Genomic DNA, 288,358 nt, shown 5'->3' on the forward strand with positions numbered 1-288,358 from the left:
CTGATGCAGTCAATCTTCCTGGAGCTTAACAGTAAGCCCTGTGTTGAGAGCCCTGTAAGCTCTTGAAGAATTGGCTACATCGTGTGTGCGTGTGGCCTAATATGCAAACGAGTTCCTGCTACAAAACAAGCCCTAGACATTAGCATCTGTGGTGACATACGAACCCTAGATCCCTATTCAGCCCTGGGGGTTTTCATTCAGAAATTCAGAACGACAAGACACCTTCCAGGGCAGAACAGGGATAACAGAAGAGCCTTCTCACTACAGATGCTAAAACTTCTGCCCCAGGCCGACTGCATTCTGCATTTGTTATCTCTGCATCCTGTCTTCGATTTAGTTTATTTATACGACACCAAGCCAACCATAAAAGCCTGATAATTGAAACAAATTTGAACATTAAATGGCAAAATTATCCACGGTTAGACTAAATAACAATGAATAAAAGTATCAATAAAATACACACACACACACACATTTCTAATACAAACACAAACACTACATAGATTGTTGTAGATTTTCTGGGCTGTGTGGCCATGGTCTTGGCATTGTGAGAGCTAACGTTTCGCCAGCAACTGTGACTAGCATCCTCAGAGGTGTGACCCAGAAAACTGGAGTTCTCTCTGGGTTACCCTGGAGAGTTGCTGGCAAAATATCAGGTCCCACAATGCCAAGACCACGGCTACAGAGCCCGGAAAAATCTACAACAACTAATGGACCAATGAGTTACACCTCTGAAGATGCCATTCACAGTTGCTGCTGAAACGTCAGGTCTCATGATGCCAAGACCACGGCTACACAGCCCGGAAAAATCTACAACTAATGGACCAATGAGTTACACCTCTGAGGATGCCATTCACAGTTGCTGCTGAAACATCAGGTCCCACAATGCCAAGATCATGGCTACACAGCCCGGAAAAATCTACAACAACTAATGGACCAATGAGTTACACCTCTGAGGATGCCATTCACAGTTGCTGCTGAAACGTCAGGTCTCATGATGCCAAGACCACGGCTACACAGCCCGGAAAAATCTACAACTAATGGACCAATGAGTTACACCTCTGAGGATGCCATTCACAGTTGCTGCTGAAACATCAGGTCCCACAATGCCAAGATCATGGCTACACAGCCCGGAAAAATCTACAACAACTAACGGACCAATGAGTTACACCTCTGAGGATGCCATTCACAGTTGCTGCTGAAACGTCAGGTCTCATGATGCCAAGACCACGGCTACACAGCCCGGAAAAATCTACAACTAATGGACCAATGAGTTACACCTCTGAGGATGCCATTCACAGTTGCTGCTGAAACATCAGGTCCCACAATGCCAAGATCATGGCTACACAGCCCGGAAAAATCTACAACAACTAACGGACCAATGAGTTACACCTCTGAGGATGCCATTCACAGTTGCTGCTGAAACGTCAGGTCTCATGATGCCAAGACCACGGCTACACAGCCCGGAAAAATCTACAACTAATGGACCAATGAGTTACACCTCTGAGGATGCCATTCACAGTTGCTGCTGAAACATCAGGTCCCACAATGCCAAGATCATGGCTACACAGCCCGGAAAAATCTACAACAACTAATGGACCAATGAGTTACACCTCTGAGGATGCCATTCACAGTTGCTGCTGAAACGTCAGGTCTCATGATGCCAAGACCACGGCTACACAGCCCGGAAAAATCTACAACTAATGGACCAATGAGTTACACCTCTGAGGATGCCATTCACAGTTGCTGCTGAAACATCAGGTCCCACAATGCCAAGATCATGGCTACACAGCCCGGAAAAATCTACAACAACTAATGGACCAATGAGTTACACCTCTGAGGATGCCATTCACAGTTGCTGCTGAAACGTCAGGTCCCATGATGCCAAGACCACGGCTACACAGCCTGGAAAAATCTACAACTAATGGACCAATGAGTTACACCTCTGAGGATGCCATTCACAGTTGCTGCTGAAAGATCAGGTCTCATGATGCCAAGACCACGGCCACACAGCCCGGAAAAATCTACAACCGCCAATGGACTCCGGCCATGAAAGCCTTCGACAGCATAAAGCATTACAGAACTTAGCTACCTGTTCTGTAATATTCGGATTGGCATGTGAGAGGAGAGAGACTACCAGAGCAGGCTCTGTTAGCCCTGGCTAAACCTTAACCCAAGAGGAAATATATTTAGCGCGGGCTAGGCTATACCAAGGGCATCTTAGAAGCGCACGTTCAGTTGTTTCTATTACTCGCAACTCACACTGGCAAAGTCCCTTGAGCAAATGGAATTCTCTTATACTTTCCTTCAAGAACAGCAGAAGGAAATGTTGAACATCTTTGCCAGGGAGAAAGCTTTCCTGCATCCTGTCTCCTTTCTCGGCAACCCTCTTCCCAACTTCTGACTGGGATATAAAGACTCCGAGATCTCCACTCCGCTATACCTGACGAAGAGAGCTCTGGCTGTTCAAAGTTCGTTCCTCGAAAAAAATCTCGTTGGTCGCGAAGATGCTTTTGCAGGGGTGGAATTCTAGCAGGAGTTCCTTTGCGCCGTAGGCCACACCCCCTCGATATAGCCAATCCTCCAAGAGTTCCGCTGGGCCTGCAAGCCCATCCTCTTCCAGCCGGCTTTTTAATGTGGAATTCTTGTACCATCGTCTTGAAAAACTGTGTCATATCAAGATCGTAGCACCAAATTAAATTGTGGTTTTAAACTGTTTGTCAAGCATGTATGAATCTGATCCCATGAATCCTCCTGCGGGAGGATGAGCCATCTGGGCCTAGCAAGGACGAATGTCTGATAACGCCCTGGGAATGAAGATAGTTTGCTATATTGTATGTGTGAACACTCTCCAGCGTTCCCCCTCCCTTTGGAATCCTTTTGAAGGAAGCCTTAAAAGTATTGTATCAATGTATTAGTTTCATTCTTCTCAAGAACTGGCTTCAGCCAAAGTATCGGTCTATGTATGAATGTATGAATTGATGGTTTGGTCTGGAAATTGTCCCGGAGGACCAAATGTTGTTAGTTTGTTATTCTTACCTGAATTCCACCTCACTTTATGGCTGGTAATTTAGTAGTGAGAAGGGAACAAAGTAATCAGCACCTTCCCATGAATCCTCCTGCGGGAGGATGAGCCATCTGGGCCTAGCAAGGACGAATGCCTGATAATGCCCTGGGAATGAAGATAGTTTGCTATATTGTATGTGCGAACACTCTCCAGCGTTCCCCGTCCCTTTGGAATCCTTTTGAAGTAAGCCTTAAAAGTATTGTATCAATGTATTAGTTTCATTCTTCTCAAGAACTGGCTTCGGCCAAAGTATCGGTCTATCAATAAACGTAGTCTTTGTTTCAACTTCGACTCGTCACTGAACCCGCATGCTTGACACTGTTAGTTTAATTGATGTTTTTAATGTAATTGTATATTTAATTAAGGAACAACCGTTATGTAATTGGGGTATTTTATTATTGTACTATTGTAATGTTGTATTTTATGCTATGTAAGACGCCCTGAGCTTGCTTTGGAGGGGAGGGCGGGATATACATTAAAAATTATTATTATTATTAGTTATTATTATTACAAAAAAGAGCCTTGTAAGCTCTTGGGAGGATTGGCTACAATGTGGCCTAATACGCAAAGGAGCTCCTGCTGGAATTCCACCCCTGTGCTTTTGGATTCAAATCCTGCTCTTCTATTGTAGACCAACCCGGCTGCCCTCTGAAATCATCTCTCTGATCCGGTGTGCTCTCTCAAGAAAAGATGGGAGGACTGGCAGGGGCAATGGGCAAGGCTGTCCCTGCCGCTAGGCAAACTAGACGATTGCCTAGGGTGCCAGCCTTCCGGGGGTGCTAAATTGGGCACCCCTCCATGTGACTCAGCGATGTTATCAGCGCAGGGAGGGTGCCAGAAGCTAGCCTCGCTTAGGGTGCCAGACAGTCTAGGGTTGTCCCAGGCTATGGGCTGCAGAAGGACGAGGAGAGGGGAGAAACCGGAGGTGCGGGGAGAACACTCAAGTCTGATGTTGAGGAGAGGGGGGAAACCGGAGGCACAGGGAGGTCACCGGCTGACTGCTGAAATCCCGGCCCAGCACGGCATCCTCTGACTTTTGCGTGCCCAGGGAAAGGACAGTTCCCGGTTTGGGCATCTGCGCACAGGAGCCGTGCGCTCCGAGGCTGAGTCAGCATGGCGGATGGGATCTGTGTGCTCGGCCAGCTCCGAAGGGCATCCCATCAGATAGTCCCGGCGTGGGGGGGTGCCTGCGGTCCTGGCGCTGATAACCTCCCTCTCGGCCCTGCAGGCTGCCAGCGGTGCCGGGGCTCCGGTTACAGAAAGGCGGGCGGCGAGTGTGTCTTGAGTGCTCCGGATAGGTGATTCCTCAGGAAAGGATCTGTCTTCACTTCCTGGAAGACTGGCTGCCTGCCAGAGCAGAGGGGCAGAGAGAGAGAGAAAGAGAAAGAGAGAGAAGCTATCAGCCAAAGTGGAACGGGAGTGCTGGTTTCTGCCCGGAGGCTGAAGTCACACAGAAAACCTGCACCAAACAGGCCTGGGGCAAGAACCAACGCCCACCCCTGCAGGAACCTGAAATCCTGCCAGCTGTTTAGAAGAAGAAGAGCTGCAAATTTATACCCCTCCCTTCATTCTGAGTCAGAGAGTGGCTCACAATCTCCTATATATCTTCTCCCTCCACAACAGACACCCTGGGAGGTGGGTGGGGCTGAGAGGGCTCTCACAGCAGCTGCCCTTTCAAGGGCAACTCCTACGAAAGCTATGGCTGACCCAAGGCCATTCCAGCAGCTGCAAGTGGAGGAGTGGGGAATCAAACCCGGTTCTCCCAGATAAGAGTCGGCACACTTAACCACTACACCAAACTGGTTCTCAGAAGACAGACACCCTGTGAGGTGGGTGGGGCTGAGAGGACTCTCCCAGCAGCTGCCCTTTCAAGGACAACCTCTGCCAGAGCTATGGCTGACCCAAGGCCATTCCAGCAGCTGTGAGTGGAGGAGTGGGGAATCAAACCCTGTGAGGTGGGTGGGGCTGAGAGAGCTCTCCCAGAAGCTGCCCTTTCCAGGACAACCTCTGCCAGAGCTATGGCTGACCCAAGGCCATTCCAGCAGGTGCAAGTGGAGGAGTGGGGAATCAAACCCGGTTCTCTCAGATAAGAGTCCGCACACTTAACCACTACGCCAAACTGGCTCTCATTTACTATTTACTATCATTATTTACTAGCCATTAAGCGATACCCACCCTGACCGGGGTGGCCCAAGCTCGCCAGATCTCTTAATAGCCAGATTCGTTAACTTTGGGTCATCATCAACCAAGATGGGGAAAACCCTTAAACTAGAAAAAAGAGGAAGTGGAACTGTCGCTAAACATGAGATACACAAGAGCAATACATGAAACCAGCCAAAGAACTCAAGGTATTGAGCGACAACGTGTCTATTCTGCTAGCAAATACTACTATATAGCACAGGTGGTGAACCTTTTTTCTGCCAAGGGCCGTATGGATATTTATAGCATCATTCGTGGGCCATAAAAACTTAAAAACTTATCAGCTTAAAAAACAGTGCTCCGCCGAGGAAGGATGATTCAGGCCAGCGAAATTAATGCAAATAATTGTTTTTCTATTTGAAGTCATGTGGGGAGAGCCGAATCTGGCGTGCACGAACACACACACACCCGGCCTGCCGCCCTAGGCAAATGGATAGGTCCAGAAAGCCCAGCAGGAACTCATTAGCATATTAGGCCACACCCTCTGGGGTGATCAAGTGCAAACTGAACTGGGACAGTAACTTTTCCAGGCCTTGAAGCAATTCTGGACGGCCAGCCAGGCCCCAGGGAGGCAGCTGCACAGTACATCTGGGCCCTGTGATCCCTGCCTGGCCCTGGGGAGGCTGCTGCACAGCACAGCTGGGCCCCACGATCCTCGCTGGCCAGCCAGGCCCCAGGGAGGCTGCCACATGGCTCAGTTCAGCCCAGCAATCCCCGAGGGCCACACCAAGTGACCTTGAGGGCCGCCTACGGCCCTCGGGACGGAGGTTCCCCATCCCTGTTATACAGGATAAAGCCAATTCAAAGTAGCAGATTGTCTAGGAAATTGCACAGTTCCCAAACTAAGATAAGCTTTTTTCCCATGCACATTTTAATGTTCTCCTTTTAGCAGTTTTAAAACGAAGTACTGTGGAGTACTGTATGCAGTTCCGGTCGCCGCACCTCAAAAAGGATATTATAGCATTGGAGAAAGTCCAGAAAAGGGCAACTAGAACGATTAAAGGGCTGGAACACTTTCCCTATGAAGAAAGGTTGAAATGCTTGGGGCTCTTTAGCTTGGAGAAACGTCGACTGCGGGGTGACATGATAGAGGTTTACAAGATAATGCATGGGATGGAGAAAGTAGAGAAAGAAGTACTTTTCTCCCTTTCTCACAATACAAGAACTCGTGGAGATTCGATGAAATTGCTGAGCAGACAGGTTAAAACGGATAAAAGGAAGTACTTCTTCACCCAAAGGTTGATTAACATGTGGAATTCACTGCCACAGGAGGTGGTGGCGGCCACAAGCATAGCCACCTTCAAGAGGGGGTTAGATAAAAATATGGAGCAGAGGTCCATCAGTGGCTATTAGCCGCAGTGTGTGTGTGTATATATAATTTTTTTTGGCCACTATGTGACACAGAGTGTTGGACTGGATGGGCCATTGGTCTGATCTAGCATGGCTTCTCTTATGTTCTTATGAAGGTACCCCCAAAATCCTGTATTTTGAACGAATTTGGCTTTGTGGTTTACCAAGGGGTTGAATCGATAGGGCATGTCCTTTTATACTATCCCTTGCATAAGACATGCATGACTACCTTTGGTCTCCATTACTACATACATTTCCAGGAAGAGAAGAAAAAAAAAATGATCTTACTGTTCTCCCTGTCGATAAATCACATCAGACTATGGTGAAAGTTCAAAGTATCATACTAAAGCAAGATCTCGGTCCTTTAAGGGGCAGCTGGATGCAAACCTGGCTGCTACCTGAGAGAACCCTACTCATCTCTGCAGGTGTGTTTCTAAGATGTTTTCAAAGCGGCAGCTCCCAAAAGAAGAATAAATTATGCAAAACCCAAAACTGCATTACAAACGTTGTGAAATTACAGAAACTATGCAAATGAGGACGACTGGTGGATGCCAGAGGGATTTTTATTTAGGTCACAGATTTGAACTTTTCTGAGCGCGGAATCTAGATTGTAGAGGCCCAGAATTTTAACAGATAATGGTGATGTCAAGGGGTGTGGCCTAAAAGGCCAATGAGCTCCTGCTGGGCTTTTTCTAATAAAAAACCCCAAACCCTGATGTCAAGGCTCTGGGTTTCTGTGGGAGCTAAACCTGACCACCCCCCCCCTCAAAGTGAGGAGCAAGCCTTAATTGGTCCTTTTGCACCCTCCCCCCCACCAACGTGTTCTCATCCTTCCCTGCCTTTCTCTCTGTATCACTTGGCACCATCGGTTGACCCGCACAATCCTACTTCCTGCTTGGCCTGCTGCCAGCCTCCTGGAGTGGCCTGGAGATCTCCTGGAATCGCAACCGATCTCCACACAGCAGAGATCAGTTTATCTGGAGAAAATGGCAGCTTCAAAGGGCAGACTCTATGGTATAGCATAGCTTCTACGTGACATCCTTCTCTTGGTTCCTCCCCTCCCCGGGCCCCTGACTTCAAGCATAAAAGAATTTTCCAGACCTGAAGGATGAAATGCAGCAGCTCCAGTGAGTAAATTGCCTCAGTTGGACCACAAGTGTGTGCTTGCTAACTGTGTCTATTTTGGCTGCTTTGTAGAACAGTGGGAGTGTGTGTTTGCTTTCAATTAGTGGAAGTGTAGCTGCTGGGGGACAAGGAAATGAAGACTGTATCCAGGGGGAACTGCCGTGCTGTATTTTCATTTATTTTAGGGAATGGGAAAGTCTCCTGGCTCCACGCCCGAAGTCCCTGGATATTTTCTGAGTTGGACCTGGCAACCCTACCTGGAGACTTGGGGGTGGAGCCTGGGGAGGGAGGGGCTTGGGAAGGGGAAGGGCCTCAGCTGGGTGTAATGCCATACAGTCCACCTTCCCTGAGCAGCCATTTTCTCTTGCGGAACTGATCTCTTGTTGGGAGATCAGCTGTAAGAGCAGGAGAGCTCCCAGGCTCCACCTGGAGATTGGCGATCCTGCCGGATAGCCAAAAGTCTCCCTGGAGCTGCTCCCTGAAATAAAAAACACAGCCATCCAGAAAGAGAAGGCTTGCGTTTGTTCAGTCAGCTATCAATCCACCTGCTTCCACTTTGCGATTAGATACGAAGGCTGGGGCAGTTTCCACTTCTGCAGCCGGACTTGGTCCCCGTTCAGGGGTCATGCACACAACATCTTGCCTGCTGGTCTCCCCTCCCCCCCACCCCCGCCTTTCTGCTGTCTGCTAAGTGACTCTCAGCAATCTGACTCACCAGCTATTCCTAACTCTTACCCCAGATTGAAGCGACTATTCTCCCAAGTCTTTGAAAAAACTTGTTTTTAAGGCATGAAAAATGGCAAACTATCAGAGGGGAAGAAGAGGGTTTGGAGGCTGCGGCTAGTGCAGAACCCTGCGGCTGGACTGCTGCTCAGCGCCAGATATCGGGAGGGCGTGGCCCCTGGTACTGCAGCAATTGCGTTGGCTACTGAACCACTCCCAAGCCAAAGTGTTGGTTTTGACATGTAAAGCCTTACATGACTTTGAACCAAGGTGTCTGAAGGGTTGTCTTGAGAATACAAGAACATCAGAAGAGCCCTGCTGGGTCAGACCAGGGAGGGTCCCTTTAGTCCAGCCTCCTGTCTCGCACAGTGGCCAACCAGTTCCTCCGGAGGGCCAACAACAGGGCGGAGAGACTGAGGCTGGTCCTCCAAAGGAACTGGCTGGCCACTGTGCGGCCAGGCATTAGCTTGCTAGAGATATCTGAGGAAGTGAGCAGTGGCTCACAGAAGTTAAGAACATAAGAGAAGCCATGTTGGATCAGGCCAGTGGCCCCTCCAGTCCAACACTCTGTGTCACATAAGAACAGAAGAGAAGCCATGTTGGATCAGGCCAATGGCCCATCCAGTCCAACACTCTGTGTCACATAAGAACAGAAGAGAAGCCATGTTGGATCAGGCCAGTGGCCCATCCAGTCCAACACTCTGTGTCACAAAAGAACATAAGAGAAGCCATGTTGGATCAGGCCAGTGGCCCATCCAGTCCAACACTCTGTGTCACATAAGAACATAAGGGAAGCCATGTTGGATCAGGCCAATGGCCCATCCAGTCCAACACTCTGTGTCACATAAGAACAGAAGAGAAGCCATGTTGGATCAGGCCAGTGGCCCATCCAGTCCAACACTCTGTGTCACAAAAGAACATAAGAGAAGCCATGTTGGATCAGGCCAGTGGCCCATCCAGTCCAACACTCTGTGTCACATAAGAACAGAAGAGAAGCCATGTTGGATCAGGCCAGTGGCCCATCCAGTCCAACACTCTGTGTCACATAAGAACAGAAGAGAAGCCATGTTGGATCAGGCCAGTGGCCCATCCAGTCCAACACTCTGTGTCACATAAGAACAGAAGAGAAGCCATGTTGGATCAGGCCAGTGGCCCATCCAGTCCAACACTCTGTGTCACATAAGAACATAAGAGAAGCCATGTTGGATCAGGCCAATGGCCCATCCAGTCCAACACTCTGTGTCACATAAGAACATAAGAGAAGCCATGTTGGATCAGGCCAATGGCCCATCCAGTCCAACACTCTGTGTCCCATAAGAACATAAGAGAAGCCCTGTTGGATCAGGCCAATGGCCCATCCAGTCCAACACTCTGTGTCCCATAAGAACAGAAGAGAAGCCATGTTGGATCAGGCCAATGGCCCATCCAGTCCAACACTCTGTGTCACATAAGAACAGAAGAGAAGCCATGTTGGATCAGGCCAGTGGCCCATCCAGTCCAACACTCTGTGTCACATAAGAACAGAAGAGAAGCCATGTTGGATCAGGCCAGTGGCCCATCCAGTCCAACACTCTGTGTCACATAAGAACAGAAGAGAAGCCATGTTGGATCAGGCCAGTGGCCCATCCAGTCCAACACTCTGTGTCCCATAAGAACATAAGAGAAGCCATGTTGGATCAGGCCAATGGCCCATCCAGTCCAACACTCTGTGTCCCATAAGAACAGAAGAGAAGCCATGTTGGATCAGGCCAATGGCCCATCCAGTCCAACACTCTGTGTCACATAAGAACAGAAGAGAAGCCATGTTGGATCAGGCCAGTGGCCCATCCAGTCCAACACTCTGTGTCACATAAGAACAGAAGAGAAGCCATGTTGGATCAGGCCAGTGGCCCATCCAGTCCAACACTCTGTGTCACATAAGAACATAAGAGAAGCCATGTTGGATCAGGCCAATGGCCCATCCAGTCCAACACTCTGTGTCACATAAGAACATAAGAGAAGCCATGTTGGATCAGGCCAATGGCCCATCCAGTCCAACACTCTGTGTCCCATAAGAACATAAGAGAAGCCCTGTTGGATCAGGCCAATGGCCCATCCAGTCCAACACTCTGTGTCACATAAGAACATAAGAGAAGCCATGTTGGATCAGGCCAATGGCCCATCCAGTGCAACACTCTGTGTCACATAAGAACATAAGAGAAGCCATGTTGGATCAGGCCAATGGCCCATCCAGTCCAACACTCTGTGTCCCATAAGAACATAAGAGAAGCCCTGTTGGATCAGGCCAATGGCCTCTCCAGTCCAACATTCCGTGTCACATAAGAACATAAGAGAAGCCATGTTGGATCAGGCCAATGGCCCCTCCAGTCCAACACTCTGTGTCACATAAGAACATAAGAGAAGCCCTGTTGGATCAGGCCAATGGCCCCTCCAGTCCAACACTCTGTGTCACATAAGAACATAAGAGAAGCCATGTTGGATCAGGCCAATGGCCTCTCCAGTCCAACATTCCGTGTCACATAAGAACATAAGAGAAGCCATGTTGGATCAGGCCAATGGCCCATCCAGCCCAACACACTGTGTCACACAGTGGCCAAAAAACTCAGGTGCCATCAGGAGGTCCATCAGTGGGGCCAGGACACCGGAAGCCCTCACCCTGTTGCCCGCCCCCCAGCACCAAGAAAACAGAGCATCACTGCCCCAGACAAAGTTCCAACAATACACTGTGGCTGATGGACCTCTGCTCCATATGCTTATCCAAACCCCTCTTGAAGCTGTCTATGCTTGTAGCTGCTGCCACCTCCTGTGGCAGTGAATTCCATGTGTTAAATCACCCTTTGGGTGAAGAAGGACTTCCTTTTATCTGTTCTGACCCAACTGCACAGCAATTTCGAGTGTCCATGAGTTTCTGTATTGTGAGAAAGGGAGAAAAGGACTTCTTTCTCTACCTTCCCTATCCCCTGCATAGTCTTGCAAACCTCAATCATGGCACCCCTCAGTTGACGTTTCTCCAAGCTGAAGAGTCCCAAATGCTTTAACCTTTCTTCGCGGGCTTTTTTAGTAGCAGGAACTCCTTCGCATATTAGGCCACTCCCTTCCAATGTAGCCAATCCTCCTGGAGCTTACAGTAGGCCCTGTACTAAAAGCCTTGTAAGCTCTTGGAGAATTGGCTACATCAGGGGTGGGGGTGGACTAATATGCAAAGGAGTTCCTGCTACAAACAAAGCTTCTGCGTTTCTCCATAGGGAAAGTTTTCCAACCCCTTCATCATTCTAGTTGCCCTTTTTCCTCCTCTGCCATGAATGTTGGAAAAATCCCATGCATGGTTATAGGATGGGGGAGACTTGTCTTAGCAGTAGTCTGTGCGAAAAGGATCTAGGGGTCTTAGTGGATCATACGCTGAACATGAGTCAACAGTGTGATGCTGTGGCTAAAAAGGCAGATGCAATTTTGGGCTGTATCAACAGAAGTATAGTGTCCTGATCATGTGAAGTGATGGTATCGCTTTACTCTGCTCTGGTAAGACCTCACCTGGAGTACTGTGTTCAGTTCTGGGCACCACATTTTAAGAAGGCTATAGACAAGCTGGAACGGGTCCAGAGGAGGGCGAGGAAGATGGTGAGGGGTCTGGAGACCAAGTCCTACAAAGAAAGGTTGAAGGAGCTGGGGATGTTTAGCCTGGAGAGGAGGTGGCTGAGAGGTGATAGGATCACCATCTTCAAGTACTTGAAGGGCTGTCATATAGAGGGGTCTGGAGACCAAGTCCTATGAGGAAAGGTTGAAGGAGCTGGGGATGTTTAGCCTGGAGAGGAGGTGGCTAAGAGGTGATAGGATCACCATCTTCAAGTCCTTGAAGGGCTGTCATATAGAGGAGGGTGTGGAATTGTTTTCTGTGGCCCCAGAAGGTAGGACCAGAACCAATGGGTTGAAATTAAATCAAAAGAGTTTCTGGCTCAACATTAGGAAGAACTAATGCTCGGGAGGTGGTGGGCTCTCCTTCCTTGGAGGTTTTTAAACAGAGGCTAGATGGCCATCTGACTGCAATGAAGATCCTGTGAATTTAGGGGTAGGTATTTGTGAGTTTCGGAGGATGCTGCAAGTCAGGAGGGCCTGGCGTGACTTTGTCCATGGGGTCGCAAAGAGTCGGACTCGACTGTGCGACTTGAACAACAACAACAAAAATTGGTGCGTCTCCTGCATTGTGCAGGGGGTTGGACTAGATGACCCGGGAGGTCCCTTCCGACTCTAGGATTCTAGGATTCTAGTCTGGAAGATGCTGCTGGACTCGAGAAGGGTACAAGACAGGGTTGCCCGTTATCCCCTCTGCTATTTATTTTCTCTTTGGAAGTCCTGAGTAATTCGATTCGGATGAATGATAAAATTAAAGGCATTAAAGTAAAAGGAGAGGCGTACAAGATTTTGACGTACGCAGATGATATGGTTCTGATTTTGCAGGACCCTCTTGACTCAGCTGAGGAAGCTTTAACAGAATTAATTAAATATGGTGAGGTGGCAGGCTTAAAAGTTAATAAACTGAAGTCAAAAATTTTAACGAAAAACATGCCTGGTTCAGCATCTTTGGAATTAGAAAGGAAGATGGGCTGCAAATTAGAACATAAAATAAAATATTTAGGTGTACGCCTCACAAATAGATGTAGTACCATCTACGACAATAATTTTATACCGTTGTTAAAAGAAACGGAAATACTGCTTAAAAAGTGGAATAATTTAGGACTATCATTTATGGGGAGGGCAGCACTGATTAAGATGTGTATTTTACCAAAGATTCTATTTCTGTTACAAACGGTGTGTTTCGCTGTTAAGAAGCCGTTTTTTGCTAAAATGAATAAACAGTTCAGATCTTTCATATGGCAGGGTAAGAAACCCAGAATTAAGTGGAAAATTCTGTTGGACAACAAGCAAAACGGAGGTTTAGCCCTCCCGGACCTGGAAATATATCACCTAGCCTGCACGATTTTATGGCTTAAAGATTGGGTTCTTTTAGAGAACAGGCGGATATTAGCAATAGAAGGCTTTGATCTCCAGGCCGGTTGGCACGCTAACCTTTGGTATGTGGGGAAGCCACAGACCTATTTTAAAAACCACTTGATTAGAAAGTCCCTTTTGGAAGGCTGGATGAAAATCAAAAATAAGATTTACAGGGGGAAGACCCCTAGATGGTTATCACCGGAGGAAGCAGTAGTTCAGCCTAGCTTATGGAAAGTCACAAAACCAATTAGATATACTGATCTTTTGGATGATATGGATAAATTAAAAAATAACGAAGAGTTGGCCAACCAGGGAGTGAAAATTGACTGGTGGTTAATGATGCAGATCACCGCGAAATTTAACAGAGATAAAATTTCAGGATTTACTAGACCGAACTATGATTTTGATAAACTGCTACTATCAGGCTCATATAGATTAATTAAAAGGGTATACAATTATGTTTTACATATGGAATTAGAAGATGAAGCAGTTAAGACCACAATGATAAAGTGGGCGCAGAATCTGGAGAAAAACATCATGTTAGACCAATGGGACATTTTATGGAAAAACAATTACAAAATAATCAAACCGGTCAGCTATAGAGAGAATTTCTTTAAAATGTTTCATAGGTGGTACTTCACTCCGTCCCGGTTGAGTAAAATGAAGATGGAAATGTCACCAAAATGTTGGAAATGTGAAGCTAAAATAGGCACTTTTTTCCACTGTTGGTGGACATGTGAACTAGCAAAAAAATATTGGGTTATGGTTTATAATTTATTAAAAGAGATTTTAAAGGTAAACATACAGCTAAAAGCTGAGATAATGCTTTTATCTTTAGTCCGGGATAATTTACCAAAAGAAGACGAATACATTACAGTTTACATTCTAACGGCCGCCAGAATCCTCTATGCCAAGGTCTGGAGACAAAAAATTATTCCCCAAAGGGATGAATTAATACAAAAAATTTTGAATATTGCGGAGATGGATATTCTTTCTAACATGATCAGAGGTTTATCAAAAAAAGAGGCAATTGACAAATGGAAAAAATTTCATGATTGGCTTGATTTATTAAAATGAATGAGGAAAGAGTGTAATAAGAAGATTGAAATGCTGAAATGGTTGCTAAGATAATGTATGTTGGAATTATCTATGTCTGTATACGCCACAAGCAACTTCAATTCGTGTAATGTATTTAGATAAAGTATTTTGTGTTCTAAATAAAATCTTAAAAAACAAAAAAAAAAAAAAAAAAAAAAAAAGAAGATGCTGCTGGACTCTGGCTCTTTTCTACGGCTACAGGCAGACCAGCCCGGCCACCCGTCTTGCTCTACTGCAGACCAAAATGGGCCCCCTCTGAAGCTAGCTTTGGTGGTAGGCACTACCGGGGGAGGGGAGGAGGTTGCTTCCTTGTGCCTCCCCCACCCCCATCCCTGTTCCTCGGCCCCTGCTTGGCTCCTTGCTGTCTCCAGCCTGGGACCCCACTGAAAAGACAGCAGCCCCCTGGCATTGTTTGCTTTGTTTCCTGCCTGTGAAAGGGGGCCGTGCCCTCCCGGGTGGCTGAGAATTAATCACTGTCTCCGTAAGCCTCTTGCAGGCTACAAAAGACTAGAAAGGGAAAGCGTATTTGTTTGTTTGTTTGCTTCAAGCCGGCGAGAACAGACAGAAGGGCCTTCCTCGAGCCTCCCTGAGAATTTTCAGGACCTATGGGATTCACCCAGCGCTTGGGAATCGATTCCCGAGTTCGAAACGCTGTTAGGATACGGCAGTGGCTGTAAAGAGCACCTGTACAGAATCATAGAGCTGGAAGGGACTCCCAAGGTCATCTAGTCCAACTTTCTGCATAAAATTCACAACCAGCACCCCGCTTTCCTTAGAAACTTATCAAAACAGCAAGGGAACAGGGGTTGCTCGGGCCATGGAACAGGGGTCTCTGAGGGTGCGTGGGGGGAGGTATTTGTGAATTTCCTGCACTGTGCAGGGGGTTGGACTAGATGACCCTGGAGGTACCTTCGAACTCTATGATTATATTAAAAATATCAGCCGCTGTGCCCTGTTGTTGGCTCTCCAGAGGAACTGGTTGGCCTCTGTGTGAGACAGGATGCTGGACTAGATGGACCCTCACTGGTCAGATCCAGCAGGGCTCTCCTGAGTTTCTTAGGAAGGCCGCAGCCTCTCTGCCCTGTTGTTGGCCCTCCAGAGGAACTGGTTGGCCACTGTGTGAGGCAGGATGCTGGACTAGATGGACCCTCACTGGTCTGATCCAGCAGGGCTCTTCTGATGTTCTTATGAAGGCCTCAGCCTCTCTGCCCTGTTGTTGGCCCTCCAGAGGAACTGGTTGCCCACTGTGTGAGACAGGATGCTGGACTAGATGGACCATTAGTCTGATCCAGCAGGGCTCTTCTGACGTTCTTCTGCTCACATTCATGCCATCAAAAATCCAGCTTCGCTTTCCCTGGAAAGCCAAGAGCTGATGTTTCAGGGACCCTTTTCCTGGCATGTGTCACTTTCCGCTTTTCTGGCAGCGCTTCCGTTTTTGTGTGACAGCTTGCCAGTAACGGGAGTGAAACAGGAAGCACGGACGGACTCGTGTCTGTTAGCGGCACTCTCGATCCAGGCTTGGAGAGGGCCTCATATCGCAGGAAACAGAACGCAGAGACGTCAGGGAGGCTAAAACAACAAGCCGTTGGCTGCTTTCTGGAATCCCGAGCATGGCACGCATTTATCATGTAGACGTGAGCAAACAGTCTTAATGCATCCCTTTCTCAGACTGCTGTTTACCCCTGGAGGAAGGCCAGATGGGTTCACCGTAGCCCAGAGATTGGCAGGCGCGCCTGAGTCACCACACATCCAACCCCACGGATGGAAACATCTGTATTCCCCCGTCCCACACTCAGATCCTTCCTCATGAACATACGAAGCTGCGTTCTACTGAATCAGACCCTGGGTCCATCAAAGTCAGTACTGCCTACTTAGACTGGTAGCGGCTCTCCAGGGTCTCAAGCTGAAGTTTTTCACACCTCTTTGCCTGGACCCTTTTGTGTTGGAGATGCCGGGGATTGAACCTGGGACCTTCTGCTTCCCGAGCAGATGCTCTACCACTGAGCCACCGTCCCTCCTTCCTTCCTTCCTTGAACATATGAAGCTGCCTTCTACTGAATCAGACCCTCCGTCCATCAGTCTTGTCTACTCAGACTGGCAGCGGCTCTTTCTCCAGGGTCTCAAGCTGAGGTTTTTCACGCCTACTTGCCTGGACCCTTTTGAGTTGGAGATGCCGGGATTGAACCTGGGACCTTCTGCTTACCAAGCAGATGCTCTACCACTGAGCCACCGTCCCTCCCCATAACCATATGAACATACATGAACATATGAAGCTGCCTTCTACCGAATCAGACCCTCGGTTCATCAAAGTCTGTCTTGTCCACTCAGACTGGCAGCGGCCCTCCAGGGTCTCAAGCTGAGGTTTTTCACAGTTACTTGCCTGGACACTTTTGAGTTGGAGATGCCGGGGACTGAACCTGGGACCTTCTGCATACCAAGCAGGTGCTCTACCACTGAGCCACCCTCCCTCCCCTGACTGGCAGTGGCTCTCCAGGGTCTCAAGCTGAGGTTTTTCACAACTCTTTGCCTGGACCCTTTTGAGTTGGAGATGCCGGGGATTGAACCTGGGACCTTCTGCATACCAAGCAGATGCTCTACCACTGAGCCACCGTCCCTCCCCTGACTGGCAGTGGCTCTCCAGGGTCTCAAGCTGAGGTTTTTCACGCCTCTTTGCCTGGACCCTTTTGAGTTGGAGATGCCAGGGATTGAACCTGGGACCTTCTGCTTACCAAGCAGATGCTCTACCACTGAGCCACCATCCCTCCCTCATGGAGTCACTTCATGACTCTAACTCAGGGGTGACCAAACTGTCATCTTTCACACACACGGTGTGGCTCTCAAAGCCTCCACGACCCTGTCGGCTGGCTTGGAGGAGGCATTTGTCTCTTTAAATCACTTCTCCAAGCCAAGCCAGCCGGTGGCTAGTAGAATACATTTCAAGTTAAAGTTGCTTTCTTTTCAGCTCTCCCTTCCCATCTATTTGTCTGCCTGCCTTCCTGTCCTGCAGCTCTCAAACATCTGACGTTCATGTCTTGTGGCTCTCAAGCATCTGTCATTTAGTCAGGTAAGAACAGATAAAAGGGAGTCTTTTTTCACCCAATGGGTGACCCACATATATATATACACACACACTGTGGCTAATAGCCACTGATGGACCTGTGCTCCATATTTTTATCTAAACCCTTCTTGAAGGTGGCTATACTTGTGGCCGCCACCACCTCCTGTGGCAGTGAATTCCACATGTTAATCACCCTTTGGGTGAAGAAGTACTTCCTTTTATCCGTTTTAACTTGTCTGCTCAGCAATTTCATCGAATGCCCACGAGTTCTTGTATTGTGAGAAAGGGAGAAAAGTACTTCTTTCTCTACTTTCTCCATCCCATGCATTATCTTGTAAACCTCTATCATGTCACCCCGCAGTTGACGTTTCTCCAAGCTAAAGAGTCCCAAGCGTTTCAACCTTTCTTCATAGGGAAAGTGCTCCAGCCCTTTAATCATTCTAGTTGCCCTTCTCTGGACTTTCTCCAATGCTATAATATCCTTTTTGAGGTGCGGCGACCAGAACTGCACACAGTACTCCAAATGAGACCGCACCATCGATTTATACAGGGGCATTATGATACTGGCTGATTTGTTTTCAATTCCCTTCCTAATAATTCCCAGCATGGCGTTGGCCTTTTTTATTGCAAACGCACACTGTCTTGACATTTTCAGTGAGTTATCTACCATGACCCCAAGATCTCTCTCTTGGTCAGTCTCTGCCAGTTCACACCCCATCAACTTGTATTTGTAGCTGGGATTCTTGGCCCCAATGTGCATTACTTTGCACTTGGCCACATTGAACCGCATCTGCCACGTTGACGCCCACTCACCCAGCCTCAACAGATCCCTTTGGAGTTCCTCACAATCCTCTCTGTTTCTCAACACCCTGAACAATTTAGTGTCATCCGCAAACCTGGCCACTTCACTGCTCACTCCCAACTCTAAATCATTTATGAACAAGTTAAAGAGCATGGGACCCAGTACCGAGCCCTGCGGCACCCCACTGCTTACCATCCTCCACTGCGAAGACTGCCCATTTATACTCACTCTCTGCTTCCTATTATTCAGCCAGTTTTAGATCCACAAGAGGACCTGTCCTTTTACTCCATGACTCTCAAGCTTTCTAAGGATCCTTTGATGAGGAACTTTATCAAAAGCTTTCTGGAAGTCAAGGTAAACAACATCTATTGGGTCTCCTTTGTCCACATGTTTGTTCACCCCCTCAAAGAAATGTAACAGGTTAGTGAGGCAAGATCTTCCCTTGCAGAACCCATGCTGAGTCTTCCTCAATAACCCGTGTTCATCAATGTGCCTACTCATTCTGTCCTTGATAATGGTTTCTACCAACTTTCCCGGTATTGAAGTCAGACTGACTGGCCTGTAATTTCCCGGGTCTCCTCTGGAACCTTTTTTAAAGATGGGGGTGACATTTGCTACCTTCCAGTCCTCAGGAACGGAGGCAGATTTCAATGAAAGATTACAGATTTTTGTTAGAAGATCCACAAGTTCAACTTTGAGTTCTTTCAGAACTCTCGGATGTATGCCATCCGGACCCGGTGACTTATTAGTTTTTAATTTGTCTATCAGTCGTAGGAGGAGGAGAAGAAGGAGGAGAAGAGAAGAAAGAGGAGAAGAAGAAGAAGAAGAAAAAGGAGAAGAAGAAAAAGGAGGAGAAGAATGAGGAGGAGACAACAGATTTATACCCCTCCCTTCTTTCTGAATCAGAGGACTCTCGCAGCAGTTGCCCTTTCAAGGACCACCTCTGCCAGAGCTAAGGCTGACCCAACGTCATTCCAGCAGGTGCAAGTGGGGAATTAAACCCGGTTCTCTCATATAAGAGTTTGTACACTTAACCACTACACCAAGCTGGCTCTCTGACATGCCCATAAAAGCCAGCTCAGAGAGGACAATAAAGAAATTCTTACTCTGTCTGCTCCGTGTAGATGATCCAGAAGAGCCAGGACGGCTGGTTTGCTGGGGTCCAGACAGGGAGAACTGGGGTGCAATTGTTGGGATCTTGCCCTTTCCGGGCCTGAGACTCTGGGTGTCCGGAGAGCAGGGGAGTTTGGGTCTGCTGGCGAAGCCGGAATGGAAGTCACTGCAAGAGGGAAAGCAGAATTTATAACATGAAAAAGAACAGCTTTTGTGGAAGATGGAAGAAAAACCCCTTGGAGTGCCACAGGGATAGAGAGGTTTAAAAGGTGATTGGACAGATTCATACTGGAGAAGTCTACTAGCCATTGTGACTAAAGAGAAACTCCACATTCAGAAGCAGTCAACCTCTTTAATCTAGTGCAAGGAGGCAGCAGCAGGCAAAGACCATGGCCTCTCTGCCCTGTTGTTGGCCCTCCAGAGGAACTGGTTGACCCCTGTGTGAGACAGGAGGCTGGACTAGATGGGCCCTCAGTGGTCTGATCCAGCAGGGCTCTTCTGATGTTCTTATGAAGGCCTCAGTCTCTATGCCCTGTTGTCGGCCCTCCAGACGAACTGGCTGGCCACTTAGTGAGACAGGATGCTGGTCTAAATGGACACTCACTGGTCTGATCCAGTAGGACTCTTCTGATGTTCTTATGAAGGCCTCAGTCTCTTTGCCCTGTTGTTGGCCCTCCAGAGGAACTGGTTGGCCCCTGTGTGAGGAGGCTGGACTAGATGGACCCTCACTGGTCTGATCCAGTAGGACTCTTCTGATGTTCTTATGAAGGCCTCAGTCTCTCTGCCCTGTTGCTGGCCCTCCAGAGGAACTGGTTGGCCACTGCGTGAGACAGGAAGCTGGACTAGATGGACCCTCACTGGTCTGATCCAGCAGGGCTCTTCTGATGTTCTTATGAAGGCCTCAGTCTCTCTGCCCTGTTGTTGGCCCTCCAGAGGAACTGGTTGGCCACTGTGCGAGAAAGAATGCTGGACTGGATGGACCTTCACTGCTCTGATCTAGCAGGGTTCTTCTTGCATTCTTATACCCGCTGGAATCCCTTCTCCCAAGACAACACAGACGTAAGTTAGCAGCATGCAAGGAGACTGGAATTCTTCAAATTCCGGAAGTCCATTGCATTCTGCCAACCTGCTGCTTTAGCACTCCTTGATTCCACAGACTTCGATTTGGTTAGTTCCCACCTGCTCACCAAAAAGACTACTAAACACTCAACAGATCGGCAAGGAGGTGTGCTGACCCGCACCTCATTCAATGGCAGATCCACTCTCCCCTGAAATGCTTAAGGGTGCGTGTCCGTGGGTGCGTTAAATAGGGTCAAGGCATTCCCCACCTGTGGCAACCCTATGAATAGATGAAAAGCGCCCTGAGATATAATAACTTATTATTATTATTATCTGCGGCTGGAATTTATTCCAGGCCCTCGGTCCCAGAATCTCTTTTCCTTAAAATAAAAGCCCTGCAGCATCTTACAGACTAAGTGTTTATTTCAAGATGAGCTTTTTGCGATCCGTCACTCACTTTTTCGTAGATGCATGAAAATCAAACTTAGAATCGTTCTTATGGAGGAAGAGTTAAGGCAGAAGGTTACATGCCATCGGAACTAGAACCCAGTTTGGTGTAGTGGTTAAGTGTGAGGACTCTTATCTGAGAGAACGGGGTTTGATTCCCCACTCCTCCGCTTGCACCTGCTGGAATGGTCTTGGGTCAGCCAGAGCTATCGCAGGAGTTGTCCTTGAAAGGGCAGCTTCTGGGAGAGCCCTCTCAGCCCCACCCGCCTCACAGGGTGTCTGTTGTGGGGGGAGAAGATATAGGAGATTGTGAACTGCTCTGCGATTCAGAGTGGAGGGTGGGATAGAACTCCAATATCTTCATTACTGAGAGCCAGTTTGGTGTAGTGGTTAAGTGCACAGACTCTTATCTGGGAGAACTGGGTTTGATTTCCCACTCCTCCGCTTGCAGCTGCTGGAAAGGCCTTGGGTCAGCCATAGCTCTCCTAGGAGTTGTCCTTGAAAGGGCAGCTTCTGGGAGAGCCCTTTCAACCCCACCCACCTCACAGGGTGTCTGTTGTGGAGGAATAGGATAAAGGAGATTGTAAGCTGCTCTGAGACTCTGATTCAGAGAGAAGGGTGGGGTATAAATCTACGTTCTTCTTCCAGTGTATCTTCATTATGCAAGGGGGGAAGGAGGTAAAGAGGTGTGATTCTGTCCAAGCGTGCCTTCTCTGTATGTCTGAAACAGAACTAGCAATTTCTAAATTATGGAATTCGGCATCATTTAATGTGTCGTGTTCTGCTTTGCTTCAGTCTGGTTTTCAGACTTCAGGCTGGTTCTACAACCCTCATCCTATTGCATCGCTTACTGGGTGGTCAATCTGTCAATTGTATTAACACTCTGTGTAATCTGCCCAAGAGGGCGGACTGTGAGAAATAGAAATAAATAAGGAAAGTGCAGGAAGAAAGGCCAGAGGTGCAAATAGACAATAAGCAGATGACAACTTTGAGCGAGAATTAACTGATCCTGGAGCAAGGTTTCGATCTGGTGGAACCTGCTAAGAGCAATCAATCAAAATGCCTACAAAGTGGATTGCGCCGGGAGAACCTATGTCATAAAGCAATGCGCCTCTGAGCATAAGCTGAATTCATACCCCTCAGGTTTACTCATGTCAGGTCTAGGGAGGAGTGTTCTCTTGGCAGAGGGGGCCTCTTCCCGAGTCAACAGTGTGACTAGATGTGCAGGGGGTTGGACTAGATGACCTTGGAGATCCCTTCCAACTCTAGGATTCTAAGAATCTTCCAGGAGTCACCTCTTCTTTTATTTGCAAAATTATACACTGAGGAACACCTTTGCCCTCTGTGCATGGCACACGGGTGGCATTGTTCTGAGGATCCTCTGCCCGGCTTAATAGCCTAGGTGTGACCCTACAGCTAGAAGATGAAGATGACATTGGATTTATATCCCGCCCTGTACTCTGAATCTCAGAGCGGCTCACAATCTCCTTTATCTTCCTCCCCCACAACAGACCCCCCTGTGAGGTGGGTGGGGCTGAAAGAGCTCTGTGAGAGCTATGGCTGACCCAAGGCCATGCCAGTAGGTACAAATGGACGAGTGGGGGATCACACCCGGTTCTCCCAGAGAAGAGTCCGCGCACTTCACCACTGCACCAAACTGGCTCTCAGGAGACAGACACCCTGTGAAGTGGGTGGGGCTGAGAGAGCTCTGACAGAAGCGGCCCTTTTGAGGGCAGCTCTGCGAGAGCTATGGCTGACCCAAGGCCATGCCAGCAGGTGCAAACGGAGGAGTGGGGGATCACACCCGGTTCTCCCAGAGAAGAGTCCGCGCACTTCACCACTGCACCAAACTGGCTCTCAGGAGACAGACACCCTGTGAAGTGGGTGGGGCTGAGAGAGCTCTGACAGAAGCGGCCCTTTTGAGGGCAGCTCTGCGAGAGCTATGGCTGACCCAAGGCCATGCCAGCAGGTGCAAACGGAGGAGTGGGGGATCACACCCGGTTCTCCCAGAGAAGAGTCCGCGCATTTCACCACTGCACCAAACTGGCTCTCAGGAGACAGACACCCTGTGAAGTGGGTGGGGCTGAGAGAGCTCTGACAGAAGCGGCCCTTTTGAGGGCAGCTCTGCGAGAGTTATGGCTGACCCAAGGCCATGCCAGCAGGTGCAAACGGAGGAGTGGGGTATCACACCCGGTTCTCCCAGAGAAGAGTCCGCGCACTTCACCACTGCGCCAAACTGGCTCTCAGGAGACAGGCACCCTGTGAAGTGGGTGGGGCTGAGAGAGTTCTGACAGAAGTGGCCCTTTTGAGGGCAGCTCTGCGAGAGCTATGGCTGACCCAAGGCCATGGCAGCAGGTGCAAACGGAGGAGTGGGGGATCACACCCGGTTCTCCCAGAGAAGAGTCCGCGCACTTCACCACTGCACCAAACTGGCTCTCAGGAGACAGACACCCTGTGAGGTGGGTGGGGCTGAGAGAGCTCTGACAGAAGCGGCCCTTTTGAGGGCAGCTCTGCGAGAGCTATGGCTGACCCAAGGCCATGCCAGCAGGTGCAAATGGAGGAGCGGGGGATCACACCCGGTTCTCCCAGAGAAGAGTCCGCACACTTCACCACTGCACCAAACTGGCTCTCTAGGGGACAATGTTAAAAGAATGTCGAGAAACTCTGGCGAGGTCTCATGTGTAGGTAAGCAATTAAGCGGTGACTTCAAAGGGTCTCCCCCTTCCATCAAAGGAAGCCATTGTGGTGGGCACGAGGGAGATGGGGAGGCCTTTAATGTTCCCTCCTGGTGAGCCTGCGAGGCAGCCCATTCACCTGCCACGGAGACTGTCCACAAAAAAACACCATTTCAATTTCCTCCAATCGCTCCCATTGTTCGAGGTCTCGCCTTTGCAAATACTCGCCATCGATGTCGGGGGCCACGCTAATCGGGGCGGCTGGAAATGTGTCTGAACAGCCTCTCTGCCAATATCCCCTTTAACTTCTCCGAAGATCTCGCCGACCAGTTTCCAGCCTCGCTAGGAGGTGGCCCTTGCCAGCAAAGATTGCATCGGCTGGAATCCAAATCCCCGGGTCGCTCGCTATGAACTCTGAGGCTCCCCTAGCCAACAGAGAGGATTTTCTTCTTTTTAAAAAAAAATCATTCCGTGAAAGAGGTTAACTGTAATGGCTCGTGGATTGCTTTAAGCGCGTGGCCCCCGCCGGTGTAAGAGCTCCCGTTCCTGAAAGCGATAACATGATAGCTATCCCTCTGGTATTATTAATTGCATCAGGAGTGCATGTATAGGGACGTATACCGCTGTTCACGTTACGCTTCGGCTTGGGGTTAGATAACCCCGTAACACGGACTCCCAAGTTTAAGAAAGTCTGAGGAATGGAGGAGGAGGGGGTGCTCTTTGCTAGCCCTCCATTTTGGGAGACCCAGATGCAGGCTGGCCCTCCGTCGCCTCTCCTGGGCTCTGCTTAAATCAACTAGGGCACAACCGGCTCTGCACGTATTTCCAGTTCGCATTTTTTGTGCACACGGCAAACGACAAGTCTAGATCACGGGTGGCCAAACTCACTTAATGTAAGAGCTGCATAGAATAAAGGTCAGATGTTTGAGAGTCGCAAGACGTAAACGTCGGGTGTTTGAGAGAAGAAGAATTGCAGATTTATACTCCCGCCCTTCTCTGTGAATCCGAGACTCAGAGCGGCTCACAATCTCCTTTATCTTCTCTACTGCGGCCCCCCACTGGTGGAACCAACTCCCAGACGATGTTAGAGCCTTGCGGGACAATGCTATTTTGAATGGCCTTCAACCAAAATGTGTAGATGCCAAACATCACTGAAGAATGGCATGATGTTAGCACCAAACTGTTGTTTGAAATTGTATTCATAATTTTAAATTGTAACCTGTTTTGACTTTCTAACGGACGTGTGATGGTGATTGTTTTTACTGTTTTATTGTTGGTTATGATGCTGTTAGCCACCCTGAGCCTGCTTCGGCGGGGAGGGCGGGATATAAATGTGAAAAATAAATAAATAAATAAATCTTCTTCCCTCACAACAGACACCCTGTGAGGCGGGCGGGGCTGAGAGAGCTCTCCCGGAAGCTGCCCTTCCAAAGATAACTCTGCTAGAGCTGCGGCTGACCCAAGCCTGTTCCAGCAGGTGCAAGTTGAGGAGTGGGGAATCGAAACCGGTTCTCCCAGATCAGAGTCGGCGCACTTAACCACTACTCCTAACTGGTTCTCCAAGAGCTGTAAGACTATTATTATTCTACTATTATTCTACTAACCAGGGCTGACCATGCTTGGCTTCTGAGATGTAACAAGGTCGGGTTAGCCCGGGCCATCCAGGTCAGAGATAGATGTGTGCGTGCGTTTTCTAGATAACCAAGCGCTTGGTCCATTTTATCCTGCAGGATCTCCTCTAACCACAGTTGCCCTCTGAATGGCACCACATGAGACACCCTGCCCAGAACTGCTGTAGCTGGAAGCGCAGGGGATCAAATCCACAGAGCAATACCTCGTCCCGGTTGAAACTGACTTCCTGCTTGGGTAACACATTTGAAATTAGCAGACTTCCAGGAGGCGGCCGTTGCCAGACGCTATCTTGGAGCGCTGCGGTTTTAAGGCTTTTAAAATCAAATGAATGCCTTTTTAAGCTTTTGTGAAGTAGTCTCATTGGAGACTGGCTTTTTAGCAGACTGTCTTCATCGGATTTTAAGATCCAGCCATTGTGGTTTTTCTCTGGGACTCCTTATTTTATTCACATTTTATCTTTTCCGCCACCTCCCACCCCTCTCTCGTGCTGCCTTCAATAGACATCTAATTAGCCAGTTTGGTGTAGCAGTTAAGTGTGCGGACTCTTATCTGGGAGAACGGGGTTTGATTCTGCACTCCTCCACTTGCAGTTGCTGGAATGTCCTTGGGTCAGCCATAGCTCTGGCAGAGGTTGTCCTTGAAAGGGCAGCTGCTGTGAGGCCCCTCCGAGCCCCACCCACCTCACAGGGTGTCTGTTGTGGGGGAGGAAGGGAAAGGAGATTGTGAGCCGCTCTGAGACTCTTCAGAGCGGAGGGCAGGATATAAATCCAATATCTTCATCTACCTCACAGGGTGTCTGTTGTGGGGGAGGAAGGGAAAGGAGATTGTGAGCTGCTCTGAGACGCTGTCGTTGGAGGGGCAGCTGCTGTGAAAGGCCTCTCATCCCCACCCACCTCATAGGGTGCCTGTTGTGGGGGGGGGGAGGTAAAGGATATTGTGAGCCACTCTGAGACTCTTCAGAGTGGAGGGCGGGATATAAATCCAATATCTTCATCTACCTCACAGGGTGTCTGTTGTGGGGGAGGAAGGGAAAGGAGATTGTGGGCCGCTCTGAGACTCTTTGGAGTGGAGGGTGGGATATAAATCCAATATTTTCATCTACCTCACAGGGTATCTGTTGTGGGGGGGGGGTGGAAGGTAAAGGAGATTGTGAGCCGCTCTGAGACTCTTCAGAGTGGAGGGCGGGATATAAATCCAATATCTTCATCTACCTCACAGGGTGTCTGTTGTGGGGGAGGAAGGGAAAGGAGATTGTGGGCCGCTCTGAGACTCTTTGGAGTGGAGGGTGGGATATAAATCCAATATTTTCATCTACCTCACAGGGTATCTGTTGTGGGGGGGGGGTGGAAGGTAAAGGAGATTGTGAGCCGCTCTGAGACTCTTCGGAGTGGAGGGCGGGATATAAATCCAATGTCATCATCTTCTTCTAATTAAGATGGGGTTTTCCTTGGGGTAACAGATTCTTTTTGACCGATTTCCCACTCGCCTTACGCTGCCCTCATGTTCCTCTTCTCAGCGGGGTTTCCTTCCGGTTTCACGCTATCTTCCCCGGGGCTGCAGCTAGCGTCATTTTTTTCGCGCCCCAAACAGAAACCTCCAAAAACCAGTTTCTGTTTGCGGCGCGAAAAAGCCGACACTAGCTGCAGCCCCGGGAAACCGGAAGGAAGCCCAGCTGAGAAGAGGAACGCGAGAGCGGCGTAAGGCGAGTGGGAAATCAGTCTTTGTCTACGTCTCCTGAGGACTGTAACTGGGAACTGCTAGTTCAGAGAACTTCCAGGTTGGACGGGGTCAGAAGCAGACGTGCCAACTGTCCAGGAGGTCCAGAACTTTGCATCCTAGCACGTGAAGTCCTTCCTGTTTATCACGGCGTGCCTTCGTTCGTGAAACAAGTGCGGGCTGACTACTATGAAGCTGCGGGAGGTTAAACCAGTCCTGGGGGGAAAAAAATCCATTTAATAGGGACCCGTCACAGGACCGGTGAAGACAAGGTGTGACTTTGGCAAGAGTGTTCGAATGAAGTGTGTGTGGCAGCCATTCCCGCCTGTTGCTCTTTTACACAGAGGCATAAATCTTTATCTGCCTTCTTTCCGCTATTTGTTTTCTCGGCCGAAACAGGCTTGGAGGCACGCAGGTAATCCGAGAAGAAATATTGCATTTGCCAGTCGGTGACTCATAAGCAACTAATAGTTGTGGGAGAGTTTGAATGGACAAAAGAACAATGCCTTCGCTTGCCTGCCTGCCTGCACCGGTGAAAGTTTCATTATGGGTATCTTTCTAAAATTACACCGGGGAGGCATTCGGGTATGGCATAGACTTGGGGGGACCTCCCGCGATTGAAAAATGGAGCATACCGGAGAATCACGTAACATGCCAGCATACCAGAGAATCACAAGTCCCAAAATTCTGAGCTTTCATTCCGTACCTTTCAAGAAAAGCAAGCAGCTAGTCCTCATGTTTGGAGTAGGGGTTAAGTGTGCAGACTCTTATTTGGGGGAACCGGGTTTGATTCCCCCCTCCTCCACTTGCAACTGCTGGAATGGCCTTGGGTCAGCCATCGCTCTGGCAGAGGTTGTCCTTGAAAGGGCAGCTGCTGTGAGAGCCCTCTCAGCCTCAGCCACCTCACAGGGTGTCTGTTGTGGGGGAGGAAGGTAAAGGAGATTGTGAGCCGCTCTGAGACTCTGATTCAGGGAGAAGGACGGGGTATAAATCTTCCTTCACCTCACAGGGTGTCTGTTGTGGGGGGAGAAGACATAGGAGATTGTGAGCTGCTCTGAGTCTCTGATTCAGGGAGAAGGGCGGGGTATAAATCTGCCCCCACGTCACAGGGTGTCTGTTGTGGGGGGAGAAGACATAGGAGATTGTGAGCTGCTCTGAGTCTCTGATTCAGGGAGAAGGGCGGGGTATAAATCTGCCCCCACCTCACAGGGTGTCTGTTGTGGGGGGAGAAGATAGAGGAGATTGAAAGCCACTCTGAGTCTCTGATTCAGGGAGAAGGGTGGGGTATAAATCTGCCCCCACCTCACAGGGTGTCTGTTGTGGGGGGAGAAGATAAAGGAGATTGAAAGCCGCTCTGAGTCTCTGATTCAGGGAGAAGGGCGGGGTATAAATCTGCCCCCACCTCACAGGGTGTCTGTTGTGGGGGAAGAAGATAGAGGAGATTGAAAGCCGCTCTGAGTCTCTGATTCAGGGAGAAGGGCGGGGTGTAAATCTGCCCCCACCTCACAGGGTGTCTGTTGTGGGGGGAGAAGATAGAGGAGATTGAAAGCCGCTGAGTCTCTGATTCAGGGAGAAGGACGGGGTATAAATCTTCAGTCTTCTTCTCATGCTTATGGGAGGTGGGGAGTGAATGGTTCAGTAGAAGGTTCTCTGCTTGGCTTCTGAGATATGAGAAGGTCACACTAGCTTGGGCCATCCAAGTCAGATATATGAGCAGCTTGGTCCATTTTATCGTGTAGGGATAAAATATTATATGTAGGGGCGGCTGTGGGATCGTGGCAAGATACATGGGAGCAGGGCTTTTTTTGTAGCAGGAACTCCTTTCCATATTAGGCCACACACCCCTGATGTAGGCCAATCCTCCTGGAGCTTACAGTAGGCCCTGCAAAAAGAGCCCTGAAAGCTCTTGGAGGATTGGCTGCATCAGGGGGTGTGGCCTAATACATAAAGGAGCTCCTGCTAGAATTCCACCCCTGCCTTTGCATATCAGGTCACACCTCCTGCTGTAGCCAATCCTCCTGGAGCTGACAGCAGGCCCTGTACTAAGAGCCCTGAAAGCTCTTGGAGGGTTGGCTGCATCAGGGGGTGTGGCCTAATGCATAAAGGAGCTCCTGCTAGAATTCCACCCCTGCCTTTGCATATTATGCCACACCTCCCTGCTGTAGCCAATCCTCCTGGAACTTACAGCAGGCCCTGTACTAAGAGCCCTGTCAGCTCTTGGAGGATTGGCTACATCAGAGGTACGTGGCCTAATATGCAAAGGAGTTCCTGCTATGAAAAGAGGAGTCCTGCATGGAAGGCTTTCTGCTTTGGAGCAGAGATGTAATAAGGGGGGGAAAGTGTTGGAGTGAAGCAACTCAGCATGCCGGGATATGGGGCCCCAAAATGCTGAGCTTCCCCCCCGCCCCCCTCCACACACTGCTCTTGACAATTCTGGTCACTGCACCTCAAAGAAGATATTATAGCATTGGGCAAAGTGCAGAAAAGGGCAACTAGAATGATTAAAGGGTTGGCATACTTTCCCTGTGAAGAAAGGTTAAAACGCTTGGGGCTCTTTAGCTTGGAGAAACGTCGACTGCGGGGTGACATGATCGAGGTTCGCAAGATAATGCATGGGACGGAGAAGGTAGAGAAAGAAGTCCTCTTCTCCCTTTCTCGCAATACGAGAACTCGTGGGCATTCGATGAAATTGCTGAGCAGTCGGGTTAGAAAGGATCAAGGGAAGTCCTTTTTCACCCAAAGGGTGATGAACAGGTGGAATTCACTGCCACAGGAGGTGGTGGCGGCTACAGGCATAGCCAGCTTCAAGAGGGGATTGGATAAGAATATGAAGCAAAGGTGCATCAGTGGCTATTAGCCACAGCGTATTTTTGGATCAATGTTTACACAGCGGTTGTGATGACAACCCTCATCTACGGCTCCGAATCGTGGGTTTTATACCGTCATCACCTGCGACTCCTTGAGCGCCTTCATCAGCGCTGCCTTCGCACCATCCTCAACATCCACTGGAGTGACTTTGTGACCAACACTGAAGTCCTCAAGCGGGCGGAGGTTACCAGCATCGAGGCACTGCTGTTGAAGACGCAGCTGCGCTGGGCAGGGCATATCTCCAGGATGGAAAACCACCACCTTCCCAAGATTGCCCTGTATGGCGAACTTTTATCATCATCATCATCATCATCATCATCACATTTTATTTATATCCCGCCCTCCCCGCCGGAGCAGGCTCAGGGCGGCTAACAACAGAAATTCAATACATACATTGTGCTATATTTAACAATATTAGACTACAGTTAATTAAAACTATTCAAATTCTAAAAACGATAAAATTAATATTAATATGTTGGTGCAATATACAGATGGTGAGTTTACTTAGCAGTTTTAGTCGGTGAAGGCCATTCGAAAAAGGATGGTCTTGCAGGCCCTGCGGAACTGTTCAAAGTCCCGCAGGGCCCGCATTTCTTCTGGAAGCTGATTCCACAGCTGTGCAGCCATAACGGAGAAAGCCTGAGTACGGGTACTCTGGAGTTTTACCTCTTTTGGCCCGGGAATAGTCAGCAGGTTCTTCCCTGCTGATCTCAGTGCTCTCTGGGGTTCGTACGGGGAGAGACGGTCCACCGGCCATCGAAATAGAGGGGCACCAAAGAAGAGGTACAAGGACTCCTTGAAAAAATCCCGTGGTACCTGTCGCATCAACCATCACCAGTGGTCTGACCTAGCCTCAGATCGCAAAGCATGGAGGCACACCATCCACCAGGCTGTCTCTTCCTTTGAGAACGCACGCATAGCTGGTCTTGAGGACAAAAGGAGATCGAGGAAGAATCGTACTGCTACAGCACCAACCCCAAATCAGACTTTTCCCTGCAGCCACTGTGGCCGGACCTGCCTGTCCCGCATTGGTCTTGTCAGCCACCAGCGAGCCTGCAGCAGATGTGGACTACTGCAACTTTCTTAAAGCTTCGTTCGCGAAGTAAAGCCGAGAGAGAGAGATTGTTGGAACTCTCTGTCTGGGGAGTGATGCTCTGGATTCTTGGTGATTGGGAGGGCACAGTGGGAGGGCTTCTAGTCCCACTGGTGGACCTCCTGATGGCACTTGGGTTTTTTGGCCACTGTGTGACACAGTGTTGGAGTAGATGGACCATTGGCCATCTACCAGCATGGCTCCTCTTATGTGACACAGAGTGTTGGACTGGATGGGCCATTGGCCTGATCCAACATGGTTCCTCTTATGTTCTTATGTATCACAGAGTGTTGGACTGGATGGGCCATTGGCCTGATCCAACATGGGTGCTCTTATGTGACACAGAGTGTTGGAGTAGATGGACCATTGGCCTATCCAACATGGCTTCTCTTATGTGACACAAAGTGTTGGATTGGATGGGCCATTGGCCTGATCCAACATGGCTTCTCTTATGTGACACAAAGTGTTGGATTGGATGGGCCATTGGCGTGATCCAACATGGCTCCTCTTATGTGACACAGAGTGTTGGAGTAGATGGACCATTGGCCTGATCCAACATGGCTCCTCTTACGTTCTTATGCTCTGAAAGTGTATAGGTGTTATCTCCTTGAATGGGATACCTCTTTGTCTTAACCTGGGAGCTGCCCTCTGACCCCCCTCTTCTCACCCACTTTGTCCTCTCCCCCCCTTCACATGGCCTTCCAAGGAGACATATGCTTCTGCAGGCCTCTGCTGTAGAAACAGTGCCCTCATACTCCCACACACACAATGCTGAGCAAGCCGGCAATTTGCGATAGGGAAAGTCCCCTTTATATTAGGCTCTCCTTCCTTGGAGGTTTTTAAACAGAGGCTAGATGGCCATCTGACAGCAATGAAGGTCCTGTGAATTTAGGGGGAGGTGTTTGTGAGTTTAGAGTGGTTCCTCAGTGGAACAGGCTTCCTCAGGAGGTGATGGGCTCTCCTTCCTTGGAGGTTTTTCAACAGGCTAGATGGCCATCTGACAGCAATGAGGATCCTGTGAATTTAGGGGGAGGTGTTTATGAGTTTCCTGCACTGTGCAGGGGGTTGGACTAGATGACCCTGGAGGTCCCCTCCTTCAACTCTATGATTCTATGATTCTCTCTCTCTCTCCTCTCAATTGCAACCTGAATGCGAACTGGATCGACTTGAATAAACATAAGTTTACCCTTCTTCCGATTTACTTCATGGGAAATTTATTTCCTGCACTCAGTATCAGGCTTCTATGACGGGGCAAAACTCCGCTACATTAACCAAACATCCCAATCAAAAAAGAATCCTTCTTTCCCAAGGACGTGGCTGGGTGAGCTCACTCAGGAAGAAAAAAATATCCGCGATGCAAGCTTTGCAGGTGACCGCAACGCTTCAGGGCACGCATGTGTGGAATCTCGGATCTGTATGTGGAATGTTTGCTTCGGGTGATTCCAGGGCCGGCGAAAGAAGTTCTACCGCATTCTGTGCTGACTGCAACGTTCTAATTAGGGGAGGCAGAGCTCATGGATCTCTCAGAGACTTTTAAAGGCAGATTTCAGGTCTTGCAGCCCCAAATTGGATAGGGGGCCCGTGGGGAGAAAAAGAAGCAAGAGACGAAGACGACGACGACGAAGAAGAAGAAAAGCAAGAGATATGCTTCTGTCTATTGAAATATATTCTGCCATGACAATTCCGCTCATGTCAGCAGGTGCAGGTGCGAACCTGCAAAATGGGCAAAATCAGTAACTGCTTATAGAGGTGCTTTCTGCATTGTTCCCCACCCCCCCTTGAGGGAATCGCCCGCCAGAGGAGACCAGGAAAGCCCCCCCTCCTTCTCCTGGCCTTCCACAAACTATGCAAATCTGAACTATTCAAGAAGACTTGTCTGCATAGGCATAAAGGCTGCACCAGGGGTGGCCAAACTTGCTTAATGCAAGAGCCACACAGAATAAACATCAGAGGTTGGAGAGCTACGAGATGGGGAAGGTGGAAGGAAAGCAAAGAGATGGGGGGGGGGACGGAGGAGGGAGGTAGAGGTGGAAAGAAAGCCACTTTAAATGCATTCTCCAAGCTGCCAGTTGGCTTGACTTGGAGAAGGGACTTAAAGAGAGGAAATGCCTTTTCCAAACTGGTGAACGAGGCGGTGAGGACTTCAAGAGCCACCCGATAGCTGTGGAAGAGCAACAGTTTGGCCACCCCTGAGTTACACAGTACAAAATTTATTTATTTATTTAGGATTTATATCCCGCCCTTCCCACGAGGTGGCTCAGGGTGGTTTCACAAACTTCCTTGGATAAACGATTGGGACCTGCAGTCTTTGCTGCTGTAGAAAGCATATTACAAGCAGAGTCCTGTTAACGCAGGGCTTTTTTGGGGTACAGCGCACCGGAGCGGAGCTCCACCTGGGCTGGCAAGGGCTCCAACCGACACCCTGGGGAAGGCACGAGGAGGCACCATTAAACACCTCCCTGATGACTTCAGCCTTCTCCGCTGCAGCAGGCACACCAGCGAAGGCACGAAGGAGCTTCCGTTGGACCTTTTCTACAAAAAAAGCCCTGCTGTTATGTAGAATCCTAGAATCATAGAGTTGGAAGGGACCTCCAGGGTCATGTAGTCCAACCCCCTGCACAATGCAGGAAACTCACAGATACCTCCCCCTAAATTCACAGGATCCTCATTGCTGTCAGATGGCCATCTAGCCTCTGTTTAAAAACCTCCAAGGAAGGAGAGCCCACCACCTCCCGAGGAAGCCTGTTCTGCTGAGGAACCGCTCTAACCGTCAGGAAGTTCTTCCTAATGTTGAGCCAGAAACTCTTTTGATCTAATTTAAACCCATCGGTTCTGGTCCTACCTTCCAGGGCCACAGAAAACAATTCATAGAATCACAGAATCATAGAGTTGGAAGGGACCTCTAGGGTCATCTAGTCCAACCCTTTGCACAATGCAGGAAACTCACCAACATCTCCCCCTAAGTTCACAGGCTGAGCATTGTTGTCAGATGGCCCTCTAGCCTCCGTTGAAAAACCTCCAAGGAAGGAGAGCCCACCACCTCCCAAACGTTAGTTCTTCCTCCCGAACATTAGTTCTTCCTAATGTTGAGCCAGAAAGGCTTTTGATTTAATTTCAACGCACTGGTTCTGGTCCGAACTTCTGGGGCCACAGAAAACAATTCCACACCATCCTCTATGACAGCCCTTCAAGGACTTGAAGATGGTGATCCTATCACCTCTCAGCCGCCTCCTCTCCAGGCTAAACATCCCCAGCTCCTTCAACCTTTCCTCACAGGACTTGGTCTCCAGACCCCTCACCATCTTCGTCGCCCTCCTCTGGACCCATTGCAGCTTGTCTATATCCTTCTTAAATTGTGGTGCCCAAAACTGAACACAAGACTCCTGGTGAGGTCTTACCAGAGTAGAGTAAAGCGATACCATCACTTCACGTGATCTGGACACTAGACTTCTGCTGATAGAACGGTATCCACAGAATTACATGTAATTACTGTGCCACTTAATGTAGTAATCAGGAGCAAGAATCCAGCAGCATCTTTGAGACAAGCCAATCTGCGGCAAGGGAGGAGCTGTTGTGAGCCACCGCTCGCTTCCTCGGATGCTGCCGAAGAAGCGAGCGGTGACGCACGATACCCGAAGATTTTTCTTCCTTTCTCACAATACGAGAACTCGTGGGCGTTCAAAGGAATTGCTGAGCAGTCAGCTTAGAACAGATAAAAGGAAGTCCTTCTTCACCCAAAGGGTGATTAACATGTGGAATTCACTGCCGCAGGAGGCGGTGGCGGCTGCTACCATAGAAGAATTGCAGATTTATACCCCGCCCTTCTCTCTGAATCAAAGACTCAGAGTGGCTCACAATCTCCTGTATCTTCTCCCCCCACAACAGACACCCAGTGAGGTGGGTGGGTCTGAGAGGGCTCTCATAGCAGCTGCCCTTTCAAAGACAACTCTGCTAGAGCTACAGCTGACCAAAGGCCATTCCAACAGGTTCAAGTGGAGGAGTGGGGAATCAAACCCGGTTCTCCCAGCCGAGAGTCCGCACACTTCACCACTACCCCAAACTGGCTCTCAGAGACTCAGAGCGGCTTACAATCTCCTATATCTTCTCCCCCCACAACAGACACCCTGTGAGGTTGGTGGGGCTGAGAGGGCTCTCACAGCAGCTGCCCTTTCAAGGACAACCTCTGCCAGAGCTATGGCTTACCCAAGGCCATGCCAACAGGTGCAAGTGGAGGAGTGGGGAATCAAACCCAGTTCTCCCAGATAAGAGAGCTCTGGCTGACCCAAGGCCATTCCAGCAGGTGCAAGTGGAGGAGTGGGGAATCAAACCCGGTTCTCCCACCTGAGAGTCCGCACACTTCACCACTACACCAAACGGGCTCCATTTCCAAAACAACCACTCTGTTTCCTTATGCTGCTGTTGTAACGAATGACATATTCTCCCAGGGCCAGAATGAAAGAAAAGGGTCACCTGCGTGCGGCAGGAGCGTCAACGTGTGAGCAAAGGCATCCCTGTCACAGGGGGGAACCACCCGCCCCCCCCTTCTGTTTGTCTCACTTCAGCAGGTTGCCAGCCTCAAATTTCATGCGGCTTTCTGCTACAAAAAAATTGCACAACTTTACAACTCTGAAGACGGGGAAGGGATCAGATAACATCCCGTGCTAGCTATGCTGCGTGAAATGTCACTGCCCCGCGTCCTCTCCCCCAGGAAATTCTCAGTTCCTTGGAAGAATCGCGTTGCAGGTCACAGGACTCTGGCTGAGAGCCAGGGCTGGGCGGTTTCGGGTTGGGGGCCCCTGAGCGGTCAGCGTTCAGAGGCCCCCCATCTGCCTACCGCTAGCCCCTCCCCCCCCCTGACACCTACATGTTCCCCACCTCCTGTGTTTCCTTCTCCCACCTGAGAGCCAGTTTGCTGTAGTGGTTAAGTGCGCGGACTCTTATCTGGGAGAACCGGGCTTGATTCCCCCCTCCTCCACTTGCACCTGCTAGCATGGTCTTGGGTCAGCCATAGCTCTCACAAGAGTTGTCCTTGAAAGGGCAGCTGCTGAGCTAGCAATGCTTTGAGAGCCAGTTTGGTGTAGTGGTGAAGTGTGCGGACTCTTATCTAGCAGAACCGGGCTTGATTCCCCACTCCTCCACTTGCACCTGCTGGAATGGCCTTTGATCAGCCATAGCTCTAGCAGAGGTTGTCCTCAAAAGGGCAGCTGCTGTGAGAGCCCTCTGCAGCCCCACCCACCTAACAGGGTGTCTGTCTTCTGACAGCCAGTTTGGTGTAGTGGTTAAGTGCATGGACTCTTATATGGGAGAACCAGGTTTGATTCCCCACTGCTCCCCTTGCGGCTGCTAGCATGGCCTTGGGTCAGCCATGGCTCTCGCAGAACTGTCCTTCAAAGGATATTCTTGTCCTTTGTAGAAAAAGCCCAGCAGGAACTCATTGGCGTATTAGGCCACACCCCTTGACAGCACCATTGTTTCACACAGGGCTTCTTTTGTAGAAAAAGCCCAGCAGGATGTCCTTCAATATTCTTGAAATATTTTATTCTTGGAAGTCTACTAAAAACTTGATGCTACAACGCCATATTATTATTATTACTATTGTTATGCTAATTTTAATAACCTTTAATTGTTTAACTATGTTTTTATAATATGAACGGATGTAATATGTATTTTATGCTGTGAGCCGCCCTGAGCCTGCCCCGGCGGGGAGGGCGGGATAGAAATAAAAAATTAAAAAAAAAAAAAAAAAAAGGTGTCTGTTGTGTGGGAGGAAGGTAAAGGAGATTGTGAGCCACTCTGAGACTCTTCGGAGTGGGTTGTGGGATATAAATCCAATATCTTCATCTACCTCACAGGGTGTCTGTTGTGGGGGAGGAAGGTAAAGGAGATTGTGAGCCGCTCTGAGACTCTTCGGAGTGGAGGGCGGGATATAAATCCAATATCTTCATCTACCTCACAAGGTGTCTGTTGCGGGGGAGGAAGGTAAAGGAGATTGTGAGCCGCTCTGAGACTCTTCGGAGTGGAGGGCGGGATATAAATCCAATATCTTCATCTACCTCACAGGGTGTCTGTTGTCGGGGAGGAAGGGAAAGGAGATTGTGAGCCGCTCTGAGACTTGAGTGGAGGGCAGAATATAAATCCAATGTCGTCGTCTTCTTTGTCTCAGTGACCCTTAGCTGTTGGGAGCACGGGTGCAGACAGGTGGCATGGAAAGTGGGTGGGTGGGGTCAGAGGACGTGGAGCCTCCCCCTCCCCAAAAAAGATCCCGGGCCCTGGCAGGTGCTGCCCCACCTCAGTGTATGCCTATATTGGCCTGGAGAAGGGGAGTGCATGCGTGTGAGTGAACCAAAAGGTCGGGTTCAGCCCTAGAAGCTTCCAAGTGAGGAGAACGACAATGAAATCTGGAAGAAACCAAGCAGTCACAAAGACGTTTGATTTAGAGGAGAGGCCCCCTTGTGCCCGGATGGGCTACGACTCGTGCTTCACGAGAACAAGCTGCCCAGTTTTGGTTTTTGGGCCCAGCTCTTTTTCGGCCGTATCCAAAACACACGCAAGAGCGTCCTGAGGTGACCTGGGGCCTGATGGAGGGCTTGGCCTAGCCCTCCTATTTGCTAGGGGTTTTTTTTAACGTCGTTTAATCTGCAGACAGGTCTTTGGGAAGAGGGTGTGATGAAGGGCCTTTTTTTGAGCAGGAACACAAAGGGACACAGTTCTGGCTGGTTTGGCATCAGGGGGTGTGGCCTAGTATGGTAATGAGTTCCTGCTGGGCTTTTTCTACAAAAGAAGCCCTGTGTGAATAAATGGTGCTGTCAGAGGGTGTGGCCTAATAGGCTAATGAGTTCCTGCTGGGCTTTTTCTACAAAAGAAGCCCTGTGTGAAACAATGGTGCTGTCAAGGGGTGTGGCCTAATACGCCAATGAGTTCCTGCTGGGCTTTTTCTACAAAAGAAGCCCTGTGTGAAACAATGGTGCTGTCAAGGGGTGTGGCCTAATACGCCAATGAGTTCCTGCTGGGCTTTTTCTACAAAAAAAGCCTTGTGTGAATGAATGGTGCTGTCAAGGGGTGTGGCCTAATATGCCAATGAGTTCCTGCTGGGCTTTTTCTACAAAAAAAGCCTTGTGTGAATGAATGGTGCTGTCAAGGGGTGTGGCCTAATATGCCAATGAGTTCCTGCTGGGCTTTTTCTACAAAAAAAGCCTTGTGTGAATGAATGGTGCTGTCAAGGGGTGTGGCCTAATATGCCAATGAGTTCCTGCTGGGATTTTTCTACAAAAGAAGCCCTGTGTGAATGAATGGTGCTGTCAGGGGGTGTAGCCTAATATGCCAATGAGTTCCTGCTGGGCTTTTTCTACAAAAGAAGCTGTGTGAATGAATGGTGCTGTCAGGGTGTGTGGCCTAATAGGCTAATGAGTTCCTGCTGGGCTTTTTCTACAAAAGAAGCTGTGTGAATGAATGGTGCTGTCAGGGGGTGTGGCCTAATACGCCAATGAGTTCCTGCTGGGCTTTTTCTACAAAAGAAGCCCTGTGTGAATGAATGGTGCTGTCAGGAGGTGTGGCCTAATATGCCAATGAGTTCCTGCTGGGCTTTTTCAACAGAAAAAGCCATGGGGGGGATGAATTAGTTTCACTGAATTGTGTTAAGTTTTAAGCGTGGATTTGCAAGCTGCCTCGAGCCAGGGGGAAAGCGGCGGTGTTACCATTTCTGATCATATATAAATAGGTACGTGTCACCCTGCCGTCCCAGACGGCCCGGTCCAGGTGGATCTTGAGAGATCTCAGAGGTTAAGCAGGGTCGGCCTGGTCAGGGCTTGGAGGGGAGGCCGCCAAGGCAGCCCAGGGTTGCTATGCAAAAGGCAGGCAATGGCAAATCAGTTTGCCATAAGATAGCCAATTTGGTGTGGTGGTGAAGAACAAACTTGTGCGTGTTAAGTGCTATGAATTAGCCAGCACCTTGAAGACTGGCAGGTTCAGTTTTAACTTTTCATGTGCCGCTCAAGAGCCAGTTGGGTGTCGTAGTGAAGTGTGTGGACTCTTATCTGGGAGAACAGGGTTTGATTCCCCACTCCTCCACTTGCAGCTGCTGGGATGGCCTTGGGTCAGCCACAGCTCTCTTATCTGGGAGAACCGGGTTTGATTCCCCACTCCTCCACTTGCAGCTGCTGGGATGGCCTTGGGTCAGCCAGAGCTCTCTTATTTGGGAGAACCGGGTTTGATTCCCCACTCTCCCCTTGCAGCTGCTGAAATGGCCTTGGGTCAGCCAGAGCTCTCTTATCTGGGAGAACCGGGTTTGATTCCCCACTCCTCCACTTGCAGCTGCTGGAATGGCCTTGGGTCAGCCAGAGCTCTCTTATTTGGGAGAACCGGGTTTGATTCCCCACTCCTCCACTTGCAGCTGCTGGAATGGCCTTGGGTCAGCCAGAGCTCTCTTATTTGGGAGAACCGGGTTTGATTCCCCACTCCTCCACTTGCAGCTACTGGGATGGCCTTGGGTCAGCCATAGCTCTCTTATCTGGGAGAACCGGGTTTGATTCCCCACTCCTCCGCTTGCACCTGCTGGAATGGCCTTGGGTCAGCCATAGCTCTCGTAGGAGTTGTCCTTGAAAGGGCAGCTTCTGTCAGAGCTCTCTCAGCCCCACCCATCTCACAGGGTGTCTGTTGTGTGGGAGGAAGGTAACTGTGACGGAAAGCAATGGGTTAACCATAAACTGAAGACGCACAGGGCCTGCGTCAGGTGACCTGAGGGTGGGGGCAAAGTGCTCAGAACTCTCAGGGAGGGAAAAGTCTGAGAGAGACAGAAGCTGCTGAGGCTTTGGTTCAGTCAGTCGATCTTTGACAGAGTTGTAGCCTGTCAGAGGGGTCTGTCAGTGTTGGGGCCTGACAGAGACTGAGAGGGTCAGTTCGTGCCGGACCGAGGCTGGGAGGACAGCTGATCCTGTGAAGGAGCTTGAGACAGTGGCGGGAAAGACTTCCAGAGGCTGCAAGCTCGACAAAACCAGCCAAGAGGGCTGTGTGTGAGTCAGTCAAGACCTGAACGGTCACAGTCACCTATAGACTACTCTGAAGATCTAGTGAGGTAGTTGAGGGAGTGGATGTGGCTCTGAGACACCAAGAAGGGCTGAGAGAGAGACTCCAGTCGAGGGGTGAGACTTGGCACATCATTCCCAAGAGGACAGACCTTTGCTAGAGGTGGAGAGAGCAAGTTATAGGGAAACTGTGAACTGTGTAACTGTGAAAGAAGGAAGGAATAAGTTAACGATAAGCCTGAAACAACTGAGCAACGTGTTAGCCTGTGTAAATATCTCCCATATCCCCAAGTTAAGAACTTTGTGTTACAATAAATCTGTGGTTTAAGTTAAAGTTCTCAAGAGCCTATATTTTGTGGGAAGAACAAACAAAGCTGCTGTGGTCCCATCAAATAAACAAGTAAAATACCCCGAAGAGACTGAAATAAAGAGGTCCAGTGAGGCCGTGAGGCGGGCGCTGCTATAGTAACGAAGATTGTGAGCCGCTTTGAGGCTCTTCGGAGTGGAGGGCGGGATATAAATCCAATATCTTCATCTACCTCACAGGGTGTCTGTTGTGGGGGAGGAAGGGAAAGGAGATTGTGAGCCGCTCTGAGACTCTTCGGAGTGGAGGGCGGGATATAAATCCAATATCTTCATCTACCTCACAGGGTGTCTGTTGTGGGGGAGGAAGGGAAAGGAGATTGTGAGCCCCTCTGAGACTCTTCGGAGTGGAGGGCGGGATATAAATCCAATATCTTCATCTACCTCACAGGGTGTCTGTTGTGGGGGAGGAAGGGAAAGGAGATTGTGAGCCGCTCTGAGACTCTTCGGAGTGGAGGGCGGGATATAAATCCAATATCTTCATCTACCTCATAGGGTGTCTGTTGTGGGGGAGGAAGGTAAAGGAGATTGTGAGCCGCTCTGAGGCTCTTCGGAGTGGAGGGCAGGATATAAATCCAATATCTTCATCTACCTCACAGGGTGTCTGTTGTGGGGAGGAAGCTAAAGGAGATCGTGAGCCACTCTGAGACTCTTCAGAGTAGGGGGTGGAATATAAATCCAATCTCTTCTTCTTCTTCCCCACTTCTCCACTTGCAGCTGCTGGGATGGCCTTGGGTCAGCCATAGCTCTTGTAGTTGTCCTTGAAAGGGCAGCTGCTGTGAGAGCCCTCTCAGCCCCACCCACCTCCCAGGTGTCTGTTGCGGGGGGATAAAGGCGTCTGTTGCGGGGGGATAAAGGAGATCGTGAACCACTTTGAGACTCTGAGATTTGGAGTGGAGGGCAGGAGATAAATCCAATATCATCATCATCTTCATCTTCTTCTTCCCACCTCTGAACACATCTCTTGCCTATTATAATGCTATTATGGCTAATGCATGTTTACAGGTAAGCCATAGAGGAACTCCACTTGAAAGCACAGCAGTAGGAAGTCTGCAGGTCATCACCGGTTCCTCCCCTTTCCTTATGATCCAAAACCCCCGTACCTGTTTGGCAGACCATTTAGGCTCTCTTGGGAAAGCTCCCGGGACTGGATGGTGAGGATCTCGGCTGCCGGCAGAAGGCGTGGATCTGTTCCGAAACGCACGGAGGACACCCCAGAGGCATCTCTTTCAGGTGCTGCCAGTAAAAAAGAAACAGATCAGATGTGGAAACTTGGCATCCTATCTGTATCATTTTATTTATCGGTTTACAAAACTTTCTGCCCTTACAAGGGCCACCAAGGTGGCTAAAAATAAATTATGATGATATTAGATTTATATCCCGCCCTCCACTCCAAATTTCAGAGTCTCAGAGCGGCTCTCAATCTCCTTTATCTTCCTCCCCCACAGTTGTGAAGTGGGTGGGGCTGAGAGGGCTCTCACAGCAGCTGCCCTTTCAAGGACAACCTCTGCCAGAGCTATGGCTGACCCAACCTCTGCCAGAGCTATTGGTTTCCTAAGGGAAATCAACCCTGACTGTTCCTTGGAAGGTCAGATGCTGACCTTCATTTACGCACCACTTTTCTCCCCTGTGAGTGTGCAAAGCGGCTGACAACGCGCTTCCGGTCTCCATTTTGTCCTCACAACAGCAGCTCTGTGAGGTAGGCTGGGCTGAGAGGGTGTGACCAGCCCAAGGCCAACCAGCAAGTTTCCGAGACAGTGGGGAAATTCAAACCTGGGTCTCCCTCCCGGCTCATAGCCCGACACTCCGACCACCTCATCTCCGCTGGCCTGGTGGTATTTATCAATACTGGATCGATTGATATAGTTTTACGGTTGCGTCAGAGAGCTGTGCCACTAAGTAGTGAAAGAGTTCAGGTCAAGGCTTGCTTGTGCTCATTGTTGCCAAGAACGCAAAACCTCTGGACAGCAGCTGCAGTCAACTCCAGAAGCACCTGAAGGACAAAGAGGTCTTTCACAGTATGAGTTTTTGAGAGTCAAATATGATGAAGGGAGCACTGACTCCCTAAAGAGCCAGTCTGGTGTAGTGGTTCAGTGTGTGGACTCTTATCTGGGAGAACAGAGTTTGATTCCCCGCTCCTCCGCTTGCACCTGCTGGAATGGTCTTGGGTCAGCCATAGATCTCTCAAGAGTTGTCCTTGAAAGGGCAGCTTCTGCGAGAGCTCTCTCAGTCCCACCCACCTCACAGGGTGTCTGTTGTAGGGGAAGACGGGAAAGGAGATTGCAAGCCGCTCTGAGATTCATTGTATAGGGCAGAATATAAATCCAGTATCATCTTCTTCTTATCTGGGAGAACGGGGTTTGATTCCCCACTCCTCCACTGGCACCTGCTGGAATGGCCTTGGGTAAGACATAGCTCTGGCAGGGGTTGTCCTTGAAAGGGCAGCTTCTGACAGAGCTCTTTCAGCCCCACCCACCTCACAGGGGGGGTCTGTTGTGGGGGAGGGAGATTGTGAGCCGCTCTGAGACTCTTTGGAGTGGAGGGCGGGATAGAAATCCAATATCATCATCTTCTGCTCATGCTCCCAAAATCTTGGTCTCAAAGGTGCAGCTGGGCTCTCGCTCTCCTGCTACAAACTCACACAGCTACTTGCAACCTTGCCAACTCTACGACGCTATGACTGTTCTGTCAAACATTCAAACCAAGAGCAACTTGGGATCTGGGCTCAATTCTCACCTTGAGCCCTCCGTGCCCTGCACTGAGCATTACTTTCCTCGCCCTCTGAGGATAAGAACAGAAGAGAAGCCATGTTGGATCAGGCCAATGGCCCATCCAGTCCAACACTCTGTGTCACATAAGAACAGAACAGAAGCCATGTTGGATCAGGCCAATGGCCCATCCAGTCCAACACTCTGTGTCACAGAAGAACATAAGAGAAGCCATGTTGGATCAGGCCAAAGGCCCCTCCAGTCCAACACTCTGTGTCACATAAGAACATAAGAGAAGCCATGTTGGACCAGGCCAATGGCCCATCCAGTCCAACACTCTGTGTCACAAAGAACATAAGAGAAGCCATGTTGGATCAGGCAAAGGCCCCTCCAGTCCAACACTCTGTGTCACATAAGAACATAAGAGAAGCCATGTTGGATCAGGCCAATGGCCCATCCAGTCCAACACTCTGTGTCACAGAAGAACATAAGAGAAGCCATGTTGGATCAGGCGAAATACAACTCAGACCACAGGGATCGTCTTGAGGTCAAAAGAGCAGGCATGTTTGTACGAGCTCCTTACGTGTGGAAGACAGACTGAACTCGGAAAGGCCAGGTCTCTTCCCGCAGCGAGTCGGGGGCCGGGAGAGCTGGCCACAGTGGACGTAGATCTCCCCGCTATAGGAAGGCAAGGAATCATTTTCTGGCCTGGTGAAGAAAAGGAGAAGGCAAAGAGATCACTGCATACAAAAACTATCATTAAATACAAATTATTCTCTCCCCTGTTTCCGGTAACAGAGAGGAGCAATCTTGTTTTGCAAGCTCCTGCCCAGACTCTGGGATGGCTCATCTTGTTCTTCCTCGTCCGCTGATTTGGCCTTCTGCTGTGTCCAGCCCCCTGATCTATGGAAGTCAAATCCACCGGGTTGAGGAGTCTGCTAATGAAGCTGACTATCCGCTCTGGCCACCCCTTCGCTGGAGCGCCGAGACATCTGTATGACTTTTGTTTTGCGAAAGCTTTTCATAGAATGTTGCTGATGTTTTGTATTATTAAAGCAGGAGAGGCTACCCGGAGTGGGGGGGAACCCAGCATTTTAAATTATTTTATTTACGTTATCATCCGTCTTTGCCACTCGGACTGAAGGCGGATCACACAGAGCGTCTCAGGGCATGGAATCATAGAGTTGGAAGGGACCTCCAGGGTCATCGAGTCCAACCCCCTGCACGGTGCAGGAAACTCACAAACACTTCCCCCTAAATTCACAGGATCTTCATTGCTGTCAGATGGCCATCTAGCCTCGGTTTAAAAACCTCCAATGAATGAGAGCCCACCACCTCCCAAGGAAGCCTGTTCCACTGAGGAACCGCTCTAACGGACCGGAATCATAGAAACAGAGAGCTGGAAGGGACTTCCAGGGTCATCTAGTCCAACCCCCTGCACAATACAGGAACTCACAAACCCCTCCCCCTAAACTCACAGGATCAGCATTACTGTCAGATGGCCATCTAGCCTTAGTTTATAAACCTCCAAGGAAGGAGAGCCCACCACCTCCTGAAGAAGCCTGTTCCACTGAAGAACTGCTCTAATGGTCAGGAAGTTCTGCAACTCTATTGATTTAATTTCAACCCATTGGTTCTGGTCCGACCTTCCGGGGCCACAGAAAACAATTCCACCCCATCCTCTATAGGACAGCCCTTCAAGGACTTGAAGATGGTGATCCTATCACCTCTCAGCCGCCTCCTCTCCAGGCTAAACAGGCCCAGCTCCTTCAACCTTTCCTCATAGGACTTGGTCTCCAGACCCCTCACCATCTTCGTCTCCCTCCTCTGGACCCGTTCCAGCTTGTCTCGATCCTTCTTAAAATGTGGTGCCCAAAACTGAACACAATACTCCAGGTGAGGTCTTACCAGAGCAGAGTAAAGCGATACCAACACATCACAGAGTAAAGCGATACCAGTGCCATCGATGGCTGGAACATTCAATAAACAATCTATGAGTTCTGCTGAAATTGTAATTGTAGAAGGAGAGATTATCCGTACAAGGGAGGGATGGTTTAAACCAGGGCTTTTTTTGAGCAGGAACGCACAGGAATGCAGTTCTGGCTTGCTTGGCATCAGGAGGTGTGGCCTAATATGCAAATGAATTCTTGCTGGGCTCTTTCTACAAAAAGCCCTGTGTGAAACAACGGTGCCATCTGGGTGTGTGGCCTAACATGCAAATGAGTTCCTGCTGGGCTTTCTCTAGGAAAAAAGCTGTGTGGAACAATGGTGCCACCAGGGGGTGTGGCCTAATATGCAAATGAGCGCCTGCTGGGCTTTTTCTAGAAAAAAACTCTGTGTGAAACAATGGTGCCGCCAGGGGGTGTGGCCTAATATGCAGATGAGCGCCTGCTGGGCTTTTTCTAGGGAAAAAACTCTGTGTGAAACAATGGTGCCACCAGGGGGTGTGGCCTAATATGCAAATGAGCGCCTGCTGGGCTTTCTCTAGAAAAAAAGCTCTGCATGAAACAATGGTGCCACCAGGGGTGTGGCCTAATATGCAAATGAGTTCCTGCCAGGCGTTTCCTAGGAAAAAGCTCTGCGTGAAACAATGGCACCACCAGGGGTGTGTGGCCTAATATGCAAATGAGCGCCTGCTGGGCTTTTTCTAGAAAAAAGCTCTGCATGAAACAATGGTGCCACCAGGGGGTGTGGCCTAATATGCAAATGAGTTCCTGCCGGGCATTTCCTAGGAAAAAGCTCTGCGTGAAACAATGGCACCACCAGGGGGTGTGGCCTAATATGCAAATGAGCTCCTGCTGAGCTGCTTCTACAAAAAAAGCCCTGATTGGAACATTAAATAAACAGTTTGTGAGCAATATTCCCTCTAAGCTGTGGAGTCTTGTGAGCAGAAATTCTACTTTGTGAGTTACTGGCATTAAAGTTGTGAGCAACAGCATTAAATTAGTTTGCTCTGGGGCCATCCCTCCTAAGCTAAGACAAAAAACTGTGAGCTAGTGGCTAAAAACTGTGAGCCAGCTCACACCAGGTCAGCATAGAGGAAGCACTGTCTGTGAGTTCTGCTGAAATTGCAATTGTAGAGGGGGAGATCTCTATGTATATAAGTAAGGAAGGGAGGAAATGCAAAATGAACATAACAACATATCATCTGGAAGAAAAGCATAACACAGGAACTGAGGAAATAATGTAGTCTAATTACGCTTAAGAGAAATCGGAATGTTAGCAGGCTGAATTTGTAACAATATGACAATAATTGAATGTACTGTCAGTGTTTAGTCTGAGCTGCGTTGAAATCGCAATTGTAGAAGGAGGGACGCATGTATGTTCATATTTTGCTCTTTTTTATCTATTAGTTTCTGTTTTAGTCTCTTTCGTCTTTTTCCCCCCTTAATTGTAAAATCAAATAAAATCCTTGAAATGAATAAACAATGCAACACGGTTAAGCTTGCAGAACCAACCAGAAGTCTAAAAGAACTGAAGCAACGTGACGCACGAAAGGATGCAAAAATTCCATAGCAGGATCCTAGATGCAGCCAGCTGAACACAGCGGCATAGAGCACAGTCCCAACTAATTCTGCCAAGTAACGCTGGGAATCATTTAACAAAGTGCCACCCTGCCTGTGTAGAACAGACCTCCTGAATAATTCAGTTTTGCACAGTTTGTAGAAAGCTTTGAGCGAGGGAGCCTTGCTGACAGGATTTGGATACTTTCAGAAGAAAGGGAGAATCTCACACAGAACGCTCAAAAACAGGAGAAGACCCAGATGTGACCCTCAAGTCAAAAAGCAGCTCACCTCGATTTCAGATCATCAATTCTTTGGATTGCCTCGGTTCACATTTAAAACCAGGGTTCATTTTGTAGAAAAAGAGGTGCCCCGGGGCTCATTACCACAACACATTTGCATATGCCACACACGCTGATGTCACTGAAAGAGGTACTACATTTTATCAGCTCAGCATCTACCTTCAAATGATTCTTGAATTAGAATTGTCCTAAGAAGAACATAAGAGAAGCCATGTTGGATCAGGCCAGTGGCCCCTCCAGTCCAACACTCTGTGTCACATAAGAACATAAGTGAAGCCATGCTGGATCAGGCCAATGGCCCATCCAGTCCAACACTCTGCATCACACAGCAGCCAAAAAAATGCAGGTGCAATCAGGAGGTCCACCAGTGGGGCCAGGACACTAGAAGCCCTCAACTGTGCCCCCTGAAGCATCAAGAATACAGAGCATCACTGCCCCGGACATAAGAGAAGCCATGTTGGATCAGGACAATGGCCCATCTAGTGCAACACTGTGTCACACAGTGGCCAGTATATGTGTGTGTAGTATAAAACCTTACTATATGGCCAAGGACCTGCCTACCTTAGGGACCGTCTCTCCCCATATATTCCCCCAGAGGGTACTGCGATCTGGTTCTCAAAATCTATTGACAATCCCCGGGTCGAAGGAGGCCAAACTGAAAGTTATTAGAGGAAGGGCCTTCTCGATCGTAGCCCCCCACTGGTGAAACCAACTGCTAGAAGAGGTGCAGGCCTTGCGGAGCATTGCTTAGTTCCCCAGGGCCTGCGTTCTTTTCCAGCTGGCCTTTACTTAATGATCTTACAGCGTACTGTTGGAGGAATACCGTCGCCAAGGAAAAACTGCACAATGTATAACATCAAGATTTTAATATTAATCTAACCTTAGACAGTTTTTTAATTACAATGATGATTAATTTTATAAATATTTGATTTATAATATGTATGTATATGTAATATGTATTGTTTTAATTGGTGAAGCGCCTGTGCTGTGAGCTACTCGGGGAAGGCGGGATACAAATTAAATATTATTATTATTATTACTACTAGTCCCATCATACTTTTTCAATTACTTACTCTTATGCAGAGACTGACCAAGAGAGAGATCTTGGGGTCGGGGTAAATAACTCACTGAAAATGTCAGGACAGTGTGCAATTGCAATAAAAATGGCCAACGCCATGCTGGGAATTATTAGGAAGAGAATTGAAAACAAATCAGCCAGTATCATAATGCCCCTGTATAAATCAATGGTGCGGTCTCATTTGGAATACTATGTGCAGTTCTGGTCGCCGCACCTCAAAAAGGATATTATAGCATCGGGAAAAGTGCAAAAAAGGGCAACTAGAATGATTAAAGGTTTGGAACACTTTCCCTAGGAAGAAAGGTTAAAACGCTTGGGGCTCTTTAGCTTGGAGAAACGTCGACTGTGGGGTGACATGATAGAGGTTGACAAGATAATGCATGGGATGGAGAAAGTAGAGAAAGCAGTCCTTTTCTCCCTTTCTCACAATACAAGAACTCGTGGGCATTCGATGAAATTGCTGAACAGTCGGGTTAAAACGGATAAAAGGAAGTACTTCTTCACCCAAAGGGTGATGTTAAAGGGTGTGGAATTCACTGCCACAGGAGTTGGTGGCGACTACAAGCATAGCCAGCTTTAAGAAGGGATTGGATCAAAATATGGAGCAGAGGTCCATCAGTGGCTATTAGCCACAGTGTGTGTGTGTGTATATATATATATGTGTGTGTGTGTGTGTGTGTGCGTGCATATGTATGTATGTATATGAGTGTGTGAGTATGTGTGTGTGTGTATATATATATATATATACACACACATATATTGACCACTGTGTGACACAGAGTGTTGGACTGCATGGGCCATTGGCCTGATCGAACATGGCTTCTCTTATGTTCTTATGAAGCCACAGTGGCATGATGAAGATTTCCATCTGTCTGCTTTATATGTTTTGGTTATTTCCCCATTTTTTTGTGTGTGTGTTTGGGGGGAAAATATTTAAAAGTTTGTCAAATCTTAAGAGTTCAACAATGAAAAAAACAGGACGGGGAGAAAGACTAAACAACCAGAAAACACCAGGTATCTCCCTTGTATAATGAAAACAATGTACTTAATATCGCCAACACATAAATAACACACATAACACTAGTATTACTTATGAGAAAAAATCAAAATGTTGTCGCACACACACTGTTGCCAATAAATACAATATCCAGAACAGCATAAACCAAACCACCAATTTCCATTACAGTTCCAGAATTCCATGGGATATGTAAAGACTTGTACAACACTCAAAGGTGAAATAAAGGTATTCTCCCGACTGTGCATAAAGTGGGTTCTCAACGGAATTTCGATCGTTGTATTTCCCGTTTCGATTAATATCTTTGTCAAGAGATGCACATACGAGTAACTTAAGCCGTTGCTCGGAGGCTCTCTAAACCCTATGTCAGCTTCAAAAATATTTATTTTCATATTTCTTATCTCTGGAGCCTTACAGCTTCTGTAATATTCACGACTCAATGCTGGAGTTCTTACTTCCTGGAATCAATACTTCCTGCTGGAATTCTCCCAGGGGGTTTGAACAATGGAGCCCAGAAGCAAGTTGTGTGGGTTTTTTTTTGGGGGGGGGTGGTTTATGAAAGAAAGAGGACAATACAATTTAGAGGTTCTGGAGTTCCGCTCCTGCCCAAAATGAGGTCCGTTTAAAACTCTTCTGGTTTCCAAGTGTAATGCAAAATGCAAACAAGGCACCTGTTAGGAAAAGCAACTCCAAATTGTTATTTTACAAGCTCCTTGAAGCCATGTATCTTGTGCAAAGCGATCTCGTTTTTCTGGCATCCAAACCACAACATTTGATGCCTGGAGAAATGCTATTAGAACCTATACTTAACGCCAGCTTAAAATTACCTGCCATTCTGGCTGGTATGAAAAAGAAATTGTAGCCTGGGGTCTACGGGAGAAAAACCAGCAGGAACGACTGAAAACTCAGCAAGAGAGGGCTAAGCGACCCGTCCTTCCAAAGCTCATCGCAGCTTTGGCAACAATGCGAGGAGTATTTCGATCAACCGACCCCCTCCAGGTCGAACGAAGTGGTCTGCTGGAGACAAAAGGTGCTTCTAACAGAGGTTTTCCTGCACTATGGCTGACAAAACGCAGCACTTTTTTGTGTGGTCTTACTGTGCCCCAATTTCCCCAGCCTCAGGAAGCTCTTTCTAAAACTTGCTTTTCATCGATCTTCTGGGGAAGGGAGTACAAGCATAGCCAGCTTCAAGAGGGGATTGGATAAGCATCTGGAGCAGAGGTCCATCAGTGGCTATTAAAGGTAAAGGTAGTCCCCTGTGCAAGCACCAATCGTTTTCGATTCTGGGGTGACGTTACTTTCACAGCGTTTCTTGGCAGACGTTTTACGGGTTGGTTTGCCATTGCCTTCCCCAGTCATCTACCCTTCCCTCCAGCAAGCTGGGTACTCGTTTCACCGACTTCGGAAGGATGTAAGGCTGAGTCAACCTGGAGCTGGCTACCTGAACCAGCTTCCACCGGGATCAAACTCAGGTCATGAGCAGAGGGCTCCGACTCCAGTTCTGCAGCTTTACCACTCTGCACCAAGGGCCCCTTTCGGTGGCTATTAGCCACAGCATATTGTTGGAACTCTCTGTCTGGGGCATTGATGCTCTGTATTCTTGGTGCTTGCAGGGGAGGCAACAGTGGGAGGGCTTCTAGTGCCCTGGCCCCACTGGTGGACCTCCTGATGGCACCTGGGGGGGGGGGTTGGCCACTGTGTGACGAAGTGTTGGAGTGGATGGGCCCCCGACTCCCAACTCTTTCAGTCTGCTGCCCACGGCCCTCAGCTTTGACACCAGCAAGATCATAACTCCAGCTCCCTCTCTTCCACTGCTCTGATCCAACATGGCTTCTCTTATGTTCTTAGAGTAGGTGGCTTCCCCATCACAGGCTTGCAAGCTCAGTGGGGGTCAGGTATGGAATCGAGTAACATGGCAAAGGTTTGTACATCTAGGGCATGTAATCCCTGCTCAGTGCTAGAGTATCCACTTGGCGTGCAGAAGGTCCCAGGTTCAATCCCTGGCATCTCCAGTTAAAAATGACCAGGCAGGAGGTGATGAGAAAGGCCTCAGCCTGAGACCCTGGAGAGCTAAGGAAGGGGGCTGTGGCTCAATGCTAGAGTATCCACTTGGTGTGCAGAAGGTCCCAGGTTCAATCCCTGGCATTTCCAATTAGAAAGGACCAGCCAGGAGGTGATGGGAAAGACCTCAGCCTGAGACCCTGGAGAGCTAAGGAAGGGAGCTGTGGCTCAGTGGTAGAGCATCCACTTGGCGTGCAGAAGGTCCCAGGTTCAATCCCTGGCATCTCCAGTTAAAAATGACCAGGCAGGAGGTGATGGGAAAGACCTCAGCCTGAGACCCTGGAGAGCTAAGGAAGGGGGCTGTGGCTCAGTGCTAGAGTATCCACTTGGCGTGCAGAAGGTCCCAGGTTCAATCCCCGGCATCCCCAGTTAAAAATGACCAGGCAGGAGGTGATGGGAAAGACCTCAGCCTGAGACCCTGAAGAGTCATGAAGTGGGGCTGTAGCTCAGTGGCAGGGTGTCTGCTTGGCACACAGAAGGTCCCAGGTTCAATCCCCAGCATCTCCAGTTAAAAATGACCAGTCGGGTGGTGATGGGAAAGACCTCAGCCTGAGACCCTGGAGAGCTAAGGAAGGGGGCTGTGGCTCAGTGCTAGAGTATCCACTTGCGTGCAGAAGGTCCCAGGTTCAATCCCCGGCATCTCCAGTCGAAAGGGTCTGGCATCCGGTGATGCGAAGGACCTCTGCCTGAGGCCATAGAGAGCTGCTGCTGGTTTCAGTAGACATTAACTACTTTGATGGATCCATGGTGTGATACAACGTAAGGCCGCTTTATGAATATTCATATGACCGTCAAGGCATCTTCCCGTGAGGCTGCACTTCAGTCTGGGGTTACTGCTACCTTTCAGATAGTACACCCATTCCTCCTTAGATCTGTAACTTTATGAAGCTACCAACCATTCAAGCCATCTTCAGGGGTGCTGCTATGGGGACCTCCCACCATCTGAGGCTAGATCTGAGAGCCAGTTTGGTGTGGTGGTGAAGTGCGCGGACTCTTATCTGGGAGAACCGGCTTTGATTCCCCACTCTTCCATTTGCACCTGCTGGAATGGCCTTGGCTCAGCCATAGCTCTGGCAGTGTTGTCCTTGAAAGGTCAGTTGCTGGGAGAGCCCTCTCAGCCACACCCACCTCACAGGGTGTCTGTTGTGGGGGGAGAAGATATAGGAGATTGTGAGCCGCTCTGAGTCTCTGATTCAGGGAGAAGGGCGGGGTATAAATCTGCCCCCACCTCACAGGGTGTCTGTTGTGGGGGAAGAAGATAGAGGAGATTGTGAGCCGCTCTGAGTCTCTGATTCAGAGAGAAGGGCAGGGTATAAATCTGCCCCCACCTCACAGGGTGTCTGTTGTGGGGGGAGAAGATATAGGGGGATTGTGAGCCGCTCGGAGTCTCTGATTCAGGGAGAAGGGCGGGGTATAAATCCGCCCCTACCTCACAGGGTGTCTGTTGGGGGAGAAGATAGAGGAGATTGTGAGCCGCTCAGAGTCTCTAATTCAGGGAGAAGTGCGGGGTATAAATCTGCCCCCACCTCACAGGGTGTCTGTTGTGAGGGGAGAAGATAGAGGAGATTGTGAGCTGCTCTGAGTCTCTGATTCAGGGACAAGGGCGGGGTATAAATCTGCCCCCACCTCACAGGGTGTCTGTTGTGGGGGGAGAAGACAGAGGAGATTGTAAGCCGCTCTGAGTCTCTGATTCAGGGAGAAGGGCGGGGTATAAATCTGCCCCCACCTCACAGGGTGTCTGTTGTGGGGGGAGAAGATAGAGGAGATTGTGAGCCGCTCGGAGTCTCTGATTCAGGGAGAAGGGCGGGGTATAAATCTGCCCCCACCTCACAGGGTGTCTGTTGTGGGGGGAGAAGATAGAGGAGATTGTGAGCCGCTCAGAGTCTCTGATTCAGGGAGAAGGCCGGGATATAAATCTGCCCCCACCTCACAGGGTGTCTGTTGGGGGAGAAGATAGAGGAGATTGTGAGCCGCTCTGAGTCTCTGATTCAGGGACAAGGGCGGGGTATAAATCTGCCCCCACCTCACAGGGTGTCTGTTGGGGGAGAAGATAGAGGAGATTGTGAGCCGCTCAGAGTCTCTAATTCAGGGAGAAGTGCGGGGTATAAATCTGCCCCCACCTCACAGGGTGTCTGTTGTGGGGGGAGAAGACAGAGGAGATTGTAAGCCGCTCTGAGTCTCTGATTCAGGGAGAAGGGCGGGGTATAAATCTGCCCCCACCTCACAGGGTGTCTGTTGTGGGGGGAGAAGATAGAGGAGATTGTGAGCCGCTCGGAGTCTCTGATTCAGGGAGAAGGGCGGGGTATAAATCTGCCCCCACCTCACAGGGTGTCTGTTGTGGGGGGAGAAGATAGAGGAGATTGTGAGCCGCTCAGAGTCTCTGATTCAGGGAGAAGGCCGGGATATAAATCTGCCCCCACCTCACAGGGTGTCTGTTGGGGGAGAAGATAGAGGAGATTGTGAGCCGCTCTGAGTCTCTGATTCAGGGACAAGGGCGGGGTATAAATCTGCCCCCACCTCACAGGGTGTCTGTTGGGGGAGAAGATAGAGGAGATTGTGAGCCGCTCAGAGTCTCTAATTCAGGGAGAAGTGCGGGGTATAAATCTGGAGGTCCACCAGCAGGGCCAGAACTCCAGAAGCCCTCCCACTCTCCCCCTGCCCCAAGCACCAAGAATAGAGCATCACTGCCGCAGACATAAGGACATAAGAGAAGCCATGTTGGATCAGGCCAGTGGCCCATCCAGTCCAACACACTGTGTCACACAGTGGCCAAAAAAATTCAGGTCCATCAGAAGGTCCATCAGTGGGGCCAGGACACTAGAAGCCCTTCCACTGTGACCCCCCAGCACCAAGAACACAGAGCATCACTGCCCCAGACATTATAACATAAGAGAAGCCATGTTGGATCAGGCCAATGGCCCATCCAGTCCAACACTGTGTCACACAGTGGCCAAAAAACCCAGGTCCATTAAGAGGTCCATCAGTGGGGCCAGGACACTAGAAGCCCTCCCACTGTGACCCCCCCCCCCAGCACAGAACACAGAGCATCACTGCCCCAGACATTATAACATTATAACATAAGAGAAGCCATGTTGGATCAGGCCAATGGCCCAACCAGTCCAACACTGTGTCACACAGTGGCCAAAAAACCCAGGTCCATCAGTGGGGCTAGAAGCCCTCCCACTGTGCCCCCCCCAGAAGCAAGAACACAGAGCATCACTGCCCCAGACATAAGAACATAAGAGAAGCCATGTTGGATCAGGCCAGTGGGCCATCCAGTCCAACACTCTGTGTCACACAGTAGCCAGAAAACCCAAGTGGCATTAGGAGGTCCACCAGCAGGGCCAGAACTCCAGAAGCCCTCCCACTGTTGCCCCTCAAGCACCAAGAAAACAGAGGATCAATACCCCAGACAGCGTTCCATCTATACCTTCTGGCAAATAGCCACTGGTGGACCTCTGCCTTGGATGAGAAAGCAGCTGAACAGGTTTGCCTCTCCCTCCCTACTGCGCTGCACCCTCATTTCAGGAACCTGTCCTTCAAAACACACATAAATTATGCTACGGAGGCTTGTGTGTTCCTCTGTTCCCTGTGCAACAGCAGCATGCATTGACAGATAAAAGGTTGGACCCCCAAAGAGCAGCAAAGAGAGCCAGTTTGGTGTAGTGGTGAAGTGTGCGGACTCTTATCTGGGAGAACCGGGTTTGATTCCCCACTCCTCCACTTGCACCTGCTGCTAAGCTGCTCTCTGATTCAGGAAGAAGGGCGGGGTATAAATCTGCCTTGGGTCAGCCATAGCTCTTGCCGAGCTGTCCTTGAAAGGGCAGCTGCTGTGAGAGCCCTCTCAGCCCCACCCACCTCACAGGGTGTCTGTTGTGGGGGTGGGAGATAAAGGAGATTGTGAGCCGCTCTGAGACTCTCCGGAGTGGAGGGCGGGATATAAATCCAATATCTTCATCTACCTCACAGGGTGTCTGTTGTGGGGGGAAAAGATAGAGGAGATTGTGAGCCGCTCTGAGTCTCTGATTCAGGGAGAAGGGCGGGGTATAAATCTGCAATTCTTCTTCATGACCTTCTCCTCCCATAATCGCCCAGAGCGGCAAATTTATTTGCAGTTCATTCTGTCTGTAAGTGTAAAATGCCTGTAATTTGCAATTATGGGTTTCTATTAAGGGTGGGAAGGTGCTGGCTGGATATATTAGGAAAACCTAACGGTCTGGGGCAGTGTTTGAGTGTGCAGAACCGGGTTGGATTCCCCACTCCTTCACATGCACCTGCTAACGTGGCCTTGGGTCAGTCCTAGTTCTGTCAGACCTGTTCCTCTCAAGGGCAGTTCTCTCAGCCCCACCTACCTCAGCAGGGATCTTTTGTGGGGAGGGGAAGGGAAAGGAGATTGTAAGCTGCTCTGAGACTCCTTCGGGTAGTGAAGGGCGGGGTATAAATACAATTTCCTCCTCTTTTCACAGAACAAGTTGTTCAACTGTGGAATAAGCTTCCGAAGGAGGTGGTAGTTCCCCCTCACTGGCAGTCTTCAAGCAGCAGCTGAACAAACACTCCTCCGGGAACTTCTAGCTCAAGGGTTTCAAACTCATTTCTTATGAGAGCCATATCTGACATAAACGAGACCTTGCTGGGTCATGATATTGGATTTATATCCTGCCCTCCACTCCGAATCTCAGAGTGGCTCACAATCTCCTTTATCTTCCTCCCCCACAACAGACACCCTGTGAGGTAGATGAAGATATTGGATTTATATCCTGCCCTCCACTCTGAAGAGTCTCAGAGCGGCTCACAATCTCCTTTCCCTTCCTCCCCCACAACAGACACCCTTGTAAGGTAGGTGGGGCTGAGAGAAAACTCTCTCAGCAGCTGCCCTTTCAAGGACAAGTTGGTGTAGTGCCAGAGAGCCAGTTTGGTGTAGTGGTGAAGCACGCAGACTCTTATCTGGGAGAACCGGGTTTCATTCCCCACTCCTCCACTTGCAGCTGCTGGAATGGCCTTGGGTCAGCCGTAGCTCTCGCAAAGCTGTCCTTGAAAGGCAGTGTCTTTCAGCACTCTCTCAGCCCCACCTACCTCACAAGGAGAAGAAAATATTGGATTTGTATCCTGCCCTCCACTCCGAATTTCAGAGCCTCAGAGCATCTCACCATCTCCTTTACCTTCCTCCCCCACAACAGACACCCTGTGAGGCGGGTGGGGCTGGAGAGGGCTCTCACAACAGCTGCCCTTTCAAGGACAACCTCCGCCAGAGCTATGGCTAACCCAAGGCCATGCCAGCAGGTGCAAGTGGAGGAGTGGGGACTCAATCCCACTTCTCCCAGATAAAGAGTCTGAACACTTAACCACTACACCAAACTGGCTCTGTAATGCCAGGTAATGAAGATATAAACTTTATAAAGGACACAGGCAAGCACAATTAAAGATTTTGTATCTGTCGCATGTGATTGAGAAAGAGCCCCATGGTGCAGAGTGTTAAAGCTGCAGTACTGCAGTCCTAAGCTCTGCTCATGACCTGAGTTCGATCCCTGGCGGAAGCTGGGTTTTCAGGTAGCCGGCTCGAGGTTGACTCAGCCTCCCATCCTTCCAAGGTCGGTAAAATGAGTCCCCAGCTTGCTGAGGGTTAAGTGTAGATGACTGGGGAAGGCAATGGCAAACTACCCCGTAAAAAGTCTGTTGTGAAAACGTTGTGAAAGCAACGTCACCCCAGAGTCAGAAACGACTGGTGCTTGCACAGGGGACCTTTCCTTTTCCATGTGATTGAGAGAACTGGGCAAAAGAAGCTCTGGCTCTTTCCTTCCTTCCCCAGGGGACCAGGAGGGAGAGGAGCCTCAGCCAATAGAAGGAAGAGAGGCTTGGCTCAGTAGCTCTGCTGTGCTACTGAGAGAGTCTGGCAAAGCAAGCTCTCCCTCCTCCGCAAGTGAGGAGCCCCAGCCGTTGGAGAAAGTAGAGGCTTTGACCTGTAGCTCCTATATGATTGAGCAAGCCTGGCAAAGGAAGCTGTGACACAGAAGGAAACAAAAGATCGGGAGAAGAATGCAGACTTGCTCACGGGCCTGATAGAACCCCTCCAGGGGCCTGATCTGCCCCCCAAGCCGCATGTTCGACACCCCTGCTCTAAAATGAGTCAGTGTGAGCTAGCTCACAGTTTTTTAGCCTCCGGCTCACATATTTTTGTCTCAGCTCAAGAAAAATGGCCCCAGAGCAAGCCAATTAATGCCAGTAGATCCCAACTGGACTGCCAGTAGCGCACAAAGTAGATTTTTTGCTCACAGCTTAGAGGGAGTATTGGTCCTGAATGGGAAGAAGCGGCAATGCCCAGTTGCTAACAGGCCACAGATCTTGCTCCGCGGCCTAGGGGTTGGGGACTCCTGTGCTATAGGATGACTTGAGAATCCACAGCATAACTCCATCAGTGACCACTGTGCCTCATAACAAGAGATCAGCCCCGGGTCCTTATTATTTAGGCCCTGAGAAATGCAGTCACATCTGCTAAAGAATCTGCATTCTGTAGCTCCTCCCGTAAAGCTGCAACGCACGTCCTGGGATCTTCTCTTCTCAAGCTCACTTGAAGGTCTTCTATTTCCTCAAACAAGATGGACTTTTTTTCACCATTGCCAGTTTGGTGTAGTGCTTAAGTGTGCGGACTCTTAACTGGGAGAACTGGGCTTGATCCCCCACTCCTCCACTTGCACCTGCTGGAACGGGCTTGGGTCAACCATCGCTCTCGCAGAGTTGTCCCTGAAAGGGCAGCTTCTGTCAGAGCTCTCTCAGCCCCACCCACCTCACAGGATGACTGTCTCCTGAGAGCCAGTTTGGTGTAGTGGTTACGTGTGCCGACTCTTATCTAGGAGAACCCGGTTTGATCCCCCAGTCCTCCACTTGCAGCTGCTGGAATGGCCTTGGGTAAACCATCGCTCTCGCAGAATTGTCCCTGAAAGGGCAGCTTCTGTCAGAGCTCTCTCAGCCCCACCCACCTCACAGGATGACTGTCTCCGGAGAGCCAGTTTGGTGTAGCAGTTAAGTGCACGGACTCTTATCTGGGAGAACCGGGTTTGATTCCCCACTCCTCCACTTGCAGCTGCTGGAATGGCCTTGGGTTAGCCACAGCTCTTGTAGGAGTTGTCCTTGAAAGGGCAACTTCTGTCAGAGCTCTCTCAGCCCCACCTACCTCACAAGGTGTCTGTTGTGTGGGACAAAGGTAACAAGATTGTAAGCCACTCTGAGACTCTCAGATTCGGAGTGGAGGGCAGAATATAAATCCAATATCTTCATCTTCTTCATGTGTGGGAGCTCCCTGCAAGCAGGACTCCCCCATGCAGTGTCTTGCTTTCAAATCCACCCTCGGTCCTCGCCCCCAGTTGAAAAGAAGCCAAGGTGGACAGAACTGCACAGGGGTGGAATTCTGGCAGGAGCTGCTTTGCATATTAGGCCACACACCCCTGATGTAGCCAATCCTCCAAGAGCTTACAAAAAAGAGCCTTGTAAGCTCTTGGAGGATTGGCTACATCAGGGAGGTGTGGCCTAATATGCAAAGGAGCTCCTGCTAGAATTCCACCTCTGGAACGGCATTTGGCGATGCCAGTCCCTGGCTCCCTTTTCTTCCCCTTGCCTCCTTCCCTGCCCACACCAGGGGTTCCCCAACAGAGAGCCCCTGGGCATGCAGCTCCAACAGGCACTTCTCCAGGAAGTGGATGAGTTTTTTGAAAAGTGGGCATGGCCAGGTGAGGCTGTAGCCCAGCAAGGCTCCCAATTGGCCCTGAAGATCTGATTGGTTCTCCGGGTTGAAACGGTATTGATTTCGAGGCAGCCACAAACACGGCGATGGCTTTATCCTCTCTCGCGCTCCTCTTTCCCAGTGTGTGTTTTTTAAAAGTTACCACTCTTATGCCCCACGCTTGGGCTTGCTCTGTGTGTGGCACCACCTTCCACGGGGGGGGGGGGGGGCATTTTGCAGTTGGCTCCGCCTCCAACAGCAGCCATTTTTATGGCAGCATCCACCACCCAACGTCAGAATTCCAAAGGTGCCCATACGCTAAGAAAGGCCAGGGACCCTGATTTAGACTCCAACTTCCATGGAGCAGGGAATGGCCTCTTTTTCTTATTACTTATACACAGGGCCTTTTTTTTTTTTGCAGCAGGCACTCCTTTGCATATTAGGCCACGGCCCCCTGATGTAGCCAATCCTCCTGGAGCTGACAGTGCATCCTGTACTAAGAGCCCTGCAAGCTCTTGGAGGTTTGGCTACATCATGGGGGGCGTGGCCTAATATGCAGAGGAGCTCTTGCTACAAAGAAAAGCCCTGCTTAGACTGGAAAGTGCCACGTGCAGCAGAGATGGTGCTATGTCAGTCCAGGTTAGAGAATGGGAGCTGGATACGAGAGCTCTAGACTTGTTCCCTCTCTGCAGGGATCTCTTATGAACTTCCAGGGCCAGCCCTGAGCCAGTTTGGTGTAGTGGTTAAGTGTGTGGACTCTTATCTGGGAGAACCGGGTTTGATTCCCCACTCCTCCACTTGCAGCTGCGGGAATGGCCTTGGGTCAGCCATAGCTTTTGTAGGAGTTGTCCTTGAAAGGGCAGCTTCTGTCAGAGCTCTCTCAGACCCATCTACCTCACAGGGTGTCTGTTGTGGGGGGAGAAGATATAGGAGATTGTGACCACTCTGAGACTCCGAGATTCAGAGTGTAGGGTGGGATATAAATCCAATATTTATTGTATTTATTTATTTATTTTATTGCATTTATATCCCACCCTCCCCTAATGGGCTCAGGGCATTAAAATAACAGTGTTAAAATCAAAGTACAATAAAATTATTAAAACATTTAAATAGTTCAGACAATTTAAAATATGTAGTACAGTTCAAATCCAGTATCCAAATCCAACTCGCCAGGATCCAGATGGCGTTTTTTAATTCTTATGGAGTACCTCATGTAATGATATTATAAGATGTTTGGCACACTGGATTTGTGGTGGGATGATTCCCCACTCCTCCACTTGCAGCTGCTGGAATGGCCTTGGGTCAGCCATAACTCTGGCAGAGCTGTCCTTGAAAGGGCAACTTCTGTCAGAGCTCTCTTAGTCTCACCCACCTCACAGGGTGTCTGTCTTCTGAGAGCCAGTTTGGTGTAGTGGTTAAGTGCGTGGGCTCTTATCTGGGAGAACCGGGTTTGATTCCCCACTCCTCCGTTTGCAGCTGCTGGAATGGTCTTGGGTCAGCCATAGCTCTGGCAGAGGTTTTCCTTGAAAGGGCAGCTGCTGTGAGAGCCCTCTCCAGCCCCACCCGCCTCACAGGGTGTCTGTTGTGGGGGAGGAAGGGAAAGGAGATTGTAGGCCACTCTGAGACTGTCCTCAAAACTGCAGCTGCTGGGAGAACCCTCTCAGCCCCACCCACCTCACAGGGTGTCTGTTGTGTGTGCGGGGGGGAGGGGAAGGGAAAGGAGACTGTGACCACTCTGAGATCCAGAGTATAGGGTGGGGTATAAATCCAATATCATCATCATCATCACTTGGCAAGCTAGGTGATTGCCCAGGGTGCTGGCCTTCTTGGGGCGCTGAACTTAGCACCCCCATGTGACTTGGTGACATTATTCATGCGGGGATGGGGCACCAGGAGTTCGCCTTACCTACAGCTGGCCCCGTTATGATCCGGCCTCTGCCTCAGAAACGAACCGGCCGGCCGCGTTCCTCAACCCTGTTTCGCTTCTTGAAAATCCAAACCCATAAAGCTTCCCAGAAGGCACCGCTTCTAGCGGAGCAGCGAACGGGGGTCGCCAGCTGTGTTCCCAGGAGATTGGTTCGCCCCAGAGAAAATGGCTGCTTTGGAGGGTGGACTCTGCGGTCCCTCCCCAGGCTCCGCCTCCAAAATCCCCAACCGGCGTGGTGCAGCAGTTACAGTATTGGACGGGGGGGGCGGGGGGGCAAACTGCGGCTCTCGAAGCCCCTCCCCTCCACCCTGTCGGCTGGCTTGGAAAAGGCATTTCGCTCTTCAAGTCGCTTCTCCGAGCCAAGCCAGCCGGCAGCTTGGAGATTGTATTTTGTAGATTGGACTCTTTAGCTTGGAGAAACGTCAACTGCAGGGTGACTTGATAGAGGTTTACAAGATAATGCATGGGATGGAGAAAGTAGAGAAAGAAGTACTTTTCTCCCTTTCTCGCAATACAAGAACTCGCGGGCATTGCTGAGCAGACAGGTTAAAACGGATAAAAGGAAGTACTTCTTCACCCAAAGGGTGATTAACATGTGGAATTCACTGCCACAGGAGGTGGTGGCGGCCACAAGCATAGCCACCTTCAAGAAGGGTTTAGATAAAAATATGGAGCAGAGGTCCATCAGTGGCTATTAGCCACAGTGTGTGTGTATATATAACATTTTTTGCCACTGTGTGACACAGAGTGTTGGACTGGATGGGCCGTTGGCCTGATCCAACATGGCTTCTCTTATGTTCTTATGTTCTTATTTAAAGTTAAGGTTGCTTTTCTTTCTATCTCTCCCTCCCCCGTCTATTTGCCAGCCTGCCTGCTTGTCTTGCGGCTCTCAAGCGCCTGATGTTCACGTCGTGCGGCTCTCCGACATCGGACGTTTATGCTACGCGGCTCTTGCGCTAAGCGAGTTCGGCTCGAGAGCTCCGCTGTGCGACTGAGAGAGAGCCTGGCAAAGCAAGCTCTGCCTCCCCCCCCGCTCATCTTCCCCAAGGGAGGAGCCTCAGCCAATGGAGAAAACAGAGGCTTTGCTCTGTAGTTCCAGCGCGACCGAGGAAGCCTCGTCAGGCAAGCTGGGATGCGGAAGGAAGCAAGAGAGAGGGAGAAGGAAGTAGATGACAGCCACTTGCTCAGGGGCCTGGTCGGCCGCATCTTTTACACCCCTGCTGTAGGGTTTTCGAGGCTAGAAAGGAACAGAAGGTGGCTGGCCGTCGCCTGCCTCTGCGTAGCAACCCTGGGCTTCCTTGGTGGTCTCCCATCCAAGTACCAACCAGGGCTGAATCTGCTTAGCTTCTGAGATCAGGTGAGATCAGTCTAGCCTGGGCCATCCAAGTCAGGGAAAGACATAAACAGAGGTGGTTGGCCATCGCCTGCCTCTGCATAGCAACCCTGGATTGCCTTGATGGTCTCTTGTCCGCGAAATACCAGGGCCAACCCTGCGTAGGTTCCAAGACCTGAAGAGATCAGGCTAGCCTAGGCCATCAAGGTCAAGGCAACAGACCAACAGAGGTGGTTGGCCATCGCCTACCTCTGCGTAGCAACCCTGGACTTCCTTGGTGTGTCTCCCATCCAAGGACTAACCAGGGCTGACCCTGCTTAGCTTCTGAGATCAGATGAGATCAGGCTAGCCTGGGCCATCAAGGTGAAGGCAACAGACCAACAGAGGTGGTTGGCCATTGCCTACCTCTGCATAGCAACCCTGGACTTCCTTGGTGTGTCTCCCATCCAAGTACCAACCAGAGCTGACCCTGCTTAGCTTCTGAGATCAGGTGAGATCAGTCTAGCCTGGGCTATCCAGGTCAAGGCAGGAGACATTCAGAGGTGGTCTGCCATCGCCTGCCTCTGCGTAGCAACCCTGGACTTCCTTGGTGTGTCTCCCACCCAAGTACCAACCAGAGCTGACCCTGCTTAGCTTCTGAGATCAGGTGAGATCAGTCTAGCCTGGGCTATCCAGGTCAAGGCAGGAGACATTCAGAGGTGGTCTGCCATCGCCTACCTCTGCGTAGCAACCCTGGACTTCCTTGGTGTGTCTCCCATCCAAGGACTAACCAGGGCTGACCCTGCTTAGCTTCTGAGATCAGATGAGATCAGGCTAGCCTGGGCCATCAAGGTGAAGGCAACAGACCAACAGAGGTGGTTGGCCATTGCCTACCTCTGCATAGCAACCCTGGACTTCCTTGGTGTGTCTCCCATCCAAGGACCAACCAGGGCTGAGTCTGCTTAGCTTCTGAGATCAGGTGAGATCAGTCTAGCCTGGGCCATCAAGGTCAACAGAGGTGGTTGGCCATTGCCTACCTCTGCATAGCAACCCTGGACTTCCTGGTGTGTCTCCCATCCAAGTACCAACCAGGGCTGAGTCTGCTTAGCTTCTGAGATCAGATGAGATCAGGCTAGCCTGGGCCATCAAGGTCAAGGCAACAGACCAACAGAGGTGGTTGGCCATTGCCTGCCTCTGCGTAGCAACCCTGGACTTCCCTGGTGGTCTCCCATCCAAGTACAACGAGGGCTGACCCTGCTCAGCTTCTGAGAGCTGACGTGTTTGGGCTAGCCTGAGCCGTCTACTTCAGTGCCCCATGCTCTGCAAACCAGGGGTTGTTTTGTAGAAAAATAGGTGGTGGAGCTCATTAGCATAACTCATTAGCATGTGCCCCCCACACACACACACACCAGCAACCTGATGCAAGAAAGGAGAGCCCCGGATGAGCAAAGCCTGTTTGGGCTGGCTAGAGATCCAGCTGGCCCAAGCAGGCTTCGTTCACCTGGGGCTCTCCTGGGCTGCCCCCCCCCACCCCTGTCAAAAGGCCAGCAAGCCACTCACCGCCCAAAATCACGTAAGAAGTGGAGAAATGGTAGCGCGGGCTTTTTCAGGGGCTAATGAGGGCTTCTGGGGGCGTGGCAAAGCCCCTGACGGCTGGCTGGCTGCCCGCTCTCCTAATCCAGGGATTGTTATGCAGCTGCACCTCCTACTCAATGGACAAGGTAGGTGGGAAAGAAGAGGGGGAAACCGTCAGAAAGGTTCAGGAGCTGTGCTCCGGTGAGCTCCTGCTGAATCCGAGGCCTGCTGCAAACTAGGCTTAATTCTAGATAAGTCAGGGGGGGGGGGAAATAACGAGGGCACTGTCCTGTCAAATGCGGATGACTTTATTTCTGCGTATCTGAGTTACATTTCTCTAGTGCGGTTCACAGTGCGCGGAAAAGTCATTGAGAAGTTGGGCTCGTTTGCCCAGACTTACGTTGGGTAGGCGGCCCTTTGATAACCCGGCGTCACAGGCCTTTGGAGAGGTTCATCGATGCTCTGGTAAACGTCGGGGAATGACTTCTTCTTTACTTTCGGGGTATTGGTCATTATCTACAAGAGAAAGAGAGGGGAAATTAGATATTTCACACCAGCAGTAGCCAAAGGGCAGGGAGGGAGCGGAGGGCAGAGAACGATTTCCTGACCCCAGCTGTGTTAATATCTCTGTTTCTTGATGGCAGCCCCGTGGCGCAGAGTGGTAAAGCAGCAGTACTGTGGTCTGAACTCTCTGCTCACGACCTGAGTTCAAATCTGGCGAAAGTGCAATTCAGGTAGCTGGCCCAAAGTTGACTCAGCCTTCCATCCTTCTGAGGTCTGTAAAATGAGTCCCCAGCTTGCTGGGGGGAAAGTGGAGATGACTGGGGAAGGCAACGGCAAACCACCCCATAAAAAGTCTGCCGTGAAGGAAGGAAGGGAGGGAGAAAAGCAAGGAAGGGAGGGAGGGAGAAAAGGAAGGAAGGAAGGCTGGCTGATGGGGGAGGGAGAGGTGGCAAGAAATTAACTTTAAATGCATTCTCCAAGCCTCTGGCTGGCTTGGCTTGCAGAAGTGATTTAAAGAGACAAATGCCTTCCCCAAGCTGGCCGATGGGGTGGTGGGAGCTTCGGCAGACACTCAATATGTGTGAAAGAGCCACATGGGGCTCCAGAGTCACATTTGGGCCACCATTGCTCTACGCTGTTCTCTGCTTGCCTAGCTCTCTCCTCCTCACCAAACTCTGCCTACTGGTCTAAATGGTGCTATGGTTTCCACTGTCACAAAATGTGTCGACGGCTACTACGTCAGAGAGCTTTGAAAATAGCTTTGGTAACTTTACAGCTAAGAGCCCCATGGCGTATCGTGGTAACGCTGCAGTACTGCAGTCCTAAGCTCTGCTCACGACCTGAGTTCGATCCCGGCGGAAGCTGGGTTCAGGTAGCCGGCTCAAGGTTGACTCAACCTTCCATCCTTCCGAGGTCGGTAAAATGAGTCCCCAGCTTGCTGGGGGGAAAGCGTAGATGACGGGGGAAGGCGATGGCAAACCACCCCGTAAAAAGTCTGCCGGAAACGACTGGTGCTTGCACAGGGGGACCACCCTGACCTTTTTAACTTTACAGCTAACAGCTGAGACGGCTGAAGGAGCCCTCCATGTTCGCAATCAGACTTGGGAACATCAGTCGGCCTTTGACCCAAGAACAGGGGAGGGGAGAGACGGCTTGGGAGTTTCTCCCCAGAGGGGCGTGTCGGAGAGATAAGATGCTGCCCGATAATGGTGGATCAGGCCAGGACTTGTCTTCTGTTCTCGTGGTCCAGCCAGCCTGGCGATTTATCCTTCCTCGAGAGCTGGAACCAGAACTTCTGGTTTGGCACCTGGGAGTTCCTGGGAAAACATCCCTCAGAGACTGCCGGGGTTGCCTCGAGCTCTGGCTTATCTGGATTTACCCGGAGCACCTGCTTTCCCACCAGGGCAGCCCAGGCCGTCTGAAAACATCAGAAAGAGAAACCCAAATAAATCCACGATGTTGAGCTTCCCCCCCGCCCTGGCAATGGGGTGCTTACTCCCAGGTATTCCGTGGTCAAGAGCTTCTCTCCGGACAGCTCTCCCTCCAGAGGGTCCAGGACTTCGTCCTTGTCCAGATCAGCTTCCATGCTGTTATGGTCCTGGAAGGGGAAAAAATGATGGTTACTAAGCAGAAAGAATCTTACTAAGAGAAGAATCTTGAGAGTCCCTTGGACTGCAAGAAGATCCAGTCAGTCAGTCCTGAGGGAGATCAACCCAGACTGTTCCCTGGAAGGTCAGACGCTGAAGCTGAAACTCAAAGACTTTGGCCACCAAATAAGAAGGGAGCACTCACTGGAGAAGACTCTTGAGAGTCCCTTGGACTGCAAGAAGATCCAGTCAGTCCTAAGGGAAATCAACCCAGACTGTTCCCTGGAAGGTCAAATGCTGAAGTTGAAGCTCAAATCCTTTGGCCACCCAATGAGAAGGGAGCACTCCCTGGAGAAGACTCTTGAGAGTCCCTTGGACTGCAAGAAGATCCAGTCAGTCAGTCCTAAGGGAAATCAACCCAGACTGTTCCCTGGAAGGTCAGATGCTGAAGCTCAAAGACTTTGGCCACCCAATGAGAAGGGAGCCCTTGCTGGAGAATGCTCTTGAGAGTCCCTTGGACTGCAAGAAGATCCAGTCAGTCAGTGCTAAGGGAAATCAACCCAGACTGTTCCCTGGAAGGTTAGATGCTGAAGCTGAAACTCAAACCCTTTGGCCACCCAAAGAGAAGGGAGCACTCGCCGGAGAAGATCCTGATGCTGGCAAAGACAGAAGACAAAAGACGAAGGGGACGGCAAAAGAGATGGCTGGACAGCGTTACTGATGTAACAAACACGAATTTGAGTAGGCTTTGGATGATGGTGGAAGACAGGAGTGCCTGGTGTGACTTTGTCCATGGGGTTGCAAAGAGTCAGACTCGACTGTGCGACTGAACAACAACAACAGGCAGAAAGTGAAGGAGGAGAGGGGGGAGAGAAGAAGAAGAAGTTGCCCAGATTTTTAGCTGGCATCAGATTAGAAAGCCTCCCAGGAAGGTGTTTTCACAGCTGTGTTGGTCTCCAGAAGAACAGCTAGGTTCTGACTAAGGGAGCTGTGAGTCTCAAAAAAATTCACACACAGGGACACCCCCAATCTGGGGCTACTGGACTCGAATCCAGCAGATCAGCAAGCAAGGCCCAGATTTTTTTTTTAAACTGGAAGCAGGTTTACAAAAGAACATATAATAATCTACTTAATCTTGTTATATTGACACAATATTAAACATAAATCTTTGCGTCTTTACTTCCTTTCCTTTTCTTTTTTTAATCATCCTTCTTATCGCTATGCTTTATTATGAAAGAAAGAAAAAAACCCTTTGCATTTTAATCCAGGATGGCCACAAGGGTCTATAAAGGATACATCGACCCCCTCTTCTCAAGGATTGAAAGAGGGGAAAAGACACACACACCCCACAAAACTCCGGGCAAAGTATGTAAAACAGGGGTGGCCAACGATAGCTCTCCAGATATTTTTTGCCTGCAACTCCCATCAGCCCCAGCCATTGGCCATGCTGGCTGGGGCTGATGGGAGTTGTAGGCAAAAAAAAAAAAAAAAAACAGCTGGAGAGCTACCGCTGGCCACCCCTGAAAAGTATGTGTGCTTGAAGACTCTTTAGCAATTGGAAAAAACTTGGATTCATTTTGAAGTTAGGACTTGTGTAAAAATATATATATATTTTTGGCCACTGTATGACACAAAGGGTTGGACTGGATGGGCCACTGGCCTGATCCAACATGGCTTCTCTTATGTTCTTATGTTAATAATTGAATATGTCTACTTGATTTATATTTGCTATTTATTCGTTTTTCTCTTCTGTAGCATTAAGCAGGTTGGAATGGCTTAGCATGTGGGTACGTTCCCCCATCGTTTATTATTTTATATATATATATATTTTAAATCCCAGCTTCTGTGTTACCTAGAAAAGCATCTTTTGCCCCCCCTCTCTATGCCTGCTCCCAGCAATGCCCGATTCTCCCCCCCCCACACACACAATGTGGTTATGCCACACTGTGGTTATTCCCTAGATTTGTGACACGACAGCTGATTATGTTGGTGTCATTGGTGCATGACAAAACCACACAACCACAAAACCAATACAAGTGGAAGGAACAGAGGCTACCAGGAGCTATCGGAGAGCCGGGTTGCCCAGCCTTTTCGAGCACTTTTGGGATTCTTGCCCTGCATGAGGGACACAACCACAAAATGGCAGCCCCCAAATGAGAGCCAGTTTGGGGTAGAGAGTCGGTTTGGTGTAGTGGTTAACTGTGCGGACTCTTATCTGGAAGAACTGAGTTTGATTCCCCACTCCTCCACTTGCAGCTGTTGGAATGGCCTTGGGTCAGCCATAGCTCTCTTATCTGGGAGAACCGGGTTTGATTCCCCACTCCTCCACTTGCACCTGTTGGAATGGCCTGGGGTCAACCATAGCTCTCTTATCTGGGAGAACCGGGTTTGATTCCCCACTCCTCCACTTGCAGCTGCTGGAATGGCCTTGGGTCAGCCATAGCTCTCTTATCTGGGAGAACCGGGTTGATTCCCCACTCCTCCACTTGCAGCTGCTGGAATGGCCTTGGGTCAGCCATAGCTCTCAGAGACCTTCTTCCCCTGTAGTGGTTAAGTGTCCAGACTCTTATCTGGGAGAACCGGGTTTGATTCCCCACTCCTCCACTTGCACCTGCTGGAATGGCCTTGGGTCAGCCAGAGCTCTCATAGACCTTCTTCCCCTGTAGTGGTTAAGTGTGCAGACTCTTATCTGGGAGAACCGGGTTTGATTCCCCACTCCTCCACTTGCAGCTGCTGGAATGGCCTTGGGTCAGCCAGAGCTCTCTTATCTGGGAGAACCGGGTTTGATTCCCCACTCCTCCACTTGCAGCTGCTGGAATGGCCTTGGGTCAGCCACAGCTCTCTTATCTGGGAGAACCGGGTTTGATTCCCCACTCTTCCACTTGCACCTGCTGGAATGGCCTTGGGTCAGCCAGAGCTCTCTTATCTGGGAGAACCGGGTTTGATTCCCCACTCCTCCACTTGCACCTGCTGGAATGGCCTTGGGACAGCCATAGCTCTCTTATCTGGGAGAACCGGGTTTGATTCCCCACTCCTCCACTTGCAGCTGCTGGAATGGCCTTGGGTCAGCCATAGCTCTCTTATCTGGGAGAACCGGGTTGATTCCCCACTCCTCCACTTGCAGCTGCTGGAATGGCCTTGGGTCAGCCAGAGCTCTCGTAGGAGTTGTCCTTGAGAGGGCAGCTGCTGGAAGAGCTCTCTCAGCCCCACCCACCTCACAGGGTGTCTGTTGTGAGGGGTAATGGAGATTGTGAGCCACTCTGAAATTTGCAGTGGAGGGCGGAATATAAATAAACAGGTTGCTTACCTGTAACTGATGATCTTCGAGTGGTCATCTGTGCAGTCACACACATGGGTCTTGCTGCAGGCAACGGATCCATACCTCGGAGTCTCCAATAGCTCGCCTAGAGCGTTTTTTTGTGCGCTCTCCCGCTCGCCCTGGTGAGCAGGCATCGACTGCACATGCCTGGAGCGAGCAGGAGGCGCCCCTCCCACTCAGTTTCTTCCAGCCGCTACTGACAGTCTACACAGGTAAAAACCAGAGCAGAAAAAGCCAGCAGAGGGGAAGGCTGGGTGGGCGTGTGTGACTGCACAGATGACCACTCGAAGATCATCAGTTACAGGTAAGCAACCCGTTTATCTTCATCGTGGTCTCTGTGCAGTCCCACACATGGGTGACAAGCAAGCTGAAAGTGAAAAAGGAAGGTGAGTGCTGGCAAGAAAAACACATTTCATACTTACAATGTATGCATGCACTCACCTGGGGTCATTTCAGTGGAAGAAGGACCTGAGGACTGCTTGGCCGAAGGAGGCGTCTCGTCTGGCACGAACGTCCAAAGCATAGTGGGAGACGAACGTGGATGGTGAGGACCATGATGCAGGACAGCAAACGTCCTCTAAGGAGACGCCCCCCAGGAAGGCCGAGGAGATCGAAACTGCTCTAGTCGAGTGAGCCTTAAGACCCTCAGGTAAAGGTTGGTTAGCAACTTCGTAGCACAACCTGATTGCAATGGATACCCACTTAGAGAGTCTCCGGGTAGAAATTTTGCAGCCTCTTTGAGGGTTGCCGTAGGCAACAAGCAAGTTAGGGTCCTTACGGAAAGGTTGTGTACGAGAGAGATAAAAGGACAAAGCTCTTCTGACATCGAGAGTGTGTAGAGCTCTTTGTCCAGAGTCTTTAGGATCAGGAAAAAACGTGGGCAACAAAGTAGGAGTTGAAAGATGAAATTTCAATACAACCTTGGGTAAGAAAGCAGGATCCGGTCTCAGGACCACCTTGTTCCTATGAAAGACCGTGTAAGGTGGATCAGAGCGGAAAGCACACAAGTCACTGGCCCGCTTGCCAGAAGTGAGAGCAACCAACAGGGCAGTCTTCCAAGAGAGAAGGCTAAGGTCCACAGTAGCCAGGGGTTCAAATGGGGGTTTCATAAGTTGTGCGAGAACTAACGACAAACTACAAACTGGAACAATCGGTTTGATAGGAGGATGAAGGTGCAACATGCACCTGAGGAATGATTTGGACAGTCTACGGGAGAAAACAGTCTGACCATCAATAGGCTTATGGAAGGCTGAGATGGCTGAAAGGTGAATCTTCAGGGAGGAATAGCTGAGACCCAAAACCTGTAGAGCCAGAAGGTATTCTAGGATCGAAGGGAGAGGTACAGATTCTGGATCAAGTTGTTGAGAAGTTGCAAAAGAGCAGAAATGCCTCCACTTGTATTGGTATGAGCACCTAGTAGAAGGTTTTCTGGCATTTAGGATAACTTCTGTGACTCCTGGTGGTAAAATCATGGCCAACTTCTCCATGCTGTAAGCCCCAGGATTTGGGGATTGTGGTGCCATACTTGGCCGTGATTCTGGGTGAGGAGGTCATCTGCCAAGGGAAGGCGACGGTAGGTTTGATTCAACATCTGAAGGAGTCTTGTGAACCACAGTTGCCGTGGCCACCGTGGCACTATCAGGATGCAATCTGTACCGTCCCGAACGATCTTGAGTAAGGATCAAGTGATTAGAGGAGTTGGAGAGAAAGGGTAGTGACGTGGGCCCCTACAAGTGTGAAGGAAAGCATCGTTGCCTCTCCTGGAGTAAAAGAGAGGACATTTGGAATTGTCCTTTGTCGCAAAGACATCTATCCATGGATGACCGAAGCATGCGAAGATGTGACGCAAGTAGCGTGGATTGAGGGACCATTTGGGGTTGTCTATGCGAATCCTGCTGAGGGAGTCAGCCAACACATTCTCTATTCCTGGCAGATGGATGGCAGTCAGGTAGATGTTGTTCTCGATGCACCACTCCCATAGGACTAAGGCTATGCAGCACAGATGTAGAGACCTGGTCCCGCCCTGTTTGTTCACATAAAAAACAGTGGCCATGTTGTCGGAGGTAATTTGAACATGTTGGTCAGCCACAGACGGGAGAAAAGACTGAAGAGCCCTGTGAACAGCAGTAAGTTCTAGGCAGTTTATATGCATGGTCCTCTCGGATGCAGTCCACAGACCCCTGACAGTCTTGTCCTCTAAGTGGGCTCCCCATCCCTACTTGGAGGCATCTGTAGTCACAATGACGGAAGGTGGGGGAAGGACAAAAGGCATTCCACAGAATAGATTGTTCGGTACAGCCTACCAGACAAGGGAGAGTTGAACCTCCTGAGGTACAGTGAGGAGAGTATTCTGTGGTTGTACGTGTGGATGGTAGGCACGAACAAACCAAAGCTGGAGCGGACGCATACGCAGCCTTGCGAAGTGAAGAACGGAGGTTGTTGCAGCCATGAGGCCCAGGAGACATTGGATGATGATGGCAAGCTGTGTTGGAGCACATAAGACCTCTTGGGCCAGAGACAGAATAGTATGAGCACGATCCTTGGGAAGATAGACGAGGTGAGAAGTACAAAGACGAGCACCTAAGAACTGCAGATCCTGTGTTGGGGTGAGGTGAGATTTGGTAGCATTCACACACGGGCCCAAGGAGGCGAGACGGGAGAGAGTTGTTTTGAGATTCTTCACCAATTGATGTGCTGTGGGAGCGATGAGCAGCCAGTCGTCTATGTACGGGAACACAGGAATGTTGCGAAGACGCAGAGCAGCTGCCACAACTGCCATGCATTTCGTGAACACCCTTAGGGCGGTAGACAGTCCGAACGGGAGGGATCGATACTGGAAGTGATGTTGTCCATGGCAAAGCGGAGATATTTGCGGTGCTGAGGTCTGATGGTTACGTGGAAATAGGCATCCTGGAGATCCAGGGAAGCCATCCAAGAATCCTGCGGGATCAGGGGGAGGATGGATTGGACAGAGATCATTCTGAATTTCTTGTAGACTATACGCTTGTTTAGCCTCCTGAGATCCAGAATGGGTCTCTTGCCCCCGTCCCTCTTGGGGACTAGGAAATATCGTGAGTAGAAGCCTGTCCCTTGATGTTGAAGGGGAACAGGTTCTATCGCATCTTTTTGGAGCAAGTCCAAAATCTCTTGTTTGAGATGAGGGGATAGTGGAGTGACGATGAAATGGTGATGGTGAGGTGGCAAAACGAACTAGATGGCATAACCTAGGCGGATTATGGTGAGCACCCAGGAGTCCATGGTGACTGAGGTCCAAGTTGGGTAGAAAGGGAAGAGTCGTGTGTGGTAGCGAGGAATCAGTTGTTGGGAAGGATACAGGGGGAGTCAAAGAGACTGCTTCGCTGGCTAGGCAGACTTCTTGGTCTGCTGAGAGCGTGGCCTCTGTTGGAAGGGTTGTTTCTGCTGAGGAGTCTTCCTTTTCCAATAGTCAGGTTGTTTAGGAGAGCGTTGACGCCTCTGAAAAGATGGTCTCCAGGGCTTAGGTCGGTTAAATTGTTGCGAGGCTGGCTGAGAGACCCCGAGGCATTTTGCCCTCTTGCGGCCATCATCTACTGACGTAAGGACTTCATCGGTGGAGGCATGAAAGAGGCCAAGGCCATCAAAGGAGAGATCTTCGATCTTCTGTTTTATGTCCGGTTGCAGATTTGTAGATCGAAGCCAAGCGTGTCGACGCAGTGCCACAGAAGAAGCAAAAACCCTAGAAGAGCAAGAAACAGCATGTCTGATAGAATTTATTTGCTGCTTGGAAACTCTTGAGAGCTCGGAGACTAAGCTGGATGCAACTTTCTGGGAGGTTTCGGGGAGAGAAGGAATAAGAGAGGTGAACTGGTTGGCAAGATTGAATGTGTAGGCAGAGAAATAAGCCAGGTAGTTGTTAACTTTAGAATTGGTAGAAGCAAGATTGTAGATTTCGCGAGCCAGGGTGTCCAATTTTTGGCCCTCATGATCAGGAGGTGTAGGGTGTCTAGAGGGTTTTGCTTTGGTCGCAGAGTGCACTATGATAGAATTTGGAGCAGGGTGTGAAGCCAAAAATTTGGACTCTGGAGCATGTACCCTGTATAGGGAATTGAAGCGCTTCGAGGTAGGTAGAATGGAAGCAGGTTTGTCCCAGGCCCCACGAAGCCCCTCCAAGTGCACTGGCAGCATGGGCAGGAGAGACCCTGGTGGGAAATCAGCCTGAACCAAATCGTGGACCACATCAGAAACTTTGGGTGAGTCCGAAGGAAGAGTGACAATTCAAGGCATCAGCCATGGTGATCAGTTTGAGGTAAGCCTTGGAACCGTCAGATGGAGAGAGACGGGTTGGATGTGCAGAATCAGAGCCAGGAGATCGAGGAGGGTCCTCAGAGTCAGAGGAGCCAGAATTGTCCCCGTCGGATTCAGATTCCTCAGGTTCTGGTGGAGGAGATACAGGCTTGGCAGGTGCAGATGTGGATGCAGGGTCTTGTGTCGGCAAGGCAGTCAAAGTCGTTGTCGGTGCTGAAGTCCTAGTCGGTGCCAAAGATATAGTGGCGCAGGCTGTAACATGGGTTCAAAGCAAATAAGACTCACAGTACCAAAGAGGTTCACGGCTCGGGAAGAGCGATAATCCAGGTCTCGGGTTCGAGAAGGCTCATGGTACTGAGGCGATTCGAAGTCACGGAGTCGATACTTCACGGTCTCTGTGGGACACAACCTCTAGATCACGGTACCGAGAGAGTCGGAAAGCTTCCTCCGAGGGGGAACGAGAGTAGCGATGGTAGATACGACGGTGTCTGGGAGAAGGTGACCTGGAGAATGAGGAGTATTCATAGTGACCCCTGTGGTAGTGATCTCGGGGTTCTCAGTAGACTGGAGAGCGTGATCAGAGATCATGACGTCAAACCAGTGAGTGAGAGCGGACATGTTGGGTAGAAACCTGCGTCGAAGACTCTCGGTATAGAGGGAAAACTCCAAAGTCGCGAAAAGATCCTGCCTGAAGCAGAGACTGATAATGCTCTTGATGGGAAGTCAGAGGATCCGAACGCAGGTCGGGTTCGAGGATGTCAAACGGCATCACACTATGGACCGAGGGCGAACGAGATCGAACAGGGATGACCTCGACTGGAGCTGGAGAGCGGTGAGATGAGGAATGTCGGAAATGACGTCAGAAGACACCAAAAGCTCTGGTGGAACTAGAGCTTGGATCGGAGCCGAGTGGGTAGAAACCGATGTCATGGCTGTTGAAAGAGTAGTCGAAGTGGTTGCCCTCAGAGAAGTTGTCGGATTTGACCTTGTCGGATTGCGAGATTTCTTCAAAGCCGAGACCGAAGGATCAGAGTGGTGAGACTTCTTCGAAGACTTACGGCCGGTGTCGGAGTGCTTGGATGCTCTCTTGTTGGACTTATGCTTCTTAAGAGGTTGAGGAGCAGCCGATGAAGCCGAATCTTCCGCTCGGGTTGGCGGAGGCGGCAAATCAGAACTGGGCATGGCCCAGAGAGATTTTTTGAGCAGGAAACTTTGAAATCTAGCCACTCGATTTTTTCGCGCCTGTTTACCGAAGTTGGCGCAGTGTGGGCAAGTATCGACCCGATGAGCTTCACCCAAGCAAAAAAGACAGTAAGAGTGTACGTCTGAAGTAGGAATTTTAGATCCACACCTCCAACACTTTTTGAAAGTAATTTTCCCTTCCATACGCTCCGGACAAGGGAGGGGAAGGGAGGGGAGAAAAGAGAGGGAAAGGACGAAAAAGAGAGTAGAATGGAGATAAAGAGAAAAGGTGAATACAATACCAAACAGGAGAAAACGAGCTGAGGAGAAGGGAACGCAGCAAGGTAGGTGTTGTCCAGGCGGCAGAAAGGAAGAAACTGAGTGGGAGGGGTACCTCCTGCTCACTCCAGGCATGCGCAGTCGAGGCCTGCTCCCCAGGGCGAATGGGAGAGCGCGCCAAAAAACACTCTAGGCGAGCTGTTGGAGACTCCGAGGTATGGAACCGTTGCCTGAGGCAAGACCCATGTGTGGGACTGCACAGAGGCCATGATGAAGATCCATCATCTATCATCACCCATTATCCATCCATCCTCCCCCTCCTCTCCTTCCGAGGCTTACTCACAGGTTTTAGCCTCCGGCTCACACATTTCTGTTTTACCTCAGGAAGGATGGCACCAGAGCAATGTTCCCTCTAAGCTGAGTTAGTGTGAGCTGGCTCACAGGTTTTCAGCCTCTGGCTCACACATTTCTGTTTTACCTCAGGAAGGATGGCCCAAGAGCAATGTTCCCTCTCAGCTGAGTTAATGTGAGCTGGCTCACAGGTTTTTAGCCTCCGGCTCACACACTTCTGTTTTGCCTCAGGAAGGATGGCCCCAGAGCAATGTTCCCTCTAAGCTGAGTTAATGTGAGCTGGCTCACAGGTTTTTAGCCTCTGGCTCACACACTTCTGTTTTGCCTCAGGAAGGATGGCCCCAAAGCAGTTCCCTCTAAGCTGAGTTAGTGTGAGCTGGCTCACAGGTTTTTAGCCTCTGGCTCACACATTTCTGTTTTGCCTCAGGAAGGATGACCCCAGAGCAATGTTCCCTCTAAGCTGAGTTAGTGTGAGCTGGCTCACAGGTTTTTAGTATCCGGCTCACACACTTCTGTTTTGCCTCAGGAAGAATGGCCCCAAAGCAATGTTCCCTCTAAGCTGAGTTAGTGTGAGCTGGCTCACAGGTTTTCAGCCTCTGGCTCACACATTTCTGTTTTGCCTCAGGAAGGATGGCCCCAGAGCAATGTTCCCTCTAAGCTGAGTTAGTGTGAGCTGGCTCACAGGTTTTTAGTATCCGGCTCACACATTTCTGTTTTACCTCAGGAAGGATGGCCCCAAAGCAATGTTCCCTCTAAACTGAGTTAGTGTGAGCTGGCTCACAGGTTTTTAGCCTCCTGCTCACACATTTCTGTTTTACCTCAAGACGGATGGCCCCAAAGCAATGTTCCCTCTAAGCTGAGTTAGTGTGAGCTGGCTCACAGGTTTTTAGCCTCCGGCTCACACATTTCTGTTTTACCTCAGGAAAAATGGCCCCAGAGCAAACTAATTTATGCAGTCGCTCACATCTTTATTGCCAGTAGTTCACCAAGTAGAATTTTTGCTCACAAGACTCCACAGCTTAGAAGGAACATTGCTGGCAGCATATTTCGACACACAAAATACTGTAATAGGCGTTGTGTTCATTCTCCGATCCCTCAAACGCCAGAGAGGACCCTTGTGAGAATCCCTAACTAGGCAAAACTGAATTATTCAAGAAGATTTTTCTATGCGGGCAATAGAGTTGCACTGTAGTAAATGATGCTATTTCCGTCTGTGCCCAAGTGTCACGGGCAGAAGTTCATCCCTTCCTGGATGAATGTCCCGAGACACACTCTAAAAGCCAGGGGGGGTGGAAACGGCCTGGTTTCAGGGTCCTTCCCGCATTGTCGGGGACTTCCTCCAACAGGCAAGACAGGTGTCCTCAGTTTGCACAGTTCCGCCTCACTGAGGCCAAGTAACTCCTTCCTGCATTCCGAAAGTTGAGCCTTTTAGATGAGTCAACTAATGTTTATTTGCTCTTTAAAAAAGGAAGCCGTATCCTGTTAAGAACCTGCGAAATGATCCCGGTGCCATTGAGAAACAGAACTCACGCAAACCGCATTTTCTAACAGGCAGGGTGCACCACGCCGCTGGAGGAGTCGGCCTTTCGTGAAAAATCACACAGCCGTCCTCATTTTAAAATTTGGTTCCCGCTTGCCCCCAGTCACTGGGAGAGACACGTTGAAGGATGAGGAGGGGGGCTCCACTCGGAATCATCTTTTGTAGCCCAAAAACATTAGCAAAGTCTCCGGCCAGTGGTTCAGGGACGGATCCCACGGATCATACGCAGAGTGTGAAGCTGCCTTAAACTGAATCAGTCCCACAGTTCATCAAGGTCACTCTTGTCTACTCAGACTGGCAGGGGCTCTTCAGGGGCCTCGGAGAGTCAGTTTGGTGTAGTGGTTAAGTGTGTAGATGTAGACTCTTATCTGGGAGAACCGGGTTTGATTCCACCCTCCTCCACTTGCACCTGCTGGAATGGCCTTGGGTCAGCCGTAGCTCTGGCAGAGGTTGTCCTTGAAAGGGCAGCTGCTGTGAGAGCCCTCTCCAGCCCCACCCACCTCACAGGGTGTCTGTTGTGGGGGAGGAAGGGGAAGGAGATTTTGAGCGGCTTTGAGACTCTTCGGAGTGGAGGGCGGGATATAAATCCAATATCTTCATCTACCTCACAGGGTGTCTGTTGTGGAAGAGGAAGGGAAAGGAGATTTTGAGCCGCTCTGAGACTCTTCAGAGTGGAGGGCGGGATAAAATCCAGTAGCTTCATCTACCTCACAGGGTGTCTGTTGTGGGGGGGGGAAGGGAAAGGAGATTGTGAGCCGCTCTGAGACTCTTCGGAGTGGAGGGCGGGATATGAATCCAATATCTTCATCTACCTCACAGGGTGTGTGTTGTGGGGGAGGAAGGTAAAGGAGATTGTGAGCCGCTCTGAGACTCTTCGGAGTGGAGGGCGGGATATAAATCCAATATCTTCATCTACCTCACAGGGTGTCTGTTGTGGGGGAGGAAGGTAAAGGAGATTGTGAGCTGCTCTGAGACTCTTCAGAGTGGAGGGCGGGATATAAATCCAATTTCTTCTTCTTCTTCTCGGGAACAAGGTCCTTCACATCACTTGCTATCTACCTGGGAAGGAAAGTAGTATGTCATAGCCCGACCTTGCCTAAGCAGGATTGGTACTTGAGTGGGTGACCACCAAGGACGACTCTGCGGAGGAAGCTAATGGCAAACCATCTCTGTTTCTCACTTGCCTTGAAAGTCCTTTTGCCAGGGGTCACTATAAGCCAGTTTCAAAGTCCATTTCAAAGTGCTGGTATTGACCTTTAAAGTCCTGTACGGCAGAGGACCCGCCTATCTGTGGGGCCGCCTCTCCCCATATGTTCCCCAGAGAGCACTGCGTTCGGGAGCTCAAAATCTGCTATCCATCCCTGGACCAAGGGAGGCCAGATGAAGCTCTGCACAGGCCAGGGCCTTCTCAGTGGCGGCACCAATGCTCTGGAACGCTCTCCCAGAGGCCGTAAGAGCCCTGCGGGATCTCTCCCGATTCCGCAGGGTCTGTAAAACTGAACTTTTTCCGACAGGCCTATAATAACTAAGAGGGAGAAGGCTGCTGCCGCTCTATGCTGCTGAGCGGTACCATCAGAAGGACCGCTAGCAGATAAACAAGAAGGATGACAACTTGTCAGAGTATTAAAGAGAACTGTTTCAAGATGATGTATAGGTGGTATATGACTCCATAAAAGCTGGCTAGGATGAGTAAGAAGATGTCGGATAGATGTTGGAAATGTAGAAAACACGAAGGTTCTTTCTTTCACATGTGGTGGACTTATGAAAAAGCGACAGAATTTTGGAAGATGATACAACAAGAAATCTCCAAAATTTTGGGTTATGACTTTAAGAAAACTGCGGAGACTTTCTTGCTTGGATTACAATTAGAAAAATTTCCAAAGGAAGACAGGACTTTAATTTGGTACTTGCTCTCAGCTGCTAGGACATTGTATGCGCAGCTGTGGAAACAGGGAAAAATACCAGAGAAATGGGACTGGATTGTGAAAGTTTTTATCGTGGAGTGAGATGGACAAATTAACTGAAACTTTAAGAGACTGTGATTTAGATATATTCAAAAAGGAGTGGAAGAAATTTAAAGGATATATGGAGAAAGAGTGGAATGTAAAAAGACATTGGACAATTTTTTAGTATTAATGAGAAAAATATTGAACTTTGATTGGTTAGCGGTACCTTTATAATTGAATTTAAATTTATAACTTCGGGGAAGTCAAATATTGGAGGGGGGCGGTTGAAATATCATATGGGTTAGTATAGAAAAGAGACAATTAAGTATTGTAACCATATGTTATTAATAAATTGTTAAAACAAGAATGACGACATCCATACAATCTGTTCCGCCTATGTCAAAATTCTTGTATAGCACCAAATGTTTAGTTTAAATTGTCATTTGTTCCAAGTTTTATTGTTTTTTAAGATTGCAACTGAAACTGGTTAGCTGCCCTGAGCCCTTTTGACTCGTTAGCTGCCCCGAGCCCGCTTGCAGAGCGGGTGGAATACAAATCGAAGGTAAAACAAATCAATAAATTAGCTAAGCAGGGTCAGGACTTGGAAGGGGGACCACCAAGGAAGGCTCTGCAGAGGGAGGCAACGGCAAACCGCTTCGGCTTCTCCCTTGCCTTGAAAGCCCCTTCCTCAGGGAAGCAAAGCAGGCTCGGTGCTTGGATGGGAGACCACCAAGGAAGGCTCTGCAGAGGGAGGCAATGGCCAACCATCACTGCTTCTCGCTTGCCTTGAAAGCCCTTTGCCGGGGTCACTATAAGCCCGAAGCTAGGGAGGGTCAGCACTTGGATGGGAGACTACCAAGGAAGGCTCTGCAGAAGAAGGCAATGGCCAATCATCTCTGCTTCCCCTTGTCTTGAAAGCCCCCTCGCTGGGGCCACCGTAAGTCAGCTGCAACCTGATGGCACTTCATACACACGCTATCTACCTGGTCCTTTGAATGGGAGATGCTGGGAATTGAACCCTGGGCTGTCCGCCTGCAAAGCAGAGGCTCTTCCACTGAGCCACAGCCTCCCCACTGGCTAATAGTGGCAGTTTCTCCAGGGCAAAGAGCTTTCTTGTTATGCAAGACCCTGAGCATAGAAGGCTGTTACCAGAATGCACTCCCCCCCTCAAGATTCCCTCCCGTAATAGTCACCTGTCTAGATCAGTGATTCCCAAGTCAATGGGACCAAGTCTGACCTAAAGCATAAGAATATAAGAGAAGCCAACGGCCCATCCAGTCCGACACTCTGGGTCACACAGCGACCCAAAAAACCCAGGTGCCATCAGGAGGTCCATCAGTGGGGCCGGGACACTAGAAGCCCTCCCACTGTTGCCCGCCCCCCACCACAAACACCAAGAATAAAGAGCATCACTGCCCCAGACAGAGTTCCAACAATACACTGTGGCTAATAGCCACTGATGGACCTCTGCTCCAGATGTTTATCCAATCCCCTCTTGAAGCTGGCTATGCTTCTAGCCGCCGTCACCTCCTGTGGCAGTGAATTCCACATGTTAATCACCCTTTTGGTGAAGAAGTACTTCCTTCTATCCGTTTTAACCTGACTGCTCAGCAATTTCATCGAATGCCCACGAATTCTCGTATTGTGAGAAAGGGAGAAAAGTACTTCTTTCTCTACTTTCTCCATCCCATGCATTATCTTGTAAACCTCTATCATGTCGCCCCTCAGTCGACGTTTCTCCAAGCTAAAGAGTCCCAAGCGTTTTAACCTTTCTTCATAGGGAAAGCGTTCCAACCCCTTTAATCATTCTAGTTGCCCTTTTCTGCACTTTTTCTAATGCTGGAATATCGTTTTTGAGGTGCGGCGACCAGAATCGTACGCAGTACTCTAAATGAGGCCGCACCAACTAAAATGACCATCCTGAGGCTATCGTATTTTGGTCACATTACGTGAAGACGAGAGTCACTGGGAAAAGACCATCACGCCAGGAAAAGCGGAAGGCAACAGGAAAAGAGGAAGGCCCAACGGGCGATGGATGGACTCCGTCAAGGAAGCCACAAAGGCCCTCGGTTTTCCAAGACTTGAGCAAGGCTATTGAACGCCAGGATGTTTTGGAGGACATGAATTCATAGGGCAAAGTTTGAGTCTAACGGCACCTTTAAGAACGACGAAGTTGGGGAGGGGCTGTGGCTCAGTGGCAGAGCATCTGCTTGGCAAGCAAAAGGTCCCAGGTTCAATCCCCGGCATCTCCAGTTAAAAGGACCAGGCAGGAGGTGATGGGAAAGACCTCAGCCTGAGACCCTGGAGAGACATAGACAGGAGCTGTGGCTCAGTGGCAGAGATTCTGTTTGACACACATAAGGTCCTAGGTTCAATCCCTGGTATCTCCAGTTAAAAATGACCAGGCAGGAGGTGATGGGAAAGACCTCAGCCTGAGACCCTGGAGAGCTAAGGATGGGGGGCTGTGGCTCAGTGGTAGAGCATCTGTTTGGCATGCAGAAAGTCCCAGGTTCAATCCCCGGCATCTCCAGTTAAAAGGAACCAGGCAGAAGGTGATGGGAAAGACCTCAGCCTAAGACCCTGGAGAGCCATGAAGTGGGGCTGTAGCTCAGTGGCAGAGTGTCTGCTTGGCACGCAGAAGGTCCCAGGTTCAATCCCCGGCATCTCCAGTTAAAAGGAACCAGGCAGGAGGTGATGGGAAAGACCTCAGCCTAAGACCCTGGAGAGTTAAAAGGACTATGCAGGAGTTGATGGGAAAGACCTCAGCCTGAGACCCTGGAGAGCCATGAAATGGGGCTGTAGCTCAGTGGCAGAGTGTCTGCTTGGCACGCAGAAGGTCCCAGGTTCAATCCCCGGCATCTCCAACTAAAAAGGGTCCAGGCAAATAGGTGTGAAAAAAACCTCAGCTTGAGACCCTGGAGAGCCGCTGCCAGTCTGAGTAGACAATACTGACTTTGATGGACTGAGGGTCTGATTCACTAGAAGGCAGCTTCGTATGTTCCAAGTATGCTCAGGTGTCTATGAACTCACGAATTACTGTAAGTCGGAAGTAACACCCACCACAGGCTCCTCCCTCGAAATCTCCAGGTATTTCCCAACGCCGAGGTGGCAACCCTGCAGTGGCCCCTCAGCTTAGCTCACTCTGGAGCCACTTTTACTTTGCAGTTTGTTCCTGGGCAGCAAGAATTATTACTCGGGCAGTAAGTGTGTGTATCTACAACACAAGGACAACTATATAAAAGGACGAGATTTCACCTCTCCCCCACCCGTACCCAAAAGAACAATGCCCTGGTGTTGGCGAACGAATCAACAAAAGCACATTCCTCGCATAGCAACGGTCAGGCGCACCTCTTTCCATCACAAGGAAACCAAAAGGAGCTGATGTGCTGCCACAGATAACACGCCGGATTTCAAAGAAATCAGCAGATGGGTCTGGGAGCAGGGGGGTTGAGGATTCTCTCTCTCCCTTCCTTCTCAACATCTAACCTGTCTCAGTGGCTACTGTGCAGGTAAAATGAGATCACGATGCAAGAAAGCCACGGAAGGAACAGAAGAACAAAGCAAGAGTCAAGGTTGCACCTTTCAACAACAAAGTTTTATTCAGAACGGAAGCTTTCATGTGCTCTAAGCACATTTCTTCAGACGATTGGGGATTAGGTAGACGGAGAGCAGAGCCGAGCTGAGCTGGTAGGCAGCGGTGGGAATGCAAAATGGGTACAGATTTAAAATCCAACGACAGAACAGTAAATTAACAAGCTGAGCAAACCTTTGATCTGGGTAGCATGAGCATTTTATTGGTTTTTCATGCTCGCGCTACCCAGATCCAAGGTTTGCTCGATTTGTTAAGTTTTACTGTTCTGCCGTTGGATTTTAAATCTGTACCATTTTGCATTCCAAACCGCTGCCTACCAGCTCTGCGCAGCTCTGCCCACTGTACCCGATTCCTCGTCCTATGAAGTGCGCTTGGAGCGCACGAAAGCTTCCGTTCTGAATGAAACTTCGTTGGTCTTAAAGGCACCACTTGACTCCTACTTTGTTCTACCGCTTCAGGCCAACACGGCTGCCCGTTCGGATCGATCTGCATGGAAAGGAGCAGTTCAGGGGAAAGGGTGGGGATATTCAGACACAAATAGGGGCCCTACAAGGAAGCTTGACTTTGGAAAACTTCGACCCTGGAAAGGTTGCTGGTTTTTAAGGGGCCACTGGACTGAGCGCAGGATCCATGGACCCGATTTAACCGACAAACAGCCATGTGAGCTTCACGGCTTTGGAAAGGGCTCAAAGGAGTTTGAGCATGAGGGCTCGTCGGTCACAAGCAAGCATTTCCGCTCTCAGAAATGCTCTTTGCCCCTTGTCCTGATAGGAAGGAAAACCTGTCCCTGGACTGTTTAAAAGATGTACCTGGGAAACCGGCACTCGCAGCCTTGATAAATGCAAACAGAGCAAAAGAGAGATCCGGGGGTCACTGCAGCAGTCCATCGGCCTTTGCTAACATCTCAAATGAGCCAAATATCACTTGTTTGAGGGTGGGGATGAAGTGGAGAAACGGTGTGCATTAGGAGCGTGAAACCCTGCCAACGGAGGCAAGGTGGGTTTTGTGTACACTGAACAGGGCTGGCAATTACCAGGAGACAATTACAGGAAACAGCCATCATTGACAGCGTGATGTCACTTCTGGGGAAACCTGGATGTCGCATCAATGTCTCTCTAGGAATCACTGGAAACTCTATGATAAAACCAGAGGTCACAGTGTTTCTGGCAATTCCTAGAGCAGGCTGGTGTCATGGATGCCTTCAGAGAGCCAGCCTGGTGTAGTGATTACCGTGTTGGAGCAGAATCTGGGCAACTCAAATCCCCACTCTGCCTGAAACTTGCTAGGTGCCCTTGGGCCGGTGGCACACTCCAGCCTCGCCTACCTCACAGGGCTGTTGTGAGGGCAGGACAGAGGAGAGGAGAACGACGGAAGCCGCGTCAGATTCCCAGAAGGAAAGTAGGCAGGATACACATTAAATAAATAGAATAGGGCACACGCTCATTTTTTTCTACTGACCTGCTATACTCACTGGTCTCTTATCTGGGAGAACTGGGTTTGATTCCCCACTCCTCCACTTGCACCCTGCTAGCATGGCCTTGGGTCAGCCATAGCTCTGGCAGAGGTTGTCCTTGAAAGGGCAGCTTCTGGGAGAGCTCTCTCAGCCCCACCCACATCACAGGGTGTCTGTTGTGGGGGAGGAAGGGAAAGGAGATTGTGAGCCGCCTCTGAGACTCTTCAGAGTGGAGGGCGGGATATAAATCCAATATCTTCATCTACCTCACAGGGTGTCTGTTGTGGGGGAGGAAGGTAAACGAGATTGTGAGCCGCTCTGAGACTCTTCGGAGTGGAGGGCGGGATATAAATCCAATATCTTCATCTACCTCACAGGGTGTCTGTTGTGGGGGAGGAAGGGAAAGGAGATTGTGAGCCGCTCTGAGACTCTTCGGAGTGGGAGGGCGGGATATAAATCCAATATCTTCATCTACCTCACAGGGTGTCTTTGTGGGGGAGGAAGGGGAAAGGAGGTTGTGAGCCGCTCTGAGACTCTTCGGAGTGGTGGGCAGGATATATAAATCCAATATCTTCATCTACCTCACAGGGTGTCTGCTGTGGGGGAGGAAGGTAAAGGAGATTGTGAGCCGCTCTGAGACTCTTCGGAGTGGAGGGCGGGATATAAATCCTATATCTTCTTCTTCTTCTTCTTCTTCTTCTTCTTCTTCTTCTTCTTCTTCTTCTTCTTCTTCTTCTTCTTCTTCTTCTTCTTCTTCTTCTTCTTCTTCTTCTTCTTCTTCTTCTTCTTCTTCTTCTTCTTCTTCTTCTTCTTCTTCTTCTTCTTCTTCTTCCAAAAAAGACCCAGAGGAGTTAGCCTTGCTAGTCTGTTGCTGCATAACAGTAACGAGTCCAGTAAGCACCTTTAAGGCTTTAACACATTTTATTGTAGCGTAAGCTTTTGAGAAACAACAGCTCTCTTTGTCAGATGCCTCTGACGAAGAGAGCTGTGTTTTCTTCAAAGCTTACACTACAATTAAAATCTGTTAGTCTTTAAAAAAGCTTCCTGGACTCTGTCGTTTTGGTAAAAAAAAAAGTTCAGCAGGTTTGTCCGGCTGCAAACAACAGCGGGACAGAAATACAGTAACACGCACATCAATAAATGATGTCTCCTCTCTCGCAGGTCTTTTTTTTTTTTTTTTGTAGCAGGAACTCCTTTGCATCTTAGGCCACACACCCCTTAGCCTATCCTCCTGGAGCTTACAGTAGGTCCTGTACGAAGAGCCCTGTAAGCTCTTGGGGGATTGGCTACATCAGGGGTGCGCGGGGGCCTAGTATGCCAAGAAGTTCCTGCTACAAGAAAAGCCCCGCGTCTCTCGTATCAGTTCAGAGCGTCTGAAAAACCATCAGCTCTGCGGGGCCCTGGAGGAAAGACCACAGAACTGGCTCTTCCACACCCATGCTGTGTTTGAAGCGTTCAAAAGCCTGAGGTCTTCCCGGAGTGCATAAGTAAGCAAGCTGGTTCTCTATAAAGCTGAGAATTCACTTCCTTTCTGTTCCGGGGGATGAAAGGTCCCTCTGTGACTTGAGAGAGGAGAAGGGGGGGAATCTGCTCTTGTGCAGCTCCGATGAATTTCAGCGGCGCCTACAGAAGAGAAGTCCCCGGCAGATCCTTCCCAGAGCGACTTGGCCACTGCCAGCCGTACTCCCGGAGCTTTGCTTTAAATAGCGCACAGAGCACCTCTTTTTTTGGACTTGCGGAGCGGAAGATGAAGGCTGGGCCCTGACAAATAGGCTTTTCAAGCCCTCGATGATTGGCTATATTTACGCCCCAGTGTTCTGCCAGGACATCTTCCCACTGAGTGCAGTTGTGCCGAGAGAGAGACACCAGAAGAAGAAGAATTGCAGATTTATACCCCGCCCTTCTCTCTGAATCAGAGACTCAGAGCGGCTTACAATCTCCTGTATCTTCTCCCCCCACAACAGACATCCTGTGAGGTGGGTGGGGCTGGAGAGGGCTCTCCCAGCAGCTGCCCTTTCAAGGACAACCTCTGCCAGAGCTAATGGTGAACCCAAGGCCAATCCAGCAGCTGCAAGTGGAGGAGTGGGGAATCAAAGCCGGTTCTCCCAGATAAGAGAGCTCTGGCTGACCCAAGGCCAATCCAGCAGCTGCAAGTGGAGGAATGGGGAATCAAAGCCGGTTCTCCCAGATAAGAGAGCTCTGGCTGACCCAAGGCCATTCCAAGGCAGCTGCAAATGGAGGAGTGGGGAATCAAACCCTGTGAGGTGGGTGGGGCTGGAGAGGGCTCTCCCAGCAGCTGCCCTTTCAAGGACAACCTCTGCCAGAGCTAATGGTGAACCCAAGGCCAATCCAGCAGCTGCAAGTGGAGGAGTGGGGAATCAAAGCCGGTTTCTCCCAGATAAGAGAGCTCTGGGCTGACCCAAGGCCAATCCAGCAGCTGCAAGTGGAGGAATGGGGAATCAAAGCCGGTTCTCCCAGATAAGAGAGCTCTGGCTGACCCAAGGCCAATCCAGCAGCTGCAAGTGGAGGAGTGGGGAATCAAAGCCGGTTCTCCCAGATAAGAGAGCTCTGGCTGACCCAAGGCCATTCCAGCAGCTGCAAGTGGAGGAGTGGGGAATCAAACCCGGTTCTCCCAGATAAGAGAGCTCTGGCTGACCCAAGGCCAATCCAGCAGCTGCAAGTGGAGGAGTGGGGAATCAAACCCGGTTCTTCCAGATAAGAGTCCACACACTTAACCACTACACCAAACTGCCAGCGGTGGCAGCTCAAGTGGAAGCACATGGAATGCCAGCCTACATCCCACTATTACAGATTTTTTTTTTTTTTTGCCTACAACTCCCATCAGCCCCAGCCAGCATGGCCAATGGCTGGGGCTGATGGGAGATGTAGGCAAAAAAAACCCCGCCACATCTGGAGAGCTACTGTTGGCCACCCCTGCTGTAGGGGTTTGCCCTCCAAAGTTTCCATTTGCTCCGGGGGGAACTGATTCCCTGTAGTCTGCGGATGAGCTGCAATTCTGGGGGATGCCCAGCGGCGTTCCCTCTAAGCTGAGTTAATGTGAGCTAGCCTGCAGTTTTTTAGGACTACGGCCCCGTGGCGCAGAGCGTTAAAGCTGCAGTACTGAAGTCCTAAGCTCCGCTCACGACTTGAGTTCGATCCCTGGCGGAAGTTGGGTTTTCAGGTAGCGGGCTCGAGGTTGACTCAGCCTTCCATCCTCCTGAAGTCGGTCAAATGAGTCCCCAGCTTGCTGGGGGGAAAGCGTAGATCACTGGGGAAGTCATCCCGTAAAACCACCCCGTCAAAAGACTGCCGCGAAAGCGTCGTGAAAGCAACGTCACCCCAGAGTCGGAAACGACTGGTGCTTGCACGGGGGACTTTCCCTTTGCACACATTTCTGTTCGAGCTCAGGAAAAACGGCCACAGAGCAAGCTAATTGACGCAGTAGCTCACAACTTTAATACCACTAGCTCACAAAGTAGAATTTTTGCCCACAAGACTCCGCAGTTTAGAGGGCACACTGATCCTCAGGTGCCACCTGGAGGCTGGCAAGCTTAGCTCCCTGTTAAAAACAGTAGAAATGCCACATAAAAAATGGAGTACAGAAGAAGGAGGAGGTGAAGGAGGAGGAGGAGTAGATGATGATGATATTGGATTTATACCCCCCTCCCATACTCTGAATCTCAGAAGAGCTTTAAATCTCCTCTGCCTTCCTCCCCCACAACAGACACCCCGTGAGGTGGGTGGAGCTGAGAGAGCTCTGACAGAAGCTGCACTTTCAAGGACAGCTCTGCAAGAGCTATGGCTGACCCAAGCCCATTTCGGCAGCTGCAAGTGGAGGAGTGGGGAATCAAACCCGGTTCTCCCAGATAAAGAGTCCGCGCACTTCACCACTATACCAGACTGGCTCTCAAGCCCTGAATTAGTTCTTAGGAGGAATCATCCATGTTCTGTAATGTACAATTACAGCAACAAAAAAAGAGAGGGATGTGGGCACCACAGAGGTCAAATCCCTTCTCAGGTCTGAGGCCCGCTGCTTAGAGCTGCAAGCTCAGAGTTGGGAAATACCTGGAGGTTTTGGGGGTGGAGGTGGAGGAGAGCGGGGTTTCAGTAGTGAAGGAAAGGAGATTGTAAGCTGCAGAGTGCAGTTGGGAAAGCAAAGGTCCCCTGTGCAAGCACCAGTCGTTTCCGACTTTGGGGTGATGCTGTTTTCACAACATTTTAAGGGGTGGTTTGCCATTGCCTTCCCCAGTCATCTACACTTCCCCCCCAGCAAGTTGGGGACTCATTTGACCGACCTCGGAAGGATGGGAGGGACGGTGGCTCAGCGGTAGAGCATCTGCTTGGTAAGCAGAAGGTCCCAGCTTCAATCCCCGGCATCTCCAACTCAAAAGGGACAAGGCAAATAGGTGTGAAAAACCTCAGCTTGAGACCCTGGAGAGCCATAAATGGGGCTGTGGCTCAGCGGTAGAGCATCTGCTTGGTAAGCAGAAGGTCCCAGGTTCAATCCCCGGCATCTCCAACTAAAAAGGGTTGAGGCAAATAGGTGTGAAAAACCTCAGCTTGAGACCCTGGAGAGCCGCTGCCGGTCTGAGTAGACAAGACTGACTTTGATGGATTCAGTATAAGGCAGTTTCATGTGTTTTCATATGGAAGGTTGAGTCAACCTCGAGTCGGCTATCTGAAAACCCAGCTTCCGCCAGGGATCGAACTGAGGTCGTGAGCAGAGCTTAGGACTGCAGTACTGCAGCTTTAACACTCTGCGCCACTGGGTTCTTTCTCAATCACATGGGACAAAATCTTTAATTGTGCTTGCCTTTGTCCTTTATAAAGTTTATATCTCCACTACCTGGCATTACAGACCCAGTTTGGTGTAGTGGTTAAGTGTGCGGACTCTTATCTGGGAGAAGCGGGTTTGATTCCCCACTCCTCCACTTGCAGCTGCTGGAATGGCCTTGGGTCAGCCATAGCTCTGGCAGAGCTGTCCTTGAAAGTGCAGCTTCTGTCAGAGCTCTCTCAGCTCCACCCTCTCACCCTCCACTCTCTCAGCAAGCTGGGAACTCATTTTCCCCACCTCGGAAGGATGGAAGGCTGAGTCAACCTCGAGCCGGCTACCAGAAAACCCAGCTTCCACCAGGGATCGAACTCAGGTCATGAGCAGAGCTTAGGACTGCAGTACTGGAGTGTGTGTAGTTTCTATATTAAGCTGTGATTTACTGGTTGTAATTATTGTTTACAAAGTATATTGTTTCGCAGCCTCCTTGTGTTTTGCGCTATCTGGTAGTTGGCAACGCTACCTGTGAATCACCTCCTGGGAGTCACATTCCCTCAGCCTAACGAACGCCGCAGGGATTTCAGAAGGATGAAGTCACACAACCCCACTTGTGGCGTCCCGAATGCCATGGAGAAAGGACGGCTAACCGTTGTGGTAAAATGCTGCTGGGCTTCCGGAAAGCTCTCCGCACTTACTTCACTATTATCTTCCTTCTCCTCATCGTCGGACTCCGCACTGTCATCCAATGACTCCTCTGAAAGATAACGGGGGGAAAGGGGGGAGAGCAATTGAGAAAACGAGCCAAGTTCTTGGCTTTTCCGCTCATCAGAAGCTTTAATAAGCGTCTCTTTCCTGAAACGTCTTTCGTGGCATCAAGTACGCATTATCGCTGTCCTTGGCCGCTATCCAGGGGGCGAGTTCTCCTTGGAACGAACGGGGGGGATTCAAAACAACTCATCTTCCTGCGTGGGAGAGCTTCCTACCACAGTGTAGCCCGTCTGTGTATGAACCCGGAGAAACATCCTGATACAAGCAGCAGACAATCCCTAGCTACTGGATCAAAAGTGTGAGCACGCAACACACAACCATGCAGTTACATTCATTTGCAATTCTCTTTTGTACAGATATTCAAAGGAACCTGGAAGCGAAGAGAGGTACAGCGGGCTCAGTCCACCAGGGTGGAGCTTCCCGCTGATCCCACCCACTTTCTAAAAACATCTGGAAAGGTGCCAGCGGGCACCACTGCACCCGCGGGTGGCACGCTGGGGATCCCTGTACAAGGAAATTAAACTCATAGCGACGCGGCTGCGTGCTGACTTTATGGTGTAGGCAAACGGCCCTGTAAAAAACATTCAAGGGCACCTCTGCAAAATTTTAAAAAATTCGATTAAGAGTAATGTGTCATAATGTACAGAGCAAGTTGCATTCTGGCCTCCTAATGCAGGGGTGTCGAATCCGCAGTCCGGGGGCCCTCTCAGGCCCCTGAGCAACTGGCCGTCATCTGCTTCCTTCTCCTTGTATCTTCCTTCCTTCTGCATAACAGCTTGCTTTTACAAGGCTTGCCAATTGCACAGGAGCTACAGAGCAAAACCTCTATTTTCTCCTCTGGCTGAGGCTCCTCCCTTGGGGAGGAAGGGGGAGGAAGGAGAGCTTGCTTTGCCAGGCTCTCTCAATCACACAGAAGAGCTACTGAGTCAAGCCTCTCTTCCTTCTATTAGCTGAGGCTCCTCCCCCTCCTGGTTCCCTGGGGAAGGAAGGAAAGAGCCAGAGCTTCCTTTGCCCAGTTCCTTGGATCCCATGGGAGAAATACAAAGACAGCACCTTTTTAAAAAAATATATTTAATTGTACTTGTGTCCTTTGTAAAGTTTATATTTCTACTACCTAACCTTAAATAGGTCCACACATGGCCCGGACCAACATGGTCCAGCCAAACAAGGTCTCATTTATGCCCGTCCCACAAAACAAATAAGAACATAAGAGAAGCCATGTTGGATCAGGCCAATGGCCCCTCCAGTCCAACACTCTGTGTCACATAAGAACATAAAAGAAGCCATGTTGGATCAGGCCAGTGGCCCCTCCAGTCCAACACTCTGAGTCACATAAGAACATAAGAGAAGCCATGTTGGATCAGGCCAACGGCCCATCCAGTCCGACACTCTGTGTCACATAAGAACATAAAAGAAGCCATGTTGGATCAGGCCAGTGGCCCCTCCAGTCCAACACTCTGAGTCAAATAAGAACATAAGAGAAGCCATGTTGGATCAGGCCAACGGCCCATCCAGTCCGACACTCTGTGTCACATAAGAACATAAAAGAAGCCATGTTGGATCAGGCCAGTGGCCCCTCCAGTCCAACACTCTGAGTCACATAAGAACATAAGAGAAGCCATGTTGGATCAGGCCAGTGGCCCATCCAGTCCGACACTCTGTGCCACATAAGAACATAAAAGAAGCCCTGTTGGATCAGGCCAACGGCCCATCCAGTCCGACACTCTGTGTCACATAAGAACATAAAAGAAGCCATTTGGATCAGGCCAGTGGCCCATCCAGTCCAACACTCTGTGTCACATAAGAACATAAGAGAAGCCATGTTGGATCAGGCCAACGGCCCATCCAGTCCGACACTCTGTGTCACATAAGAGCATAAAAGAAGCCATGTTGGATCAGGCCAGTGGCCCATCCAGTCCAACACTCTGTGTCACATAAGAACATAAGAGAAGCCCTGTTGGATCAGGCCAACGGCCCATCCAGTCCGACACTCTGTGTCACATAAGAACATAAAAGAAGCCATGTTGGATCAGGCCAGTGGCCCATCCAGTCCAACACTCTGTGTCACATAAGAACATAAGAGAAGCCCTGTTGGATCAGGCCAATGGCCCATCCAGTCCGACACTCTGTGTCACATAAGAACATAAAAGAAGCCATGTTGGATCAGGCCAGTGGCCCATCCAGTCCAACACTCTGTGTCACATAAGAACATAAGAGAAGCCATGTTGGATCAGGCCAACGGCCCATCCAGTCCGACACTCTGTGTCACATAAGAACATAAAAGAAGCCATGTTGGATCAGGCCAGTGGCCCATCCGGTCCAACACTCTGTGTCACATAAGAACATAAGAGAAGCCCTGTTGGATCAGGCCAACGGCCCATCCAGTCCGACACTCTGTGTCACATAAGAACATAAGAGAAGCCCTGTTGGATCAGGCCAACGGCCCATCCAGTCCGACACTCTGTGTCACATAAGAACATAAAAGAAGCCATGTTGGATCAGGCCAACGGCCCATCCAGTCCGACACTCTGTGTCACATAAGAACATAAAAGAAGCCATGTTGGATCAGGCCAATGGCCCATCCAGTCCAACACTCTGTGTCACATAAGAACATAAGAGAAGCCCTGTTGGATCAGGCCATTGGCCCATCCAGTCCAACACTCTGTGTCACATAAGAACATAAGAGAAGCCATGTTGGATCAGGCCAATGGCCCATCCAGTCCAACACTCTGTGTCACATAAGAACATTAGAGAAGCCATGTTGGATCAGGCCAATGGCCCCTCCAGTCCAACACTCTGTGTCACATAAGAACATTAGAGAAGCCATGTTGGATCAGGCCAGTGGCCCATCCAGTCCAACACTCTGTGTCACACAGTGGCCAAAAAAATTATATATACACACACATATATATATACACACTGTGGCTAATAGCCACTGATGGACCTCTGCTCCATATTTTTATCTAACCTCCTCTTGAAGCTGGCCATGCTTGTAGCCGCCGCCACCTCCTGTTTCCTCTAAGCTGAGTCAGTGTGGGCTAGCTCCCAAGGTTTTTTTACTCCAGCTCGCACATTTTTTTGTCTTCGCGCCGGAAAAATGGCCCCAGAGCGCAATAATTTCCGCCGCAGCGCCCAGCTTTAACGCCAGTAGCTCGCAAAGCAGACGTTTTTGCTCACAACAGTCCACGGCTTAGAGGGAGCGCTGATTGAAATCACCTGAAGGCGGTAAAGAGAAAGCAGGCTCACGGGGGGGACCATCTCAGACTCAAGAGAAACGTTAAAGCAAGCTTAGCATCAAGCTGCACGAACTTCTCGGAAACCAAGCGGGAGTCAAGCAGCACCCTTAAGACCAACAAAGTTTTATTCGGAATGGAAGCTTTTGTGTGCTCTAAGCAGACTGCATCAGACAAAAGTATGGAAATATAGAGAATGTGGGCAGTGAGTTAGTATGCAGTCATGGAAATGTTTTTTAGCAGATTAAAAGAATCATGGGGTGTGAACTGGCAGAGACTGACCAAGAGAGAGATCTGGGGGTCGTGGTAGAGAACTCACTGAAAATGTCAAGACAGTGTGCGTTTGCAATAAAAAAGGCCAACGCCATGCTGGGAATTATTAGGAAGGGAATTAGAAACAAATCAGCCAGTATCATAATGCCTCTGTATAAATCGATGGTGCAGTCTCATTTGGAGTACTGTGTGCAGTTCTGGTCGCCGCACCTCAAAAAGGATATTATAGCATTGGAGAAAGTCCAGAAAAGGGCAACTAGAATGATTAAAGGGCTGGAACACTTTCCCTATGAAGAAAGGTTGAAACGCTTGGGACTCTTTAGCTTGGAGAAACGTCGACTGCGGGGTGACATGATAGAGGTTTACAAGATAATGCATGGGATGGAGAAAGTAGAGAAAGAGGTACTTTTCTCCCTTTCTCACAATACAAGAACTCGTGGGCATTCGATGAAATTGCTGAACAGACAGGTTAAAACGGATAAAAGGAAGTACTTCTTCACCCAAAGGGTGATTAACATGTGGAATTCACTGCCACAGGAGGTGGTGGCGGCCACAAGCATGGCTACCTTCAAGAGGGGTTTAGATAAAAATATGGAGCAGAGGTCCATCAGTGGCTATTAGCCACAGTGTGTGTATATATATATATAAAAATTTTTTGGCCACTGTGCGACACAGAGTGTTGGACTGGATGGGCCATTGGCCTGATCTAACATGGCTTCTCTTATGTTCTTATGTGACACAGAGTGTTGGACTTGATGGGCCACTGGCCTGATCCAACATGGCTTCTCTTATGTTCTTATGTGACACAGAGTGTTGGACTGGATGGGCCACTGGCCTGATCCAACATGGCTTCTCTTATGTTCTTCTGTGACACGGGGTGTTGGACTGGATGGGCCACTGGCCTGATCCAACATGGCTTCTCTCATGTTCTTATGTGACACAGAGTGTTGGACTGGAGGGGCCATTGGCCTGATCCAACATGGCTTCTCTTATGTTCTTATGTGACACAGAGTGTTGGACTGGAGGGGCCACTGGCCTGATCCAACATGGCTTCTCTTATGTTCTTATGTGACACAGAGTGTTGGACTGGAGGGGCCACTGGCCTGATCCAACATGGTTTCTCATATGTTCTTATGTGACACAGAGTGTTGGACTGGATGGGCCACTGGCCTGATCCATCATGGCTTCTCTCATGTTCTTATGTGACACAGAGTGTTGGACTGGATGGGCCACTGGCCTGATCCATCATGGCTTCTCTCATGTTCTTATGTGACACAGAGTGTTGGACTGGATGGGCCACTGGCCTGATCCAACATGGCTTCTCTTATGTGACTCAGAGTGTTGGACTGGATGGGCCATTGGCCTGATCCAACAGGGCTTCTCTTATGTTCTTATGTGACACAGAGTGTTGGACTGGAGGGGCCACTGGCCTGATCCAACATGGTTTCTCATATCTTCTTATGTGACACAGAGTGTTGGACTGGATGGGCCACTGGCCTGATCCATCATGGCTTCTCTCATGTTCTTATGTGACACAGAGTGTTGGACTGGATGGGCCACTGGCCTGATCCATCATGGCTTCTCTCATGTTCTTATGTGGCACAGAGTGTTGGACTGGATGGGCCACTGGCCTGATCCAACATGGCTTCTCTTATGTGACTCAGAGTGTTGGACTGGATGGGCCATTGGCCTGATCCAACAGGGCTTCTCTTATGTTCTTATGTGACACAGAGTGTTGGACTGGAGGGGCCGTTGGCCTGATCCATCATGGCTTCTCTCATGTTCTTATGTGACACAGAGTGTTGGACTGGATGGGCTGTTGGCCTGATCCAACATGGCTTCCCTTATGTTCTTAAGTGACACAGAGTGTTGGACTGGATGGGCCACTGGCCTGATCCATCATGGCTTCTCTCATGTTCTTATGTGACACAGAGTGTTGGACTGGATGGGCCACTGGCCTGATCCAACATGGCTTCTCTTATGTGACTCAGAGTGTTGGACTGGATGGGCCATTGGCCTGATCCAACAGGGCTTCTCTTATGTTCTTATGTGACACAGAGTGTTGGACTGGAGGGGCCACTGGCCTGATCCAACATGGTTTCTCATATGTTCTTATGTGACACAGAGTGTTGGACTGGATGGGCCACTGGCCTGATCCATCATGGCTTCTCTCATGTTCTTATGTGACACAGAGTGTTGGACTGGATGGGCCACTGGCCTGATCCATCATGGCTTCTCTCATGTTCTTATGTGACACAGAGTGTTGGACTGGATGGGCCACTGGCCTGATCCAACATGGCTTCTCTTATGTGACTCAGAGTGTTGGACTGGATGGGCCATTGGCCTGATCCAACAGGGCTTCTCTTATGTTCTTATGTGACACAGAGTGTTGGACTGGATGGGCTGTTGGCCTGATCCAACATGGCTTCCCTTATGTTCTTAAGTGACACAGAGTGTTGGACTGGATGGGCCACTGGCCTGATCCATCATGGCTTCTCTTATGTTCTTATGTTCATGAGTTGGGGGTCTGGCGTTTGTTAGCTTTTGTTAACTGGGCTGAAACACCAACAATTAAGTTGGAACAGCAGACTGATATCCATGTACTAAACCCGTTAAGTATCCTGGGTGTGAAGTGCAATAAATGAGAGTCTGTTGTGATGTTAGCTCTGGGTTAAAACGAGGGCATCGGTTTCTCAGGGGTTTGATTTAAACACGCAACACACACATGAACATAATTCTAGGTTGCCATTAGAAAAATGAATACATTAAATTATAGTGGGAGACGGGTTAGTATATGTAATGAGATAAACAGCCAGTATCCCTATTTGAGTATGTCAATACAAAAAAACATTATTCCGATACACTATTCTGAAAGAGAAATACATTGGAATACTGTGGATATATAGCTATGCTTGGTGAAAATGGGCTTAATATATGCAATGAGATTAAAAAAAAAAAGCCAATATCCCTGTTCAGTCCTGGGGAGGTGTTTGTCCCAAGCGACTCTTTTAATCTGCTAAAAAACATTTCCATGATTCTGCGTATTAACTCACTGTCCATTTTCTCTATATTTGGGACTGCTTGCCATTCCGTATTTTGTCTGATGAGGTGTGCTTCTAGCACACGAAAGCTTCCATTCCAATTAACATTTTTTGTTGGTCTTAAAGGTGCAACTTGACTTTTGCTTTGTTCTACTGCTTCACACCAACACAGCGGCCCACCTGGATTTATCTGAAACCAGCAGGGCTTGTGTGTAAATAAATCTGTTCTGGATGGTGCAGGACAAGAGAAGAGTTCACAGGAACTGACCCTGAAACCACCCGACACTTCTGGTCTCAAAACCTCAGTTTCCCTGCCCTAGAAAAAAAAAAAAAGCACAAGCATTTCGCAGCTTTTTGTGAGAGATCTGCAGCCCAGATAATTGTCCGTGTCCCTCTGACCTGATTTCAGCTGCTTGATGATAAACTCAATCTGCTGGATCATATCGGCGTTTCCTTCCTCGATGTAGCACTGCAGAATGTCTTCCATTTCCTGGAGGGGTTGGAAAACAGAACAGTGGGAGCAGGTGACCTCCGCGGAGGGTCATTTCTGCTGGCGATGCTTTTGCGAGTACCGAACAAAGGGAAGTGGTTCACGACAGAACTAAACCAAAAGCCTGTCGGCAAAACAACCACAAAACGCTGCAAATATTACAAAATGTTGTATCCGTTCATAAGCACTCGATGTCGTGAAATTTGTTTCACGCACGATGACTCACTGACCCCTTCAACTGAGCGCCGTAGCAGCTTCCAACATTCCACACAGCTCATTAAAAGCGCATGCACAGTTCGTCTTGAAATCAGGGCGGATTCTACACCTCTTTCAAAAAATCCACAGGTAGTCCCCAGGTCCAGCGCGACAGCACACCGGTCGGATATCCGTTTCTCGAATGCTTCCTCAGGCGCAAGCGTGATGTAGGGACTCTTACACCGAGTCACCTCACTCTACAGTTCATAAAGTGTCAGTCATCAATGGCTAGCGTTCCTTGACATTGTATGAACTGTAGAGTGATGTGACTCGGTGATGCGACTCGGGGTATGAGTCCCTACGCTTGCGCCTGAGGAAGCACCCCGCCCCCCCCATGACAGCTAGTGTGACTTAGCAGCCGTCAACTCCAGATTGGGAAGCTCCTGGAAATTTGAGGGGTGGAGCTCGGAGAGGTTAGGGTTTGAGGAGGGATGGAACCTCAAGACAGGTACAATGCCACAGACTCCACCGTCCACATCAGCCATTCCCTCCTGTGGGACCACTATTGCCTATCTCCAGGCGAGGGCTGGAAATCAGTCAGAATTACAACTGCTTTCCAGATGGCAGAGATCAGCTCCCCTCGAGGTGAGGGCAAGTGAATGCTTTCACTTGGGTGGGTGGGAAAACAGCAAGCGGTGTGTGTGTGGGGGGGACACTTGCTCAGAGCCTCTTTCTAGAGCCTTTGTGTTTTTCTTCACCATGGGCCTTATACCTGGTATTTTTATAACTGAACATCACAAAGCGACAAGCTCCGGAGTTCTGATTTAAACAGACAATCAGAAGCCAGCTGCTCGCTTTGTGATTCTGTATTGGTCCTAATGATTCTGTATTGGTGATTCTAATGATTCTGTATTGGTGATTCTGTATTGGTCCTAATGAAACACTTGCCTGTGTGGATAACCACCACCACCCCCCTATAACCACAAGGGACCAACTTGGCACCCTGCATTTTAGCGCCTGTGCATTTTAGAGCCAGCTGCTCACTTTGTGATTCTGTATTGGTCCTAATGATTCTGTATTGGTGATTCTGTATTGGTGATTCTAATGATTCTGTATTGGTCCTAATGAAACACTTGCCTGTGTGGATAACCACCCCCCCCTATAACCACAAGGGACCAACTTGGCACCCTGCATTTTAGCGCCTGTGCATTTTAGAGCCAGCTGCTCGCTTTGTGATTCTGTATTGGTCCTAATGATTCTGCATTGGTGATTCTGTATTGGTGATTCTAATGATTCTGTATTGGTGATTCTGTATTGGTCCTAATGAAACACTTGCCAGTGTGGATAACCACCCCCCCTTCCTATAACCACAAGGGACCAACTTGGCACCCTGCATTTTAGCGCACAGCTTAGAAATTGCCAATAAGACGATTCCCTTCCTAGGATACCCAACCCCCTCTCCAGGGTTCTTCTAAGCCAGGGGTAGGGAACGTTGGCTCTCCAGATGTTCTTTCCCTACAACTCCCATCAGCCCCAGCCAGCATAGCCAATGGCTGGAGCTGATGGGAGTTGTAGGCAAAAAAACCCCATCTGGCAAGCCAACGTCCCCTCCCTACCCCTGTTCTAAGCCAAGCAGAATTACAGTCCTTTCCTCAAAGGACCAAAGAACGAGAGACGATTTAAAATCAAAGCCATTAGAATCACCATTTTAAAAGTCCCGCTGTCATGCCTTTCGGAGATAGCTTTGAATCGAGGAAGAGAGATAAGATAAGAGCGGCAGGCAAGAGCGCGCCATCTGTCCAGGCCCAGACAGAGGGACAGGGGGACGATCAGGAGCGAGACCAGCTTTCCCCGGGCTGCTTAATGGAGGGGCGCCGTTATCTCCTCCGAAAGACGGCAGCCGGAGAAAAGCCCCCGCATCGCCTCATCCCATTAATCACGAGCAACAACAGCGGCAGCGGACAGACGCCCTTCCCACAATGCACTGCAGTCCCGTTACGGCCACATTTTCGTTGCAGATAACCAGTTTTGAGCGATGGAACTCGTTCTGCTTGGACCGCACGCGTGGCCTTGCAGCTCTTTATCTATTTATATATATCTACTCGCTTCTCAAGTCGCGGCCGACTCACGGCAACCGCATGGGGCGTTCGAGGCAAGCGGTTAAGAGCGGCCGACTGATCTGGAGATTCGAGTTCGATTCCCCGCTCCTCCACGTGAAGCCTGCTGGGTGACCTTGGGCTGGTCGTGGTTCTCTCAGCCCCACCTACCTCACACACAGGGTGTCTGTTGCAGGGAGAGGAAGGGAAAAGCGATTGTCAGCCACTTCGAGACTCCTTAAAGGAGAGAAAAATAGGGTAGAAGAAGACGACTGCAGATTTATACCCCGCCCTTCTCCCTGAATCAGAGACTCAGAGCGGCTGACAATCTCCTCTATCTTCTCCCCCCACAACAGACACCCTGTGAGGTGGGGGCAGATTTATACCCCGCCCTTCTCCCTGAATCAGAGACTCAGAGCGGCTCACAATCTCCTCTATCTTCTCCCCTCACAACAGACACCCTGTGAGGTGGGGGCAGATTTATACCCCGTCCTTCTCCCTGAATCAGAGACTCAGTGCGGCTCACAATCTCCTCTATCTTCTCCCCCCACAACAGACACCCTGTGAGGTGGGGGCAGATTTATACCCCGCACTTCTCCCTGAATCAGAGACTCAGAGCGGCTCACAATCTCCTATATCTTCTCCCCCCACAACAGACACCCTGTGAGGTGGGGGCAGATTTATACCCCGCCCTTCTCCCTGAATCAGAGACTCAGAGCGGCTCACAATCTCCTTTATCTTCTCCCCCCACAACAGACACCCTGTGAGGTGGGGGCAGATTTATACCCCGCCCTTCTCCCTGAATCAGAGACTCAGAGCGGCTCACCATCTCCTCTATCTTCTCCCCTCACAACAGACACCCTGTGAGGTGGGGGCAGATTTATACCCCGCCCTTCTCTTTGAATCAGAGACTCAGAGCGGCTCACAATCTCCTATATCTTCTCCCCCCACAACAGACACCCTGTGAGGTGGGGGCAGATTTATACCCCGTCCTTCTCCCTGAATCAGAGACTCAGAGCGGCTCACAATCTCCTCTATCTTCTCCCCCCACAACAGACACCCTGTGAGGTGGGGGCAGATTTATACCCCGCCCTTCTCCCTGAATCAGAGACTCAGAGCGGCTCACAATCTCCTCTATCTTCTCCCCCCACAACAGACACCCTGTGAGGTGGGGGCAGATTTATACCCCGTCCTTCTCCCTGAATCAGAGACTCAGAGCGGCTCACAATCTCCTCTATCTTCTCCCCTCACAACAGACACCCTGTGAGGTGGGGGCAGATTTATACCCCGTCCTTCTCCCTGAATCAGAGACTCAGAGCGGCTCACAGTCTCCTCTATCTTCTCCCCCCACAACAGACACCCTGTGAGGTGGGGGCAGATTTATACCCCGCCCTTCTCCCTGAATCAGAGACTCAGAGCGGCTCACAGTCTCCTCTATCTTCTCCCCCCACAACAGACACCCTGTGAGGTGGGGGCAGATTTATACCCCGTCCTTCTCCCTGAATCAGAGACTCAGAGCGGCTCACAATCTCCTCTATCTTCTCCCCTCACAACAGACACCCTGTGAGGTGGGGGCAGATTTATACCCCGTCCTTCTCCCTGAATCAGAGACTCAGAGCGGCTCACAGTCTCCTCTATCTTCTCCCCCCACAACAGACACCCTGTGAGGTGGGGGCAGATTTATACGCCGCCCTTCTCCCTGAATCAGAGACTCAGAGCGGCTCACAGTCTCCTCTATCTTCTCCCCCCACAACAGACACCCTGTGAGGTGGGTGGGGCTGAGAGACCTCTCCCAGAAGCTACCCTTTCAAGGACAACTCTGCGAGAGCTCTGGCTGGCCCAAGGTCATTCCAGCAGCTGCAGGTGGAGGAGGGAGGGGAATCAAACCTGGTTCTCCCAGATAAGAGTCCGCGCACTTAACCGGCTCTCAAACTGGTATAAAAATCAGCTCCTCCTCCTTCTGATATTCCTTGGTGGTCTACTTAGCAGAGCCGACACTGTTCATTTCCGCTGGGCTGGTCGTTGTTACTGCACCAATACAGCTGTTATTGGGACAAACTCCAGCTGTTGTTCCAGGCTGCTGGTCTTTCCCTATCTTTGCTGTAGGCCAGTGTGTGCCCCAAAATCCCAAGGGGGGCAGGATCTGGGGACAGGGAAGGTTAGCATTGCTGGAAGGGCTTGCAGATGTTTTAAGGCCACAAAGGTGCATTCAGATGGGGAATATGCTTTTTGGGGAGATTCTGTATTGACAGTATGGCATTTCTTTACTGAAAGAATGAGAAGAACTGCAGATTTATACCCCGCCCTTCTCTCTGAATCAGAGACTCAGAGCGGCTCACCATCTCCTTTATCTCCCTCCCCCACAACAGACACCCTGTGAGGTGGGTGGGGCTGGAGAGGGCTCTCACAGTAGCTGCCCTTTTGAGGACAACCTCTGCCAGAGCTATGGCTGACCCAAGGCCGTTCCAGCAGGTGCAAGTGGAGGAGTGGGGAATCAAACCCGGTTCTCCCAGGTAAGAGTCCGCACACTGGCACTGTTTTCATTTCCTTGCTAGCTGTCAGCTCTTAGCTAGAGGTGTGAACTGACCATCATTGACTCTGGCCAGGAAGGTCATTAGCATTTCTAAAGTGTTATTGGGAAGATGATGATTTTGACAACGACGATGAATTTATATCCTGCCTTTTTCTCCAAATCTCAGAGTCTCAGAGCAGCTCACAATCGCCTTTATCTTCCTCTTCCATAACAAACACCCTGTGAGGTGGGTGGGGCTGAGAGAGCCCCCCCAGAAGCTGCCCTTTCAAGGACAGCTCTGCCAGAGTTATGGCTGACCCAAGGCCATTCCAGCAGCTGTAAGTGGAGGAGTGGGGAATCAAACCCGGTTCTCCCAGATAAGAGAGCTCTGGCTGACCCAAGGCCATTCCAGCAGCTGCAAGTGGAGGAGTGGGGAATCAAACCCGGTTCTCCCAGATAAGAGAGCTCTGGCTGACCCAAGGCCATTCCAGCAGCTGCAAGTGGAGGAGTGGGGAATCAAACCCGGTTCCCCCAGATAAGAGAGCTCTGGCTGACCCAAGGCCATTCCAGCAGGTGCAAGTGGAGGAGTGGGGAATCAAACCCGGTTCTCCCAGATAAGAGAGCTCTGGCTGACCCAAGGCCATTCCAGCAGGTGCAAGTGGAGGAGTGGGGAATCAAACCCGGTTCTCCCAGATAAGAGAGCTCTGGCTGACCCAAGGCCATTCCAGCAGGTGCAAGTGAAGGAGTGGGGAATCAAACCCGGTTCTCCCAGATAAGAGAGCTGTGGCTGACCCAAGGCCATTCCAGCAGGTGCAAATGAAGGAGTGGGGAATCAAACCCGGTTCTCCCAGATAAGGGAGCTCTGGCTGACCCAAGGCCATTCCAGCAGCTGCAAGTGGAGGAGCGGGGAATCAAACCCGGTTCTCCCAGATAAGAGAGCTCTGGCTGACCCAAGGCCATTCCAGCAGCTGCAAGTGGAGGAGCGGGGAATCAAACCCGGTTCTCCCAGATAAGAGAGCTCGGGCTGACCCAAGGCCATTCCAGCAGCTGCAAGTGGAGGAGGGGGGAATCAAACCCGGTTCTCCCAGATAAGAGAGCTCTGGCTGACCCAAGGCCATTGCAGCAGCTGCAAGTGGAGGAGTGGGGAATCAAACCCGGTTCTCCCAGATAAGAGAGCTCTGGCTGACCCAAGGCCATTCCAGCAGCTGCAAGTGGAGGAGGGGGGAATCAAACCCGGTTCTCCCAGATAAGAGTCCATGCACTTCACCACGACACCAAACTGGCTCTCTTGGCTACACCAAACATGAGCAAAGCGGGGGCCTCAGAACCGTGACTTCTTCTTTCCCAGAATTCAGTCTTAATTTAGGAGGCTTCCGCATCAGCTGTTTAGGCCTGAAATTGCCCTCATGCCTTCACTCAGCTTCCAGGGGAGAATCTAGATCAAGGGTGGCCAGGCTTGCTCAACCGAAGAGCCACACAGAACAACCGGCAGGTGTCTGAGAGTCGCAAGACATGGATGTCGGATGTTTGAGAGCAGGAAGGAGAGAAGAAACGAGGGAAGGGGGGGAGGCAGAGGTGGAAAGAAAGCAACTTTAACTTTAAACGCATTCGCCAAGCTGCTGGCTGGCTTGGTTTGAAGAAGTGATTTCAAGAGAGAAGCGCCTTTTCCGCGCTGCAGATGAGGCAGCGGGGGCTTCGAGAGCCACGCGTGGCTCCTGAGCCGCAGTTTGGCCACCCCGATCTAGATGATAACGATGGTAACGCAATGCATTCCAGCGTCTTCCCTGCTGTCCTCTCGTCTTTCTTCAAGCCAGTTTGAGAGGGAGCCAGTTTGGTGTAGTGGTTAAGTATCTGGGAGAACCGGGTTTGATTCCCCACTCCTCCACTTGCACCTGCTGGAATGGCCTTGGGTCAGCCAGAGCTCTCTTATCTGGGTGAGCCGGGTTTGATTCCCCACTCCTCCACTTGCACCTGCTGGAATGGCCTTGGGTCAGCCATAGCTCTCTTATCTGGGTGAACCGGGTTTGATTCCCCACTCCTCCACTTGCACCTGCTGGAATGGCCTTGGGTCAGCCATAGCTCTCTTATCTGGGAGAACCGGGCTTGATTCCCCACTCCTCCACTTGCACCTGCTGGAATGGCCTTTGGTCAGCCAGAGCTCTCTTGTCTGGGAGAACCGGGTTTGATTCCCCACTCCTCCACTTGCAGCTGCTGGAATGGCCTTGGGTCAGCCACAGCTCTCTTATCTGGGTGAACCGGGTTTGATTCCCCACTCCTCCACTTGCAGCTGCTGGAATGGCCTTGGGTCAGCCACAGCTCTCTTATCTGGGAGAACCGGGTTTGATTCCCCACTCCTCCACTTGCAGCTGCTGGAATGGCCTTGGGTCAGCCATAGCTCTCGCAGGAGTTGTCCTTGAAAGGGCAGCTGCTGTGAGAGCCCTCTCCAGCCCCGCCCACCTCACAGGGTGTCTGCTGTGGGGGAGGAAGGTAAAGGAGATTGTGAGCCGCTCTGAGACTCTTCGGAGTGGAGGGCAGGATATAAATCCAATATCTTCATCTACCTCACAGGGTGTCTGTTGTGGGGGAGGAAGGGAAAGGAGATTGTGAGCCGCTCTGAGACTCTTTGGAGTGGAGGGCGGGATATAAATCCAATATCTTCTTCATCTTCTTCTTCTTCAGACTCGCTCTGTGTCGATTTTTTTTTTTTTTTAAATGCGAGGGCAAAACCAGACTAACCTCTATGAACTCGCAACTCGTGACTGAGTCGCTCAGTCCTTTGGCCTCTTAAATCTTCCTCCTTCCCTCTGGCTTCAGCTTCACTATTTACTATAAACTCAGGAATCAGGACTTCATTATCAGCTCCCTGAGGACTCATAAGCCCTCAGCGATTCTTGCATTTGTTTGTCGTTGTGCTATTACGATCAGAGCACAATAATACTAGCCAGCCAGCCCTGAGCAAACAGGAAGCCATTAACGAGTAAGACACAGCGACCAAAGGAAAGGAGAAAAGGAAGCTTTGATAAGTGGTACTTCAGTGTAATTGCATAGCAGGATCTGGCTCATGAAGACAGGCAATGAACATATGAAGCTGCCTTCTACTGAATCAGACCCTGGGTCCATCAAAGTCAGTCTTGTCTTCTCAGACTGGCAGCGGCTCTCCAGGGTCTCAAGCTGAGGTTTTTCACACCTATTTTCCTGGACCCTTTTTTAGTGGAGATGCCGGTGATTGAACCTGGGACCTTCTGCTTACCAAGCAGATGCTCTACCACTGAGCCTCCCTCCCTAAAGTCAGTATTGTCTGTTCAGACTGGCAGTGGCTCTCCAGGGTCTCCAGCGGAGGTTTTTCACGCCTATTTGCCTGGACCCTTTTGAGTTGGAGATGCCAGGGATTGAACCTGGGACCCTCTGCTTACCAAGCAGATGCTCTGCCACTGAGCCACAGCCCCATTCGTGGCTCTCCAGCGTCTCCAGCGGAGGTTTTTCACACCTATTTGCCTGGACCCTTTTTTAGTGGAGATGCCGGTGATTGAACCTGGGACCTTCTGCTTCCCAAGCAGATGCTCTACCACTGAGCCACCATCCCCCCATGATGCTAGACCACCGAGGAAGACCGGGGTCGCTGCAAAGAGGCAGGCGACGGCAAAACCGCCTCTCAGCGTCTCTCGCCTTGAATACTTGAATGAGAGACCACCAAAGAAGTCTAGGGTAGCTATGCAGAGAGAGGCGATGGCAGAAGCACCTCTGCTCGTCTCTTGCCTTGAAACCTCAGAAGCTGAGCAGGGTTGGCGTGGTTATTACTTCGATGGGGGGCCACTAAGGAAGACCAGGGTCGTTAACGCCGAGGCAGGCAATAGCAAACCACCTCTGAATGTCTCTTGCCTTGAATACTTGAATGAGGGACTCCCAAGAAGAAGAAGATATTGGATTTATATCCCGCCCTATACTCTGAATCTCAAGAGTCTCAGAATGGTCACAATCTCCTTTACCTCCCCCCCCCCAACACACACACAACAGACGCCCTGTGAGGTGGGTGGGGCTGAGAGAGCTCTGACAGAAGCTGCCCTTTCAAGGACAACTCTGCCAGAGCGATGGCTGACCCAAGGCCATTCCAGCAGCTGCAAGCGGAGGAGTGGGGAATCAAACCCGGTTCTCTCAGATAAGAGTCCGCGCAGTTAACCATGACACCAAACTCTCTCAAGGAAGTCCAGAGTCACTATGAAGAGGCAGCCAATGACCAAACCCCCTCTGTTCGTCTCCTGCCTGGAAACCTCAGAAGCTAAGGTTAGCCCCGGTTATTGCTCAGATGGGGGAGGCCACCAAGGCCGAGGCAGGCAACGGCAAAACCACCTCTGCCTTGAAAACCCTAAGTCAGCTGCAGCTTGACCGTCCTTTACGCACAGACATTTTGGACCAAGAGAAGACAAAACCACTCACAGACCCGGGCGGGTCTCTTACCATTGCTCGAGCTTCTTCTCGTATGGAGGGAACGGCGAGGATGCTGTACAGCGCCCCGTTCACGTAGGAATGTATCTGAGAGGGAACAGAAGCTCATTTTTAACTCTCTATATTGGGGGTGTCAAACTCATTTCTTATGAGGGCCGGATCTGACATAAATGAGACCTGGTTGGTCTGGGCCAGGCCGTGTGTGTACCTATTTAAGATTAGGTAGCAGAGAAATAAACTTTATGAAGGACACAGAAAAACACAATTAAAGGTGTTTTTTTAAAAATAAAAAAACAACTTAAAACACGCTTAAAACGTTAGCACTCGGCCTTAAAGATGCTTTCTTTGTATTTCTCCCATGGGATCCAGGGAACTGGGCAAAGGAAGCTCTGGCTCTTTCCTTCCTTCCCCAGGGGACTGGGGGGGGGGGAGGAGCCTCAGCCAATAGAAGGAAGAGAGGCTTGGCTCAGTAGCTCTGTGTCTGATCAAGAGAGCCTGGAAAAACAAGCTCTGCCTCCCCCCCTTCCTCCTCAAGGGAGGAGCCTCAGCCAACGGAGAAAATAGAGGTTTTGCTCTGTAGCTCCTGTGCGATTGAGCAAGACTTGCAAAGCAGGCTGTTATGCAAAAGGAAGCAAGATATAGGGAGGAGGAAGCAGATGACAGCCAGTTGCTTGGGGGGCTGATAAGAGCCCTCAGGGGGCCTGATTCGGCCCCTGGACCACATGTTTAACACCCCTGGTCTAGAGGCTTGCAGGATTTCTGGGCTGAGTCCACCCTAACTAGGCCCCGCACCCAGCACATTATCATCAGGGATGATTTAAAGTCAGGGAGCCAACCCTCTCTTCCTTCTATTGGCTGAAGCTCCCCCCCCCCAGTTCCCTGGGGAAGGAAAGAAAGAGCCAGAGCTTCCTTTGCCCAGGGATGTTATTAGAGTCACGGAGCAGGAGCAGACTCCGGCATCAACGGCGTGCATGCGACGACCTCGCCAGATGCGGAGGCTTTTTGGAATCAGCGGAGTCATGTGCGGGTTTCTCATGCAGGAGGGCTGCACAACAGATCTCTATCTGACGGTTCAAAGGGAATCGTTTCCAAGGTTTTTAAATAATCCCAGGAACCAGAAGCCTGGGATCCAAACAGGCCAAATTAGCATTACGCGGCTGCCAGGCGTTTCTTTGGCCGTTCCCATTTGAGAAATTGAGAAAAGGCCCCTTTCAGATGCCGGCCGAGGAGAATTCGCCATCAGGAGTTCAACAGTGGAATATACACTCCCCACCCCTGCCCGAATTTAATTCAGAATAAACTCAATGCATTCTGTTTGCCAGGGGTCATTTTTGTAGAAAAACAGGCGGCGGAGCTCATTAGCAGAACTCATTAGCGTATGCCGCTGATCCCCAGCCGAAAGCAACCCGATGCAAGAAAGGAGGGCCCTGGGCAAGCGAGGCCTGCTTGGGCTGGCTAGAGATCCAGCCAGCCCAAGTGGGCCTCGCTCACCTGGGGCTCTCCTGGGCTGCTGCCTCCCCCAGTCAAAAGGCCAGCAAGCTACCTGCCGCCCAAAATCACCTAAGAAGTGGAGAAAGGGTGGCATGGGCTTCTCCAGGGGTTAATGTGGACTGCTGGGGGCGTGGCAAAGCCCCTGATGGCTGGCTGGCTGCCCGCTCTCCTAATCCAGGGATTGTTATGCAGCTACACCTGCTATTCAATGGACAAGGGAGGTGGGGAGGAGGAGGGGGAACCCGCAGAAAGGTTCAGGAGCTGTGCTCCTGTGAGCTCCTGCTGAATCTGAGGCCTGCTGTTCACCTTCTTCTAAGAAGTATTGGACTTTGGAAGCCTCCTTGTGCTGGCAGAACAGCTCCACGGGACCCAACCCACCATCTTTTCCCTTCAACGCACCTGCAGGTATTAGAGGCAGACATACCTCATGGTTCTCGTGGCCAAGAAGATCAGAGAGAACTTTGAGAACCTCGTTGGCGATTTTCACGCACATTTTCTTTCCTGGGGAGGGTAAAAAGACACGGATGCAGATGACCCAAAAAGAGGCCTCGGGAAGAGAATCCAGCTCGCTTCGTCTGCAGTCAAGCTAATGTGACCCGGGCTGCTGTCATTTGGCCCGAATGGCCCAACGGAAGATTTTCCCCGTTTCAGTGATGCTGACGGACATGACCACTTAAGTTTCAGAGCAACAGTTTATCAAGGTCAGTAGTGTCTACTCCAGGGGTGTCAAACTCATTTGTTACGAAGAAGAAGATATTGGATTTATATCCCGCCCTCCACTCCGAAGAGTCTCAGAGCGGCTCACAATCTCCTTTCCCTTCCTCCCCCACAACAGACACCCTGTGAGGTAGATGAAGATATTGGATTTATATCCCTCCCTCCACTCCGAAGAGTCTCAGAGCGGCTCACAATCTCCTTTACCTTCCTCCCCCACAACAGACACCCTGTGAGGTAGTTGAAGATATTGGATTTATATCCCGCCCTCCACTCCGAAGACTCTCAGAGTGGCTCACAATCTCGTTTCCCTTCCTCCCCCACAACAGACACCCTGTGAGGTAGATGAAGATATTGGATTTATATCCCGCCCTCCACTCCGAAGAGTCTCAGAGCGGCTCATAATCTCCTTTCCCTTCCTCCCCCACAACAGACACCCTGTGAGGTAGATGAAGATATTGGATTTATATCCCTCCCTCCACTCCGAAGAGTCTCAGAGCGGCTCACAATCTCCTTTACCTTCCTCCCCCACAACAGACACCCTGTGAGGTAGATGAAGATATTGGATTTATATCCCTCCCTCCACTCCGAAGAGTCTCAGAGCGGCTCACAATCTCCTTTACCTTCCTCCCCCACAACAGACACCCTGTGAGGTAGATGAAGATATTCAATTTATATCCCGCCCTCCACTCCGAAGAGTCTCAGAGCGGCTCATAATCTCCTTTCCCTTCCTCCCCCACAACAGACACCCTGTGAGGTAGATGAAGATATTGGATTTATATCCCTCCCTCCACTCCGAAGAGTCTCAGAGCGGCTCACAATCTCCTTTACCTTCCTCCCCCACAACAGACACCCTGTGAGGTAGATGAAGATATTGGATTTATATCCCGCCCTCCACTCCGAAGAGTCTCAGAGCGGCTCACAATCTCCTTTCCCTTCCTCCCCCACAACAGACACCCTGTGAGGTAGATGAAGATATTGGATTTATATCCCGCCCTCCACTCCGAAGAGTCACAGAGCGGCTCACAATCTCCTTTACCTTCCTCCCCCACAGCAGACACCCTATGAGGTAGATGAAGATATTGGATTTATATCCCTCCCTCCACTCCGAAGAGTCTCAGAGCGGCTCACAATCTCCTTTTGTCTCCTGACAAAGGGAGATGTGACCCTTGGGAGTTCATAGCCTGGAAATCTTGTTATCCCAGCTGGCCTCAAACACTGGCCATCTGCTGTAGACCCACCCGGCTGTCCTCTGAAGCTACCTTCCTGGAGATTTAGTGGCGGGACCCGGGAAACGTGGGACCACAGCAAGGCGTGATGCCACAGAGACCGCCCTCCAAAGCAGCCATTTTCTGCAGGGAAACTGATCTGTTGTCGGGGGGGCCAGCGGTAATTCTGGAGGATCTCCATGTGCCACCCAACGGCTGCCAACCTAACGGCCGCTCTCCTACCCTCTACCGGGCAGAGGCAGTTTCCAGTTCAGATACAAGAGCTTTAAAGGGAGGCTGGACTCTCGACAGCTTATACCAGGGGTGGCCAAGCCGCAGCAGCACGTGAACATATGAACATATATGAACATATGAAGCTGCCTTATACTGAATCAGACCCTCGGTCCATCAAAGTCAGTCTTGTCTTCTCAGACTGGCAGCGGCTCTCCAGGGTCTCAAGCTGAGGTTTTTCACACCTATTTGCCTGGACCCTTTTTTGGAGATGCCGGGAATTGAATCTGGGACCTTCTGCTTCCCAAGCAGATGCTCTACCACTGAGCCACCGTCCCTCCCCACGTGGCTCTTTCACACGTACCGTGTGGCTCTCGAAGCCCCCGCTGCCCCATCAGCTGGCTTGGAGGAGAAGGCGTTTGTCTCTTTCAATAGCTTCCGTGAGCCGAGCCAGCTGGCAGCTTGGAGAATGCATTTCATGTTGCTTTCTTTCCACCCTCCTACTTCCCCCCTCATCATCTATTTGTCTCCACCCCAAGGCTGGCCCTGCCGCTAGGCAAAACAGGTACCCGCCTTCTGGGGCCTCCGATGTAACTCAGTGCTGAGCGGTGGGGGAGGGGGTGCCAGGAGTTAGCCTTGCCTAGGATGCCAGATGGCCTAGGGCCGGCCCTCCCTCCCTGTCTTGTGGCTCTCAAACGTCTGTTGTTTATTCTATGCCAGTACGATATGGTGACCAAGTGTATGGACTCTTATCTGGGAGAACGGGGTTTGCTTCCCCACTCCTCCACTTGCAGCTGCTGGAATGGCCTTGGGTCAGCCAGAGCTCTCTTGTCTGGGAGAACGGGGTTTGATTCCCCACTCCTCCACTTGCAGCTGCTGGAATGGCCTTGGGTCAGCCGCAGTCCTCGCAGAGTTGTCCTCGAAAGGGCAGCTTTTGTCAGAGCTCTCTCAGGCCCAGCTACCCTCATAGGGTGTCTGCTGCGGGGGTGGGGGGAGGTAAAGGAGATCGTGAGCTGCTCTGAGACGCTGAGATCCAGAGTATAAAAAGGTAAAGGTAGCCCCCTGCGCAAGCACCAGTTGTTTCCGACTCTGCTTTCACAACGTTTTCACGGCAGACTTTTTACACGGTGGTTTGCCATTGCCTTCCCCAGTCGTCTACACTTTCCCCCCAGCAAGCTGGGGACTCATTTGACCGACCTCGGAAGGATGGAAGGCTGAGTCAACCTCGAGTTGGCTACCTGAAACCAGCTTCCGCTGGGATCAAACTCAGGTCGTGAGCAGCGCTTAGGACTGCAGTACTGCAGCTTTACCACTCTGCGCCACGGGGCTGGGTGGGATATAAATCAAATATCTTCTTCATCTTCTGCGTGGACGAAATACTTTGTTTGGAGGGCCGCTCAGGTCGGAAATGAGATTCGGATTGGAGGGCATGATATAAATCCAATATTGCCTTCTTCTTCTTCTTCTACGCGGCTCTGACATTCAGCAAGTTTGGCTTATATTCCGGAAATCTAGTTGGCCTCCGAGATGCTAGTGGACTGAAGCCTTGCTCCTATTACAGGCCGGTGCAGCCACCCTTCCGAAACCGAGCCCAGCAAACAACCCTTGTGTGATTAAGCTGGACTTCGGGAGGGGTGTGAGGAAAAGGCACCCAGAGAACCTCAACAGAGAACCCGCCCTACCACACCGCTTCCCCAATGCGGGCTGTCCCAGGATACCTGGACTCCGAAGGCAAAGGTTCATGAGCAAGGCGACCGAATAGGTCAAGGTGTAATCCGACATGGAGTCTGTGTCTTTTAGCGCCTCCACCAGCCACAGGATCAGCTCATCCTTAATCATCGCAGACTGCAGAGCGCGCCTAGAGCGGGAAGACATGCAACAGAATATTCAGCCGATGCTCGGCAAGGGGAAAGTTTCCACCGAAGAGCGGCCGCCTTGCTCGAACTGAAAGGAAAGGAAAGGTCCCCTGTGCGAGCACCAGTCGTTTCCGACTCTGGAGTGACGTTGCTTTCACAACGTTTTCACGGCAGACTTTTTACGGGATGGTATGCCCTGGCCTTCCCAGTCATCTACACTTTCCCCCCAGCAAGCTGGGTACTCCTTTGACCGACCTCGGAAGGATGGAAGGCTGAGTCAACCTTGGGCCGGCTACCTGAATTTAAGGAAAAGGAAAGGTCCCCTGTGCAAGCACCAGTTGTTTCCGACTCAGGGGCAACGTTGCTTTCACAACATTTTCACAGCAGACTTTTTACGGGGTGGTTTGCCCTTGCCTTCCCCAGTCATCTCCGCTTTCCCCCCAGTAAGCTGGGCACTCATTTGACTGACCTCAGAAGGATGGAAGGCTGAGTCAACCTCGAGCCAGCTATCTGAAAACCCAGTTTCCACTAGGACGTTTTCACGGCAGACTTTTTATGGGGTGGTTTGCCATTGCCTTCCCCAATCATCTACGCTTTCCCCCCGCCCCCCAGCAAGCTGGGGACTCATTTGACCGATCTTGGAAGGATGAAAGGCTGAGTCAACCTCGAGCCGGCTATCTGAAAACCCAGCTTCCGCCAGGATGTTTTCACGGCAGACGTTTTACGGGGTGGTTTGCCATTGCCTTCCTCGGTCATCTACGCTTTCCCCCCAGCAAGCTGGGGACTCATTTGACCAACCTCGGAAGGATGGAAGGCTGAGTCAACCTGGAGCCAGCTACCTGAAAACCCAGCTTCCGCAAGGATGTTTTCACAGAAGACTTTTTACGGGGCGGTTTGCCATTGCCTTCCTCGGTCATCTACACTTTCCCCCCAGCAAACTGGGTATTCATTGTACCGACCTCGGAAGGATGGAAGGCTGAGTCAACCTCAAACCGGCTACCTGAAAACCCAGCTTCCACCGGGGATCGAACTCAGGTCGTGAGCAGAGCTTAGGACTGCAGGACTGCAGCTTTAACACTCTGTGCCACGAGGCTCGAACCGAAAAGGCCGCTCCAAAGCTCCGCGAGTGGATTTAGCCGCCTTAAAAAGAGCAAGTCCATATTTACTGCATTCCTATCCTCCCCATCTGCCCAATCAGGGATACTAAGGCGGCTAATGAAAATACATCATAAAACCAGGCCTCAGATTCAGCGGGAGCTCACAGGAGCACAGCTCCTGAACCTTTCTGAGGGTCCCCCCTCTTCCTTGTCCATTGAATAGGAGGTGCAGCTGCATAACATTCCCTGGATTAGGAGAGCGGGCAGCCAGCCAGCCTCCAGGGGCTTTGCCACACCCCCAGCAGCCCTCCTTAACCCCTGGAGAAGCCCGCACCACCCTTTCTCCACTTCTTACGTGATTTTGGGCAGCGGGTGGCTTGCTGGCCTTATGACTGGGGGGGGATGGCTCAAGAGAGCCCCGGGCGAGCGAAGCCTGCTTGGGCTGGCTGGATCTCTAGCCAGCCCAAGCAGGCCTCGCTCGCCCAGGGCTCTCCTTTCTCGCATTGGGTTGCTTTCGGCTGGGTGGTGGTGGTGGCACAGGTTAACGAGCGATGCTAATGAGCTCCACCGCCTGTTTTTCTACAAAACGACCCCTGCATAAAACCTATTAAAAACCAGAGCTAAAAATAAATGTAATAAAACCGCATCCAGCACATTGAAACGTAAGGCAGTTCCAGTTCTGTCTGTTCAAACTCCACCCTATCAAGAGGGATTCTCGGGTGAGGCGGGGAAAGTTGGGGTCCAGCAAGAAACCTCCGCTCCACACATATCCATGGAGGAGACCCCAAGAGGTAAGGACATCTTTGTTACCTGCCTTCTTCCTCTCATACCCAGGAAGGCACTGAAGATACTGAGTCCAGAGACCACAAGCTGCAGTCCACTGGAGCACTTGCCACCGTGCTCAGTTGTTGTTCCCGAGAGAGCAGGGTCTGAGACCCACAAGGCCATTTGGATTCGAATCTGGGAGGGGTGGGATTCTAGCAGGAGCTCCGTTGCATATTAGGCCACACCCTCTGATGTAGCCAATCCTCCTGGAGCTTACAAAAAAGAGCCCTGTTTGGTGTAGGGGTTAAGTGCGTGGACTCTTATCTGGGAGAACCGGGTTTGATTCCCCCACTCCTCTACTTGCAGCAGCTGGAATGGCCTTGGGTCAGCCACAGCTCTGGCAGAGGTTGTCCTTGAAAGGGCAGCTGCTGTGAGAGCCCTCTCAGCCCCACCCACCTCACAGGGTGTCTGTTGAGGGGAAAGGAGGGAAAGGAGATTGTAGGCTGCTCTGAGACTCTGTCCTTGAAAGGGCAGCTTCTGGGAGAGCTCTCTCAGCCCCACCTATCTCACAGGATGTCTGTTGAGGGGAAAGGAGACTGTAGGTTGCTCTGAGACTCTGTCCTTGAAAGGGCAGCTTCTGCGAGAGCTCTCTCAGCCCCACCCACCTCACAGGGTGTCTGTTGAGGGGAAAGAAGGGAAAGGAGATTGTAGGCTGCTCTGAGACTCTGTCCTTGAAAGGGCAGCTGCTGTGAGAGCTCTCTCAGCCCCACCCACCTCACAGGGTGTCTGTTGTGGGGGAGGAAGGTAAAGGAAATTGTGAGCCGCTCTGAGACTCTTCGGAATGGAGGGCGGGATATAAATCCAATATCTTCTTCTTCTTCTTCAAAGGAGCTCCTGCTAGAATTCCACCCCTGGGATAAACAGGTTGCTTACCTATAACTGATGATCTTCGAGTGGTCATCTGTGCAGTCACACACATGGGTCTTGCCGCAGGCAACAGATCCATACCTCGGAGTCTCCAATAGCTCGCCTAGAGCATTTTTTGGCATGCTTTCCGCTCGCCCTGGGGAGCAGGCATCGACTGCGCATGCCTGGAGCGAGCGGGAGGCGCCATTCCCACTCAGTTTCTTCCAGCCGCTACTGACAGTCTACAGAGGTAAAAACCAAGGCAGAAAAAGTCAGCAGAGGGGAAGGCTGGGTGGGCGTGTGTGACTGCACAGATGAGCACTCGAAGATCATCAGTTACAGGTAAGCAACCCGTTTATCTTCATCGTGGTCTCTGTGCAGTCCCACACATGGGTGACTAGCAAGCTGAAAGTGAAAAAGGAAGGTGGGTGCTGGCAAGAAAAAAACATTTCCATACTTACAATGTATGCATGCACTCACCTGGGGTGATTTCAGTGGAAGATGGACCTGAGGACCGCTTGGCCGAAGAAGGCGTCCCGTCTGGCATGAACATCCAAGGCATAGTGCGAGACGAACGTGGAAGGCGAGGACCATGATGCAGCAACACAGACGTCCTCTAAGGAGACGCCCTCCAGGAAGGCCGAAGAGGTCAAGACTGCTCTAGTCGAGTGAGCCTTAAGGCCCTCAGGTAAAGGTTGCTTAGCAACTTCATAACACACCCGGATTGCAATGGATACCCACTTAGAGAATCTCTGAATAGAAACTTTGTGTCCTCTTTGAGGATTGCCGTAGGCCACAAATAAGTTAGGGTCCTTATGGAACGGTTGCGTACGAGAGAGGTAAAAGAACAAAGCTCTTCTGACATCGAGAGTGTGTAGAGCTCTTTGTCCAGAGTCTTTAGGATTAGGAAAAAACGTGGGCAACGAAGTAGAAGTTGAAAGATGAAATTTCGATACAACCTTGGGTAAGAAAGCAGGATCCGCTCTCAGGACCACTTTGTTCCTATGAAAAACTGTATAAGGTGGGTCAGAATGGAAGGCACACGAGTCACTGGCCCGCTTGCCAGAAGTGAGAACAACCAACAGGGCAGTCTTCCAGGAGAGAAGATTAAGGTCCACAGTCGCCCAGGGCTCAAACGGGGGTTTCATAAGTTGTGAAAGAACTAACGACAAACTCCAAACTGGCACGATCGGTTTGATAGGAGGGTGAAGGTGCAACATGCCCTTGAGGAATGATTTGGACAGTCTATGGGAGAAAACAGTCTGACCGTCAATAGGCTCGTGGAAAGCAGAAATGGCTGAAAGGTGAACCTTTAAAGAAGAATAGCTGAGCCCCGACACTTGTAGAGACAGCAGGTATTCTAGGATCGAAAGGAGAGGTACAGACTCTGGATCAAGTTGTTGAGAGGATGCAACGGAGCAGAAGCGCTTCCACTGGTATGAGCGGTTTTCTAGCATTCAGGATAACTTCCGCTACTCTCGGTGGTAAAGATGTGGCCGAATTCTCCAAGCCGTAAGTCCTAGAATTTGGGGGTTGTGGTGCCATACCTGGCCGTGATCTTGGGAGAGGAGATTGTTTGCCAGGGGAAGGCGGCGATAAGTGTGATGGGACATTTGAAGGAGTCTCGTGAACCACGGTTGCCGTGGCCCCCATGGCGCTATCAGTATGCAGTCTGTACCGTCCCGAGCAATTTTGAGTAGAGATCGGGTAATTAGAGGGGTTGGTGGAAAAAGATAATGAAGAGGACCCCTCCAGCTGTGGAAGAAAGCATCGTTGCCTCTCCTGGTATAAAAGAGAGGGCATTTCAAGTTGTCCTTCGTAGCAAAAACATCTACTTTTGGAGTCCCGAAGCATGCAAAGATGCGATGCAAGTAACGTGGATTGAGGGACCATTCATGGTCGTCTATGCAAATCCTGCTGAGAGAATCGGCCAAGACATTCTCTGTCCCTGGAAGATGAATGGCAGTCAGGTAGATGCTGTTTTTGATGCACCATTCCCAAAGAAGTATGGCTATGCGGCACAGACGGATAGATCTGGTACCGCCCTGCTTGTTCACATAGAAAAAAACAGGTTGCTTACCTGTAACTTATGATCTTCGAGTGGTCATCTGTGCAGTCACACACATGGGTTTTCCCGCTGGAACGAACCCGACCTCGGAGAATTCAAAGCTAGCCTTAGGCGTTATTTTTGGCGCGCACTTCCTCCCGCCCTGGGGAGCAGGCATCCACTGCGCATGCCTGGAGCGGGGGGAAGGCGCTCCACCCACCAGTTTCTTTCCAGCCGCTGTTAAGTGCAAGATAGTCTGAGAAATGTAGAATCGCATAAACAGCAGCGGGGACGGATGGGTGGGCGTGTGTGACTGCACAGATGACCACTCGAAGATCATAAGTTACAGGTAAGCAACCTGTTTATCTTCTTCGTGGTCTCTGTGCAGTCCCACACATGGGTGACTGATAAGCTAACCTGCACGGAGGTGGGTGCTGTTTCTGAAAGAGAAATTTCAGAAGTTAGGTTATACATAACAGATGGATAAAGGTACTTCCACTCACCATTGGAGGGCATGGCATCTCAGTTGAAAATGGAGCGGAGTACGGCTTGCCCGAAAGAAGAATCTCGCCTTGCATGAATGTCCATAGCATAATGCGTGGCGAAGGTGGACGATGAAGACCACACTGCTGCTGCACAGATGTCTTCAACGGGTATGCCCCTCGCAAAGGCGGAGGATGTGGCTAGTGCCCTAGTAGAGTGTCCCCTTAGAGGTTCTGGAACTGGTTGTTTAGCTAACTTGTAACAAAGTGATATAGCCTCAACCAGCCATTTAGACAGTCTCTGTATAGAGAGTTTCTGTCCCTTCTTGTGGGTTCCGTAGGAGACGAACAATGCGGTATCTTTACGGAAAGCAGCAGTCCTGTCCAAATAGAAGGCAAGGGCTCGACGCACGTCGAGGTTATGGAGGGATTTCTGTTCCGAGTCCGAGGGGTGTTGGAAAAAGGATGGCAAAGTGGTTACACTTTGGAGGTGGAAGGGTGACACCACTTTAGGTAAGAAGTTCGGGTCCGGCCTTAGAACCACTCTGTCGTGATGAAAGACAGTGTAGGGCGGATCAGATCGAAAAGCGCAAATGTCACTGGCCCTTTTAGCTGAGGTGAGTGCAACTAGCAGGGCTGTTTTCCACGATAAAAGGTGCAGGGGGATAGACCCCATTGGTTCGAAGGGGGGCTTCATCAATTGACTAAGCACGACAGATAGACTCCATGTAGGGCAGAATTGCCTTGTCGGCGGTTTAAGGTGGAGAATGCCCTTCAAGAAGGATTTCGTAACAGGATGTGCGAATACTGTGCGGCCCTCTATGCTCTGGTGGAAGGCGGAGATGGCGGCCAGATGCACCTTAAGTGAGGAGTAAGTGAGGCCAGATTCCGAAAGAGAGACGGTGTAAGTAAGGATCTGCGAGATGGAGGAGGACGCAGGGTGGAAATTATTGCGCATGGCATATTGAGTAAAGCGTTTCCATTTGGCGGTGTAGGATTTCCTAGTAGAAGGCTTCCTGGCGTTTAGAAGGATGTGTCTGACATCGTCAGGAAAACCTAAAAACTGATCTTCCAAGCTGTTAATTTGAGGACTGAAGGATTGTGGTGTAGGACCCTGCCCTTCTGTTGTGCCAGAAGATCCTGTACCTGCGGGAAGCAGTGATAAGTCCTGTTCGATAGGAGGAGTAGAGTGGTAAACCACGCCTGGCGCGGCCACCAAGGAGTGATCAAGACACAGTTCGTGTGGTCCAGCTGCAATTTCTGAATTGTCCTTGTTATGAGCGGGATCGGTGGAAAAAGGAAATGAAGTGGGCCGTTCCACGTTTGTAGGAACGCATCCCCTGGTGACAGGGAGGATGGGGGGCCTCTCATGTAGAAAATGTCGCATTGAGCGTTGTCCGGGGACGCAAAGACATCTATGGTTGGGACACCAAACATAGTGAAGACAGGGAGGAGATACTTCCTGTTGATAGACCATTCGTGATCGTTCACTGTCATCCTGCTCAGAGTATCTGCTTGCGTATTCTGCACTCCTGGTAAGTGCACTGCAGTCAGATGGATTTTGTGGGCGATGCTCCAATGCCACAAGCGTAGTGCCATCTTGCAGAGACGGGAGGACGCGGTCCCTCCTTGCCGATTGATATAAAACACAGTCGCCACATTGTCCGATGCTATTTGTATGTGGCGACCGTGCAGAGATGGCAGGAAGGATTTCAGTGACCTGTGAACAGCAAGGAGCTCGAGACAGTTGATATGCAGGAGCTTTTCGTTCGCCGTCCACTGACCTTGGGCCATCAGAGAATCGAGGTGAGCTCCCCACCCCCACCTCGACGCATCTGTGGTGACAACAGTTGAAGGTGATTGTTTCAGGAATGGCATTCCTTGTAGAAGATTGTGCTGGCTTGTCCACCACTGTAGGGATGGCAGAATGTGGTTGGGAGCTGAAAGTAGCGTCCGTTGTGATTGCCTCTGTGGGTGAAAGGTTTTGACGAACCACAGTTGAAGAGGTCGCATGTGGAGCCGAGCATATGAGAGAACAGCGGTTGTTGCTGCCATCAGACCCAACATGCGCTGAAACACGAGAGCTGTTTGTGTCGGATGGGAGATTATACTGTTGGCCAGGGTTTGGATAGTCGTGACCCTGTCCATGGGTAAGTATGCCATATGGTCTGTGGTGGATAGATATGCCCCGATGAATTGTATTGTCTGCGAGGGGGAGAGTTGAGACTTTTGGTGGTTGACCTGCAACCCTAGGGTAGCGAGGAGGTGAAGTGTTATTTGAATGTGCTCCTTGAGCTGCTCTTTCGAGGTTCCCACCATCAACCAATCGTCTATATAGGGGTAAAGGGCTATGCCCCGCTGACGGAGGAACGCTGCTACCACTGCCATACATTTTGTGAAGACCCTTGGTGCGGTTGATAGGCCGAAGGGGAGTGCCCTGAATTGGTAGTGGGCATCCCCTATGGCGAACCTCAGGAATCTTCTGTGGCAGCTGCTGATGGTAATATGGAAGTACGCGTCCTGCAGGTCTATCAGGGCCATCCACGCGTCCTTGGGAATGAGTGGCAGTGTGGACTGTAGGGTAATCATACGGAATTTTGTGGGACGTATGTACTTGTTTAGTCTGCGTAAGTCCAGGATTGGGCGCTGGCCCCCATCTTTCTTTGGTACCAGAAAGTACCGGGAGTAAAACCCCGTGCGATGGTATTGGGGGGGGATTGGCTCTATGGCCGGTTTGGCCAGAAGGATGTTGATTTCGTCTTTTAGAGCCTGTGAGGGGGGGGGTTACAGGGAAATGCGAGTTCCTTGGTTGTGAGGTGAACTCTATGAAGTAACCCTTCTTTACAATTTGCAGAACCCAAGAGTCCGTTGTTATGGACTGCCAGTTCGATAGGAAGGGGAGGAGTCTGGGAGTGGAGGAGGTGAAGTCAAAGAGACTGCTTGTTTGGAGGAGTGGTCTTTTTGGGAGCCTGCGGTCTTTGGCGTTGTTGAAAGGGTTGCTTTGCAGGGGGTGCCCTTCTTCTCCAATAATCAGATTGCTTTGGAGATCTGGTGCGCTTGTAAAAGGGGGTCCTCCAAGGTCTCTGCCTGTTACCTTGAGGTTGCTGTTGGGTTACCCCCAGTCGTTTCGCCCTTTTCCTACTGTCATCCACGGTGGTAAGGATGTCATCCGTGGTGGCATTAAACAGGCCCTGCCCATCAAATGGGAGATCTTCTATTTTATACTTAATGTCCTGTTGTAAGGAGGACGAGCGAAGCCAGGCGTGTCTCCTGAGAGCTATGGCGGTTGCCATTGATCTGGATGTGCATCCGACTGAGTGGCGAACAGTGTTAATCTGTTGCTTGCTAAGACGATTGAGCTCTCTTAGCAGTTTGGTGGCCTGTCGTTGTGATGTTTCAGGTAGCGATGGTACCAGAGTGGTGAGCTGTGCTGCAATGTTGTGTGCATATGCCGCAAAATGAGCCATGTAATTATTAATTTTTACTGATGCTGTGGAGATTGAATAAAGTTTTCTCCCCAGTGTATCTAGTTTACGCCCCTCTTTCTCCGGTGGTACAGGGTGGCGTGTTTGCTTAGTTTTTGACGACGAATGCACAATCATAGAGTTAGGCGCTGGATGGTTAAACAAAAATTTTGATTCCGGGGCGTGAATTTTGTACAGTGACTCGACACGTTTGGATGTTGGTGGTATAGAGGCTGGCTTATCCCAGGCCTCTTTGAGGGCCTCTAAGTGTACTGGAAGCATGGGCAATGATGAAGTAGCAGGTAGGTCTGCATTGATCAAATCGTGGACGACATCGGTAACCTTGGGAAGGTCGGTGGTTAACTTAATGTTCAAAGTTGTGGCCATGTCGGTTATGAGGTCCAAATAGGACTTGGCCCCTTCTGAGGGAGAGAGATCTGCAGGCTTGACTATGTCAGAGGCTGGGGAGGCCGGCTGAGATAAGGACTGTGAAGAGTCTGAAGCCTCAAGGTCTGACTCGTCTTCGTCCCGTGGATCCTCGGGATCCAGTGGTAAAGGCGGTTTAGTTTGCTTGGATGTTGACGGTGTAGGAGAGACTGGAACTCGATGGCGAGGCGATACCGCATGCTCGGAACGAGATGACAGGTGGCGTTGGTACCGTGCTGGACTTTGTTGTTGTTGGTACCGTGTTGGACTTTGCTGTTGTTGGTACCGTGCTGGACTTTGCTGCTGTTGGTACCGTGCTTGACTTTGCTGTTGTTGGTACTGTGTTGGGCTGTGCTGTTGTTGGTACCGTGCTGAATCCTGTGGTTGGTACCGGCCCAATTCCTTCTGCTGCTGGTACCGTGCCGGGTCCTGTTGTTGGTACCTAGACGAGTCGTGTCGTTGATACCGGCCGTGGTACCCTTCTCGATGTCCCACATCCTGGTGCCGTGGGTCACGGTGTCTACGGGTGCGGTAGGATTCTATAGAAGGGAATCTTGACGGCGTATAGCGCGGATAGGAGCAGCGGGATGGAGAGCGTGATCTGCTATAGTACCGACTCCCCTCGTCTCTACTGAAGGATCGCTCACGGTATCGTGTGGTCTTCTCCCGGTATGGGGATGTCTGGTACCGGTGCTTCATTCTGGGGGACGCCAGATGTCTGTCCCTAGAGAGTGATCTTCCGTGACGTCTATCGGGTGCGTGGTCTCGATGGCGTGGAGAGTCGAAGCGAAGTGGAGACACCATAGCGTCCTTGTAGGTACGAGGGACAGTAACGTCCCGGAAGGAGTCAAGGTCGAGCTGTTTTTGCAGTTGCTGTTGCTGTAGAAACTTTTGCTGCTGCAGTTGCTGTTGCTGAAGAAGCTGTGAAGATGGTTGTGTAGGTTCCTTCGCCAAGAGGTCCTCCGGCAGGAATTCCTGTATTGAAGGCGAACGAGAGCCAATTCGGATGACCTCGGATTCGATAGCATCTACCGGAGTCAGGACTGGAGGCGGTGTTGGAGCCGTGAGCACTCGGAGTGAAGAGACCGCTAAGGCGGCTTTCGCATCCGAAGCTGACTGGTGAGGCGAAGAAGATTTCTCTTTTCCCGTCGAGTCACCATGTTGTTTCTTGGAATCATGGTGCTTCTTCGGGTGTTTTGAGGGCTTAAGCTTCCTGGGAGTCATAGCCACAGAAGCTGCCTGGACCGTACCGACCCTCTGTGGAGACTTCTGCGGATCAGAAGACTGAGACATAGCCGGGCGCAGAGATTGGGTCAGTAGGTGACTATTCAGTCTAGCGGCGCGGTTCTTTTTAGCTTGTTTGCCGAACTGGGCACAGTGAGCACAAGCGTCAATCCTGTGGGTGTCGCCCAGGCAAATTAAGCACAAAGCGTGGCCGTCTGAGGAGGGGATCTTAGTCCCACAGCGAATACACTTTTTAAAAGTGATTTTAGTTACTTTTCCTTCCATACGCCCGGGGGGAGGGGGGGGAAGGAGGAAAAGGGGAGAGATAAAGGAAACAGGAGGATATACAAAGAAATTTTTTTTTTTTTTTTGTTATACTATACCAGACAGAAGTAAACGTGGAGAAAAACGAAGAAAGACGTTAGCGGTAGCGGGGGAAAAAAAACAGTTGAGGAGGCTAGTTGAGAGGAGACGCAACGAGGAAGGACTATCCCGGGCGGCGGTCGGAAAGAAACTGGTGGGTGGAGCGCCTTCCCCCCGCTCCAGGCATGCGCAGTGGATGCCTGCTCCCCAGGGCGGGAGGAAGTGCGCGCCAAAAATAACGCCTAAGGCTAGCTTTGAATTCTCCGAGGTCGGGTTCGTTCCAGCGGGAAAACCCATGTGTGGGACTGCACAGAGACCACGAAGAAGATCTGTGGCTATATTGTCGGTTGTGATCTGGACATGTCGGTTGATTACAGATGGAAGGAACGATTGAAGAGCCCTGTGAACGGCTATGAGTTCTATGCAATTTATGTGCATGGCCCTCTCGGGGGCAGTTCACAGACCCCTGACAGTCTTGACCTCTGAGTGGGCTCCCCATCCCCACTTGGAGGCATCTGTAGTCACGATGACAGATGGAGGAGGAAGAACAAAGGGCATTCCGCAAAGTAAATTGTCTGGTACTGTCCACCAAACAAGTACAGTGAGGTACAGTGAGAACGGTATTCTGTGGTTGTACATGTGGATGGTAGGCACGAACAAACCAAAGCTGGAGATGTCGCATGCGCAGTCTTGCGAATCGAAGAACCGAGGTTGTTGCGACTATGAGGCCCAGAAGACGTTGGGTGGTGATTGCAGGTTGCATCGGGGTATGTATGATCACCTGGGCCAGGGACAGGACGGTGCGGGCACAATCCCTGGGAAGAAAAACTAGATGAGGAGATGTGCAGAGACGAGCACCCATGAACTGTAGGTCCTGAGTTGGGGTGAGGTGAGATTTGGTAGCATTCACACACAGGCCCAGGAAGGCGAGAAGAGAGAGTGTTGTTTTGAGATTCTTCACCAGTTGATGTGCTGTGGGAGCGATGAGTAACCAGTCGTCTGTGTACGGGAACACTGGAATGTTGTGAAGACGCAGAGCAGCTGCGACTACTGCCATGCACTTCGTAAACACTCTGGGGGCAGTGGACAGCCTGAAAGAGAGGGATCGATACTGGAAGTGATGCTCTCCCATGGCAAAGCGAAGATATTTGCGGTGCTGAGGTCTGATGGTCACATGGAAATAAGCATCCTGAAGATCCAAGGATGCCATCCAGGAATCCTGCGGAATTAGGGGAAGGATGGATTGGACGGAGATCATTCTGAATTTCTTGTAGACTATCCGCTTGTTTAGTCTCCTGAGATCCAGAATAGGTCGCTTGCCCCCATCCCTCTTGGGCACCAGGAAATATCGTGAGTAGAAACCTGTCCCCCGATGGTGAGGAGTAACAGGTTCTATGGCATTTTTTTGCAGCAAGTCCAGAATCTCTTGTTTGAGATGAGGGGAGGGTGGAGGAATAGTGAAGAAGTGGTGGTGAGGTGGCAAAACGAACTTGATTGCGTAACCTAGGTGGATTATGGTGAGCACCCAAGAGTCCATGGTGCTTGAGCTCCAGGTTGGATAGAACGGGAGAAGACGTGTTTGATAGCAGGGATTCAGCTGTTAGTGAGATGCAGAGGGGAGTCAAAGAGACTACTTGGCTGACTGAGAAGATTTCTTTATCTGCTGAGAGCGTGGCCTCTGTTGGAAGGGTTGCTTTTGTTGGGGGGGGGTTCTTCTTCTAGTAATCGGATTGCTTAGGAGAGCGTTGACGCCTCTGAAAAGATGGTCTCCAGGACTTAGGTTGATTGAACTGCTGGGAGGCTGGCTGAAAGACTCCAAGGCGCTTCGCCCTCTTGCAGCCATTATCTACCGAAGTGAGGACTTCATCAGTGGATGCATGAAAGAGGCCAAGACCATCAAAAGGTAGGTCTTCGATTTTTTGTTTAATATCGGGTTGCAGGTTGGTTGACCTCAGCCAGGCATTTCTACACAATGCCACCGATGAACCAAACACTCTAGATGAGCAGGAAACGGCATGTCTGATGGTGTTAATCTGCTGTTTCGAAACTCATGATACCTCAGAGACTAAATTAGATGCAGCTCTCTGAGAAGTCTCAGGCGGAGAAGGAATGAGAGGAGTAAATTGGTTGGCGAGATTAAATGTATATGCCGCAAAATAAGCCAAGTAATTATTAAGCTTGGAATTAGTAGAGGCAAGGTTGTAAATCTTGCAAGCCAAGATGTCCAACTTCCGGCCCTCACGATCGACAGGAGTAGGGTGCCTGGCTTTAGTTGCTGAGTGCACGATTATGGAGTTTGGAGCAGGATGGGAGGCTAAAAATTTAGAATCAGGAGCATGTACTCTGTACAGGGAGTCAAAGCACTTCGAAGTAGGTGGAATCGAAGCAGGTTTGTCCCAGGCCTCATGCAGACCTTCCAACATGGCAACATAGGTAGGAGAGACATGGCAATGGCAACATAGGTAGGAGACACCCCACTGGGAAATCCGCCTGAACCAGATCGTGGAATATGTCAGAAACCTTGGGTGAGTTGGAAGGAAGAGTAACATTCAGGGCTTCAGCCATGGTAGTAATCAGGTTAAGGTAGGCCTTCGAACCGTCCAATGGAGAAAGACGGCCTGGCTGTGTGGAATCCGAGGCAGGAGAGCCAGGAGGATCTTCGGAGTCAGAAGAGCCTGAGCTGTCCCCGTCGGATTGGGATTCCTTGGTTGCAGGAGAGATCAGAGGCTTGGTAGGTACAGATGTGGATGCATGTTCCTCGGAAGGTTTAGATTTTTCTTGTAAGACAGTCAAAGTCGTGGCTGATGTAGAAGTCGTGGCCGGAGCAGCAGATATGGTTGCGGAAGAAGCAGGGTATAAAAGGTTCTCGGTACCGAGGAGGTTCACGGACTCGAAGGGCTTCACGGTCTCGAGAAGAGAGATACTCTGGGTCTCGGGTTCAAGAAGGCTCACGGTACCGAGGAGATCTGAAGTCACGGATTCGAGGTGTTGATACATCACGGCTGTGGGATGCGACCTCGAATTCACGGTACCGAGAACGACAGAAACCCTCATTCGAGGGGGAACGGGAGTAGCGATGGTACACCTGGCGATGTCTGGGAGATGGTCATCTGGAGAGTGAGGAATAGTCATATCGACCCCTCTGGTAATAGTCCTGGTATTCACGGTAGACTGGAGAGCGTGAACAGAAATCATGATGTTGAACCGGTGAGCGGGATCAGACATGCTGGGTGGAAACCTGTGTCGACGACTCTCTGTAGAGAGGAGAAACTCCGATGTCTCGAAAGGATCCAGCCTGTAGCAAAGACCAGGAATGTTGAGAGAAAGTCGGATCCGAACGGGGGTCGGGTTCAAGGATGTGGAACAGCACCACGTTATGGACCGAGGGCGAGCAAGATTGAACCGGTATAACTTCGACTGAAGCTGGGGAGTGAGGAGTGAGATGAGGCATATCGGAGATGATGTCGGAGGGCGCCGAAAGCTCTGGTGGAACAAGAGGTTGGATTGGAGTGTGGAAACCGATGCCATCGATGTTGCTATAGCGGTCGAAGTAGTGGCCCTCGGGGAAGTCGTCGGAGTCGACCTTGTCGGATCACGAGATTTCTTCGGGGCCGAGGCAGACAAATTGTTATGGCGAGACTTCTTTGAAGCCTTGTGGCTGGTGTCGGAGTACTTGGATGGTCTCTTGTCGGACTTATGCTTCTTGTGAAGTTGAGGAGCAGCCGACTCTCCCGCTCGGTGTGGGGGAGGCGGCGAATCAGAGCTGGGCATAGCTCGAAGAGATTTTTCAAGCAGGAAACTTTGAAGTCTGGCCGCTTGGTTTTTTCACACCTGTTTACCGAAGCTGGCGCAATGAGGGCAAGTATCTACCTGATGAGCTTCACCCAAGAAGAAGACAGTACAAATGTCCGTCTGAAGTAGGGATTTTAGATCCACACCTCCGACAATTTTTGAAAGTAATTTTCCCTTCCATATGCTCCAGACAAGGGAGGGGAGGGAGGGGAGAAAAATAGGGAAAGGAAAGCGCAGAAACAAGGGCTTTTTTTTCCTTTTAATTTTATAAGGACAAAAAATGATAGACGAAAGGTGAGGAAAAAAAGGAGAATATGATACCAAACAGGAGAAGGCGAGCTGAGGAGAAGACGAGCTGAGGAGAGAGGAATGCAGCAAGGTAGGTGTTGCCTGGGCGGCGGAAAGGAAGAAACTGAGTGGGAGGGGCGCCTCCTGCTCGCTCCAGGCATGCGCAGTCGATGCCTGCTCCCCAGGGCGAGCGGAAAGTGTGCCAAAAAATGCTCTAGGCGAGCTATTGGAGACTCCGAGGTATAGATCCGTTGCCTGCGGCAAGACCCACGTGTGGGACTGCACAGCGACCACGATGACGATCCAGTAGCACCTTACGAGACCAACAAGACTTTAGGGCAGGGGTGTTGAACTCATTTGTTATGAGGGCAGGATCTGACATAAAGGAAACCTTGTTGGGCCGGACCATGTTGGGTTGGGCCGAGCCATTTTGGGCCGGGCCACGTGCGTACCTATTTAAGATTACGTAGGAGAAATATAAATTTTATAAAGAACGCGGGCAAACACAAATATATTTTTAAAAAACTTAAAACATTAGCACTCGTTAGTCTTAAAGGAGCTTTATTTGTATTCTTCCGATGGGATCCAGGGAACTGGGCAAAGGAAGCTCTGTCTCTTTCCTTCTTCCCCAGTGTACCAGGAAGGGGAGGAGCCTCAACCAATAGAAGGAAGAGATGCTTGGCTCAGTAATTCTGCTGTGCAACTGAGAGAGCCTGGCAAAGCAAGCTCTCCCTCCCTGCCTTCCTCCCCAAGGAAGGAGCCTCAGCCAATAGAGAAAACAGAAGTTTTGCTCGGCAGCTCCTGTGCGACTGAGCAAGCCTGGCAAAGCAAGCTGTGATGCAGAAGGAAGCAAGAGAGGGAGAAGGAAGCAGATGACAGCCAGTTGCTCGGGGGCCTGATAGGAGCCCTTCGGGAGCCTCATTCAGCCCCCAGGCTGCATGTTTGACACCCTTGCTTTAAGTTCTCCTTTGGCACCACACTACGTTCCCTGTTCTTAGAGTCATTACTTCCAGTCTGTTTTTGCTTCTGACTCCCTGGCCTTGACAGATAAAGACAATTTCATTCTTTCCCGTGCAGCACCATCCACAGGGAAACTGTCCTGCGTGAGCCTCTCGGAAATCAAGGGTCCCATGCATCTCCTACTCATTCCAGTGAGGGCCGCACAGGAATGGAGCTGCACACGCAACACAGCCCCATCTCACTCCCGCTGGCCGCCTTTAAGAGCACCCCAATGCTCTTGCTAGGGGGCTGTCCCTCGTGGCAAGCTGTGAGAACACAAGATGGTGTGGTCTCATTTGGAATACTGTGTACAATTCTGATCAACGCACCTCAAAAAGAATATTATAGCATTGGAAAAAGTGCAGAAAACGGCAACTAGAATGATTAAAGGTTTGGAACACTTTCCCTATGAAGAAAGGTTGGGGCTCTTTAGCTTGGAGAAACGTAGACTGCGGGGTGACATGACAGAGGTTGACAAGATAATCCATGGGATGGAGAAAGTAGAGAAAGAAGTACTTTTCTCTCTTTCTCACAATACAAGAACTCGTGGGCATTCGATGAAATTGCTGAGCAGACAGGTTAAAACGGATAAAAGGAAGTACTTCTTCACCCAAAGGGTGATTAACATGTGGAAATCACTGCCACAGGAGGTGGTGGCGGCTACAAGCATAGCCAGCTTCAAGAGGGGGTTAAATAAAAATATGGAGCAGAGGTCCATCAGTGGCTATTAGCCACAGTGTGTGTGTGTGTGTGTATATGTATGTGTGTGTGTGTGTGTGTGTGTATATATCGGCCGGTATCGAATTTGCCCTTTTTGGGCAAACTTATAGAGAGGGCAGCGGCGTTGCAGCTACAGAGTTTCCTGGAGGATGCTTCTGTCCTTGACCCCTACCAGTCTGGCTTCCGCCCGGGCCACGGGACGGAGACGGTGCTGGTCGCTCTGGTGGATGACCTTCGGCGACATCTGGATCAAGGCGGCTCGGCGGTGCTGATGTTGTTGGACCTGTCGGCAGCGTTCGACATGGTCGACCATCGGCTTCTGGCGTGCCGCCTTGCCGACGCAGGGATTCAGGGGTTGGCCTTGCAATGGCTTTCCTCTTTCCTTGACGGTCGGGGACAAAGGGTGGCGATTGGGGAGGAACTGTCCCGGAGACACACGCTTGACTGCGGAGTGCCTCAAGGGGCGGTCCTCTCCCCGATGTTATTTAACATCTATATGCGCCCCCTTGCCCAGATGGCCCGGGGGTATGGGTTGGGTTGCCATCAATATGCTGATGACACCCAGCTCTATCTGCTTATGGACGGCCGACCCGCCTGCGCCCCAGAAAACTTGGACCGGGCGTTACAGGCAGTGGCTAGGTGGCTTAGGCTGAGCGGGCTGAAGCTGAACCCGGCGAAGACAGAGGTCCTTTGCTTGGGTCGCTGCGGCCCGGGAAGGGAAATCCCCCTGCCAGCTTTTGACGGCGCTTCGCTAACAGCGTCGGGCAGGGTCAAGAGCCTAGGGGTGCTGTTGGAGCCTTCGTTGACGATGGAGGCTCAGATAGCAGCCACTGCCAAGTCCGCGTTTTTTTCATCTTAGGCGGGCGAGGCAGTTGGCCCCCTTCCTGGAACGTGACGACCTGGCAACAGTGATCCATGCTACGGTCACCTCGAGGCTGGACTACTGTAATGCCCTCTACATGGGGCTACCCTTGTGCCGGACCCGGAAGCTGCAGTTGGTGCAGAACGCTGCTGCCCGGCTATTATTAGGGCTCCCTAGATGGGAGCACATTCGGCCGGGGCTCCAGGGTCTGCACTGGCTGCCAGTAATATTCCGAGTCCGGTACAAGGTGTTGGTCATCACCTTTAAAGCCCTATATGGCCTAGGACCTGCCTACCTTAGGGACCGTCTCTCCCCACACGTTCCCCAGAGAGTACTACGCTCAGGCTCACAAAACCTGTTGGTAGTCCCCGGGCCAAAGGAGGCCCGTCTAAAATCCACCAGGGACCGGGCCTTCTCAACAACGGCACCTTACTGGTGGAACCAGCTGCCGGAAGAGGTACGGGCCCTGCGGGATCTAGGGCAATTCCGCAGGGCCTGTAAGACAGTCCTCTTCCGGCAGGCCTATGACATTAACTGACAATGAAAACATCCTGGATGGAACAAAATGTATTTATAGGCCGCCGGTTTTAATTATCCTATTTTATCCTGCTTTTATTAACCTATAGTTTAATTGTATTTTAAATGTTTCAATCTGAAGTTGTCTAATTTATCATGTTGTAAGCCGCCCTGAGACACTTAGGTGAGAAGGGCGGGGTATAAATCTTAATATAAATAAATAAATAAATAAATAAATAATATATATATATATATATATATATATATATATATATATATATATATACACACACACACACACACACACACACACACACATATATATATTGGCCACTGTGTGACACAGTGTTGGATTGGATGGGCCATTGGCCTGATCCAACACGGCTTCTCTTATGTTCTTAAGACAGGGCACAATGGTGAGAGAGGGACAAGTCAACTGGGGGCGGCGTTCCCACTGTGGGCCAAAGGCGCAGGTGGATGCTGCGGCCCTCTACCGGCACCTGAGCGGCACTGGAGCCCTGCGCCATCATAACTGGCCCTTACGCTGACATATGCAGACGCAAAGGTCAGTTGGCTCCCACCGTGTTTTCAGAACATACACACACAGAGGATTGTGCTGCAAGTCACTGAAGGCACAAACACCTTCCTGTGTTAGCAACGCAGTTAATGTTTCACCGGGCTTGATGGGAAATGTCACCTTTGTTCTTTGCCTCTGTCTCTCCCCCTCCCGTTCTTCAAATGTTATAACAAATTACGGGCCATAAAAAAGAACTAATCAAACCATCTATTTATTGTTCCCAAATGGTTTTACGGGCTTAGCCTGGCCCATTAGCTCCATTTCCAAGGCAGCTGTTTGGCTCTCGTTTAAGACTCTGCTCAGGTGAGGTTGGTCCTCCTTGCACAAAACAGCACCAGCATCACAGACGTTTCTGCCCATGACATGGTGCTCCAAACTCACCACTGGCTTGAGCGCATGAAACCACCTTATCCTGAATCAGACCAGCAGTCTTCTCAAGTTGGTCTTAAAGGTGCCAATTGACTCCTATTTTGTTCTACTACTTCACACCAACACAGCTGACTACTTGGATCTAAGGTCAGTATTGTCTACTCAGACTGGCAGCAGCTCTCCAGGGTCTCAGGCTGAGGTCTTTCCCATCACCTCCCGCCTGGTCCTTTTAACTGGAGATCCCGGGGATTGAACCTGGGACCTTCTGCATGCCAAGCAGAATCTCTGCCACTGAGCCACAGCCCCTGTCTATGTCTCTCCAGGGTCTCAGATGGAGGTCTTTCCCATCACCTTTTACCTGGTCCTTTTAACTGGAGATGCCAGGGATTGAACCTGGGACCTTCTGTATGCCAAGCAGACGCACTGCCACTGAGCTACAGCTCCACTTCATGGCTCCCCAGGATCTCAGGCTGAGGTCTTTCCCATCACCTTCTGCCCGGTCCTTTTAACTGGAGATGCCAGGGAATGAACCTGTGACCTCCTGCATACCAAGCAGACACTGTACTACTGAGCTACAGCCTCACTTCATGGCTCTCCAGGGTCTCAGACGGAGGTCTTTCCCATCGCCTCCTATCTAGCCCTTTTCACTGGGATTGAATTTGGGACTTGCTGCATGCTGAGCAGATGCTCTACCACTAGGGTTGCCAAGTCCAGTTCAAGAAATATCTAGGGACTTTGGGGGGCGGAGCCAGGAGACATTGGGGGTGGAGCCAGAAGCAAGGGTGTGACAAGCGTCACTGAACTCCAAAAGGAGCTCTGGCCACCACACTTAAAGGGACCGCACACCTTTTAAATGCCTTCCCTCCATAGGAAAGATAGGAGCACCTTCTTTTGGGGCTTATAGAATTGGACTCCCCAGTACAATCCTTTTGAAACTTGGAGGGTTTTTTGGGGAGAGACATCAGATGCTATGGTGAAAATTTGGTGACTATCTCGAAAAACAGCCCTCCTCAGAGCCCCAGATACCAGCAGATCAATTCTCCATTATTTCCTACTGGAATAATTCTCCCACAGTCCCCCTTCTTAGGGTCTCAGGCGGAGGTCATAAGAACATAAGGGAAGCCATGTTGGATCAGGCCGATGGCCCCTCCAGTCCAACACTCTGTGTCACATAAGAGAAGCCATGTTGGATCAGGCCAATGGCCCATCCAGTACAACACTCTGTGTCACATAAGAGAAGCCATGTTGGATCAGGCCAATGGCCCATCCAGTCCAACACTCTGTTTCAAATAAGAACATAAGAGAAGCCATCTTGGATCAGGCCAGTGGCCCATCCAGTCCAACACTCTGTGTCACAGAAGAACATAAGAGAAGCCATCTTGGATCAGGCCAATGGCCCCTCCAGTCCAACACTCTGTGTCACAGAAGAACATAAGAGAAGCCATGTTGGATCAGGCCAATGGCCCCTCCAATCCAACACTCCGTGTCACATAAGAACATAAGAGAAGCCATGTTGGATCAGGCCAATGGCCCATCCAGTCCAACACTCTGAGTCACATAAGAACATAAGAGAAGCCATGTTCGATCAGGCCAGTGGCCCCTCCAGTCCAACACTCTGTGTCACATAAGAACATAAGAGAAGCCATGTTCGATCAGGCCAGTGGCCCACCCAGTCCAACACTCTGTGTCACATAAGAACATAAGAGAAGCCATGTTTGATCAGGCCAATGGCCCATCTAATCCAACACTCTGTGTCACATAAGAACATAAGAGAAGCCCTGTTGGATCAGGCCAATGGCCCATCCAGTCCAACACTCTGTGTCACACAATGGCCAAATATATATATATATATATATATATATATGCTCCATACTTTTATCCAATCCCCTCTTGAAACTGTCTATGCTTGTAGCCGCCGCCACCTCCTGTGGTAGTGAATTCCACATGTTAATCACCCTTTGGGTGAAGAAGGACTTTCTTTTATCCGTTTAACCTGACTGCTCAGCAATTTCATTGAATGCCCACGAGTTCTTGTATTGTGAGAAAGGGAGAAAAGGACTTCTTTCTCCAAGCTAAAGAGCCCCAAGCGTTTTAACCTTTCTTCATAGGGAAAGCGTTCCAATCCTTCAATCATTCTAGTTGCCCTTTTCTGGACTTTCTCCAATGCTATAATATCCTTTTTGAGGTGCGGCGACCAGAACTGCACACAGTACTCCAAATGAGACCGCACCATCGATTTATACAGGGGCATTATGATACTGGCTGATTTGTTTTCAATTCCCTTCCTAATAATTCCCAGCATGGCGTTGGCCTTTTTTATTGCAAACGCACACTGTCTTGACATTTTCAGTGAGTTCTCTACCACGACCCCAAGATCTCTCTCTTGGTCAGTCTCTGCCAGTTCACACCCCATCAACTTGTATTTGTAGCTGGGATTCTTGGCCCCAATGTGCATTACTTTGCACTTGGCCACACTGAACCGCATCTGCCACGTTGACGCCCACTCACCCAGCCTCAACAGATCCCTTTGGAGTGCCTCACAATCCTCTCTGGTTCTCACCACCCTGAACATTTTAGTGTCATCTGCAAACTTGGCCACTTCACTGCTCACTCCCAACTCCAAATCATCTTTCCCAGGTCTTTCCCATCACCCGCCAACTGGTCCTTTCAGGTGGAGATGACGGGGATTGGACTTGGGACTTTCTAAACACAAAGCAGATTCTCCACCACTGAGCTGCAGCCCCTCCCCAAAAACACACAGGAAGTCGCCTTATACTGAATAGGATCACCAGCTCAAGGTCAGTACTGTCTACACAGAGTGGCAGCAGCATTCTTAAATCATCAAATGTCTGTAAAACATTCCAGACAATTTTGGGCTGCTCCAGGAGCGGATCTGAATTCCTCTCTTTCTCACAATACAAGAACTCGTGGGCATTCAATGACACTGCTGAGCAGTCGGGTTAGAACACATAAAAGAAAGTCCTTCTTCACCCAAAGGGTGATTAACATGTGGAATTCACTGCCACAGGAGGTGGTGGCGGCTACAAGCATGGACAGCTTCAAGAGGGGATTGGATAAGCATATGGAGCACAGGTCCATCAGTGGCTATTAGCCACAGCGTATTGTTGGAACTCTTTGTCTGGGGCAGTGATGCTCTGTATTCTTGAAGCTGTGGGGGGGGGGGAACAGTGGGAGGGCTTCTAGTGTCCTGCCCCACTGATGGACTTCCTGATGGCGCCTGGGTTTTTTTGGCCACTATGTGACACTCTGTATGGCGAACTCTCCACCGGCCATCGAAATAGAGGGGCACCAAAGAAGAGGTACAAGGACTCCTTGAAGAAATCCCTTGGCACCTGCCGCGTCAACCATCACCAGTGGTCTGACCTAGCCTCAGATCGCAAAGCATGGAGGCACACCATCCACCAGGCTGTCTCTTCCTTTGAGAACGCACGCATAGCTGGTCTTGAGGACAAAAGGAGATCGAGGAAGAATCGCACTGCTACAGCACCAACCCCAAATCAGACTTTTCCCTGCAGCCACTGTGGCCGGACCTGCCTGTCCCGCATTGGTCTTGTCAGCCACCAGCGAGCCTGCAGCAGACATGGACTACTGCACCTTTCTTAAATCTTCGTTCGCGAAGTCAAGCCAAGAGAGATGTGACACAGAGTTGGGCTGGATGGGCCATTGGCCTGATCCAGCATGGCTTCTCTTATGTTCTTATGCTCTGTAACTTTGGAGATGTTTACTGAACTACGTATTTAGAGTAAAAATGTCATTTTTCGGGGAAGCTAGAAACAGCAGAGCTGAGCGCTTGCTACAAAAAGGATAGATGCCAAGGAAGCTGTTTTGGGGACAGAAAGATATTTTTTTAAAAATTAAAAATAGAAGGGTGGACCAGGTCGAGGGCTTCTGTTTGTAGCATCTATTCCTTTGCATATTAGGCCACACACCCCTGATGTAGCCAATCCTCCAAGAGCTTACAGGGCTCTTAGTACAGGACCTGCTGTAAGCTCCAGGAGGACTGGCTACATCAGGGAGGTGTGGCCTAACATGCAAAGGAGTTCATGCTACAAAAACAGGTCAGATTCAGTGGAAGGCAGCGTCATGTGTTCATGGCAGCTGACAAAAATAATCCAGTGAACTTCACCAGCCGAAGGTCCTGCTGAGGCCACCTCCTCTAGCTCTAAGCAACACTGCTATAAGAACATAAGAGAAGCCATGTTGGATCAGGCCAACGGCCCATCCAGTCCAACACTCTATGTCACATAAGAACATAAGAGAAGCCATGTTGGATCAGGCCAATGGCCAATCCAGTCCAACACTCTGTGTCACATAAGAACTTAAGACAAGCCATGTTGGATCAGGCCAATGGCCAATCCAGTCCAACACTCTGTGTCACATAAGAACATAAGAGAAGCCATGTTGAATCAGGCCAATGGCCCATCCAGTCCAACACTCTGTTTCACATAAGAATATAAGAGAAGCCCTGTTGGATCAGGCCAATGGCCCATCCAGTCCAACACTCTTTGTCACACAGCAGCCAAAAAACCCCAAATGGCATCAGGAGGTCCACCAGTCGGGCTAAAAGCCCTACCACTGTGCCCCCCACCCAAGCACCAAAAATACAGAGCATTACTGCCCCAGACAGAGAGTTCCAGCAACATGCTGTGGCTAATAGCCACTGGTGGACCTCTGCTCCAGATGCTTATCCAATGCCCTCTTGAAGCTGTTCACGCTTGCAGCTGCCACCACCTCCTGTGGCAGTGAATTCCATGTGTTCATCACCCTTTGGGTGAAGAAGGACTTCCTTTTATCCATTCTAGCCTGACAGCTCAGCAATTTCGTCACCTCTGGAAAAGCTTGATGACAGCCGCTCAAAAACCAAGACCTCGTCTCTCCCTTCCCCACCCCCCCACTCAACACAGCCGGTCTTTGCCGTTCCTTCTCTTCTGACACCAGTGCTTTGTCCTTTCGTCACCTGAGGCTGAGCTTCTGCAGAGCCCCCAGGACATTCTCTCGGGTAAGAGAATCCTTCTCTTCGGTTTTCAGTCTTTCTTCCAGCAGCCGGAGCACCCGGAGGTTCTGTGAAAGGTAGAGGCGACCTGAAAGAAGATGATGATGATGCTATTAGATTTATATCCCGCCCTGTACTCTGAATCTCAGAGTCTCAAAGTAGTCACAATCTCCTTTCCCTTCCTCCCCAACAACAGACACCCTGTGAGGTGCGTGGGGCTGAGAGAGCTCTGACAGCAGCTGCCCTTTCAAGGACAGAGTCTCAGAGCAGCCTACAATCTCCTTTCCCTCCCTCCCCCACAACAGACACCTGTGAGGTAGGTGGGGCTGAGAGAGCTCTGACAGAAGCTGCCCTTTCAAAAACATCTCTGCAAGAGCCATGGCTGACCCAAGGCCATTCCAGCAGCTGCAAGCGAAGGAGTGGGGAATCAAACCTGGTGGACTTCTTTTGGGCCAGGGATCACCAGAATGAAGCTCTACGGGAGGGAGGGGGGGCGTATGGGAAGAGGCGGTCTCGCAGATATGCTGTCTGTATGCCACACCCCTCCCAGTAATGGTTTCTGGCCCTCCTTCTGGTTCTGCAGTTGCTTGTGCGTTTTGCCGAATTACTTTATAGCCTTAAATGTATTTTTAATTGTTCAAACAAGAAAAAATACCAGAGAAATGGGACTGGACTATGAAAGTTTTATCGTGGAGTGAGATGGACAAACTAACTAGAACGCTAAGAGACTATGATTTAGATATATTCAAAAAGGAGTGGAAGAAATTTAAAGGATATATGGAGAAAGAGTGGAATGTAAAAAGACATTGGACAATTTTTTAGCATTAATGAGAAAAGAAAAATTTATATTGAACTCTGTTCAGTTAGTAGTACCTTTAGTATTGAACTTAAATCTATAACTTCGGGGAAGTCAACACTGGAGGGAGGGGGGATTGAAATACCATATGGGTTAGTACTGAAAATTTATAATTAAGATTTGTAACCATATGTTATCAATAAATTGTTAAAACACAAATGTATTTTTAATTGTTCGAACGTTTTACCATGTTTTCCGCCTTAGGCAACCTCATGGGGTAGAAAGGTGGCATAAAAGAAGTCCCAAATCAATAAACTGTCAGCACTTAGACACCAGTACTGATGCAGAGAGCAACACTGGCATTTCCACCATAGGGCATCCCTTACCTTCAGCCAGAGAGGCGAAAGCGTTGATCAGCCTGGCTGTATACTGACGGACCACCTCGTTCTTTGATTGTATCAGCATCAGCACACTTCTCTGCGAGAGGCAAAAACACACGTGACGGGGATTCTGCCCTTCGACCGATGAACTCTCAAACCAAAAATCACACTTTGCGCTCAACTCGCAGGAAATGCGCCGTAGGGAACGGCTTGAATGCCGTCCAGATTTCTGTGGGTGAAAGGAGGCAATTTTCGCCAATCCCTCCCCCCTCCCCATTCCCTAGCCCAAAACTATCCCTAGCAGCAGGATTTTGATGGTTTGGAGGAACAGGCAAAAATATGCCTTTCCCCTTGGGATATTGCCAAGGACTGGGTTTATTCAACGGTAGCAAAGGTGGAGTGATTCCATTATTATTCCTGTGTTTACTCTAAAACCATATTTGCTCATTTCTCTATGCTTATATGTTTATAATCAGGGCTTATTTTGTAGCAAAAACTCCTTGGCATATTAAGTCACCCCCTCCCCCAATGTAGCCAATCCTCCTAGAGCTTACAGTAGGCCCTGTACTCAGAGCCCTGTAAGCTCTTGGGGGAATGGCTGCATCAGGGGGTGTGGCCTAATACATCAAGGAGCTCCTGCTAGAATTCCACCCCTGCCTTTGCATATTAAGCCACACCTCCCTGTTGCAGCCAATCCTCCTGGAGCTTACAGTAGGCCCTGTCTGAATAGACCAGGGATGTCGAACTCATTTATTAGGAGGGATGGTGGCTCAGTGGTAGAGCATCTGCTTGGTAAGCAGAAGGTCTCCGGTTCAATCCCTGGCATCTCCAACTCAAAAGGGTCCAGGCAGATAGGTGTGAAAAACCTCAGCTTGAGACCCTGGAGAGCCGCTGCCAGTAAGGGGAGGGATGGTGTCTCAGAGGTAGAGCATCTGCTTGGTAAGCAGAAGTTCCCAGGTTCAATCCCCGGCATCTCAAACTCAAAAGGGTTCAGGCAAGTAGGCGTGAAAAACCTCCGCTTGAAAGCCTGGAGAGCCGCTGCCAGTCTGAGTAGACAATACTGACTTTGGTGGACCGAGAGTCTGATTCAGTATAAGGCAGCTTCATAAGTTCGTATCAAACCGGAAAGCTACCCTGACTAACCTGAACATTGCTGTAGCAATCCAGAAGATCATTGTTGATGTAAGCCTGCAGAACCGTGTCCCTCTGCTCACCAGGGTGGGATGTAGTCAAGCGCTGCAAGAGAAGCACAGGAGAGAAGCCATCAAGCTGACCTTCTATCATGACGGGAATTATTTAAAACAAAGTTTAGAAACATAAGAACATGTTGGATCAGGCCAATGGCTCATCCAGTCCAACACTTTGTGTCACACAGTGGCCAAAAAAACCCCAGGCGTCATCAGGAGGTCCACCAGTGGAGCCAGGACACTAGAAGCCCTCCCACTGTTGCCCCTCCCCAACCCCCAAGAATACAGAACATCACTGCCCTAGACATAAGAACATAAGAGAAGCCATGTTGGATCAGGCCAGTGGCCCCTCCAGTCCAACACTCTGTGTCACATAAGAACATAAGAGAAGCCATGTTGGATCAGGCCAGTGGCCCCTCCAGTCCAACACTCTGTGTCACATAAGAACATAAGAGAAGCCATGTTGGATAAGGCCAATGGCCCCTCCAGTCCAACACTCTGTGTCACATAAAAACAGAAGAGAAGCCATGTTGGATCAGGCCAGTGGCCCATCCAGTCCAACACTCTGTGTCACATAAGAACATAAGAGAAGCCATGTTGGATAAGGCCAATGGCCCATCCAGTCCAACACTCTGTGTCACATAAGAGGAGCCATGTTGGATCAGGCCAGTGGCCCATCCAGTCCAACACTCTGTGTCACATAAAAACAGAAGAGAAGCCATGTTGGATCAGGCCAGTGGCCCATCCAGTCCAACACTCTGTGTCACATAAGAACATAAGAGAAGCCATGTTGGATAAGGCCAATGGCCCCTCCAGTCCAACACTCTGTGTCACATAAGAGGAGCCATGTTGGATCAGGCCAGTGGCCCATCCAGTCCAACACTCTGTGTCACATAAGAACATAACAGAAGCCATGTTGGATAAGGCCAATGGCCCCTCCAGTCCAACACTCTGTGTCACATAAGAGGAGCCATGTTGGATCAGGCCAGTGGCCCATCCAGTCCAACACTCTGTGTCACATAAGAATAGAAGAGAAGCCATGTTGGATCAGGCCAGTGGCCCATCCAGTCCAACACTCTGTGTCACGCAGTGTCCAAAAAAACCCCATGCGTCATTAGGAGGTCCATCAGTGGAGCCAGGACACTAGAAGCCCTCCCACTGTTGCCCCTCCCCAAGCCCCAAGAATACACAGCATCACTGCCCTAGACATAAGAACCTAAGAGAAGCCATGTTGGATCAGGCCAGTGGCCCCTCCAGTCCAACACTCTGTGTCACATAAGAACATAAGAGAAGCCATGTTGGATCAGGCCAGTGGCCCATCCAGTCCAACACTCTGTGTCACATAAGAACATCAGAGAAGCCATGTTGGATCAGGCCAATGGCCCCTCCAGTCCAACACTCTGTGTCACGTAAGAGAAGTCATGTTGGATCAGGCCAATGGCCCATCCAGTCCAACACTCTGTGTCACACAGTGGGCGGGGGGGAAACCCAGGTGCCATCAGGAGGTCCATCAGTGAGGCCAGGACACTGGAAGCCCTTCCACTGTGCCCCCCCCAAGCACCAAGAATACAGAGCATTGATACTCAGAACACTGATATTCTTCAGCTCACCCACCCAGCGCAAGGCCTGCAGCAGGAAGGCTTTCAGTCGATCGTTCCCGTCAACCAGGTCTTTCTTCAGCTTCTCGTAGTCCAAGGAGGGCAAGAGGGGCACTTCTTGCACTTTCCTGCAGGGGGAACAAAAAGCCAGACTGGTGACAAAGGTAGCAAACTCCCTGAGTTGGTACAAGTCAAGGTCAGTCAGATGAGACATGAACACGCGTGAAGCTGCCTTTTACTGCATCCATCAAAATCAGTATGGTCTACTCAGACCAGCTGTGGCTCTCCCGGATGTCAGGCAGAGATCTTTCCCATTGCCTACTGCCTGATCTTTTTAACTGGAGATGCCGGGGATTGAACCTGGGAGCTTCTGCTTGCCAGGCAGATGCTCTACCACTGAGCCACGGCCTCTCTCCTCCACATGGGGCTTTTTTTTTGTAGCAGGAGCTCCTTCGAATATTAGCTACATCCTGCCTGATGTAGCCAATCCTCCCAGAACTTACAGGGCTCTTCTTGCAGGGCTTTACAGCACCTGCTGGAATGGCTTTGGGTCAGCCATAGCTATCGCAGGAGTTGTCCTTGAAAAGGCAGCTTCTGGGAGAGCTCTCTCAGTCCCACCCACCTCACAGGGCATCTGTTACGGGGAGGAGAAGATAAAGAAGATTGTAAGCCACTCTGAGACTGATTCAGAGAAAAGGGCGGGGTATAAATCTGCAGTCTTCTTCTTTTTCTTTTACTGTAAGCTCTTGGAGGATTGGCTACATCGGGAAGGGGAGCTTAATATGCAAAGGAGTCCCTGCTACAAAAAAAAAAAGGCCTGCCTCCACATATTCGTTTTATTGCTTTCACTGAATCTTGTCATGAGCTTTCTTGAATAAGAATCCATCGAAAGGCTGAGCATAGTCTAATTTTTGTTATTACACTCGGGGGCGGGGGGGGGGTGGAATCCTGGCAGGAGCTCCTTTGCATGTCAGGCCACACACCCCTGATGTAGCCAATCCTCCTGGAGCTTTCAGTAGGCCCTGTATGAAGAGCCCTGTAAGGAATTCTAGCAGGACCTCCTTTGCATATTAGGCCACACACCCCTGATGCAGCCAATCCTCCTGGAGCTTCCAGTAGGCCCTGTACTGAGAGCCCTGTAAGGAATTCTAGCAGGACCTCCTTTGCATATTAGGCCACACACCCCTGATATAGCCAATCCTCCTGGAGCTTTCAGTAGGCCCTGTATGAAGAGCCCTGTAAGGAATTCTAGGCGGAGCTCCTTTGCATATTAGGCCACACACCCCTGATGTAGCCAACCCTCTGAGAGCTTACAGGGCTCTTTTTGGTAAGCTCTCAGAGGACTGGCTACATCGGGGGGGGGGGGGGTGTGTGGCCTAATATGAGAAGGAGCTCCGCCTATAATTCCAGCCCTGATTACGCTAAATAAGAACAGAAACGGGGGGGGGGGGGGGGGGGCTGGTCTTTACTGAGATGGTTCACCTGCATCCAGGGGACAGCCGAGGGTTCATACGAACGAACGTTCCTCAGTTGAAAAACTCCCCTCCCTGCAGAAAACCAGCATGTCAAGGAGAAGTGTTCCAGGCCTCTCCACGTCTTCTCCTTGATGTGTTGGTTTCCAGTCGGGTGTCGTGGTGAAGTGTGCGGACTCTTATCTGGGAGAGCCGGGTTTGATTCCCCACACCTCCTCTTGCACCTGCTGGAACGGCCTTGGGTCAGCCGTAGCTCTGGCAGAGGTTGTCCTTGAAAGGGCATCTTCTGGCAGAGCTCTCTCAGCCCCACCCATCTCACAGGGTGTCTGTTGTGGGGGAAGGAGAAAAAGGAGATTGTAAGCCGCTCTGAGATTCCGATTCAGAGAGAAGGGCGGGGTATAAATCTGCAGTTCTTCGTGGACTTCCTTAAGAGAGAGCCTTGAGAGCCAGTTTGGTGCAGTGGTTAAGTGCGCAGACCCTTATCTGGGAGAACCGGGTTGGATCCCCCACTCGCAAGTGCTGGAATGGCCTTGGGCCGTGAGCTCTGAGGAGGAGGAGCTGGAAGGGTTAACACACCTGGAAGAGTTGCCAGCCAGTTCCTCAGCTGAACAGACAGCAGCCGGCCCATCAATCGCTCTCCAGGCACCAGTGTCAGCTGCTGACGATCAATCTCCTCCCAGCTCTCCTCCTCCCATCTTAGCAGGAACGGAATTCTAGAAAGAGCGTCTTGGAATATTAGGCCACACCCACCTGATGGAGCCAATCCTCCTGGAGCTTACAAAAAGGAGCCTCGTAAGCTCTTGGAGGACTGGCTACATCAGGGGTGTGTGGCTTAATATGCCGCTGATGAGTCATATATCTTCAGATGTATTAAACCGAGACTATGGGAATCGGAGGATACGAAATTATGGCCAACTGACCCTTATATTTGCTCTCCAGCTTCCTTAGGTCTTTATGCTTTTTGTGGCAAAATGCCCAATTATCTATCAGACCTAACCACTCCAAGTCATCGCAGGGCATTTATGTTGGCTAGACTAAACGCGTTTCCCTCCAAAGTTTTACAAGGGAGATATCAGCGAGTCCCTTTAGCCGACAGACTTTGCTCCTGTGGAGCAAATACCCCTGACTCAATCCAGCATATATTGCTTGATTGTTCTTTATACCATAACCTCTGCAAAGATTTATTTGGCAAGCTTTCTTTCCCCCCAGATTTGTCTATTCTGCCACCCTGTTATTATTTATTGAGTGATACTGAGGGGGTGGTTAGTGAGGCCGTGGCAAAATTTCTGGCTGACATCCTTAAATTTAATTCTGACCATGTTTGAATGCATCTGTAAGCTCGGTTTTATCTTGATTTTATCTCCAATGTTTAAATTTTTATATTCTGTGTATTTTTATCTGAATCTATTATGCCATTAAAGGTTTGGTATGGTATGGTATGGCTTAATATGCAAAGGAGCTCCTGCTAGAACGCTACCCTCACATCTTAGTAACTTTTAAAGCGGTGTGTGTGTGTGTGTGTGTCTATCTGCCAATCAAGAAGTGAATCAAATTTTGAAATACTACTTTGGAGAGCGGGGTGGGGAAGAACTAGCTTCATGGTTTGGATGCAAGGACAAGCTATATAATACGCAGAATTATATACATATATTTGGGGAATACGGCTGCTAACACTGGGTTGGGAATTTCCCGGAGATTTGGGGGTGGAACCTGGGAAGGGACCGTTCGGGGATAGGGGGGACCTCAGTGGAGTCTAATGCCACAAAGCCCGCCCTCCAAAGCAGCCATTTTCTTCAGGGGAACATCTTTATTGGCTGGAGATCAGCTATAATTCCGGCAGATCTCCAGGCCCCATCAGGAGTTTGAAGAGATAAAGGCACACGCTACCGTGAAACCCAACCTCGAACCATCGATAAATCAAATAAAGAATACAATAATTAGACAGATCTTATATATTAAATGCCACACGGTATATCAATTCTTATACAGTTCAAGGAACGGTTGAACCGGAACGCCAGTCCCTCCTTTTTTCCCGCAACTGAAGATTGTACCTCCTTTGGGAAGGTCCCGCTGAAGTCGACAATTGTTCAACACGTTCAGTATTTCTAAAGCCAGTTTGGTGTAGTGGTGAAGTGTGCGGACTCTTATCTGGGAGAACCGGGTTTGATTCCCCACTCCTCCACTTGCACCTGCTGGAATGGCCTTGGGTCAGCCATAGCTCTGGCAGAGGTTGTCCTTGAAAGGGCAGCTGCAGTGAGAGCCCTCACAGCCCCACCCACCTCACAGGGTGCCTGTTGTGGGGGAGGGAGATAAAGGAGATTGTGAGCAGCTCTGAGACTCTTCGGAGTGGAGGGCGAGATATAAATCCAATATCTTCATCTACCTCACAGGGTGTCTGTTGTGGGGGAGAAAGGGAAAAGTGAGCCACTCTGAGACTCTTCGGAGTGGAGGGCGGGATATAAATCCAATATCTTCATCTACCTCACAGGGTGTCTGTTGTGGGGGGGGGAGGAAGATTGTGAGCCCCTCTGAGACTCTTCGGAGTGGAGGGCGGGATATAAATCCAATATCTTCATCTACCTCACAGGGTGTCTGTTGTGGGGGGGAAAGGGAAAGGAGATTGTGAGCCGCTCTGAGACTCTTTGGAGTGGAGGGCGGGATATAAATCCAATATCTTCATCTACCTCGCAGGGTGTCTGTTGTGGGGGAGGAAGGGAAAGGAGATTGTGAGCAACTCTGAGACTCTTCGGAGTGGAGGGTGGGATATAAATCCAATATCTTCATCTACCTCACAGGGTGTCTGTTGTGGGGGAGGAAGGGAAAGGAGATTGTGAGCCGCTCTGAGACTCTTCGGAGTGGAGGGCAGGATATAAATCCAGTATCTTCATCTTCTTCTAACAGCGGACCCGTGGCGCAGAGTGGTAAAGCAGAAGTACTGCAGTACTGTGATCTGAACTCTCTGCTCACGACCTGAGTTCTATCCCAACGAAAGCTGATTCAGGTAGCCGGCCCAAGGTTGACTCAGCCTTTCGTCCTTCTGAGGTTGGTAAAATGAGTCCCCAGCTTGCTGGGGGGAAAGTGTAGATGACTGGGGAAGGGAATGGCAAACCACCCTGTAAAAAGTCTGCCGTGAAAACTTTGTGAAAGCAACGTCACCCCAGAGTCGGAAACGACTGGTGCTTGCACAGGGGACCTTTCCTTTTCCTTTCCTTTGTCCTAACACTAATATTTATTTATTTATTATTTATTTATTACTTTGCATTTATATCCCGCCCTCTCCGCAAGCATTTATATCCCGCCCTCTCCGCAAGCATTTATATCCCGCCCTCTCCGCAAGCATTTATATCCCGCCCTCTCCGCAAGCATTTATATCCCGCCCTCTCCGCAAGCATTTATATCCCGCCCTCTCCGCAAGCATTTATATCCCGCCCTCTCCGCAATACACACAGATCTCTATTTGTGATTAATTTAATCTGCTAAAAACATTCCCATGATTCCACACTGCCCACTTATATTAAGAATCACTGCTTGCCATTCCCATTTTGTCTGACGAAGTCTGCTTAAAAGCACACGAAAGCTTCCATTCTGGATAAAACTTAGTTGGTCTTAAAGGCACACTCGTCTACTGCTTTGTTGTGTTGAACAATTGTCAGTTTCACCGGAACCTTCCCAAAGGAGCTACGACCTTCAGTTGAGGAAAAAGGAGGGACTGGCGTTCTGGTGCAACCGTTCCTTGGACTGTATAAGAATTTATATACTGTGTGGAATTTAATATGTAAGATATGTCTAATTATTGTATTATTTATTTGATTTATTGATGGTTTGAGGATGGATTTCACGGTAGTTTGTGCCTTTCTCTCTTCACCTTTTTGCCACGATTCTCTTTATTTTTGGTTGTCCCATCAGGAGTTTGGCAACCTTTCAGGGGAAGGAAGGAAGGAGGAGGGAGGGAGAAGTATCCAAGCCCAAGAGTCCGCCATATAAGATACATCGCAGTTACAGAGATTCATCCAAGTGAGCCATCATTTTAAAGACATCTAAATCTGAGAGAATTAAAAAGGAAAACACTTACGCAGGAGCAAGGGAGGCTCGTAACATTGTAGAGGCCTGTATTCAGAAGGGGAAGAGTGAAAAGAAAGAACAAAGCACTTAGCCAAAACTTACCCAAACTACAGGGTCCCGCCCCCCCCCCCCCCGCAAAAAAAAGACAGCCAACATACCCCCCACTAAAGAACTTTAAGCCTTCTGCTTGATCATTGCGCGGTTTCTCTTAAAACCCACTGATAATTTCAAAAGTCACAAGCATTCAGAAATGTTAACAGTAAAAAAACAGCTGGATTAAACCATCCAAAGGGGCACCAGGCAACCTAAGCTTACGATACGGGATAGATAATCAGTAAGGAAACTGCCACCGCAATGTTCCCTCTAAGCTGTGGGGTCTTGTGAGCAAAAAATTCTACTTTGTGAGCTACTGGTATTAAAGTTGTGAGCTGCTGGCCTTAAAGTGGTGAGCTCCTGCATAAATTATTGTGCTCTGGGAGCCATTTCGAGCTGGAGGTTAAAAAACTGGGAGCTAGCTTACGCTTACTCAGCTTAGAGGAAACACTGATCATAACTAAACTAGCTTTTTTAAATAGCAGGAATGCACAGGAACGCAGTTCCGGCTGGCTTGCCATCAGGGGGTGTGGACTAATATGCCAATGAATTCCTAAGAACATAAGAGAAGCCATGTTGGATCAGGCCAATGGCACATCCAGTCCAACACTCTGTGTCACACAGTGGCAAACAAATTTATACATACACACACACTGTGGCTAATAGCCACTGATGGACCTCTGCTCCATATTTTTATCTAAAACCCTCTTGAAGGTGGCTATGCTTGTGGCCGCCACCACCTCCTGTGGCAGTGAATTCCACATGTTAATCACCCTTTGGGTGAAGAAGTACTTCCTTTTATCCGTTTTAACCTGTCTGCTCAGCAATTTCATCGAATGCCCACGAGTTCTTGTATTGTGAGAAAGGGAGAAAAGTACTTCTTTCTCTACCTTCTCCATCCCATTATCTTGTAAACGTCTATCATGTCACCCCGCAGTCGACGTTTCTCCAAGCTAAAGAGTCCCAAGCATTTCAACCTTTCTTCATAGGAAAAGTGTTCCAGCCCTTTAATCATTCTAGTTGCCCTTTTCTGGACTTTCTCCAATGCTATAATATCCTTTTTGCGGTGCGGCGACCAGAACTGCACACAGTACTCCAAATGAGACCGCACCATCGATTTATACAGGGGCATTATGATACTGGCTGATTTGTTTTCAATTCCCTTCCTAATAATTCCCAGCATGGCGTTGGCCTTTTTTATTGCAAACGCACACAGTCTTGACATTTTCAGTGAGTTATCTACCACGACCCCAAGATCTCTCTCATGGTCAGTCTCTGCCAGTTCACACCCCATCAACTTGTATTTGTAGCTGGGATTCTTGGCCCCAATGTGCATTACTTTGCACTTGGCCACACTGAACCGCATCTGCCACGTTGACGCCCACTCACCCAGCCTCAACAGATCCCTTTGGAGTTCCTCACAATCCTCTCTGGTTCTCACCACCCTGAACAATTTAGTGTCATCCGCAAACTTGGCCACTTCACAGCTCACTCCCAACTCTAAAACATTTATGAACAAGTTAAAGAGCATGGGACCCAGTACCAAGCCTTGCGGCACCCCACTGCTTACCGTCCTCCACTGCGAAGACTGCCCATTTATACTCACTCTCTGCTTCCTATTACTAAGCCAGTTTTTGATCCACAAGAGGACCTGTCCTTTTACTCCATGACTCTCAAGCTTTCTAAGGAGTCTTTGATGAGGAACTTTATCAAAAGCTTCTGGAAGTCAAGGTAAACAACATCTATCGGGTCTCCTTTGTCCACATGTTTGTTCACCCCCTCAAAAAAATGTAACAGGTTACTGAGGCAAGATCTTCCCTTGCAGAACCCATGCTGAGTCTTCCTCAATAACCCGTGTTCATCAATGTGCCTACTCATTCTGTCCTTGATAATGGTTTCTACCAACTTTCCCGGTATTGAAGTCAGACTGACTGGCCTGTAATTTCCCGGATCTCCTCTGGAACCCTTTTTAAAGATGGGGGTGACATTTGCTACCTTCCACACCTCAGGAACAGAGGCAGATTTCAATGAAAGATTACAGATTTTTGTTAGAAGATCTACAAGTTCAATTTTGAGTTCTTTCAGAACTCTCGGATGTATGCCATCCGGACCCGGTGACTTATTAGTTTTTGTCTATCAGTTGTAGGACCTCCTCTTTTGTCACCTCAATCTGACCTGAGTCAGATTGAGGTGACAAAAGAGGAGGTCCTACAACTGATTCCTGTTGGACTTTTTCCTACAAAAAGCCCTGCGTGAAACAATGGGGTCAGGGGGCGTGGCCTAATACGCAAATGAGTTCCTGCCGGACTTTTTCCCTTTTAAAACAGTGCCCTGACGATCTCCCTCTGTAACGAAAGACTGCTGTTAAAAGAAACCACCCGCTTCTGAATTTAGACTGCTCGGGGAGGGGGTCCGCAACAGCAGCTGCCTTCCAGAAATTGTATTTGGGATCTTCTGTGATATTCGGATATATTCGAGTTGTGCCAATAGTGCAATTGTAAAATTCTGCGTATTGGTTTTGCGCTAAATTTCTGCATTCTTCATTCTACAGTGACGTGTTAAGCATCTTATTGCGACTAGCTTTCTTTCTATATTAGCAGCCCCGTGACACAGAGTGGGAAAGCAGCAGTATTGCAGTACTGTGGTCTGAACTCTCTGCTCGCGACCTGAGTTCGATTCCGACGGAAGCTGGATTCAGGTAGCCGGCCCAAGGTTGACTCAGCCTTCCATCCTTCTGAGGTGGGTCAAATGAGTACCCAGCTTGCTGGGGGGGCGGGGGAGAAAGTGTAAAAGACTGGGGAAGGCAAGGGCAAACCACCCCATAAAAAAAGTCTGCCATGTAAACGTTGTGAAAGCAACGTCGCCCCAGACCTTTCCTTTTCCTTTCCTTCCTTCTATATTAACCACGAAACTGAGCTGACGCGAAGTCCTGCTCAGCCCCATAAACAACAAGGTCCAAATCCCACTCCGCGGGATCCCCAATGCAGCGCTCGTGGGCACTGGGGTACCAAGGAAAGTGGGCGGGGCCAGGTGGAGCTTTCGCCCAGGAAGCTTCCGATTGGTCGTTGGGGATCTTGTGGCTGCACTCATCACCTTGTGCCAGAATTCAAGCTCAAAAAGGTCGGGGACCGATGGAGCACGATGTACATCAGGAACCACCTTTTGAGCGGGCGTCTATTAAACACACTCAAATTTAGGTCACCCAAAACTGAGGTTCTGAAGAAGTACGAGGTGATTCACGAAAGTTCATACCCTGCCACAAATGTTAACCTTTCAAGGTACTACTGGGCCTCTTGTTCTTTTAAAGTCACCAGAAATTCCGATGTGCTTTCTAATAAGACGGATCTTTCGGCGAAAGGCATTATTTGCAGGTGAGCCCGGAGGATATTTTTTTTTTCTGCGCATACTTCTAATGATGTCATCAAGCGCCATTGAGTCTCAGAATATTCATTGTCGTCCTTTTGTCCTGATCATCACACCCGGCTTTGTGAGGAAATCTTTGCCCATTTTAGGCCTTCAGAGTCTGGTCGCGGCTCCCCTCCGTAAAACCAGATTCTTTCAGGTGCGGCTCAATAATCAGGGCTTATTGTTCAGCCGCGAGGCTTAAAAGACAAAAGGCGTGAAATGCCGAAGGGAGGATCGGGTTACGGCATCCCACCCCAAGCCACTTGAGGCTTTGCAAAGCCATCCTATGTAACACAAGGAGCACGTCTCTCTCTCTCTCTCTCTCTCTCTCACGCACACACAGACGGGTAAGCATAAAGCCGCGCTTGGAATTCATTTCATACAAAGCTTAAATCGTCGAGCGATGATACATAATCGCTTATTAAAAGCCCGCCGGCCTTCAGTCTAAACACTTCTCCCCATAGAACGGCGACGATCACCTTTCCCAGTGGGAAGGCCTTCCAGAGGGATTGAGTTCTACCTACACCTATTTGGCCTTTCACTCATTTTTATTCATCGCCCCCCGAGATCCGGCTGATGAGCGGTTTGGAGGTCCTTTTGTTTCCGTGAGACGTGCCGCCCAATCGAAAGCCGCCAAAGCCCCCCCGCAAAGAAATCACGTTGATTTGCGCCCAGGCAGTCTTACTCAGGGGCCGCTTTGTAGAAAAATAGGTGGTGGAGCTCATCCAGGGATTGTCATGCAGCTGCACCTCCTACTCAATGGACAAGAAAGGTGGGGAGAAGGAGGGGGAACCCTCAGAAAGGTTCAGGAGCTGCACTCCTGGGAGCTCCTGCTGAATCCGAGGCCTGCTCTTACTCTTAAAAACTTTGTTCCAACTGCAACTTTATTGCAAGCCCACAAAAATAATAAGAACAAGAAGGCACAGGGGTGAGAGAAAGGGGGATACAAAACGGTATGCAGAAGTTGTGAAGTGCCTCTCGGTCAGCGTTTGAATATGGCTTCCACGCGGTGACAATTCACGGTGTAGTTCAAAGTAAGGTTGCCAGGTCCAATTCGAGAAATATTTGGGGACTTTTGGGGGTAGAGCCGGGAGGAAGGTTGTGACAAGCATAACTGAACTCCAAAGGGAGTTCTGGCCGTCACATTTAAAGCGACCGCAAACCTTTTAAGTACCTTCCCTCCGCTGGAAATCATGAAGAAGAAGAAGAAGAAATTGGATTTATATCCCGCCCTCCACTCCTAAGAGTCTCAGAGCGGCTCACAATCTCCTTTATCTTCCTCCCCCACAACAGACACCCGGTGAGGTAGATGAAGATATTGGATTTATATCCCGCCCTCCACTCCGAAGAGTCTCAGAGCGGCTCACAATCTCCTTTCCCTTCCTCCCCCACAACAGACACCCTGTGAGGTAGATGAAGATAGTGGATTTATATCCCGCCCTCCACTCCGAAGAGTCTAAGAGCGGCTCACAATCTCCTTTATCTTCCTCCCCCACAACAGACACCCGGTGAGGTAGATGAAGATATTGGATTTATATCCCGCCCTCCACTCTGAAGAGTCTCAGAGTGGCTCACAATCTCCTTTCCCTTCCTCCCCCAAAACAGACACCCTGTGAGGTAGAAGAAGATATTGGATTTATATTCCGCCCTCCACTCCGAAGAGTCTCAGAGCGGCTCACAATCTCCTTTCCCTTCCTCCCCCACAACAGACACCCTGTGAGGTAGATGAAGATATTGGATTTATATCCCGCCCTCCACTCTGAAGAGTCTCAGAGCGGCTCACAATCTCCTTTACCTTCCTCCCCCAAAACAGACACCCTGTGAGGTAGATGAAGATATTGGATTTATATCCCGCCCTCCACTCCGAAGAGTCTCAGAGTGGCTCACAATCTCCTTTCCCTTCCTCCTCCACAACAGACACCTTGTGAGGTGGGTGGGGCTGGAGAGGGCTCTCACAGCAGCTGCCCTTTCAAGGACAACCTCTGCCAGAGCTATGGCTGACCCAAGGCCATTCCAGCAGCTGCAAGTGGAGGAGTGGGGAATCAAACCCAGTTCTCCCAGATAAGAGTCCGCACACTTAACCACTACACCAAACTGAAGGGTAGGGGCACCTCATAGAATCGCCCCCTCTCCTCCAATCCTTTTGAAACTTGGAGGGTGTTTTGAGGAGAGGCACCAGATCCTGTGCTGCAAATTTGGTGCAACATTACGAACAGACATAATCAGGGTTACAGAAGGCAGTGCCGAGATTGCATTTTTCTGTTTACGATAGCATCAACATTGAGTAATTCGACAGCTTAATATCAGCTCATTGCAACGATGTGGTTACAAAATATACATAGAGTTACAGTGAAGGTAACGTAAGGTCAGGTATCAAACTCGAGAGTTGCAGATCGAAGAGTCCACTTGAGAAGAGAAAAAAACTCTAAAGCAGGAGTCCCCAACCCCCGGTCCGTGGCCTGTTAGCAACCGGGCCGTGAGTCGCATAATTATTTTATTATATATCACAATGTAGTAATAAGAAGACAAGGACGACACTGGATTTATATCCTGCCCTCCACTCTGAATCTCAGAGTGGCTTACCATCTCCTTTATCTTCTTCCCCCACAACAGACACACACTATGAGCTGGGTGGGGCTGAGAGAGCTCTCCCAGAAGCTGCCCTTTCAAGGACAACTCTGCAAGAGCTATGGCTGACTCAAGGCCATTCCAGCAGCTGCAAACGGAGGAGTGGGGAATCAAACCCCGTTCTCCAAGATAAGAGTCTGTGCACGTCACCACCACCACCACAAAATAAAGTGCATGACTGTATCCTTCCGAAACCATCCCACCTCCCCCGGTCCGGGGAAAAATTGTCTTCCATAAAACCGGTCCCTGGTGCCAAAAAGGTTGGGGACTACTTCTCTACAGTACTGTGTGTTTGTAACCGGAATTATAAATCTATTGGTAATTTTATTTATTTATTTATTGCATGGTTTTCTCCGGGATCTCAACCTTAACTGTATTTCCCCGTTCTCTGCCCCACCTGGAGACTGGCAACCACTCTGTGGCACATAAGAACATAAGAGAAGCCATGTTGGATCAGGCCAACAGCCCATCCAGTCCAACACTCTGTGTCACATAAGAACATAAGAGAAGCCATGTTGGATCAGCCCAGTGGCCCCTCCAGTCCAACACTCTGTGTCACAGAAGAACATAAGAGAAGCCATGTTGGATCAGCCCAGTGGCCCCTCCAGTCCAACACTCTGTGTCACAGAAGAACATAAGAGAAGCCATGTTGGATCAGGCCAATGGCCCATCTAGTTCAACACTCTGTGTCACATAAGAACATAAGAGAAGCCATGTTGGATCAGGCCAATGGCCCATCCAGTCCAACACTCAGTGTCATACAGTGGCTAAAAACTATACACACACACACACTGTGGCTAATAGCCACTGCTGGACCTCTGCTCCGTATTTTTATCTAAACCCCTCTTGAAGGTGGCTATGCTTGTAGCTGCCACCACCTCCTGTGGCAGTGAATTCCACATGTTAATCACCCTTGGGGTGAAGAAGTACTTCCTTTTATCCGTTTTAACCTGACTGTTCAGCAATTTCATCGAATGCCCACGAGTTCTCGTATTGTGAGAAAGGGAGAAAAGTCCTTCTTTCTCTACTTTCTCCATCCCATGCATTATCTCGTAAACCTCTCTCACGTCACCCCGCAGTCGACGTTTCTGCAAGCGAAAGAGCCCCAAGCGTTTTAACCTTTCTTCGTAGGGAAAGTGTTCCAGCCCTTTAATCATTCTAGTTGCCCTTTTCTGGATATCGACCTTCAAAGCACTGAAAAAAGGACGCCGACTTCATCAACAATTTCTGGTGGGTTTTTTTTAAAAGGATGGCATTTCCCAAGAGTTGAATTCTGCAGCCAATTAACATCACGTGCTTTGATTGTCCCCTCCCCCCCATATGCTTCCACAAAATCCTCCCAACTGGGCTTCACAGGGAAAAAAGTGGTTGACCAGTGTTTAAAGCAGCCTGGCACCCTGAAACTTTCTTAGCGCCGCTTTTAAGGAGGGGACTTGAAGGGTCCAAAGAGGACCAGGGCTGTGTCTCCCCACCCCAACCCCCCAAAGGGATGTCTGTCTGTTACTGCTTCCAGGCTCTGATTATGGCCAAGGCTTAGAAACACAATATCCTCTCCCCGCAAAGAATGCACCAGCTGCAGGCAAAACGGAACCGTCCGGACGGTCTCTTGGCTGCTCCATCCAAATGCAAATGGCCATCTGGGCTGCCAAACGTGCAGGACGGGAACTGCCGCTTGACGAGGATTGCTGGGTAGAGGAGGTCTGAGAAAATCTGTATCCTCTCCCCAAAAAGCGGGGGGGGGGGAGAAAACTTGTGCATCACACATAATGCTCACAGTGTGTTAAACGGGGGAGAGGCCAACACTATGCTGGGGATTATTAGGAAGGGAATTGAAAACGTATCAGCTGGTATCATAATGCCCCTGTGTTCATTGATCACTGCAGATGGTGACTGTAGCCATGGAATTAAAAGACGTTTACTCCTTGGGAGGACAGCTGTGGAGAACCTGGGCGGTATAATAAAAAGTAGAGACATCACCCTGCCAACAAAAGTCCGTATAGTCAAAGTGATGGTATTCCCAGTAGTAATGTATGGCTGTGAGAGCTGGACCATAAGGAAGGCCGAGCGCAGAAGAAGAGATGCTTTTGAGCTGTGGTGCTGGAGAAGAATCTTGAGAGTCCCTTGGACTGCAAGAAGATTCAGGCAGTCAGTCCTAAAGGAAACCAACCCTGGCTGTTCCCTGGAAAGTCATATGCTGAAGCTGAAGCTCAAATCCTTTGGCCACCAAATGAGAAGGGAGCCCTCACTGGAGAAGACTCTTGAGAGTCCCTTGGACTGCAAGGAGATCCAATCAGTCTGTCCTAAGGGAAATCAACCCAGACTGTTCACTGGAAGATGCTGCAGCTGAAGCTCAAATCCTTTGGCCACCCAATGAGAATGGAGCACTCCCTGAAGAAGATCCTGATGCTGGGAAAGGCAGAAGGCAAAAGAGGAAGGAGACGGCAAAAGATGAGATGGCTGGACAGTGTTACTGATGTAACAAACACGAATTTGAGCAGACTTCGGAGGATGGTGGAAGACAGGAGGCATGACTTTGTCCATGGGGTCGGAAAGAGTTGGACTTGACTGTCCGACTGAACAACAAATACATTGATGGTGCGGCTTCATCTGGAGTACTGTGTTCAATTCTAGTCACCGCACCACAAAAAAGATATTATAGCATTGGAAAACGTCCAAAAAAGGGCAACTGGGATGATTAAAGGGATGGAATGCTTTCCCTGTAAAAAAGGTTAAAACGCTTGGGGCTCTTTAGCTCGGAGAAATGTCGACTGCGGGGTGACATGATAGAGGCTGACAAGATTATGCATGGGATGGAGAAGGTAGAGGAAGAAGTCCTTTTCTCCCTTTCTCACAATACAAGAACTCACGGTCATTCAATGAAATTGCTGAGTAGTCGGGTTAGAATGGATAAAAGAAAGTCCTTCTTCACCCAAAGGGTGATTACCACATGGACTTCACTGCCACAGGAGGTGGTGGCAACTACAAACATAGCCAACTTCAAGAGGGGATTGGATCAATTTATGGAGCCAAAGTCCATCAGTGGCTCTTAACCACAGCATATTGATGGAACTTTCTCTCTGGGGCAGTCATGCTCTGTATTCTTGGTGTTTGGGGGGCACAGTGGGAGGGCTTCTAGTGTCCTGGCCCCACTGATAGACCTCCTGATGGCACTGTGTGACACAGAGTATTGGATTGGATGGGCCATTGGCCTGATCCAGCATGGCTTCTCTTATGTTCTTATGTGACACAGAGTGTTGGACTGGATGGGGCATTGGCCTGATCCAACATGGCTTCTCTTATGTTCTTATGTGACACAGAGTGTTGGACTGGACGGGTCATTGGCCTGATCCAACATGGCTCCTCTTATGTTCTTATGTGACAGAGAGTGTTGGACTGGATGGGGCATTGGCCTGCTCCAACATGGCTTCTCTTATGTTCTTATGTGACACAGAGTGTTGGACTGGATGGGCCATTGGCCTGATCCAACATGGCTCCTCTTATGTTCTTATGTGACACAGAGTATTGGACTGGATGGGTCATTGGCCTGATTCAACATGGCTTCTCTTATGTTCTTACCGTTCATAGCCAAAGTGAAGAGCAACGTTAGGGGGAAAGCCTTTCCCAGTAGCCCACTGCTCAATGCCAACCAGTGTGTGTGTGGAGGGGGGGCACAGTGGGAGGGCTTCTAGTGTCCTGGCCCCACTGATGGAGCTGCTGATGGCACCTCAGTTTTTTGGCCACTATGTGACCCTGAGTGTTGGACTGGACGGGCCATTGGCCTGATCCAACATGGCTTCTCTTATGTGACACAGAGTGTTGGACTGGATGGGCCATTGACCTGATCCAACATGGCTTCTCTTATGTTCTTATGTGACACAGAGTGTTGGACTGGAGGGGCCATTGGCCTGACCCAACATGGCTTCTCTTATGTTCTTAGTCAACTACAAGGGAAAAAACCCGTGAAGAGGGTCACTAAGTACAAGAAATGAATAATTATGATTCAATAAAATTTATTCCTACTGTATCCTGCGTTCTTATAAGTAAATAATCCAGTGTGCAATTTACACAGTCCAAACAACATACGTGTTCAAATTCCAACCTGATAGTCAAAGTAAATGTAACTTATGTACATTATCTGATTGCACATAAGTTACATTTACCTTGGTTATCAGGTTGGAAATTAAGCAGGTATCTTGTTTGGATTGTATGTATTGCGCACTGGATTATTTACTTACAAGAATGTACACACAGGATATGATACGATAAGAATAAATTTTGTCATGTTGTAATTATTCATTTCTTGTACTTGGCGACCCTTATCACAGTGTTTTCTCCTCATGGTTCACACACAGCGTTGCCAAGCTCCAGGGGGCATTTGGAGATCTCCCACTGCTGCAACTGAGAAGAAGAAGAAGATGATATTGGATTTATATCCCGCCCTCCACTCCGAAGAGTCTCAGAGCAGCTCACAATCTCCTTTACCTTCCTCCCCCCCCAAACAGACACCCTGTGAGGTAGATGAAGATATTGGATTTATATCCCGCCCTCCACTCCGAAGAGTCTCAGAGCGGCTCACAATCTCCTTTACCTCCCCCCCCCCAAAAAAACCAGACACCCTGTGAGGTGGGTGGGGCTGGAGAGGGATCTCACAGCAGCTGCCCTTTCAAGGACAACCTCTGCCAGATCTCTGGCTGACCCAAGGCCATTCCAGCAGGTGCAAGTGAAGGAGTGGGGAATCAAACCCGGTTCTCCCAGATAAGAGTCCGCACACTTAACCACTACTCCAAACTGGCTCCGGGCAACAGAGGTCCATTCACCTGGAGAAAATGTCTGCTTTGGAAGGCAGGCTCTATGGCAGCATATTCCATTGAAGTCGTTTCCCTCCCTGTATGCGGTAAAGTAATCCCGTTTAAACCAGAATGTTTCCTACTGAATATAATGCCAGGGGTTAAGAACAGGAAAACCAAATATTTACATATCCATATGTTAGCAGCAGCTTGGATACGATTTGCAAAAAAAATTGGAAGAAGGCTGATCCACCAAAAAAAAAGAAGAAGGGATTGCGAAAATATTTGAAACGGCAGAAATGGACATTTTGATGGATCTGCTGAGGGAAGAGAGTGCCCAGGACTTCAAAGGCTTATGGCAACCATTCTGCAAATGGTTTGAAAACTGTAAAGTGAAAGAGTGATAGAGAAATTGTATCTTAGAATAGATTATTGAGACATTATGAAATATACACACACATATATATATATATATAATGGTAAAGGTAGTCCCTTGTGCAAGCAGCAGTTGTTTCCGACTCTGGGGTGACGTTGCTTTCACAACGTTTTCACAGCAGACTTTTTACGGGGTGGTTTGCTACTGCCTTCCCCAATCATCTACCCTTCCCCCCCCAGCAAGCTGGGGACTCCTTTGACCGACCTCGGAAGGCCAGAAGGTTGAATCAACCTCGAGCCGGCTACCTGAAAACCCAGCTTCTGCCAGGGATCAAATTCAGGTCGTGAGCAGAGCTTAGGACTGCAGTACTGCAGCTTTACCATTCTGCGCCATGGGGCTAATATATATAAAAATTTACATTTCAATTTTTGTTTCTCCAACAGATTATCTGCTTTCACAGAGCTTTAAACTATAGTTCCATTAACAATCTCTTCATATATATATATATATATATATATATATATATATATATATATATATGGCCAATGGCTAGAGCTGATGGGAGTTGTAGGCAAAAAACATCTGGAGAGCTACCGTTGGCCACCCCTGGTTTAAAGCTCTGTGAAAGCAGATAATCTGTTGCAGAGACAAAAACTGAAATGTAAATTTTTATAATCCCATTTACCCTTTCCCTACCTGTTTCCCTTTCCCTAATCTTTCCTAGAAGTGAAATATAATAAAATTGTTAAACGGAAGTCCTTTAACTCCCCAAGTCCCGCCCTCCTCAGGCTCCACCCCTTAAATTTCCAGGTTTTTCCCAACCCAAAGCTGGGAACCCTTAAGTCAGGGGTGTCGAACATTCAGCACAGGGGCTACATTAGGCCCCTGGAGGACTCCTATCAGGCCCCCGAGCAACTGGCAGTCATCTGCTTCCTTCCCCCTCTCTCTTGCTTCCTTCTGCTTAACAGCTTGATTTGCAAGGCTTGCTGAACCACACAGGAACTACAGAGCAAAGCCTCTATTTTCTCCATTGGCTGAGGCTCCTCCCTTGGGGAGGAAGGGGGGGAGGAATAGCTTGCTTTGCCAGGCTCTCTCAATTGCACAGCAGAGCTACTGAGCCAAGCCTCTCTTCCTTCTGTTGACTGAGGCTCTCCCCCCCCACAGTCCCCTGGGGGAGGAAGGAAAGAGCCAGAGCTTCCTTTGCCCAGTTCCCTGAATCCCAGGGGGAGAAATACAAAGAAAGCATCTTTAAAACTAATGAGTGCTAACGTTTTAAGCACATTTTTAAAAAATATATATTTGGGTTTGTCTGTGTCCTTTATAAAATTTATATCTCTGCTACTTAATCATAAATAGGAACATACATGGCTCGGCCCAACCAGACAGGGCCCGGCCCGACAAAGTCTCATATATGTCAGATCCGGCCCTCGTAACAACTGAGTTTGACATCCCTGCCTTAAGCCATCAAGCAGAACGAAGGCTCCTGGGATGATTTCAGTAAGAATAATAAAATTTGTTTTTAAAATGCTCCGAAACAAACAACCCCCACCCCCACCCCGTGGTCAGAAAGGAGGCTATTTTCATTGCTGGTGGGCACCTTTAAAGCCCTATATGGCCGAGGACCTGCCTACCTAAGGGACCGCCTCTCCCCATATGTGCCCCAGAGAGCACTGAGATCCAGCTCACAGAACCTTCTAACAGTCCCTGGGCCAAGAGAAGCTAGGTTGAAGGCTACTAGGGAGCAAGCCTTCTCAGTAATGGCCCCGCGTTGGTGGAACCACCTTCCAGAGATGATACGAGCCCTGCGGGACCTGAATCAATTCCGCAGGGCTTGCAAAACATTTCTTTTCCAGCTGGCTTTTGAAACAGAACCTGATTAACTTGACGTGCGGCCACCTAGCCATCTTGTGGATATTATGACTTACAGTATTTTAGCACCCATTTTATATATTTTATCTATTTTAAATAATTTATTATGTAATTGATTGTATTTGAAACTGTTTGCATTGTTTTATTGAATCATGGAACTCCATGTCTGTGAGCCGCCCTGAGCCCGCCTTTGGCGGGGGAGGGCGGGATATAAAAATAAAATTATTATTATTAAATGTGTACAAGCATTCTGGAGACAAACAGCTAAGTCAAATTAAGTTAATTACTAACACAAATCTAACATTAGACCCAGAGATCTTCTTAAGTAAATGCTCAGAGACAAACCGAAACATACAACGTAGTGAAACTATGCACATCTTATCGTCAACAGCTCGCATACTGCTAGCATCAAAATGGAAAACACACAGTACATAAAAACAGAAGAGAAGCCATGTTAAATCAGGCCAGTGGCCCATCCAGTCCAACACTCTGTGTCACATAAGAACATAAGAGAAGCCCTGTTGGATCAGGCCAATGGCCCCTCCAGTCCAACACTCTGTGTCACATAAGAACGTAAGAGAAGCCATGTTGGATCAGGCCAGTGGCCCCTCCAGTCCAACACTCTGTGTCACATAAGAACATAAGAGAAGCCATGTTGGATCAGGCCAATGGCCCATCCAGTCCAGCACTCTGAGTCACATAAGAGAAGCCATGTTGGATCAGGCCAATGGCCCACCCAGTCCAACACTCTGCGTCACATAAGAACATAAGAGAAGCCATGTTGGATCAGGCCAGTGGCCCCTCCAGTCCAACACTCTATGTCACATACTCTATGTCACACACACACACACATACTGTGGCTAATAGCCACTGATGGACCTCTCCTGCATATTTTTATCTAACCCCCTCTTGAAGGTGGCTATGCTTGTGGCCACCACCACCTCCTGTGGCAGTGAATTCCACATGTTAATCACCCTTTGGGTGAAGAAGTACTTCCTTTTATCCGTTTTAACCTGACTGCTCAGCAATTTCATCGAATGCCCACGAGTTCTTGTATTGCGAGAAAGGGAGAAAAGTACTTCTTTCTCTACTTTCTCCATCCCATGCATTATCTGCACCTCTATCATTTCACCCTGCAGTCGACATTTCTCCAAGCTAAAGAGCCCCAAGCGTTTCAACCTTTCTTCATAGGGAAAGTGTTCCAGCCCTTTAATCATTCTAGTTGCCCTTTTTTGGACTTTCTCCAATGCTATACTATCCTTTTTGAGGTGCGGCGACCAGAACTGCACACAGTACTCCAAATGAGATCGCACCATCGATTTATACAGGGGCATATACAGTAACTGAGTGGCGACATCAATTGCGGGAACGCTTTGCTATAAGCAAAATATCAGCTAATATACAGTATGCCACAGAAGTGAGTGCACCCCCTCACATTTTGTACTCACTTTTGTTGCCAGCAGTTTAGACATTAATGGCTGCGTGTTGCGCAATTTTTGAGGGGACAGCACATTTGCGCTGTCATACAAGCTGTAGACTCACTACTTCACATTGCAGCCCAGTGTCATTTCTTCAGTGTTGTCGCATGAAAAGATATACTTAAATATTTACAAAATGTGAGGGGGCATACTCCCTTCTGTGACAGACTGTACAGACAATCTCACTGGGAAAATAGGAGTCAACATTTGCATCGGGGTGGTTTCCAATTGCGGAATATTTGGCAAAAAAAACGAAGCAGTGCCACACAATCCACCCTAAGTGCAAATGTTGTCTTTTTAGTACTATTATTACTGGTTACAAGCTGGAACTTAGTGTCTTCTTTAAAGACTATTAACTTGTCTTGATATTTATTGCGTGGGAAAGGCAAAAGTAACTATTGCAACTTCATCTGTATTTATTTTATAAGAAAAAACGTAATGTAACTAAAACACACGCTATATTTTATTTCAACTGTATGCAAATTTATAAAGGGTTTGTAGAATCTTTCGGGATCAAGTGCCGTGTTCTACTGGAGAAAGTTTTCCTTCCAGACGTTTCGTTCTCAGCTGCGGAGAACATCCTCAGTGGCGTTGCAGCCGGAGCAGGCGCTCTGACCTTCTTGGCTGCTGTGCATTGCTGTGCAACACTCAATGCACAGCAGCCAAGAAGGTCTGAGCGCCTGCTCCGGCTGCAACGCCACTGAGGATGTTCTCCGCAGCTGAGAACGAAACGTCTGAAAGGAAAACTTTCTCCAGTAGAACACGGCACTTGATCCCGAAAGATTCTACAAACCCTAATGATGTTACTAGCCGTGAAAACCTGAAATATTTGATAAATTTATAAAGATTAATAAACTTATAAAACGGGGGGGGGGGGATGCTCCGAAATAAAAAACAAACAAACTTGAATATAGGATAAAATCACACACCGGTATACAATTAAAAAATGTGCAGATCTACAATCACCGGTGGTACTTATTCTAGGCATGTGTACTTTTTCAAGGTGTTGAATTACTTTGTCGATCATCTAACTTATTCTGTTTTAATAAACAGGAGATAAGAGTACATACACATTTCTAAATAGACACATATTTACACAGATCTTGGTCAACATCTGCCCGCAGACAATGGGAGTGTATTGGATTTGTTCTTCTGGGCCTCCCGGTAACTTTCAACACCATTGTTGGGAGAAAGAATGAGATTGTAACAGTGCCCCTACGCCACCCTGTTGTTCCCCAGGGAAGTAAAACATGTCCAGCAGTCATACAAACATCATCAGAGTCCTGCTGGATCAGACCAGTGAGGGTCCATCTAGTCCAGCCTCCTGCCTCACACAGTGGCCAAGCAGTTTCTCTGCAGGGTCAACAATAGGACACAGTGGCCAAGGCCTTCATCAGAATGTAAGAAGAGTCCTGCTGAATCAGACCAGTGAGTGTCCATCTAGTCCAGCATCCTGTATCACACAGTGGCCAACCAGTTCCTCTGGAGGGCCAACAACAAGGCAGAGAGGCTGAGGCCTTCATAAGAACATCAGAAGAGCCCTGCTGGATCAGACCAGGGAGGGTCCATCTAGTCCAGCATCCTGTCTCTCACACAGTGGCCAACCAGTTCCTCTGGAGGGTCAACAACAGGGCAGAGAGGCTGAGGCCTTTGTAAGAACATCAGAAGAGCCCTGCTGGGTCAGACCCATGAGGGTCCATCCATTCCAGCATCCTGTCTCTCACAGTGGCCAACCAATTTTTCTGGAGGGCCAACAACAGGCAGAGAGGCCAAGGCCTTTCCTTATAATAACATCAGAAGAACCGTGCTGGATCAGACCAGTGAGGGTCCATCTAGTCCAGTCTCCTGTCTCACACAGCGGTCAACCAGTTCCTCTGGAGGGTCAACAACGGGGCATAGAGGCCGATGCCTTCATAAGAACATCAGAAAAGCCCTGCTGGGTCAGACCAGTGAAGGTCCATCTGGTCCAGCATCTTGCCCCACACAGTGGCCAACCAGTTCCTCTGGAGGGTCAACAACGGGGCAGAGAGGCCGAGGCCATCCTAAGAACATCAGAAGAGCCCTCCTGGGTCAGACCAGGGAGGGTCCATCTAGTCCAGCCTCCTGTCTCACACAGTGGCCAACCAGTTCCTCTGGAGGGTCAACAACAGGGCAGAGAGGCCGAGGCCTTTGTAAGAACATCAGAAGAGCCCTGCTGGGTCAGACCCATGAGGGTCCATCCATTTCAGCATCCTGTCTCTCACAGTGGCCAACCAATTCCTCTGGAGGGCCAACAACAGGCAGAGAGGCCGAGGCCTTTCCTTATAATAACATCAGAAGAGCCCTGCTGGATCAGACCAGTGAGTGTCCATCTAGTCCAGCATCCTGCCACACACATGGCCAACCAGTTCCTCTGGGGGGCCCACAACAGGACACAGAGGCCAAGGCCTTCATCAGAATGTAAGAAGAGTCGTGCTCAGTCAGACCAGTGAGTGTCCATCTAGTCCAGCATCCTGTCACACACAGTGGCCAGCCAGTTCCTCTGGAGGGCCAACAAAAGAACATAGAGGCAGAGGCCATCCCCTGAGGTTGCTTCCTGGCTCTGAGATTCAGTCTAAACATGAAGGTTCCCCTCAGTCACCATGGCTCGTAGCCACTGAGAGACTTCTCCTCCATGAATCTTATCTAACCCGCCTTTTAAAGCTGCTAATTTTAAAGCTGTGGCCATCGCTACATCTTCTGGCTGCAGATTCCACATTTTAGTCAGATCTGCTGCCCAGCCTCCTGCAATACAATGAGAGCAAGCAGGGGCAACACAACCATAGAGACCTTCTGGGCAGCCATCTGGAATCCCTGCTCTGGCTATCGGTTGAGATTCCCCTATTCGCCCCTTTTTTGTCCCTGCACTTTGCAGAAGGTACACATGCAGCCGGTCCCAGGTTCAATCCCTGGCATCTCCAGTTAAAAGGACCAGGAAGTAGGTGATGGGAAAGACCTCAGCCTGAGACCCGGGAGAGCCATGAAGTGGGGCTGTAGCTCAGTGGCAGAGCATCTGCTTGCCACACAGAAGGTCCCAGGTTCAATCCCTGGCTTCTCCAGTTAAAAGGAACCAGGCAGTAGGTGATGGGAAAGACCTCAGCCTGAGATCCTGAGGAGCCATAAAGTGGGGATGTAGCTCAGTGGTAGAGCATCTGCTTGACACACAGAAAGTCCCAGGTTCAATCCCTGGCATCTCCAGTTAAAAGACCAGGAAGTAGGTGATGGGAAAGACCTTGGGGAGCTACTGCCAGCCTGACTAGGCAATACTGACCTTCATGGACCAATGCTATGATTCAGTATAAGGTAGCTTCATGTGTGTGCTGGGGAGGGACCTTGGCTCAATGACGGAACATCTGCTCGGCATGCCGAAAGTCCCAGGTTCAATCCCCGGCATCTCCAGTTGAAAGGACCAGGCAGTAAGTGCTGTGAAATCTTTGGTCAGTCGCTGCCAGTCAGAGTAGGCAATGCTGGCATCGATGGCCGACTGATCCGACTCAGTATGAGGCAGCTTTCATGTGGCCTCTGAGCACAGATGAAGAAGACTGCAGATTTACACCCTGCCCTTCTCTCAAAATCAGAGACTCAGAGCGGCTTAAGAACATAAGAGAAGCCATGTTGGATCAGGTCAATGGCCCCTCCAGTCCAACACTTTGTGTCACATAAGAACCTAAGAGGAGCCCTGTTGGATCAGGCCAATTGCCCCTCCAGTCCAACACTCTGTGTCACACAGTGGCCAATATATGTGTGCGTGTGGCTTACAATCTCCTGCATCTTCTCCTCCTACAACAGACACCCTGTGAGGTGGGTGGGGCTGGAGAGGGCTCTCACAGCAGCTGCCCTTTCAAGGACAACCTCTGCCAGAGCTACGGCTGACCCAATGCCATTCCAGCAGGTGCAAGCGGAGGAGTGGGGAATCAAACCCGGTTCTCCCAGATAAGAGTCCTCACACTTCACTACTACACCAAACTGAAAGGGAGGACATAAAGAAGCGATGGATGTTTTAATCATCGGAAACGAGAAAATGGCATCCCAGTCAAGTCTCAATCATGCCAATGTTATGTTGCTCAGTATATGATCCCATGCACAGGCGGCAAAAGGGAGTTTTTAGCTCATTCAGGTCGGGGAGGGGGGGGATCCTTATAGCAGGAAAGGACACAAGAGAGGCCTTTAAGCCTTCGCTCCCGGACTGCATCTGGTGTCAAGCCCAGGTTGCAAGCAGGTTCTTGGGACTGTCATGCGACATACTCGAAGGCGCTGGCAAACACAGGATCCCTTAACCAAACCCCGTTTCCGTCACGGAAGGTAGGGAGCGGCACAAAAGTCAGCTGAAGTTCTTGCACCCCAGCTCGGAGGAGACACAGACCAAAGCAAGATGCTGAAGGATCCAGAAAGCTTCATTCCTGTAATGGGCAGTCGCTCAAGCCTCCGGGAGGCAGCCCTTTCTCACTTCTGGAAGCCTATCTTTATCCAGCAACAGGGGTGGGATTCTAGCAGAAGCTCCTTTGCATATTAGGCCACACACCCCTGATGCAGCCAATCCTCCTAGAGCTTACAGGGCTCTTAGTACAGGGCCTACTGTAAGCTCCAGGAGGATTGGCTACAACACGGAGGTGTGGCCTAATATGCAAAGGCAGGGGTGGAATTCTAGCAGAAGCTTCTTTACGTATTAGGCCACACAACCCTGATGTAGCCAATCCCCTAAGAGCTTACAGGGCTCTTTTTTGTAAGCTCTCGGAAAGGAAAGGTCCCCTGTGCAAGCACCAGTCGTTTCCGACTCTGGGGTGACGTTGCTTTCACAACGTTTTCATGGCAGACTTTTTTACGGCCCCGTGGTGCAGAGTGGTAAGGCAGCAGTACTGCGGTCTGAACTCTCTGCTCACGACCTGAGTTCGATTCTGGCGGGAGCTGGATTCAGGTAGCTGGCCCAAGGTTGACTCAGCCTGCCATCCTTCCGAGGTCGGTCAAATGAGGACCCAGCTTGCTGGGGGGAAAGTGGAGATGACTGGGGAAGGCAATGGCAAACCACCCCGTAAAAAGTCTGCCGTGAAAACGTTGCGAAAGCAACGTCACCCCAGAGTCAAAAACGACTGGTGCTTGCACAGGGGACCTTTCCTTTCCTTTCCATTGCCTTCCCCAGTCTTTTACCCCCAGTAAGCTGGGTCCTCATTTCACCGAGCTCGGAAGGAGGGAAGGCTGAGTCAACCTTGAGCCGGCTACCTGAACCCAGCTTTTTACGGGGTGGTTTGCCATTGCCTTCCCCAGTCATCTACGCTTTCCCCCCAGCAAGCTGGGTCCTCATTTTACTGACCTCGGAAGAATGGAAGGCTGAATCAACCTTGAGCTATAGAAGGCTGAATCAACCTTGAGCTGACTACCTGAGCCCAGCTTTTTATGGGGTGATTTGCCATTGCCTTCCCCAGTCATCTACGCTTTCCCCCCAGCAAGCTGGGTACTCATTTTACTGACCTCGGAAGAATGGAAGGCTGAATCAACCTTGAGCTATAGAAGGCTGAATCAACCTTGAGCTGACTACCTGAGCCCAGCTTTTTATGGGGTGATTTGCCATTGCCTTCCCCAGTCATCTACGCTTTCCCCCCAGCAAGCTGGGTACTCATTTTACCGACCTCGTAAGGATGGAAGGCTGAGTCAACCTCAAGCCGGCTACCTGAAAACCCAGCTTCCGCCGGAATCGACCAGAGGTTGTAAGCAGAGAGTTCAGATCACAATACCGCTGCTTTACCACTCTGCGCCACTCTGGTTATATGGAGGTGTGCGGCCTAATATGCAAAGGAGCTCCGGCTAGAATCCCACCCCTGGGCAGCAGCAAATTCTTTGGTGACTGACCAGCGGTTGTACAGTGCCTTTCCATGTGGATCTTCCAACCCATTTTCCATTCCGCCACGCACAAACGTCTCTGATGCAAAGCCAAGCCAGCAGTTACAAGAGCACACCGAGAGAACAGAGAACAGGAAAGCATGCAGCAGGCAATGCGAAATGATAAAAAGATGCAGGAACTTACATATTCATCATCACACGGGCTCATACAGCGGCATCCCTTTAGGGGCAAACGGGCACACGTTAAAAGAAAAGAGACGAAACAAAACAACAACAGAAATTTAAGAAAAAGTTAACAGAAATAATGAGAAACCCGAAGATTATCAGCAGTTTAAAGACAAACATTGCGCAGGAAAATAAGAAAAGGGGAGAAAAAAAGAAAAAGAAACGTAAACTCGGTAAAAGGGCAACAGAAAAAGGGTTAGGAAAGAAGTGCCGCTGTGCTTCGATGTCTGGAAAGCGATGCTCCTTGCATCTCTGTTTCTGGTGGTTACAAAATTCCAGGAGGAGGCTAAAAATAAGGGGTGTTTTCAAAAGACCCTCAGGAGATTTTTCAGAGCTTTCCTGAACTAGAATAACCCCTTTCTTGATTTCAATAGCACTGAAATTGGTCCCATTAAACAGGGAGGGGGAAGAAGAAGATATTGGATATATATCCCACCCTTCACTCTGAATCTGAGTGGCTCACAATCTCCTTTACCTTCCTCCTCCACAATAGACACCGTGAGGTGGGTGGGGCTGAGAGAGCTCTTACAGCAGCTGCCCTTTCAAGGACCACTCCTGCGAAAGCTTTGGTTGACCCAAGGCCATTCCAGTAGCTGCAAGTGGAGGAGTGGCGAATCAAACCCGGTTCTCCCAGATAAGAGTCCGTGTACCTAACCACTACACCAAACTGAAAACATTGGGGTTTTTTCCCCTGAAGATGAATCAACAAAACTATGAAACAAAGCTAAGATGCTGCTTTTCTTTTTTTTATTTTCTCTGTTTCCCTGTTGCTTCCCCTCCCTTCCCCCTTCATTTATCACCTCTCTCCCCTGCTTTACTATATTATAATTTCAACGGGGAAAAATTGTTCTGTTGGTGACAAATTGAGGTTTGTGATTTAATGATTAGAATGATTAGAAGATAAGCCACCTGTCTCACCTATACTAGAGAGCCAGTTTGGTGCAGTGGTTAAGTGTGCGGACTCTTATCTGGGAGAACCGGGTTTGATTCCCCACTCCTCCACTTGCACCTGCTGGAATGGCCTTGGGTCAGCCATAGCTCTGACAGAGTTGTCCTTGAAAGGGCAGCTGCTGTGAGAGCTCTCTCAGCCCCACCCACCTCACAGGATGTCTGTTGTGGGGAAGGAAGATAAAGGAGAATGTGAGCCGCTCTGAGACTCTGCAATTCGGCGTGGAGGGTGGGATATAAATCCGATATCATCATCATCATCATCATCTTCTTCATCATCATCATCTTCTTCTATATCTATTCAGAGCATTCATTCCTTGCTATAATTGGTCTTTTTTAAAATAACTGTAGAAAATACCAGTCTAATGACACATAGTTTATTTATTTAATAATATTTAAATAACATACATTTTGATTGTTGTGCATTTGACATGCGCAGAGAAAATTTATGGAATATATGGAAAGTGTGTACAATATTTAAGAAAACAGAAGAGCGAAAAGGAAAATGGCAACTGAAACACACCAAAGAGACAAAAAAAAATACAAATGAAACAGATGAAGACCACAGAACTGAAGAAATGGTGGAAAAATTATTGTGAATATTTTTTTTGACTGTATCTGCAATCATTCTTTGTGTATAAGCATAGCATACCAGCAGGAAAATAAAATATATATATACACAAAATACAGACAAAACAACAAAAACACAATACACACACACACATATACATACATACACATACACATATACATACATATTCACACACACATATATAATTGGCAGCTGAATTAAAAAATAAGTACTCTGTCCATATATTAGTGAATATTGATGCATCAAATGCAACAATTTAAAGAAAGAACTCAAAAGGTCACTCAAGATTCAGAGAAAGGAACCTCAGAGAATATCTGGAGAATCGAGAACTAAAATCCTTTAAATAAAAAAAAAGGCAAGATCGTTGGATTGAGAAGGCAGAACAAATGACTGAAATCCTGGAAACTCAGTGCATATCTAATAATCTGTGTTCCAGAGGAATCCCAGAATCGGAAGGGACCTCCAGGGTCATCTAGTCCAGCCCCCTGTACAAGGTAGGGAACTCACAAATTCCTCCCCCTAAGTTCACAAGATCCTCATTGATGTCAGATGGCCATCTAGCCTCTGTTAAAAAACCTCCAAGGAAGGAGAGCCCACCACCACCTGAGGAAGCCTGTTCCACTGAGGAACCACTCTAAACTCACAAACCCCTCCCCCTAAATTCACAAGATCCTCATTGATGTCAGATGGCCATCTAGCCTCTGTTAAAAAACCTCCAAGGAAGGAGAGCCCACCACCACCTGAGGAAGCCTGTTCCACTGAGGAACCGCTCTAACGGTCAGGAGGTTCTTCCTAATGTTGAGCCAGAAACTCTTTTGATTTAATTTCAAACCACTGGTTCTGGTCCTACCTTTTCGGGCCACAGAAAACAATTCCACGCCCTCCTCTATATGACAGCCCTTCAAGTACTTGAAGGTGGTGATCCTATCACCTCTCAGCCGCCTCCTCTCCAGGTTAAACAGAGGATTTGGGAAGGCCAAATTGTTTGTGGCGGGGGAACTTTTGCGATTTACCTCAGAATTCTTTGAAGGCAGAGGAAGAGTTTCCTGACATTGATCAGATTTTCAGAAGAAATTCAAGATCTTTGCTAAAAAATAAGCTACTTCAAGATATACAGGTTTGATTCACCTATAAGGAAACATAAAACACAATACTAAAGAACCAAAAGGAATCACCCCTCAAGCTTGTGGGAAGACAAGCGCAGATCTTTCAGGATTTACCAACAAGTATGTTAAAGAAAAGTCAAGACTGAGAAGAGTAAGAACTTCAAAAGAACCCTGCTGGATGGGTCTAATGGTCCCACCAGACCAACATACTGACTCACACAGTGGCCACCCAGTTGATCTGGAGAGTCAACAACAGGGTGGAGAGGTCGAGGCCTTTGTAAGAACCTCAGAAAAGCCATGCTGGAACAGACCAATGGCCCATCTAGCCCACCATCGTGTCTCACACGGCCAATCAGTTCCTCTGGAGGGCCAACAACAGGGCACAGAGGCTGAGGCCTTCATAAGAACATCAGAAGAGCCCTGCTGGATCAGACCAGTGAGGGTCCATCTAGTCCAGCATCCTGCCTCACACAGTGGCCAACCAGTTCCTCTGGATCGCCAACAAAGAGTCAGAGACCTTCCCCTGATCCTGCCTCGTTCTGGAATTCAGAGGATTAGCGTCTCTGAATGCAGACATTCCCTTCAGCCAACCATGGCTAGCAGCCATTTATAGACCTCGCCTCCATTAATTGATCTAATTCCCTTTTCAAACTGTTGATACCTTTGGCCACCACTGCGTTCTCTGGTGCCGAATGCTCTTAATACTATATAATGCAATTACGACATTTTAAAAAATGTGACAAGCGCTGCCCGCAATGATATGTTTAGTTTAGAAATCCAAAGGGCTTTACGGGGACAATCTACAGAAGATCAAGTATCAAGGTATCAGATGTCAAGGAGTTTACTCAACGGCGACTCCAGCCAAGAAGAAACCAAAACATTACCTGAATGGGTGTGGCCAGATAGAGCCTCTATCCTGACAATTTGCACTTATTACCTTTCTTCTGTACCCTGACCTTCCTACACGGAAGTCAACAGGAGGTTTAGGGAAGCCCAGGATCCAAAGGGTCCGCTATATATAGGCCTACTTCGCTTTGGAGATAGTGCTCTGAGGGGGCTGTGCCTTTGAAAGGAAGTCTCACAGTTCTGCAACCTGTTCGCCAGTGAAACGAGTATTGTTAAGAACATAAGAAAGCAAGAGAAGCCATGTTGGATCAGGCCAGTGGCCCATACAGTCCAACACTCTGTGTCACATAAGAACAGAAGAGAAGCCATGTTGGATCAGGCCAGTGGCCCATCCAGTCCAACACTCTGTGTCACATAAGAACATAAGAGGAGCCATGTTAGATCAGGCCAATGGCCACTCCAGTCCAACACTCTGTGTCACATAAGAGAAGCCATGTTGGATCAGGCCAGTGGCCCATCCAGTCGAACACTCTGTGTCACATAAGAGAAGCCATGTTGGATCAGGCCAGTGGCCCATCCAGTCGAACACTCTGTGTCACATAAGAACAGAAGAGAAGCCATGTTGGATCAGGCCAGTGGCCCATCCAGTTGAACACTCTGTGTCACATAAGAACAGAAGAGAAGCCATGTTGGATCAGGCCAGTGGCCCATCCAGTCCAACACTCTGTGTCACATAAGAACACAAGAGAAGCCCTGTTGGATCAGGCCAATGGCCCCTCCAGCCCAACACTCTGGGTCACATAAGAACAGAAGAGAAGCCATGTTGGATCAGGCCACTGGCCCCTCCAGTCCAACACTCTGTGTCACATAAGAACAGAAGAGAAGCCATGTTGGATCAGGCCAATGACCAATCCAGTCCAACACTCTGTGTCACATAAGAACATAAGAGAAGCCATGTTGGATCAGGCCAGTGGCCCCTCCAGTCCAACACTCTGTGTCACATAAGAACATAAGAGAAGCCCTGTTGGATCAGGCCAATAGTCCCTCCAGTCCAACACTCTGTGTCACATAAGAACATAAGAGAAGCCATGTTGGATCAGGCCAGTGGCCCCTCCAGTCCAACATTCTGTGTCACATAAGAACAGAAGAGAAGCCATGTTGGATCAGGCCAATGACCAATCCAGCCCAACACTCTGTGTCACACAGTGGCCAAAAGAACCAAGTGCCATCAGGAGGTCCACCAGTGGGGCCAGGACACTAGAAGCCCTCCCACTGTTGCCCCCCCCAAGCACTAAGAGTACATCTCATCACTGCCCCAGACAGAGAGTTCCAACAATATGCTGTGCTAATAGCCACTGATGGACCTCTGCTCCAGATGTTGATCCAGTCCCCTCTTGTTTCTCTTACTGAACACAAATTATTTGGCAAGGTTTACTCTTGGGTATGTCCTGGCCTGGTTAGCCCAGGCTAGCTTTATCTCATCAGATCTAGGAAGCTACTAGGGTCGGCCCTGGCTAGCGTCTGGATGTGGAGGTTCCCGTCGGCCACCATGGCTAGTGATCACTGATAGACTTATCCTCCATGAATCTCCATGGACAGCCAGTTTGGTGTAGTGGTGAAGTGCACGGACACTGATCTGGGAGAACCGGGTTTGATTCCCCACTCCTCCACTTGCAGCTGCTGGAATGGCCTTGGGTCAGCCAGAGCTCTCTTATCTGGGAGAACCGGGTTTGATTCCCCACTCCTCCACTTGAACCTGCTGGAATGGCCTTGGGTCAGCCAGAGCTCTCTTATCTGGGAGAACCGGGTTTGATTCCCCACTCCTCCACTTGCACCTGCTGGAATGGCCTTGGGTCAGCCAGAGCTCTCTTATCTGGGAGAACCGGGTTTGATTCCCCACTCCTCCACTTGCACCTGCTGGAATGGCCTTGGGTCAGCCAGAGCTCTCTTATCTGGGAGAACCGGGTTTGATTCCCCTCTCCTCCACTTGCACCTGCTGGAATGGCCTTGGGTCAGCCAGAGCTCTCTTATCTGGGAGAACCGGGTTTGATTCCCCACTCCTCCACTTGCAGCTGCTGGAATGGCCTTGGGTCAGCCAGAGCTCTCTTATCTGGGAGAACCGGGTTTGATTCCCCACTCCTCCACTTGCACCTGCTGGAATGGCCTTGGGTCAGCCAGAGCTCTCTTATCTGGGAGAACCGGGTTTGATTCCCCACTCCTCCACTTGCACCTGCTGGAATGGCCTTGGGTCAGCCAGAGCTCTCTTATCTGGCAGAACCGGGTTTGATTCCCCACTCCTCCACTTGCACCTGCTGGAATGGCCTTGGGTCAGCCAGAGCTCTCTTATCTGGGACAACCGGGTTTGATTCCCCACTCCTCCACTTGCACCTGCTGGAATGGCCTTGGGTCAGCCAGAGCTCTCTTATCTGGCAGAACCGGGTTTGATTCCCCACTCCTCCACTTGCACCTGCTGGAATGGCCTTGGGTCAGCCAGAGCTCTCTTATCTGGGAGAACCGGGTTTGATTCCCCACTCCTCCACTTGCACCTGCTGGAATGGCCTTGGGTCAGCCAGAGCTCTCTTATCTAGGAGAACCGGGTTTGATTCCCCACTCCTCCACTTGCAGCTGCTGGAATGGCCTTGGGTCAGCCAGAGCTCTCTTATCTAGGAGAACCGGGTTTGATTCCCCACTCCTTCACTTGCAGCTGCTGGAATGGCCTTGGGTCAGCCAGAGCTCTCTTATCTGGGAGAACTGGGTTTGATTCCCCACTCCTCCACTTGCAGCTGCTGGAATGGTCTTGGGTCAGCCAGAGCTCTCTTATCTGGGAGAACCGGGTTTGATTCCCCACTCCTCCACTTGCAGCTGCTGGAATGGCCTTGGGTCAGCCAGAGCTCTCTTATCTGGGAGAACTGGGTTTGATTCCCCACTCCTCCACTTGCAGCTGCTGGAATGGTCTTGGGTCAGCCATAGCTCTCTTATCTGGGAGAACTGGGTTTGATTCCCCACTCCTCCACTTGCAGCTGCTGGAATGGCCTTGGGTCAGCCATAGCTCTCTTATCTGGGAGAACCGGGTTTGATTCCCCACTCCTCCACTTGCAGCTGCTGGAATGGCCCTGGGTTAGCCATATCTCACACAGGAGTTGACCTTGAAAGGACAGCGGCTGTAAAAGCTCTCTCAGCCCCACCCACCTCACAGGGTGTCCGTTGTGGGGGGAAGGGAGAGGAGATTGTGACCGCTGTGAGATTCAGAGTATAGGGCGGGATATAAATCCAATATCATCATCTTCTTCTTCTCTCTAATCCAGGGATGGCCAAACTGCAGCCCAGGAGCCCCATGTGGCTCTTCTACACATGTTGCGTTGCTCTTGAAGCCCCCACCACACTATTGACTGGCTTGAAGAATACATCTGAAGTGAAAGTGGCTTTCTTTCTACTTCTCCCCTCCTCCCCTCGTCTATTCGCCTGCCTGCTCGCCTGCCTTCCTTGCGGCTCTCAAACGTCTGACGTTTCCTCTATGTGGCTCTTACGTTAAGCAAGTTTGGCCACCCCAGAGTCCAACCTGTCTATCCCTGAGGCCATCACTACATCCTCCGGCAGCACATTTTATTCATTCTCTGTGTAAGAGACATTGTCAGAGGAGGTGCGGGGCTTGCGGAGCCTTGCCCAGTTCCATAGGGCCTGCAGGACGACTCTCTTCCAGCTGGCTTTTACTTCACATGGAGCCTACTGCAGAAGGAATACTGTCGCCGTGGAAAAACTGTGACATCAAGATTCTAGCCCCAAACCAACTTAGATGGTTTTAATGTATGATTTGTATGTATTTATAGTATGTATTGTTTTAATTGTCGAAGTGTTTTTATGTTGTGAGCTGCCCTGAGCCTGCTTCGGCTGGGAGGGCGGGATATAAATTAAATATTTTTATTAAGTCATATTTCCAGGGTTGCTGCTGCTTCTTCTTCTTTTTGAGCAGGAACGCAGTTCTGGCTGGCTTGGTTCAGGGGGCATGGCCTAACACGCAAATGAATTCCTACTGGGCTTTTTCTACCAAAAAAAAAAAATCCCAGCGTATTTCCTTTGTCCACTGTGAACATCTGCCCATCAACGTCATCAGATGCACTCCAGTTCTAGCCTTTTGGAAGAAGAAGAAGGTGTGAACTCATATCTCCTTTTTTCCCTGTATTTTGTAGCACAAGAGTGCCTTTATTGGAATTGTCAAATTTATAAGACACTTTAGCAAAAAGATTTATAACATAAAATATTAAAATGCTGATGATGCATAGTTTAGAGATAATAATATGTGACAAGTTATGCATTTTAAGAAAGTACTGCAGATGTAGACTTCTATTTTTTGAAAGCATTTTTTTATAGTTGTGAACTTACATTTCTTTTTTTTTCCTGTACTCTGTAACACAAAATTCCCTTGATTGGAATTGTCAAATTCAATAGACACTTCAACAAAAAGATTTATAACATAAAACATCAAAATGTTGATGATGCAGAGTTTAGAGACGATAATATGTGACAATTTATGTATTTTAAGAAAGTATTGTAGACGTATTTCTTATGCAGAATAAGACTAATATGTACTCCTATCCCTTATTCCTTCTTATTCCCTATCCCGAATGCCTTGAAATTAATAAAACTTTTTTAAAACTGGAAGAAGAAGAAAAGGTTCTCTTCGTCAACTCTGCCCACCCTGTGTGTCATTTTTTTAAGCCTCTTAACACGTTTCCCCCCTCATTCATCTCTTTTCCAAACTGACGACTAAGCGGGGACACGACGGAGGTTCACAACAAGATCCTTTTCTCCCATCAGTGATCTTTCCTTCTCTGGGATCGGCAGGACAACCTGTCTAAATACCAAAGCCTGCGCGCCCATAAACGAACTACAGACCTTCCATTCTTTTGGAGATTAAGCTTCCACAAATAAACATGACATCGAAGTTTCCCTTAAAGCAGGGCACCGGTTGCGGCTGCTTATTAGTGGCCACTTTATTCAGAAGCTGGCAGCGGGGGGAGAAGTCACTGGCCTACATTCTACTGCTGTGATTAACAAAGTATGAACTTCTCCCCTGAGCCTAAAGGCCCTTCCTCCATCTTCAGCGGTTCTTACACCAGAGGAAGACTCCTTAGGAATCCTGGTGGTCGATAGCGCCATTATTGGCAGATTCTGATCCATAAGAACATAAAAGAAGACATGTCGGATCAGGCCAATGGCCCCTCCAGTCCAACACTCTGTGTCACATAAGAACATATGAGAAGCCATGTTGGATCAGGCCAATGGCCCATCCAGTCTAACACTCTGTGTCACATAAGAACATAAGAGAAGCCCTGTTGGATCAGGCCAATGGCCCCTCCAGTCCAACACTCTCTGTCACATAAGAACATATGAGAAGCCATGTTGGATGAGGCCAACGGCCCATCAAGTCCAACACTCTGAGTCACATAAGAACATAAGAGAAGCCATGTTGGATCAGGCCAATGGCCCCTCGAGTCCAACACTCTGTGTCACATAAGAACATATGAGAAGCCATGTTGGATCAGGCCAACGGCCCATCCAGTCTAACACTCTGTGTCACATAAGAACGTAACAGAAGCCATGTTGGATCAGGACAGTGGCTCCTCCAGTCCAACACTCTGTGTCACATAAGAAAATAAGAGAAGCCCTGTTGGATCAGGCCAGTGGCCCCTCCAGTCCAACACTCTGTGTCACATAAGAACATAAGAGAAGCCCTGTTGGATCAGGCCAGTGGCCCCTCCAGTCCAACACTCTGTGTCACATAAGAACATAAGAGAAGCCCTGTTGGATCAGGCCAGTGGCCCCTCCAGTCCAACACTCTGTGTCACATAAGAGAAGCCATGTTGGATCAGGCCAGTGGCCCCTCCAGTCCAACACTCTGTGTCACATAAGAACATAAGAGAAGCCATGTTGGATCAGGCCAGTGGCCCCTCCAGTCCAACGGTCTGTGTCACATAAGAACAGAAGAGAAGCCATGTTGGATCAGGCCAATGGCCCCTCCAGTCCAACACTCTGTGTCACATAAGAACATAAGAGAAGCCCTGTTGGATCAGGCCAGTGGCCCCTCCAGTCCAACACTGTGTCACATAAGAACATAAGAGAAGCCCTGTTGGATCAGGCCAGTGGCCCCTCCAGTCCAACACTCTGTGTCACATAAGAACATAAGAGAAGCCCTGTTGGATCAGGCCAGTGGCCCCTCCAGTCCAACACTCTGTGTCACATAAGAACATAAGAGAAGCCATGTTGGATCAGGCCAGTGGCCCCTCCAGTCCAACACTCTGTGTCACATAAGAACAGAAGAGAAGCCATGTTGGATCAGGCCAATGGCCCCTCCAGTCCAACGGTCTGTGTCACATAAGAACAGAAGAGAAGCCATGTTGGATCAGGCCAGTGGCCCCTGCAGTCCAACACTCTGTGTCACATAAGAACATAAGAGAAGCCATGTTGGATCATGCCAGTGGCCCCTCCAGTCCAACACTCTGTGTCACATAAGAACAGAAGAGAAGCCATGTTGGATCAGGCCAATGGCCCCTCCAGTCCAACGGTCCGTGTCACATAAGAACAGAAGAGAAGCCATGTTGGATCAGGCCAATGGCCCCTCCAGTCTAACACTCTGTGTCACATAAGAACAGAAGAGAAGCCATGTTGGATCAGGCCAATGGCCCCTCCAGTCCAACGGTCTGTGTCACATAAGAACAGAAGAGAAGCCATGTTGGATCAGGCCAATGGCCCATCCAGTCCAACACTCTGTGTCACATAAGAACATAAGAGAAGCCATGTTGGATCATGCCAGTGGCCCCTGCAGTCCAACACTCTGTGTCACATAAGAACAGAAGAGAAGCCATGTTGGATCAGGCCAATGGCCCCTCCAGTCCAACGGTCTGTGTCACATAAGAACAGAAGAGAAGCCATGTTGGATCAGGCCAATGGCCCATCCAATCCAACACTCTGTGTCACATAAGAACAGAAGAGAAGCCATGTTGGATCAGGCCAATGGCCCCTCCAGTCCAACGGTCTGTGTCACATAAGAACAGAAGAGAAGCCATGTTGGATCAGGCCAGTGGCCCCTCCAGTCCAACACTCTGTGTCACATAAGAACATAAGAGAAGCCATGTTGGATCATGCCAGTGGCCCCTCCAGTCCAACACTCTGTGTCACATAAGAACAGAAGAGAAGCCATGTTGGATCAGGCCAGTGGCCCCTCCAGTCCAACACTCTGTGTCACATAAGAACATAAGAGAAGCCCTGTTGGATCAGGCCAGTGGCCCCTCCAGTCCAACGGTCTGTGTCACATAAGAACAGAAGAGAAGCCATGTTGGATCATGCCAGTGGCCCCTCCAGTCCAACACTCTGTGTCACATAAGAACAGAAGAGAAGCCATGTTGGATCAGGCCAATGGCCCCTCCAGTCCAACGGTCTGTGTCACATAAGAACAGAAGAGAAGCCATGTTGGATCAGGCCAATGGCCCATCCAGTCCAACACTCTGTGTCACATAAGAACAGAAGAGAAGCCATGTTGGATCAGGCCAATGGCCCCTCCAGTCCAACGGTCTGTGTCACATAAGAACAGAAGAGAAGCCATGTTGGATCAGGCCAGTGGCCTCTGCAGTCCAACACTCTGTGTCACATAAGAACATAAAAGAAGACATGTCGGATCAGGCCAATGGCCCATCCAGTCCAACACTCTGTGTCACATAAGAACATAAGAGAAGCCATGTTGGATCAGGCCAGTGGCCCCTCCAGTCCAACACTCTGTGTCACATAAGAACATAAGAGAAGCCATGTTGGATCAGGCCAGTGGCCCCTCCAGTCCAACACTCTGTGTCACATAAGAACATAAGAGAAGCCATGTTGGATCAGGCCAGTGGCCCCTGCAGTCCAACACTCTGTGTCACATAAGAACATAAGAGAAGCCGTGTTGGATCAGGCCAGTGGCCCCTCCAGTCCAACACTCTGTGTCACATAATAGAAGCCATGTTGGATCAGGCCAGTGGCCCGTCCAGCCCAACACTCCCACACAGTGGCCAAAAAACCTCAGGTGCCATCAGGAGGTCCATCAGTGTGGCCAGAACACTATAAGCCCTCCCACTGTGGCCCCCTCCAAGCACCAGGAATACAGAGCATCACTGCCCCAAACAGAGAGTTCCATCAATACCCTGTTGCTAATAGCCACTGATGGACCTCTGCTCCAGATGTTGCTACAATCCCCTCTTGAAGCTGGCTATGCTTGCAGTCGCTGCCACCTCCTGTGGCAGTGAATTCCAGGTGTTAATCACCCTTTGGGTGAAGAAGGACTTCCTTTTATCCGACTTCAAGAGGGGACTGGATCAACATCTGTAGCAGAGGCCCATCAGTGGCTATTAGCCACAGCGTATTGATGGAACTCTGTCTGGGGCAAGTGATGCTCTGTATTCTGGGTGCTTGGGGAGGGGGCACAGTGGGAGGGCTTCTGGTGCCCTGGCTCCACAGGTGGATCTCCTGATGGCATCTGGTTCATTTGGCCACTGTGTGACACAGAGTGTTGGACCGAATGGGCCACTGGCCTGATCCAACATGGCTTCTCTTATGTTAGTCTTTAAGGTGCCGCTGGACTCTCGCTCATTTCTACCCCCGCTTATAGCCCTTGAAATCGTGCAGGAAAAACTCCTTGCAATTTGAACTTCCTCAAGGGTTCGATGCGGGGCTTTTTTTGTAGAAAAAGCCCAGCAGGAACGTATTTGCATATTAGGCCACACCCCCTGTCAACAAGCCAGCCGGTGCGTTCCTGCTCCAAAAGAGCCCTGGTTCGATGTCAACCAAAAGCCAAAGGAACAGAAACAACTCCGGCCTGCCTTCGACGTGGCCGAACAAAAGGCTTCAAGGCTTAAACATAACATGAGTCAAGCCTTCGTTTCTTTGCCTGCACCTGTAATCTCAAAATCAACGTATTAGAAAAGGAGAAAGACAAAGCTTGAAGTCCTCAAACCAGACTCATCAAGGAAACTGCTTTGTGGTTCTCTCGAAGGAAGAAACTGTCAAAAGGTGTTTTCAAAGGGAGACCAGCAATGTTTGCGCAGCCAACTTCCTTCGATTTGAACTGGTGAACATTCTTTTGTACTACTGTTTGGCGTGGGATTTTACGCTCAAGCGGCAGTGAGGATTCTCACTCTCGACACCGAAAGGGGAGGGGGACTTGATGCCCTTACTGGAGGAAATAAGAACACAAGAACGTTGTGGGAGAAATTTTCCCTTCTATAGTTCATAAGCGCTTTCCCAAACCATGATTCCCAAACAATATGGCGTTCCCATAGAACCAGTAAAGAAACCCCTGCCACAAACACAAGAGAAGCCATGTTGGATCAGGCCAATGGCCCATCCAGTCCAACACTCTGTGTCACGTAAGAACACAAGAGAAGCCATGTTGGATCAGGCCAATGGCCCATCCAGTCCAACACTCTGTGTCACGTAACAACACAGGAGAAGCCCTGTTGGATCAGGCCAATGGCCCACCCAGTCTGTGTCACATAAGAACACAAGAGAAGCCATTTTGGATCAGGCCAATGGCCCATCCAGTCCAACACTCTGTGTCACATAAAAACACAAGAGAAGCCATGTTGGATCAGGCCAATGGCCCACCCAGTCTAACACTCTGTGTCACATAAGAACGCAAGAGAAGCCCTGTTGGATCAGGCCAATGGCCCACCCAGTCTGTGTCACATAAGAACACAAGAGAAGCCATTTTGGATCAGGCCAATGGCCCACCCAGTCTAACACTCTGTGTCACATAAGAACACAAGAGAAGCCATGTTGGATCAGGCCAATGGCCCCTCCAGTCCAACACTCTGTGTCACATAAGAACGCAAGAGAAGCCATGTTGGATCAGGCCAATGGCCCACCCAGTCTAACACTCTGTGTCACATAAGAACACAAGAGAAGCCATGTTGGATCAGGCCAATGGCCCATCCAGTCCAACACTCTGTGTCACATAAGAACGCAAGAGAAGCCATGTTGGATCAGGCCAATGGCCCATCCAGTCCAACCCTCTGTGTCACATAAGAACACAAGAGAAGCCCTGTTGGATCAGGCCAATGGCCCACCCAGTCTAACACTCTGTACACACAGCGGCCAAAAAACCCAGGTGCCATCAGGAGGTCCACCAGTAGGGCCAGGACACCAGAAGCCTTCCCACTGTGGTCCCCCCTCCAAGCACCAAGAATACAGAGCATCACTTGCCCCAGACAAGAGTGTTCCAACAATACGCTGTGGCTAATAGCCACTGATGGACACCCAACATGAGATGAACTGACTTCACCAAGGAAGCCGCAAAGGCTCTCGGTTTGCAAGACTGAAGGCAGCAGGGAAAGTGGAAGACCCAACTGGAAATGGATGGACTTAGTCAGAGGAAGCCACGAGGACCTTCAGTTTGCAAGACCCAATCAAGGCTGCGAACGAGAGGATGCTTTGGAGGACGTTAATTTTCAAAAGCAACTTGATGGCACTTAGCACATACACAGTATTCAGAGAGAGAAATGCCTAGTGAACAAAAACTGTGTTTTTCAAGGCAAGGGACAGTCAGAGACTATTTGACATCACCCGCCTCTGCGCTGCATCCCTGGCCGTTCCTTGGTATTCCATCCTAATACTAACCAGGGCCAATCCTGCTTAGATTTCAAGATCTGATGAGATCATGCTGGCCTGGGGCCATCCGGGTCAAGGCAAGAGACAGACTCTTTGCTAGCCTCTGCGAAGCAACCCTGGACTTCCCTGGTGGTCTCCCATCCAAGGACCAACCAGGGTTGACCCTGCTTAGCTTCTGAGATCAGATGAGATCAGCCTAGACTGGGCCATCCAGGTCAAGGCAAGAGACAAGCAGAGGTGGCTGGCCATTGCCTACCTCTGCATAGCCACCCTGGTCTTCCTTGGTGGTCTTCCATCCGAGGACCAACCAGGGCTGACCCTGCTTAGCTTCTGAGATCAGATGAGATCAGCCTAGACTGGGCTATCCAGGTCAAGGCAAGAGACAAACAGAAGTGGCTGGCCATTACCCACCTCTGCGTAACAACCCTGGACTTCCTTGGTGGTCTACCCTCCAAGTAATAACCAGGGCTGCCCCTGCTTAGCTTCTGAGATCAGATGAGATCAGGCTAGCCTGGGCCATCTGGGTCAAGGCAAGAGACAAACAGAGATGGCTGGCCATTGCCTACCTCTGCATAGCAACCCTGGTCTTCCTTGGTGGTCTTCCATCCAAGGACCAACCAGGGCTGACCCTGCTCAGCTTCTGAGATCAGATGAGATCAGGCTAGCCTGGGCCATCCGGGTCAAGGCAAGAGACAAGCAGAGGTGGCTGGCCATTGCCTACCTCTGCATAGCAACCCTGGACTTCCTTGGCAGTCTCCCATCCAAGGACCAACCAGGGCTGACCCTGCTTAGCTTCTGAGATCAGATGAGATCAGGCCAGCCTGGATCTTCTGGTTCAGGCCAAAGAAACACAGGTGGTTTGCCGCCGCCTGCGTCTGTGTAGCAACTCTGGAAACCTTGCACGCAAAACAATGACATCACCCAGAACCGACATCATCAGGGACGCTCTAGGATCCGTGATAACACTCTACGGCACCGTAGAGTTTTTATCGCGAATCCTAGAGCATCCCCAGCTCGATAACATCACTTTCGGGCGACGTCATCACACCGGGGATGATGCACGGCGACAGGGCTCTTCGGGGGCAAGGATCCCCCCATTCGAGTTCTGATGAGATCAGGCTAGCCTGAGCCATCCAGGTCAGGGCACCTTCCTGTCAACCGAGACTGATTCGAGACATCCTCTATATCACTCAGCTCCACGGAAGAGGAGACAACAATAACCGTATGGAGAGCCCGGCTCACCACACCTTCGTGAAGTCTCTCCCAGCTGTGCAGGGAAGCCGGGAGGCAAGCACATAGCAGCCTGCAACCTGAACAGTGGAAGGCCGAGCTGCTGTCTCCCAGAATCACCTTCTTTACTAGGGTTGCCTATGTCAAGCATTGTTTATTCCTTTCTGATGGTAGCTATTAAAATATAGAAATGTTACTAACCATGAATAAGACCCAGGCACATCAAAGTAGAGAACTCTTTCGCTTTTACTAACAAATGCAGGAGTGTACTCCTTGAAGATAAAACCTCCTGGGACCAATTCCCAGGCCAGCCACGCTTGGACCCAGGAAGCGCCAGCCATAATAGAGATAAGGAAGTTACAGTGTGAAGTTTCACACGTGAATGTAGAAGGGTTTAGAGAATGTAGAATTGTTTATAGAATCCTTTGATGTGCCATCTTTAAGTATGTATCTCACTGTTATGCTGTATCAGTTCCAATACCTAGCTCAACTGAGCCACATGGATTATCAATAAACCAAACGTTGTTTCAAAAACCCAAGGACTAGTTATTTTGAAATCTCATGCTTGACAGCCAAGTCCCTCTGCCACTGTGGCGGGGGACTGTTCTCTCGCGCGTACAAAACAATGATGTCCCCCGGAAGTGACATCATCGCACCAGGGATGCTTTAGGACTCACGATAAAACTCTACGGCACCGTCGAGTTTTTAACACGAGTCCCCGAGCGTCCCCAGCTCGATAAGGTCGCTTTCGGGTGACGTCATCGTGCTGGGGATGGTGCGCGGTGACAAGGCTCTTCGGGGGCAAGGATCCCCCCAGTGGCCTGCTCCCTGCCATGGATCGGGGCCCTCCAGATCCGGGAATCCCCCGCCCCTGGCGGAAGCGTGGCATCCCAATTCTTCTTTCTTTTATTCAGGAAATTTCTACACCGCCTTTTCACCCAATTCCGGGTCTCCAAGGCAGCTATAACATTCAAACAAAACAGTAACACGTTTCAGACAATAATAAAAGCATTTGAAATGCAAACACATATCGAATGTTTCTCAACAATGGGATACAGCCTTGCTGTCTACGGATCTCAAGTTGTGACCACTTCAGCAAAAAAAGGTTGCCGGGATACACCGGACACCACAGCGAGTCTTTAGGAAAGGATTAACTAGAGAATCTAACTGTCAGCAGGGCTTTTTTTGAGCAGGAATGCAGTTCTGGCTGGCTTGGTGTCAGGGGGAGTGGTCTATTATGCAAATGAGCCCCTGCTGGGCTTTTTCTACAAAAAAACCAGTGTGAAACAATGGTGATGTCAAGGGGTGTGGCCTAATAGGCCAATGAGTTCCTGCTGGGCTTTTTCTACAAATAAACACCCCTGTATGAAACAAAGGTGACACCAGGGGGTGTGGCCTAATATGCAAATGAGTCCCTGCTGCGCTTTTTCTACAAAAAAACCCTGTATGAAACAATGGTGACATCAAGAGGTGTGGCCTAATATGCAAATGAGCCCCCGCTGGACTTTTTCTACAAAAAAACCCTGCATGAAACAATGGTGACACCAAGAGGTGTGGCCTAATATGCAAATGAGCCCCTGCTGGACTTTTTCTACAAAAAAACCCTGTATGAAATAACGGTGACATCAGGAGGTGTGGCCTAATATGCAAATGAGTTCCTGCTGGGCTTTTTCTACAAAAGAAGCCTGACTGTCGGCATCATAACTCACAGGAGACGTCCCTTAAGCATGTGCTTTGGGTTTCCCTTGGAGGAAGGTGTCACTCATATCAATTGTGTATTAAAGTGTGAACTGATGTTTGAGGATGCACCTGTGCTTTTACACTGTCTGCCGGTCTTTCGGAAGCTAACGGCTGGCCAATGGGAAAGCCTTCACTCACCGGCAAAAGACAGCAGAGCCACAAGACACACAGGAAGGAAGGAGGGGAGGGAGATAGAGGTAGAAAGAAAGCAACTTTAGCTTTAAATGCATTCTCCAAGCCACCATCAGGCTTGACTTGGAGGAGTGATTTAAAGACCAGAAATGCCTTCTCCGAGCCGGCTGACGGAGTTGGTGGGGGCTTCAAGAGCCACACAATATGTGTGAAAGAGCCACGTGTGGCTCCTGAGCCACAGTTTGGCCACCCCTGCCCTAGAGTTACAACAGAGCTCCTGACGACAGAGAACAGCTCCCCTGGAAGGAGATCAGAAAAGCACAGCAGTTTGGCAGCTTCAGAGGACAGACTCTATGGCACCTCGTAGAGTCTAGGAGAAGGTGAAATCCTAGAGTGGTATCATATCCTCACTTCTCCTCAAACTCTACCATCCACAGGCACTGCCCCCAAATCATCAGGAGTTTCCCCAGCCAAAGAGGGCAACCTTGGTGCCCCAGCGGATCATACTTACAGTTCCAGGCCTCGTGAAGTCTATGCTGTGCACCACGCTCTGCATCATCTGGTTGCTAAACAAACGGACACAGACGCTCTGCAGGTCTTCCGGGGTGATCTACAAGAGAAGAAGAAGATATTGGATTTATATCCCTTCCTCCACTCCAAATCTCAGAGTCTCAGAGCGGTTCACCACTTCCTTTCTCTTCCTCCCCCACAACAGTCCAGTGGGGGGGGGTTGAGAGGGCTCTCACAGCAGCTGCCCTTTCAAGGACAACCTCTTCTAGCGCTATGGCTGACCCAAGGCCATGCTAGCAGCTGCAAGTGGAGAAGTGGGGAATCAAACCCGGTTCTCCCAGATAAGAGAGCTCTGGCTGACCCAAGGCCATTCCAGCAGCTGCAAGTGGAGAAGTGGGGAATCAAACCTGGTTCTCCCAGATAAGAGTTTGTGCACTTAACCACTACACCAAACTGGCAGGAGACAGACACCCATTGAAGTGAGTGGGACTGGAGAGGGCTCCCACAGCAGCTGCCCATTCAAGGACAGAGTCTCAGAGCGGCCTACAATCTCCTTTCCCTTTCTCCCCCACAACAGACACCCTGTGAGGTGGGTAGAGCTGAGAGGGATTTCATAGCAGCTGCCCTTTCAAGGACAACTCCTATGAGAGCTATGGCTGACCCAAGGCCATTCCAGCAGGTGCAAGTGGAGGAGTGGGGAAGCAAACACGGTTCTCCCAGATAAGAGAGCTGTGGCTGACCCAAGGCCATTCCAGTAGGTGCAGGTGGAGGAGTGGGGGAATCATAAGAACATAAAAACATAAGAGAAGCCATGTTGGATCAGGCCAACAGCCCATCAAGTCCAACACTCTGTGTCACACAGTGGCAAAAAATTTTATATACACACATGCACTGTGGCTAATAGCCACTGATGGACCTGTGCTCCATATTTTTATCTAAACCCTTCTTGAATCAAACCCAGTTCTCCCAGATAAGAGAGCTATGGCTGACGCAAGGCCATTCCTGCAGGTGCAAGTGGAGGAGTGGGGAATCAAACCAGGTTCTCCCAGATAAGAGAGCTATGGCTGACCCAAGGCCATTCCTGCAGGTGCAAGTGGCAGAGTGGGGGAATCAAACCCGGTTCTCCCAGATAAGAGAGCTCTGGCTGACCCAAGGACATTCCAGCAGCTGCAAGCGGAGGAATGGGGAATCAAACCCGGTTCTCCCAGATAAGAGTCCGCGCACTTCACCACTGCACCAAACTGGCTCTCAGGGAAACAAACCAAGCCAGTGGGAAACGGGAACATTTCCTTCGATCCCAGCCTGTAGGCTGCAGAAGCAACACCATCCATGGAGCTGCCAAAAGCAGCCCTAATGGGAACTGCACTCAAGAAAGAGCTGCTGGGCACGAGACCACCTGGGACTCAGATACAGGAGCTCAAGGAACGCCAATGCTTTACATTCCAAGAATTTTTTTTTCCCACGGAGGGAGGCTCCGCAAAAAGGATGGAGTTTTGCTTTATGCTCATTTGACAAGCGGACACGTCTATGGCCAGGAATTCTGTCCCTTGATTACGTCCGCATTACATCAGGAAGGGGCTGTGGGTCAGCGGCAGAGCCTCTGCTCGGCATGCGGAAGGTCCCAGGTTCAATCCTTGGTACCTCCAGTTGAGAGGACCAGGTGAGAGGCAATGCGAAAGACCTCCACCTGAGAACTGCAGCCCTTCCGAGCGGACGAGACGGCCCTCAACGGACCAGCGGTCTGATTCGGTTTGAGGCAGCTTCATTACGGAACGGTTGCATCCAAAGCAGCGGTTGTCTTAAAGAGCTCACTTTTTTGATTATAGCTTTTCTGAGCCAAGTCCGCTTTGTCAGAGGCACCAAAAGCTACCTTCGAGTGCAGACGCAGAAGAGGGAGACTACTACAAATCTAGGCCGCAAGATAGGATTGCGAGTCCTTCCGCAGCTGCGGCGGGGGACTGTTATCTCTCTCTCTTTCTCTCTCTCGCACAGAACGTGTGGTGCAATGACATATGAACATATGAAGCTGCCTTATACTGAATCAGACCCTTAGTCCATCAAAGTCAGTCTTGTCTTCTCAGACTGGCAGCGGCTCTCCAGGGTCTCAAGCTGAGGTTTTTCACACCTATTTGCCTGGACCCTTTTTTGGAGATGCCAGGGATTGAACCTGGGACCTTCTGCTTCCCAAGCAGATGCTCTACCACTGAGCCACCGTCCCTCCCCACCGTCCCTTTCTGACGTCACCGCGCCGGGCACACTCTAGAATTCAAGGTGAACTCTATGGTGCCACGGAATTTTAACTTGGATCCTAGAGCGTCGCACCGGGGACGCTCTAGGAGTCGCAATAAAACTCAATGGTACCATAGAGTTTTACCTTGAATTCTGGAGCATCCCCAGCGCAATAACGTCACTTCTGGGTGACATCATCATGCAGGGCACGTCATGCGTTGACAAGGTTCTTTGGGGGCAGGGATCTCCCTGATGACCTGCTCCATACCAGTGGGGTGCAGTCCTTCAAACCAAGGTATCCCCCGCCCCCTATGGGAGCTTCACAGCCCTACCAGAAGATCAAGTAATCGAGACTGTGATACTGGTACACGGAAGGCTTGTGATTCCCCACTTCTCCACATGAAGCCTGCTGGGTGACCTTGGGCCAGTCACAGTTCTCCCAACTGCTGATGAACTGGACCACTGTGGTAGAGCATCTGCTTGGGAAGCAGAAGGTCCCAGGTTCAATCCCCGGCATCTCCAACTAAAAAGGGTCCAGGCAAATAGGCGTGAAAAACCTCAGCTTGAGACCCTGGAGAGCCGCTGCCAGTCAAGGGAGGGACGATGGCTCAGTGGTAGAGCATCTGCTTGGTAAGCAGAAGGTGACAGGTTCAATCCCCGGCATCTCCAACTCAAAAGGGTCCAGGCAAATAGGCATGAAAAACCTCAGCTTGAGACCCTGGAGAGCCACTGCCAGTCTGAACAGACAATACTGACTTTAGGGAGGGATAGTGGCTCAGTGGTAGAGCATCTGCTTGGTAAGCAGAAGGTCCCAGGTTCAATCCCCGGCATCTCCAACTCAAAAGCGTCCAGGCAAATAGGCATGAAAAACCTCAGCTTTGAGTCCCTGGAGAGCCGCTGCCAGTCTGAGTAGACAATACTGACTTTGATGGAACGAGGGTCTGATTCAGTAGAAGGCAGCTTCATATGTTCATATGTACTCTGGGATCCAGATTCTGTGGTGTGAGATATGGTATCCACAGTGAGAAACGTCTTTGCCATGGGATGAAGAGGGAGGGGGGCTTGGGGGGGGGGATTTGCCATGGGATGAAGAGGGACTGTTATCTTTCCTCGCACTAGAATTCCATCATTCCGCAAAACAAGATAAAAAAGCGTTTTTAAAGGCAAATTTCGATGCAGTTTCTTTTTAAAAATGCCTCTCGAGGTGGTGAAAGCAGCCCTAACGCTCAACTAAACAGTGCCACCATGTGGTGATATCCAGGGAATAAAAAATCTACAAACAGTTCAACAAAAAGATCCCAGTGCATCTTGGGAAGGAAGCAGATGCTGTCTCAGCAAAGTATGTTCCAAAACTTTAGTTTGCCAAGATTACAAAGGTGGGAGAGCAGCAGATGGGAGATGCTGCTCTAACACTTACTTTCAAACCTCTTCTAGGGGAAAAGGCAATGAGTAATGGACAAGTGGGGATACCGCAAGGACACACAAGATCACTGCATTTCCCCCGATATCCCAGGGAAGGGGAGTAGGGATGAACCGGGAATCCAAAATAGTCCCAAAAGAGCCCTTCTCCGGCCTTTTCCTGACAGAAAACAAGGTTTGAAGGCAGGCAATATTTCTGTGGTTGCCTAGCCACCCTCAATGGCCTCTTGAGATCTCAAAGAGCATGGATTTCTTAGGCACAGCTGCTCATCTCTTATATGGGGGAGTTTGATCCCTACCAACAGACTTTTAAAAAAAGATTTCAGATCTCTCATCTCCCAGTTTAGTGTAGTGGTTAAGTGTGAGGACTCTTATCTGGGAGAACCTGGTTTGATTCCCCACTCCTCCACTTGCAGCTGTTGGAATGGCCTTGGGTCAGTCATAGCTCTCGTAGGAGTTGTCCTTGAAAGGGCGACTGCTGTGAGAGCTCTCCCAGCCCCCCCTGCCTCACAGGGTGTCTGTTGTGGGGGAAGAAGATATAGGAGATTGTAAGCCGCTCTGAGTCTCTGATTCAGGGAGAAGGGCAGGGTATAAATCTGCCCCCACCTCACAGGGTGTCTGTTGTGGGGGGAGAAGATAGAGGAGATTGTGAGCCGCTCTGAGTCTCTGATTCAGGGAGAAGGGCGGGGTATAAATCTGCCCCCACCTCCCAGGGTGTCTGTTGTGGGGGGAGAAGACAGAGGAGATTGTGAGTATTAGGTATAACCGACAGGCAGAGACCCACAAGAAACTCACAGGGAAATTCCCTCACTGATCCCTGATTTCTCCTGGGGTGACCTCTCCTCAGCCACTTCACTCTACCCCTTCCTCCACTGTCACCTTTCCCCCCACCCCACACTCTACTTCTTCTCCCCCTCCTAACCCCCAACACTGGTTAACTTCTCCCCGTTCCCTCGCTGTGCCCTCTTTCCTCATTCTGCCCTCTTCCCTCTGCTCATCACTGTGCCAGCTCACCCATCCCCCTCTCACTGCTTCCTGGCCACCACCAACCCTGTCGTCACTTGGGACGTCACCTCTTCTCTCTGCTTTTCTTCCCCACCCAACGGTCAACAGTGGGGCTTAATCAAGTACAAAAGGAGAGCTCTGCTGCAACATACCAGTGATGGTCCATCTAGTCCAGCCTCCTGTCTCACACAGTGGCCGACCAGTTCCTCTGGAGGGCCAACAACAGAGCAGAGAGGCTGAGGTCTTCCTAAGAACATCAGAAGAGCCCTGCTGGGTCAGACCAGTGAGGGTTCATCTAATCCAGTCTCCTGTCTCACACAGGGGCCAACCTGTTCCTCTGGAGGGCCAACAACAGGACAGAGTGACTGAGGCCTTCATAAGAACATCAGAAGAGTCCTGCTGGGTCAGAGCAGTGAGGGTTCATCTCATCCAGTATCCTGTCTCACACAGCAGCCAACCAGTCCCTTGGTAGGGCCAACAACAGGGCAGACAGGTTGAGGCCTTTCCTTAAAATAACATCAGAAGAGCCCTGCTGGATCAGGCGAGTAGTCCATTTAGTCCAGCATCGTGTCTCACACAGTGGCCAACCAGTTCCTCTGCGCAGAGAGGCTGAGGCCTTCCCCATCGGAAGAGCCCTGCTGGATGGGACCACTGAGTGTCCATCTAGTCCAGCCTCCTGGCTCACACAGTGGCCAACCAGTTCCTCTGGAGGGTCAACAACAGGGCAGAGAGGCTGAGGCCTTCCTAAGAACATCAGAAGAGCCCTGCTGGATCAGACCAGTGAGGGTCCATCTAGTCCAGCCTCCTGTCTCACACAGGGGCCAACCTGTTCCTCTGGAGGGCCAACAACAGGCCAGAGAGGCTGAGGCCTTCATAAGAACATCAGAAGAGCCCTGCTGGATCAGACCAGTGAGGGTCCATCTAGTCCAGCATCCTGTCTCACACAGTGGCCAACCAGTTCCTCTGGAGGGCCAGCAACAGGGCAGAGAGGCCAAGACCTTCTACTGACGTTGTCTCCCAGCACTGGTATTTTCTGAGATGTAAATACGGAGGCTCCCTTTCGTCTCCAGTTGCCATTAATAGGTCTCTCCTCCATGAATCTCTCTTAAAACCATCTACGTTTGTGGCCACTGCTATGTCCTCTGGCAATGAAAGCTGCAACTGAATTACTTCCACAATTACAATTCGATTATCCCGTAACGTAATAACTCATCCAGCAAAGTAGTACTTCCTTTTGTCCATCCTTCATCTTACCGCCCATTCGCTTCAATGCATGCCCCCCAGTTACAGTATTACGGGAGACAGGAGGAAAAATGTATCTTCATCCACTTTCTCCACGCCAAGCGTAACTGTATAAATCAGGGGTGGCTGACGGTAGCTCTCCAGATGTTTTTTTTTGCCTACAACTCCCATCAGCCCCAGCCACCGGCCATGCCGGCTGGGGCTGATGGGAGCTGTAGGCAAAAAAACAACCGGAGAGCTACCGTTGGCCACCCCTGGTATAAATCTTTCTTGTGTCCCTCCCAGCCATGTAAGCATCTTTAAACAAGAGGCCCAGGTATTCAGTCCTTCCCCATTGGAAACACCTTGAATTTATCTTGGCTGCCTCCTAGAATACAAGTGGATTTTGCTGAAATCCAGGCTTGTGGTTTCTTTACAGTACGTTTTTTTAAAAAATCAGTCCCTGCATTGTTTTATCCTGCTCCCAAACTCACCACTCGCAACTCCAAGAGGGCTTAAAGCTCTCACACGGAAAAAGGAAACTTCAAACCGAAGCGGAGATATTGTGACATCTAAAAGGCTCGGGAACAGGGGTTGCTTTGTAGAAAAATAGGTGGTAGAGCTCATTCGCATAACTCATTAGCCTATTCCACCACCCCTAGCCAAAGGCAACCTGACGCAAGAAAGGAGAGCCCCGGGTGAGCGAGGTCTGCTTGGGCTGGCTAGAGATCCAGCCAGCCCAAGCAGGCCTCGCTCCCCTGGGACTCTCTTGGGCCACCCACCCCCCAGGCAAAAGGCCAGCAAGCCACCCGCCCAAAATCACCTAAGAAGTGGAGAAAGGGTGGTGCAGGCTTCTTCAGGGGTTAATGAGGGCTGCTGGGGACGTGGCAAAGCTCCTGGTGGCTGGCTGGCTGCCTGCCCGCTCTCCTAATCCAGGGCTTGTTTTGCAGTTGCACCTGCTATTCAATGGGCAAGGTAGGTGGGGAGGACGGAGGGGGAACCCTCAGAAAGGTTCAGGAGCTGTGCTCCCGTGAGCTCCTGCTGAATTCCAGGCCTGCTCGGGAGCATTCACAGGCGACATGGTGGGGGAGGTCCCAACCAACGTCCCCTCTAAGCCAGGGGTGGCCAACGGTAGCTCTCCAGATGTCTTTTGCCTACAACTTCCATCAGCCCCAACCAGCACGGCCAATGGCTGGGGCTGATGGGAGTTGTAGGCAAAAAACATCTGGAGAGCTACCGTCGGCCACCCCTGCTCTAAGCTGCATACTCTTGCGAGCAAAAATTTTACTTCGGGAGCTGCTGGCGTTAAAAGTTGTGGCAAACCGCGTCAATGAGTGTGCTCGGGGCCACGAAGAAGATTCCGTGAGCTAGCTCACGCTCACTCAGCGTAGAGGGAACGCTGGTCCCAACTTTCCTGCGCCTGCGGGCGCTTTTGGAACTCCGAGACACAGCAGTGGCTGCAAGTACAAAAGGGCGGAAGAAGAAGAAGTGTTTGTGAGTTTCCTGCGTTGTGCAGGGGGTTGGACTCGATGACCCTGGAGGTCCCTCCCAACTCTAGGATTCTGTCTGTCTTAGACTTACAAGGGCTGGACGGCAGGGTTACTACCTTCCAGGTGAGGAAAATCCTGATTCATGTTTCCCCAACACTACGGTTGCCAATCCCCAGGTGGGAGCAGGGGATCTCAGAGGCTAAAAAGGGATGCACCGGAAGAAGAAGAGGAGGGGAAGATTGGATTGATACCCCGCCCTTCTCCCTGAATCAGAGACCCAGAGCGGCTCACAATCTCCTCTATCTTCTCCCCCCACAACAGACACCCTGTGAGGTGGGGGCAGATTTATACCCCGCCCTTCTCCCTGAATCAGAGACCCAGAGCGGCTCACAATCTCCTCTATCTTCTCCCCCCACAACAGACACCCTGTGAGGTGGGGGCAGATTTATACCCCGCCCTTCTCCCTGAATCAGAGACCCAGAGTGGCTCACAATCTCCTCTATCTTCTCCCCCCACAACAGACACCCTGTGAGGTGGGGGCAGATTTATACCCCACCCTTCTCCCTGAATCAGAGACCCAGAGCGGCTCACAATCTCCTCCCCCCACAACAGACACCCTGTGAGGTGGGGGCGGATTTATACCCCACCCTTCTCCCTGAATCAGAGACCCAGAGCGGCTCACAATCTCCTCTATCTTCTCCCCCCACAACAGACACCCTGTGAGGTGGGGGCAGATTTATACCCCGCCCTTCTCCCTGAATCAGAGACCCAGAGCGGCTCACAATCTCCTCTATCTTCTCCCCCCACAACAGACACCCTGTGAGGTGGGGGCAGATTTATACCCCGCCCTTCTCCCTGAATCAGAGACCCAGAGCGGCTCACAATCTCCTCTATCTTCTCCCCCCACAACAGACACCCTGTGAGGTGGGGGCAGATTTATACCCCGCCCTTCTCCCTGAATCAGAGACTCAGAGTGGCTCACAATCTCCTGTATCTTCTCCCCCCACAACAGACACCCTGTGAGGTGGGGGCAGATTTATACCCCGCCCTTCTCCCTGAATCAGAGACTCAGAGTGGCTCACAATCTCCTCTATCTTCTCCCCCCACAACAGACACCCTGTGAGGTGGGGGCAGATTTATACCCTGCCCTTCTCCCTGAATCAGAGACTCAGAGCGGCTCACAATCTCCTCTATCTTCTCCCCCCACAACAGACACCCTGTGAGGTGGGGGCAGATTTATACCCCGCCCTTCTCCCTGAATCAGAGAGAGTGGCTCACAATCTCCTCTATCTTCTCCCCCCACAACAGACACCCTGTGAGGTGGGGGCAGATTTATACCCCGCCCTTCTCCCTGAATCAGAGACTCAGAGTGGCTCACAATCTCCTCTATCTTCTCCCCCCACAACAGACACCCTGTGAGGTGGGGGCAGATTTCTACCCCGCCCTTCTCCCTGAATCAGAGACTCAGAGTGGCTCACAATCTCCTCTATCTTCTCCCCCCACAACAGACACCCTGTGAGGTGGGGGCAGATTTATACCCCGCCCTTCTCCCTGAATCAGAGACTCAGAGTGGCTCACAATCTCCTCTATCTTCTCCCCCCACAACAGACACCCTGTGAGGTGGGGGCAGATTTATGCCCCGCCCTTCTCCCTGAATCAGAGACTCAGAGCGGCTCACAATCTCCTCTATCTTCTCCCCCCACAATAGATTCCTTGTGAGGTGGGGGCAGGTTTATACCCCGCCCTTCTCCCTGAATCAGAGATTCAGAGCGGCTTACAATCTCCTAGATCTTCTCCCCCCACAACAGACACCCTGTGAGGTGGGTGGGGCTGAGAGAGTTCTCCCAGAAGCTGCCGTTTCAAGGACAACTCCTACAAGAGGCTATGGCTGACCCAAGGCCATTCCAGCAGCTGCAAGTGGAGGAGTGGGGAGGAGAGACTGCCCGGGAGTGGTGTCGTGCATAACTTGAACATTTCCGGCTGAAGCTATCTTTAGAAGGATGCCTTTTAAAAGGACTGGGGGACTCCCTCAGGGGCTGTGGACTAGTAGCAGAGCATCTGTTGGGCACACCAAAGGACCCAGGCTCAATTTCTGGCATCACTAGCTAAAAGGTCCAGGTCAGAGGTGATGTGAAGGGCCTCAGCCTGAAACTTTGGAGCAGGGAATGTTACGTGTGGCCTAATATGGAATGGAGTTCCTCAGGGCTTTTTTTTTTTTGGTAGCAGGGACTCCTTTGCATATTAGGCCACACCCCCTGATGTAGCCAGTCCTTCTGGAGCTTCCAGCAGGCCCTGTACGAAGAGCCCTGTCAGGAATTCTAGCAGGACCTCCTTTGCATATTAGGCCACACCCCCCTGATGTAGCCAGTCCTTCTGGAGCTTCCAGCAGGCCCTGTACGAAGAGCCCTGTCAGGAATTCTAGCAGGACCTCCTTTGCATATTAGGCCACACACCCCTGATGTAGCCAGTCCTTCTGGAGCTTCCAGCAGGCCCTGTACGAAGAGCCCTGTCAGGAATTCTAGCAGGACCTCCTTTGCATATTAGGCCACACACCTCTGATGTAGCCAGTCCTTCTGGAGCTTCCAGCAGGCCCTGTACGAAGAGCCCTGTCAGGAATTCTAGCAGGACCTCCTTTGCATATTAGGCCACACACCTCTGATGTAGCCAGTCCTTCTGGAGCTTACAGCAGGCTCTGTATGAAGAACCCTGTAAGCTCTTAGAGGATTGGCTGCATCATGGAGGTGTGGCCTAATATGCAAAGGAATTCCAACTACAAAAAAGCCTTAAGGAACCCTTTGCATATTAGGCCACACCTCCCTGATGTAGCCAATCCCGCAAAAGCTTACAGAGCTCTTCTTACAGGGCCTACTGTAAGCGCCAAGAGAATTGGCTACATCAGGGAGGGGTGGACTAATATGCAAATGAGTTCCTGCTACAAGGAGAGCCAGTTTGGTGTAGTGGTTAAGTGTGCGGACTCTTATCTGGGAGAGCCAGGCTTGATTCCCCACTCTTCCTGCACTTGCAGCTGCTGCAATGTCAGCCATAGCTGTCTCAGAGGTTGTCCTTGAAAGGGCAGCTGCTGTCAGAACCCTCTCAGTCCCACCCACCTCATAGGGTGTCTGTTGTGGGGGAGGAAGGGAAAGGAGATTGTGAGCCGCTCTGAGACTCTTCGGAGTGGAGGGCGGGATATAAATCCAATATCTTCTTCATCATCTTCTTCTACAAAAAAGCCCCAAGGCATATTAGTCCACACCTCCCTGATGTAGCCAATCCTCCAAGAGCTTACAGGGCTCTTAGTACAGGGCCTACTGTAAACTCTTGGAGGATTGCCTACATCAAGGGGGTGTGGCGTAATATGCAAAGGAGTTACTGCTACAAGAAAAGCCCTGCTTGGCACACACACAGAGGCACTCTGGATGACGCCCTCAGGCTCTCTCTTACCATTTTGCCATTGACCGTGGCCTCCAGCGAATCCACCAGCTCGGCGGTGACCCCGATGAGGTTGTGGTAGTCTGCCTGTATCTTGTTGAACCGCTTCAGGTAGGTCATGGTCTTGCGCTCGGACTCCACCAGCTGCTGATGAAGGTGCTGCAACATCTCTGCAGGAGGGAAGGGAAAGAGATGACTTCCGGAACCCAACCTGACCCACCTTCTCCTTCCGCCAGAGCCCTGGCCTGACTGGGGACCAGACAGGGCTGGCTCGCCACTAGGCAAACTAAGTGGTTACCTAGGGTGCCGGCAAGGTGAGGGCGCCAAATTCGGCCTTCTCCCCTCCCCCCTCAGCAAACGCCTAGTTTGCCCACTCCTTAGCCTCCTCCTCCCTCCCTTCCCCACTCCAGGTCAATTTCAATTTCTGGAAGGGCGATCAGCACAGGTCTGGGCTGTGTAAAGACGCCCTGCTCCCGCCAATCAGTTGATCGGCGAGGGGGGCACCTTTACACAGCCTGGAGTGGCGCTCATTGCCCTTCCGGACATTGAAATTGACCTGAGGAGGGAAGGGAGGGAGGAGGGGCAACACTATGGGGGTGAGGTGCAGGGGGCGCAACACCATGGGCAGGGAGGTGCAGGGGGCGCGACACCACAGGGGGAGGTGCAGGGGGCACAACACCACAGGGGGAGGTGCAGGGGGCACACCACGGGGGGGAGGTGCAGGGGGCGCAACACCACAGGGGGAGGTGCAGGGGGCACAACACCATGGGGGGGAGGTGCAGGGGGCGCAACACCACGGGGGGGAGGTGCAGGGGGTGCGACACCACAGGGGGAGGTGCAGGGGACACACCACGGGGGGGGAGGTGCAGGGGGCACGACACCACAGGGGGAGGTGCAGGGGGTGCGACACCACAGGGGGAGGTGCAGGGGGTGCGACACCACAGGGGGAGGTGCAGGGGGCACGACACCACAGGGGGAGGTGCAGGGGGTGCGACACCACAGGGGGAGGTGCAGGGGGCACAACACCACAGGGGGAGGTGCAGGGGGCACACCACGGGGGGGAGGTGCAGGGGGCGCAACACCACAGGGGGAGGTGCAGGGGGCACAACACCATGGGGGGGAGGTGCAGGGGGCGCAACACCACGGGGGGGAGGTGCAGGGGGTGCGACACCACAGGGGGAGGTGCAGGGGACACACCACGGGGGGGGAGGTGCAGGGGGCACGACACCACAGGGGGAGGTGCAGGGGGTGCGACACCACAGGGGGAGGTGCAGGGGGTGCGACACCACAGGGGGAGGTGCAGGGGGCACGACACCACAGGGGGAGGTGCAGGGGGTGCGACACCACAGGGGGAGGTGCAGGGGGCACAACACCATGGGGGGGAGGTGCAGGGGGTGCGACACCACAGGGGGAGGTGCAGGGGGCGCAACACCACAAGGGGAGGTGCAGGGGGCGCAACACCACAAGGGGAGGTGCAGGGGGCACACCACGGGGGGGAGGTGCAGGGGGTGCGACACCATGGGGGGGAGGTGCAGGGGGCGTGACACCACGGGGGGGAGGTGCAGGGGGTGCAACACCACGAGCGGGGAGGTGCAGGGGGCGAAACACCACAAGGGGGAGGTGCAGGGGGCACGACACCACAGGGGGAGGTGCAGGGGGCACGGCACCATGGGGGGGAGGTGCAGGGGGTGCGACACCACAGGGGGAGGTGCAGGGGGTGCGACACCACAGGGGGAGGTGCAGGGGGTGCGACACCACAGGGGGAGGTGCAGGGGGTGCGACACCACAGGGGGAGGTGCAGGGGGCACGACACCACAGGGGGAGGTGCAGGGGGTGCGACACCACAGGGGGAGGTGCAGGGGGCACAACACCATGGGGGGGAGGTGCAGGGGGTGCGACACCACAGGGGGAGGTGCAGGGGGCGCAACACCACAAGGGGAGGTGCAGGGGGCGCAACACCACAAGGGGAGGTGCAGGGGGCACACCACGGGGGGGAGGTGCAGGGGGTGCGACACCATGGGGGGGAGGTGCAGGGGGCGTGACACCACGGGGGGGAGGTGCAGGGGGTGCAACACCACGAGCGGGGAGGTGCAGGGGGCGAAACACCACAAGGGGGAGGTGCAGGGGGCACGACACCACAGGGGGAGGTGCAGGGGGCACGGCACCATGGGGGGGAGGTGCAGGTGGTGCGACACCACGGTGAGGAGATGCAGGGGGTGCGACGCCACGGGGGTGAGGTGGAGGGGCAGCAGACCACCAATCTGCCTAGGGTGCCATGTGCCCTCGGGCTGGTACTGGGACCAGATAACCATTTTGTTTTACAAAATGATGAGAGCTCTAGACGTGAAGCCCGCAGCAGCTGTCCTCATTTGGCCTCGTGGCCTGACGTAGCTCATTCCGGCTACCTCTTATCCTGATCCCGCTGCAACAAGCAGTAAAAAAACCTCCATAAATCCTGAATTAAAAGAGAGAACAACCGAGCTGCTGGCAGCCACTTAGGCTGGGGATTCAAACAGGTGATAAACGGGCACGAGAGAGGCACTCCATTTTGTAGCGCCCGGTATAAATGCCAGGCGGGGGCTGTCATCACCCCATCAGCCCAACCAAGACAGAGAGGATTTACTCCAAACACACACCCCTTTCTGACTACATCAACACCTTCATCCTGACACACAAACATGAAGGGAAGGGAGTGGGAAAATGTCTACTTCTAAACAGAACTTGGCAATTTAATGGCTTTCCTAGAACATTCTGTCCCAAAGCAACACTCAGAGTTGTTAAGATGGCATGAACAACGGAACATGGAGGCAAAAAGATGCACGGGAATCAACATTTGATCTCAGGTTGCTGCTTTCTTTCTGCAACTAGCCCCATTCTACGGAAATTGCTACTGAAGGACCCTCCAATGTGAACTTGCCGTCTTCCGGAGCCAGTCTGGTGCAGCGGTTACGTGCGTGGACTCTTATCTGGGAGAACTGGGTTTTATCCCCCACTCCTCCATCTGCAGGTGCTAGCATGGTCTTGGCTCAGCCATAGCTCTGGCAGGAGTTGTCCTTGAAAGGGCAGCTTCTGTCAGAGCTCTCCCAGCCCCACCTACCTCACAGGGTGTCTGTTGTGGGGGAGGAAGGTAAAGGAGACTGTGAGCCGCTTCGAGACTTTGATTCAGAGTCGAGGGCAGAATATAAATCCAATGTCTTCTTTTTCTTCTTCTTCTTATGTTCAGAGTGGCTTGCAGCAACAAACCTTAAAACCAATTTGTCTGAAAGCACAGGAAAACCTGAACAAGACTGTCACTGAGAGGATGTTTTGGAGGCCATTAATCCATAGGGTCAGCATAATGTGACCATAGGGTCACACATGCAATGATAGAAACCCACTAGAATGGGCTTCTAGTGTCCTGGCCCCACTAATGGACCTCCTGATGGCACTTGGGGTTTTTTGGTCACTGTGTGAAACAGAGTGTTGGACTGGAGGGGCCATTGGCCTGATCCAACATGGCTTCTCTTGTGTTCTTATGTGACACAGAGTGTTGGATAGGAGGGGCCACTGGCCTGATGCAACATGGCTTCTCTTATGTTCTTATGTGACACAGAGTGTTGGACTGGATGGCCACTGGCCTGATCCAACAGGGCTTCTCTTATGTTCTTATGTGAAACAGAGTGTTAGAACATAAGAACATAAGAGAAGCCATGTTGGATCAGGTCAATGGCCCATCCAGTCCAACACTCTGTCACACAGTGGCCAAAATTTTATATATATATATACACACACACACACACACACACACACACACACACACACACACGCACGGTGGCTAATAGCCACTGATGGACCTCTGCTCCATATTTTTATCTAACCGCCTCTTGAAGCTGGCTATGCTTGTAGCTGCCACCACCTCCTGTGTCAGTGAATTCCACATGTTAATCACCCTTTGGGTGAAGAAGTAATTCCTTAAATCCGTTTTAACCTGATTGCTCAACAATTTCATCGAATGCCCACGAGTTCTTGTATTGTGAGAAAGGGAGAAAAGTACTTCTTTCTCTACTTTCTCCGTCCCATGCATTATCTTGTAAACCTCTATCATGTCACCCCGCAGTCGACGTTTCTCCAAGCTAAAGAGCCCCAAACGTTTTAACCTTTCTTCATAGGGAAAGTGTTCCAACCCTTTAATCATTCTAGTTGCCCTTTTCTGGACTTTTTCCAATGCTATAATATCCTTTTTGAGATGTGGTGACCAGAATTGCACACAGTATTCCAAATGAGACCGCACCATTGATTTATACAGGGGCATTATGATACTGGCTGATTTGTTTTCAATTCCCTTCCTAATAATTCCCAGCATGGCGTTGGCCTTTTTTATTGCAAACGCACACCGTCTTGACATTTTCAGTGAGTTATCTACCACGACTCCAAGATCTCTCTCTTGGTCAGTCTCTGCCAGTTCACACCCCATCAACTTGTATTTGTAGCTGGGATTCTTGGCCCCAATGTGCATTACTTTGCACTTGGCCACATTGAACCTCATCTGCCTCGTTGACGCCCACTCACCTAGCCTCAACAGATCCCTTTGGAGTGCCTCGCAATCCTCTCTGGTTCTCACCACCCTGAACAATTTAGTGTCATCTGCAAACTTGGCCATTTCATTGCTCACTCCCAACTCCAAATCATTTATGATCAAGTTAAAGAGCATGAGACCCAGTACGGAGCCCTGCGGCACCCCACTGCTTACCGTCCTCCACTGCGAAGACTGCCCATTTATACTCACTCTCTGCTTCCTATTAATTAGCCAGTTTTTGATCCACAAGAGGACCTGTCCTTTTACTCCATGACTCTCAAGCGTTCTAAGGAGCCTTTGATGAGGAACTTTATCAAAAGCTTTCTGGAAGTCAAGGTAAACAACATCTATCGGGTCTCCTTTGTCCACATGTTTGTTCACCCCCTCAAAGAAATGCAACAGGTTAGTGAGGCAAGATCTTCCCTTGCAGAACCCATGCTGAGTCTTCCTCAATAACCCGTGTTCATCAATGTGCCTACTCATTCTGTCCTTGATAATGGTTTCTACCAACTTTCCCGGTATTGAAGTCAGACTGACTGGCCTGTAATTTCCCGGATCTCCTCTGGAACCTTTTTTAAAGATGGGGGTGACATTTGCTACCTTCCAGTCCTCAGGAACGGAGGCAGATTTCAATGAAAGATTACAGATTTTTGTCAGAAGATCCACAAGTTCAACTTTGAGTTCTTTCAGAACTCTCGGATGTATGCCACCTGGACCGGGTGACTTATTAGTTTTTAATTCATCAATCAGTTGTAGGCCCTCCTCTCTTGTCACCTCAATCCGACTCAGGTCTTTCAACACCCCTTCCTAAATTAGTGGTCCTGGAGCGGGCAAACACTTCTCGTCTTCCACCGTGAAGACTGTTGGACTGGATGGGCCATTGGCCTGATCCAACATGGCTTCTCTTATGTTCACAAGCGGGGCTGGAAGCCATTCCACTTTGTCCCCCACCCCCCCCAAGCAACAAGAATACAGAGCATCACTGCCCCAGACAGTTCCATCTATACCCTGTGGCTAATAGCCACTGATGGACCTCTGCTCCATATTTTTATCTAAACCCTTCTTGAAGCTGGCTATGCTTGTAGCCGCCACCACCTCCTGTGGCAGTTAATTCCACATGTTAATCACCCTTTGGGTGAAGAAGCACTTCCTTTTATCCGTTTTAACCTGTCTGCTCAGCAATTTCATCGAATGCCCATGAGTTCTTGTATTGTGAGAAAGGGAGAAAAGTACTTCTTTCTCTACTTTCTCCATTCCATGCATTATCTTGTAAACCTCTATCATGTCATGTCTTCTTTCTCTGCTTTCTCCATCCCACGCATAATCTTATAAACATCGATCATGTCACCCCGCAGTCGACGTTTCTCCAAGCTAAAGAGCCCCAAGCATTTCAACCTTTCTTCATAGGTAAAGCGTTCCAACCCTTTAATCATTCCAGTTGCCCTTTTCTGGACTTTTCCCAGTGCTATAATATCCTTTATGAGGTGCGGTGACCAGAATTGTACACAGTATTCCAAATGAGAGCGAGAGAGAGGAACTGGACAGTATCTGTATATGGGGGCGGGGGGGGGGAGGAGGTGCAGATATTAGAGGAAGCTAGGGAGAAGGCTCAAAGTCTTTTAAAGCAACAAAAAACGTATAGGTGGTTGGAGGTGGTAGAACTTCTGAGGTGGAAGTTCTGGGCACAGAAAAGAAATCTAAAGATTCCCAGGGAAACCCAGAACGGTTTTCTATCCCCCCACTGCTTTCCTTTCACCAGCTTCACCGGACCAGAACAACTGAGAGAATGTCCAAGGACATTTCAGTCAATTTTTCCCCCAATTGAAAAACCATTTCGTGCTTTTTGTCCTCATGTCCAAATGAACCGTGCAACCGTTAAGCGCAGAATCGCCCGTCAGGTGATCGTCCGTCCTGCTGAGATGAGCTACACAGTTTTTCCAGGATCCCCAAATCCTGGCGCAGATCAGGAAAACCAATTGTTTTCTCAACCTGGCCTTCTTTGGCACCTCTGGATTTAGACGGTCTTTTTTAAAAGCTCTTTTTATAACCACCAATGGATTGAAAAAAATCTGCTTCCAATAACAGGCCTGATCGGAGAGAAACGTTTTCCAGGGAAAACCTCATACATACAACCAATGTCAGCGAGGGAAAACTATATGCGCGTATCGCATCATTTCTCAGCATTCGAAAAACCCTTTTCAACTCATTTAAAGGCTTGGCCGGGAGAAGTTTCCGATAAACAACTCATAAGGAATGTCAGAAAAAAAATCTGTCTGCTTTGGACCAAAAATCTGAACCTGGCCTGGCCCCCTATTTCCACAGTGGTCAAAAAAGATGCTTCAGGAAAGCTCATAAACAGGGAGATAAACCAAAGCCCTTTCCCTGTTCCCTGAGTGGCAGATGTTAGGAACAGAGGTACACTGGCTCTAAGCCTGGAGGCTCCATTTAGCAGTCATGTCTTACAGCCACTACCAGGCTAGGACAGGGTGGCCAAATTTGCTTAATGTAAGAGCCACATAGAATAAACGCCAGATGTTTGAGAGCTGCAAGACACGAACGTCAGATGTTTGAGAGAAGGAAGGAAGGAAGGAAGGAAGGAAGGAAGGAAGGAAGGAAGGAAGGAAGGAAGGAAGGAAGGAAGGAAGGAAGGAAGGAAGGAAGGAAGGAAGGAAGGAAGGAAGGAAGGAAGGAAGGGAGGGAGGGAGGGAGGGAAAGCAGCTTTATATGCATTCTCCAAGCTACCAGCTGACTTGGTTTGGAGAAGTTATTTAAAGAGAGAAATGACTTCTCCAAGCTGGCTGGGTGGATGCTGGGGGTTTTTGAGAGCACACAATATGTGTGAAAGAGCCACATGTGGCTCCGGAGCCTCAGTTTGGCCACCCCGGGCTAAAATTTGCTGCCAGAATGGTCTCTAGCTTAGGATAAGGATCATCTGACTATAAAAAGGCAAAGGTAGTCCCCTGTGCAAGCACCAGTCATTTCCGACTCTGGGGTGACGTTGCTTTCACAACGTTTTCGTGGCAGACTTTTTACAGGGTGGTTTGCCATTGCCTTCCCCAGTCATCTACACTTCCCCCCCCAGCAAGCTGGGGACTCATTTGACCGACCTCGGAAGGATGGAAGGCTGAGTCAACCTGCAGCCAGCTACCTGAAACCAGCTTCCACTGAGGATTGAACTCAGGTCGTGAGCAGCACTTAGGACTGCAGTACTGCAGCTTTAACACTCTGTGCCACGGGGCTCTTAAAGGTAAAGGTAGTCCCCTGTGAAAGCACCAGTCGTTTCCGACTCTGGGGTGACGTTGCTTTCACAACGTTTTCACAGCAGACTTTTGACGGGGTGGTTTGCCATTGCCTTCCCCAGTCATCCACACTTCCCCCCCCCCAGCAAGCTGGGGACTCCTTTGTCCGACCTCGGAAGGATGGAAGGCGGAGTCAACCTCGAGCCAGCTACCTGAAAACCCAGCTTCCGCCGGGGATCGAACTCAGGTCGTGAGCAGAGCTTAGGACTGCACTCTGCGCCACGGGGCTCTTCCGTCATCTGACTACTCAAGCTCAGAAAGTATCCGACAAAGGGAGCTTGGATCAAATCTTGCTCTTCTACTTCAGGATGGCACGACTGCCCAGCAAAACTCTCAGAAACGGAGCTGCAGACTTGGCGCATCTCTCCCCCCACCTTTGGTTTGGTTCTGCAAGGCTGCTCCCACACCCTTCTCTGGGGGCATGAACTTTGTCCCGGAGAATGATTCCAGGATGCGACTGTGGGGTAACCCTCGGTGCATCCTGTTGGGAGAAGCCCAGGCGTGACTGTCTTTCCCTTTGCAGAGACAAGCAAACAAAGCGTACCGGCCGCAGGTTAACAAAGAGCCGCGCCGCAAGGGACAGCTCAATGCAGCTATTCATCTGCGGGACTGTTCCCCTCCTGACGTGTTGAGGTATTTGGAGGCAACTAGACCATCAGACCATCTGTCCATCGAAGTCAGTACTGTCTACTCAGACTGGCAGCGGCTCTCCAGGGTGTCGGGTACAGCTCTTTTGCTTCACCTAGAATCATAGAGTTGGAAGGGACCTCCGGGGTCATCTAGTCCAACCCCCCGCTCAATGCAGGAAACTCACAAATGCCTCCCCCTAAATTCACAGGATACTCTTTGCTGTCAGATGGCCATTGAGCCTCTGTTGAAAAACCTCCAAGAAAGGAGAGCCGACCACCTCCCAAGGAGGAAGCCTGTTGCACTGAGGAACCGCTCTAACTGTCAGGCAGTTCTTCCTAATAGAATCATAGAATAGAATCAAAGAGCTGGAAGAGACTTCCAGGGTCATCTAGTCCAACCCCCTGCACAATGTAGGAAAATCACAAACACCTCCCCCTAAATTCACAGGATCTTCATCGCTGTCAGATGGCCATCTAGCCTCTGTTTAAAAACCTCCAAGGAAGGAGAGCCCACCACCTCCCAAGGAATCATAGAGTTGGAAGGGACCTCTAGGGTCATCTAGTCCAACCCCCTGCACAATGCAGGAAACTCACAAACACCTCCCCCTAAATTCACAGGATCTTCATTGCTGTCAGATGGCCATCTAGCCTCTGTCAAAAAACCTCCAAGGAAGGAGAGCCCACCACCTCCCGAAGAATCATAGAGTTGGAAGGAACCTCTAGGGTCATCTAGTTCAATCCCCTGCACAATGCAGGAAACTCACAAACACCTCCCCCTAAATTCACAGGATCCTCATTGCTGTCAGATGGCCATCTAGCCTCTGTTTCAAAACCTCCAAGGAAGGAGAGCCCACCACCTCCCGAAGAATCAAAGAGTTGGAAGGGACCTCTAGGGTCATCTAGTCCAACCCCCTGCACAATGCAGGAAACTCACATACGCCTCCCCCTAAATTCACAGGATCTTCATTGCAGTGAGATGGCCATCGAGCCTCTGTTGAAAAACCTCCAAGGAAGGAGAGCCCACCACCTCCCAAGGAGGAAGCCTGTTCCACCGAGGAACCACTCTGACTGTCAGGAAGTTCTTCCTAATGTTGAGCTGGAAACTCTTTTTGATTTAATTTCAACCCATTGGTTCTGGTCCTAGCTTCTGGGGCCACAGAAAAGAATTCCGTACCATTCTCTAGATGACAGCCCTTCAAGGACTTGAACAGGGTGATCCTATCACCTCTCCTTTCAACTGGAGATGCCGGGGAGTGAACCAGGGACCTTCTGCGTACAAAGCACAGGCTCCTCCCCTCTTCAGCACAATGGCTCAAGGGTGTTCACTGAAGAGGTCACTGCCTTTCATACCCCATGAAATCCTCAGCCTCCTCGCCACCTTGCTACAAAGAGGTTGCCTCGCACTCTGTGTGCCTTTTTAAAAAAGGTAACCAAGGCCTGCAACAAACCAAGATGCCAACTTTGCTCTCATATAGATCCTGCAAGCGAGGAAACCCGAAGGCTCACGACTATGAATTACTGGCAAACGGTTTGTACAAAATTACAAATATAACATTTCAAGTATTGAAATGCAACCTTCAAAATGGGCAAATAAACATAAACAACTCAATGTGTGTGTTTTTTTCTTTCTTTCTTCACTTTGACCCAACAAGCTCCCGCTGTGAACACGAGACGACAGAACAGCAGTTCAAAACATATTAAACTCCACTGCAGCCATTTCAGTGATTTAAAAACAAAACCATAAGAACATAAGAGAAGCCATGTTGGATCAGGCCAGTGGCCCCTCCAGTCCAACACTCTGTGTCACATAAGAGAAGCCATGTTGGATCAAGCTAATGGCCCATCCAGTCCAACACTCTGTGTCACATAAGAACATAAGAGAAGCCATGTTGGATCAGGCCAATGGCCCATCCAGTCCAACACTCTGTGTCACATAAGAACATAAGAGAAGCCATGTTGGATAAGGCCAATGGCCATCCAGTCCAACACTCTATGTCACATAAGAACATAAGAGAAGCCATGTTGGATCAGGCCAATGGCCCATCCAATCCAACACTCTATGTCACATAAGAACATAAGAGAAGCCATGTTGGATCAGGCCAGTGGCCCCTCCAGTCCAACACTCTGTGTCACATAAGAACATAAGAGAAGCCATGTTGGATCAGGCCAGTGGCCCATCCAGTCCAACACTCTGTGTCACATAAGAACATAAGAGAAGCCATATTGGATCAGGTCAATGGCCCATCCAGTCCAGCAGTCCGTGTCACATAAGAACATAACAGTAGCCATGTTGGATCAGGCCAATGGCCCATCCAGTCCAACACTCTGTGTCACACAGTGGCCACAAAAAAAACCAAACAAGTGCCATCAGGAGGTCCACCAGTGCGGCTAGATGTCCTTCCACTATGCCCCCCGCACCAAGCACCAAGAATACAGAGCTCACTGCCGCAGACATAGAGTTCCAACAATACGCTGTGGCTTGGAGCCACTGATGGACCTCTGCTCCATAAGAACATAAGAGAAGCCATGTTGAATCAGGCCAATGGCCCATCCAGTCCAACACTCTGTGTCACGCATTGGCCACAAAAAAAGGAGGTTCACAAGTGGGGCTAGAAGCCATTCCACTTTGCCCCCCCAAGCACCAAGAATACAGAGCATCACTGCCCCAGATGGTTCCAATAATATGCTGTGGCTAATAGCCACGGATGGACCTCTGCTCCATATGTTTATCCAATCCCTTCTTAAAGCTGGCTATGCTTGTAGCCGCCACTACCTCCTGCGGCAGCGAATTCCACATGTCAATCACCCTTTGGGTGAAGAAGTACTTTCTTTTATCCGTTCTAACCCAACTGCTCAGCAATTTCAGTGCTCTGCTTTAGTGGTTTCCAGTGGGAGAAAAAGGCTGTACCCTGAAAAGCTAAATTAATCATAAGAACATAAGAGAAGCCATGTTGGATCAAGCCAATGGCCCATCCAGTCCAACACGCTGTATCACAGTGGCCAAAAATTTATATATACACACTGTGGCTAATAGCATGGGGCCGCAGGCTGGAGCCGGCCATTTCACTCATAGCTTCGTCAGATATTCAAACTGGGGATGTGTACATCTTCGTATCTGTTTTCAGCTGCTGGGAAGCAGCATTCCTCATGCAGTAAATTGAGAATGTACAGCTTGTTAGCTGGACCATCCATCTTCAACCGCCCCTTTAAGGCTGGCAACAAGCCAAGATGCCAGCTTTGCTCTCAGGTAGATCCCAGCAAAACCATCAGTGGACTCAGCAATCTATTTATTTATTCAACTTCTATCTTGCCATTCCCCCAAAGGTTACAGGGTGGGTTACAAGGTAAGGGTTCATACCATGGCTAAAGTCTACAATTACACCAAGATTAAAACCACAAAAAAGTTAGACAAACCATCGCAGGTTCCTATTCCTGCTCATCCCTTAATGTGATTTGTGCAGTCGTGTGTTATCCATGCCCTCCCAACCTCTACATTGGACCAACAGGTCAGTCCTTTTTTGAAAAGAATCAATAGAGATAAGTCTGTCATCAAAAACCACAACATGCAAAAAAAAACCACTGGAGGAACATTTTAACCTTTCAAGATATTCAGTGGCTGACCTACAAGTAGCAGTTATTTTACAAAGGGAGACTGCAGAATTGGAACTAAGATTAAAGCTCAAGGGAGAATTGGAACTAAGATTAAAGCTCAAGGGAGAATTGGAACTAAGATTAAAGCTCAAGGGAATTTCAAAGGGAGACTGCAGAACTGGAACGAAGATTAAAGCTCAAGACAATGCATCCTCCCGGACTGAATCAAGACCTAGGTTTCCTGTCTCATTACCAATGCAGATTTCTCCACACCTACCATCCCTCGGCACATTATCACCATTAAAATTTATAAACCGCCCTCCCCTAAAATTCACACACTGAACTGGGTTTGTTTGGCGGCTGAAAAATTGTGACACTTCATGGTTCGTGAAACGAGCACACCATGAACCACAAACCAAAACTCACATTTTCTCAGTCTGTGCCCACCCCTAGATCTGGGAGATCAACTGTCATTGCAGCACATCTCCAGAGCCCATCTGCAGGCTGGCAACCCTAATTCACAAGTACCCTTCCCACTGTTGTAGAAGAAGAAGAAGATATTAGATTTATACCCCACCCTTCACTCTGAATCTTACAATCTCCTTTACACGCTTCTCCCCCTCAACAGACACACTGTGAGGTGGGTGGGGCTGAGAGAGCTCTTACAGCAGCTGCCCTTTCAAGGAAAACCTCTGCCAGAGCTATGGCTGACCCAAGGACATTGCAGCAGCCGCAAGTGGAGGAGTGGGGAATCAAACCCGGTTCTCCCAGATAAGAGAGCTATGGCTGACCCAAGGCCATTCCAGCAGGTGCAAGCAAGCGGAGGAGGGGATATCAAACCCGTTTCTCCCAGATAAGAGAGCTATGGCTGAACCAAGGCCATTCCAGCAGGTGAGAGTGGAGGAGTTGGGAATCAAACCCGGTTCTCCCAGGCAAGAGAGCTATGGCTGACCCAAGGCCATGCCAGCAGGTGCAAATGGAGGAGTGAGGAATCAAACCCGGTTCTCCCAGATAAGAGAGCTCTGGCTGACCCAAGGCCATTCCGGCAGGTGAGAGTGGAGGAGGGGGAATCAAACCCGGTTCTCCCAGGCAAGAGAGCTATGGCTGACCCAAGGCCATGCCAGCAGGTGCAAGTGGAGGAGTGGGGAATCGAACCGGGTTCTCCCAGGCAAGAGAGCTATGGCTGACCCAAGGCCACTCCAGCAGCTGCAAGTGGAGGAGTGGGGAATCAAACCCGGTTTTCCCAGATAAGAGAGCTCTGGCTGACCCAAGGCCGTTCCAGCAGGTGCAAGTGGAGGAGGGGGAATCAAACCCGGTTCTCCCAGGCAAGAGAGCTATGGCTGACCCAAGACCATGCCAGCAGGTACAAGTGGAGGAGTGGGGAATCAAACCCGGTTCTCCCAGATAAGAGAGCTCTGGCTGACCCAAGGCCATTCCAGCAGCTGTAAGTGGAGGAGTGGGGAATCAAACCCGGTTCTCCCAGATAAGAGAGCTCCGGCTGACCCAAGGCCATTCCAGCAGCTGCAAGTGGAGGAGTGGGGAATCAAACCCGGTTCTCCCAGAGAAGAGAGCTCTGGCTGACCCAAGACCATTCCGGCAGGTGCAAGTGGAGGAGTGGGGAATCAAACCCAGTTCTCCCAGATAAGAGAGCTCTGGCTGACCCATGGCCATTCCAGCAAGTGCAAGTGGAGGTGTGGGGAATCAAATCCGGTTCTCCCAGATAAGAGAGCTCTGGCTGACCCAAGGCCATTCCAGCAGGTGCAAGTGGAGGAGTGGGGAATCAAACCCTGTTCTCCCAGAGAAGAGAGCTCTGGCTGACCCAAGGCCATTCCAGCAGGTGAGAGTGGAGGAGTGGGGAATCAAACCCGGTTCTCCCAGGCAAGAGAGCTATGGCTGACCCAAGGCCATGCCAGCAGGTGCAAATGGAGGAGTGGGGAATCAAACCCAATTCTCCCAGGCAAGAGAGCTCTGGCTGACCCAAGGCCATTCCAGCAGGTGAGAGTGGAGGAGTGGGGAATCAAACCCGGTTCTCCCAGAGAAGAGAGCTCTGGCTGACCCAAGGCCATTCCAGCAGCTGCAAGTGAAGGAGTGGGGAATCAAACCCGGTTCTCCCAGAGAAGAGAGCTCTGGCTGACCCAAGACCATTCCGGAAGGTGCAAGTGGAGGAGTGGGGAATCAAACCCGGTTTTCCCAGATAAGAGAGCTCTGGCTGACCCAAGGCCATTCCAGCAGGTGCAAGTGGAGGAGTGGGGAATCAAACCCGGTTCTCCCAGGCAAGAGAGCTATGGCTGACCCAAGACCATGCCAGCAGGTACAAGTGGAGGAGTGGGGAATCAAACCCGGTTCTCCCAGATAAGAGAGCTCTGGCTGACCCAAGGCCATTCCAGCAGCTGTAAGTGGAGGAGTGGGGAATCAAACCCGGTTCTCCCAGATAAGAGAGCTCCGGCTGACCCAAGGCCATTCCAGCAGCTGCAAGTGGAGGAGTGGGGAATCAAACCCGGTTCTCCCAGATAAGAGAGCTCTGGCTGACCCAAGGCCATTCCAGCAGCTGCAAGTGGAGGAGTGGGGAATCAAACCCGGTTCTCCCAGATAAGAGAGCTCTGGCTGACCCATGGCCATTCCAGCAAGTGCAAGTGGAGGTGTGGGGAATCAAATCCGGTTCTCCCAGATAAGAGAGCTCTGGCTGACCCAAGGCCATTCCAGCAGCTGCAAGTGGAGGAGTGGGGAATCAAACCCAATTCTCCCAGGCAAGAGAGCTATGGCTGACCCAAGGCCATTCCAGCAGCTGCAAGTGGAGGAGTGGGGAATCAAACCCGGTTCCCCCAGATAAGAGAGCTCTGGCTGACCCATGGCCATTCCAGCAAGTGCAAGTGGAGGTGTGGGGAATCAAATCCGGTTCTCCCAGATAAGAGAGCTCTGGCTGACCCAAGGCCATTCCAGCAAGTGCAAGTGGAGGAGTGGGGAATCAAATCCGGTTCTCCCAGATAAGAGAGCTCTGGCTGACCCATGGCCATTCCAGCAAGTGCAAGTGGAGGTGTGGGGAATCAAATCCGGTTCTCCCAGATAAGAGAGCTCTGGCTGACCCAAGGCCATGCCAGCAGGTGCGAGTGGAGGAGTGGGGAATCAAACCCAATTCTCCCAGGCAAGAGAGCTATGGCTGACCCAAGGCCATTCCAGCAAGTGCAAGTGGAGGTGTGGGGAATCAAATCCGGTTCTCCCAGATAAGAGAGCTCTGGCTGACCCAAGGCCATTCCAGCAGCTGCAAGTGGAGGAGTGGGGAATCAAACCCGGTTCTCCCAGATAAGAGAGCTATGGCTGACCCAAGGCCATTCCAGCAGCTGTAAGTGGAGGAGTGGGGAATCAAACCCGGTTCTCCCAGATAAGAGAGCTCCGGCTGACCCAAGGCCATTCCAGCAGCTGCAAGTGGAGGAGTGGGGAATCAAACCCGGTTCTCCCAGATAAGAGAGCTCTGGCTGACCCAAGGCCATTCCAGCAGGTGAGAGTGGAGGAGTGGGGAATCAAACCCGGTTCTCCCAGGCAAGAGAGCTATGGCTGACCCAAGGCCATGCCAGCAGGTGCAAATGGAGGAGTGGGGAATCAAACCCAATTCTCCCAGGCAAGAGAGCTATGGCTGACTCAAGGCCATTCCAGCAGCTGTAAGTGGAGGAGTGGGGAATCAAACCCGGTTCTCCCAGAGAAGAGAGCTCTGGCTGACCCAAGGCCATTCCAGCAGCTGCAAGTGAAGGAGTGGGGAATCAAACCCGGTTCTCCCAGAGAAGAGAGCTCTGGCTGACCCAAGACCATTCCGGAAGGTGCAAGTGGAGGAGTGGGGAATCAAACCCGGTTTTCCCAGATAAGAGAGCTCTGGCTGACCCAAGGCCATTCCAGCAGGTGCAAGTGGAGGAGTGGGGAATCAAACCCAGTTCTCCCAGGCAAGAGAGCTATGGCTGACCCAAGACCATGCCAGCAGGTACAAGTGGAGGAGTGGGGAATCAAACCCGGTTCTCCCAGATAAGAGAGCTCTGGCTGACCCAAGGCCATTCCAGCAGCTGTAAGTGGAGGAGTGGGGAATCAAACCCGGTTCTCCCAGATAAGAGAGCTCCGGCTGACCCAAGGCCATTCCAGCAGCTGCAAGTGGAGGAGTGGGGAATCAAACCCGGTTCTCCCAGATAAGAGAGCTCTGGCTGACCCAAGGCCATTCCAGCAGCTGCAAGTGGAGGAGTGGGGAATCAAACCCGGTTCTCCCAGATAAGAGAGCTCTGGCTGACCCATGGCCATTCCAGCAAGTGCAAGTGGAGGTGTGGGGAATCAAATCCGGTTCTCCCAGATAAGAGAGCTCTGGCTGACCCAAGGCCATTCCAGCAGCTGCAAGTGGAGGAGTGGGGAATCAAACCCAATTCTCCCAGGCAAGAGAGCTATGGCTGACCCAAGGCCATTCCAGCAGCTGCAAGTGGAGGAGTGGGGAATCAAACCCGGTTCTCCCAGATAAGAGAGCTCTGGCTGACCCATGGCCATTCCAGCAAGTGCAAGTGGAGGTGTGGGGAATCAAATCCGGTTCTCCCAGATAAGAGAGCTCTGGCTGACCCAAGGCCATGCCAGCAGGTGCGAGTGGAGGAGTGGGGAATCAAACCCGGTTCTCCCAGGCAAGAGAGCTATGGCTGACCCAAGGCCATTCCAGCAGCTGCAAGTGGAGGAGTGGGGAATCAAACCCGGTTCTCCCAGATAAGAGAGCTCTGGCTGACCCATGGCCATTCCAGCAAGTGCAAGTGGAGGTGTGGGGAATCAAATCCGGTTCTCCCAGATAAGAGAGCTCTGGCTGACCCAAGGCCATGCCAGCAGGTGCGAGTGGAGGAGTGGGGAATCAAACCCAATTCTCCCAGGCAAGAGAGCTATGGCTGACTCAAGGCCATTCCAGCAGCTGCAAGTGGAGGAGTGGGGAATCCAACCCGGTTCACCCAGATAAGAGAGCTATGGCTGACCCAAGGCCATTCCAGCAGCTGCAAGTGGAGGAGTGGGGAATCAAACCCGGTTCTCCCAGATAAGAGAGCTATGGCTGACCCAAGGCCATTCCAGCAGCTGCAAGTGGAGGAGTGGGGAATCCAACCCGGTTCACCCAGATAAGAGAGCTATGGCTGACCCAAGGCCATTCCAGCAGCTGCAAGTGGAGGAGTGGGGAATCAAACCCGGTTCTCCCAGATAAGAGAGCTCTGGCTGACCCATGGCCATTCCAGCAAGTGCAAGTGGAGGTGTGGGGAATCAAATCCGGTTCTCCCAGATAAGAGAGCTCTGGCTGACCCAAGGCCATGCCAGCAGGTGCGAGTGGAGGAGTGGGGAATCAAACCCGGTTCTCCCAGATAAGAGAGCTATGGCTGACCCAAGGCCATTCCAGCAGCTGCAAGTGGAGGAGTGGGGAATCCAACCCGGTTCACCCAGATAAGAGAGCTATGGCTGACCCAAGGCCATTCCAGCAGCTGCAAGTGGAGGAGTGGGGAATCAAACCCGGTTCTCCCAGATAAGAGAGCTCTGGCTGACCCATGGCCATTCCAGCAGCTGCAAGTGGAGGAGTGGGGAATCAAACCCGGTTCTCCCAGATAAGAGAGCTATGGCTGACCCAAGGCCATTCCAGCAGCTGCAAGTGGAGGAGTGGGGAATCCAACCCGGTTCACCCAGATAAGAGAGCTATGGCTGACCCAAGGCCATTCCAGCAGCTGCAAGTGGAGGAGTGGGGAATCAAACCCGGTTCTCCCAGATAAGAGAGCTATGGCTGACCCAAGGCCATTCCAGCAGCTGCAAGTGGAGGAGTGGGGAATCAAACCCGGTTCTCCCAGATAAGAGAGCTCTGGCTGACCCAAGGCCATTCCAGCAGCTGCAAGCGGAGGAGTGGGGAATCAAACCCGGTTCTCCCAGAGAAGAATCCGCGCACTTAGCCACTAGACCAAACTGGCTCTCTACAGAAGTGGGCTGGGAGATTAACAAGGCCCAGAGAGAGGCTGGGTTGAGGGCTACCGCGGCTCTACAAGCCAAGTCCTCCTGGGGCCACTCAGCTGAGACCAGACCAGTGGTGCCATAAGCAAGGGCTGGCTCACCCGCTCCCTCCCAACAGTGAGCTGACACCAGTACTAGCCTAGTCAGGGATTGACAGCCCCTGCAGTGCTGGCAGAGCCAGTGTGGTTCAGTTCTGTTCGCTGCTGCGGTCCTTCAGGGGCAGGGCCCATTGGGAACTTTCCCTGTAAGCTGAATGGCCGGTCCACCCTTTCCCCTTAGAACAGGATTGGATTTGCAGACCTGGAGGACTGGATTAAACGCAGGGATTGTGATAACAGGAATGGCTGCTCTCCCTGCTGCGTGCAGAGGTACGCAAAGGAAAGTCTTCACCGGGGAAGAGACTCCATTTTTGGAACTCTTCCCTGTCAAGCATGGGGAAATTCCATTGATAATTGATTGTTTTAGGGTCCTGCATAAGCCTAGTCTGTGAAGTATCATGGAGGATCCAACTTTGTCAACTTGTTATTCTTTCCCTTCCCCCTGTCTTGCTTTATGGCTTATAATTAGAAGTAGTGAGAACTGAAACCAAGTAATCAGCACCTTCCCATACATTCCTGTAAGGGAGTAAGAGACATCTGGGAAAGCAAGGACAAAGCCCTGATAACACTATGGGAATGTAGACATTTATGATAGTTTATGTGTGAATGCTACCCCGCAACCCCATCCCTTGGAATCCCTTTGAAGGAAGCCTTAAAAGTATTGCATCAATGTATTGGCAGCATTACTCTCAAGAACCTGTTACGCCAAAGTATCGGTCTATCAATAGACGTAGTCTTTGTATCAACTTCGACTCGTCATTGAACCCGCATGCTTGACACTCCCACTTGCCTGCTTCCGCTCTCAGAAGATCAACAACTCCGCATATGCGTGCCTCCTCTATGGTGCCCCCCCCCCTTTATGGAGCAGCCTACCAAAGGAGGTCAGGAAGGCTCCCCCACTCCTGGTTTTTAAATTTAGGAAGTGAGGGGATTCAGTAGGTGGGGGAAAGCATGGTACATCCTTCCCACTCGTCAATCATTCCCTACCACCCCCCTTCGCCTCTCCTCCCTTCTGGACTTTCAGCAAAAGTTTCAGCAGACGAGAAAAATTATGGGAGTTTTCCAAGGATGCTTCAGTCAAGTTTTCCCTCGCTTGAAAATAATTCGACGGGGATTTTGTGCCAACAGCTAAACGAACCACACAGCTGCAGCCACAAAATGCCTATCAGGTATTTGGTCTTTTATAGCTGAGTTCAGCACAGTAATTTTTTCCAGGATTCCCAAAGTTTGGCAAGGATCAGCAGAACCCATTGTGAAAGAGACAGAGAAAGAGAGACAGAGAAAGAGAAGAATACTGCAGATCAGAGACTCAGAGCAGCTTACAATCTCCTATATCTTCTCCCCCCACAAGAAGAAGAAGAAGATATTGGATTTATATCCCGCCCTCCACTCCGAAGAGTCTCAGAGCGGCTCACAATCTCCTTTACCTTCCTCCCCCACAACAAACACCCTGTGAGGTGGGTGGGGCTGGAGAGGGCTCTCCCAGCAGCTGCCCTTTCAAGGACAACTTCTGCCAGAGCTATGGCTGACCCAAGGCCATTCCAGCAGGTGCAAGTGGAGGAGTGGGGAATCAAACCCGGTTCTCCCATATAAGAGTCCACACACTTAACCACTACACCAAATTGGCTTTCAGTAAAGAAGATATTGGATTTATACCCTGCCCTTTTCTCTGAATTAGAGACTCAGAGCAGCTCACAATCTCCTATATCTTCTCCCCCCACAACAAACAGCCTGTGAGGTAGATGGGGCTGAGAGGGCTCTCACAGCAGCTGCCCTTTCAAGGACAACCTCTGCCAGAGCTTTGGCTGACCCAAGGCCATTCCAGCAGCTGCAAGTGGAGGAGTGGGGAATCAAACCTGGTTCTCACAGATAAGAGTCCGCACACTTAACCACTACACCAAACTGGCTCAGAGAGAGAGAGAGAGAGAGATTTGGGGGGAGGTGGATTTGCAAGACAAAGAAAGAATTAAGCGCCTTCTTCTCACCTACCTATTCTCCCTTGTAAATACCCTAACACCTCTAATTCAGCACTGAAAGTGAGGAAGCCTGCATTTCCATTTCAACACAGCATTCCACCTTTACATACCCCAGGGGTGGCCAAACTGCAGCTCGTGACCAACGTATGGCTCTTTCACACACATTGTGTAGCTCCCGGAGATCGAGGAAGAACTTGATGCAGGCTTACTCTCAAGAAAGCATGCTTAGCATCGGGACCTCAGCCTCTGAGAGCTGACCCATAGGTAGGTGACTATTCCTGCTGTACGTGAAATGAGGAAGGAGGGGGAAATGGGCAGGCTTACAAGCACTTCTCCTCCGCCACAGAGGTTGCCCTGAGACCTAGAACGGGGAAAGAGAGTGCAAGGGCTGAGGGAGAAAAGCTGTATTTACTAACCTTGGTGTCAAGGCAAAGAGAGATGCATAATGATGAAAATGGTGGTCAGTGATTGACATCAGGGGTGGCCAACGGTAGCTCTCCAGATGTTTTTTGCCTACAACTCCCATCAGTCCCACCAGCGTGGCCAACGGCTGGGGCTGATGGGAGTGGTAGGCAAAAAACATCTGGAGAGCTACCGTTGGCCAACCCCGATTTACATGGTACATGTGTTTCCTTCTGTCACTGGTGCCGAAAAATAATTCCCCAACCTATCGCTATGCTGGTCTTATGGGGACTGTTATTCCCAGCTTTCGGGTTTTTTTTAAGTTTCCTTCTAGCACGGTTGCGTTGGGAGACGCAAACATATATATTTTATCTTTCTGTGCAAAGAAAGTATTAATAAAGACATGCGTGCAATATTTGTTCATGTCTTGCAGCCCTCAGATACCTGATGTTTCTTCCGTGCGGCTCTTACGTCAAGCAAGTTTGGCCGCCCTTGGCACACACCATTACGCTTTGTGCCATCTGCCAATTCCATGAGGGCAGAATGAATAACTGCGGAAGGGAGTTCATATCGAAAAGGAGCAAGCAGGCATTTCGCTTCGCGATTTCAAAGAAAATCAAATAGAAACCACAGGTCTAAAAATGTCCCCGGAACCTCCTATTCTCTTGGGCTCCAAGTTGCAGAGGCTGGATGTTCCACCTCAACAGAAGATCATAAGAACATAAGAGAAGCCATGTTGGATCAGGCGAGTGGCCCCTCCAGTCCAACACTCTGAGTCACATAAGAACATAAGAGAAGCCATGTTGGATCAGGCCAGTGGCCCATCCAGTCCAACATTCTGCGTCACATAAGATAAGCCCTGTTGTATCAGGCCAATGGCCCATCCAGTCAATCACTCCGTGTCACATAAGAGAAGCCATGTTGGATCAGGCCAGTGGCCCCTCCAGTCCAACACTCTGTGTCACATAAGAGAAGCCATGTTGGATCTGGCCAGTGGCCCCTCCAGTCCAACTCTCTGTGTCACATAAGAGAAGCCATGTTGGATCAGGCCAGTGGCCCCTCCAGTCCAACACTCTGTGTCACATAAGAGAAGCCATGTTGGATCAGGCCAGTGGCCCCTCCAGTCCAACCCTCTGTGTCACATAAGAGAAGCCATGTTGGATCAGGCCAGTGGCCCCTCCAGTCCAATACTCTGTGTTACATAAGAGAAGCCATGTTGGATCAGGCCAATGGCCCCTCCAGTCCAACACTGTGTCACATAAGAGAAGCCATGTTGGATCAGGCCAGTGGCCCCTCCAGTCCAACACTCTGTGTCACATAAGAGAAGCCATGTTGGATCAGGCCAGTGGCCCCTCCAGTCCAACACTCTGTGTCACATAAAAGAAGCCATGTTGGATCAGGCCAGTGGCCCCTCCAGTCCAACACTCTGTGTCACATAAGAGAAGCCATGTTGGATCAGGCCAGTGGCCCATCCAGTCCAACACTCTGTGTCACAGAAGAACATAAGAGAAGCCATGTTGAATCAGGCCAGTGGCCCCTCCAGCCCAACACTCTGTGTCACATAAGAGAAGCCATGTTGGATCAGGCCAGTGGCCCCTCCAGTCCAACACTCTGTGTCACATAAGAGAAGCCATGTTGGATCAGGCCAGTGGCCCCTCCAGTCCAACACTCTGTGTCACATAAGAGAAGCCATGTTGGATCAGGCCAGTGGCCCCTCCAGTCCAACACTCTGTGTCACATAAGAGAAGCCATGTTGGATCAGGCCAGTGGCCCCTCCAGTCCAACACTCTGTGTCACATAAGATAAGCCTTGTTGGATCAGGCCAGTGGCCCCTCCAGTCCAACACTCTGTGTCACATAAGAGAAGCCATGTTGGATCAGGCCAGTGGCCCCTCCAGTCCAACACTCTGTGTCACATAAGAGAAGCCATGTTGGATCAGGCCAGTGGCCCCTCCAGTCCAACACACTGTGTCACATCAGAGAAGCCATGTTGGATCAGGCCAATGGCCCATCCAGTCCAACACTCTGTGTCACATAAGAACATAAGATAAGCCTTATTGGATCAGGCCAGTGGCCCCTCCAGTCCAACACTCTGTGTCACATAAGAACATAAGAGAAGCCCTGTTGGATCAGGCCAGTGGCCCATCCAGTCCAACACTCTGTCACACAGTGGCCAAAAAAAAAATATTTATATATACACTGTGGCTAATAGCCACTGATGGACCTCTGCTCCATATTTTTATCTAACCCCCTCTTGAAGGTGGCTATGCTTGCAGCCGCCGCCACCTCCTGTGGCAGTGAATTCCACATGTTAATTGCCCTTTGGGTGAAGAAGGACTTCCTTTTATCCCTTCTAACCCGACTGCTCAGCAATTTCATCGAATGCCCACGAGTTCTCGTATTGTGAGAAAGAGAGAAAAGGACTTCTTTCTCTACTTTCTCCATCCCATGCATTATCTTGTCAACCTCTATCACGTCCCCCCGCAGTCGACGTTTCTCCGAGATCGTGGCGGAAAGTGCCATCAATGAGTCACAGCTGAGTTTTAGTGACTCCATACAATTTTTCAAGGCCAGAGACAACCCAAGGTGGTTTGCCATTGCCTGGCCCTGCACAGCAACCCTGGGGCTACCTGGTAGTGTCCCACTTGAGTCCTGACCAGGGTTGACCCTACTTAATTTCTGAGATCTGACAAGATCAGGCTAGCCTTTGCTGTCCAGTTGGCGGTGGGAAATGCTGTCAAGCTGCAGCTGACTTACAGCAACCCCATATTTTCCAAGGCAAGAGATGAAAGGAGGTGGTTTGCCATTGCCAGCCTCTGCAGAGCGACCCTGGGCGTCTTTGAAGGTTTCCCCTCCGAGCAGCAACCATGGCTAACCCTGCTTAAACTTCCAAAATCCGACGAGATCAGGATAACCTGGGCCATCCAGGACAGAGCAAGGAGAAGACAGAGAAGAAGAAGACAGAGAAGAAGAAGAAGACAGAGAAGAAGAAGACAGAGAAGAAGAAGACAGAGAAGAAGACAGAGAAGAAAAAGACAGAGAAGAAGAACACGACAGAGAAGAAGAAGACAGAGAAGAAGATGACAGAGAAGACGACAGAGAAGAAAAAGACAGAGAAGAAAAAGACAGAGAAGACAGAGAAGAAGAAGACGACAGAGAAGAAAAAGACAGAGAAGAAGAACACGACAGAGAAGAAAAAGACAGAGAAGACAGAGAAGAAGACAGAGAAGAAAAAGACAGAGAAGAAGAACACGACAGAGAAGAAGACAGCGAAGAAGACGACGACAGAGAAGAAGACGACAGAAGAAAAAGACAGAGAAGAAGAAGACGACAGAGAAGAAGACGACAGAGAAGAAGAAGAGATGATTGGATTTATACCCCACCCTTCGCTAGCCAAAGGAGTCTCGGAGCAGCTTACAAATCTTCTTTCTCTTCCCCTACCCCCTTTGAGGTAGGTGGGGCTGAGAGAGCTCTCCCACAACCTCTCTTGAGCAGAACAACCTTGAGAGAACTTGTGGCTGACTCAAGGTCACATCAGCAGGTGCATGTGGAGGAATCAAACCCGGATCTCCCAGATAAGAGTCTGCACACTTAACCGCTACACCAAACTGGCTATCGAAAGTCCGGAAACTTACCTTGGCTGCACTGCACGTTCTCCTTCTGCCGGGTGAGAAAAAGTGATGCTAAGGAAAACGGACACGCTTGATAGACAACCACCAAGGGATGAAAATGATATGACTAATTCTGTGACCTTATTGCTAACGTCATCATCTTACCCAAAGTGCTTTCCAAGAACAAACAATCACAAGATTACAGACAGGGAACGGAGGTCAAGGCAGAGTGCAGCCTATCCAAAGAACTCCTGCTTGTTAGTTTCTTCTGACACCATCTCTTTCTAGCATGGCTCAGTGGAAGAGCATCTGTTCAATCCTGGGCATCTCCAGTTAAAAGGACCAGGCAGCAGATGATGTGGAAAACATCTGCCTGAGACCCAGGAGAGCTGCTGCTAATCTGAGTAAGACAATACTGATTTGGGGAGGGGCTGTGGATCGGTGGTGGAACATCTGCTTGGCATGCAGAAGGTCCCAGGTTCAATCCCTGGCATCTCCAGTTAAAAATGACCAGGCAAGAGGTGATGGGAAAGACTTCAGCCTGAGACCCTGGAGAGCTAAGGAGGGGGGGGGGCTGTGGCTCAGTGGTAGAGCATCTGCTTGGCGTGCAGAAGTCCCAGGTTTAATCCCCAGCATCTCCAGTTAAAAGGACCAGGCGGGAGGTGATGGGAAAGACCTCAGCCTGAGACCCTGGAGAGACATAGACAGGGGCTGTGGCTCAGTGGCAGCAATTCTGCTTGGCATGCAGAAGGTCCCCTCAGTCGACGACGGGGCTGCGACTGAGGGGAACCTCCATGTTCAGAGGCACTGAATCCCAGAGCCAGGATCCATCTGGGGGAAGGCCTTGGCCTCTCTGCCATTGTGGTTTGTCCAGTGGAACTGGTTGAACTTAGTTGGGCACATCAAAGTAGAAAGTAGCCGACCTCTTTCGCGCCTCTTTCGCTTTTACTAACAAATGCAGGAATTTGCTCTTTGAAGATAAGTGCCTCCAAGGACAGGTTCTCAAGCCTGGTCTCAGGGAAAGAAACCACAGGAGAGATAAGAAAGTTACCGTGTGAAGATTCACACATGAATCTTTATTTTATTTATTTATTTATCCTATAACTTATATCCCGCCCTTCCCATAAAATGGCTCAGGGCGGCTCACAGCAAATGATAAACAATAAAACAAAGTGCAGAATCATTACATTTAAAAAGTCAAAGCATTTAAAAATCTAAAAACCTTAAAATCTTAACATTAAACTATACAGTATATTTCACTGAAATCTGATAAGCTACCTTTATCTAGTCAGGCGTAGGCTAACCAGAAGAGGGTTGTCTTACAGGCCCTGCGGAACTGAGTAAGAATACAGCATTGTTTAGAATTTGTGGCTTTGTTTAGAGAACCTTTGATGTGCCATCTTTAAGTAGGCTCTCCACTATTACTGTGTATCAGTTCCAATACCTAGCTCACCAAAAGCATACGGATTATCAATAAACCATACTTTGTTTCACCTCAAGGACTGGTTACTTTGAAATCTGCTTGCTTGACAGAGACGGGATACTGGACTGGATGGACCACTGGTTTGATCCAGCAGGGTTCTTTTGAAGGCCTCAGCCTCTCTGCCCTGTCGTTGGCCCTCCAGAGGAACCAGCTGGCCACTGTGTGAGACAGGATGCTGGACTAGATGGACCCTCACTGGTCTGATCCAGCAGGGCTCTTCTGATATTCTTATGAATGCCTCAGCCTCTCTGCCCTGTTGCTGGCCCTCCAGAGGAACAGGTTGGCCCCTGTGTGAGACAGGAGGCTGGACTAGATGGACCCTCACTGGTCTGATCCAGCAGGGCTCTTCTGATGTTCTTATGAAGGCCTCAGCCTCTCTGCCCTGTTGCTGGCCCTCCAGAGGAACAGGTTGGCCCCTGTGTGAGACAGGATGCTGGACTAGAGGGACCCTCACTGGTCTGATCCAGCAGGGCTCTTCTGAAGTTCTTATGAAGGCCTCAGCCTCTCTGCCCTGTTATTGGCCCTCCAGAGGAACAGGTTGGCCTCTGTGTGAGACAAGAGGCTGGACTAGATGGACCCTCACTGGCCTGATCCAGCAGGGATCTTCTGAAGTTCTTATGAAGGCCTCAGCCTCTCTGCCCTGTTCTTGGCCCTCCAGTGGAACTGGTTGGCCTCTGTGTGAGGCAAGAGGCTGGACTAGATGGACCCTCACTGGCCTGATCCAGCAGGGATCTTCTGAAGTTCTTATGAAGGCCTCAGCCTCTCTGCCCTGTTCTTGGCCCTCCAGAGGAACTGGTTGGCCTCTGTGTGAGACAAGAGGCTGGACTAGATGGACCCTCACTGGCCTGATCCAGCAGGGATGTTCTGAAGTTCTTATGAAGGCCTCAGCCTCTCTGCCCTGTTCTTGGCCCTCCAGAGGAACTGGTTGGCCTCTGTGTGAGACAAGAGGCTGGACTAGATGGACCCTCACTGGCCTGATCCAGCAGTGATCTTCTGAAGTTCTTATGAAGGCCTCAGCCTCTCTGCCCTGTTCTTGGCCCTCCAGAGGAACTGGTTGGCCTCTGTGTGAGACAAGAGGCTGCACTAAATGAACCCTCACTGGCCTGATCCAGCAGGGGTCTTCTGATGTCCTTATGGAGGCCTCGACCTCTCTGTCCTCTTGTTGGCCCTCCAGAGGAACTGGCTGGCCTCTCTGTGAGACAGGAGGCTGGACTAGATGGACCTTCACTGGTCTGATCCAGCAGGGCTCTTCTGATATTCTTATGAAGGCCTCAGCCTCTGTGCCCTGTTCTTGGCCCGCCAGAGGAACTGGCTGGCCACTGTCTGAGACAGGATGCTGGACTAGATGGACCCTCAACTGGTCTGATCCAGCAGGGCTCTTTGCTGATGTTCTTATCAGGGGAGGGCCTTGGCCTCTCATAAGAGAAGCCATGTTGGATCAGGCCAATGGCCCATCCAGTCCAACTCTCTGCCCTGTTGTTGGCCAGTCCAGAGGAACTGGTTGGCCGCCGTGTGAAGCAGGATGCTGGACTAAATGGATACTGGCCTGATCCAACAGGGCCCGTCTAATGTTCTTAAAACACCCCCAAATACACTCCTCTTCACTATGCTGACACTCTTCACTATGCTGGCTCAATGAGCTATCACTGCCGAGCCGACTACGAGCAGGAGCCTTCCAAGCTCCAGGCAGGGGAAGTCACCATCCCTGCCACCTGGAATTCTTTCAACTGGACTTGCCAGGTAACGAACCTGAGACCTTATATCAACCCTGTGTGCTAACCCGGAGCTGAGGCCCCTTTCCCTGAAGCTGCAGGAACGTTTACAGACTTCTACGAGGGATATCATGAAATACTGGCTTATTCCTGAGCATGTAAACAAGGCTTAAGAGCTGGGAAATATAAAATTCCACCCGACGACGGGGCCGCGGTCTGTGTTGCCAACCGAGGGCTCGCTCAGAGACAGCGTTCTCAAGCAAAAGCCACCCAGTTATAAACCACTCTAATTAATGGCGACCTGGCATAAACAAGCAGGTGTGGGTCAAACGTTTTGAAAAATGGCATATTCTGCTGCCTCGTTCTCCTCTCAGCCAGGAGTGAAGCGGCGGCGGCTCCAGAAACTTTTTAACCCAAGTCTGCCAGGCAATGGGAGTTTAAGCAGCAGAATTGTGCGTTCTTCCTCTTTAGACATCAGCCACTGCTTCTGCCTTGCAAATTTATTTACTCATTTAAAACACTTATTAGCCACCTTTCTCACTGACAGAGCTCAAGACATAAGAAGTCAAGGTGGATCAGGCCAGTGGCCTATCCAGTCCAACACTCTGTCACACAGGGGCCAAAATACCAGGTGCCATCAGGAGGTCCATCAGTGGGGCCAGAAAACTAGAAGCCCTCCCACTGTTGCCCCTCCCAAGCACCAAGAATACAGAACATCACTGCCCCAGACATAAGAACATAACAAAAGCCATGTTGGATCAAGCCAATGGCCCATCCAGTCCAACACTCTGCGTCACACAGTGGCCAAAAAACCCAGGTGCCATCAGGAGGTCCATCAGTGGGGCCAGGACACTAGAAGCCTTCCCACTGTTGCCCTTCCCAAGCACCAAGAATACAGAGCATCACTGCCCCAGACATAAGAACATAAGAGAAGCCATCTTGGATCAGGCCAATGGCCCATCCAGTCCAACACTCTAAGAACATAAGAGAAGCCATGTTGGATCAGGCCAATGGCTCATCCAGTCCAACACTCTGTGTCACTCAGTGGCCAAAAAATATATACACACACACACTGTGGCTAATAGCCACTGATGGACCTCTGCTACATATTTTTATCTAACCCCCTCTTAAAGCTGGCTATGCTTGTAGCCGCCACCACCTCCTGTGGCAGTGAATTCCACACGTTAATCACCCTTTGGGTGAAGAAGTACCTCCTTTTATCCATTCTAACCTGACTGCTCAGCAATTTCATTGAATGCCCACGAGTTCTTGTTCTTGTATTGTGAGAAAGGGAGAAAAGTACTTCTTTCTCTACCTTCTCCATCCCATGCATAATCTTGTAAACCTCTATCATGTCACCCCACAGTCGACATTTCTGCAAGCTAAAGAGCCCCAAGCGTTTTAACCTTTCTTCATAGGGAAAGTGTTCCAAACCTTTAACCATTCTAGTTGCCCTTTTCTACACCTTTTCCAATGCTATGATATCCTTTTTGAGATGCGGTGACCAGAATTGCACACTGTACTCCAAATGAGACCGCACCATCAATTTATACAGGGGCATTATCATACTAGCTGATTTGTTTTCAATTCCCTTCCTAATAATTCCCAGCATGGTGTTGGCCTTTTTTTATTGCAATCACACACTATCTTGACATTTTCAGTAAGTTATCTACCACGACCCCAAGATCTCTCTCTTGGGCAGTCTCTGCCACTTCACACCCCATCAACTTGTATTTGTAGCTGGGATTCTTGGTCCCAATGTGCATTACTTTGTACTTGTCCACATTGAACCTCATCTGCCACGTTGACACCCACTCACCCAGCCTCAACAGATCCCTTTGGAGTTCCTCACAATCCTTTCTGGTTCTCACCACCCTGAACAATTTAGTGTCATCTACAAACTTGGCCACTTCACTATTACTCTCAACGCCAAATCATTTATGAACAAGTTAAAGAGCATGGGACCCAGTACTGAGCCCTGCGGCACTCCACTGCTTACCGTCCTCCACTGCGAAGACTGCCCATTTATACTCACTCTCTGCTTCCTATTAATTAGCCAGCTTTTGATCCACAAAAATCTCTGTGTCACATAAGAACATAAGAGGAGCCATGTTGGATCAGGCCAGTGGTCCATCCAGTCCAACACTCTGTGTCACATAAGAACATAAGAGAAGCCATGTTGGATCAGGCTAGTGGCCCATCCAGTCCAACACTCTGTGTCACATAAGAATATAAGAGAAGCCATGTTGGATCAGGCCAATGGTCCATCCAGTCCAACACTCTGTGTCACACAATGGCCAAAATATCAGGTGCCATCAGGAGGTCAACCAGGGGGGCAGAACTCCAGGATCCCTCCCACTCTTCCCCCACCCAACCCAAGCACCAAAGATACAGAGCATCACTGCCCCAGATATAAGAACACAAGAAAAGCCATGTTGGACCAGGCCAATGGCTCATCTAGTCCAACACTTTTTAGCTAACCCATCGATTAAGAGCAGCTTCCTCTTATGGCCAACCACGACAGGTAAGAGAGGAGATGTCATGGCTTTATTTCAGCCCAGCTGGAAGCCTAACTCTGGATGAAACAGAGAGCAGATGTTTAGACTCTTGTTTTGCCATCCTGGATGTAAGAGAAGCCATGTTGGATCAAGCCAATGACCCATACAGTCCAACACTCTCTGTCACTCAGCGGCCAAAATACCAAGTGCCATCAGGAGGTCCATTAGTGGGGCCAGGGTACTAGAAGCCCACCCACTGTTGCCCCTCCCAAGCACCAAGAATACAGAGCATCACTGCCCCAGACATGAGAACATAAAAGAAGCCATGTTGGATCAGGCCAATGGCCAATCCTGTTCAGCACTCTGTCACACGGTAGACAAAACTTGGTGCTTGGGAAGGGCAACAATCTGAGGGCTTCTAATGTCCTGGCCCCACTGATGGACCTCCTGATGGCGCCTGGGTTTTTTGGGCCACTGTTTGACACAGAGTGTTGGACTGGATGGGCCACTGGCCTGATCCAACATGGCTCCTCTTATGTTCTTATGTGACAGAGTGTTGGACTGGATGGGCCACTGGCCAGATCCAACATGGCTCCTCTTATGTTCTTATGTGACACAGAGTGTTGGACTGGATGGGCCACTGGCCTGATCCAACATGGCTTCTCTTATGTTCTTATGTGACACAGAGTGTTGGACTGGATGGGCCATTTGCCGGATCCAACATGGCTTCTCTAATGTTCTTATGTGACACAGTGTTGGACTGGAGGGCCATTGGCCTGATCCAACATGGCTTCTCTTATGTTCTTATGTGGCACAGAGTGTTGGACTGGATGGACCATTGGCCTGATCTAACGTGGCTTCTCTTATGTTCTTATGTGACACAGAGTGTTGGACTGGATGGGCCACTGGCCTGATCCAACATGGCTCCTCTTATGTTCTTATGTGACACAGAGTGTTGGACTGGAAGGGCCACTGGCCTGATCCAACATGGCTTCTCTTATGTTCTTATGTGACACAGAGTGTTGGACTGGATGGGCCATTTGCCGGATCCAACATGGCTTCTCTAATGTTCTTATGTGACAGTGTTGGACTGGATGGGCCATTGGTCTGATCCAACATGGCTTCTCTTATGTTCTTAAGTGGCACAGAGTGTTGGACTGGATGGACCATTGGCCTGATCTAACGTGGCTTCTCTTATGTTCTTATGTGGCACAGAGTGTTGGATTGGATGGGCCATTTGCCTGATCCAACATGGCTTCTCTTATGTTCTTATATGACACAGAGTGTTGGACTGGATGGCCATTGGCCTGATCCAACATGGCTTCTCTTATGTTCTTATGTGGCACAGAGTGCTGGACTGGATGGGCCACTGGCCTGATCCAACATGGCTTCTCTTATGTTCTTAAGTGACACAGAGTGTTGGACTGGATGGGTCATTGGCCTGATCCAACATGGCTTCTCTTATGTTCTTATATGACACAGAGTGTTGGACTGGATGGCCATTTGCCTGATCCAACATGGCTTCTCTTATGTTCTTATATGACACAGAGTGTTGGACTGGATGGCCATTTGCCTGATCCAACATGGCTTCTCTTATGTTCTTATATGACACAGAGTGTTGGACTGGATGGCCATTGGCCTGATCCAACATGGCTTCTCTTATGTTCTTATGTGGCACAGAGTGCTGGACTGGATGGGCCACTGGCCTGATCCAACATGGCTTCTCTTATGTTCTTAAGTGACACAGAGTGTTGGACTGGATGGGTCATTGGCCTGATCCAACATGGCTTCTCTTATGTTCTTATACTGTGGCCAGCAGAAACAGACTATGCCAAAAATAACTATCTTCTTAAAGCAACACAATGTTCATAAAGTAGAACAGATGTGAACACAATACAAAATATCAGCAACATTTCACCATCCAACAGGTATAGAGAAATAGTGCTTGGGACTTATTTTTTGAAACTATTTCTCTTTACCTGTTGGATGGTGAAGTGTTGCTGATATTTTGTATTCCAGGCATGAATCCATCCTGTAAAAACAGAGGATAAGAGGGAATACAGCTGCATTCCTGAATCGAAACCCGTTTGTTTGTTTTTTTTAAAGAAGTGGTTACTTTACAGGGTTGCTGGCGGGGGGGGGGGGGAGGGAGAACTGAGTAACATTACAAAGAGACAAACGCGGCCAAAGAGAAATATGCTGGTGGTAAAGAAATCACTACAATGTAATGGCCTTCTCAGCATTTTCAAAAGGATACATATAGCGTCAGAAGTCTTGGAGTGTTGCTGGCTTTCAGAGTAGCAGACAGGAAATCTTCCAACCTCATCTTTAGATCAGACTCCCAAGAATCCTAGAAAAGACAAAACAAAAGGCAGCAACCGTTTACTTAACACACACAGTTATATCTAACTCTACATCACAGTTATTTACCAGCCACCAAGGAAGTCAGAGCTGCACACAACTTCTTTTAAAATGAGAAATCGGGAGAGTTCGGGCTGTTTTCTGGAAAGGGAACTACTGCTATGTTAACACAGTTTGCAGAAACAGCGATTAGTCATGGAAGTCAAAGGAGTTGTTAGTCATCCAGAGGACCACTGGTTGACCACTGTGTGGCAGGATCCTGGACTAGACTGGTCTGATCCAGCTCTTCTGGTGTTCTTATGAAGACCCTGGGTCTATGCCATGTTGTTGGCCTTCTAGAGAAACTGGCCACTGTGTGAGACACGAATCTGGATTAGGTGGACCACTAGTCTTATCCACCAGGGCTCTTCTGATATTCTTATGAAGACCTTGGCCTCTCTGCCCTGTTGTCGGCCCTCCAGAGGAACTGGTTGGCCCCTGTGTTTGACAGGATGCTGGAGTAGAAGGAACCTCACTGGTCTGATCCAGCAGGGCTCTTCTGATGTTCTTATGAAGACCCTGGGTCTATGCCATGTTGTTGGCCTTCTAGAGAAACTGGCCACTGTGTGAGACACGAATCTGGATTAGGTGGACCACTAGTCTTATCCACCAGGGCTCTTCTGATATTCTTATGAAGACCTTGGCCTCTCTGCCCTGTTGTCAGCCCTTCAGAGGAACTGGTTGGCCCCTGTGTTTGACAGGATGCTGGAGTAGAAGGAACCTCACTGGTCTGATCCAGCAGGGCTCTTCTGATGTTCTTATGAAGGCCTTGGCCTCTCTGCCCTGTTGTTGGCCCTCCAGAGGAACTGGTTGGCCACTGTGTGAGACAGGATGCTGGTCTAGATGGACCCTCACTGGTCTGATCCAGCAGGGCTCTTCTGATGTTCTTATGAAGGCCTTGGCCTCTCTGCCCTGTTGTCGGCCCTGCAGAGGAACTGGTTTGCCCCTTTGTGAGACAGGATGCTGGATGAGATGGACCCTCCCCGGTCTGATCCAGCAGGGCTCTTCTTATGTTCTTCTCAGGGGAAGGCCTCAGCCTCTCTGCCCTGTTTTTGACCCTCCAGAGGAACTGGTCGGCCACTTTGTGAGGCAGAATGCTGGACTAGATGGACTTTCACTGGTCTGATCCAGCAGGGCTCTTCTGAAGTTCTTCTGAAGCCCTTGGCTTCTATGTAGGGCTGGAGTAACAATTAGGCCAAGTAGTCACTGGCCTATGGGCCCCCACACCTTTAGGGGCCCTGTGCTGGCTTTCCACACACACACACCCGTTTTCCCCCCTGCTTGCAGCACTGCATGCGCAGCCAGCAACTGAGCCGCTCTTTGCTCAATTTGCCTGGTGAGGCTGCTGCTAGCATTGCTGCCAAGTTTGCCTCTCTCTGCTTCTCTTCCACGGCTTTGCCAAAGCGGCTTTTGAGGAGGTGTCCGCAGGCTGCAGTGGGGGCAACGGGTGGCAGGGCAGGCATTCTGACTCTGAGAAAATCAGCAAGACCCTCCGCCTGAGATTTTGACTGCCTAGGGGCCTCCTCAGGGTTTAACCCAGCACTGCTTCTATGCCCTGTTGTTGGACCTCCAGAGGACCAGTTGGCCACTATGTGAGACAGGATGCTGGAGTAGATGGACCCTCACTGGTTTCATCCAGCAGGGCTCTTCTGATGTCCTTATGAAGGCCTCGGCCTCTCTGCACTGTTGTTGACCCTCCAGAGGAACTGGCTGGCCACTGTGTGAGGCAGGATGCTGGAGTAGATGGACCACTGGTCTCATCCAGCAGTGCCCTTCTGATGTCCTTATGAAGGCCTCGGCCTCTCTGCCCTGTTGTTGGCTCTCCAGAGGAACTGGCTGGCTATTGTGTGAGGCCAGATGCTGGTCTAGATGGACCACTGGTCTGACCGAGAAGGTCTCATCTGATGGCCTCGGCCTCTATACCCTGTTGTTGTTGGCCCTTCAGAGGAACTGGCTGGCCCCTGTGTGAGACAGGATGCTGGACCTAAATGGTCCATTGGTCTGATCCAGCAGGGCTCTTCTGATGTTCATATGACCAGCTGGGACACAGTCCACCATGGCCACCACTGAGATGGACGGGAGCTCTTGTGGATTCCCATACACTTCAATGGAGAGCTCTTGTGGATTCCCATACACTTCAATGGAGAGCTCAGTGGACTGCGTTCTAGGAGAACAGTGTATAGCCTTTAAAATGCCATAGTCCAATTACCAAACTATATGTCAGCACCGCAGCATTCCCGGACTGCCATTCTTGGGTGAACCAAGGACATACCTGGAAAAGTTCTTTGAAGGAGGGATGGATCATCGGGTTGGGAACAAAAGGCAAAGCGTAGAAAGGTAGGAATTCTGTGGTCTGGCTCAGGGCCGCCCCTTTGGTCTCGAGGTACATCTTAAAACGTGAAACTCTTTCATCCAGTGCCGCTTTGTTCTAAGGAAAGGAGAAGGAAGAAGTCAGCTGCCTGGAAAGCAGTAAAAAAAAACTTCGGGGCAGAACGCGGCAGCGGCTGCCTTGATACGGAAGTCCGTTTGCATGGGCTGAGTAGTATAGAAGCATTTGAGGCAGTTCTTTCCCAGGAAGGCTTTTTTTGAAGGGGTGCAAGAACCAGAGGTGGAGCCTGCAAGGATTAGAGAGCGGGGGAAAGAGGGAAATGAGAAAGGGTTAAAACACACACGCGTTTTCATTACCACTCTACTGACGCTCACACTGCAATACCGTTATGTACTAAAAGCATCCATGTTTAAAAAAACAGCGAAGTCAAGAGTTAAGAGACTGCCCCCAAGCAATTTTACTTCGAAGGAAGTCCCACTGAGGGGTCCTATCAGGCCCCCGAGCAACTGGCTGTCATCTGCTTCCTTCTCTCTCTCTCGCTTCCTTCTGCATCACAGCTTGCCTTGCCAGGCTTGCTCAGTCGCACAGCAGAGCTACAGAGCAAAGCCTCTATTTTCTCCATTGGCTGAGGCTCCTCCCTTGAGGAGGAAGGGGGGGAGGGAGAGCTTGCTTTGCCAGGCTTGCTCAATCGCACAGGAGCTACAGAGCAAAGCCTCTATTTTCTCTATTGGCTGAGGCTCCTCCCTTGGGGAGGAGGGGGGGCAGGGACAGCTTTCTTTGCCAGGCTCGTTCAATCACACAGCTACTGAGCCAAGCCTCTCTTCCTTCTATTGGCTGAGGCTCCTCGCCCTCCTCATCCCCTGGGGAAGAGAGGAAAGAGTCAGAGCTTCCTTTGCCCAGTTTCCTGGATCCCATGGGAGAGATACAAAGAAAGCACCTTTAAGACCAATGAGTGCTGACGTTTCAAGCATGTTTTAAGTTTAAAAAAAAATCTTTAATTTGCTTTTCTGTGTCCTTTATAAGGTTTATATCTCTGCTACCTGATCTAAAATAGGAACACACATGGCCCAGCCCGACAAGGTCTCATTTATGTCAGATTCGGCCATCATAACAAAATGAGTTTAACACCCCCAGTATAAGATGTGTAGCTTTAGTCACACCTTTAGACACACTCGAGATCTGCAAAAGTTTTGCTGTTTGTGTGTGTGCGCGCTCAAGGCCCAGCTTAGCCTGCATCTTCTGTAACCTGGATGCTTTAGTAAAGATCTTGTAAGTAAACCCAGATTTCTCGTATCGTTTCTTTGGAATTTCTGAGAACCTACGGAGCCCCTGGTCAGTGACCAGAATAATGGGCCTTTGGTCTGATCTAGCATGGTGTTAATTACATTCTACACCAGGGGTGGCCGAACCTTCTTAATGAAAGAGCCATATGGAATAAACGTCAGATGTTTTGAGAGCTGCAAGACATGAATGCCAGATGCCTGAGAGCCACAGGACGGGACAGGACGGAAAGAGGAAGGGAAGGAAGGAAAATAGATGGGGGAGGGAGGGAGGGGTGGAAAGAAAGCAGCTTTAACTTTAAATGTATTCTCCAAGCTGTTGGCTGACTTGGCTTGGAGAGGTGATGCAAAGAGACAAATGCCTTCTCCAAGCTGGTCAGTGAGGCAGCGGGGGTTTCGAGCGCCACACAATACGTGTGAAAGGGCCACATGTGACTCCCAAGCCACACTTTGGCCACCCCTGTTATATACATTCTTAACTCTTTGGTTCCAACGTGCCAGTTTTCCGCATGGAGGGCATTTTTGCATGTGGAGGAATACCTCAGTTATCTAAATGCTCACTAGCACCACAAAGCAGTAAGGGCCAGACACAGTTTTGACACCTCAAGAGAAAGGTCAAACCCTGCAACCCTGAACTAAAAGCTTATTTGAAAAGCAGAGCACAATGCTAACGGGCTGTACTCAGATCCCGAAACACTCCTGCTGCTCAAGGCAGATTTTTAGAAAGCAGCACGGCCGATTTAAGGGAGAATCAAATGTGCATACGTTTGGAACACTTTCCCTGTGAAGAAAGGTTAAAACACTTGGGGCTCTTTAGCTTGGAGAAACGTCGACTGCGGGGGGACACGATAGAGGTTGACAGGATTATGCATGGGATGGAGAAAGTAGAGAAAGAAGTACTTTTCTCCCTTTCTCACAATACAAGAACTCGTGGGCATTCAAGTAAATTGCTGAGCAGTCAGGTTAGAAAGGATAAAAGGAAGTACTTCTTCACCCAAAGGGTGATTAACATGTGGAATTCACTGCCACAGGAGGTGGTGGCGGCTACAAGCATAGACAGCTTCAAGAGGGGTTTAGATAAAAATATGGAGCAGATGTCCATCAGTGGCTATTAGCCACAATGTATGTATGTATGTGTGTGTGTGTATACGCACACAGACATATATTGGCCACTGTGTGACACAGAGTGTTGGACTGGAGGGGCCATTGGCCTGATCCAACATGGCTTCTCTTATGTTCTTACGTAACAAGGAGATGAGCAAGATGGAGGCTTCCCAACACTGCGTTTCAAGAGGACGATGGCAAAATGGATGTGAAGGTAGAACTCCAGCTTCTGGGCGATGGCCTCGTTGTCCCGAATCGAAGGAGGGACGTGCTCTTCCCAGAGGTCAAAGAAGACATCCTGGTCTCCATCGGTAAAGGAGGTTAGTAGATCCTTCCAAAAAGAAGTGACATATACAATAATTCCCCCTTTACAGTCATAAAACTCATCTCTGCATAATCCGATTTACTGCTCATTGGATCTAAGGCAAACGTAAGCACCCATTTCAGAGCATCCATCATGTTCAACAACGCAAGACCTGGAACTAAATAATTTTATTTACCTATCAAGTTATCAGCATCACAAAGAAATAATGAGGAACTTAAAAATATTGAACGTATCTGGTCTTGTGCATTATGCTGTATGGAACAGACACTGTGATTATATTTACGCTTCTGTCCGAAAGCAAAAAAAAAAGTATATCTATATTTTCCTTCAGAATTTTATTTGGCAATTTTGTTGCCCAAATTTACATCTGTATGCATCATTTTTTTAAGTGTGCGCATATTAGCGTTCTCTTTTTGTATCATAATTGGACCTTAATTTCCAAGGCTTAAATACTACACAGCACAATTTTGGAGCAGCTTCTGTAATTTGTGTGGTCGCGGCACCCCAGGAGGGGAAATAGCTCTCCCAACCTTCGACGGCGCGCCATTGAAAGCGGTGCACCAGGTAAAGAGCTTGGGTGTTTTACTGGAGCCTTCATTATCAATGGAGGCCCAGATAGCAGCCACTGCCAAGTTAGCATTCTTCCATCTGAAACGGGCAAGGCAGTTGGCCCCCTTCCTGGAGCGTCGTGACCTCGCAACAGTGATCCATGCGACGGTCACCTCAAGATTGGACTACTGTAATGCCCTCTACTTGGGGCTACCTTTGTGCCGGACCCGGAAGTTGCAGCTGGTGCAGAACGCGTTGGCCAGGCTACTGTTGGGGCTCCCAAAATGGGAGCACATACGGCCGGGGCTGCGCGGGCTGCCAATTACATACCGAGTCCAGTACAAAGTGTTGGTCATTACCTTAAAAGCCCTATATGGCCGAGGACAAGTCTACCTAAGGGACCGTCTCTCCCCATATGAACCCCAGAGGGCACTGAGATCAGTTGGAAAAAATAAAATGACCATCCCTGGGCCGAGAGAGATCAGGCTCCAGAACACCAGAGCACGGGCCTTTTCAGCTGCGGCCCCTGCACTGTGGAATCAGCTTCCGGAGGAAGTGCGGGCCCTGTGGAACCTTGACCAGTTCCGCAGGGCCTGCAAGACCGTCCTTTTTAAACAAGCATATACCGACATCGACTGCTGAATTATTGTGAATGAGGGATCCGCCATCTACATCATTATGGAACTACTTAAACTGGCAGAACCAGCTTCAGAATATCACTATCACTATCGCTGCCAGATAAAGTTAAATTTAAATTAATTTAAATCATGTATTTTAAATATACTAACTGGTTTTTATATGTTTAATCTTTTAATTGTTAAATTTAAAGTTTTTATCCATTAATGTAAATGTATAGAATGCTGTTAGCCGCCCTGAGCCGCTTATGCGGGGAGGGAGGGATACAAATAAAATCTATTATTATTATTATTATTATTATTATTATTATTTGTCCATATTACAGAAGCTGCTCCAAAATTGTGCTGTGTAGTATTTAAGCCTTGGAAATTAAGGTCCCATTATGATACAAAAAGAGAACTCCAATATGCGCACACATAAAGAAATGATGCATAGTTTAAATATCTCTGAATTGCAAGTTTCACAAAAAGACACACCTTCACCCTTGTAGCTGCACCACTACAGGAATCGAGAAAGAGACAGAAACAAGATGGGGCAATGGCAACATACCTGCTGAATAAAATCTAATACAATCTCTTTACCCAGTGCACAATCCCTTCTTTTATTCTTCTCACTCTTGCTAAGCTGCCCCCTTCAATGGTGGGAGGCCCCACCACGCCAGTCAACCTCCACAGTTCATGCTGTCTTAAATTATTTTTAAAACCACTTTAGAAGTAATTTTTATCTGACAAAGCTTCCAGCAAAACGAATAGAGACGGCAATACCAACCAAGTACAGTTTGTTTGTTTTTAAAAAAGCAGTTACATAGAAGATAAGCTCAACATACAGGGAGAGAAAGCTGACTGTACTATCGATAGCAAGCCACACCGAGAATGATTTAACTGAGGGGTGGGAATGTGGATTTACCTGGATGACCACAGCCTTGGAGTCCTTCGCAGACCCGCCTCCTGTTTTCGGTAATGGTTTCCCTTTTATTTTGCACTCCTTTGTAAATGCCTTCACTGTATCCTCGAATTCTGCAAACTCCAAATACTGCAAGAAAATAAAGAAGTCCCCGGGGGGGGGGTACGTGGATCAGGAATAATAATGCCCATTTAAGGGCATGAGCAAAGCAAAGGGAGTAAACAACTGGTCTTCGGGACAAAAACTGCTAAGGTTTGAATAATATCCTTCAATCACAACTGGCCTCACAGTTCTTAGCACTTCGTAGGAACATAAGGAGAGGCCTGCTGGATCAGACCAAAGACAGTTCACATAGTCCAGCCTCTTTTCTCACACAGTGACCAACCAGTTTCTCTGGAGGGCCAACAACAGGGCAGAGAGGCCAAGGCTGTCATAAGAACATCAGAAGAGCCCTGCTGGATCAGACCAGTGAGGGTCCATCTAGTCCAGCATCCTCTCTCACACAGGGGCCAAATAGTTCCTCTGGAGGGCCAACAAAAGGGCAGAGAGGCCAAGGCCTTCATAAGAACATCTGAAGAGCCCTACTGGGTCAGACCAGTGAGGGTCCATCTAGTCCAGCATTCTGTCTCGTACAGTGACCAATCAGTTTCTCTGGAGGGCCAACAACAGGGCAGAGAGGCCAAGGCCCTCATAAGAACATCAGAAGAGCCCTGCTGGATCAGACCAGGGAGAGTCCATCTAGTCCAGCCCCCTCTCTCATACAGCGGCCAGCCAGTTCCTCTGGAGGGCCAATAACACAGCAGAGAGACCGAGGCATTCATAAGAACATCAGAAGAGCCCTGCTGGATCAGACCAGTGAGGGTCCATCTAGTCCAGCATCCTGCCTCATACAGTGGCCAGCCAGTTCCTCTGGAGGGCCAGCAAAACGGCAGAGAGGCCGAGGCCTTCATAAGGACATCAGAAGAGCCCTGCTGGATCAGACCAGTGAGGGTCCATCTAGTCCAGCATCCTGCCTCATACAGTGGCCAGCCAGTTCCTCTGGAGGGCTAGCAAAAGGGCAGAGAGGCTGAGGTCTTCATAAGGACATCAGAAGAGCCCTGCTGGATCAGACCAGTGAGGGTCCATCTAGTCAAGCATCCTGCCTCACCCAGTAGCCAACCAGCTCCTCTAGAGGGCCAACAACAGGACAGAGAGGCCAAGGCCTTCATAAGAACATCAGAAGAGCCCTGCTGGATCAGACTAATGGTCCATTCAGTCCTGCATCCTGCCTTGGGGTGCCAGCCTCCAGGTGGGACCTGAGGATCCCCCCAGAATCGCAGCTCATCTTCAGACTACAGAGATCAGATCCCCTGCAGAAGATGGATGCTCTGGAGTGTAGACTCCACCCAGGTCCTTGTCCTTCCCAAATCTCCAGAAGTTTCCTAACCTGGCTCTGCAGCCCTATCCCGCCATCCCCCGTGCTAGTGAACGGGGGGGGGGGGGGGGGTGAACCTGGCAACCCTGTTTCTCACACAATGGCCAAACAGTTGCTCTGGAGCAGGGTTTCCCAAACTTCCCCCCACCCCGTGGCCCGATTTTTTCCCCGTGGTCCTGGCGGAGGACACTCAAGGAGCAATGCAGAGACTGCGCGCTGGCCAGGAGAGGGCTTTCCCCGCCCCCTCTGGTGTTTCCGAACATCAGAGAGGGATGGGGGAGGGCTTCCGGCCAGCGCACAGTCTCAGTATCGCTCCCTGATCGTCCTCTTGGTAGAGGACGCTCAGGGATCGATACTGAGACTTCACGCCGACCAGGAGCTTTCCCTGCCCTCTCTGATGTTTCCGAACATCAGAGAGGGGCGGGAAAGGGCTTTGCCCAGCACGCAGTCTCTGTAGCACTCCCTGAGCATCCTGTGCCTGGAGGACGCTCAGAGTGCTGCAGGCGGCTGAATGGGGGGCAGGGGCTGAAGCGTGGCGCTGCAAGCAGTGCCGAAAATAAATAGAGAGGGGAGGTGGAGGGGGCTGTTGGGCTGCCCCTGGTGACCCAGAATTGATGCTTACGTGGCCCAGTACCAGGTCGCGGCCCTGAAAATGGGAAACACTGCTCCGGAGGCCCAACAACAGGACACAGAGGCTAAAGCCTTCCCCTGATGTTGCCTCCTGGCTCTGGAATTCAGAGGTTTACTGCCTCTCATTATCAGTGCCAGGTATTTTTCATTTGGGCCTATCTTGTTATCCCTCTGTATCACGATGGCTTTGTTAGTTTGTTTCCTCACTACCCCATTGAAATCCTGCCAGTGAGGCCTAACAATTCTGAGTCAGCAGGGCAGAACTCTACGGCATCCTTCCAGGAAGTTTCATAAACATTAAATGGTTTTTTTCCTCTTTGAAATTAAACACCCACCTCCTTCACCATTCCGAGTAGCTCCGCTTCATAAGCTAGAACGTCGCCCATCATCAAACCCTAAGAGTTAATTTTCAGAGTAGAAAAACCTGTAACGCAATAAGAATGAATGCGTATAGCTCACAAGAGAACATACAGTCATTTTATTTCCACTTCAGATTTTCTTTGTTTCTTAAGTCACCTGGCTTCAGAATTAAAATCTATAAAAGATTCCTTACCGAGATGGCTTACTGAGAGCCAGTTTGGTGTAGCGGTTAAAGTGTGCGGACTGTTATCAGGGAGAATCGAGTTTGATTTCCCACTCCTCCACTTGCACCTGCTGGAATGGCCTTGGGTCTGCCATAGCTCTCACAGAGTTTCTCCTTGAAAGGGCAGCTACTGGGAGAGCCCTCTTAGCCCCACCCACCGCACAGGGTTTCTGTTCTGGGGGAGGAAGATAAAGGCGATTGTGAGCCGCTCTGAGACTCTTCGGAGTGGAGGGCGGGATATAAATCCAATATCTTCATCTACCTCACAGGGTATCTGTTGTGGGGGAGGAAGGGAAAGGAGATTGTGAGCTGCTCTGAGACTCTTCAGAGTGGAGGGCGGGATATAAATCCAATATCTTCATCTACCTCACAGGGTGTCTGTTGTGGGGGAGGGAGGTAAAGGAGATTGTGAGCCGCTCTGAGACTCTTCGGAGTGGAGGGCGGGATATAAATCCAATATCTTCATCTACCTCACAGGGTGTCTGTTGTGGGGGAGGGAGGGAAAGGAGATTGTGAGCCACTCTGAGACTCTTCGGAGTGGAGGGCGGGATATAAATCCAATATCTTCATCTACCTCACAGGGTGTCTGTTGTGGGGGAGGGAGGTAAAGGAGATTGTGAGCCGCTCTGAGACTCTTCGGAGTGGAGGGCGGGATATAAATCCAATATCTTCATCTACCTCACAGGGTATCTGTTGTGGGGGAGGAAGGGAAAGGAGATTGTGAGCTGCTCTGAGACTCTTCAGAGTGGAGGGCGGGATATAAATCCAATATCTTCATCTACCTCACAGGGTGTCTGTTGTGGGGGAGGGAGGTAAAGGAGATTGTGAGCCGCTCTGAGACTCTTCGGAGTGGAGGGCAGGATATAAATCCAATATCTTCATCTACCTCACAGGGTGTCTGTTGTGGGGGAGGAAGGGAAAGGAGATTGTGAGCCACTCTGAGACTCTTCGGAGTGGAGGGCGGGATATAAATCCAATATCTTCATCTACCTCACAGGGTGTCTGTTGTGGGGGAGGGAGGTAAAGGAGATTGTGAGCCGCTCTGAGACTCTTCGGAGTGGAGGGCAGGATATAAATCCAATATCTTCATCTACCTCACAGGGTATCTGTTGTGGGGGAGGAAGGGAAAGGAGATTGTGAGCTGCTCTGAGACTCTTCGGAGTGGAGGGCGGGATATAAATCCAATATCTTCATCTACCTCACAGGGTGTCTGTTGTGGGGGAGGGAGGTAAAGGAGATTGTGAGCCGCTCTGAGACTCTTCGGAGTGGAGGGCAGGATATAAATCCAATATCTTCATCTACCTCACAGGGTGTCTGTTGTGGGGGAGGAAGGGAAAGGAGATTGTGAGCCACTCTGAGACTCTTCGGAGTGGAGGGCGGGATATAAATCCAATATCTTCATCTACCTCACAGGGTGTCTGTTGTGGGGGAGGAAGGGAAAGGAGATTGTGAGCCGCTCTGAGACTCTTCGGAGTGGAGGGCGGGATATAAATCCAATATCTTTTTCTTCTTCTTCTCATGGGCAGTGCAAAACCCTGCACGGCTCCAGATTTCTGCTAAGTGAGGCTTCCCGTGTCAATGACCGGCAGTTCACGTGCACAGCTTCAAGGGAACACTGAAACCCATCAATCCCATACTGCCGTGGGGCAGCATGGGGTAAGAACCGCATGTTCAAACCTCCCTTTGCTTTAAATTGAGGGTTAACCTCAGTTGCTTGCTTCAGAAATCACACCGCAGAAACCTGTCGAGTTCCTTGCCATGATCTTCTTGCTACTAATGCGCCTAAGGAAATGTACGCTTCGCTTTGTATCTTGAGAAACCAAAAGTTACATGCCTCCTGAGAAACAGCCTGGCCTTGCCACGGCTATCTCTGGGTATTTTGCAGAATGCTTCGTAGTGCGAGAACGCTTGAATGATAACAAACGCTTTTGAATTAATCTCATGCCTGAACCAAAAGGTGTGCATGTAACGGTCCCAATGATAGTATATAACTAACTCACCTGAACCTGTATTCCAGTTTCGACACTGAACCTGTTCCGTGTCTCTGTCTTCTGTCTTTCAATAAACACTAACCCTGATAATGGAGAGTTGTTATTATTAAAGGGAAAACCAGTGTTGACAGAAACCCAAAAAACAGGGAAGGGAATCAGGACACAAGCCTGTGGGGGGGGGGGGGGCGGTGGCTCAGTGCTAGAGCATCTGCTTGGTAAGCAGAAGGTCCCAGGTTCAATCCCCGGCATCTCCAACTCAAAAGGGGCCAGGCAAGGAGGCATGAAAAACCTCCGCTTGAGACCCTGGAGTCTGAGTAGACAATATTGACTGGCTGCCAGTCTGAGTAGACAATACTGACTTTGATGGACCGAGGGTCTGACTCAGTATAAGGCAGCTTCATATGTTCATATGTGGCATGTATATAACTAACCCACCCAAACCTGTATTCCAGTTTCGACACTGTCTTCTGTCTTTCAATAAACGCTAATCCTGATAATGGAGAGTTGTTGTTATTAAAGAGAAAACCAATGTTGACAAAAACCCACAAAAACATGAGAAGGACTCAGGACACAAGCCTGTGGGAGGGGCGGTGGCTCAGTGGTAGAGCATCTGCTTGGTAAGCAGAAGGTCTCAGGTTCAATCCCCGGCATCTCCAACTAAAAAGGGTCCAGGCAAAAAGGCGTTAAAAACCTCTGCTTGAGACCCTGGAGTCTGAGTAGACAATACCAACTGGCTGCCAGCCTGAGTAGACAATACTGACTTTGATGGACCGAGGGTCTGACTCAGTATAAGACAGCTTCATATGTTCATATGTGACATGTATATAACTAACCCACCCTGTATTCCAGTTTCGACATTGAACCTGTCTTCTGTCTTTCAATAAACGCTAATCCTGATAATGGAGAGTTGTTGTTATTAAAGAGAAAACCAATGTTGACAAAACCCCACAAAAACATGAGAAGGACTCAGGACACAAGCCTGTGGGAGGGGCGGTGGCTCAGTGGTAGAGCATCTGCTTGGTAAGCAGAAGGTCTCAGGTTCAATCCCCGGCATCTCCAACTAAAAAGGGTCCAGGCAAACAGGCGTGAAAAACCTCAGCTTGAGACCCTGGAGTCTGCGTAGACAATACTGACTGGCTGCCAGTCTGAGTAGACAATACTGACTTCGATGGACCGAGGGTCTGATTCAGTATAAGGCAGCTTCATATGTTCATATGTGGCATGTTCTGGACTGAATTGAGCTAGCTCGCCTCTGGTAGGGGCGGATCAGACAGACACCCAGGTCAGAAGATAATCCCACAGCAGTAGCCAGCTTAGTCTGCCGCAGCAAAAACAGACTCTCCTTGCACCTGATGAACGAATAACGTTTTATTCCGTCAGAAAGCTTCCGCCACCCACTTCTACACAGGTAGTTATTGCCTCCTGGCTTAGGCAGGTCAGTTATGCAAAAGGGCAGGCAAGGATCCAAGACTCACCTCTCAAGTGGGCAAGAAAGGTTTACACTGGAATAAAGTTCTGGCAATCAACCAAAGGCCGCAAGATTCCGGTTTATTTCCATGAGCGAGAGAAAAGGGAGATGGGGGGGGGGGAACACCTCTTAAAATTGCAATTAGGATTAATACTAGGTTTCCCCCCCCTGAGATGGCCACAACTGGAAGAGAGATCCAGTTGGAATGCCCTTATCATTCTAACATTTGGCAGAGTATTTTATCTCCGATTTTAAGTGGCATCTCTAATTTACCTGCTTCCTACAAATTATCATTTCTTCTCGCTAATTCCGAAATAAATGGCAATGAAGCTGCGTCTAGGTTTCTTCAAGCAGCTGTCTATTTACGTACCGTTACTCCTAAATTAACTTTGGGCTGATTTTATCATGTTGTATTTTATTCCGAGTTAAGCGTCTTAACTATAGTGAAACTCTTCTTAACGCTCATGTCACTGAAATTAGTAATAAAACTTAGTAATCAATAATTCACCTTGAGCCCCTTTGAGAAAACTAGAACATAAATAGTTTTATGTCAAGCGGTAACCTTAAGACCACATGAATGCTTATACCCAGAATAAAACTTTGAAGAAGATGATGATATTGGATTTATATCCCACCCTCCACTCCGAAGAGTCTCAGAGCGGCTCACAATCTCCTTTACCTTCCTCCCCCACAACAGACACCCTTTGAGGTAGATGAAGATATTGGATTTATATCCCGCCCTCCATTCTGAAGCGTCTCAGAGCAGCTCACAATCTCCTTTTCCTTCCTCCCCCACAACAGGCACCCTGCGAGGTAGATGAAGATATTGGATTTATACCCCGCCCTCCACTCCAAAGAGTCTCAGAGCAGCTCACAATCTCCTTTACCTTCCTCCCCCACAACAGGCACCCTGTGAGGTAGATGAAGATATTGGATTTATATCCCACCCTCCACTCCGAAGAGTCTCAGAGCGGCTCACAATCTCCTTTCCCTTCCTCCCCCACAACAGACACCCTGTGAGGTGGGTGGGGCTGGAGAGGGCTCTCACAGCAGCTGCCCTTTCAAGGACAACCTCTGCCAGAGCTATGGCTGACCCAAGGCCATGCCAGCAGGTGCAAGTGGAGGAGTGGGGAATCAAACCCGGTTCTTCCAGATAAAAGTCCGCACACTTAACTACTACACCAAACTGGCTCTCCTCCTTTGCTGCTCTTAAAGTTGTCACTGGTCTCAAACTGTGTCCTATAAATAACGTATGTGTGTAAGTATGGAACTAAGTAAATAGATAAAATGGAAATCCTTCCCCAGGTACTGTGCCCAAATCTCCAGAAATTTCCCAAGGCTAAGTCGGCAATTATATGCTCCATGCAGCTTACAGTTAAAAACCACCACATTAGCAAAATAAACCCTTCTTGAGAGCTTATGAATTTTAGTGCTTATAAATTCTCTATGAATTCTGGAACCACTTTCCCAAACTCAACCCAATTTTGAAAAACGGCACAAAAATTCTTGTTTGTTTCCCTAAGTCGGCCTTCTGTCAATTTTGAACTCGCCCTCTGCACGTGCGTCGTCTTCAAGCGGCTCCAACACCCACACACACACACGTGGGGAAAGAGTTCGACTCTTAAGGAGCCCACCCACTTCTATGGCAATGTTTGCTAGCACAGGCAGAAATTCAACAGGCGAAGCTGCTTCCAGCATAGAGACACAGTGACATGGTCGTTCTGGCTGCCATGGGGCAGGACAAAGGGGGGGGGGGAATGGCAGAGATTCCCATAAAAAGATGAAAGCTTTAGGGCAGGAATGGGCAAACTGTGCCTTGGGAGCCACAAGTGGCTTTCACACATATTGTGTGGCTCTTGAAGCTTCCACTGCCCTGTTGGCCACCTTGGGGAAGATATTTCTCTCTTTAAACCACTTCTCCAAGCCAAGGTAGCCGGTGACTTGGAGAATGCATTTAAAGTTGCTTTCTTGCTACCTTTCCCTCCCTCCCCCACATTTCTTCCTTCCTTGTAGCTTTCAAACATCTGATGTTTATGTCTTGCAGCTCTCAAACATCTGATGTTTATTCTGTGTGGCTCTTACATTAAGCAAGTTTGGCCGCCCCTGCTTTAGGGCAGGGGTGGCCAAACTTGTTTTACATAAGAGCCGCATCGAATAAACATAAGATGTTTGAGAGCCGCAAGACACAAACATCAGACGTTAGAAGGAAGGAAGGAAAACAGGGGAGGAAGAAAGGAGAGGGGGAAAGAAAGCAACTTTAACTTAAATGCATTCTCCAAGGTGCTGGCTTGGCTTGGTGATTTAAGGAGAGAAATGTATTTATTTGTTTAATTCAATTTATATCCTGCCCTCCCCGCGGAGGCAGGCTCAGGGTGGCTCACACGGTCATGCATATGCATGAATATAAATATTACAATACAACATTAAAAACAATAAAAACTTATTATTATAACCTTACTGCATTATTTGAGGTGATAAGATTACAGGGTTCATAAGAACATAAGAGAAGCCATGTTGGATCAGGCCAATGGCCCCTCCAGTCCAACACTCTGTGTCACACAGTGGGTGTGTGTGTACATATATGGACATATGAAGCTGCCTTATACTGAATCAGACCCGTGGTCTATCAAAGTCAGTATTGACTACTCATACACACACACACACACACACATATATATATATATACTGTGGCTAATAGCCACTGATGGACCTCTGCTCCATATTTTTATCCAAGTCCCTCTTGAAGCTGTCTATGCTTGTAGCCGCCACCACCTTCTGTGGCAGTGAATTCCACATGTTAATCACCCTTTGGGTGAAGGAGGACTTCCTTTTATCTGTTCTAACCTGACTGCTCAGCGATTCCACTGAATGCCCACGAGTTCTTGTATTGTGAGAAAGGGAGAAAAGGACTTCTTTCTCTACGTACTTTCTCCATCCCATGCATTATCTTGTAAACCTCTATCATGTCACCCCGCAGTCGACGTTTCTCCAAGCTAAGGAGGTTCTTTTTTTGTAAACTGAAAATCTGTTCATAAAAATCCGATTTAAAAAAAACCAACAACTTAAAACATAGAAACTGACCTTTCGATGATATTTCTCCAAGCCAGCAAAAACAATAAGAGGAAATCGCAATGAATGCAAATATAAAAACCAGAAAGGTTCACGGTTGTAAATTAGTGGCAACGTATTCAAACTATTGAAGTGTGTAATTCAAAAAAAAAATCTTTAAAATACATTTAGCAGAAAGCTGATAACATCAATTTACACAAGTGAATTCTTATGACATCAAATTGACTGGGCAAAACCATGCAAACCTCGAATCATCAGTTCTGGACTGACTGATGTTATCAGCTTTCTGCTAAACGTATTTTAAATATTTTTTTGAATTACACACTTCAACAGTTTGAATACGTTGCCACTAATTTACAACCGTGAAGCTTTCTGGTTTTTATATTTGCATTTCTCCAAACCAGCCAGCACAATATCTGTGAAAGAGCCCCATGCCAGGCTTGCTCACCTTTGCTTTAGGGGAAAGCCTCTGCCCATGTGCAGAGTGCAAATCCCGCCCCCAGTGACGCGGCAAGCAAAGAGCGGCTCCTTTAAAAAATAAAATAAACTGATCTGTTAAGGTAAAGCAAACCGCTCCGAGAGACCCCCACCGACCACCCCCTCCCTGCCCACCGCCAAATAACGACCCCTACCTGACCCCCGCCCAGCCGCCCAGGCGAAGTAGGCCCCGACCGCGCTCCCGTCTCCTAGCAACAGGCGCTCCTGCGGCCCGTTCCCATTCTCCAACGGATCGCTAAAGTCACGTGGCGCCTAAAAGCCAATCGCGAGCAACGAGGGGTCCGCGGCTTCCAGCATCACGTGGGACGTGCCAGCCAAACAGAAGCCGAAGGGAGGCGGCGGGATGGGCTGCGTCCTGGCAACGGGGGATGCTGAAAGGCAAAGGGAGGAGGGCAGTGGGCCCAGGTGCATGCTGGGAAAATCTCTCTTCAAGAAGCCCAAGAGCAAAACCTGCAGGTGGTGCTTTGGGCATACGTGGTTGCCAACTCTGGCTCGGGGGAAATTCCTGGAGATTTAATTGCAGAAAGGTGCAACGAGGAGCGGGGCTGGAGGTCAGCAGGGTATAATGTTGTCCACCCTCCAGTGCAACCATTTTTCTGCAGGGGAACTGATGTGTGTGGTGTGGAACTGATGTGGAGGTCTCCAGGCATCCCCTGGAGGTTGCAAATGAACAGCAAGTAGAGGAGTCATTATGGTGTGTGAGCAGTAAAGTTTTGCAGAAGTCTTCTTCAGCCTGGAATGTTATCAGAAAAGGAATACGATCGAGGATGGGATGCCTAGTGTTGCCAGCTTCCGGGTGGCACCTGGAGTTCTCTTGGAATTGCAATCCAGACAACAGAGATCAATTCCCCTAGAGAAAATGGCTGCTGGGAAGGGTGGACTCTAGGGCAGGGATGTCGAATTCATTTGTTATAAGGGCCGGAACTGACATACCTTGAGGGGCCGGGCCATGTCGGGTTGGGCCGAGCCATGTGTGTACCTATATAAGATTAGATAGCAGAGATATAAATTTTATAAAGAACAAAGACAAACACAAATATATATTTTTAAAAACTTAAAACATGCTTAAAACGTTAGCACTCATTGGTCTTAAAGGTGCTTTTTTATATTTCTCCCATGGGATCCGGGGAACTGGGCAAAGGAAGCTCTGGCTCTTTCCTTACTTCTCCAGGGACTGGAGGGGGAGGGGAGCCTCAGCCAATAGAAGGGAGAGAGGTTTGGCTCAGTAGCTCTGCTGTGTGATTGAGAGAGCCTGACAAAGCAAGCTATTCCTCCCCCAGAGAGGAGCCTCAGCCAGTGGAGAAAATAGAGGCTTTGCTCTGAAGCTCCAGTGCAATTGAGCAAGCCTGGCAAAGCAAGCTGTTATGCAAAAGGAAGCAAGAGAGAGGGAGAAGGGAGCAGATGATAGCCAGTTGCTCGGGGACCTGATTCGGCCCCCGAACTGTATGTTTGGCACCCCTGCTCTAGGGCACTGTTCCTCAGTGAGGTCCTTCCCTCCATAAACTCCTCTCTCCTGAGGCTTCACTTCCAAATCTCCAGGAATTTTCTAGGTCAGAATTGGCAACCTTATACAATGCCTCAGGCTAGGATATGAAGGCCTATTCAAGCTAGCATTGGATGTTAACTGACAGACAGGCATGTAGCTTGGAAATTATGCTGGTGTCACATTGTCAGTGTGCGTGGAAGTTCTGCAGGTATGAGTGCCCTGATAAATGCAGCCCCCAGTAAAAGTTCTATGAAGACAAAAACTTCAGCAAGCCAGTTGAAACAGTTGTATTTGGGGTAAGGCAAAAGAATAGTAATAGTAAGCAGTCCAGATAGTCAATACACAGTAAGTTCAGTCCATCCAAGTTAGCAGTACACAGTCACAGTCCAAGAGAGTAGTCTACACATACCAAGTCATCATCATCATCAATCAGTCCGACAGAGTAACAGCCTCTGATCAAAATAGCTCTCCACACCTCTGCACGTCCTCCGTATTCATCAACCCACAGAGAATGAGAGTTAGGCTCTCTGTTGATATAGTGCAGCTAGCCAATCATGTTACCCAATTCTTAACTAGCTGCACATGCTTCTCACATGCATTTCATTAGCAGGTATAGTAGGAGTTACATAACAGTGCATCAGCACTTTTCCCCTTAAAGTGCCCAATGCACTGAGTCTTCATCTGAGCAAGAGTCAATAAATGGAATTCTCTCTATAGGAAAAAACAACTCTGTAGAGATCTGAGATTCGTGGTGACTAAAAATGGCAGTGGTTGGTGGAAGGTGTGGTTCAGTGTGGCAGAAAGATATAGCCTGGGCTATGCTGTTAAGAACATCAGAAAGGCCCTGCAGGATCAGACAAGTGAGGGTCCATCTAGTCCAACATCCTGTCTCACACAAAGGCCAATCAGCTTCTCTGGAGGGCCAGCAACAGGACAGAGAGGCTGAGGCCTTCATAAGAACATCAGAAGAGCCCTGCTGGATTAGACCAGTGAGGGTCCATCCAGTCCAGCATCCTGTCTCACACAGTGGCCAACCAGTTCCTCTGAAGGGCCAACAACAGGGCAGAGAGGCTGAGGCCTTCATAAGAACATCAGAAGAGCCCTGCTGGGTCAGACCAGTGAGGGTCCATCCAGTCCAGTCTCCTGTCTCACACAGGGGCCAACCAGTTCCTCTGGAGGGCCAACAACAGGGCAGAGAGGCTGAGGCCTTCATAAGAACATAAGAGAAGCCATGTTGGATCAGGCCAATGGCCCATCCAGTCCAACACTCTATGTCACACAGTGGCCAAAAAAATTATATATATATATATAATATTTATATACACACACACATATATATACACACTGTGGCAAATAGCCACTAAAGGACCTCTGCTGCATATTTTTATCTACCCCCCTCTTGAAGCTGGGTATGCTTGTAGCCGCCACCACCTCCTGTGGCAGTGAATTCCACATGTGAATCACCCTTTGGGTGAAGAAGTACTTCCTTTTATCTGTTTTAACCTGACTGCTCATCAATTTCATCGAATGCCCACGAGTTCTTATATTGTGAGAAAGGGAGAAAAGGACTTCTTTCTCTACTTTCTCCATCCCATGCATTATCTTGTAAACCTCTATCATGTCACCCCGCAGTCGACGTTTCTCCAAGCTAAAGAGCCCCAAGCCTTTTAACCTTTCTTCATAGGGAAAGTGTTCCAACCCTTTAATAATTCTAGTTGCCCTTTCCAATGCTATAATATCCTTTTTGAGGTGCGGTGACCAGAATTGCGCACACAGTATTCCAAATGAGACCTCACCATCGATTTTTCATCGAGAGCCAGTTTGGTGTAGTGGTTAAGTGTGTGGACTCTTATCTGGGAGAACCGGGTTTGATTCCCCACTCCTCCACTTGCACCTGCAAGCATGGCCTTGGGTCAGCCATAGCTCTGGCAGAGGATGTCCTTGAAAGGGCAGCTGCTGTGAGAGCCCCCTCCAGCCCCACCCACCTCACAGGGTGTCTGTTGTGGGGGAGGAAGGTAAAGGAGATTGTGAGCCGCTCTGAGACTCTTCGGAGAGGAGGGCGGTATATAAATCCAATATCTTCTTCTTCTTATACAGGGGCATTATGTTACTGGCTGATTTGTTTTCAATTCTTTTCCTAATAAATCCCAGCATGGCGTTGGCCTTTTTTATTGTAATCGCACACTGTCTTGAGATTTTCAGTGAGTTATCTACCACGACCCTAAGATCTCTCTCTTGGTCAGTCTCTGCCAGTTCACACCCCATCAAAGAACATCAGAAGAGCCCTGCCGGATCAGACCAGTGAAGGTCCATCTAGTCCAGCATCCTGCCTCACACAGTGGCCAACCAGTTCCTCTGGAGGCCCAATAATAGGGCCTAGAGGCTGAGGCCTTCATATGAACATGAGAAGAGCCCTGCTGGATCAGACCAATAATCCCTCTAGTCCAGCATCCTGTCTCACAGAGAGGCCAACCAGAGTTCCCCTGGAGGTCCAGCAACAGGGCATAGAGGCCAAGGCCTTCAGAAGAGCCCTGCTGGATCCAACCAATAATCCACCTAGTCCAGCACACTATTTCATATTGGCCAGTGGCCAACCGGTTCCTCTGGAGGCCAACAGCAGAAGATAGAGACCGAGGCCTTCAGAAGAACATCAGAAGAGCCCTGCTGGATCCTTTCTCACACAGTGGCCAAGCAGCTTTTTTGGAGGTTGAAGTGACCAGGGCATAGAAGCCAAGGCCTTCCCCTGATGTTGCCTCCTAGCACTGGTATTCAGAGGTTTACTGAGTGATGAAGCCGTTGTTATGCCTGTTTAACATCGACAATAAATTTAGCAAGTACTTTAAATTGTACTCAGTTGCTTGCAAGTGTCTGTTTTTTTGCAAAACCAGGCAGAACATTTTAAAACATTTCTTTTAGGTAGAAACTAGAAAGCTTGGAAACGGCTTGGTAGTGATTGCATTATCTCTGGAGATAAATTTGTTACACAAGGTGTAAAGCCAGTTGAAGACAAGCTGGATAGTTTTACCTCTGTGTTGCTTTTTCGGACCCATAGTCTGTTGCCAGTCACATTGTCTTCCAGTTATCTCATACCTCCTTTTTTTATCGGCTGAACTGAAGTCTCGTAAAAGTTGAAGGAATGTGTTTACAGTCATGCAGGTCAAAAATCAAATTTCAAGTGTTACATAAGAAGAAGAGTGTCGATGATATTGATTATATTTGATTTACTATATCCCACCCTCCACTTCAAATCTCAGCGTCTCAGAGCTAAACGGAGCTATCCTTTCTTGATTTCAACGGCACTGAACCTGGTCTAGGGTTGCCAAATCCAATTCAAGAAATATCTGGGGACTTTGGGGGTGGAGCCAGGAGACTTTGGGGGTGGAGTCAGGAGACATTGGGGGCGAAGCCAGGAACAAGGGTGTGACAAGCAAAATTGAACTCCAAGAGAGTTCTGGCCATCACATTTAAAGGGACAGCACACCTTTTTAAATGTCTTCCATAGGATATAATGAAGGATAGGGGCACCTCCTTTTGGGGCTCATAGAATTGGACCCCCTGGTCCAATCATTTTGAAACTTGGGCGGTACTTTGGGGAGAGGCACTAGATGAAGATGAAGAAGATGATATTGGATTTATATCCCACCCTCCACTCCGAAGAGTCTCAGAGCGGCTCACAATCTCCTTTACCTCCCCCCCCCCCACAAAAGACACCCTGTGAGGTGGGTGGGGCTAAGAGAGCTCTTACAGCAGCTGCCCTTTCAAGGACAACCTCTGCCAGGGCTATGGCTGACCCAAGTCCATTCCAGCAGGTGCAAGTGGAGGAGTGGGAAATCAAACCCAGTTCTCCCAGATAAGAGTCCACACACTTAACCACTACACCAAACTGGCTCACTAGATACTATACTGAAATTTTGGTGCCTCTACCTCAAAAAACAGCTCCCACAGAGCCCCCAAAACCTCCAGATCAATTCCCTATTATACCCTATGAGAATCGATCTCCACATAGGGAATAATGAAGTGCTCAGCAGAAGTTTCTGTCCCCCCCCCACCCCATTTCTGGCGACTCTGAAGCGAGGGATTGGCATCTCTACTCACCAGTTGCTGCCAGCTTCTTCAAAGTAACACAGACACCAAGAGGAAGCCTTTCAATCGAAGACTGGAGCCTCCGGAGGTGGAATGGCATATGGTAGCTTTGGGGGTGGGGCTTCCCCCCGCCAGCCAGCTGACTGGGGGCGGGAAGAAGCCTGGGAAAGCGGACAAACCCCCGCTGGGACCTGGGGATTGGCGAGCCTAAACTGGTCCCATTAAAGAGAGAGGGAAGATGATACTGGATTTATATCCCACCCGTCACTCTGAATCTCAGAGTGGCTCACAATCTCCTTTATCTTCCTCCCCCACAACAGACACCCTGTGAGGTGGGTGAGGCTGAGAGAGCTCTCCTACAAACTGCCCTTTCAAGGACAACTCCTACCAGAGCTATGGCTGACCCAAGGCCATTCCAGCAGGTGCAAGTGGAGGAGTTGGGGAATCAAACCAGGTTCTACCAGGTAAGAGTCTGCGCATTTCACCACTACACCAAACTGACTGGAAGGGGGAAAGATGTTTCTCCTTGTCAGGAAACTCCCTCAGAGCAAGGATTACCCAGAAAACATCCTAGTAACCAGCTACCACCACCCAGGGGCATCCTGAGAACATCTAAATCAGGGATGTTGAACTTATTGTACAGAGATCAGTTCCCCTGGAGAAAATTGCTGCTTTGGAGGGTGGAGTGTATGGCATTAGACTCCACCAAGGCCCCTGCCCCCCACAGGCTCCATCTCCAAATCTCCAGGAGTCTCTCAACCTGGAGCTGGCAACACGACCCCTCTCGTTCCCCAGTAGTAGCCAGAGGAGACATTTTACCTCAAGGAGGTCTCTCCCTTCCTCTCTGAACCCTGCCCTCCCTAGGCTTCATCCCCAAAATCTCCAAGAATGTCTCAACCCAGACTTGAGAACCTTCTAGAACAGGGGTGTCAAACATGCGGCCCAGGAGCCAAATCAGACCAAATCAGGGCAGCTTTTGGGAGAGCTCTCTCAGCCCCACCCACCCCACAGGATGTCTGTCTCCTGACAGCCAGTTTGGTGTAGTGGTTAAGTGTGCGGACTCTTATGTGGGAGAACCGGGTTTGATTCCCCACTCCTCCACTTGCACCTGCTGGCATGGCCTTGGGTCAGCCATGGCGCTCAATAGGAGTTGTCCCTGAAAAGGCAGCTTCTGGGAGAGCTCTCTCAGCTCCTCCCACCTCATGGGGTGTCTGTTGTGGGGGGGAGAAGATAAAGGAGATTGTAAACCGCTCTGAGACTGATTCAGAGAGAAGGGCCGGGTATACATCCGCAGTTCCTTCTTCTTCCTATCGGACCTGTGAGCAACTCACTGTCATCTGCTTCCTTCTCCCTCTCTCTTGCTTCCTTCTGCATCACAATTTGCTTTGCCAGGTGTGGCGGAACCGGCCCGATTCTGCCTTCAGACCCGGTCCCGTCAGCTCCCTATGGAGTCGCCAACTCCTGGAGGGAGCTATTTCTCCTCCTGCCCCTTGGGCTCGCTGCCACCACCTGCTCAGTCCCGGGGTTCAGATTGAGAGGAACAGGACTCCCATTCCCCCTTTCCAGCTGTGAGGCCAGGCCTCAAGGTCCTCTGCCACCCTGCACTTGGGTTTCACAGAGACCTCAGCGCTTCTTTGGGGCACCCCTGGAGGATTGGCACCTTATCCAACTGCATGCCTTCCCCCTTGCCCGGGGCCCCCGTTATAAAACAGCGTGGTCTAAAGCGGTCTGGGGATCTATGTGGTACAGAGATTGACTGCCAGTATTTAAAACAGAAAAAACATTTATTTAAAAGGAGAAAAAGATAGGAAAAGAAAAACAAAACAAAAACAGTTGCGTTTAAAAGGTTAGCACAGCACAGCACACGCACAGCAAACAGCCTGACAAACAAAATGTGTTATAAACGCGTCCTGCTGGCCCTGATCTAAACTTGCCCTGTCTTGTGAATTACTTACTTAGTCTGCCTGCCTGGGGGCCTCCCCGGCAGGAGCCTCCATTGCTCACCACATGCTCGCTCGAGCGCTGGCTTCCAACTCCCCTTCTCTTCCTGCTAACACACATGCCAAGAACAAAAGCACTTCCTGCCTCTCTAGGAGATTTTCCCCCTAGCGTTGTTGGTTTGGCTCTGGAAGGGAGGGGGGGGAGTGAGGGGAAGGCTACAAAGCCTGCTGAGGGATTTACTGACCCCTGCCAAATGAAGCACCACCACTGACTAAAATGGCGTTTCTCCACACCAGGCTTTGAACATATGAAGCTGCCTTATACTGAATCAGACCCTTGGTCCATCAAAGTCAGTATTGTCTTCTCAGACTGGCAGCGACTCTCCAGGGTCTCAAGCTGAGGTTTTTCACACCTATTTGCCTGGACCCTTTTTTGGAGATGCCAGGGATTGAACCTGGGACCTTCTGCTTCTCAAGCCGATGCTCTACCACTGAGCCACCGTCCCTCCCACCTGCGCAGGGAAACCCTATTGGCTTATTCAATGGCACAGGAGCTACAGAGCAAAGCTCCTCCCTTGGGGAGGAAGTGGGGGAAGGAGAGCTTGCTTTGCCAGTCTCTCTCAATCGCTCAGCAGAGCTACAGAGCCTAGCCTGAGTGTGTGTGCTTGTCTGTGTCCTTTATAAAGCTTATATCTCCCCTACCTGGCATTACATTTTATGACACATGCAGCCCAGCCTGACAACGTAACATTAGATCCGGCCCTCATAACAGGAAGGCTGTCTCCCTCCTCATGTGTCCTGATGTGCGTGTTTCGAGGGTCATCAGCCCCGTTTGGCTGTTTCTCTAGCAACGTCCCGCGTAAATAAGCCAAAGATTGCAAAAATGCTTCCAGATTACTTCAGGACATCCGATAAGAGGAAGCTGTTTGCCTCCTCTGGGAAAGCCATGAAAGACAGAGCGGTGGGTCAGGGCTGGTAGCCTCTGCCACGGCATTCCCCTTTGCCCCCCTTCTTGTTTGTTTGGGACGCTGACCTTTCCCTTTGTCCCCCTTCTTGTTTATTTGGGAAGCCGCTGGTTCTTCACCGAATTCTGTCTCGCCCTCTGGCTTCTCAGAGCCCTCAAACGGATGGTCTGGGTCAAGTGTCTGAGAAGAAGAAAATTTCTCACAGAAGGGGGCAATAATGACTTCCGGGGAAATGATAGCGGCAACTGGCAAGAAACATCAAGGAGTCACGCCCGGTCGGAGCTGTGGTTCAGCTAATCCAGCATCCTCCTTTCTTCCAGCGTTTCAGCAGCAAACGCCCGGCCCTTAACTTTCATTGGAGAAACCTCTGTCCAGTCAGCTCCATTTGATAAAGAGGAAGACAGCAGGCCTGTATATGAGAACAGAAGGGAAGCCCATCCAGCCTCACAGAGTGTCAACGCCCCAGACATAAGAATATAAGAGAAGCCATGTTGGATCAAGTCAATGGTCCATCCAGTCCAACACTCTCTGTCACACAGTGGCCAAAAAACTCAAGTGCCATCAGGAGGTCCACCAGTGGGGCCAGGACACTAGAAGCCCTCCCACTGTTGCCCCTCCCAATTACCAAGAATACAGAGCATCACTGCCCCAGACATAAGAACATTAGAGAAGCCATGTTGGATCAAGTCAATGGCCCATCCAGCCCAGCACTCTGTGTCTCATAAGAACATAAGAGAAGCCATGTTGGATCAGGCCAATGGCCCCTCCAGCCCAACACTCTGTGTCACATAAGAACATAAGAGAAGCCATGTTGGATCAGCCCAGTGGCCCCTCCAGCCCAACACTCTGTGTCACATAAGAAGCGAGGTTGGATCAGGCCAATGGCCCCTCCAGCCCAACACTCTGTGTCACATAAGAACATAAGAGAAGCCAGGTTGGATCAGGCCAATGGCCCATCCAGTCCAACACTCTGTGTCACATAAGAACATATGAGAAGCCATGTTGGATCAGCCCAGTGGCCCCTCCAGTCCAACACTCTGTGTCACATAAGAGAAGCCATGTTGGATCAGGCCAACGGCCCCTCCAGCCCAACACTCTGTGTCACATAAGAACATAAGAGAAGCCATGTTGGATCAGGCCAATGGCCCCTCCAGTCCAACAATCTGTGTCACAGAAGAACATATGAGAAGCCATGTTGGATCAGCCCAGTGGCCCTTCCAGTCCAACACTCTGTGTCACATAAGAACATATGAGAAGCCATGTTGGATCAGGGCAATGGCCCATCCAGTCCAACACTCTGTATCACATAAGAACATCAGAGAAGCCATGTTGGATCAGGGCAATGGCCCATCCAGTCCAACACTCTGTATCACATAAGAACATCAGAGAAGCCATGCTGGATCAGGCCAATGGCCCCTCCAGTCCAACACTCTGTGTCACATAAGAACATCAGAGAAGCCATGTTGAATCAGGCCAATGGCCCATCCAGTCCAACACTCTGTGTCACATAAGAACATAAGAGAAGCCATGTTGGATCAGGCCAATGGCCCATCCAGTCCAACACTCTGTGTCACATAAGAACATAAGAGAAGCCATGTTGGATCAGGCCAGTGGCCCATCCAGTCCAACACTCTGTGTCACATAAGAACATAAGAGAAGCCATGTTGGATCAGGCCAATGGCCCCTCCAGTCCAACAATCTGTGTCACAGAAGAACATATGAGAAGCCATGTTGGATCAGCCCAGTGGCCCTTCCAGTCCAACACTCTGTGTCACATAAGAACATATGAGAAGCCATGTTGGATCAGGGCAATGGCCCATCCAGTCCAACACTCTGTATCACATAAGAACATCAGAGAAGCCATGTTGGATCAGGGCAATGGCCCATCCAGTCCAACACTCTGTATCACATAAGAACATCAGAGAAGCCATGCTGGATCAGGCCAATGGCCCCTCCAGTCCAACACTCTGTGTCACATAAGAACATCAGAGAAGCCATGTTGAATCAGGCCAATGGCCCATCCAGTCCAACACTCTGTGTCACATAAGAACATAAGAGAAGCCATGTTGGATCAGGCCAATGGCCCATCCAGTCCAACACTCTGTGTCACATAAGAACATAAGAGAAGCCATGTTGGATCAGGCCAGTGGCCCATCCAGTCCAACACTCTGTGTCACATAAGAACATAAGAGAAGCCATGTTGGATCAGCCCAGTGGCCCCTCCAGTCCAACACTCTGTGTCACATAAGAACATAAGAGAAACCATGTTGGATCAGGCCAACGGCCCCTCCAGCCCAACACTCTGTGTCACATAAGAACATAAGAGAAACCATGTTGGATCAGGCCAACGGCCCCTCCAGCCCAACACTCTGTGTCACACAGTGGCCAAGAAACCCAAGTACCATCAGGAGGTTCACCAGCAGGGCCAGAACTCTAGATTAGAAGCCCTACCCCTCTTGCCTTCCAAGCACCAAGACAGGGCATCACAGCCCCAGACATAAAAACATAAGAGAAGCCATGTTGGATAAGTCCAAAGGCCCATCCAGTCCCACACTCTGTGTCACACAGTGACTGAAGTCCACCTGCAGGGTCAGAACTCAAGAAGCCCTCCCACTCTTGCCCCCAAGCACCAAGAACACAGGGCATCACTGCCCCAGCCAAAGCCAGCATGATCCAGTTGTTAAGTATGATGGACTGTAATCTGGAGAACCGGGTTTTTTGTTTTGTATGTGTGTGTATGCGCACACCTGGTAGTCATGGCGACCTCTGGTGACTGACCCCTACTGGGGGCCTGGAGGATGTTCAGGGAAGTGGTTTGATTCTCCGTTTCTCCACACGAAGCCAGCTTGGTGACCTTTGGTCAGTCATAGAGCTCCCTCAGCCCCATTTCCCTCACAGGGTGTCTGTTGCGGGGAGAGGAAGGGAAAGAGATTGTAAGCTGCTCTGAGGTTGCTTCAGTGAGTGAAGAGCAGGTTATAAAAAACCCAACTCTTCACGCTTCTTCTTCCATCTATATCTTGCGTCTAATAGCCACGGATGGACCGCCGCTCCACAGGTTTCTCTAATAACTTCTTGAAGCTGTCTCGTATCCGTAGACGCTTTTACTGGCAGCGCAAGTGCAATTGCAGGTAGCAGTAGGGAGCCTTGCTAGGTTGCATCGGCCATTGCCCAAGGCACAATGACCACAGCACTTTCGCTCTAATCCTGATTATTTTATGCACATTGGGAAGATGACGATGGAAGTCCCAACTCTATGATCTCATATTTCTCAAGCCCTACCCAGATTTACCTCCTTTCCTGTGGGACCCGCCGGTCGGATAGTTGTCATCTGACTGAATCCCCTCCACTTCCCACAGCTTGGCTTGCGCACCTCCTGTATGTGCGCCTGACACAAACGCTCTCTTGTCAACCTCCGCCTCACCTGTGGACTCGTGCTTCGGATGGAGACAACAAAGAGGACACTCACTGGGGGCTCCTTGGGCAGCGTCGCCTGCCACATCCAAGCCAGCCTTGTGATCCGGGGGTGCTCTGTTAGGTCGGCTCAGAAGCAGGCTGCTGGCCGGAGGGTGCCTTGTGAGAAAAGGCTGGTGGCTGGAGCAAAAAGCCAGAGAGGAAAGCTGGGAGCGCTCTTCTCGGAAATGGGAGAGTTTAGCTCTGCCAGTGGGTGGCCCAGCCCCACTACAAACACACACACACACACACCCCAGGGGTGTCGAAACTGGCTTAACACAAGAGCCACAGAGAATAAATGTCAGATGTTTGAGAGCTGCAAAACGGGAAGGAAGGAAGGAAGGAAGGAAGGAAGGAAGGAAGGAAGGAAGGAAGGAAGGAAGGAAGGAAGGAAGGAAGGAAGGAAGGAAGGAAGGAAGGTGATGGTAGATGATAGATAGATAGATAGATAGATAGATAGATAGATAGATAGATAGATAGATAGATAGATAGATAGATAGATAGATAGAAGAGAGAGAGAGAGAAGAAGATGATGATGATATTGGATTTATATCTTGCCTTATACTCTGAATCTCAGAGTCTCAGAGTGGTCACAGTCTCCTTCACCTTTCCCCCCACACACACACACAACCGACACCCTTTGAGGTGGGTGGGGCTGAGAGACCTCTCCCAGAAACTGCCCTTTCAAGGACAACTCCTACAAGAGCTATGGCTGACCCAAGGCCATTCCAGAAGCTGCAAGTGGAGGAGTGGGGAATCAAATCTGGTTCTCCTAGATAAGAGTCCGCACACTTACCCACTACACCAAACCAGACAGATAGATAGGTAGGTAGATAGGTGGGTAGGTAGATAGGGAAAGAGGTTGAAAGAAAGCAACTTTAACTTTAAATGTATTCTCCAAGCTGCCAGCTGGCTTGGCTTGAAGAAGTGGCTTAAAGATACAAATGCCTTCTCTAAGCCAGCCAATGGGGTGCTGGGGTTTTTTTTTGAGAGCCACACAATATGTGTGAAAGAGCCACATGTGGCTCCTGAGCTACACAAATGGGGTAAGAGTTTGGTGAGAGCCAGTTTGGTGTAGTGGTTAGAAGTGGTGGACTCTAATCTGGGAGAACCGAGTTTGATCCCCCCCCTCCTCCTCCACATGCAGCTGGCCAGGTGACCTTACTATGGAATTCACCTTCCAAAGCAGCCAATTGCTCCAGGGAAACTGATCTCTGTAGTCCGGAGATCAGTTGTAGCTCTAGAAGATCTCCAGGCGCCATCTGGAGGTTGGCAACCCTAGCCGTGGAAGATTCTTGGGTGACCTTGGGCCCATTGCACACTTTCAGCCTCATCTCCCTCACAGGTTTGTGGTCATGAGCACCATGTGGGAGAGGGGGAGATGGATGGATGCCACTTTGGGTCCCCAGCTAGTGGTGTACAAATGGCCCAGCTGCCAACGAAAAAGCCGCCAAGAAACCCTTCCAGCATCCACATCCCCAGACTGAGCAGTTCTTTGCAAGGGATGGTGGCTATTTTGGAACACGTCAACGAGATGGTATTCCCAGGAGTCATGTATGGCTGTGAGAGTTGGACCATAAGGAAGGCGCAGAAGAACAGATGATTTCGAGCTGTGGTGCTGGAGAAGAATCTTGAGCAGGGGGTGGCCGAACTGTGACTCTTTCACACATGTTGTGTGGCTCTCAAAGCCCCCACTGCCCCATCAGCCAGCTCGGAGAAGTCATTTAAAGTTCCTTTCTTTCCACCTCACATCTCTCCTCCCTCCCCTTCTGCCTTCCCTCCCTCCCTCCTATCTGACATTCGTGTCTTGCAGCTCTCAAACATCTGATATTTATTCTGTGTGGCTGTTACATTAAGCGAGTTACATTAAGTTTGGCCATCCCTGCTCTTGAGAGTCCCTTGGACTGCAAGAAGATCAAATCAGTCAGTCAGTCCTAAAGGAAACCAACCCCGACTGTTCCTTGGAAGGCCAGATGCTGAAGCTGAAGCTCAGATACTTTGGCCAACCAATGAGAAGGGAACACTCGCTGGAGAAGACTCTTGAGAGTCCCTTGGACTGCAAGAAGATCCAATCAGTCAGTCCTAAGGGAAATGAACCCAGACTGTTCCCTGGAAGGTCAGATGCTGAAGCTGAAGCTTAGATACTTTGGCCACCCAATGAGAAGGGAGCCCTCACTGGAGAAGACCCTGATGCTGGGAAAGACAGAAGGCAAAAGAAGAAGGGGACGGCAAAAGGCGAGATGGCTGGACAGCGTTACTGATGTATGAACTTGAGCAGACTTCGGAGGATGGTGGAAGACAGGAGGGCCTGGCGTGACTTGGTCCATGGGGTCACAAAGTGTCAGACTTGACTGTGTGACTAAACAACAAAAACCTTTTACTGACCTCGGAAGGATGGAAGGCTGAGTCAACCTCGAACCGGCTACCTGAATCCAGCTTCTGCTGGGATCGAACTCAGGTCGTTAGCAGAGGGCTCCGACTGCAGTACTGCGGCTTTACCACTCTGCGCCACGGGGCTCTTCCTTTCTTCCCATGCTAACCAGCCTCAACATAATTTCACCAAATAAATACTTTATCCATCAATAATAAATATTCTCATATCTGGCACATAAATATTGATGCATACGAACATCTGCTCCCCCCCCCCCCCCCCCGGCAACACTCCTCAGTCTTTTATGATGCCACCATAGCAATTTCTCCAAATGAGAGCATCGGGAGGAAGCTTCTCAAAGTTTTGTTGTTGTTTGTTGTTCAGTCGCACAGTCGAGTCCGACTCTTTGCGACCCCATGGACCAAGTCACGCCAGGCCCTCCTGTCTTCCACCATCCTCCAAAGTCTGCTCAAAATCATGTTAGTTACATCAGTAACGCTGTCCAGGCATCTCCTCCTTTGCCATCCCCTTCTTCTTTTGCCTTCTGTCTTTCCCAGCATCAGGGTCTTCTCCAGGGAGTGCTCCCTTCTCATTGGGTGGCCAAAGGATTTGAGCTTCACCTTCAGCATCTGACCTTCCAGTCTCGGTTGATTTCCCTTAGGACTGACTGATTTGATCTTGCAGTCCAAGGGACTCTCAAGAGTCTTCTCCAGCACCACAGCTCAAAAGCATCTATTCTTCTGCACTCAGCCTTCCTTATGGTCCAGCTCTCACAGCCATACATTACTACTGGGAATACCATCACTTTGCTTATACGGACTTTTGTTGGCAGGGTAATGTCTCTACTTTTTATTATACTGCCCAGGTTTGCCATAGCTGTCCCTCCAAAGAGGAAACGTCTTTTAATCTCATGGCTACAGTCACCATCTGCAGTGATCTTGGATCCCAGAAATGTGAAGTCTGTCACTGCTTCCACGTCTTCCCCTTCTATTTGCCAAGAAAGTATTCTTAAAGCCCAGTGCTCCAGTTGCAAATTTCTTGAATTCAATGCAGCTTGGCAATAATATTCAGCAACGAAGCTGTACTTGTAGCCTTGGTTCACTCCAGCTTCGACAAGAACTTTAAAATCCTATCCTTATGCCAAACAGTACAGTTTTTTTATGCCATGTTAGAAATGCCGCATTGTGTTGCTCTTAACTCCCAGGCGCTGTTACCCTCCCATGCGCCATGGGCTGTCAGTCTTTAGGGGCAGAGTTTCCGCAGCTCCGGTTCCATTCATAAGCTCCCAAGCTTACGAATGCGCGGACTGTTATCTGGGAGAACAGGGTTTGATTCCCCACTCCTCCACTTGCACCTGCAAGCATGGCCTTGGGTCAGCCATAGCTCTGGCAGAGGATGTCCTTGAAAGGGAAGCTGCTGTGAGAGCCGTCTCCAGCCCCACCCACCTCACAAGGTGTCTGTTGTGGAGAAGGAAGGTAAAGGAGATTGTGAGCCGCTCTGAGACTCTTCGGAGTGGAGGGCAGGATATAAATCCACTATCTTCATCTACCTCACAGGGTGTCTGTTGAGGGGGGGAGGGAGGAAGGTAAAGGAGATTGTGAGCCGCTCTGAGACTCTTTGGAGTGGAGGGCGGGATATAAATCCAATATCTTCATCTACCTCACAGGGTGTCTGTTGTGGGGGAGGAAGGTAAAGGAGATTGTGAGCAGCTCTGAGACTCTTCAGAGTGGAGGGCGGGATATAAATCCAATATCTTCATCTACCTCACAGGGTGTCTGTTGTGGGGGAGGAAGGGAAAGGAGATTGTGAGCCGCTCTGAGACTCTTTGGAGTGGAGGGCGGGATATAAATCCAATATCTTCATCTACCTCACAGGGTGTCTGTTGTGGGGGAGGAAGGTAAAGGAGATTGTGAGCCCCTCTGAGACTCTTTGGAGTGGAGGGCGGGATATAAATCCAATATCTTCATCTACCTCACAGGGTGTCTGTTGTGGGGGAGGAAGGTAAAGGAGATTGTGAGCCCCTCTGAGACTCTTTGGAGTGGAGGGCGGGATATAAATCCAATATCTTCATCTACCTCACAGGGTGTCTGTTGTGGGGGAGGAAGGTAAAGGAGATTGTGAGCCCCTCTGAGACTCTTTGGAGTGGAGGGCGGGATATAAATCCAATATCTTCATCTACCTCACAGGGTGTCTGTTGTGGGGGAGGAAGGTAAAGGAGATTGTGAGCCCCTCTGAGACTCTTTGGAGTGGAGGGCGGGATATAAATCCAATATCTTCATCTACCTCACAGGGTGTCTGTTGTGGGGGAGGAAGGTAAAGGAGATTGTGAGCCCCTCTGAGACTCTTTGGAGTGGAGGGCGGGATATAAATCCAATATCTTCATCTACCTCACAGGGTGTCTGTTGTGGGGGAGGAAGGTAAAGGAGATTGTGAGCCCCTCTGAGACTCTTCGGAGTGGAGGGCGGGATATAAATCCAATATCTTCATCTACCTCACAGGGTGTCTGTTGTGGGGGAGGAAGGGAAAGGAGATTGTGAGCCGCTCTGAGACTCTTCGGAGTGGAGAGCGGGATATAAATCCAATATCTTCATCTACCTCACAGGTTGTCTGTTGTGGGGGGAGGAAGGGAAAGGAGATGGTTGGCCACTCTGAGACTCTTCGGAGTGGAGAGCGGGATATAAATCCAATATCTTCATCTACCTCACAGGGTGTCTGTTGTGGGGAAGGAAGGGAAAGGAGATGGTTGGCCACTCTGAGACTCTTCGGAGTGGAGGGCGGGATATAAATCCAATATCTTCGTCTAGCTCACAGGGTGTCTGTTGTGGGGGAGGAAGGGAAAGGAGATGGTGGGCCACTCTGAGACTCTTCGGAGTGGAGGGCGGGATATAAATCCAATATCTTCATCTACCTCACAGGGTGTCTGTTGTGGGGGAGGAAGGTAAAGGAGATTGTGAGCCCCTCTGAGACTCTTTGGAGTGGAGGGCGGGATATAAATCCAATATCTTCATCTACCTCACAGGGTGTCTGTTGTGGGGGAGGAAGGTAAAGGAGATTGTGAGCCCCTCTGAGACTCTTTGGAGTGGAGGGCGGGATATAAATCCAATATCTTCATCTACCTCACAGGGTGTCTGTTGTGGGGGAGGAAGGTAAAGGAGATTGTGAGCCCCTCTGAGACTCTTTGGAGTGGAGGGCGGGATATAAATCCAATATCTTCATCTACCTCACAGGGTGTCTGTTGTGGGGGAGGAAGGGAAAGGAGATTGTGAGCCGCTCTGAGATTCTTCGGAGTGGAGGGCGGGATATAAATCCAATATCTTCATCTACCTCACAGGGTGTCTGTTGTGGGGGAGGAAGGTAAAGGAGATTGTGAGCCCCTCTGAGACTCTTCGGAGTGGAGGGCGGGATATAAATCCAATATCTTCATCTACCTCACAGGGTGTCTGTTGTGGGGGAGGAAGGGAAAGGAGATTGTGAGCCGCTCTGAGACTCTTCGGAGTGGAGGGCGGGATATAAATCCAATATCTTCATCTACCTCACAGGGTGTCTGTTGTGGGGGAGGAAGGTAAAGGAGATTGTGAGCTGTTCTGAGACTCTTCGGAGTGGAGGGCGGGATATAAATCCAATATCTTCATCTACCTCACAGGGTGTCTGTTGTGGGGGAGGAAGGGAAAGGAGATTGTGAGCCGCTCTGAGACTCTTCGGAGTGGAGGGCGGGATATAAATCCAATATCTTCATCTACCTCACAGGGTGTCTGTTGTGGGGGAGGAAGGTAAAGGAGATTGTGAGCTGTTCTGAGACTCTTCGGAGTGGAGGGCGGGATATAAATCCAATATCTTCATCTACCTCACAGGGTGTCTGTTGTGGGGGAGGAAGGGAAAGGAGATTGTGAGCCGCTCTGAGACTCTTCGGAGTGGAGGGCGGGATATAAATCCAATATCTTCATCTACCTCACAGGGTGTCTGTTGTGGGGGAGGAAGGTAAAGGAGATTGTGAGCCGCTCTGAGACTCTTCGGAGTGGAGGGCGGGATATAAATCCAATATCTTCATCTACCTCACAGGGTGTCTGTTGTGGGGGAGGAAGGGAAAGGAGATTGTGAGCCGCTCTGAGACTCTTCGGAGTGGAGGGCGGGATATAAATCCAATATCTTCATCTACCTCACAGGGTGTCTGTTGTGGGGGAGGAAGGGAAAGGAGATTGTGAGCCGCTCTGAGACTCTTCGGAGTGGAGGGCGGGATATAAATCCAATATCTTCATCTACCTCACAGGGTGTCTGTTGTGGGGGAGGAAGGGAAAGGAGATTGTGAGCCGCTCTGAGACTCTTCGGAGTGGAGGGCGGGATATAAATCCAATATCTTCATCTACCTCACAGGGTGTCTGTTGTGGGGGAGGAAGGGAAAGGAGATTGTGAGCCGCTCTGAGACTCTTCGGAATGGAGGGTGGGATATAAATCCAATATCTTCATCTACCTCACAGGGTGTCTGTTGTGGGGGAGGAAGGGAAAGGAGATTGTGAGCCGCTCTGAAACTCTTCGGAGTGGAGGGCGGGATATAAATCCAATATCTTCATCTACCTCACAGTGTGTCTGTTGTGGGGGAGGAAGGGAAAGGAGATTGTGAGCCGCTCTGAGACTCTTCGGAGTGGAGGGCGGGATATAAATCCAATATCTTCATCTACCTCACAGGGTGTCTGTTGTGGGGGAGGAAGGGAAAGGAGATTGTGAGCCGCTCTGAGATTCTTCGGAGTGGAGGGCGGGATATAAATCCAATATCTTCATCTACCTCACAGGGTGTCTGTTGTGGGGGAGGAAGGTAAAGGAGATTGTGAGCCCCTCTGAGACTCTTCGGAGTGGAGGGCGGGATATAAATCCAATATCTTCATCTACCTCACAGGGTGTCTGTTGTGGGGGAGGAAGGGAAAGGAGATTGTGAGCCGCTCTGAGACTCTTCGGAGTGGAGGGCGGGATATAAATCCAATATCTTCATCTACCTCACAGGGTGTCTGTTGTGGGGGAGGAAGGTAAAGGAGATTGTGAGCTGTTCTGAGACTCTTCGGAGTGGAGGGCGGGATATAAATCCAATATCTTCATCTACCTCACAGGGTGTCTGTTGTGGGGGAGGAAGGGAAAGGAGATTGTGAGCCGCTCTGAGACTCTTCGGAGTGGAGGGCGGGATATAAATCCAATATCTTCATCTACCTCACAGGGTGTCTGTTGTGGGGGAGGAAGGTAAAGGAGATTGTGAGCCGCTCTGAGACTCTTCGGAGTGGAGGGCGGGATATAAATCCAATATCTTCATCTACCTCACAGGGTGTCTGTTGTGGGGGAGGAAGGGAAAGGAGATTGTGAGCCGCTCTGAGACTCTTCGGAGTGGAGGGCGGGATATAAATCCAATATCTTCATCTACCTCACAGGGTGTCTGTTGTGGGGGAGGAAGGGAAAGGAGATTGTGAGCCGCTCTGAGACTCTTCGGAGTGGAGGGCGGGATATAAATCCAATATCTTCATCTACCTCACAGGGTGTCTGTTGTGGGGGAGGAAGGGAAAGGAGATTGTGAGCCGCTCTGAGACTCTTCGGAGTGGAGGGCGGGATATAAATCCAATATCTTCATCTACCTCACAGGGTGTCTGTTGTGGGGGAGGAAGGGAAAGGAGATTGTGAGCCGCTCTGAGACTCTTCGGAATGGAGGGTGGGATATCAATCCAATATCTTCATCTACCTCACAGGGTGTCTGTTGTGGGGGAGGAAGGGAAAGGAGATTGTGAGCCGCTCTGAAACTCTTCGGAGTGGAGGGCGGGATATAAATCCAATATCTTCATCTACCTCACAGGGTGTCTGTTGTGGGGGAGGAAGGGAAAGGAGATTGTGAGCCGCTCTGAGACTCTTCGGAGTGGAGGGCGGGATATAAATCCAATATCTTCATCTACCTCACAGGGTGTCTGTTGTGGGGGAGGAAGGGAAAGGAGATTGTGAGCCGCTCTGAGACTCTTCGGAATGGAGGGTGGGATATAAATCCAATATCTTCATCTCCCTCACAGGGTGTCTGTTGTGGGGGAGGAAGGGAAAGGAGATTGTGAGCCGCTCTGGACTCTTCGGAGTGGAGGGCGGGATATAAATCCAATATCTTCATCTCCCTCACAGAGTGTCTGTTGTTGGGGAGGAAGGGAAAGGAGATTGTGAGCCGCTCTGGACTCTTCGGAGTGGAGGGCGGGATATAAATCCAATATCTTCTCATTGTTAATCCAGCTCTTTTCCCTGTGAAAAGCCAGTCCCAGAGCTCTGAACCCTGCTCGTTTCCGCTCTCCATAGCAGCTTGGAGCAGCCCCATGTCAATCTGTGGACGCGCAGGGGAGATAAATATATATATATATATGAGCTCATGTCTGTTTACATATCGTCTCTTTGAGTTGGCTGAGAGCAGACCTGAAATGAACAGCCCCGGGGTCTATAATGTAACCCTCGGAGAGAGCCGGGAGGAGAGAGGCACAGCGGGCGGACAAGAGCCGTGCAGTCAACGCCGAGTTTACTTAGTCATCTGTTGATGTGGATCCCGCAGGGCGGTCGATGAGGCGTGCAGGGATTTTTTTTCCAAATAGGTATTTGCACATCGCTGGGCTGTTGGAGGAGGAGGCTGTCCGGAGGCAGACGGGGAAGGCAAGAGACCGCAACACCCCTGGCTCCAGGAAGGTTATATGCGGGGGGGGAGGGGTGGTAGAAAAAGCCAGCAGGAACTCATTTGCATATTAGGCCACACACCCCAACAAATTACCATTGTTTAGCACAGGGCTTTTTTGGGGTAGAAAACGCCCAGCAGAAACTCATTGGCATATTAGGCCACACCCCCTGACATCACCATTGTTTAGCACAGGGCCTTTTTTTGATAAAACGCCCAGCAGGAACTCATTGGCATATTAGGCCACACCCCCTGACATCACCATTGTTTAGCACAGGGCCTTTTTTGGGAGAAAACACCCAGCAGGAACTCATTGGCATATTAGGCCACACCCTCTGACAATCACCATTGTTTAGTACAGGGCCTTTTTTGAGAAAACGCCCAGCAGGAACTCATTGGCATATTAGGCCACACCCCCTGACATCACCATTGTTTAGCACAGGGCCTTTTTTGGGTAGAAAACGCCAAGCAGGACCTCATTGGCATATTAGGCCACACCCCCTGACATCACCATTGTTTAGCACAGGGCCTTTTTTGGAGAAAACGCCCAGCAGGAACTCATTGGCATATTAGGCCACACCCCCTGACATCACCATTGTTTAGCGCAGGGCCTTTTTTGGAGAAAACGCCCAGCAGGAACTCATTGGCATATTAGGCCACACCCCCTAACATCACCATTGTTTAGCACAGGGCCTTTTTTGGAGAAAACGCCCAGCAGGAACTCATTGGCATATTAGGCCACACCCCCTGACATCACCATTGTTTAGCGCAGGGCCTTTTTTGGAGAAAACGCCCAGCAGGAACTCATTGGCATATTAGGCCACACCCCCTGACATCACCATTGTTTAGCACAGGGCCTTTTTTGGAGAAAACGCCCAGCAGGAACTCATTGGCATATTAGGCCACACCCCTTGACATCACCATTGTTTAGCACAGGGCCTTTTTTGGGTAGAAAACGCCAAGCAGGACCTCATTGGCATATTAGGCCACACCCCCTGACATCACCATTGTTTAGCACAGGGCCTTTTTTGGAGAAAACGCCCAGCAGGAACTCATTGGCATATTAGGCCACACCCCTTGACATCACCATTGTTTAGCACAGGGCCTTTTTTGGGTAGAAAACGCCAAGCAGGACCTCATTGGCATATTAGGCCACACCCCCTGACATCACCATTGTTTAGCACAGGGCCTTTTTTGGAGAAAACGCCCAGCAGGAACTCATTGGCATATTAGGCCACACCCCTTGACATCACCATTGTTTAGCACAGGGCCTTTTTTGGGTAGAAAACGCCAAGCAGGACCTCATTGGCATATTAGGCCACACCCCCTGACATCACCATTGTTTAGCACAGGGCCTTTTTTGGAGAAAACGCCCAGCAGGAACTCATTGGCATATTAGGCCACACCCCCTGACATCACCATTGCTTAGCGCAGGACCTTTTTTGGGAGAAAACGCCCAGCAGGAACTCATTGGCATATTAGGCCACACCCCCTGACATCACCATTGCTTAGCACAGGACCTTTTTTGGGAGAAAACACCCAGCAGAAACTCAGTGGCATATTAGGCCACACCCCCTGACAGTCACCATTGTTTAGCACACGGCTTTTTTTTGGAGAAAATGCCCAGCAGGAACTCATTGGCATATTAGGCCACACCCTCCATGCCCAGAGACAGATTAACAATTAGGCCAAATAGGCACTGGCCTATGGACCCCCATGTCTTTAGGGGCTCCAGGCCAGCTTCTCCCCTCCGGTTTTCCTCTTGCTTGTAGCCCTCCCAGCCTGCATGCACTGCCAGCAACTGAGCAGCTCCTGGCCCAACTTTATTATTCAGTAAAGGTCAAGGCAGTCCCCTGCGCAAGCACCAGTCGTTTCCGACTCTGGGGTGACGTCACATCATGACGTTTTCACGGCAGACTTTTTACGGGGTGGTTTGCCATTGCCTTCCCCAGTCATCTACGCTTCCCCCCCAGCAAGTTGGGGACTCATTTGACCGACCTCGGAAGGATGGAAGGCTGAGTCAACCTTGGGCCGACTACCTGAATCCAGCTTCCGCTGGAATCGAACTCAGGGAGTGAGCAGAGAGCTCGGACTTCAGGACAGCAGCTGCACCACGGGGCTCTTATTATTTAATAAGAGTGTGTAAAATAGTTTCTTAGCAGTTTTCTATCTATCAACTTGCCGGGTGTGGTTGCTTCTGCTGTTGGCTTGGAAGCTAAGCAGGGTGAGCCCTGGTTACTACAAGGAGGGGAGAGCACCACAAAACCCAGGGCTGCTGTGTAGAGGCAGGCAGACGCAAAACGACAGCGTCAGCTCTCAGAAGCTAAGCCGGGGAGGCTTTGGTGAGTACTTAGATGGAATAAAACGAAGAATTGCCTTCTTCGTCTTCTCCCTCCACAACAGACACCCTGTGAGGTGGGGGCAGATTTATACCCCGCCCTTCTCCCTGAATCTGAGACTCAGAGCGGCTCACAATCTCCTCTATCTTCTCCCCCCACAACAGGCACCCTGTGAGGTGGGGGCAGATTTATACCCCGCCCTTCTCCCTGAATCTGAGACTCAGAGCGGCTCACAATCTCCTCTATCTTCTCCCCCCACAACAGGCACCCTGTGAGGTGGGGGCAGATTTATACCCCTCCCTTCTTTCTGAATCAGAGACTCAGAGCGGCTCACAATCTCCTCTATCTTCTCCCCCCACAACAGGCACCCTGTGAGGTGGGGGCAGATTTATACCCCGCCCTTCTCCCTGAATCTGAGACTCAGAGCGGCTCACAATCTCCTCTATCTTCTCCCCCCACAACAGGCACCCTGTGAGGTGGGGGCAGATTTATACCTCGCCCTTCTCCCTGAATCAGAGACTCAGAGCGGCTCACAATCTCCTCTATCTTCTCCCCCCACAACAGGCACCCTGTGAGGTGGGGGCAGATTTATACCTCGCCCTTCTCCCTGAATCAGAGACTCAGAGCGGCTCACAATCTCCTCTATCTTCTCCCCCCACAACAGACGCCCTGTGAGGTGGGGGCAGATTTATACCCCGCCCTTCTCCCTGAATCAGAGACTCAGAGCGGCTCACAATCTCCTCTATCTTCTCCCCCCACAACAGGCACCCTGTGAGGTGGGGGCAGATTTATACCCCGCCCTTCTTCCTGGATCAGAGACTCAGAGCAGCTCACAATCTCCTCTATCTTCTCCCCCCACAACAGACACCCTGTGAGGTGGGGGCAGATTTATACCCCGCCCTTCTCCCTGAATCAGAGACGCAGAGCGGCTCACAATCTCCTGTATCTTCTCCCCCCACAACAGACACCCCTGTGAGGTGGGGGCAGATTTATACCCCGCCTTTCTCGCTGAATCAGAGACTCAGAGCGGCTCACAATCTCCTATATCTTCTCCCCTCACAACAGACACCCTGTGAGGTGGGTGGGGCTGAGAGGGCTTTCACAGCAGCTGCCCTTTCAAGGACAGCTCTGCAAGAGGTATGGCTGACCCAAGGCCATTCCAGCAGGTGCAAGAGGAGAAGTGGGGAATCAAACCTGGTTCTCCCAGATAAGAGTCCTTACACTTAACCACTACACCAAACCGCGAGACCCACCAAGGAAGTCCAGGGTTGCTACGCAGAGGCAAGGAATGGCAAATGCCCTCTGAACGTCTCTGGCCTTGAAACCTTTTGGGGTCTTCCCGCCCAGAAGCCACGCTTTCCTTTTAGCATATGGTATAGAGATCTTATCCCCGGGCCAGCAGACCTGGCAGCGAAACATCCTCTTCGGTCCATTGGACCGCTCGCCTTCCTTCCCCTTAATCCGAGGCGATGAAAACGAAAGAGAAAAACACCCGCTTGTGCCGAGGGTTCAGCCAGCGCTTTGAATCCCCAGAATTCTGATGATGGATCTCCTGGCTCAGAGATCAGAAAGGCCAAGACCAGAGGGGTGAGGGGGGGGGGAGTACTGGTTTTGCGTACTTGTGGAGTGAGGCCTGAATGGGGTGGGGTCCTGCGGCTAGGAAGGAATGCACGGAAAGGCTGCTGAAGATGCTGCTGCAAAGGCTACTAGAAGGAGATCGGAGGGGATGGAGCCCGGATTTTTCCTGATGCGTTGCTCACAAGTGTGGCTGGTCATAAGAACATGAGAGGAGCCATGTTGAATCAGGCCAATGGCCCCTCCAGTCCCACACTCTGTGTCACACAGTCGCCTAAAATATTAGTTGCTATAAGGAGGTCCATCAGTGGGTCCAGGACACTAGAAGCCCACCCACTGTGCCCCCCCAAGCACCAAGAATACAGAGCATCACTGCCCCAGACAGAGTTCTAACAATACGATGTGGCTAATAGCCACGGATGGGCCTCTGCTCCAGATGTTTATCCAATCCCCTCTTGAAGCTGGCTGTGCTTGTAGCCGCCACCATCTCCTGTGGGAGTGAATTCCACGTGTAAATAGCTTTTTGGGTGAAGAAGGACTTCCTTTTATCCGTTGGAATCAGACTGCTCAGAAATTTCATTGAGTGCCCACAAGTTCTCATATTGTGAGAAAGGGAGAAAAGGACTTCTTCCTCTACTTTCTCCATCCCATGCATTATCTTGTAACCCTCTATCATGTCCCCCTGCAGTCGACGTTTCTCCAAGCTAAAGAGCCCCAAGCGTTTCAACCTTTCTTCATAGGGAAAGCGTTCCAACCTTCTAATCATTCTAGCTGCCCTTTTCTGCACTTTTTTCCAATGCTATAATATCTTTTTTGAGGTGCGTTGACCAGAATTGTACACAGTATTCCATATGTGACCGCACCATCGATTTATACAGGGGCATTATGATACTGGCTGATTTGTTTTCCTTCCTAATAATTCCCAGCATGGCGTTGGCCTTTTTTATTGCAATCACACACTGTCTCGACATTTTCAGTGAGTTCTCTACCATGACCCCAAGATCTCTCTCTCGGTCAGTCTCCAGGATACCCCCATGTTGTCAGATCTCAGAAGCTAATAAGTCACGCCTGGTTAGTATCTGGCGGGGAGGTACCTGGGAATAGGCAGCCCTAGTTAGCTGTGATTAGTACTTGACCGGGAGACCACCAAAAAATGCCAGTCTCTGCACAGAGGCAGGGAATAGCAACCTATCTAAATTAATCTCTTGCCATGAAAACCCTCCGCCGTTGTCATGTTTCAGTTGTGGCTTGACCGGACATTCGACGGCCATCACTTCCCCTCTCTTCTGTTTCTCCTTAAGGCTGGAAATGTGAAATTTGCTGAATGGAACCTCAACAGCGTCAACTGCTTTGCTCTTGACGCACTCCAATCTGGCTTGGTTTCCACCCGCTCCTGGATCAGGCCGTGTGTTGGATCCAGCCCAGCGACCACCTTGGCCATACTCTGGAAAAAGGAGAAACGCCCGGGCCTCCTTTTTCCCTGTTGGTGGTTTCTGAGCATCTTGGAAGTTGAGAGGGGAACACACAGAATGCGATCCTGGCACTGAAGACTGAGATGGTTAGGCAGCTGTGAGCTCCCAAGTGCATGCTGGCTTTCAAGAAAGAGGGACAAAAACTTGAGAAGCTACCACAGAGAGCCAGTTTGGTGTCGTGGTTAAGTGTGCGGACTCTTATCTGGGAGAACCGGGTTCAATTACCCACTCCTCCACTTGCACCTGCTGGAATGGCCTTGGGTCAGCCATAGATCTGGCAGAGGTTGTCCTTGAAAGGGCAGCTGCTACAAGAGCTCTCTCAGCCTCACCCAACTCACAGGGTGTCTGTTGTGGGGGGCCACTGTGTGACAGGATGCTGGAATAGGTGGACCACTGCTGATCCAGCAGGGTTCTTATGATGTTCTTATGAAGTCCTCAGCCTCTCTGCCCTGTTCTTGGCTCTCCAGAGGAACTGGTTGGCCACCGTGTGAGACAGGACGCTGGTCTAGATAGATGCTCACTAGATAGAAGAGCAGAGCTCTTCTAATGTTCTTATGAAGGCCTCGGCCTCTCTGCCCTATTGCTGACCCTCCAGAGGAACTAATTGGCCACTGTGTGATGCAGGATGCTGGAGTAGATGGAACACTGGCCTGATCCAGTGGGGCTCTCTTGATGTTCTTATGGAGGCCTCAGCCTCTCTGCCCTGTTGTTGGCCCTCCAGAGGAACTGGTTGGCCACTGTCTAGATGGACCCTCACTGGTCTAGATGGACCTTCACTGGTCTGATCCAGCAGGGCTCTTCTGATGTTCTTCTAACTGGAAGGCCTTGGCCTCCATGCCCTGTTGTTGGCCCTCCAGAGGAACTGGTCGGCCACTGCGTGAGAGAGGATGCTGGGCTCGAGGGACCACTGGTCTGATCCAGCAGGGCTCTTCTGACGTTCTTATGTTCAAGCTGGCCAATGGCCTTTAGGTGGCCTCAGAAGTCCCTGGAAAGAAACCTGGAGGCAGGAGCAGAAATGCTAGATGTAGAAAGGAGCAGAGCTGACACCTCTTCCTGGCACAGAGTTGAAAGCGGCCTCCACAGGGGCTCTTCCAGCAGAGGCGCATTAATGCGCTAATGAGCTGCTTGTCCACAAACCAAAGGGACGACTCCTCTCGAAGCAGGCCCAGGAGGGGAGCAGCGCTTCCTTCCCAATTAGCCCTAATGAGCCGTGCTGGCTCAATGTCACAACCGTCTTCCGCAGCAGCAGGAGAACAGATGCCCTGCTCTGTACTACAAGACCTCTTTCCTATTATCCCCATACAGAAACCCACTTTGGACCTACCACCAAGGAAGCCAGGAGTGAACAAGAGAGCCAGGCTGGGGCACTAGGGTTGCCAGTCTCCAGGCGGGATAGAAAAACCGGAGAACCACAGTGAACATGAGAACATAAGAGAAGCCATGTTGGATCAGGCCAATGGCCCATCCAGCCCAACACTCTGTGTCACATAAGAACATCAGAGAAGCCATGTTGGATCAGGCCAGTGGCCCCTCCAGTCCAACACTCTGTGTCACATAAGAACAGAAGAGAAGCCATGTTGGATCAGGTCAATGGCCCATCCAGTCCAACACTCTGTGTCACATAAAAACAGAAGAGAAGCCATGTTGGATCAGGTCTATGGAGCCTCCAGTCCAACACTCTGTGTCACATAAGAACGTAAGAGAAGCCCTGTTGGATCAGGCCAATGGCCCATCCAGGCCAACACTCTGTGTCACATAAGAACATAAGAGAAGCCATGTTGGATCAGGCCAATGGCTCATCCAGTCCAACACTCTGTGTCACATAAGAACATAAGAGAAGCCATGTTGGATCAGGTCAATGGCCCATCTAGTCCAACACTCTGTGTCACATAAGAACATAAGAGAAGCCATGTTGGATCAGGCCAATGGCTCATCCAGTCCAACACTCTGTGTCACATAAGAACATAAGAGAAGCCATGTTGGATCAGGCCAATGGCTCATCCAGTCCAACACGCTGTGTCACATAAGAACATAAGAGAAGCCATGTTGGATCAGGCCAATGGCTCATCCAGTCCAACACTCTGTGTCACATAAGAACATAAGAGAAGCCATGTTGGATCAGGCCAATGGCCCATCCAGTCCAACACTCTGTGTCACATAAGAGAAGCCATGTTGGATCAGGCCAATGGCTCATCCAGTCCAACACTCTGTGTCACATAAGAGAAGCCCTGTTGGATCAGGCCAATGGCTCATCCAGTCCAACACTCTGTGTCACATAAGAGAAGCCATGTTGGATCAGGCCAATGGCTCATCCAGTCCAACACTCTGTGTCACATAAGAGAAGCCATGTTGGATCAGGCCCATGGCTCATCCAGTCCAACACTCTGTGTCACATAAGAACATAAGAGAAGCCATGTTGGATCAGGCCAATGGCCCATCCAGTTTAACACTCTGTGTCACATAAGAACATAAGAGAAGCCATGTTGGATCAGGACAATGGCCCATCCAGTCCAACACTCTGTGTCACATAAGAGAAGCCATGTTGGATCAGGCCAATGGCTCATCCAGTCCAACACTCTGTGTCACATAAGAGAAGCCATGTTGGATCAGGCCAATGGCTCATCCAGTCCAACACTCTGTGTCACATAAGAGAAGCCATGTTGGATCAGGCCCATGGCTCATCCAGTCCAACACTCTGTGTCACATAAGAACATAAGAGAAGCCATGTTGGATCAGGCCAATGGCTCATCCAGTCCAACACTCTGTGTCACATAAGAACATAAGAGAAGCCATGTTGGATCAGGCCAATGGCCCATCCAGTCCAACACTCCGTGTCACATAAGAGAAGCCATGTTGGATCAGGCCAATGGCTCATCCAGTCCAACACTCTGTGTCACATAAGAGAAGCCATGTTGGATCAGGCCAATGGCTCATCCAGTCCAACACTCTGTGTCACATAAGAGAAGCCATGTTGGATCAGGCCAATGGCTCATCCAGTCCAACACTCTGTGTCACATAAGAGAAGCCATGTTGGATCAGGCCCATGGCTCATCCAGTCCAACACTCTGTGTCACATAAGAACATAAGAGAAGCCCTGTTGGATCAGGCCAATGGCCCATCCAGTCCAACACTCTGTGTCACATAGTGGCCAATATATGTGTGTGCACATATATATACATATACACACACACATATATACATATACACACATATATACACATACTTTGAAGGTTAATAGCAAACAGTAAATGACTGTGGAAAATCACGAAATACACTAAATAATAATTCCAATACTTTAAACAAAAATTCAAAAAGTCGCAGCAATAATTTCATAGAAAATTTAGGAAGAGGCTTCTCCCGCTCATCAACTCGTCCAGGTCACAGCCTCACAGCACGACGCCCGGAGAAACTCCCCGTTTCGCCTCTTCGATGAAAGACTGTGTCACAAATGGTGATAGATGCACGTCCCCATCAGAGGCTTTCCATGCACCCACTTGTTTATTTTTTCAAGAACTGAAGTCCTGATTTTGACTGGATTGAATTCCTTATTGAAACATCTCTCAACATATAAGATCAGTATTGGCCATAGGACTGTCGGAGCGCCCTAGCGCTTTAATCCACCGCAAGAGAAGCGGCAGGATCGTCTTGTTAAACTTTTGAAAGTCATCTGGAGGAACGACATCCTTTAGGACAGCTAATGAACCGTTTATTATGATTTATGAGCGATGTTCTTAATTGAATTGTTGTGAGTATATCTTACAGATGCTGTAGTGATTAGTGTTTTGTATATTTACTAAATTTTCTATGAAATTATTGCTTCGACTTTTTGAATTTTTGTTTAAGTATTGAGATTATTATTTAGTGTATTTCGTGATTTTCCACAGTCATTTGCCTGTTTGCTATTAGTTTCCAGGGGACCTCCCTCTTTTACAATTGATCTCCGGCTGGCAGAGATCAGCTCCCTTGAAGAAAATTATATAATTTAGAACACTCTGTGGGAGCTTTAACTAATACATATATTGAAAACAACATTTTAAACCACAGTATTGTTCGCGTATTAATTTGGAATTTTTTTTACAGTCCATTTTGCAATATACAATGTTTTCTTCGTTTGCAGGACTTCCCGAAGTCCAATGCAGGTGTGATGGGAGTTCCCAAACTCGTGCGGCTGTAACTGGACCGCCGCTTCCGTCCACTTTCAGAGAATCCTTCTTCAGGCAGCTCACCAAGGGACACAATTTCAATTTGGCACCGTTCTGCTTATCTCCAAGGATCAAGCACGGCTCCCCACTTCTATTTCTCTTTCAAGAGACGCTAAGGACGAATAGAAGCGTGGAGCCATGCTTGATCCTTAGAGATAAGCAGAGCAGTGCCAAATTGAAATAGTAACCCTCGGCGAGCTGCCTGAAGAAGGATTTACTCTGAAAGCGGACGGAAGCTGCAGCTCGGGTGCAGTCGCACCAGTTTGGGAACTGCCATCGCACCTGCATTGGACTTCAGGAAGTCCTACAAACGGAGAAAAAACATTGTAGGTTGTGAAATGGACTGCAAAAAAATTCCAAATTAATAAGCGAAAAATTCCGTGGTTTAAAATGTTGTTTTCAATGTATGTATTAGTTAAAGCTCTCGCGGAGTGTTCTAAGTTATGTATCTTACTCATACCCGTGAGAGCTCTGGAGACAATGGCTGCTTGGAAGGGTGGGGTCCACGGAGATAATGGCTGCTTGGAAGGGTGGGGTCCACGGAGAAAATGGCTGCTTGGAAGGGTGGGGTCCATGGAGAAAATGGCTGCTTGGAAGGGTGGGGTCCACGGAGAAAATGGCTGCTTGGAAGGGTGGGGTCCACGGAGAAAATGGCTGCTTGGAAGGGTGGGGTCCACGGAGAAAATGGCTGCTTGGAAGGGTGGGGTCCACGGAGAAAACGGCTGCTTGGAAGGGTGGGGTCCACGGAGAAAATGGCTGCTTGGAAGGGTGGGGTCCACGGAGAAAATGGATGCTTGGAAGGGTGGGATCCACGGAGAAAATGGCTGCTTAAGGGTGGGGTCCACGGAGAAAATGGCTGCTTGGAAGGGTGGGATCCACGGAGAAAATGGCTGCTTAAGGGTGGGGTCCACGGAGAAAATGGCTGCTTGGAAGGGTGGGATCCACGGAGATAATGGCTGCTTGGAAGGGTGGGGTCCACGGAGAAAATGGCTGCTTGGAAGGGTGGGGTCCACGGAGAAAATGGCTGCTTGGAAGGGTGGGGTCCACGGAGAAAATGGCTGCTTGGAAGGGTGGGATCCACGGAGAAAATGGCTGCTTGGAAGGGTGGGGTCCACGGAGAAAATGGATGCTTGGAAGGGTGGGGTCCACGGAGAAAATGGATGCTTGGAAGGGTGGGATCCACGGAGAAAATGGCTGCTTGGAAGGGTGGGGTCCACAGAGAAAATGGATGCTTGGAAGGGTGGGGTCCACGGAGAAAATGGATGCTTGGAAGGATGAGGTCCACAGAGAAAATGGCTGCTTGGATGGGTGGGGTCCACGGCATTGGACCCTGCTGAGGCCCCTCCCCAAACCCCGCCCTCTCCTGGATCCGCCCCCAAAGTCTCCAGGGATTTTCTAACACAGAACTGGAAACCCTCCCGAGCACACACCGTTCATTTAAATTGCGGTGCAAAGCTCTTGAAATGGCTACTGCTGAAGGTTAAAGCAGAAATTGCCAAAGCTGAACCTCAAGAAGTCACACTCCTGTTCCCCTCCTTGTAATAAAATGCAAGACTCTTACATCAGTTATGGGCTGGAGACCACATATATATTCAAGCCCAGCAATGGAGAAGGAGGAGAAGAAAGGAAGAAGAAGGAAGAAGAAAGTAGGAGAAGGAGAAGAAGAAAGAAGAAGAAAGTAGGAAGAGAAGAAGAAAGGAAGAAGAAAGAATAAGAAAGGAGAAGAAGAAGAAATTGTATTTAGATCCTGGACTTCACTCTGAATCTCAGAGTCTCAGAATGGCTCACAATCTCCTTTCCTTTCCTCCTCCTCAACAAACACTCTGTGAGGTGGGTGGGGCAAAAAGAACTCTCCCAGCAGCTGCCCTTTCAAGGACAACCTCTGCCAGAGCTCTGGCTGACCCAAGTCCATTCCACCAGGTGCAAGTGGAGGAGTGGAGAATCAAACCCGGTTCTCCCAGATAAGAGCGCTATGGCTGACCCAAGGCCATTCCAGCAGCTGCAAGTGGAGGAGGGGGGAATCAAACCCGGTTCTCCCAGATAAGAGAGCTCTGGCTGACCCAAGGCCATTCCAGCAGATGCAAGTGGAGGAGTGGGGAATCAAACCCGGTTCTCCCAGATAAGAGAGCTCTGGCTGACCCAAGGCCATTCCAGCAGCTGCAAGTGGAGGAATGGGGAATCAAACCCGGTTCTCCCAGATAAGAGTTTGTGCACTTAACCACTACATCAAACAGACACGGCAACTTATTTCAATATACAGAGCCCATGGCTGCATTCCCGGGGTATCCTCTACAATCTGCAGCAGAAACGCCAAGTTTGCCCTCCAGCTCTCCAAGAGTGTTGTCTCCTGCTCCTCTTGTTTCATTCCCTCCCTCTTGGCCTCACCTGCAAGAAAGACGTGACCCATTTTGAGCTCCCAACCCATGGTCTGAGAACTAGTGTTCCCTCTAAGCTGAGTTAGCATGAGCTAACTCACAGATTTTTAGCCTCCAACTCACACATTTGATGATGATGATGATATTGGATCCCACCATATACTCTGAATCTCAGAGCAGTCACAATCTCCCTTACCTCCCCCAACCCACAACAGGCACCCTGTGAGGTAGGTGGGGCTGAGAGAGCTCTGACAGAAGCTGCCCTTTCAAGGATAACTCTGCGAGAACTGTGGCTGCCCAAGGCCATTCCAGCAGCTGCAAGTCGGAGAGTGGGGAAATCAAACCCGGTTCTCTCAGATAAGTGTCTGCGCACTTCACCACTACACCAAACTGTCTTAGCTCAGGAAAAATGGCCCCAGAGCATACTGATTGAACACATGAAGCTGCCTTCTACTGAATCAGACCCTCGGTCCATCTAAGTCAGTATTGTCTACTCAGACTGGCAGTGGCCCTCAAGAGTCTCAAGCAGAGGTTTTTCACACCTATTTGCCTGGACCCTTTTCAGTTGGAGATGCCGGGGATTGAACCTGGGACCTTCTGCTTCCCAAGCAGATGCTCTACCTCTGAGGTACCATCCCTCCCCTGATTGGCAGCAGCTCTCCAGGGTCTCAAGCTGAGGTTTTTCACGCCTACTTGCCTGGACCCTTTTGAGTTGGAGATGCCGGGGACTGAACCTGGGACCTTCTGCTTACCAATCAGATGCTCTACCACTGAGAAACCGTCCATTTATGCAATAGCTCACAAAGTAGAATTTTGGATCATAAGATTCTGCAGCTTAGAGGGAACACTGGTTTAAAGTTATAGTTTTTTGGAGATGGGAGCGCTCTGCAGTGCAGGATACGGCCCTGGCACTTTGTACAGCACAGCCATGGCTGGATCTTTGTACCTCTCTGCCCACAAGTTGTGAGGAACAGCCCCACCCGCGTCTCTGGCACGAAAATTTATGGCGCAAGATCTATCCAAATTGGCACCGCGACTCGCCCAAGCGCATGATGCCCAGGAACAGTCCGAGTCTTGTTTTCCTAAAAAGGTAACTTCATGGGCAATAAATGAAGATGCTAGAAAAAAAAAACATTTCGCAGAGGAAAGCAGAGTAATTCGTCAGTTGCCCCCAAAGCCACATCGGATCTTTGCCCAGCCAAGAAAACATCTCTGGCAGGCGGGGTGAGGGGAAAGCGAAGAGGATTCCAGAGCCTCATTTCTCACGGAAACGAAGTTTGGCTCAGTAGCTCTGCTGTGTGATTGAGTGAGCCTGGCAAAGCAAGCTCTTCCTCCCCCTCTTTCTCCCCAAGGGAGGAGCCTCAGCCAATGGAGAAAATAGAGGCTTTGCTCTGTAGCTCCTATGTGAGAAAGCCTGGCAAAGCAAGCTCTCCCTCCCCCACTTCCTCCCCAAGGGAGGAACCTCAGCCAATGGAGAAAAAAATGAGAAATGAGAGAGCCAGTTTGGTGTAGTGCTTAAGTGTGCGGACTCTTATCTGGGAGACTGATTCCTCACTCCTCCACTTGCACCTGCTGGAATGGCCCTGGGTTAGCCATAGCTCTCGTAGGAGTTGTCCTTGAAAGGGCAGCTTCTGTGAGAGCTCTCTCAGCTCCACTCACATCACAGGGTGTCTGTTGTGGGGGCGGGGGAAGGTAAAGGCGATTGTGAGCCACTCTGAGACTTTGATTCAGAGAGAAGGGTGGGGCATAAATCTGCAGTCTTCTCCATCTGAAACTGGGAGGTTGATCAAAACACACAGATGACCAATGAAGCGGCAGCTGTATCTGTGCTGTGCAGCTTGAGACTGCGGGTGAGGAACACACCTAGAAATCCTATACAAGAGAATCCCCGTCATGTAGAAAGCTAGCACAGGGGTGTTGAACTCATTTGTTATGAGGGCCGAATGAGACACAAATGGGACCTTGTTGGGCCATGTGTGTCATAAAATGTAAAGCCAGGTAGCAGAGATATAAACTTTATAAAGGACACACACAAACACAATTAAAGATTTTATATCTCCTGTGTGGTCAAGGGAACTGGGCAAAGGAAGAAGAACTGCAGATTTATACCCCGCCCTTCTCCCTGAATCAGAGACTCAGAGCGGCTCACAATCTCCTATGTCTTCTCCCCCCACAACAGACACCCTGTGAGGTGGGGGCAGATTTATACCCCGCCCTTCTCCCTGAATCAGAGACTCAGAGCGGCTCACATCTCCTATGTCTTCTCCCCCCACAACAGACACCCTGTGAGGTGGGGGCAGATTTATACCCCGCCCTTCTCCCTGAATCAGAGACTCAGAGCGGCTCACAATCTCCTATGTCTTCTCCCCCCACAACAGACACCCTGTGAGGTGGGGGCAGATTTATACCCCGCCCTTCTCCCTGAATCAGAGACTCAGAGCGGCTCACATCTCCTATGTCTTCTCCCCCCACAACAGACACCCTGTGAGGTGGGGGCAGATTTATACCCCGCCCTTCTCCCTGAATCAGAGACTCAGAGCGGCTCACAATCTCCTATGTCTTCTCCCCCCACAACAGACACCCTGTGAGGTGGGGGCAGATTTATACCCCGCCCTTCTCCCTGAATCAGAGACTCAGAGCGGCTCACAATCTCCTCTATCTTCTCCCCCCACAACAGACACCCTGTGAGGTGGGGGCAGATTTATACCCCGCCCTTCTCCCTGAATCAGAGACTCAGAGCGGCTCACAATCTCCTCTATCTTCTCCCCCCACAACAGACACCCTGTGAGGTGGGGGCAGATTTATACCCCGTCCTTCTCCCTGAATCAGAGACTCAGAGCGGCTCACAATCACCTATATCTTCTCCCCCCACAATAGGCATCCTGTGAGGTGGGGGCAGATTTATACCCCGCCCTTCTCCCTCAATCAGAGACTCAGAGCGGCTCACAATCTCCTCTATCTTATGCCACAGCAGACACCCTATGAGGTGGGTGGGGCTGAGAGGGTTCTAGAAGAAGAAGACAAACACTGCAGATTTATACCCGCCCTTCTCTCTGAATCAGAGACTCAGAGCGGCTCACAATCTCCTCTATCTTCTCCCCCCACAATAGACACCCTATGAGGTGGGTGGGGCTGAGAGGGCTCTAGAAGAAGAAGAACACTGCAGATTTATACCTGCCCGTCTCCCTGAATCAGAGACTCAGAGCGGCTCACAATCTCCTCTATCTTCTCCCCCGACAACAGACACCCTGTGAGGTGGGGGCAGATTTATACCCCGCCCTTCTCCCTGAATCAGAGACTCAGAGCGGCTCACAATCTCCTCTATCTTCTCCCCCCACAACAGACACCCTGTGAGGTGGGTGGGGCTGAGAGGGCTCTCACAGAAGCTGCACTTTCAAGGACAACTTCTGTCAGAGCTATGGCTGACCCAAGGCCCTCCCAGGAGCTGCAAGCGGAGGAGTGGGGAATCAAACCCGGTTCTCCCAGATAAGAGTCTACACACTGAACCACTACACCAAACTGGTTCTCAAAGGAAGCTCTGGCCTTTTCCGTCCCTCCCCAGAGGATGAGGTGGAGCCTGAGAAGGAAAAGAAGTTTGGTCCAGAAGCTGTGCTGTGTGATTGAGTGAGCCTGGCAAAGCAGGCTCTTTCTCCCCCACTTCCTCCCCAAGGGAGGAGCCTCAGCCAATGGAGAAAACAGAGGCTTTGCTCTGTAGCTCCTGCGCGATAGAGCAAGCCTGGCAAAGCAAGCTGTGATGCAGAAGGAAGCAAGAGAGAGGGAGAGGAATGCAGACTTGCTTGCAGGCCTGGTAGGAGGGGGTTTGGTGTAGTGGCCTTGGACTTTCTTAGCAGTCTCCCATCCAAGTCCTAACCAAGACTGACCCTGCTTAGCGTCTGAGATCTGATGAGATCAGGCCAGCCTGGGCTGCCCAGGTGAGGGCAGGAGTTATCTAAGCTAGTTAAACCCCAGCCCAACTGCTTTTGTAATGGCAAAGCGATGCTGCCAAGGAAACAAAACCTTTGATATCTCCCTTTCTTCCTGCAATCGGGCATCTCCCTTCACCACCTCGCCAAAACTCACCACCCTTCCTGTCTCTTGGTCTCCAAACGGCCGGCGTCATATCTTTGTGCCAAATGAGGCCCACCCAAAAGAATGAAGACGATAAAGGGTTTCTCCTAGAAGATTAATGCAATTACCATCATGTCTTGAAAAGAAGAAGACTGCAGATTTATACCCCGCCCTTCTCCCTGAATCAGACTCAGAGCGGCTCACAATCTCCTATATCTTCTCCCCCCACAACAGACACCATGTGAGGTGGGTGGGGCTGAGAGAGCTGACAGAAGCTGCCCTTTCAAGGACCACCTCTGCCACAGCTGTGGCTGACCCAAGGCCATTCCAGCAGGTGCAAGTGGAGGAGTGGGGAATCAAACCCGGTTCTCCCAGATAAGAGTCTGCACACTTAACCACTACACCAAACTGGCCCTTTCCAAGACAACCTCTGCCAGAGCTATGGCTGACCCAAGGCCATTCCAGCAGATGCAAGTGGAGGAGTGGGGAATCAAACCCGGTTCTCCCAGATAAGAGTCCGCACACTTTACCACTACACTAAACTGGCTCTCCTGGATTCTCTCCTGTGGCTCCCACTTTGTGGAATGGCCCATGGAGGTCAGGAAGGCTGATTTTAGGGTTGCCAGGTCTTCCTTGGCCAACAGCAGGAGAAGAAGGGGAGGGTATATAGAGTTGCCAGATCCAGGTTTATCTCCTTCCCCCACAACAGGCACCATGTGAGGTGGGTGGGGCTGGAGAGGGCTCTCCCAGCAGCTGCCCTTTCAAGGACAACCTCTGCCAGAGCTCTGGCTGACCCAAGGCCATTCCAGCAGGTGCAAGTGCAGGAGGGGGGAATCAAACCCGGTTCTCCCAGATAAGAGAGCTATGGCTGACCCAAGGCCATTCAGCAGCTGCAAGTGGAGGAGTGGGGAATCAAACCCGGTTCTCCCAGATAAGAGTCCGCACACTTTACCACTACACTAAACTGGCTCTCCTGGATTCTCTCCTGTGGCTCCCCACTTTGGTGGAATGGCCATGGAGGTCAGGAAGGCTGATTTTAGGGTTGCCAGGTCTTCCTTGGCCAACAGCAGGGGAAGAAGGGGAGGGTATATAGAGTTGCCAGATCCAGGTTTATCTCCTTCCCCCACAACAGGCACCATGTGAGGTGGGTGGGGCTGGAGAGGGCTCTCCCAGCAGCTGCCCCTTTCAAGGACAACCTCTGCCAGAGCTCTGGCTGACCCAAGGCCATTCCAGCAGGTGCAAGCGGAGGAGTGGGGAATCAAACCCGGTTCTCCAGATAAGAGAGCTATGGCTGACCCAAGGCCATTCCAGCAGGTGCAAGTGGAGGAGTGGGGAATCAAACCCGGTTCTCCCAGATAAGAGAGCTATGGCTGACCCAAGGCCATTCCAGCAGGTGCAAGCGGAGGAGTGGGGAATCAAACCCCGGTTTCTCCAGATAAGAGAGCAATGCTGACCCAAGGCCATTCCAGCAGGTGCAAGCGGAGGAGTGGGGAATCAAACCCGGTTCTCCCAGATAAGAGAGCTATGGCTGACCCAAGGCCATTCCAGCAGGTGCAAGTGAGGAGTGGGGAATCAAACTCGGTTCTCCGAGATAAGAGTTCGCACTCTTCACCACTACACCAAATTACAAAAGGCACTGAAAACCTCATCCTTCTTCCTCGGGAGCTCCGGGGATGGAAGGGAGTCAGGATGTGACTGCTAGAGCCCTCCCATCATTTCAGACCACAATGCTGTTTTTTTAAAGTATCTCTGAGATAATGACTGCCTAAATTAGTGAAGTCCCAGAAGAGGGAAAGCCAGGCCTTCCCCTGATGTTGCCTCCTGGCTCTGGGATTCAGAGGCTTAAAAGGTCAAGGTAGTCCCCTGTGCAAGCACCAGTCGTTTCTGACTCTGGGGTGACGTTGCTTTCATGTTTTCACGGCAGACTTTTCCGGGGTGCTTTGCCCTTGCCTTCCCCAGTCATCTACACTTTGCCCCCAGCAAACCGGGACTCCTTTGACCGATCTCGGAAGGATGGAAGGCTGAGCCAACCTCAAGCCGGCTGCCTGAACCAGCTTCCGCTGGATCGAACTCAGGTCGTGAGCAGAGGGCTCTGACTACAGTACGGCAGCTTTACCCACTCTGCACCATGCCTAGTGCCGCTGGCAGCGAAGCCCACTCCTCCACTTGCACCTGCTGGAATGGCCTTGGGTCAGCCATAGCTCTCGTAGGAGTTGTCCTGGAAAGGGCAGCTTCTGGGAGAGCTCTCTCAGCCCCACCGACCTCACAAGGTGTCTGTTGTGGGGGAGGAAGGTAACAAGATTGTAAGCCACTCTGAGATTCAGAGTGAAGGGCAGGGTATAAATCCAATATCATCATCACTACCACCTCCTCCTCTTCTTCCTCTTCTTTCTCCTCCTCCTCCTCCTCTTCCTTCTCCTCCTCTTCTCTTCTTATTCCTCCTCTGATTCAGGGAGAAGGGTGGGGTATAAACCCAGGGTGCTGCAGTGGTGGAAAAGGGCAAAACTCTGTGCTAGGGATTATTAGGAAAGGGACTGAGAATAAAATGGCTGATATTGAAATGCTCCTGTATAGATCTGTGGTGTGGCCTCATTTGGAATACTGTGGACAGTTCTGGTCACCATATCTCGGAAAGGACATTGGAAGAAGTCCAGAAGAAGGAAACCAAGATGATTAGAGGGCTGGTGCACCTTCCCTAGGAGGAAAGGCTGAAGAGCCGGTTTGGTGTAGTGGTTAAGCCCCTTGAGAGAAACCAATAATAAAAAAAGCGAGGTAGCCACTGGGGAGTTTTAATTTATTTATTCTGAAAACAAGGTTCCGGTGAAAGCATACACTAAGTAGTAGGATACATTTTCCGTTTCCGCTGTTGGCTGCATAGAAAGCACAGGGGTGTGCCTTGAGCCACCGGGACTTCCTTCTGGTGCATTTCCAATATCAGACGCAAAAGGCCAGCTTCTTGAAGGAGTGAGACCTAGCAGAGGAAAAGGAGACAAGAAGGGTTAGTGCAGGAGTGTCAAACATGCAGTTTGGGGGCCGAATCAGGCCCCTGAGCAACTGGCTGTCATCTGCTTCCTTCTCCCTCTCTCTGGCTTCCTTCTGCATCACAGCTTGCTCTGCCAGGCTTGCTCAATTGCACAGGAGCTACAGAGCAAAACCTCTATTTTCTCCATTGGCTGAGGCTCCTCTCTCGGGAAGGCAGAGCTTGCTCTGCCAGCCTCTCTTAATTGCACAGCAGAGCTACTGAGCCATGCCTCTCTTCCTTCTATTGGCTGAGGCTCCCGCAGCCCCCAGGGGAAAGAAGGAAAGAGCCAGAGCTTCCTTTGCCTAGTTCCGTGGATGCCATGGGAGAAACTCAAAGAAAGCACCTTTAAGATCAACTACTGCTAATGTTTTAAGCATGTTTTAAAGTTTTTTTAAATACGTATTTGTGTTTGTGTTTATAAAATTGATATCTCTTCTACATAATCTAAATAGGTACACACATGGCCCGGTCCAACATGACCCGGCCCTACCAGACATGGAGAGGGACGGTGGCTCAGTGGTAGAGCATCTGCTTGGTAAGCAGAAGGTCCCAGGTTCAATCCTCGGCATCTCCACCAAAAAAAGGGCACAGGCAAATAGGCATGAAAAACCTCAGCTTGAGACCTTGGAGAGCCGCTGCCGGTCTGAGAAGACAAGACTGGACTTTGATGGACCAAGTGTCTAATTCAGTAGAAGGCAGCTTCATATATATTTGGGGAGGGATGGTGGCTCAGTGGTAGAGCATCTGCTTGGTAAGCAGAAGGTCCAGGTTCAATCCCCGGCATCTCCACTCAAAGGGTCCAGGCCAAGTAGGCGTGAAGAACCTCCGCTTGAGACCCTGGATAGCCACGAATGGGGCCGTGGCTCAGTGGTAGAGCATCTGCTTGGTAAGCAGAAGGTCCCAGGTTCAGTCCCCGGCATCTCCAACTAAAAAGAGTCCAGGCAGTAGGCTTGAAGAACCTCAGCTTGAGACCCTGGAGAGCCACGAATGGGGCTGTGGCTCAGTGGCAGAGCATCTGCTTGGTAAGCAGAGGGTCCCAGGTTCAATCCCCGGCATCTCCAACTAAAAAGGGTCCAGGCAAATAGGTGTGAAAAACCTCAGCTGGAGACCCTGGAGAGCCGCTGCAGTCAAGGGAGGGACGGTGGCTCAGTGGTAGAGCATCTGCTTGGGAAGCAGAAGGTCCCAGGTTCAGTCCCTGGCATCTCCAAAAAAGGGTCCAGGCAAATAGGTATGAAAAACCTCAGCTTGAGCCCTGAGAGCCGCTGCCAGTCTTAGAAGACAATACTGACTTTGATGGACCGAGGGTCTGATTCAGTATAAGGCAGCTTCATATGTTCATGGCCCGGCCCAACATGGCTCGGCCCTACCAGACAAGGCCCGGCCCAACGTCTCATTTATGTCAGACCCGGCCTTCATAACAAACGAGTTCGACACCTCTGGGTTAGTGCTAGGGCTGCCAGTCTCCAGGGAGGTAACACAACAAAAAATGCAAGCGGGTGACCAATTGACTAAGAAGGATATAGAAATCAGCCCAAGTGTCCAAAACATGGACATTCAAGTCCCAAAGCAGCGTGGGGACGAGCCAATCGATGAAGTACTTGTTTCTTTCCAGGCTTCGATTCAATTATACAGATTCTTTACACACTTTTCAAAAAAGAGGGAAGCGGAGCGTCTCCAGCAGCAATTTCGCATCGGCTACAGCTCAGTATGAGGCTTCTATGTACTTCTTAGTAAAATGGTCACTGGTTTGCATTTTTTTTGTCGTATTATCCACTATAGTGACCTCTCTCGGATTGTATTCAATCTCCAGGTCGAGGGGGGTGGGTGGGAGGCACAGAGCCTCCACGTCAGCCAGCCTCAAAACCAAAGTAACAGGAATAATTTTTATGAAACAGTAATAAAGCTCTTCAACCAAGACACATCGTTAGTGGCGCATCCAAGCAAGAACGGCTGCCCCTCCCGGTACCCAAAGTCTCTTTGTGACGCTATCGAAGCAGTTTCTTCAAGCAAGAGGGTCGGGAGGAAACATCCCACATAAGTACTCTTAAAAGAGTCCAGTGCTCCAACTGTAGAATTCTTTAATTCGATGCAGCTTCAATTGTATTGAAACGAAAGAGAGCAAGCGTATATACTGCCTGGATATGAAGGGTACTAGAATTTGATTATATGAAGCTTGTCGAAGCCTACGTGAAACGAGGATACGTGTACGGCCTCGTTGCTGGATATTACTGCCAAGTTGCATTGAATTAAAGAATTCTGCAGTTGGCCCACCGGACTCATTCAAGGACAGCTCTGCCAGAGCGATGCTTGACCCAAGGCCATTCCAGCAGCTGCAAGTGGAGGAGTGGGGAATCAAACCCGGTTCTCCCAGATAAGAGTCCACACACTTAACCACTACACAAAACTGGCTCTCAAGAGACAGACACCCGGTGAGGTGGGTGGGGCTGAGAGGGCTCTCACAGCAGCTGTCCTCTCAAGGACAACCTCTGCCAGAGCGATGTCTGACCCAAGGCCATTCCAGCAGGTGCAAGTGGAGGAGTGGGGAATCAAACCCGGTTCTCCCAGATAAGAGTCCTTGCGCTTCACCACTACACCAAACAGAGCTCTGTATTTGGTAGACTCTGGGCCCATCCAAGCAGGTAGTTCTTACTCTTCCACGCAGCCTCATCCTAATCATCGATATACTCAAAGGGCTCCGGGGGCTCCGGTTCCTGCTCTTCCTCCTCGATCTTTGGCCCGTGGGCGGCCACTGGCTCAACCAGCTCTTCTGTGTCCTCGCTGGTGTCTCGCAGGACGATGATGCCGCCGATGGAAAGCTGGGGAAAGAGAAGGTACACGGTCAGTCCCTGGAGGAGCCCAAAAACAGAAGCACCAGGAACTACCAACTAAGCAAGAACTGATACTAGAGGCAGCTGAGTGTCATGAGCCCTGATGAGGGGGAGCTGGAAGGGTTAACGGACCAGGAAGAGTTGTCTACCAGCTCCTCAGCCGAATCTCCAGCAGCTGGCCCATCAATCACTCTCCCCACATTCCAGGCACCACACCAGCTGCTGACAATCAATCTCCTCCAAACTCTCCCCCTCCCATCTCAAGAGTGCAGAGCCAGCTCCGGAAAGAACTTTCAGAGCGAAGACATGAGGCATGCCGGTGCTTCAGATCTCTCAGTCCCGAGTTCTAGAAGAGTCATGGCCACCCAGGGGGCAGGCTGATTGAGGCTCCCATATAACTCACACCCAGGACTTGGCAACCTCGTGGAAGCAACAAGTCGATCCTCTGGCATGTATCCACGCTCCTTCCTGATTCCAGATCCTGACCTGCTTGAATTCCTGGGCACCCTGACCCCTTTGGCTTTTGGACACTGACTTCTGATTCCGGTTTGCGATTTTGCTTTGGTGACTTGGCCCCTGCTTTACTTCCTGGACTTTGACCTTGGACTGGCTTTGGACTCCCGCCTGCCTGCGCTCTGAGAATGTGACACTGAGCTGGATTATCTATCTTCTCTACTGAGAGGCAAGACGATGGAAGATGCTAAAAAGTATTGGGAACCACTGTATGCGTGGCTTGACACTTCTGCTTGAACTCCCAATTGCTGTCATCCAATGAAAGTTGCTATTTTTCATTTTTTTGTACTCGTGTTATAATTGACACGGATGTATATAAGCTAAAACTTACAGTATTTACTCTTTATTTCAATGTAACTTGAATCTTTTTGAATTGTCTCCTATATGCGACTATAGAGAGCCCCGTGGCGCACAGTGGTAAAGCTGCAGTACTGCAGTCGGAGCGTTCTGCTCACGACCTGAGTTCGATCCCAGCGGAAGCTGGTTCAGGTAGCCGGCTCCAGGTTTACTCATCCTTACGAGGTCGGTAAAATGAGTACCCATCTTGCTGGGGGGAAAGTGTAGATGACTGGGGAAGGCAATGGCAAACCACCTCGTAAAAAGTGTGCTGTGAAAACGTTGTGAAAGCGACGTCACCCCAGAGTCAAACACGACTGGTGCTTGCACAGGGGACTACCTTTATTTTTTTATATGGGACTATGATATGCAGAATGTAATTTTTCTACAATCATACGCTTGTTCCCATTTCCTCTCTCCCTACCTTTCCATCCCCTTTCCTTTTATTATAGCTCTGATAAAACGTTTGAACCGAAAGCTGGGTGAGGAGGAGTCGCCTTTCCTTTTAGCGGTGGATCGCAACCGCATGACCGGTTTGGCGGTCAGGTTATAAGCCAGGGGTGGCCAACGGTAACTCTCCAGATGTTTCTTTGCCTACAACTCCCATCGACCCCAGCCATTGACCATGCTGGCTGGGGCTGATGGGAGCTGTATGCAAAAAAAAAAAAACATTCAGAGAGCTACCGTTGGCCACTTCTGTTATAAGCAAGCTGCTCTAGAGATGAGTGGATGGGCTGGTTTCCTCTCTTCCTTGGAGCTAAATTCTATTGGCTGGTGCCAAAATGCCATGCCCCCCATCCCATTCCTGCTGCCTGGCAGTTGGCAGTTCAGGGAGCCCCACTGGGCACTATGGCACCCCTTGACACCTCTTCCTGACGCCCAAGTATTTTCAGAAAGTGGTGAGGCCAGGCGAGGCTTCTGATAGGCCAATGGAGATGTCATTGGCTGTGTGGATTTTTAAAAATGTAATTTTGGCAACAGCCGGCACCACAGCGCGACCGGCCCGCAGCCATTCCGTGGAAGCAAGATTCACCGAAGCGCAATACAAAATATAGAATTTATATTAACGGTGCAAAAAGGTCAAGGTAGTCCCCCCCCTGCGCAAGCACCAGTCGTTTTTGACTCTGGGGTGACGTTGCTTTCATAGCGTTTTTATAGCAGACTTTTTTACAGGGTGTTTTGCCATTGCCTTCCCCAGTCATCTACACTTTCCGCCCAGCAAGCTGGGTCCTCATTTGACTGATCTCGGAAGGATGGAAGGCTGAGTCAACCTGGAGCCAGCTACCTGAACCAGCTTCCGCTGGGATCGAACTCAGGTCGTGAGCAGAGGGCTCCGACTGCAGCGCTGCAGCTTTACCACTCTGCGCCACGGGGCTCTGTGTAAGGCAGTATAAATTCTTGATACAAAGAAGAGAAATGCATCTACTCGTTGCAAACACAGTAACGTATAAATCGCAATAGCCACATTTCCAGGATTCTGTGTAGACCAGGGGTGTCAAACTCATTTGTTACGAGGGCCGGATCTAACATAACTGAGACCTTGTCGGGCCGGGCCATGTGTTTAAGATTTAAGATTAATTTAAAATTAGGTAGCAGAGATTAAAAAAAAAAGATTAAAGGACAAAGACAAAAATGAGTAAAGATTTTTTTAAAAAACTTTAAACATGCTTAAAAATTAGCACTTGTTGACCTTAAAGGTGCTTTCTTTCTGTTTCTCCCATGGGATCCAGGGAGCTGGGCAAAGGAAGCTCTGGCTCTTTCCTTCCTTCCCCAGGGGACCAGGAGGGGGAGGAGCCTTAACCAATGGAGAAAACAGAGGTTTTGCTCTGTAGCTTCTGTGCAATTGAGCAAGCCTTGCAAAGCAAGTTGAGATACAGAAAGAAGCAAGAGAGGGAGAAGGAAGCAGATGACACCCAGTTGTTTGGGGGCCTGATAGGAGCCCTCGGGGGGGCCTGATTCAGCCCACGGGCCGCATGTTTGACACCCTTGATGTACACAGTGTCTCTTTAAATCCATGTGCTGTGAAGCTCCTCCAGAAAAAAAC

At 50.0% G+C, this 288,358-nt stretch overlaps 2 protein-coding genes and 2 non-coding genes across 4 annotated transcripts in view; 2 read left to right on the forward strand and 2 right to left on the reverse strand.

Annotated features, from left to right (window-relative positions):
* Window positions 1-4,295: 4,295 nt before the first annotated feature.
* On the reverse strand, window positions 4,296-235,430 carry ARMC9 (armadillo repeat containing 9). The gene is made up of 25 exons (XM_060242830.1): window positions 235,346-235,430; window positions 232,970-233,095; window positions 230,693-230,884; window positions 228,113-228,268; window positions 225,698-225,790; window positions 217,772-217,796; window positions 193,615-193,772; window positions 182,811-182,909; window positions 165,030-165,065; window positions 144,367-144,401; window positions 138,839-138,950; window positions 137,181-137,273; window positions 136,044-136,134; window positions 134,826-134,949; window positions 110,813-110,952; window positions 107,366-107,442; window positions 105,463-105,537; window positions 96,114-96,204; window positions 89,095-89,153; window positions 65,592-65,693; window positions 63,993-64,108; window positions 43,689-43,813; window positions 41,501-41,633; window positions 19,518-19,690; window positions 4,296-4,414 (listed from the first exon to the last, which is right to left on the reverse strand). The coding sequence occupies exons 1-25, from the start codon at window positions 235,397-235,399 to the stop codon at window positions 4,392-4,394; spliced, it is 2,508 nt and encodes an 835-aa protein (XP_060098813.1). The 5' UTR covers window positions 235,400-235,430; the 3' UTR covers window positions 4,296-4,391.
* On the forward strand, window positions 161,998-162,069 carry TRNAG-GCC (transfer RNA glycine (anticodon GCC)). Its single transcript has one exon. It is a non-coding gene; the product is annotated as a tRNA-Gly (tRNA).
* TRNAV-GAC (transfer RNA valine (anticodon GAC)) lies at window positions 162,137-162,208 on the forward strand. Its single transcript has one exon. It is a non-coding gene; the product is annotated as a tRNA-Val (tRNA).
* Window positions 235,431-282,398: 46,968 nt separating the features above from the next.
* Window positions 282,399-288,358, reverse strand: part of LOC132574479 (26S proteasome non-ATPase regulatory subunit 1-like) — a gene marked incomplete at its 5' end in the record, with an annotated part of 261,677 nt that continues 255,717 nt past the window's right edge. Inside the window, 2 exons of the mRNA XM_060242832.1 lie at window positions 282,399-282,586; window positions 285,288-285,453. Of these exons, the coding sequence (XP_060098815.1) occupies window positions 285,307-285,453 (147 nt within the window). The remainder of the gene's footprint in view (window positions 282,587-285,287; window positions 285,454-288,358) is intronic.

This window comes from Heteronotia binoei, chromosome 6 (assembly GCF_032191835.1).
Source record: "Heteronotia binoei isolate CCM8104 ecotype False Entrance Well chromosome 6, APGP_CSIRO_Hbin_v1, whole genome shotgun sequence".
Lineage (NCBI taxonomy): Eukaryota > Metazoa > Chordata > Lepidosauria > Squamata > Gekkonidae > Heteronotia > Heteronotia binoei.

Excerpts from the sequence above, each read along its gene's own strand:
- ARMC9 (XM_060242830.1), bottom strand. The coding sequence starts at position 235,399 with ATGATGGGCGACGTTCTAGCTTATGAAGCGGAGCTACTCGGAATGGTG. Across the intron at positions 165,066-182,810 it reads ACTTCACGAGGCCTGGAACT|GGATGCCGCTGTATGAGCCC; the intron begins GTAAGTATGATC and ends TTGCCCCTAAAG. Across the intron at positions 64,109-65,591 it reads TGACCACGGAATACCTGGGA|ATAATGACCAATACCCCGAA; the intron begins GTAAGCACCCCA and ends TTTCTCTTGTAG.